We start from the raw sequence: 266689 nt of genomic DNA, 5'->3' as shown, positions 1-266689 counted from the left end.
TTTTTTATTAAACATTTTATTTCCTGGGTTACAGCTGGTTTATCTTAACATTCCAGCCTACGTTTGTTGATTTCTACAGTAGAAGGGCTGATTAAGTCTTTACAAGGCAACCAAATAATTCAGAGCGGTGTTTATGAAGTATTTAGTGAAAACAAAATGATATCTGATCTGATTAATATTTTTCTTTGTTTTACACATGTGTGTTTGATGGTTATTATATATACTCTAATGACAAAATGCACTTGGGAGTACAGTGATGAAGCTGTGATTGGGAATGTATCTGAATAAATTATTTTACAACAACATGCTGTGTATTATTTTCATTGTTCTCTGATCTTAATGCAGAATAGTCATAATCATTTGCTTGTTTCGTGGTGAAAAACACACACCGCCTCCTCCTGTTCTGTTCAGTAGAGTGTTTCAGACTCATGTCCTCCATGCCACGCCGCATTGATGCAGTAACATGCAGAAGGAGCCCCAACCGGGTTCTGAGTCTGCAAATATTGAACATACTTTTCTGAAGCCTGACAAATTCTATTTAGAAAAATATATATATATTTTTAGTCCATTTTGTGTAAGATTAACAGTTTCTGAGACGCTTCATTATCTGTCATATTTCATTTCTTTTTGGAATCAAAGTATAAATTGAATTGAATTTTTATCAAATCTGTTACAAGATATAAAAGGTTGAAGTAATTCAGTTTGTGATGAATCTGCTGTGTATGAAATGAGTTTCACTTTAATTTATTTGACAGGCAACATGAACAGCAATAACCGAAAACTATGAGAAGATGCTTTGTGCCTGACTTTAGTCCAATACTCATCTTCAGTGCCTCAGATACACATCTTCAAAAACTCAATCATACAACTCTGCAGTTCATGCTATTTACAGTGTTACTACACACATATGCAATCTAGTTTAACTTTACATTCTCATTTTTGAAGATGTACCTGTCATTTGTCGTTTTATCATTAATCGTCGTGCATTTCTTGTCATGAGACTATTTTGATTTATTGTTGTGATAAATTCCAACTAATTATGTCTAATAACCTCTAAAACTGTCCGCATTGTCGGGATTGTTATTTTTCCTATTTTTCTCCATTGTTAGTTCAGTAAAAGTGTATCAATACATTTGAAAATAAGATTAAATGCACTTACTGTCTGCGTTTTAGTGATGCAAATCACACTCTTTCTATGACTGGTGTCCTAAAGAAGCGTATAATGTCGTCCACTTTATTTTGTGTTTGTGGAGCTATAAGTGCTGTGTCACCCAGTCACAGCTCCACAGGCGCCTAAAAAAGAAATAAATAGTTCTTATCACTTATCACAATAGTAGCACAAAATACACAAAATACTTTTAAGGCCATATCACCCAACCTTACCTGTCTATACATTAAAAACAACCTGCAGAAAATCTACTTTCATATTAACAGGTACAGCATCAGCTACATAGTCAGCACTGAGAGTACAATTGAACCTGTATGTACAGCCAGTGTATATACTAGCTGTATATAAAAATGTGAAATCCTTCACTTCACATTTTGCGTGCCTCCTGATTGGAGGTTTGTGGATGTTTTGCAGTCTTGTTGATCTCCTCAGCAGTCCTCACCACTCTGCCGTGCCACACAAGGATGCAGCTCATCATGAATTCACCACTGCGTAGCGATGATCTGCAGCATACATACACAATGACGTTTGAAAGATTCAAAAGCCGTAGCTGTAATCAAACTGTATGCTCTACAGTATCAAAATGGTGTTTAGTCTTCTAAATTAGCTACAGATTTGACTAAAATAGAGCAGAAATCCAGATGTAACGGAAGCAAAGTGACAGGGAACTGAGGCATGTAGGTACACACAAACTAAGTATTAATAAAGTGTTAAAATACATAGAAAATGAAGTTCAGAAGAATGTATGATGCAGTAAGGACAAGATTATAATGACATATTGAGCAGTTATCACAAATAGTAAGTGTATATAGTTCTTATAGAGAAAATATTTATAGGGCTTCTTCCATCATCAAGGAAAATCCTTTCTTTGTCGTGATCAGTTATCATTATGGATTTTATTCGAATTGATTTCTCATCATTATCTTCCCCTATCCTAGTTTTTCCCTTTGTCAGTTTAATTATTTCTCATTTAAGTTTAGAATTTTTTTCTTTTTCATTTAGCTTTTTTTCTATTCTCTTATTAGTTTTGTGGTTTAGTCCTTTCTTGATTTAAATGTAGGATTTATTTAGTGTTTCCTGTTGTTTAGGCTTCTTTCTGGTCCGATCTTAGTTTTTGTCATCTCCTCATTGGCTCACTTCCCCAGCTCCAGTCAGTTACCTGTAACTGGTTCTTTTGTCATTTCCACTCTGTATATTTAACTCTCTGGATTCATTAATCACCACTCGTTCCATCCCCTGCTCTCCTTCCTCGGTCCTCGTTATCAATTTTCCAAGTTTTACCTTTTCATTAAGAAATGCCTGGCGTCATAATTCCACTCTCCTGTCTCCATTTTGGACCTGCTCTGAAGTCATCCTACTGGACTTCCTCTTTACCCAACTGAATGTGCACAAGCTTAAAATCATGTTATGTCAAAAAACTTGTTTATAATTGGCTTTTTCTGAAAAGTTTAGAAGATAAGATATAAGATGTGCATTGACAACATCCTGTAGACTCAAGGTTCACCTTTCCACTTACAGCCAGATATCTGGAAAATTTGGAATTTCATCCAAACATGAACTCTGTTTGATGATACAAAAAACATTTATTGATTTAAAAAATGGAGATTTGAGAATTATTCTTGTTTGTGTTTGTACATAAGAGATTGAGATTTTTAGAGGTCGACTCATTACAGACTGTGTGGTCCTGACGTCACATATGTTATTTGGCCAATGGAGAAATAACTGTCAGAGCTGAATTTTAAGTTTGTTCAGACACATTTCACTTGTTCTTTACTAGGGGTGCACCAATTTATCGGCCAGCTGATTTATTGGTGCCGATTTCTTAAATTTTAAGAGATCGAAGATCGACTGATTTTTACATATGAAGCCGATCTTATCCACTGATCTTATCCAGCTTGTGTAAGAATCAACCATTGTCCTCTTTTGCTCTCCGGTGAGAAAGGTTTGACTGGCAGACCGGATCACCATGTTATGTCTGCATGTTTACATTTAACAACAATGAGCCCACTGTTGCCACTTCAACAACTTTCTTGCTGTATTGAGCAACATTTCAGGCCAAAAAATTGATATCGGCCAAATTCGTAATCAGCAGGTTAAGCTTTTTAAAAGATCGGTAATCGGTGATCGGCCAGAAAACTGCAATCAGTGCCCCCCTATTCTTTACAAGTCCAACTGCTCCAATACGTGGGGTCATTTACACCGGCTTTGCCAATATTTCATCTTGTTTTCATTAGACAAAAATCTCAATCACGGTTTTAGTCATGTATTTTTATGTAGATCATATTTGGGAGAGAAGAAAAAGGGTTTTAATGAAAAGTTTGAAAAAAAAAATTTCTCTTTAAATTACCACCAGTTGCTGTGGCTAGAAAACAAGCCCAGATCATCAGCCCTCCCCCTCCATACAAAGACAGTTGTTTTTTGCTGACATTATGGTCAGATACATTTGACACCTTGGACTCATCTGCCCGAAGGAAACCCCTCTGGAGCTCTTGTGGTTTGATCTGGTTGTACGTTTAAGTCTTGCTTGCATGTTCCTGATGAGGAGAAAACGAATCCTGCTGCCAACTGTTTCAAACAAGCTGAACTTGTTCTGTCTGACTGTAACTGTCATGAATCTGAACATTTTCATTGTGCCAACTGAGCCCTGAAGAGTCTCAGGTGCAGTTCTTGAGTGTTTTTGCTCAATTTGGATGAATTTTATTCTGGTGTTGAGATCGGCAGCTGTTTAAAAATGTTTTTCACATGTGAAACTCCTGCTATGTATTTTTTAAAAACTGAAATGACAGACAAATAGGAGACTGAAAGAGAAAAGGGGGGAAAAAAGTTGTTGGACCTAAAATCAAAATCATTAAGCTGATACACATCAAATGTTGATCAGAGTTCCAGTTTTTATGAGTCAAAGGCAACTCTAAACAGGTGGATTTTAAAGGAAATCAGTGTTTCGCAGTTTTCTAGAAGTTTTTTTTTTTTTTTTTTTTCAGATTTGTGGTGCATAGAAGCTGAATGCTGCTTCTCCATGTCTGCTTCTGGTTCTGGGGATGCAGAACAGAACCAGAACCAGAAGATATGAAGGGTCTGGAAAGTTGATGCAACAACAGCAGATCTTTAAAATAATTTGGTGCTAAACAATTGAAAGATTTATAAACCAACATCAGTATTTTAAAGTCTATTCTCTGAGCTGCAGGGTTCCAGTGGAAGGACTTTAGAACTGGATGATGTGCTCCATTTGACTGGTTTTAGTCAGAACAGCAGCAGCGTTCTGGATCAGCTGTAGCTGGAGGATTGATTTTTTTTAGGCAAACCTGTGAGGACAATGTTCCAGTAATCACTGCAATGAAAGATAAATGAGTGGATGAGCGCCGTTAGATCTTGCGGAGACATTTGTCCTTTAATCCTGGTGACAGAAGGCCGATTTTGTAGCTATCTTTATGTGACCCTGAATATTCAGGCCTCGAACAGAAACTGATCACCTACCAAACTTTAACAATCAGTGTAGCTAGTCCTTTATTTCAATGATCTCACGATGGAAATTTGTCTCCCTTGTGTGCGTTTATTCAACAGTAACAGAAAATTAACCAAAATGCTCCGACTATCAGAAGACGAAGCGGGAAGTTACCCAGCAGTCTGTGCAGCTGTGATTCTTCAAGGTAAATTATAAGGCCGGGTTCGGCACCCTTTGGTTTCACGTGTCATCGTGACCCAAGGGTGGGAAAGGGTTAACGCGTTTCCTCCCAGAACGAGGACGTGTCTCCGTGTCTCCGTGTCTCCCTGACGGAGCGGCTCTGGCCCGGAGCGAAGCGCCTCATTCATGTTTCTGCTCTTTAAGGTGGAAAAGGTGATCAGAAAACAGGATTAGCAGGCGGATAAATGGATGCTCGTGAAGTTTCTCACCCGACAACAGCCGTGCTTGAGCGTGTGCTTTTATTTTGTTTCCATAGAAACTGCTTTGACCTTTTTTTTTTCTTTAAGTTATTTTTTTTTTTTTTTTTTTTTTTTTTTTTTTTTACTCTGCAACCACCATTACTTTATCTTTCTGCTGTGAGTGCAGGAGGGAGACGAAGCATGTGGCCTCGCCTGTGCGCCGTTGCTTTCTTTTAACGCCGCAGTTCGGGATGAATAGGAACTAGCACCAGTTCAGATGTGCGTGCAGGATACAGGAGGGTGTGTTACTGAGAGTGATTTACCTTTTGTCCTCGCATGATCTTTTTTCTTTTCTTTTCTTTTTTTTTTCTAGATCATTATGTTTAGCCCCGAAGGTAGAACAACTAAGTTAGATCTCTGCTTTGCTCTTTTAAGATTTACATGACAGTTGAGAACCGGCGGCTAAGACGGGACATAAAAGTGCGATTACCGCAGTGAGAGGAGGACGACCACGAAGTGACCACAAACACAAAGTCATGGCAGAAAAGGATGATTGATAAAGCGAGTATAAATAAATGAAAAATCACTATTAAAAAAAATCTGAAATAAGCCACAATTAAACTTTAGTGATCTTAAAATGAACTGTAGTCTAAAATGTCACGTTCAAACCCACATTAAAATAAGTTTTCAATTAGCATAGTTTTAATGTAGGGAAAATCCTCATATTTCTAATCAGAATAAGTTACTGAGTTTGAAATAAACTGACTAGTAAAACAAGCTAAGTGAAAGAACTTAGTGAAATTTTGAAAGTTATTGAGAGATCTGAGAAATAAAACATTAAACCACTTTTTAATGAGCTGCTGCTTTCAACCACGTATGGATGAAGCTGCACTTGGTTAACCTGGCCAAGATAAATGAGGTTTAGTGCAAATGCATTCCTTTCTGCAAAGGTAGGCTGTTGCCTTGGGCTAGACAATATGTGTACTTAGCTTCATTTTTTTTTTCTTTTCTCCACCCAGTACAGCATCAAAGAAATTAACTTGCAGTTTTTGTGGTTATTAAATGACACCGGTGAATACAAGAAAAACAAGCCAGTGAAAAACAACCTTAAACAGATACTTTTAGGAAAAGTGAGGTTCTGTAAAAAGAGTCCAAGTGGTTACTATCTTACCTGCAGCAGGGCTCTTTATTCATTATAAATTCACATTAATCTGTCCCAAGGTTGAAACTACGTTTAGCTCTCGTGAACACATATCAACAGTTCCATGTCCGTAGACTTTGAGGAGTTCTCATTAATCATGAGATACATGGGCTTCTCTTGTACAACTTAATTTTGATCAAATCTTGTTTATTAATGTTTAATTTTTAATTTATTTATTTATTTTTTTCAAATTTTATATTACTCTTTATTTGCATTTATTTTGGTTCTGATTCCCGTTTGGAGCAGGAAATTTGAGTAAAATGTGGCACGAGTGGCATCTAGTTTTCACATTTTACTCGAGGTTCTCCAAATAAAAAAACTGGTGCTTGGTCAGAATGAAACAACAAACCACTCCATTTCTAACTAGAAAAAAATTAGGTGTGAAATAACAAAAGCTGCAAAAGTACATAATGTTGGCGGGAAATGATCAGATTACATCTTCAAACCTTCGTCATGTTTTCATTGGCCGGCCAATTACGTCAAAGCTTCCTGTGTGAAACATAAACTATCAACAAGCATGTAAAGCATTCCCACCTGATTGATTTTTATTTTTGTACACCAACTTTCCTTTCTATCCAGAAATTGTTTTGAACATAAAAATATGGCCAATATTATTCATGCACCCAGCATATTTAGATTCAATCTTTACTTTTACAGTGTGTTTCTTCTGACTTTAAGTACTATTAACTTTTACATGTATTACTATTTGAGAAATGAAGAAGCAAACCTCTTGACTGAATGAAAAGTTACACTCTAACTTTGATAGTATCAATAACTTGAGTAATTTTAGACGCCTCTTGGTTTATATGACTAGATCCATCTCATCAGCTTTTCTTGCTAAGTGCCTTCAGGTGTGGCGTCTCTTACAAACTGGAGCTATGTAAATAACCTGCGTCGTATCTACCGAAGCGTGACCTGGAGGAAACAACATTAAGTACTCAATAAACAAATTAGCTGCTAAAGGAGCCGCCTCCTGGATAGACGGCGTGGCCTAATGGGTTTTGTTGGGAGGTCAAGGCCACCTTTCCTCCCAACGGAAGTCTTCATGTCTGGCTCGACACGTCCAAGTGGTTACTTTGCCTTGAACGCGATGTGAGACGTGTTCCCCTGTTGCCCCGGAGTGGAATCTGAAAGTGAGAGGCTCAAAACCTGCCCATCAGGGCCTGCGACCCCGGATGGCCTCAGCTAACAACCAGAGCTGCCTGGGATGCTTGAGGCGAGTAACTCAAGACAGATTCTGCGAGACACTCTCACAATCCTGGTGTGGCACGCAGTCTTCTCATCTCTCTGAAATTCCTCCCAACGTCCTTATAGATACGCCAGCCTGGAGACCGGGGCTTCTTTTTCACAGGTCAAGCCACCTCAGGTCACCATTTTCATTTCTCTGACATCCGCGTCGCTTGTTTGTTTGGTAAACATGTTACACCTGTCAGAGGAGCGCCGGTTGCTAACGGGCTGAGTCCAATGCCCGTTTCCTATTTTCTGAGGCGCTTTCCCCTTCTTCTCACCTCGCTCGTTTTTCCATCTGTTGCCCTCGCAGCAGCGAAAGCAGTAAGTGTGAAGGAGCGAACTTGTGAGCAGGAAACGCACAGATGCATGCGAGCGTGCGTCTGCCCACGCAGGTCTTGTGTTTGCGCACGGAGACTACTGGCTTGTTGTCTGAATTGCTGTCTTGTAATGGAGCTAGAGACACTGTTGTTATTTATCCCTCTCCCAGCTGTCACTGTTGTGTCTGGAAGTGTGCTCGTTGAACTCGGAGCCATGGGACACTTGGAGAACTGTCAAATCCACTAACGCTCCCAACTATGCAGAATGTTACAGCCCAGAACACACCCTGGATTTACTTCATGGAAAACAAAAGCTGAGAAGGATGTTTAAAAAAAAATAAAAGTATAACCTTTATCTGACTCCATCAAGTCTATGTTTATTTATTTATTTTTTTTAAATACTCTCCTTCGTTTCTTGTTTCTTGGAATATTTTTGTCTTGCAATGGATTTTTTTTAGAGTTGTCAGAGTGAAACTGACTAAATAAAAATCCACACCACTTTTTTCAGATTTATTTCTGTAAAAACAATTGAAATCCATGTGTTTTTGTCTTTTTCCTTGCTGTTATACACTACATTGTTTTGGTCCCTCACAAAAAAATCTTGTGTTGTAAATTGTGAAGGAATGCGAAAAGGTTACTGATTACTATTGCAAGGCAAAGACAAAGTAATTGAATAACTAATTTTAAAAAATGGCATCCTCTAAAAAGTGTGTTTTTTTTTAGATGTTTTGTATTGATACATATCACAATATTGATTTTGCCCCAGAATGTTAAAAAAGAGTGGCACTTGGTTTAATCCCTAATAGCAAATAGCAACAGGTAAAGGTAACATATTGTGGAAAAACATGAAACAGCATAATAGAGGAGAACTAACAATTCATAGAGATGTAACTTTCTTTTTAGCTTTAAAAAGCTAGCTTGATATTTTAAAGCAGGTGGAAGCTAGCTAGTTCCATTTGGATGCTAACCTAGCATTAGCTTAAAACCCAGCCTTCTCTTAGCTAACCTCAGCCCTATGCTTTATGCTGGATAGACAAAAAAACATATTTTCTCTATTTTCTGAGTAATATCTTTTATCACAGGATTATATTGCTTCCCATTAGAGCACGTAGTTCCTTATAATCTGATTAAATTTTAGCTTTATTGCAGTTCTAAATGCTTAGGCGAATATGGCACATGAAAACAGCTTGATCATTGACCAAACCTTTTGCAGTTGAAAGTACTCTCAGGCCATTTTTATCCCTAATTTAGAAATACCAAATGACTTAATGGGAAATTATGTATTAATGAAAAGAACACATACTTTTTATTAATAAAGAAAAGTAGAAAATAAACCATTAAAGGTCCAAAAAGGGTCCCAGACATTTGCCTTAACAGTGTGTGCAGAGATTCCTAACTTCTTCAGTGGAGTGTTTTTTAATTTGTTGGTGTAGAGAGTTTATTTTTAGCCTATTTCCATAAACAAAATGAGATTACAATAATTTTAAGAAGTGTCCGTTTGTATTACCGCCATTTGCAGCCAAATCTGTACCATCCTTGAATTGAAGTCAGGAGTCGCACAAAATTAGTCCAAAAGCCTCAAACAGCTTCAGTATCATATTGACCATCCCTGAGCTACATAGTTTCCTCAAATAACTTTAGATTAGAATGTTAAGACAACTTTCTTTTTTATAACATATAATATACATATATAGATATATAGATAGATAGATAGATAGATAGATATATAGATATATAGATATATATATATCTTCAAAGCTGGCTAGTTGATTTAAGTAGCAAGCTACGATGTAACCTTTAGTTTCCTGTAGCTAAGCTAGTCACAGAAAATATGTGACACCTTCTCATCTGCTTCAAGTGTTTTTTAACTAGCCACAGTATTTTGTTCCATGTAGATGAACTGAACCCTAACATTTTAATGTAACGTCTAGATATATTTACTTAGGTTGTGTTCACAGAAGCATTTTTTTAGGCCACTTACATTTTGCATTTGGTAAATATAAACATGCCTCACATCATCGCTCAATCACAGACTTGCACGTCTGTTATCATCACTTAAATAAACCATCTTTGAATGTGCTGAAGTGATTTTTTTTTCTTCTTCTGATAAACATCAGGGGGAAAGTGTGGCTTCTGAGCTTCTCTTCCAGTCTGTACTTGCAGCTCCTGAAAACCACCAGGCTGGCATGAAGCAGGGCTCGGTGACGACTGCGTTCCCTGACATATTTTGCATTTCAGACCGAATAAGATTGCCAATCTGTGTTGGCTTGTCAGTCATCCGGCCTCTTGTTTTAGGATGCCCCCCTCTAACTGTGGGCAGGCCATCAACGGTGGTGGGGACTAAGCGCTGATGACAAGTTGCTGGAAAGGCGGCGGTGGAAGACGGAGCGAGGGGCGGCTGCACGGGGACCGGCCTGAGCAGCAGACACGTACACACAAACCCACATTCAGCCGCTCAAACGCATGCACATCATAGCTGCCTGCAATCCGACGCCCGGGATAGGATTTTATTGCTGCGACGGAAAACAAAGTGTCTGATCTGCGCTACCTAGGCTGTGATTAACCGGAGATTATCATTAACTTTAATGAATGCTGGGAGTTCATGTTTGGAGCTGGGAGTGAAGTGTTTAACATTCATCTGCTCACCAACACATTGAAACAAGCACCTGTACATTCGGCTCATGTGGAGAGAGCACACTTTATGAAATTACTATGTTTCGCATCTGCAGGTCACATGGCATGGCTCTTTAAAGTTTGGGCATTAAAAGACTGAAATTGCCCGGTTTTAGATCTTTTGCAGCTGCTAAAAAGTTTCCTTTCTGGATTTTCCTCAATTCAATTCAAAAGTACTTTTGTAGCTCAGTGTCCATTACAACTGTGCACAAAGCTTTGTAGATATTCCGCTAATGTGGGAAAAAAAAAAAAGCACAATTTTGATATTGCGGTGTTTCCATTAAATAAATGCAACTAAATCACCAACTGAATATGTTTAACTCAAGTCATTAGAAAACATGTTGCGCTGTCACTTCCTCTCTTCTTGGGCTTGCAGTTCCCTCTGCAGCTCTTCCAAACTTCCCATGGGCCGCTTGGCTGCTTCTCTCTTTCCTACCCGGTTAGTTTGTGATTGAGATCAACAAACTTTACAATTCAAAAAGACATTTTTTCCTCCATTAGGTTGTAGAACAAAATAAATACGTCACATTTACAAGAGAGTGTAACTTAAGTTTTTTGGTAGAATAAGGCCAAATGCGTTCTTTATGGAAACAGACTTTAGAAACACACTTTTCTTTTTCTATAAGTTCTTTTATTATGTAACTTTCTTTCTATACTTATCTTTACCCTTTCAAACAATTAATCATTTTCACATCCATTTCTTTCCCCCAAAAGTCACTAAAAACCACCATGGAGTCAATGTGGGTGAGGAAGTGATGACTTTGGATTTTACATACAATCAGAAAAATTATGGACCACCCTGAGCTGAGCATCCTCTTCATCAGTCTGTCACAGAAAAACCAAACGGCTGCAGTCAGAGGCTTCTTCAAATTTACTGTAATACAGACTGCTACATGAGACCTTTCTCTTTAAAAAAATCTTGAATAATTTGAGTTGCATCAACATTCAATTTCTCTTTGAGACCCATAAAGTATTTTTAAATTTGAAAGCTTTGCATTTCAGCAGCAGGGCATCTCAAAGTTCTTCACATCATGAAACCATTATACGGTTGCCAATTGAGAAATGTCAATAATCATTACATTTTGTCAAAAACCATCATCAAAATCATCAATACACCAAATATGCTGATCGATGTTCCATTTACTGCTAATCAGATCAGCGCTAAACAGGTTTTAACCACCTGATTTAAAGGAAATCCAGTGTTTCAGCTGTTTAGACGTTTTCTAGACGTTTGTGGTGGATAGAAGCTCTGCCTGTGTGTGTGTGTGTGTGTTTTAAAAAAAATTACACTTAAACTTTACAATGCTAAAGAAAAAATCCCCATGTCAAACCCTGTCCTGCGGTGGCGCTGATTTGTGACGACTTTTAAGAGCCTTTTATTTGACACTGCTCTCCAGACCTGTAATGAAATATCCACTGTTTTCAGTTTACGAGTGAGCAAACACGCCTCGCATGGACCACATGTCAAAATAGTATTATTATTATCCTCCAAGAATGCTAACCACACCGGTCTGAGCCGGTAGCCCTCGCCGCCTGAAGGCCCTGTTTCCTTAGCAAGTGGAGCAATTTATGAGTGAGGTTAAGATGTCAGCGTGAGCTGCGGTTACAGACGGCCCTGCTCCAACCGTCCCCCCAGCCTGACCCCTGACACAAGAGCTCGCCTACCCTTCTCACTCCTCTGTTCCGCAAAGTGGGCTCCGCAGCAGCTCCTGCCGTGAACCGCCATGTACCCAGCAACCCCCTGGCATGTTCCCCCCGACACGGCCGCCATGTCGGACGCAGGTGTCCCAGAGGCGGGAGGTAATCGTGACGGCAAGGAGATGTCAGGCTGGCAACAGCTGTGGGCTACAGTTTCACCAGATGTCTGCCGTTGCTAACCTTCAGCAGAGACGAAATGGCCCAAGCCCCCTACTCCTCTTATCTGGATGGACTTTACACAGTAAATATTTCTCTCTGCAAAAAACACAATCTTACCAAGTGATTTTGGTTTACTTCTCAGTGCAAATATCTCAGTACACTTGAAATAACTTACAGGTAACTACTCAGCAAGAGTAGTTACCTGTAAGTACTCAGCAATTTGTTTTGTACAAATAAACTTGACTTAATATTGATGAAAATATTATCTGCCAGCTCCACTGGCAGATAATTTCCCTTATAAAAACCAATGTTCCCATGATACAAATGAAATAATCTGCCAGCAGAACTAGCAGTTTTTCATCAATATAAAGAAATGATGGACCTAAAATAAGCTGCTATATCTTGTTGAGACTTGTAAATTAGTGCACTTGAAATAAGATATTTGGACTAGAAACTAGACCAAAGCTCCTTGGTAAGATTTTGTGTTTTTGCAGTGTTTGCTTGTCACGGCTCTCTTGGACTGAGCCTTCAGGGACGTAATTTATAAGACCCAGAGGAACACACTGATGGGAGGAAGCCTGTGTTTTACTCACTCACAGCTGGAGTCATGACAGACTCTGATCCTCTGCTGGGTTCTTTGGACGGCCCCACAGGAGGATTGTCCTCCAGAGAAGCGAGGTAGCAGACAGTTTGTCCTTCATTACGGAGCCTGCTGGTGGCACTGTCACACCTTCCTACTGGTCAGGTGAGCAGAGATGGAAGAAGAGCTCAGGTCTCTGGAGAGTGTCTGCGATGGCTGGGTGTCACCCACTTAACTGATATCAGGTTCAAAACGCACCATGACCTGACATGTCAATTTATCTTGTAGTTATTTTAATTTGATGTATCTATGTTCTTAAAATACATTTTAAAATGGCAGCGCAAGTACCACTAGCTACGTTTCCATTGACCACATAATTGTGCGATTTGACATGCGGAAAATAAATTTACACAATGGAAACATGCATATTTAGAAAAAGAAACTCTGTCTTCAATAAAAAATGTTTGGCGCTAGAATGAGATGGTGTTTTTTTGGGCCGTATCGAAATAGTTTTATTTCTGCAATGGAAGCAGAATCCTAAGAGTCACATGATCAACAGCTGGATGTTGCCACTGGCACAAACCACGAAGAAGAAAACAACAGGAAGTGGTTGGAGGATAACGGCATGTTTTTAATAACTTATCGAGTGAACAAACTTATTCACGTGTGATTTTAATTGCGTATTTTATTTAATGGAAACACTTCAATTGTGAAATTGGCAAAATATTGATACTTGTAATGGAAACGCAGCTACTAATTTTACGTAGGCTGCTTTTGGCAAATTCAGAAGAAATTTTTGTATTTGTTTGGAAAATATGAACAAAATTTAAATTTCTGTGGTTTTTCATTTCACCAATAAACTGGGATATGAGAATGACATCAAACCACAGTATCTACTGTTTGTCCCGGGATTTGCTAATTGTTCATTGACCAGGCTAGCAATTAGCAAAGAAGCTAATAGCATCTCTGTATTTAGTAATTTTTCAACCTCCTCTCCTCAGTTTGAGGAGGCCGTATTGAAATTGCTTTATTTTGTAAAACTGCAATGGAAACATTTTTTTTTCACATCACTCGAGTCAACATGATCAACAACCGCATGCTGTCACTGGTGCAAACTACGAAGACGATGACAGGAAGTGGTTGGTCGATGATGGTGTGTCAAGTTATACATGTGATTTTAATTGCATTTCTTATCTAATGAAAACATTAAATTGTAAAACTATGTTTTTTTTTGACAGTAACATTGACAAAGCTTTGCACACATTCGTAATGGAAACGCAGTTACAGATTCTCTTATAATTCCACAGATGATTTGCCAAAAATGTCTCAGTTTTGTAAAAGTCTCAGTTTCACCTTCAGGTCATTTTTCCTCCACTTCACCATTATTTCCTACATTTTAACACCAGTCCTTCACCAGACACTGAAGGAAAACGAGGAACAATCGTCCTCAGACGACAAAACACTTGTTGGGTTCTTAATTTTTGATTTCCAAAAATGAAACAACACCGAAGTACTTTAAACTGCGCGAGCCGAGGTCCAAAAGTGGATTTCTTTCAGTGCAGACTGGGCTGACGGCATTGATGTCAGAGTGTGGACAGAGTTTACATTCCTGCAGTCTTCAGCGTGCGATGAGAAGCAATGTGCCATCAACACGGCTGTCAGGACACGGTGCTCACAGCTCTGATCCCGGCTCACACACGGACAGACACAGACACTGCCGGTCACTCCAACGGGACGCGAACCGGGCCCGACGTGACTTCAGCAGCATGCGTGCGCTTCCTGGCATCGCTGAAATCTAGTCAACCGCTTTTAACATTGTTTTGATAAGAGGGATAGCGTGGTGTTTAGAAAGGCCTCTCCTGTTGATGGATCTGGGCCTTTTCTTCTTGAGCTGACTCTGTGTGACTAATGCTGAGGAAGGAGTAGGTGTGATGACACCTGTGTGCGTGTGCATTTGTGTGTGTTTGTGTGTGTGTGTATGTGGCCGCCTTAGAATCACCTTACAGTAATTTTGGCACTCTGACGATCTGTCAGATGGGAAATAGATTGCCCTATCAGTAATCTATTTCCCATCCTCCGTGGCACTGGGAAAAAAAAAAATGTCAGCAAAATACTATTTTGGGTCACTTAACTTGATTGATTATGCTCAAGTAAGAATTTGGTCCGACTTCGAATCTTTACGTCTGTTTAAGCTTCTGGAGAGTTTAATCCTAGAGAATACCAACAGTATTGAAACCTATTGTGGTTAACTTTTAAATATTGGAACTGTAAAAACTTACAGCGGACATTATCAACAAGCTTTTTTTTTTTAACGAGTAAATTGAAGAAGTTATGTAAAAATGTAACTTTCATCACTTCAGCTGGTTCTTTTCTAAATCTCATTATTTGTCTAGAGAAACAATTCTTTCAATGGAGGATGCCCTAACTGCACCGTTGCCTCCAGCCAAAGCTAATTTTAGAACTACTATTGACATTTTTACGTAATTATGTGGCTTCTATGTCCAAATAGCTACAAACTACTAGAGATGAACCAATCAGAATTTATCCAATCTCAGTTTTTTTTTTTTGTAATTTCTCTTTGGACCTGCTAAAACCAATCGTAGCTGAATTTCTCCTTTAGCGCCATAACATGAGAACAGTGTTGAGAATACATGTTTCCATCCTCCATGACATGAGCGTTCATTAATCAGTAATATTAGAAGCAGGGGCGACCGTACTGTGACTGAGTGAGAGAGGAGCCACCATAATATTTCAAAGTCGTCACAACAGAGTAGACATTTTAAACTGTCTGCACCGTCTTATAATAGCAGTTAGCATCGCTAGGGTTACCAATGGCTGTACCAATGTGTATTCAGTTTGAATACTTACTTTAACTCGGAGATTTCTAAAAAGGTTGCCAACATTTGTGAAGCCAGCGTCTCCCGTAGCACAGAGGAGAGAAGCTCAAAAGGATAAAACTTAATTGAGCCTTCCTGTTATCTGCACGTTTAGTCACGAAGCCTAATTGAACCACATAGATGTGTTGAAATGTACGAAATATGTTTAGGTTTATAAATAACTTTTTACATCTTCGGGCATTTTCTGACTTGATTTTGAAACCCTTCCTGATTTGTAAGCTGCTTCATTAGGTGTTGACATGGATGCTGGAGTTTGGTTGCTAGTGAAAGCTATTAGCATTTATGTTTGGTCCTGTGTGATTCTGCATGTTTCACCTTCCTAAAATAATGTCAATTCTTTTGTCAAATGTGATTCTTTCCTCCCGTAAAACATCTTTTGGAAAGAAAGAGCTGGTGACTTGGGCCATTATTTTAGGAAGGCGTCAATATTCTGGCATTGATCTGATACCAAGTAAATCGGCAGTGTGTATCGCCAAAACTAATGATAGTAATACTTTTTAAGTTAGATTAAATCATCAAACCTCTGATATTTAGGTGTTTTGTGTTATTTTTTCCTTTGATTATTTTGTTCAAACCTCGGACAGAATTTGGGCAAAGTTAAGTTATCACAAAATAATTTAACAATTAATATCATGATTTGTGTACACTTTCTAAATGCATTGCAAAACAGTATCATTTAAAGCAAATCAAAGCAAAATTATTTCAGAGGTAGAGTTGGAAAAACTACAATACAAACATAAATTAAAATTTGAAGAGCGAATCTGGATCTAAAGTATTGACTCTTCCTATTCTAGAATCTATCCGATACCGATTTGGTGTATCGATATTATCGACATTGTGGATCGATCCGCCCACTTCTACCGTTCACTAACTGGCAAAAGATTGAATTATTTTCAAGTTTTTATCTCTCTGGTGTCTGTTCAGAGCCAATCAAGCTGAAAATCTGACCATTCTTGTCACTATCTGATTTCCCATCCATCCCTCCAAGTTACTATTTAAAAATTAGCCTTAAAGGTTTTGCAGACTGACAGCTAAAGGATAGACCGGGAACATTTGCTTTTAACAACCATAGACTCCCCGCGTTCCCCCCTCTTTGGTTTCTTTGTTTTTAAGTTACCACCATGAATTTCAACAGAAAAACACGATCCAGCCGTATGTACTGAGCTCATTGGACGCCCGAGGGCAAAATAAAAATGGAGGTTGTTAAAAAACATTCCCACAGCTTAATAAACCATGCATGCTTATTTGCTCTGAGCCATAATTCTGTTGGAGAACGAGCAATAGATCATTACCGGGGTTCAGTGAAGTTGAAAACTTGGACAAATTCTTGCTTCCAGGCTCTATAAATTAGATGGAAAAAAACACAACCGAACTACCATGAAACCTCCAACATCACCTTCTCTCAACAGTAGAAAAGGTGACTGCATTGTGTTTCTATCATGTTGTTGCAACATCAGTCAGAATCAGTACTGGATTACTTCCTAGGAAATTTCAACAAAGCATTAGAAGGGTGAAACAAAAGTAATAAAAAACCTGAATGGCGGGGAGACGTTGACAGTAATTTATTACTAGTAGCAGTTTATTATTAATAGCAGAGGCTGAAGTAGCAGTATTGCTATATTGTTATTATTTTACTTTAATAAATGTACATGCTTAGTTAGCTTTGAGCTTTGCACTGTCTTGCAAAGACAACATTAAAGACGGTGTGGCCCATTTTCCACATGGCCATTATCACTTTCTGCACTAAAAATAAAAGAAAACAATGAAGCATTTTAAATGTTTTTGTTTGTTTTTCATACGTGTCTCGCTCTTTTCTGACTGTCTTAAACAGATAGACTGAAGGAGTTCAAGACCGAAAAGGTCAAAGGAAACATGAGCTGCGACTGTTTCGCCTGCTCTGCCTTCTTCTTTGGAATTTTGATGTTGTTGCTCCCGACATTGTGCCATCTCCTGGTGCAGGATGGTTATTGCAGTGTTGTAAATGGCAGCTTGGAGACTGTGTATGCTAAGAGTGTTTTTTTTTTAAACAGAGGGAAGTAATATCATTTTTTAAAAGGGAGATTTCAACAAAGTGTGTGTGAGGAGCTGGGATCTTGATGTTGACCAATAAGAGAGAATCTGACTCTGACTCTGACTCTTCGCCCACCAGGCTCTCCTTCCCTCCCTTTGACCCTTTTACACCTGAACTCTTGCAAAGAATCTGAAGGAAAAAAAAAAAAAAAAAAAAAAAGTAGGTAAAAAGATATCTGTACATAAACAAGCAAAGGATAAATTGGAAGTGAGAAGATGCAAAGAGGAGAAAATCAATGTATGATAAAAGTGTAAACAAAAAAAACAAGTATTAAATACCAAATATGAAATAATGAATTAATACAATAAGTCTGGAAATGAAAAGTTACATTATAATTATATTATTATTTTGTTTGCAACATTTGGCACATTATTTTGTCATCTATTTATTTCTTTTTAGTTAGAAATGTGGCAGGATCAGTCCTCCATACACATTCCTACATGTCATGAATGAAACTTTCTGTTCTGTTTTTTCAATTTGGAGCTTTTACAAAAATATGCTTTTACCATATTACTTCTCACCAGACAGTATAATATGAAACAGATCTGAAAACACCAAGCTCCTCCAACTCCACCCTGAGCTGCTACTGCAGGCTGAAGAAATGCACCGGTTAGAAACAACCAATCAGAGCCGGGAGGAAGGGCCAAGTGCTATCAATCAAAACCAACCTTCTGTATTCTGTTCAATGTGCTAATGGTGGAAAAACAACTTACCGTTACAGGAAAACCGTTTCTCCGCCATCATCGGTGGCCATGCTAACTAGCCTTAGCATTCGTGACAGGCTTTGTTGTGGTAAGCTAGCTGTAGCTTAGCATAGAGCAAGTAGGAGGGTTGAGCACCAGAGTGATTGGCATCAGTTTTTTTCACAAATTATCTCTTATGTTAGTTACACTGTCACAACATAATGATTTTAACATATGTAAAAAAAATTAATAAGTGACATGCTGCAGCTTTAACATAAATTACTTATATTTAAAAAATTATTGCAAATTGTATAGTGTAGTATTATTATCATACTGTAAGCTATAAAATAGAAAAGGCACAGAGTCACATTTATTTTCATTTTATGCTCCACCCCTCTAAAAAAACAACTTTAGGATGCATGTTTTATGCTGCTAAAAATCTTTATGCTGAGAAAGAGGGTGGCTTGATTTCATTTATATGTTGTGTAGGTTTGTGTATCTATGCAATTGTTTATGGTTTGACATGTAACTTTCATCCATTGTTTGTGGGGGGAAATTTGACCGATGGAATCTGAGCTCAAATGGCAGCTGTGATTTTACGCTTTAATCTCCAAGAAGAAATAAAGATGTCATTCTTTCATTCATTAAAAGACACAAAGCATTCATTGTTTGAATTTTGAGATTATGTTTCTATTCATTATACCTTAGGGTGTGTGTGTTTGTGTGTTTGTGTGTTTGCGTGCGTGCGTGTGTGTGTGCACATTGTTTTGCCACTCAGCGCCGCCGTTTGGCCGTGGCGGGATGGGGCGGTGCTGACTGGGAGCAATCTGGCCTCTTTAAGTTCAATGGAAAATCCAACTGATGACATATTCATCCCCTTTTTCTTCCACTCTTCTTTTCTCTTCTCTTCTCTCTCTCTTTCACACACACACACACACACACACACACACACAAACACAAAAAGAAACTGCAAATATGAGGGCACCAACAATGTGTTTCTTACAACACTGAACAGAACTTTGTTTACTCTTACCTTCCCAGCGACGTGTTTGCTTTAGGAGTGAAAGTTCAGAGGTTTGTCATCGAGCCGGGCTTTTCTCCGGCCGGGCTTGGAGACATTCCGGTCCGTCTGTGAAAAGGGACGCATGTTTCCAACAGTTAGTAAGTAGCCTGAGCAGTAACTGAGTCTCTACTGTTGGAGACGAGTGAAGAGGGAGAATCGGTGAGAAATGCCCCTCCACCCCGTCCTCATTCGCTCCCTGGAGGCAGAACAAACCTGTCCTGCAACTTTTTCAGGTTAGCCCACTGTGTGTGGCGAAGTTCAGATTTGTTTTTCAGACTTAATTTCCTGCTTGGTAAAGACGGACTGCATGGCACAAAGCAAAAAAAAAAAAAAATAAAAGTCAGCAGCACTCCAGTTCCTCATTTGATTTCTAAATGCTGGTTTGTTACCCGTTGTATAGGAAGCCCAGGTAGAGGTTATCACATAAAATTTATCATGTCAAAGCACAAACTTAGTGACGTTTCAATGTCCTGTTCTGCATTATTATGAAATGGAAGAAGTTTGGAAAGTTCTGGAGGGCCACAAAAAATGTTTTTACATTTTTTTTTATCTTAAGCTAAGCATGATGCAATATTTATATGAAAATAAATTAAGTTTTTCTGACATTTTAGGGATGCTTCCTGCTTTTGTCCAGGAAAAAACAAAACCTTGTGTCTGAGAAACAAGAATTGTAAAACAGTTGCTTTTTCTTCAAAAACCTTCGGTGCATTTATGCAAATCTGCTTTTGAGTGAATGTCACTGAATGCTTGTGGCTTCCTCTGGCTTGTACCTAAAATTTTCTTTTCCATGAAGAATTGAGTTTGTGGGCTGGAGGACCAACCTTGTGTTGCTCTGTAACTGCTGTCGGGCGCCACACTTTGGACATCCCTGCTCTAAACGACCTGAACTTGACTGTCTTCTAACTCAGACTATCCAACCTGACTGAGCATGAAAGGATCTGCAGAGAATAGTGGTAAAAAAATACCCACCCAAACCAGGTGCACCAAAGTTGTAAAAACGTACCAAAGAAGACTTGAGGCAGTGATTGCTGCCATGGGAGCTTGAACAAAATATTAAACAATGACTGCGAAATGCTGTAAAACTCTGGTTTAACAAGCTCGTGGTGATAAAAACAAAAATCAGTTTTTGCCTTGAGATTCCGAGAAAAAAAAAATTCTAGCATCTTTTTCATAGTAGATCTGTAACAAAATGTGTAAGAAGCAGAAGGATGGGAATGTTTTGAAACATCCAAGTAAATTAAAAGGCAAGTTGGACATATTTACTCTATTGTCTAACTTGGTGCCTTGTCAGTTTTTTTTTGTTTTTTTTCATGACCTGAGGGTACTGGTTACGCATCGCAATGGATTGCTCCAAACACATTATGTCAGGTGAGGTAGGTGTGTGATTGTTGCACAACCGTCCCGGTGCCTCAGACTGCAGCTACTCTCACATCCATAACAATAGACNCTTCGGCATTTCAGTGATCAGATTTCAACCACAAAACAACGTTGATTCAATGTCACAGTTTCAACGGTTTGATTGGATGGTTGTTTGATGGTTGATCCACAGTCATTTGTCGACTTCAACCAAAAATCAACGATTCTAACTATTTTTCAACGTTGATTTAACATCATGTGCTATCTGGGAAATTTCTTATTGTTGTTACGATAAATTTCAATTACTGACGTTTCAACCACCCCGAAACTGTCTCTCTTGTCAGAATTGCTGTTTTTGCTATTTTCTCCAGCCTTTGTTCAATGAGAACATTAACAAACGTCAGAAACACGTTGGTACGGTGTGCAGTTTCATGATAAAGAATCCCACTTCTTTCTGCAGCTGGTGTCCTAAAGAGTCATATTACAAATGGAAATGTTTCTGAAGAACAAAATTTAAGTTTGTGGGGCTACGACTGCTGTGTCACAATCACACAGTTACCTATAAAATTAGTAATAAATTGTTCTTATCATGATTTTTATTGTTATCACAATAGTACAACAAAATATCGATAAAACTTACACTTAAACTTCTTTAGAACGGATGTGTCAAATTTTTTTACACTAGGGCCAACACAGCTAAGTGGAAAGTTCTGGAGGGCCACAAAAAATGTTTTTACTTTTTTTTTTTTTATCTTAAGCTAAACATGATGCAATATTTATATGAAAATAAATTAAGTTTTTCTGACATTTTAGGGATGCTTCCTGCTTTTGTCCAGGAAAAAACAAAACCTTGTGTCTGAGGAACAAGAATTGTAAAACTGTCGCTTTTTCTTCAAAAATCTTCTCTGCATTTTCGCAAATTTGCTTTTGAGTGAATGTCGCTGAATGCTTGTGGTCATATTACCTTTGGCTTGTACCTAAAATTTTCTTTTCCATGAAGAATTGAGTTTGTGGGCTGGAGGGCCAACCTTGTGTTGCTCTGTAACTGCTGTCGGGCGCCACACTTTGGACATCCCTGCTCTAAACGACCTGAACTTGACTGTCTTCTAACTCAGACTATCCAACCTGACTGAGCATGAAAGGATCTGCAGAGAATAGTGGTAAAAAAATACCCACCCAAACCAGGTGCACCAAAGTTGTAAAAACGTACCAAAGAAGACTTGAGGCAGTGATTGCTGCCATGGGAGCTTGAACAAAATATTAAACAATGACTGCGAAATGCTGTAAAACTCTGGTTTAACAAGCTCGTGGTGATAAAAACAAAAATCAGTTTTTGCCTTGAGATTCCGAGAAGAAAAAAAATTCTAGCATCTTTTTCATAGTAGATCTGTAACAAAATGTGTAAGAAGCAGAAGGATGGGAATGTTTTGAAACATCCAAGTAAATTAAAAGGCAAGTTGGACATATTTACTCTATTGTCTAACTTGGTGCCTTGTCAGTTTTTTTTTGTTTTTTTTCATGACCTGAGGGTACTGGTTACGCATCGCAATGGATTGTTCCAAACACATTATGTCAGGTGAGGTAGGTGTGTGATTGTTGCACAACCGTCCCGGTGCCTCAGACTGCAGCTACTCTCACATCCATAACAATAGACTGAGCATATCGTTGAGGAAGTTGATAAATCATAACTGTTTTGCAACATCAGAAACAATCTCAAAACTGTGTATGCAGATGATACACAATGAGAGGAAAACCTCATGTGACACAACATATGAGTGATCCACATCCCGGTAAATGTGTCATCACTGTTGAGAGAACTGAGTGACTGAAGTTTTAATAAACACTTTTGAGAAAGTTTTTTTAATAGAGGTTTGCGTAGAGGAAGAATGTTTTAATACAGACTTAGCGTCACGCTAAACGGTAACAAAATATTTATGTTAGCATTGTTATCAAGTTGATGTTGAGCAAGGACATTCGTCATAAAAAGCAGAACACAAAAAATAATAAATGTCTGTTGTGTGAAACCTCTGCAGCCGCCAAGTGGCGGGGTGACAATTAGTCAAAGTTGAGCTTTTTATGGATCATGTCACAATAAAATCAGCTGGTTGCAAGTTTTATAAAATGGAAATATGAACTCATTTTGTAATGCATGTAAAATAAAATGAAATAAATTCAACCCCTTGAATGTTTTGCCCATTTTTTTTCTTTTCCAGATCAGTCTTGATCAACAAAATGTTGCTTTTTTGACACACACACAAAAATCACAAAACAAAACACCCTTATTGTGAAAGTGAAAGCTGATTTCTACAAAATAGCAATGAAAGAAAAATACCAAACATTAAATAAGTGAGTGCGTAAATATTTGTGTCAGTGTTTAGTAGATGCACTCTTATTTTCTTTCACTGTCTACTTTGGGCTCAGGCCTTCAGAGTTAGCTTGAATCGGACTTGGACACAAAGAGCTGTTTGGATTTGGATTTGTTTGCGCTCTAAACTGTTTCCTGTTTAAATATGGAGGACATGCTGTTGTGAGACGCCAACTCCGTTATGCAGTACACTCGCACGTAGCTCCTAGTAGCACTTAGCATCCATTAGCAGCTGATTGGTGTTGCGCAACACATGACAACAATCATCTGGTCGGAACATGGTGTGCTAAATAGCAAAACATAATTAACCAAGCCTCGAGGCAGATAATTTGCCTTGAGGAATTAAAAAAATCAAGGGACTCAAATCATTTAATGAATCATTACAGAATGAGTTATAGGTTCTTCATGTGAATCACAGAGACAGAACAGGTGGGTCGACTTCAGCCCCCTCCATTGACTGTAGAAGTTTTAGTCCATAACCAGGTTTAAAGAAGAAGTAAATCTTTACATAGGACTTTAAGTTATTTTGGAAAAGAGGCTTTAGCTGTAAAATTTGTCTGGCTCCAGTAGTTGATTTGACAACAACTGGATCGGTCTTAATGAGGAAGAAGTGCTTCGTAAAATCCACATTTATTTAGCTTCACATTATATTAGAATGTTATTCCCTCATCTAAAACATACCTGGAGTGTTGCTTTTATTCTTTCGTACATGTTTGAGAAATCCTGTGATCTCGCCTGGCAACCATTCTGACCTTCCGCATCCCAGAGCAGACTTCCCCCACGACTTCCCCACTCAGCTCCTAAAGACTAGCCAACAGCACTCAGCAAACACCTGCTGGAACTGCTTATCTGTGGAGCTCGTTATTCAAGCTACTTCTTGGTGCAGTGCTGGTAAAAACATTGTTAAAGGGTTAATTGAGAAGCTGTGATGACCTGCTGAAAGCAGGGTTTTAAAGAGACAGAGGCCCAATTTCAAGGGATTAAATTAAAATTTCTTTTGAATTTGTTCATACCAACTGGAAGTTTATTGTGCTACAAAATGGCACTATATACCTGGAAAACATATATTACTGCCCCTTCAAGGAGGGACTGGTGTTGTGAAAAAGTCATGGAACCATTTTGAGCAAAGACCTTATCAAGAGTCAGCGACAATTTAGGTGTATTGTACAAATCTTACATCTATGCCACTCTTTTGTGGCGGAGATATTCACATGCACAGAGACCCTGGGCCCCACACAAAAAACAAAAGAGAAAACTCACATCGAGACGCCACAAAACAAAAACAGGTCACTCAGGCCGCCCGCCACTGACTCAGACTCTGGATAGGTTATGTGATGTGAAGCTGGAGGTTGAAACCGACAACATGGGCGAACAAAAGCCACTCGTGAACCGATCTGCAAATCCTTACTCCATCATCATCATCAGCATCCCGAGGTGGGAAGATGTTCCACTGCCTCGGCATGATTTGGCAGCAGCCGGATGCATCATGTATGGATCTGCCAAGGATAAAACGAGAGGAGCACATCCGACCTTCCAAGTCAGCCATACCGTCCATTGCACCTTAGCAGAGGCACAATCGCAAACATTCACACCAGGAGAGGTACTTGACCGCATGAAGTGACGTTACCCAGCTGGAAGCTGGCCCTACCTGACTCTGCACGCATTCCCTTCCCGTTACCTCCTGTTTTTTACGGATCGGCTTTCATACGATGAAAATTCTGTAAGCCGGTCAATTAGCAGAGAGGATTACACGCCGCTTCACACAGGCTGACCTCATGGCAGCCAAAGCAGAAAGCAAAGCGAGGTCATTGTTGAACGTCGAGGCCCCGCGAGTTTTATTGAGCGTGACTCATGATTAGGAATTTTGACAGTGAGTTCAGCACAGACGAAACTAAGCCAGCGCCATATGCTGCTTTTGGGGGGGTTGAGGCCAAAAGAGTCCAGAGAAGACGTCCAAGTTTCTCAGAACAACAGATTTTCCCCCAAACTTCATAAACAGTTGAGCTTATCAGACGTGTAATTGTCCGATGGTTTTGGTATGCCACTGCAGGACTATATCCATCTACTCATCTGAGACTCTAAGAAATGCCTCTGAAATATCCACTTTCATCCAAGCGTCCCAGTACGTCGACAGCGTGTTTTATTTTTAAAAGCGTATCCGGTGACAAAGGACACTCTAACCCCTCGCTTGGATTACATGCGGACGGGTGCAAGCATCATTATGTTCTACGCATACATGCTTTTTAATAGGTTGAGAGGGAGACCAATCACACTTGTCAACCTGTTGCCGGGATACCGGCAGTGTGGTTGCTAAACACCGGTCCACAACTTTTACATCATGGACTATATTTCTGAAAGTTAGAATATGAAAGAATATTACATTACCGCGCAGAAGTGCTGAAGCAGGTCCCAGCAGCACCTGCTCTTTCAGTGTAAAATATCAGCAACCCCCCATACCCCTCCGCCCCCCCAAAAGCTCCTGACTCTTGGAACAATTTCCTCGTTTAACGCCCTGCTCGCATGTAAGAGGATAATCATCTTCTAATCCTAATTAATTGTCGGCCTAAAAATAACGCGAAAGGCTGAGGAGCGTTTTGAGTGAGAGCGAGTGTTTTGAGTTAAATATATCTTTTTTTATCTAGTGATAACGGCTCAGTTATAGTTTTCCAGGGATGAACATTTATCTGTAATTTGAGGCGCACATTTATTTCCGTGTACTAATTAAATCTCCCATCAGATGGTTATCGGTTTAATTAGGTCTTCTCTGTTTCAGCTCTGTGTTTTGGCTCTTTTCTCTCTCTCTCTCTCTCTCTCTCTCTCTCTCTCTGCTGTAAATGGGAAAATTATTAACACCACACCTGATGCTAGCTCTGCCCCATCAGGGATGTTGACTGACATCAAAAGGCAGGTTTAGTGTTGGATTAGCTGTGATTGATGCTTTGTGGTTCACTGGTTGATCTGCTTCTCAGATCTGGGACCAGTTGGAGGGAAAGCTTTGATTGTGTTTACTCCGGCCGGTGAAGGGATTCTCTCTCCTGGGAAAAAAAAGCAAAGCGGTCCAGTTGTTCTCGTCTGAACTGAAACGGTTTTAATCCACAGGTTCGTGTTCTTTTTTTTCTTTTTTTTTCTCCCTCTCTCTCTCTGATCCGCTATGGCCTCCTGCTCATCTTGGTTATGCCTGAGGAAGAACTGCTGGGGTTTTTTTTTTGTGTCTAGTATCTGTTCATATTGTTTTTATATTCAAGAACTGAACTGAAAAGTCTGCTTCAGTTTGGTTTTGCTTCAAAATGGAATAATCCTTTTCAGAAATAATGATGACATGTCCAAAGATGTGCAGATTTAAAGTCTTTTGAAAACAAAATTCAAAAAGTTACTTTTTCAACTAACAAAAAGTCACTGTCCCTTCCCTATTTTTCTTCTCTTTTTTTGTCAGTCGTCATACTTTTGCCTTCCCTAAGAGTTGACAACATTTTTGAAGCTGAAAAAAGTAAGAATTCATAAACGAGGCAAAATAAAATGTAAAAAATTGTCTGAGTAGAATAAAGACCAAATGCACAGCCATAAGTAAATGAAAACAGGAAGAGAGAATTCCCTGGGAAGAATTTCATTTTAATGTTGGAAAAACCCAACATTCCCATAATATCAACAAATAAATAACAACCGGCCTTAAATGTGTGTTTTAAATGAAATGCATGTAGTGTAAGGAATGAAAAGACATATTAGGAGTTCCTCAAGTTTATGTTTTTGGCCTACTTTTAGTCAACGTCGACATGATGCTCTGTGGCCAGATTATGGAGTCTTACAGTATCTATACTGATATCATACAACTCCATTTCTCTGTGTCACGTCTCGGCCATAGTCCATCACTATCAGTGGATCTGCATTATGTGGGTCTGAATTTCCTCATACAGATAAGACAGAAGTCATTCTTGTAGACTTGGGTGTCATTATTGAATCAGTTTAAACTTTGCTATCACATAAAGTCCAACACTCCTTTTGGTATATTTGTTCTGTCCAAAAAAAAAAACACTGGCAGGAGTAATTAATGTCCATTTTAGAGAGTTCAATTATGGTAAGATCTGTGTTTTTGGATGTAGAGAGAAATTATCTGCAGAAAATCTTCTTAAGCACGAGGAAAGCACACAGAAAGCCCCTGAACCTTCCGCAAGGTAATGTGTGTTCAGTCCATTTATAATCAGAATAATCCAGTTCAATGAAATAGTCATTTTAAGTAGTCTGTTGGAGGAAAACTTCCTTTCCTCTAACAGACGGTATCAGCAGCTAGCATCAAATCTTTTGAGTCAATAAAAGAGGTAAAATGTGTTTTTGAATGTTTTTTGGGTTGTGATCATAACATCCTGACACAGCATGTTGCAGCTACGTTACAACTACCGTGATCCTGTTTATTTTCTTTGTGAATTAAAGCACGGATAAAATGTTGGAAACATTCATGATAATATATTTTTCTTAAAGTAAAAGTTATTCAAGAAGCTGTTCACTTGCTTAACCAGCTTAGACTGCTTTTCTGTGAAGGCCGTAAAACTTAACGTTAAGTTGCCAGGCAGGTAGAAGGTTCTGGGTTTGAATCCCATGGAGTTTGCAAAAATAAGTAGTGAAAAATAAATAGTGGTGTAAAAAAAAGCAACAACATATTTTGGTTATTAGTGGAAAATTCAGAATTACTTAACAAAATTTAAAGCGTGAAACTGCACTGAAAAAAGAAAACGCAGCTCCAACTTAATTACTTTAATTGGTAAGTAAATTAAGTTTATCCAACTTACTTTATTAAGTTTATGAAGTTGCTGAAGTAAACAAACATAAAGTTTAATAAACTTCATTCAGTTATGACATATTTAAAGTTGGAGCTGCATTTTCTTTTCTTTTTTTCAGTAATAGGCTGTGATTTTTAAATCTGAATGTGCAAACTGAGGCTTCCCTCCTCACCTGGTGCGTGATAAAGATTACATCACGCAAATACAGAAAAATCATACAATCAAACCTGCTACTAGTTTTGGCCAGTATGAGTTCAATATTTTATTTTAAATTAAAAAAAGAAAACAATAAAAATGTTTAATGTTAATTTGAAAAGCTCCGTTTAAAGTAGCTGTTAAGAAATAAAAGGGTTCCCAGTTGATGCTGTGGCAATGATCTGAAGACAATAAGTCGAGGGTTACACACGGCAGCTGTAGGTTTTGACTTCTCAGTGAGTTCTGTAATCCATCATCTTTATCAGCGAAAACACAAATATTAGCTGGTGTGCAAACAATGAGTCACTGTGACTGGATGTGACTAACTAAACGGTGATGTTTGCTCACAGAAGCCGCCAAACATTTTAACGAGCTGGGCAAACTCGCTTCCTCTCAGGGTTCTCGCAAATCAGGTGTTGGATATCGTGCTGGAGCGATTCTCCTGCTCCGCTTGCTTGTCATAAAACTGGCAGAAAGTGAAAGCGGCAGGTACGCTCCGAGTGTGATGGATGTGTAATCATAAAGCAGGTTTTCTCTGCTAACTCATTTAGCCACAGTCAACGAAAAGGCACCTTATGTTCCCCTATTTGGTGTGAGGATATTGAATCTCTAGACAAGCACTGCAACCTACAGCATAGATGCTCTTAACGACCAATTTTAATGCAAAATTGGAACTTAGCTCAAAGCGTCAAGGTAATGCAGACAATCTGCTGTGGCACTGTGTTTCGGTGCTCTGCCTTGGTAAACACACATCTTTAGAGTATTGTGCTAAAGGTGAATTTGCCAAAGCAAAGGATTTCTTTTAGATTAATTTATCAGTTAGCTTTTGACAAATGATTAGTCATGAAGACCAAACAAACAATTCAGGTTCCCAACCGAAGGTGGCTGGATGGGCGACGTTCCTGCTTGGCGTGTCGCCACTTTAGCCTCGAGCTGGATTGATTTTCTCAAGATCACAACAAGATGGTTTTTGAGCATCTGTGACAAAAGGCATACATGAGGGAAAAGATAAATTTTTTTTTTGACAAACCTTATCGTGGGAAAGAATCTCTAATTGTCTGGGAAGCTACATATTATGACACGGGACCCAGTAAGGCAAACTGGTTTAACTGGTTACAAAGGGAAACTAATGCCATCTCACAGTTGTATTTCTTCAGTGTCGTTATGGATGTGTGGGACTGGTTTGTGGGACGGAGTATTTTTTTTTTTTGCACTCAAGGAAGTGATTTTATGCTGAAGTGTAAACATGTTTTGATTGATTTTTGTTGTCATAGATGAGCTGCTGTCTTTTTGTTTTTCTGTCCTCAAATGTTTTCATCGGTTTTCCCACAGTTAGCAGCTTGCTAAAGTCTTCACACCCTTTGAACTTTTTACCCAATGTGTCACTTTGAAATGTGACAGAATGATATAAAGTGATCCATCACCTAATTATGAAATGGAAGGAAAATTATGCATGACTTTCTGGTTTATTTTTGCTCATTTGAAAAGTGTCATTGTCAATAGAACCACCTGTCATATGTATGTCTCCAATACCTTTGCAAATCTGGATACTGAAATTAGATGCAAATAATTAGTTTCAAATTGTTGCCACATATTCTTTATTATATTTACATCTAGGTTCAGTTAAAACAACCGAAGACAGCTACATCCACACATTGATTTGTTCTGTGCATCAATGCTGAATGGGTTTGTAGTCACACCGTGACATTGTAACGTAGAGCTGTGTATCATCTGCCTAATCATGTTAAGTTGCTATATGTTTTATTTATTTATTTATTTTATTTTACCAGAGAACAAAGTATAAAGAGAATATCAGCCAGGTGTTGCAATAAGATCATGTACAAAGATTGAAGTTATGATACACCGAGACTTTTAATTGCCTTATGTTTAGTTTTTTTTGTTGTTTTTTTTTTTTTGAATGATAGTAATTGTAAGTAGTTAAGCAGATCCATTTTAAAAGTCACAAAGCAAGTCATTTAATTTGTTATTTGCAAGCGGGAACATGTGCTGTAGATATAAAATAAGACTGGGCCCAATATTGAACCTTGGGGTACCCCGTATGTGATTTTTGTTAACACTGATGTAAAGTTACCTACCAACACTAAGAAGTTCCTGATCTTTAAGTAAAACTTGAAACCAATCAAGTACTGTACCAGAAGGTCCCACCCAGCTCTCCGGTCACTCCGGTACTATATCATGTTAAACAGTGTTGAATGCTGCGCTTAAGTACGTTAATAACAGCTCAATGTGCAAATGTCATTGAAGAGCTTAGAATACCACATAGTCATCATCATTGAACACAGCAACGTTTATTATTTATGTCTACAAAACGCTTAAAAGTTTAAGCTTTTGCAAAGCGCCGCTCATCCTCCTGCCACTTTGACATGCTTCCGGGGATGTTACAGACAATACGTTGCTGGGCAGTTTAGTCCATAGGCTGTAAATTGTCGCCTCTCGGACACTTCACCGGACACTGGTAGTTTTGACTCATCTGGATTTCCCCTGCATTAGTCACCAACTGGAATATACACACAGACGCGCACAAGTATGCCCACATAGCTCCCCACGCAGCGCGAGAGAAACGGGCCGTGGTGCGGTGTGTATGACTGACACGGATAACACAGCTCTCTATAGCGCGGCGAAACGCCGGGCCGTCTCCATCAGCTGCTCCGCCAACTGCTCTCTGGCATCCAGCAAATTTCTGAGGCTGTGCGAATGGGTCTGCACAATGCCTTCAGGACAACGAAGACGCTCGAATGAATTGAAAAGATGTTGGGTTGTAAAATTGCACAGGCCGCTTGCCATCCACTGTGTGTTTTTCGACTACAGATACAGTTGCAGATTAAGAGCTTAGCGCTCCCTAACCAGAGCCTTGTGAGAATAATAACCACATTAGACATAAGTGAGCTCCTACTGATGACAGTACCAGAGATGTCACTGACGTAGCTGCCAACCCATAAACACACGCATGCATCTGATATGAAGTAATAGGGGGTCAGTGACTGCGACCCGAAGCCTGAGCCTTGGAGTAATTAATGATGTAAGGGTTTCAGATGTCACTGTAAATATCAGATTTAATGACACCTGGAGGTCAGCATGCCCTTGTTGTGTTGAAAGGCAGATGAAGTCAAAGTGGGCAAATGAAAAAGGTTGTGAGAGAGAATTTGCCGTAAAACATAACATGACAAAGTACCATGTAGTTTTACAAGCCACTTTATTTATTTTTTATTTTTATAGTAGATTTCCAGTAAGCAACAAGTTGGCTTTGATTTTCAGCAGAGCAGCTGAACAAGCTGATTAGCATTTCTCGCTGTGACCACGGAGAAGCATTCAGCTGTTGACTCAGTTAGCTATGAATGATATTCAAGACAGCAGATTGTGGACAATCTGAGAAATACAGTGACAGAATACTCTCATCGTGGCTACGGATGTCATTAAGTCAGAGCTTTAATGATGGATTTGAACCATTATTTCTCTAGGTTGGAATGAAGTTACAGCATACATGTTCACAGATGTTTTAGCGAAGGTTTTCTTCGATCCACATAGGTTCCAAATTAGGTTTACAATCTCAAATATGTGAATCCACTTTCATGGATATTTGGATAAACATTCCTAACCGAGTTGTACAAGGACCACATGTGTTTAGTAGCCTTTAACTTGCTCCTGGCATAATGCAGGCTGGGTATTTGACTGTTCTTCTTGGCACCACTGGTATATGGTATTTCATTTATTGATTTTCAATCATCATCCACCTGAAGTTCACAACTGTGTCAAAGTTTCAACTATCTGACCCAAATCAGATTAAATTAATTAACAAGTTCATTTTAATGGAGAACCTATAAACTACTAAGTCTCCAGTCTATAATACATTGGAAGATGCTGGAAAATAAGTGTCACTTTCCAAAGTGAATCAAGTAATTTTAGAAAGTTGCTTCAAAGTAAACATGCTTTGAAGCAAGGAGGTTGTTTCAAAGCAATAAAGAACCAAGGCTTCAAAACTGACACATTCAAGCTCTACTGGAATTTGGAGCTGCCCATATGAACAAGTAAACTACCTTCTGTCATTGGATGGTGTTAAGAGTTGAGCAGTTTGGCCATAAAGACAATGACAAGAAACCTAAAAATAGCTAGCAAACATAGAATCACGAAATGACCGTTGAGTTGCAGATGTATTGGACAAAGTGGAGGGAGTGATGGACGACTATACCTCCAATTTCTTAATTGGAGGTATAATAAATTATACCTCCATATGCCTTTTTCAACCATTAAAAGGCATATGGTTGAAACTTAAACCTGGTTAGGGGTTCCAGCAGGACGATTGTCCCCAGCACACAACCAACCGCTTCAGGAAACATGCTAACACTCACCTTTTGGCTTGAACGTCAACCCTCTTGAAAATTTGGGAAATAAGCTTAAAGGTTAAGTCAATTCCAAAAACAATGTCCAACAACAAAAGTAAGTTTGACCATTTCTGATGAGAGTATTTTGAAGACATATGACAGTAGAAATTTGCTGTCCTGCTCCCAATACATTCAGCAGAAAAGTTTACATTTAGCATAATATTTAAAGTGGATGAGCAAGTAGTCTTATGCATATCCAACACAAAACAGTGATATTTTGGTTGTTAATTAAATTTAATGAATTATTTGTAATTTGAATATAATTTCCCTTGAGATTTAGTAGGAGGAACAACAGATATGTTTTATATTGTTTTCTTTAATGAAAGAGAATCTTTTATTTGGTCATGACTCCTGAAATTGTGATTCATACTTTTCTCTATAAGTTTGCATTTTGATTCTACTTTGAAGTTCAGCAATAAGATGTTGGGATTTATTTACCACAGTTTGAAAATGTGGTGTTGAAAACCAGGTGGTATATCTGCCGTGGTTAGAAGTCAGGACCGCATAACAACCTGTGGGAGTGCAGAACAGTGTAGAGGTCACAAAATGAGACAAAATGAATGAAAATTAATCATGATCATTCTTCAATCATTAGGTCTGTTCTCCAATTTCAAGCAATTATTTAATAGATCTTAGATTTTTTTTAAAACAACAACTTTAATCGAAATAAATAAAAATAATTTAAAAAAATTAAAAACTAGTAAAACTTAAGATTTTTTTCCTATTTTTGATTTTGGTCCCCTATATCATACAGGACCTAGTTTTATTGACAGATTGATCTCATTTGACTCTTTTGGTTTATTGAACTTTTAAACCTTTTGGGTATAACAACACAATTTTATCAGACTGCAAAAAACGTAGATGTACTGAAGAAGACACTGAGCGCAATTTAATTCTTCACAAAATGTCAACAAAAATGGAGCGACGGAGGATTTTGGCGGTTATAGGGTTTCTCTTTTGTCTCTGACAAAAGACAACATGCCATTTCTCCTGCTAGCGCTAGAATCTGTTTGGGTTGGATTTACCCAGAATTCCCTGCGCTCTAGTCCGTTTCCTGCTTTTGGAACGGTCTCCAGTCTGCTTGGCGTTTACACATCCCTTCAAATCCTGCCAGAGTTTTCTTCAAACGAACTGGGGTCGAGGTTTTTGAGCAGAATACACCTAGTTTTCAACCACACATGCTGTTTTGACATGTAGCCAGATTGTTCAGTTTTACTGACTTATTTTTTCATGTTTGCTGTGGACCTACATGGCAAACAGCTTCTCTGCAGCTCCTCCAGAGCTACCAGAAACTGTTTCAGCTGCTTTGATTGTCACCGTCTTTGCCAGCCTGATAGACGGTCAGGTCTTGGTAGGCTAGTGGTTGTGCTTTACTTGTTCCATTTTTGGATGATGGTCCATGAAATGTTCATCGGGATATTATTCTATAATCTAATTTACCTCCCTTTTTTGAACTATCATTTTTTTTGGCACTAATGGCCATCATTGACAGTTACCAGACAGGAAATGGGCAGAGAGAGAGAGAAGAGGGGAAAACATGCAACAATTATATTTTTTATTTTATTTTTCTTTCGTATATACTGTAGTGGTCTATCTAAACTTCCCTACATCTCTCTGCTGTGTTCCTGTCTGTTTTTTCACTTATGTTTCGTAACAAACTTTTCATGCCTTTACAAGAACTGTTGTATTTGTTTGGAGATTAAATTACGCAGAATGAAGGCAGTTGGCAGCACTGATTTTTGTTTAGATGTAGGCTGAGTGCAAATGCACAAAACTCTTTTCATGTAGTTTTATTTATAAATAGCATAGAAAGCCATGTACCGTTTTCACAATATAAAATTTCTTTTTGTTAGTTTATCTCATAAAATCTCAGTAAAACTTGAGTTAATTGGGTGTGAACACGACTGTACATTTACTGAACAGCGTTACTCTGACCACACTTTCTGCCCGGCAGACATTAACAAGATCTGCTGTATCTGTGTGTTTTCTCCCAGGTACAGATTGGGCTCTCCGGGAGGTAAGACTGACACTTTACATCTTTATTAAAAGTACAAGGGAGTAGCTTAGAGGTTTGTGTTCCCTGGATACACCACATCTATTTATTATCATTCCCCCTCCGTGACCCTATCTTTTTATTTTAGCATGCTGACTCATCTGCTGTTCATTTCCGAAAACCACACAAGACGTCTAGGTTTACATCGCCATACTGTCCGGACCAGGGGAAGTGGGTTCAGGGATTTGGCACGGTATCTGCCTACATAGCAGTTAATGGAGACCAAAGCAACAAATACTCGAGCTTAAAAACAAATTATTCTTATGTTTTGTTTTAATAGTTACTTTAAACTGACAAGGCATTGGAGAGGACAAGTAATGTAACATTTTTGCTGATTTATGTTGTTTTCAACTCTAACTCTCTTCACTGATTTGGCACATGATTAAAGGTGCTTCTATTTAAAGGGACAGTTCAGAAGAAAGAAGCAGTTATTGCCTTCCCACCAGCAGGACTTTGTCTTTTCACTTTTATTTAGTTCAAATTATTCTGCGAGGTGCCCCCAGTCCAAGGGGGACAAAGAGCAAAGAGAACTTTTCCTGACTCAAAACAACTCAACTCTCAAACTGTCATTGCAGTTAAGGAAAATGCATTTGTAAACCTTTAAATTGTTATCTTCGCTTATATATATATATATATATATATATGAACATATATGAACAGAACTTTGCTTGTTCCGTTCACATTACTTGCTTGACATAGGAAGGTTAATGATGACACACCACCTCCAACTTCCATTTCCTGTGCATGTACTCACCTATTTCCTCGTAAATAAACGCTCAATGCGAATGCGAGAACCGGTTAAGGGTTTATAAAATGGCATCAGAATAAACTATTTTATGAAATCGGAGAGAGGTCCGCTTTGACCTCTGCCCCTCTCTGGCTAGTCTTTACCATCAGCCTTCAGAACAAACTAATTTGCATTCATACTAAATGAAGACACCAAAAGAGTTATTTACCGTAGCTAAGATATAACCTTTTTTTCATAGAATCTCACTTTAGAAATCCCAAAATAATGGAGTTGAGAGAATATTTAATTTTCTCTCCAGCGCTGGCGGATCTATAATTAAAGCGTGACGTAACAGACTTGCTCTCAGCTGTCCGAAACCGCTTTGGAATCTGGGTGGAAATGTCAGAACAAGGCCAGAGCAGCACATGGAAAAGAAGAGGACGAGAAGGAGCTTTTCAGGATGTAGGGGCTGTAGTTGTCTGTGTGTGTGTGTGTATTGGGTTGGAGGGGGGCACAGGGGTCAAATGTAGTTGCTTGATATCTATATCCTGGCAACAGAGAGTGAGTGATATCTTGTACAACTGTAGCAGGGGATTGGTCAGCGGGTCGGCCAAGGCCCCTCCTATCAGCGCAGCAGCCTAAGAAAAAAAATACCTAAATTCAAAACATCTCTGAAACTTTCCCCACTCTGCACTGTACCCCCCGGCACTTTAACCGAGGCCTCTTTAGTTGTAATCTATTAATGTCTGTGGAGGTCATTTGCTTTTGCTGTAAGCTAAGTTTGGTTTTGTAGCTCAAGCACTGGTGTTTCTTCACGTAGCGCTCACGACAAGCTGGTTCAAAGTGAAGTTTGGCATGACAACATGAACTCACCTTACGCAGCTTTGCAGTATTACCCAGAGTTTCCATTTTGTCGGTAAGTACTCGCGTAAACAGTTTTGATATCATGAGATTGTTCAGCCGGATACTTAAAAGGCTGTGATTAACAATGACAGATGAACTGAAAATTGGTGCTTCTTATTGCTATTATCTTAATAGCTTTGCTTTTGGGGGTAAAAAAAAAAAAAAAAGACTGTTAATTGCTAATAATGGAAACATCCTGTCCTTTGTTTGATGCCGAGTGTGTGTGGAGGTCCAAAGCACCCTGACGACGGTGGCGTCTGCCCGGATCCTCAGCTGCTGCTTGGTCCTGATATATTTTTGTGTGGCTCACCTATGGCAACAGTGATAGTGTGGAGAGGTATTTAGGGCTGATAGCAGACACAAGACCGTACCCAAGGATCTTCATCTGATGAATTATTTAAAGAGGATTAAAACTATGAAGTTCATGTAAAAAAAAAAAAGAGTTTTTAATAAGGGGGCTTCTCGGTCAGTGGGTGACCCAGACTGATCCCTGTTTTTCTCAATCCATGAAAGCCTTTGACAGCTTTATTTACCAAGGTGATGATTATGATGACATGTCATATTATGGTAACTTTACAGTTGTGTGATGAGAAATTAAGTGCATTTTTGGCATTAAACTGGTATTATTTTATCACCTGAATTTGGGTGCCCTAAATTAATTGATATGCATTTTGAATTTAAATCTGCCTATATGATTGGATTGTGCTTATATGAACTGGGCCGGTTATGAGTTGGACTTCTTTACCTTGACATTTGCTCGTCTCAGTGCTATATAGGTAAATTAAACTGCTCAAAATGTAACTTAAATCGTATTATTCTGAAAATCTGGAAGTAGCTACATGCTACTACTTACGGAAAAAGATTATACATTTCCAGAAAAACAAACCCCAACAAAAAACAATGCAAAAGAATTAAATAACTTTGATGGGAAAATGAAGAAAATAGGTTAAAGTAAAAAAAATAAAATAATAATAATAATAAAACAGGTTAAAAAAAGAAAAACAATAAAGAACACTGGTAAAAAACAAAACATAAAGAGCAGTTATTTATATCAATTACTGATTTTATATCAGTAAATTTATATTGATATAAAATCAATTACTGAAAAATGTATGTATTTATCTATTTTACTTTTAATAAAAGGTAAGGAGCTGATCTAGGTATAACATTGATTAGAAATATAAAAGAGTAAAAACACTGAGAACACAAAGGGAAAAAACATATAAAACAAGCCAAACAGTATAAATCTAAATAGAAAACAAATTCAATTTCAATTTCCACTCGGGTGGAAATTGAACACATGCTGGAATACATTAGCTCAGTGATCTAAGTCTAGTGATTAGAAGTGCAGTAAATCATTACAAATTCATCAACATCTCAAGAGTTTAAATCCCTTCATCTTTTTCAGTTTATTTCCAGATCTACATCCTTATCGATCTGTTCATCTTTTCTTACCAAATCTACACCAGAAGGCTTATTCCAGCAGTTTGTTTCTTGTTTCTATGGAAATAGAGAATGTCCTCACAGCCTTTTAAATTTCGTGTATAAAAAAAAGACCAAAGAAAATCTTCTCTTAGTTTTTTCTTAGTAAAGCTGTGATCAGTGGCTCTTCAAACTGTCTTTGTGAATGAAAAACTTAGTAGCCTTAATTTTTTTGTGGTTAAATTTTTCTCTACAAGTGTCTATTCTCTCCCTCTAATGAACAAATCGCCATGTTTTCACTACCATTTAACTGTTTCGTCTCCCTAAAAGTAAGGGGATAAGAGAAGGGGCACTGGGGCTTTCTATTGTTTTGCAGTCATGTCCCTCTTCCAGTCGGGTCTGATGGATGAGGGGGGGAGACGGTTCTTAAAGCCTTTGAAAAGTGATTAATAACGACACTGGAGAAGGGGCCCCGATAGCCCGGGCTGTTTGTTTTGATTGCATTTTCATCGGCCGCTGTGCCCAACCTGCCAAGAGACAATGGCCGTCCCTGTTTAGCGATGACCTCTGGCCCTGTCTCGTCTGGAGGCGCTGCGCTGTGTTTAAGTGGATGCTGAACAGCCTTTGCCTCTGGCTACCTGAAAAACTCTCTGAGTAACCTGACACCACAAACGCACAGAAACCAACTGCGAGAAAAAGGGATAATACCCTCCAAACCAGTGGAGCAAAAATAAATTGTTACATGAAATAAAGAGAAGCAAAAGAGAAAATTATTGGAATAAACCCTAAAAGAAAGAGATGGAATTACTTTATGCCATGTGTATCTGCATAAAACAACATTGTTCTTTGTAAAATGTCATTTTTCCAAGTTCAGTTATTGTTATTTTTTTCCTCTTTTTTAAAGGGGTGAATTTTTAAAACTTGTTGATTTAAATGTTGAAGTGTGAATGGAAAATTTGTATACCCTAGTCTGAAGACTGACATTGTTGCAGTAGTATTATATGTACTGTTATGATAAATCAGAAACTAGATTACAAAAAGTGAGCAAGCCACACGTGAGTAAGCTTGACCTGTTGATGTATGATGTGAATAATTTAAAAATGTATTCAAGGTTGTTTTTCTCACTATAAACCTGACGCTCTACTTTAACTGGTCTGGACTATCTGGTCAAAATAAAATGCTGAAGGAGAAAGATTAGAGTTTTATACAGAATAATGAGATGACTGTTAAACTAGTTTGACATAAAAGACCGAGGATTAAAGCTACACTTAAAAAGAGCTTAACACAATTAAAGCCCTGGTAAAAACACACCTTTATCTGCTCCATTTGTCAAACAGACATGTCACAGGTTCTCTATCTGCTGTTCAGCTAAGCTGTTAACTGGTATATATCGCGACATATATTCATCTCGCGATATTTTAATATTAGCACACTAATCAGTGAGGCCTCAAGGACGTCTACGAAAACACTGGCCGTTCGTTGCATTGCATATTTCATTACAGGTAATTTCATGACCGTAGTTTGAAAAAATACGTCAAAGTTACACGAACTCCTCATTTTGTGCAATTAAGGGGAAAAATTTAGGATATTTATATGTTTTAATATTAGCGCGGTTAGCTTAAAGAGTTTCTGAGATAGCCGAATATATGCTAGTCTTGTCATGTGCAATTAGCTTATTAGTGAGAAAACCCGAGCGGCTTTTTGTAATATTTATGGTATTCTGGTGGATAAAGCACTTGCTGAAGGTAAATGTAGCTTTTCGTCAAACATATGCTAATACACCCAGTGGAATAAAAGTTTAGTTTAATATTAGTTGTCCTAGCTTGCACGTCAAAGAAAAGTTGTTTTAAGCACATTCATTGACTAATTCACGAACTATGTCGCCCGTTTTTTAAAGGAAGACTTCACTTATTTTGTCTCTAAAATATAACCTATTTCAGCTTAAGTTATAATTTAAGCTGAATGGCTCCACAATTAATTTACAAAATGTAATAAAAAGTAGTACTTTATCAGAAAGAGTCACATGCTAGGCGATGTTTTCTTAACACTTTCTATAAAACTTCTGCTTTAAAAAAAAACACAGATAGTAGAATAAATCCAGATTATTTAGCACACAGTGTATTATTGAGAAACCCTTATTGTATTAATTAAAGCTCAGTCAAAAATATGTCTCTTTTTTGTTTGTTTTAATCCAGACCACTTTACACCAGGTGTCATAAATGTGGTGGAAAGTATCTAAAAGGACATGGGTGGAAGGGGATGAAAGACTTGTTGGAAAATGCCAAAGTCTTAAGGCTAGTTTCCTTCTAAATACAAAAACATTTCCCATGTTCCAATGCATAATAAGAATCTCTCCTACAGTCAGAATTGTGACCATTTAAGTCAAAAGTACTGGAAAGCTGACAGTTGTAAATTAAACAGTGTTCACAAAAAACTAAATCTTATTAATAAAACTCATGGTCATTGAAAAAAGTAAAAATCTATATCCAAAAGTAGAAGCAATTTGTCACAAATTACCAAGTTTCTATTAATCTATTACTCAACATGTTTATTTCAGACGTGTTAAAAACACCAGATGGAACTAAATTAGTTACTCTGGTCCCGTTACAAGCCCAGTTAATCAATAAATAGGTATCAGAAATTAATAAAACTAACTGAATTGGGGGGGGGAAAGCTAACTAGAGTGAGTCCAAAAAGATAAATACACAATTTAAACATGGAAATGACACAGCCAATACAACCATTAGCCAATTTAGTCATGGCATTAAAATGAAGTGAACTAATTTAATCTTGTGTGGAAGCATGGTTTTCACAGCTGAGCTTGATTTTAGTTAACAGGTGTCAAAATACTGTTCAAAATTTCTCATTTTTGAACTTTTACAAATGGATTTAAACCTTTTCTCATTAAAATCTCTGTTTTAGTGAATCTTTAAACAGTGTAGCACTATCCCATTCACACTAGCCTTTACTGCTGTAGTTTTAATTATGTACATGGTTTGTGAGAACACAAAATTTGCTTCCTTTTGTATTTTCATAAACAGAAAAAAGATGCCACAGATTAGTGTTGTGAGGTGTTGTTATTGAGCTTTCAATAATAATATGTGTATTTATTGACAGAACTCATGTGCGGTGGTTCAGGTTGCTAAATAAAACCAGCTGAGGAGACGTTTACCGAACTGCTGAATCCAATTTGAAGTCCTTTCAGGCTTAAACCCAAAGCACTGTGGAGTTTCTAATTGTCAGTGCACTTAATAAACTCAAGCTTCAAACTTGTTCTCCAACTACAAAAGTGTGACACTGAAGGGCTTACTCATCAGCAGGACAAAAACAAAAACATCCCACCCGCAGTATTATTATTATTATTATTATTATTATTATTATTCTTTTTTTTGACATTGCAAGCTGAAACGTAATCCCTCATCTGAAACTCTACAGTCCCCCGTGGGTGTCTGGCGGATAATTAGAATTTTTTGCTTCATTAGATATGCCTGTGTTTCTTAAGTCAGGTATTAATATCCTTCATCACACAGCGTTGGGGAATTCCAAAACCTAAAATAGTGCCAGCTTCGGATCACGGCTGCCCCCGTCAGCCCACTTCTCGGGCTCGTCCGGCTGCACACGCATACCAGAAGCGGTGGCAGCGCTATCGCATAGACCATGGGGGGAATTCCGCTCGCCTCAGACTGCAGCGCGTGCGCCGCTTCCAGCAGGAACAATAGTGGTGCCGGGCTCTGCGGCAGGTGTAATGTTTCAGGGGAGCAGGTCAAAGTGCCTCTGTCTGAATGGTGCATAATCACCATTATGTGTAGTACAAATATTCAGCATTATGCAGGCTGACTTCTTCACAATGGATGTGACTTCAAGAATGGCTGCCAGCAGGACTCCTCCTTCTTTTCTTCCCCCTGACTGGGTGGCCACATCTCAACCCTGCACATCAACTCTGACTCTGTTTGCTGACTGCACACCTTTTTAAAAATAAATAAATAAATAAATAAAAATAAATAAATAAAAACTACAAATTAAATCGCTTTACAAAACCTGTTTACAGAATTGATAGTTGTAAGATAACTGACTGACAAAGATGTCTCTCTTTGCAGACTCAGGGACCCGTCATCTCTGCTGTCCTGGAGAGAAGGCTCATTATTTACTACTATGAGCCAGCCGGGACAGACGGCTGACTTCTTCAGTCAGGATGTGTTTAACCAGTTGTTTGATATGCTGGACCAGTGAGTGAATATTATAAAAAAACAACAACAAGAAAACATCTGAATTATCCATGGGAATTGGTGACTGAAAGTGACTTTTAAAAATAAATGCCCATGAACAGTGTTCTTGTTTTTGTCTTGCTAAGGTCTGCCATCCATTCAGTCCAGCCCATTGAGCTCAACTTCACCGAGAGTCCGACTGATGGCTCAGCGGGGAACACCATTCAGATCAGTATGGACTGCATAACGATGCATGAGCCAGACGACATGGTTTCTGTGAGTATGTTGATTTCACAGGAATGAGTTTAGCTATTTTTGACTCTGTACCTGCTGTCTGAGATTATTTGACTGAGAGATGTAGAAAAGCAGCAATAATGAAAAAAAAAACAAACAAAAAAAAAAACTACTACAATTTTAAATATGCACTGCAGCAAATCAGGTGATTTTTCCAATAGGATACAACAACAGCAGCAGTGTTCAAATCTATTTTTGGATCTCTTAAAGCTGCAGTTTGAACTTTTACAAAATATTTTTTACATCTTCAAACTGTCACCATGTTGTGACAGTTTGGTATGAAACAGACAATCTGTGAAAATTTGATCTCCCCCACCTCCTTCCAGTGCTACTATTGGCATCTGAGAAAATCCACCACTCCTGATCAAAATCCACCAATCAGAGCCAGGGTTGTATCACTGTCAATCAAGCTCATGCATGTGCTGCTCAATGTGCTAATGGTGGAGAAATAACTTACTGTTCCAGGAAAACTGTATATCCACTGTCATTTGTGGCTGTGCTAACTAGCTTTAGCATTTGTAGTAGGCTATGCTGTAGCCTAGAAGAGAGCAAGTTGGAGGGCGTACACAAGGGTGATTGACAGCGCAGCACACTCCTCCTGACTCAAATTGGTTGTTTCTGATGCAGCTGTGTATTTGATCATAAATTATCTGTTTTAAATTATACTGTCACAACATAATGACTATAACAAGTATGTAAAACATATATATATATTTTTATGAAAGTAACATTCTGTAGCTTTCAGGCTGTGACGCCATCAGCCACATAAACAGTGTAACGTCTGTCTCTTTACCCACCATCAGAAATCACTTTCAGTATGCCTCACTAGAACTTTCAATGCTAAAGCTCTTTCTGCTTTCAATGTTCATGTTAGCAGTGGAATTTCTTTGGGCCCAGTTGTGTAAATGAGGATCTGAGCTGAGCTGTGAGAAAGCCGGTTTATCTGACCGTCAGAGATGTTGTCAGGAAGGATTTTATCTCATCTAGACTGAGCTGCGTTTAACCTGGGTGGCCCCCCGGCTCCTGAGAACAGTAGATCACAAACCGCGTTCATGGTTGGATGGGCACTTAGATTGTCACATGATCCCCTCCAGTCTGAAAATCAAACTAGGCTTTATTAACGCTTGTCACTTTAAGCATAATATCTTTTCATTTAAAAGAAATACATTTAAAAACTGTTTAAATTTTACATTTTCATTGTTTCTTTCTTTGTCTGTCCTTGTCACACATGAAGCCTTAATGTATACAGTGCCTTGCAAAGGTATTTATACTCTTAACCTTTTCACATTTTGTTAAGTTACAAACACAAACTGCAGTTTAGCACCCTACATAATGTACTGGATAACTGTGAAGGAGAACCAAAAGGAAAGTGAATTTCACAATTTGTTAAAATTTCAAAGATTTTAACAAATAAAAATCTAACAAGTGTTTGTGTAGTAAGGGGTCTATATGATATGCTTATGACATTCTAAAAATAAACAAGTGCAGCATATTTCCCTTACAAGTCACATGATTAGCATACAGAGTCCTCCTGTGTGTGATTTAATCTCAGTATAAATGCAGCTGCTCTGTGAAGTCCTCAGAGATTTGTTAGAGAATATAAGTGAACAAAAAGCATCATGAAGACCAGCAGACGGGTCAGGGATAACGCTGTGGAGAAGTTTAAAACGGGGTAGATTATAAAACAACATCACAAGCTTTGAACAAAAGTAACTAAGTATTTAAGAGTATGGTACGACTAGGCCTGTCGCAATAAGCAATAAATCAATTAATTGCATGATAAGTTAAAATAAATTCAATTTCCATTAACATGATTTAGGTTGTTTCAAGCAACCATATTATAGTCTGAGACTAGCAAACACAAACTTACCCTTTCTAGCTAGCTAGCTTTTTGTTTGCTCCCATCATGGTTAATTGGAAATTTATCACCAGTTGGCGGGACAAAGTTCCACATTTCTGTGGAGATGCAGGTTTTAAATGTCCATCATAATGGTCTTAAAAATATCTTAAATTTGAGATGGTGAAACCTAGAGAAACCCTGATAGTGTTGTTGAAGGATGAAATCCATTTAGATCTCATTTTAGTTGTCAAAGTCTCCACAGTGAAACATGGTGGTGGCTGCATCATGCTGTAGAGATGCTTCCACAAGAGCACTGAAGCTGGTCAGACTTGATGTGACGTTAATTCAGAGCGATCCTGGAAGAAAACCTGTCAGAAAACACTCATTACTGGCGCTCATCAGAACAACAATCCTCAATTTGCAGCCAGGACTTTTTTCCAGATCTTACTTTGAAAGAATTTTGAAAACTGTATAATTTTCCTTCTGATTTACACTATTCACTTTGCACAACTTTGTGCTAGTTTGAGCTCAAATTCCAACAAAGTACATTGATATTTTTGGTTTTATAACCAAAAATATGACAAAATGTGAAAAAGTTTTTTTTCTTTTCAAATCACAGTAAGTTAGTAGACTTTGTCCCTATTTGCACAGAATAAGCAAATAATAAATAAACGACTCCCCAATGTCTGCTTTTTACATGTTGCATTCACACAGGATCAACAACACAGACAATCATTCTATCAATCAACCAGCCAAATGTTATTTGTGTAGCAACTTTCAGCAGCAAGGCCTTTCAAAGTGCTTTACATCATAAAAAACCCAAAATACAAAGTCATATACTTGAACACACAGTCAACAACATTACATTACTATTGAATTATTATAAGTAGTATGTAGTTGCTTCATAAAACTAGAGATACACCAATCCAATATTAATATCTGTATTGGTCTCAACATTGAAACAAATTCTTGATCAGGTATCTTGACAATCTGTCCGATCCATAAGGGCTGATCTATTCAGTCTAGTTCTATGCTTTGTGCTCTGAGCAACGTAAGTGATTATTTACGTATTTTACATTATATCTAGAAGTCATATTTGCCCTTTCTGAACCATTTGAAAGACGGTTTGTTGCAGTTTTTTTGCAAGGTTGAACAAAGGAACAAACCCAATGGTTTTTTTTTTTAATCAGTTTCTTTATTATTTATTTTCCATTGGCTGTTTTACTTCTAATTGCACTGACTGAACAAATTAAAGTTGTTTTTACATGTTTAGCCAAGCTTGTGAAGCTGTTGATGTATTTAAATGTGCTGTACTGGTGCAAAGTTAGGAAATAAATTCGTAATTCACTACATTTATGTCTCAGTTTCTGAGAGAGAAACTTTTTAATTCAATTCAACACTGTTTTTCTGTATTGGATCGGTATCAACCGATACTAAACCAAAGATATCTTTAACGGTATTGGAAGTGGATCGGTGCATCCCTTGAAAAAATGAATCCCATACGAATAGAGACACTTTCACTTATAGAGAAATATTACTATTCTTACAGGTTTAGTTTCAACTAAATTGATGAAAACATAAGTTATTATAGGACATATTTAGATGTCCTATAATTATTTAATAAAGGATGCGCTACATGATCTCGCCTGCGGTTGACCTTTAATGAGAGACATTTACTTGTCGGTTTTGCTGCTTAGAGATGGTGTGTGTTTTCCCCTCCCTGTGTTGGAATGTCGTTGTCCAGCCAGAGAGGGAGAAGGAAAAAAAAACACAGCAAATAAAATTTCTGTTTAAGGAGCTGAGTGATGTTACCCCTGTGCATCCCCCAAGGGGGCGTGTGCTCTCTTGAACCGGTGATTAATGGCCCCACCACCCACTTTCCTCCACTCCAAAAGAGGGGTGTGGCTCAGTGATTGGCACGCCAGCAACTTAGGGAGCATCCGTGGCAGCCTGCCAGTCACCAAGCCACGGCTGTTATTATCAAGTCTGCTGTGATTAAAAGCTGCGGTGGGCAAACCCGACCTCACCTTATCCCGCTTCGTCTTCCACTCATGAAAAGGTGTGCCCCCTTTTTTTAAATCTCTGTCTCTCCACTCTTATGCCGCTCAAACACCCCGGGGTGGGAAACTATTTGTGTTGTAGGGTTTGTGTTTAATCTGAAATTCCTTTTTATTCTGGATTTTCTTTTCTATAGCTTCAGGGCAAGAATTTACCACAGCACCTGCCTCTCCTGCAGAGGTCTCCGCTCCCATCTATCAGTGCTTCTCCAGGTAGAGGTGGGGGTCGGAACAGAGAAGGTGGTGGTGGGGGGTGGAGGAGAAGATTGAATAACATGAGGAATGTAGCAGGAATAGAGGCTGGAGAGAGGCTCTGTCCCGGCCCAAACAGCTGATTTAACCAAGAGATAAAGCTCTGATCAGCTGTGCGTGGAAGATGCAGCGGCTAAGCTGACAGAATGAGGTCCTCTTCTGTCACAGGTCAGAGTTTAAACGGCTTCACCGCGGAGTAGCTCAATCGACACACGGCGTCCCATAGATCTAATTACATGTTTGTGTTGGGGTTTGTGCTGTTTGGCCACACCTCTGCCGCGCCGCCTCCCCCCTCGCTCTGAGCCGGAGCGCAGGAACGTTTTCTACGCCATTTATAAAACTGAACAAAGCGCAGCTCTTATCCTAGCAGTATAAACTAATGGTGAAAGCTACTGATACATTTCTATTCACTCTTCCTTAGCTGTTTGAGTTTTTTTCCTACATTTTACCTGGGAAAATAGAAACGAGGCCAACCACCTTAATTTTGATATTATGAAAGCATCGTGGAGCACAGCTTGACGTTTAACCTGGATTAGGAACAGAACATGATGGAGAGTTTTAATGCTCCGCCAGTTTGCCTCCGGCGTGTGAAGAGGTGCTTTTAAGGCGCAGCTGTTTGTCATAAGATCTTCTCAGAACAGAACAGTCCTGTCACTTATTTTCTAAAATGAACTTTTTTAAAATGTGAAGAAAGTAACCGGAGGATATTTAAAGGCTCAAGTACATATTGTTTTATGAATTTGTATCCAGCAAGTGTTCCTTCTGCATAAATGTTCAAAACATTTATGATTCAAAGGCAATTTTCCTAACATTTACTACAAATATAGCAAAGTTCATACTTTTGATTGATCTCTTTTAGGGCTGCAATTAACAGTTATTTTACTAATTGATTATTCTGACGATTAATCGTATAAAAACACTTTCTGCAGATATTTCATTTCTCCACTCCAGCCTTTTTTACACATTAGAAATACATCAATAGATGCAAATAAAAAAGTATATATTTTTTGAATAGTAAGATAAACATTTTGTTTAAAATGCAGAAACAGTGTTCCTTTAGTAAATGCTTGATCATCTGTAGAAAATGATCAAGAATGCATGTTTGCTACCAATCCTAACATCAACATGTGTAGGGCTGGTCTAGTTTTTGGATTAACCAGTTAATAATTGGATAGATTTTTTTTTAAAAATTTATTTATTTATTTTTTTACAGAATTTGAACCAAGTGAAGCTAAAATTACCGCTTGAAGTTTTGGGTAGAATATATTTTCAGACAAAGAACGTTTTATTTATATTTTTTTTGAGTCTCTATACTCCAGTTAATGATTTATCGTTTATTAAATTAGTTGACAATTATTTCAGTTGTTGATTCATCACTATTAGTCCATTATCTCGACATAGACCAATGAGAAGTCTTCATTTTCTACGTGTTTTTTCAGGATTTGACTTGCCAATCATCAGCGGAAGTTGAATAATGTCTCTGGTTTGACTCCATCCTTCTTTCTTCTGTTTATTTTTTTCTTTTTGTTTTGTAGAGTCTTTAGACAGCAAAGACTAATTTGTGAGGTTTATGGTCAATTTGTCCAGTTTTTAAGGGATTTACACTAACAGTCTTCCTTGTCACAGAGGTCAAACAAATGCAGATTTTGCTCTCTAATAAACCAAACTGTGTTTTATTTTTAGCCAACAGATTACAGGGAAACCGCTGCTCTAAAGCAGATTTAAATGGAAGAGCTGATTTGAAGGATCGCCACCCAGGTGATGCTCCATTGAGCGCTTGCGTCTGTCAGTCGGGATGAGAGCTTGCTGTGTGTTTAGGTCAGGTGTCTGTGCCTACCCAGACACTGCAGCTTGACACCTGATACTAAACTAATCTGGCCGACTTTAGGAACAGGCTCTTAAAGAGGAAAAAAACTTTAGAAAAGCCTCTTTTGTCTGAGCCCCTGGATTTGCTGATCCCCCTGCAGATCCTATATAACCATACATCCTTTCACACTGTTGCATTTCATTTTGCGCCGTTTACGCTGACCTTTAATATCTTACTGTTTATTACACGTATAAATATATATAAATGTGATCTAATTCAAAGCTTAAGGTATGGTTGAATGGTGACTTGTCTTGTGGTACATTATGCAGAACAAAGCACCTCAGATTAAATCAGACAGCTAAAGGTCCGGCAGCATGAATGAAGCCACTGTTTTCTGCAACAAACACCAGGTACTCTAACTGCATTTTACAAGTCTGTGTTGTTTCAGCTTAATTAGAAGTTTGTTTAGCTAAGCTAGTTGTCTCCCTCCAAAGCGTCGGCTCGGCCCTCTGGATTGAGCTCTTTCAAGTGTTGATTTTTCCCTTTTGTATCAGGCTGACCTGCAGGCCTGTAGCCTCTGGCTCTGAACAGGGTGTGGTTGCTTAATAGGAGACGCTAAATTCACATCATAGGTCTGCTTAGGTTTTCAGATAGCTTCAAATCACTCAGCCCACATGACCAGAGCGTCTGCCCCGCTGGCTGTGCAGCAATGCGTGTGATTTGTGTCCCACTGACCGCTCTGCTCTCTAGGCGCTGTGTGACTCCACTGCTCAATCTACAGCTTAAACTTTTAATGCTGAATATACCAGTCTGCAGATTTTTATTGTTTCTTTATTGTAATCTCATTTTTAGCATAAAAGAAAATCTTTCTTTTTTTCTTTAAAAGGCTTTAGAGTTTAACTGAACACCAAAATATTCGTCGCATTTAAATCCTGAAAAAAATTGAAAGCTTCTGCTCACGTTTTTAATTATCAGGAACTTTCATTTGCATTGCTTTATCAACAGTGAGCAATTTCCCCCCCCCACCCAAAGGAATATCTGATTCAAAACATGAAGCAAAAGGCACCTCCAACTCTCTCTTCCACTGATTTATATAAATGTTAGAGAGTTAGCAGATGTGACTAGCTGAATTATCTAGCTTCTTCTCTATGTCTCTGAGTAGTTGTCTTAACCTTGCGTTTCCAGTCAACCCAGTGCTGACAAAACAAACAGACCCTTTGATTTCTTTCTTCATTTTTCATGTTTCCACTACAAACTGTGATATATTTTGTTCAAATTTTATTCAGTAGTCCAACACAGCATTGTGCATATGAAGTGGAAGGAAAACTGTTTTTTACATGTTTTTATTTAGTCATCCTGCTGGATGCTCACCTTTCACCCTCAGTCTCAAGTCTTTTTCAGCTTCTAGCAAGTTTTCTTCTTTCAAGATTTAATTTAATCCATTCCCCTATTAATTCTGTCCAGCTTCCTTGTCCCTGCTAAAGAAATGCACTCCTAGCATGACGCGGCCAGCACCGTGCTTCATAGAGGGAATGGTATATTCAAGGTGCTCTGTTAGATTTCCACCTCGCATTTGTATGGAAAGTTCAAATGGCTCATCACTTTGATAAAATGCAACTAACATTATTGTCCAGTCAGCAGATTCAGACTCAGAGTCTGTCGCTCCTCCAGAGTTAGGTTTGTAGTTGTGCCGCTCTTTCTGTTTTCATACGGTTGATTGGATGGACAATACTGAATGAGATGGAATATCGTTTTATAACTTCACTAATTTAATCTTCCCCACAACTTCACTGTCTGCTGAGTTCCTCGGTCTTCATGATGCTGTTTGCTCACTAATGTTCTCTAACAAACCTTTATTCATGTATATTTATCTATTATTTGGACTTAGATTGATTCCATTCACTAATTTGCTGCCCTCTGAAGACAGTCGCTCTGTAAGAGTAAGTATAAATGCTTGTCATAATTTTGAGATTTTTGCTCACAAAAAATTGTTAACCAATGTAAGCCTGCTGCAATAATCAATGAATTGCACAATAAATTGAAATGAGATTGTTAATTTCTAATCTGATTAATATTTTTGAAATTTTATTTAGAAAGAGTTCATAATCCATTGTACTGATGGTTTCATTTTTTTATTGCATATTTAAAATATCTTCCAGATTCAGTGTTGTGTTCTTTATAAAATGAATATTTATTGGTCCTTGAGAGGGCATGGTTGAATTATTATGCCATTATTAATATATCACTTAAAAATGGACTCAGAACAACAATATTATAGTTTACTGGCACAATTTGTCATCCAACAAAATTTGTTGTGACAGCGAGTCTAAGCGCTTTCATTCTCTTCCTTCCACTTCTCAGTTATGCACTAATCTTTGTTAATCTGCCACTGATATTTATATAGCGATGCAAAAGTAGAAACGTTGAAGGAGCGTGAATTCCTTTGCGAGGCAATGCATAAAATATGTCCTGCAAATATTTCCTTTTCTTGTAAAGCTCACAAAAATGAAAATGAAAGAAGTCAATTCCTCCCAATGACGAGCGTTTGATTGCCAGAGATTCTGGAGAGCTGCAATCCTGCTGTCATCACCAGTACAGGACCTGAGAAACAATGCATGTTTCCAAAACAGATCTGCTGCAGTCATCTCTGGTAGATACAAACAATCTGCAGGAGCCACATTGTTTTCCCAAAGAGCCCCCCAACCCCTCGACTGATTACAGGATGGAGAGGAGAACAATTCATATGCAAGCTTTACTCTCTTCCAGTCTGCAGCCTGCTGTGTTTCACTCTCATGTTTACATGTTCTTCATTATCCCCCTTATACAAACGTATTTTGTTGCTATGCTTTAATGCAATTCAATATTTAATTCCCAGAGGGAAATTAAACAATAGATGTCTAACATCCACAGGAATAAATATCCTTAATGGAATTTTTTATACACATACTTTAAGTTAAACATATTTAATCTGCGTAAGCATCAAGAAAAATCCCGAAATGAAGTTGATTTGCAGCAGCTGACTTTGCTTCTGCTGGATCTGAAGTTACAAAATCGAAATAATTCCCTCCCTCCTCTTCCAACGTTTACCTCGGAGAAGCTCTACCAGGTAGACTCAGAAGGCTCTTCTTCTGGGGATGGGTGTGGAGTGTGGAGTCAGGTATTGGACAGGTAGCTGCAAACCCCTCCCCTCTCCTCCAGAACTTATAAACCAACTACCCATAGATCCCTGAAGAAGCTCCCGCTCGTCTACTTTGCATCCGTAGTGCACATCCACTCCTTTCAGAGAGAGAAGGAGAGATTTGTGAAACCCTGGATCCAGTGGAGCAAACAGCAGCAGCTCTGCTCAACCTCAGCGCCAACATGTTGTACCTGGAGACAGCGACCACCAACTCCTACAACGAGGTAAGGCCAGCCAGTCGGCCCGCGGGTCCAGCTCCAGATGTTGGACCTCAGCATCGTTGAAAACACGTTAAGAGTGTAGGCCTTCTTCTTTTTTATTTATTTTAGTTTGACTTATTAAATCCTTAAAAATCATTTTTGGTTCTTGGTGGCTGAACCAAAACATGACAAATGAACTAATGACTTAAAATCTGGAAACGATGCCAACAAAATTATTCGCCATTAAGATTTTTTTTCTTTTTCCCCCTCAGAGGTTTTATTTTTATATACCAGTGTATGTTTGTGTGGATCTTTGTGCAAAGAGACAGAGCAGAGGAATGTAAACACCTGAAAACCTGTTTGAATCTTTCGCTCTTGTGAAATGGCTGCTGTCTGGCTGGGCACGGCCTCAGTCAGGGGACGTGATTTGCTTTGTGTCGGGTTGTTGTTAGGCGGGCATTTTACATGGTGCAAAAAGCTGTTTGTTGTACCGTTGGATGCTTTTATGGGCAGACATTTGTCTGCAGATGGTGGTTATCAAAATGGAAACATGGCAGAAGTAGATGAGAGCAATCATGAAGATCGTGAGGTTTTATTTATTGGCTTCTTGTACATTTTACAAAATGTCAGCATTCCTACACTATTTAGTTCTGTTAGAACTTTAAAAAAACTTTTCATTTAAATGGGAATAATATTCACTTTCCTAAAAATAATGGGTCAAGTCATTTAAAAAAAAAAATAAATAAATAATTATGGCAAAAAATGCTTTGGACCATTTAAGGAAGGTGACGATGTGTAACGATGGACATTTATGGAGCAGTTTGAAAATAAAACTCTTCCTTTTTTATTCCTCTGATAGAATAAACATAAGTCATGCAAATTGTTAGTGCAAAAACACATTTTAGAAGACCAAAATATCTGGGGCGAAAATAAATGTAGCTCTTTTTCTGTAAGTTAGACATTATAGACATTATAAGGTGTTGTTTAAAATCACTCATTAATCATTATGTTCGCTACCAAACAAGATAAAACCAGAAAAAACGGGTTCAGGCTCCCATCATCACCGCTTTAGTCTAAAACTGTCGATTTTCTGTCACCAATCCTCTGACCAGTGCAGAGGTTGACTGGTTGATAGATTCTCAGATTGCAGGTTGCAGATAGCAGGTGTGTCACGTCCCTGTCTTTTAAGTTGTAAAGTGGTGGTGGGAGGTGAAGGGGGCTGGGAGAGGGGCTTCTTTAAGTGGTGTCCAGCTCAGTACCTGCAGCACACGGGGTATCGGGTTGCCCCCGTCTCCAGTCTCCAGGGAGCCGCTGCGGTCATTAGAATAGGGCTGGCCAGGCGTTGCTGTTTGGTCCAGGCTCCTAATTGCTTTAATGGTATGTTGATGTAGATACAATCACCTGCTCTGCCCACCCCAGCAGGTATGAGGTGCAGATAGACCTGCACACAGGCCCCCACCTCAACACCCCCAGCCCCCACCCACACCCTGTTGAGCCTTTAATGCCTCCCACCCCTGTGGTCACTCATCACAGTCCCCCAGATGCTCTTAGACCCCGGCCCAGGGAGCATGGAGGGTCACCAGAGAGGCTGGAATGGGAGTTATTCCCCCCTCAGGCTAGGTCTGCTCTGGCTCCTGTTGTCTCTCAGGCCACCAGTCTGTTGTAAAATCACTGCTGGACCAATAAATACACCAAGAAGAGCACTTGTTGAAGTTTGGGAAGAAATATTAGAGTTTTGACATGTAATGGACCAACAATCCCTATTCAGCTCTGGCCAGTTAAAGTGCAGTTTAGTTTATTTATGTAGCTCATACTGAACATGCATGACAATTCACAGCATTTCAACCCATTCCATCTGATTCTAGCTATCAAACAGTACATCATTCTCAGTTAGAAACTTTTTTAAACCACTTGGAATAACTATCTAAGGAAACCCAGCAGGTTGCACCCTGGAGGAGTGAAGGCTTGCAGCATTCACTCCTCCTGGACTAGCACAATGCTTGAGTTATTAGACCAACCATTCATACAGAGCGTGTAGCGATGACAGTAGAGAGGAAAAACTCACCTTTAACAGGAAGAAACCTCCAGCAGAACCTGGCTCAGTACGAGCCACAGCCGACATATCTGATTTTAGTTTGGTAACGTTAAATTTTCTTGTGTATTTAAATCCGATTAGATTTTTTGTCTTCATTAAACTCATCAAAACTAACAGCTTTCAACTTAAGCACATTTAAAACAACTTTGATTCAGCATTGAATTTTGCAAATGTTATGTTTGATGAAAAAAACCATCAGAGCAGGATGAAGTTAAGCCTGTGATTTTTTTTTCATTGCTTGGTTCAAAATTTATTTCTATCAAAGGACATCTTTATTGTCAACATGTTTTCTGCTTTACATGTACGCATTGAAGTAAAACAAAGTTTACATCAGTCAGCTTATACGTATGTATCAAAGTGTTGCATTGGAAAACTGGTCGGTGCATCTCTTGGTTTTCCAAAAAAGCCATGGATACTTTAATAGCATCTGTCATTGGCTTATCAATAAATACACAGCAGAATGGAGCAGAGGGTAATTTAATGTGTTAGTATGCCATACCAAATGGGAATGTGTTGGCCCTATCAGTACCGTCTAATTTAGTGCTGCCAAGTGTATTCCAGGTATTCCTGATATGTGTTGTGCATAATTCAGATTCCAACATTGCAGCGAACAGGCAATCGCTGTAAAGGTCAGTGCTCTTTCTTTTTTCCCCTCCTGCCATCCTGAAGCAGTTCCCCTCAGTCAGCGTTCATCACAGACACAGAAACAGACCTGAAACAGTCAGCCGAACCCTTCAGCAGCTTTATTAAAGGCCTGTGAGGATGTCAGGACTGCTGATTTACTCCCAACATCCCAGTGGCCCAAGCACACTGTCGGCCATAAACGGGAGGAATTTTTAAGAGCTGCTAAAGTGGTTATTAACCAGTTACTGTATTTTAGTGGAATGAGATCTCATTAAAGGAAGCAAAGAGAGGCAAAAAAGTGCCTTGCACAAGCCCTTTTTCTTTTGAATCTCCCACTTCCAGCCAATTAAACATGAAAACCCGATGAGCTCAGGTGAGACTGCTAACTACCCAATTATGGGTTTGTCTGCCGATTCTCATCTTTGATCCTAATATTCAGTTGGGCCATGACAAGGATTGCTTGGGATTGTGCCAGACACTCTGCTTTCTGTTTTTTAGCTTTTATCTGTTTGGTCTCAGGCCAGCATCAGGTTTATTCCCCCCTCTTCTGATCTTTCTTTAGAATAATTCAGGATTGATAATTGGTGCCTGTCACATCCCCCATGGCCGGCCCTCCTGCATCAGGTGCTACGGGTGGCTGTGTCATCTCACTGCCTGAGCGCCTCGATGGGAGTTGCACCACAGTTCAAAGGGATTGCTCTGATATCATCGTCAGTCACTCTCACATACGGGAAAACGCCGCCCAAACAGGAAACTCAGCCAATCAGGGACCACCCTTTTTTTAATTACATTTATGCAGAAAGGGTTGGTTCACTAATAACGTATCTAGCTTTGAAACGAAACCGTTCGATCGCATATTTTTCTGCTGTTTTCAGATCACAGGGACTCTGCAGCCTATTGAGTTGAAGCCCTCCTAATGCGTATGTGTGTTTAGTCCTTTGTGAGACGGTGTGTGTGTGTGTGTGTGTGTGTGTGTGTGTGTGTGTGTGTGTGTGTGTGTGTGTGTGCGTGTTTCCAAAAAGCTGGAGGATCTCCAACAGAAGGAGATTTTCTTTCAGTCTGAGTTTCTGTCCTCCATTCACTAAACACTCGTCTCCTAACACCTGCATGACCGCCATAATTGTCCTGCAGAAAAGCTTCACATGAACTCTGTTGTCATAGTTTCCGGAGGGGGTGATGTGGAGGCTAAGTGACCCTCATCCAAACAGCGAGCCTCTGTTGCTCAAACACATCCAGGTTTACTCAGATGACCTCTTTCAGGTGTGTCAGTCTGACTCTTTCCTTCGTCTCTGCCTGAGTCACAGCGCATGGATCCATGAGTAATAAACACGGCTCATCGATTTCTAAATCCCCTACTTGGCTATCCGTTGTATAAACCACGTCCTCCCTCCCTCTCTCTCTCCCCCTCTCTCTCTCTCTCTCTCGCTCTCTCTCACTCTGTGTGTTTTGCTCGTCACCTGGCACAACACTAACACCTGGCAACGTGGTGGGTGTGAGGCGGACAGCTGTGGTCAGCTTGAAATAAACGAGAGGCCCCACCGAGAGATTAATGGCCCTCCGACGAGCGAGACACAGCACCTCGTCCAGGAATGTGCCATTTATAAATGGAAAGGAATGGGGCGAATGGCCTGGCTCTGACCCAGGCGTACTCTCCATCCTGTCCGAAGGCTGACATTTGAATTCCTCCTGTCGGGAGAGTTCGACCGATGGAGAGGAGATAATTTAATAGATTATTTAGATTTAAAAAAAAATAAAAAATTTCTGATTAATGAGGCTAACCATATTCTTTCTATTGATTTTTGTAGGGTTTAATGAAGTCCATATTTGTAATTTTTCCCCCCCCCAATTTTCTGTTTATTCTAAATCTCTCCACTTCAGTGTCAGATCTGTTTATGTTGTGAGGAACAACAGGGTTTCCCCATTAAAACCTGCTACCTGGTGGTAGGGGCACTAAGTCGGTCCACTGTGTTTTTGTGACAAAAATATTTAATAGGTTACAAAAATTCAAAGGTACAGGAGCAGGCACCATGAGCAGGAAATAATGCCATGTGAGGCCAGCGGGCAGGAGCAGGGACGACCCAATTGGTGCGGATCCCCAGTTCACTGAGTCAACTGTAAACCTATCACTGTTACTGCCACAGAAAAAGCTATTTCAGATGAACAACACTTGGCCTGGTGGCCCACCAGGCTTTGATAATATACTGGGGGAAAACCCTGAGTCATCAGTTCTTCCCTTTTTAGTCGTGAAATGAACAAGACAAAAAAAAAACATCCACTGTAGTTTCTGACCACATTCCTTTGTTTTGTTCTCCCTCTCCATCATTCTGCTCATTTCCTCTCTAGTCGCAGTACACGAACCTGGGGCTCCTGAACAGCATGGAGCAGAACAATGGTTCGACCTCCACCAGCCCCTACAACAACGAACACGCTCCAAACAGCGTGACCGCCCCGTCACCCTACGCCCAGCCCAGCTCCACCTTCGACGCCCTGTCCCCGTCACCGGCCATCCCCTCCAACACAGACTATGCCGGGCCGCACACCTTCGACGTGTCCTTCCAGCAGTCCAGCACGGCCAAGTCTGCCACCTGGACGGTAAGAGTCCCATCCGTCCATCTCTTGTTTTTGTTTTCACTGTGGGACCTTGCTCTATTCTTCTGAAGGTTTCTGCCTGCATCACCAAGGTTTGATAAAGTTACAGTTTGAAAACGACACAAATTTTCCATCATAATCATCAGTAGGCCTGTATCGATAACATATTCTGCGGGACGATAAATCGTCCCAGTAATTATTGCAATAAACGATATTGTTGTTTTGAGACCATTTTCAAGTAATTTATTGTCACCTTCCTAAAGTTAATTTTTGTCAAAAGTGGTTTTGTGCATAAATCATCTTTTGACAATAAATGACTTGGGTATTTTAGGAAGGTGACAATACTGATCATGACATAAGTTCACCTTCTCAATGACTAGTAAACGTTTAATTTTGTACAAAACGCTTTACACTGGAACTGGAAGACATTTTAAAAATCCAAACTCAAACACAGTAACCAAAAACGATTTCAAAAAAGCGGTAATAAAGCTCACACACACCGAAACCATAAATACAATCAGTTCAGTTTGAGGCAAATCCAGGTAAGTTACTGATAACTGCGGTAACCAAACTCTTAACATTTGAGCTTTTTTCACTCTTTTCCTTTCTTAAAATCTTCTTTAACAACTGTATTTCTTGACACATCCTTCAGTTTTGTAGCTTTAGCTTTCAGTATCAGATGCTAAAGGGAACCAAAGCTTTAATGTTCTAGCTGTCATTGTATGAAGCAGTTTTTCAGGTTAGAGGTTAAAGGAACTCTCCTTTTACGTTTGAACTCCTTATCCGACTCCTGATGCTCTAGGCAGACTCAGGTGTACGTTAAAAGTCCTGAATTGCACAATTACATTTGGCAAGGAAGGAATGTCACTTTAGATGTATGGCTTCAAATCACGTCTGAACCTCAGGCACTTCTAGTTAACTCGCTGACAGGAAGGGAGGGGGTAGCATCACTCACCACAGACAGCGTCACCACCCAAGACATTTACAGCCCTGTCCTCAAAAGTAAAACTTTCAGGTTAAAATCAATTCACTTCAAAGGAAAATGAGCTTTTCTCCAAATTTTTATGCTATTTATTTTTAGTTCAAGTTGGCAGACGTAACTTTTTTTAAGTCTTGGAGCTCTTCCAGAAGTTTTTGTTTGTCTTTTTTTGCTCCTCACTTTATCACTCAAACAGAACAGTGGGACCTAACTCAAGGAATGAATCATTGTTTTGTCTACATATACAATATATCTTAAGTAAGACGTTTCTTTAGCAGGAGCCTTTTGAAATGACCTGAATGATAGTCGTGGTTGTAAAAAAATAGGATTTAGGACCTGAGAGCCAAAGCGTCTTTTTGTAGATTTTCAGCTAAAAACTGATTCCAGAAAATCAATGTGTCCTAAACTACTTCTCTCTACAGAGAAAGGAGAGAAAATATGTTTTGTGTCAAACTCTGAACAAAAAGCCCTAAAGATACAGTTTAAATTGCAGTTTGCTCTCATGTGTTGACACTCCTCTGGTGGGTTTGGGGGATCTTTTATGCTTGAATGAGTCTCAGGTCTGTGACTATGGTGTTCTTGAGAAGTTTCCATTTTTTGTTCCTTATTCTTGTATCAAACATTTAAAAAAAATCTGAATTTCTGAAACATTAAGTTCTTTTCTGCACCAGTTTGTATCTAGATGTTGTCCTTTGTCTTTGATCTGCTTCACCGTTCAGCGTCTACCTTTTCTATTGTTGTGGCTTCTGAGTCATCAATGAGACTCACTGGAGTTTTGGCTTCTAAACCATCTTAGAATTGAATCACAGATTCAAACTCTTATTTAAAGAATCTGTGTTAAATATTTTGTCCACATTAAAACCTTTACTTATGTTTCTTGACTGCTGGTTATTTCCATTTTCTGTCATTCTTCTGAACCAGGCAAACATTTTGCCCCTTTTTTTTCACATTGCAGTTGTGTCAATGTGACAAACAAAATGTGACAGATATGTGACAGATAGACATTTCATCATACATTTCCTCCCTTTTAAATGTTTTTTTTGTTTTTTTTGTTTTATGTTTCTCTCTTGTTTAAGAGAGAAACATAGTGATATTAATCTTAAGTAAATATTAAGGATACTTTCTTCAACACCAATACAGATATCTGAAGTTTAGTATTGGCAAATACAGAAAAAAAAACAGACATAAAAGTACTGAATTACAAATTTATTTGATAACTCTGTACCAGTACAGCACCTTTAAATAAACCAACAGCTTCACAAGCTTGCTCAAATGGAAACAACACATCTTTAATTTGTTCAGTGGGTGTAGTTCAGAGCATATCAGCCAATGTAAAATAATAAGGAAACTGAAACTGAATATGTTGACTAACTTGATCAAACATGTAAAAATAAACGGCAACAAACCTTCCTTCGAATGGTTCAGAAAGTGCAATTAGGAATCCTAAATGTATTGTAAAATAAATAATGTAGAATGACGTCACTCTGAGCACAAATCATAGAATTAGACTGAATAGATCTGTCCTTATGGACTGGGTGTATTATCACTTATACACCATCTAGGATGTTATTTTCTATGGCTGGACCAATATAGATATTAATATCAGATCTGTCCGGAAAGCTCCAGGTCGGTCCATCTTCATTACTTCCTCATTGGACCGTTAAACTAGCTTATACTGATGTACTAATGTGAATCAGTTTATTTCTTTTAATGATTTTTTTTTGTGTAGCTATGAAAATAATCATATTAATGCTTAAATCTCATGTGTATTCTAATTTAATTGTATATTGTGCTATGAAGACTTCATATTACATCTTGTTTCCATTCATTGTGGTTCTGATCCCAACAAAAACATCTGAACCAACTCATTATGACTAAACTAAAATAACAGGTGACCTCCTGCTGGTAGATACTAAGTACTGACATTATTGAACCAATTGTCTTAAAACACACCATAGGTAGATCATAAAGTGTTACTTTAACTCACAGACTGACACCGTGAGCACGAATGTTCTGGACTAAAGAGTTTAAAAATAAAAACCTAAAGAAAGATTGAATTATTATTGTTGACATAGCGGCCTCAGTTCACCCTAAAGTTGAACAAAGTTCACCTGTGTTGACAAAAGTCGTAAACAAGCGGAATCGTTGCTCCAGGTGCGGCGATGCAGCTAGATGTCACCGTGTGACAGTGAAGCCACACAACCAGCTGCTCCTGCTCTGGTTGTGTGTGTGACAGGTCTGAGGGGCAGCTGTTGCATCACCACTCCACCTGTTTGCTTGTTTACGCGCCACTCTGTTCAGACAGCCTGACTGGCTGGTGCACCGATGCTCCCTAGCGGACGCCTGTAAAGATCGTGGCTTGGGGCGATGTATCGGGACGGGACAGCGGCGTTGAGAGTCAGGATGTGAAATCCTCTGCGGTTGCATCACGGACCTTCTGAGACACATGTGGATGATTACATAAGGAGTCCTGAATCATCAGCCATGATTTTCAAACCTCAGCTCCTTCTGCACCGATTTGAACCTATTCTGCCTCCCGTATAAACCCCAGGGAGTGCTCTCCTTACTCACCGGCCACGCCAACTGTGGGATTGCAGCAGTCACCTAATTCCCACACCGCCTCACTCATCCCTCTCATTTTCACAGCCCCAAAAACAAAAGTGTTTGTCTGAAGTAGAACTGTGAGGTGGTTGGCAAGAGGCACGCCCCAGAAGCCTGCTTTACTACACATCCCATCACTGACTTCACGCGGGGAAACAGCCGGAGTCCCAGAGTCACATGATGATGCAAGACCGGTTGGGTCGGTCTGAATGTTGTTACACTCCAACAAACACCTTGACCTAGTACTTACTGATTTGCATATGAATGTCATTTAAAAGTTATTGGGGGTTTTTTTATACAAAAACCATTAGTACTCTTAAAGCATTTCATGCTTCAAGTTTGGTTGAGTCTTTGGGATTGTACCAAATACAAAGTAACTTAAAATGGACTCAAAAACACAAAAACGAAAGCTGCAAAAACTTTGTTGTGTAACTGTGTACATACTTACAGAGAACACCTTGTTGAAGCCTTTCTTCATCTTGCAACAAAGTTGTTTATATTTTGCATTCTTTTAGCTAAAGTCACAGTTTACATTTTTGCAAATGTTTACAACAATATCCTTATACAAATGTATCAGTCAGGAGTTGGTCCCAAAACCTTGTTGCAGAATGTAGTTCAGTAAGGCAGCACAAAACCACTGAGCATCACCAAAAAAACACCACACCCACAGTGAAGCACGGTGGTGGCACCAGCATGCTCTGGACTTTGTGTTTTTTATTTAACCTCCATTTAAACAAGTAAATTGAGAACTAATTCACAGCAGAAGACAGAAAAATGTCAATAGAGGGGAAAAAAATAAACCATTAATAAAAATACAACCATATTCATACTGACTAAATGGACCATAATCCATAGAAGTGTTCTTGCTCTCTTCTGGATGGAACCGGAGTGAAAGAAGTTATGAACGGTTCCACATTCCTGTCTGGTTTTGCTCACAACCCTTCAGGTCTCTGCGGGAACGCTGATGATAAATACAGATTTTTATAAACAGAAAAACATGCATTCAAATGACCAGCTCAGGGCTTCCTAGGAGGTAATCAAAGCTTTAAACTGGAGTTCAGAGCTAAATCTGAGAGAAAATTATCATCACCTGCAGTGAAATTCATGCTCAGTTTCTGCAAGTAGAGTGGACAAGTGTTATAAATTTAAGATGAGGAAAGAAAAGCGAATGCTTAAAACAAATAAAGATTAATCAAACATTTAGTTTAGGGGTGTGCACACTTAATCAGCCAGGATTTTGCTTTTTTTTCTGAAAAATTAATTAATTTTTTAGTTGAAAAAATATTTTTAGAAGTTATTAAATTTGATATTGTTTTAACACTACAGAGGTGCGGAGATGTCGTCATGTTTTTCTTGTTTTTTTTTATTTATTTTTTTTATCATAAACCTGCCAGCTTTCAACCCTAATCTTAATCCTAATGGGACTGATGACATTCATCAGCCGTGACAGCTCTGCTTCACATAATTATATATTTTTTTTGTTGGGCTGATTTTTTTTTTTTATCCCTCCTTGGCCTCACAGGGAGTCCTTTTTTTCAGCCTCGTCCTAAAAGACGAGCGATTACAGCGTTGCTTCTCGTCTTAAAGGAGCCTCCCTCGCCTGATCTCAGGAGCTCTGCTTCAAAGCTCTCCTTAATCTCAGCCCGATAGCTCAACGGCTGGACTGACGGACGGATGGCAGAGAGCCACCGAAGATGTCACCGGCGCTGCACAGATCCACTAATGCCCCTTTTTTCTTCTTCTTTCTTTTCGTTTTTTTTTTTTTTTTGAAGACCTGTGGGATCTTCCACGGGACTTAATGGACTGTGTACTGTACTTTTTGATGACTGTTCTTACGGAGACACACCTAATCCCTAACCCACACCTTAACCTCTTCCTGTCTAGGATGAGTGTGACACACACACATGAATACATACACACAACACGTCAACCCTTCCCAGAATGTCTCCCACATGGTTTCCCCCCCGCTGGCGGCCTCTGACCTAATGGGTCAGATTAAAGGTCAAACAAATACGCAGTTTTATCTCCTTTTTTTTGTGAATTAATGGAGTGTAGCAAATGAGGCGACCATTGTCAGGGCGAAAGATTGGTGGTGTTTGCCGTCTGTATTATCCACCGCCGTCAGAAAGTGGCCATGGTCCGGGCTATCGGTGGGCCGCCGCGGAGCTCAGGGGGGGATTACAGTAATGGATTGACGGCCTGTAGGTAATACTTGTGTAAATACCGTGTGCCTCTTTCCTGAACCCTGTGCTCTCGCAGAGGGCTCTGTCTTTTTGAGGAGAGTTAAGCTTGATGGCTGCATCTCACATTGCGCCGCAGGAGGAGGAGGAGGACAGGCTGTGAATGCTCAAAGAGACGAGTGTTCCAGCGAAAGGCAGCAAGACGCAGCTTGCCCCTGGAACATCTGCGGGCCCGTCCCACGCCTCACGAAATTGGGCCGAGACTTGTTTGTGTCAACGAACCTGTTGCGACTTGCCCATCGCGCGGAGAGCGACGAGCCCTGAGAGCTGCAGATGGGGAAAAAAAGTGTAGGGGGAAATTTTTTTTTTTTTTTTTTTTTTTTTTTTCCAAGGCAGAGTTGGAAAGGTTTTATGACAGCTTTGGGATCCCTCCATGATCGTCATGGAAAAGCACATTCTTCTACAGCTACAATTACCAGAGTCGTTTTTTTTTTTTTCTTTGAGCTTGGTGTTGCGCGACTTTGTTTCGCTGTTTTTTTACTCGGAATATACTTCCTTTAAAAAAAAACACTTTTTTAACAAATATTATTGTTTTTTTTCTACACTTTATACATCAAAAACACAAAATATTAGCTGGACAACTAGAAGATAAAGAGAAGTAAACTACACCACGTATTTTAATGTAGTTTCTAGTTTAAGTATCTTTGTGCACTTGAAATTAGACAAAACCAACTTACAAATAACCTTTCAGAAAGATATGATTTTATTTTGAGTCAATAATTCCTTAATATTGATAATAAAGGGCTATTTCCACTGGCAGATTATTTAACTTGTAACATGGAATAACTGGCACTTTTTCACCAAAACAAAGAATTATTGACATAAAACAAGCTCCTACATTTTGCAGAAAATGAATTAGTGAATTAGTTTTGTCTTATTTCAAGTGAACTAAGACACTTGAACTAGAAACTACACCAGAATACTTGGTGAGAGTTTGTTTTTGCAGTGTTTCAATTGTTTCCCTGCCAGTTAGTTGCTTAAACCAGATTTTAAAACATTTTTATATCACCTTTATTTAACCAGGTAAGTTGATTGAAAATAAATTATTTTCAACAACGACCTGTTTCAAAAACTTTAAAACACCAAACAACTTCATAGAATATGCTACTTTACAGACCCACTAAACAGTTGAGCTACAAAAATGGATTTTGGAAATAATTTTAAGCAATACGAACAGTTTTACCTTTTCTCCTAAATTAATACACATCTAATTGATCAGGAGAGTGATGTGTATTGGATCCTCAGACTACGAGCGGCCACAGGGCAGCGTACAGGTTAGCTTCAGGACGCGTGTCATCACAAGATTGGTTGGCCAAGATAAGTTCTGCTGACGACCGGCAGACGTTCCTCTCTTTGGATGGAAACGGTCCTCTAAAACGTTCAATTTATTTAAATAAAGAAGCGGTTTCTTCGCTTCTTGCTTCTCAAAAAGCAGGAAAAGGAGGAAAGAGGGGAACGGAGGGGAGGGAAAAATCAGCTCTTTTGGATTATTGTTGATTTAAAACAGGTTTGGAAGACGCTCCAGGCATGACATGACTTGTCAGGAATGAAGAAGACAAGACCAGAGGCGCCAAACAGTGCTTGTTTAAGGCCTGATGTTTGTCAGGACTTGACTCCTGCATGCGCCCGCAGCGCCTGTCAGGGAGAGAAGAACGCTACAGCTGTGGGCCTGCCTCAACCTGCGCTGCAGAGGAAGTCTCTCTTTCTCTCTTCTTCTCTCCCTCTTTCCTTGTCAGGGGGAACTTCAGCAGGATTTAAAAAGTAACGGCGCACACACACATATTCCTGCAAACTCTCCTTTTGCAGTTTTCTACCAGTACTAGTTTGGCAGCAGCAGCAGTGCAGTTGCTGCATGCGTTTCTTTTGGTCGTGCCACGTGTTGGATGTCCGGCGGGCCAATCACGTGTGATTCCCACCAACAGTTTTTTCTTTTCTTTTTTTCTTTCTTTCTTTCAAATGATTGTGATTAAGTGGCTCTCTGCATTGTGCGGCCGTGTTGTTCCTCGCCTGTGTAATTCACATTGTGACCAATGAAAGGCCCATAATTACACGTTAACACCTGAGCACCGCGCCCTGTGTGAGCCACTGGATCCCATCAGTCAACTCGCCGTCCTCCTCCACCCTGAACGCTCTCAGGAGCAGCGACTGCGCTCGCTCTCTGCACTGCAAACACACACACGCACACACACCAGCAGCAGTACATAGTTGCACTCTTAAAAGTTTGTAGCTGGAGGGCTGGGATGGTTTCCTGCTTTCTGTGTGTGTGTGTGTGTGTGTGTGTGTGTGTGTGTGTGTGTGTGTGTGTGTGTGTGTGTGTGTGTGTGTGTTCTTTGCATATGATGGAGTGTAAACGCTGAGGTTTAAGATCATCTAAACAAACTGCCTCAAACATCTCTGATTGGATCATTGTGCATCACCTTGTGTTGTTTTTGCTACATAAATCCTTCTCCCTGTGATCACACCATTAAATGATCAGTTTTTTCTTTAGGTTTTTTTTTTTTTGCCTCCTAATCCTTGGCTCTCCTTTTCTGTTTCTCCTCGCCTGCGTTTGGCTTCTCCACCTCATTTAGCTGATTGACAGAGGCGTACGGGGAGTATCGGGTTAGAGGCGAGGGGACAAGCACCACTATTTATCTTAACTTCTTCTTTTCTTTAGTTTTTTTTGCCCCTTCTTCTTAAGAAGCGGTGGTTTTAGAAAGCCGCTTTGATTTTTAAGGAAGAATCAGTTCAGCCGTCGTGTTGACATACATGTCACAGAGCCTGAACTGTGATTTGGATTTTAAGTCGCCATTCCTCCACTGCAAAAACCCCAAATCTTACCAAGTAATTTTGTTTAGAGTTCAATGTCACTTGAAATAAGACAAAACTAACTTACAAGTGACTTTTTTTTTTTACAAGATATAGGATGTTGTTTTAAGTTACTAATTTCTAAATGTTGATTAAAAAGATTACAAGTTCGACTGGTAGGTTATTTCACTTATGGGAAAAATCTTCTATATCTTGCAAAAACGTTACTTGTAAGTTTGTTTTGTCTCATTTCAAGTATATTATGATAGTTGCACTAGAAACTAGACTAAAAATACTTAAGTTTTTGCAGTGCTTTCTTTAACATTTTATTTAAGTAGCATCATATGAATCTCGCAAAACTGTTCTTACAACTTTTGCTTTTGCTATTTGATAAAAAGCTAAGTAGCAGATAAAAGTGCAGTAAAGATTAAATATGGTCACCAACTTAACTTTTTGTTTTAAGAAATATCTGAAAAGTGTGGTGTGCATTTATGAATTCATCCCTGCCTACATTTAAATGTACAGTACTTGCACAAAGTCCAGTGAATGGTTTGCTGTCGTAATTCGGCCAATTTATAAATGCTAATTTAATCCACCAGTGGGTGATTTAATCTCAGTATAAAACCAACTGTTTGGTTTGTTAGAGATCATTAGTGAGCAAGCAGCGACATGAAGACCAATGAGAGCAGCGGGCGGGTTAGAGAGAAAGTTGTGGTGAAGTTTAAAGCAGAGTTAGGCTGCGTATTAACCCCCCTTTACTCTGACGCACCGTAACTAAAATCCGGTGAAACCAGTCGGAAATTCAGTCCATCAATAAACGTAGAAAATCTACAGAAATATTACAATATTTTAACTCTGGAGCCTGTAGGTAACTCTGGAGGAGCTGCAGAGTTACCTACAGATATTGTAATAGAAAACATGCAAAAACACAAAATCTTACCAAGTGTTTTTGGTTTGGTTTCTAGTGCAAATATCTTTCTACTCTTGAAATAAGACAAAACTAACTCGCAAGTGACTTATTAGCACAAAAAAAGCTTAATAAAAAAAAAATTACAAGTTCCACTGGCAGATTATTTCACCTATAACATGGGGAAAATGTTTTGTTATAAGTGAAACAATATGCTGGTGAACCTAGTATTTTTTTAAATCAATATTAAGGACTTAAAAGAAGCCCTCATGTCTTGCTGAAAATACATTTGTAAGTTAAGTGTGCTGAGATATTTAAACAGGAAACTAGACCAAAAATACTTGGTAAGACTTTGTTTTTGCAACAGGGAATGAAGTAGATCAAAGAGTTTAGATTAAACCCAAGATAATGTGTGTCAAAGGTACTGACAGGGATACAAAAAGAAGTTTTAAAACTGTAGCGTTTTTCCTTTTCGCTTCCCACTTATGTACCGCTTTTGTCTCAGCCGGTCGTAAAACAAAAGGACGTTTGCAGTCGCAGTGTGACAAAATCACACAGAAGCTTTTGTGAGGCACTGATTTCTGTAAATCAGAACCTGCTGGTTGAGTCGAGGTCAATAAGAAAACAGGTTTTGCGTGGAGAGAGGAGTCAGGTGTGTTTGTGCCAAGCTGGGGAAAATGAACATCAACACATCCTGGTACTGGGATGAGTTCCCTGATTCACTGGAATTACTCTTAATAGAGGAGGAATTTCATGTTGTGTTTGCGTTACCAAACAAGCCGCTGGCGCTTTTTCTTTTCTTTTTTTTCCCTCTCTCTCTCTCTGACAAGGAAATATTCACCTCCACCCCCAGCCTGTGTCTTCTGCACACAGAGGGATTTAAAGCCCTGCTTACACAGCAGTGATTTGAATGGTTTGTTTACACAGTTGGGTTGTGCCTATTAGTAACAATTCAGTCTTTTCTGATGGCTTACTGCTTATCAATCCCACCAGTGCCAGGGATCAAGGCACATCCATTATTTATGACTCTCAGGCTCGCCAAGTTGAACGCGGGCCAGCTTGTGTTTGAGCAACCATCGCATTTCGGCATCGGTCACGGGCGGATCGTGCGATTAGTCCTCCACTCCTGCACTCAGACCTGAAAGCGATTCATTTTCAGCCAAGTGCACAAGTCAGATCTGCACCCGGCCTAATATGTAGCTGGAGCATGGCAGCCACTTCACAAGCGCTGCTGTGTATGATGAGTAGCCGTCAGATGCTTCAGCAGAACTCTGATCAAAGCCAGGGCCCCCGTCTAATTACTCCTGGAAGGGTCCATTTTAGGGCGGAAGTCCCACAGGCTCTCTGTACGACACTTTTAAGGTTGCCAATACACACTTGTTGCCACCAAACCTCCTCTCTCTCTATCTGTGTGTGTGTGAGTGAGTGTTTATTTATGTAGGTCATAATCACAGTGTTGCATTTAGCACTTTTTGCTTCAGGGAAAAACCAGAAGTGTTCAGTCGGGGCAACAGGTGTTCCAAGATGAATCTGTTGGAGATGATAAATGCAAACTGTAAAATCTAAGAAGAGAGACAAGTTTTTCTTCCACACTGCAAAAACATATTTTTTTTAGCAAATATCTTAACACTTGAAATAAGACTAAGTTACAAGTAAAGTAAGTTAGTTTCAGCAAGATTGTAGAAGCTTGTTTTAAGTCAACAATTTCTTAATATTTTTTTTAAAGTACTAGTTACACCGGCAGATTATTTCATCTTTAAAATGTTTTAAGTCACATATTCTGCCTGTGAAACTAATATATTAAAAAAACATCAAATATTGAGAAATTATTGACTTAAAAGAAGCTCTAAGCTTTCCTTAGAAACTTTTTAATCTACTTAGAATAATCAATCAAACTGAACTGTTTGATAACTAGGATCAATTGGGATGTTTGAAATTAAATGATTGTTTTTTTGTAAAGTGCCTTAAGATGATATTTGTTGTGAATAGATTGAATTGAATCCCGTATCTTTTTCATCAATAACTTACTTGTAAGTTAGTTTTGTCTTATTTTGAGTGTACTAAGATATTTTCACTATAAACTAGACAGAAAATACTGTCTAAGAAAACAGAAAAGAGTTTGTTTTTACAGTGCAGATGATATTTCCTGTTTGTTTAAATATTCTGATGCACAGGTGTCCAACACCAGGCCCGCAGGCCAAACCGGCCCGCCAGCACTATTAATGTGGCCCTCTTGACATCAAAGGGCCACATTAACAGTTGCAGCTTTAAGCTGTTTTCTCTTTATAGAACTAAACTATGTTGATGTGAAAAATTGCTATGGATAATTACAGTTTACTAATCTAACACAGAGATTAATACCAATCTTAATATTTTAACGGATAGTTTTCTCAGTAGATTCTACCGCATCCGGCCCTTTGAGGACATTTATAATCTTGATGTGGCACAAAACAAGAGTTTTCATTTCCACCTCTGTTCTTATGTTTCAGTACTCGACAGACCTGAAGAAGCTCTACTGCCAGATTGCCAAGACCTGTCCCATCCAGATCAAAGTGCTGACCCCACCTCCGCAGGGGGCCGTCATCCGGGCCATGCCAGTCTATAAAAAAGCCGAGCACGTGACCGAGGTGGTGAAGCGCTGCCCGAACCACGAGCTGAGCCGCGAGTTCAACGACGGTTAGTTCCAGACCTCACACTCTGTGATTGTTGTTAGTGCGAAGTGTTTTAATGACCCGGACGGCGCCGCTTCCAGGTCAGATCGCGCCGCCGAGCCACCTGATCCGCGTGGAGGGAAACAGCCACGCCCAGTACCTGGAGGACACTATCACTGGGAGACAGAGCGTACTAGTTCCATACGAGCCCCCACAGGTGAGGAAATCTTTGAGCTTTTCCACGGTTTGCCGCTTTATAAATACACACTATGTGAAAGATAAAATATACATGGGTTTAAAGATGCTTACGAATAAAAATATCAGAAAAGCAAGTTTTTTAACTTTTGGCCTTTGGAGAGTGGCAAGCAGAAAGCCGTCAGTACTTTAAAGGTTGACGGCTTTGGGGGTGCAGCAGAAATGCAGAAGAAGTTAGTCTGATTGGAAAAAATGCAACTTCTTTTGCTTTTAGAAATCTAGCAGCACAAAGATGGTGCAATATCACAAAGATGGTGGTGGCAGCATCTTGTTCCAGGCTGGAAAAAGACTGGTGAGACTGGATGACTTTAAATATGCAGCCAAAACCACAGCGGATCAAGGGAGATTTGTTCAAAATGGCCCTGTCAAAGTCCAGACCAAATCCATTTGAGACTTGAAAACATCCAATCTCAGCTTCAGTTATTTACAGTGCTGATTCAGGAGGGGTTGAATAGAAATGCACTCTACTCCTACAGATTTTTCAATCCCTTCAAAATGATGCACTAGTTTGTTTTGGTCTATTAAATAAAATACATTGGATTTATGTAAGGTCACAGTGATGAAAAGGTTCATCTTCATGGTGTTCTAAGGTTTTGTAAGGAAATGGTAAATATTTAGTTTTAGTATATAGCAGCAGTTTTTATAATCCATCTGCCCAGATTTAAATAAAAGGCTCAACGTGAAATAAGAATAAATCCATGTTTTGTCATATTGATTAGAAAAGCACCTTGAAAACAGCAGTGGACCGAAGTGTTTGACGGTTTACACCAATCATCATGACATAAAACAGATTAAAACAATGAGTTAACGTAGAGCTACAGAAAACAAGATGAGTAAAAGTGACAGAAACGTGTTTTTAAAAGATTTAAAAAGTCCAATCTCTCCGTCTGTGTTTCCCCTCTTCAGGTCGGGACAGAATTCACAACGATCTTGTATAATTTCATGTGCAACTCGAGCTGCGTGGGCGGAATGAACAGGCGCCCCATCCTCATCATCGTCACCCTGGAGACCAGAGAGTAAGAGACGCCGCTCCGTCCTCTCCAGCCGCCGCTGCTGTTCGCTCACTTTGTGTTTGACAGAGTCTCCATGTCCCCCTCCCCTCCCAGTGGACAGGTTCTGGGCCGCCGCTGCTTCGAGGCCCGGATCTGCGCCTGCCCCGGCCGAGACCGGAAGGCGGACGAGGACAGCATCCGCAAGCAGCACGTAACGGACAACTCAAAGAGCAGTGATGGTACGAAGCGCCGTAAGTAGGGCCGGGGCTGGTGGCGGGCTGATGAGCTTTGGCTTTACGTGACGTGCTGACTGTGTCCAGGAGCCTCAACCACTAACACTGCAGGAATGTTAGCATCAGCGCTAGCGTTAGCATCCCCTCTGCCTGCCGCCCTGCTTGATCCTTCCTCCTGTTCTGGCTCAGTGTAAGTGTCCAACACTGCGGCTTTCCATTCACTCTGCTTTGGTTTTCCTGCTCTTTTCCAGCTTACCGCCAGATTTCTCAAAGCATCCAGATGTCCACCATCAAGAAGAGAAGATCTACAGATGAGGAAGTGTTTTGTTTACCTGTAAGTCTATAAATTATAGAGTAAAACTTTGTTCTGAGCTCTGATCTGCTTCCTAACGCTGTCTGATTTTGTTTTGTCCACTGCAGATCAAAGGTCGTGAAATCTATGAGATGTTGGTGAAAATCAAAGAGTCTCTGGAGCTCATGCAGTTCCTGCCACAGCACACAATAGAGTCATACAGACAGCAGCAGCAGAACCTCCTCCAGAAGCAGTGAGTGCCAGCTCTGTTTGTTCTGAAGTGAAACAAAAAGGTTTTCCAGCAACAGTAGAAATGCACCCATCAGCTTTGTGGCCAGGCTCAGACTTTTACCATCCAGTTCAGCCAATTCTGGTCTCTGTTTAGTGACCAGAATGAAAAGCATTGAAAATAAAGTCATCTCTGTTAGGACCAGAGGTGACGTCACACTGGGTGAGAGAGTGTTCGCTGTAAACTGGGCTTTTATTCCTATTTTAAAACAAAGAGGTGGTATTTTGAGCATAAATTCTTATGTTAACGCTGAGCTTTATTAGCTTTGTTGATTGTAAACATCAGTTCCAGCTTTTAATGTAGGAACTTAAAGCTGCAGTACATAACTGGTTAGAAAAAATGTTTAACATATTTGTTAAAACTTCCTCCATGTTGCCACAGAATAATGAGACAGGTCATATTTTACATATTGTAACTAATATGTTAAAAAAAAAAAAATCTTAAAAAGTTTTCTACAAAAGTGACGTACTGCAGCTTTAAGTAAACTTAAGTTATGTCAGATTTTTCTGACTGGCTGCTCTCTGGTGGTTCCTGGTGCATTTCTAGCTGCATGTTTTCCTGTGTGACTCCAGCCAAACGCCACTAACCGAGCAGTTTGATCGCGCCGTAGCTATCCAGAAATTTACCCAGAATCCCTCAAAGTTGGCAGCCTTAGAGGGCAAGTCTGGCGTTAAGCCGGGGCAGTTTTTCCTTCCCTCCCGTCTCGTTCTCTCTCGGGTCAGGAGCCAGGAAGCCGAACGGTGGCGAGAGGCGGTGTTTAAGTTCTCAGATTGGCGGTAACACCTTCGGCTGCTCTGCCAGCTTCAGCAGAGTCAAAGTGTTTCAGACGCCTTCGACCCGTGGCAACCAGGAGACGGTTACCGCCTCGCTGTGAGGTCATGCTGTGTTTCTTCTGCCTGGCAATGAAACACGCTGCGATTTCTGAACCGTTCAGAACCGTGTTCCTCTCAGCTCCGCTTGTCTTGTGTGTTTGTGGTTTTCCTCACTCCTTCACTCCATTGTAAATAAATGACTTCAGTTCTGTCTGCATTCACACTGAACGCCTCCCTGTGGTGAAATGCCCTGTTCTGTGTGTGTACACTGCCATCTTCTGGCCAGCAGCTGCACTGCAGTAAGTAAGTTGCTGAAGTCAAAGGTTTGGTGAATGTTTTCCTGCTGCTTTCTTCACCTCTGGCCCACTCCAGGGTCTCTCTCTCTCTCTCTCTCTCTCTCTCTTTCTGTGTGTGTCTCTCTGTCTCTCTCTCTCTTTCTGTGTCTCTCTTCCTCTCTCTCCCTCTCTCTCTCTTTCTGTCTCTCCTGCGCTGAGCCCTTATTTCTACTCTCTCTCTTGTCTCTGGTTCCTCCCTGCAGCCTGATAAAAAGCCGTCTGGGCAGCCAGCTCCTGGAGTCTGCAGGAGAGCAGAGGCGGCGCTGCAGCTCCTCCTGAAACTCTGCTCCACATTCCTCTTCCTCCTCCTCGTCTTCATCTTCCTCCGGCCTACACGGACCTCCTCTCTGTCTACTTTAGTATTTTTTTTTCTCCTGTCCCTCCTCTGTCCTGTGGTGGGACTCATTTTGCTGGACAGACTCATTTGACTGACTTTGCATGCTGTTTGTGAAGCGCTGCCATCTTTCAGCCTCTAGGCTGAGGTTTGTACAGGAACAAAGCCTGATTGCTGCTGCTGCTTCTTCTTCTTTTTTTATTCTATTTGAGACTCATAAAGTAAACATTTTGAGGCTTTGCGTTGTTCTGAGAGCTGGACTCAAACTTTTTCTGGGTTTTTGAGGGTATGAGTGAAACCTACCTGCTAGTGCAGGTCATGTTTTCTAAAGCCACTGCAGGACAGTTTGTGCATTTGAACTTTTCCTCAAAGTCGGCTTCGAATAGATCAAGCTTGAGATGTGCACCATGTGACCTCTCTGTTTGAAACAGATCAGCTTCTCCTGCTGGCTTCTGCACGCTCTTCTGTCATAATATAATCAAACGGAATAAAAACCTTTTCCTGCTGGAATCTGATTGTTTTTCTGTCATAAAAAAACAAAACGCAGTAATCACAAGGTAATATGACATGACTGGAAGATTTGTATTCAGACTCTGAGGGCGTTGCTAATGTCTCCTCTCTCTCCTGCTCCAGAACCACGATGCAGTCCCCAACTACTTACGGGTCGAGCTCCCCAACTCACGGAAAAGTGAACAAGCTGCCGTCGGTGAGCCAGCTCATCAACCCACAGCAGCGCAACACGCTCACCCCTTCCAGCATGACGGGAGGCCTCACTGACAGTAAGTCTGCTGTCCGCCCACACACCTGCTCCCAAACACACACAGCTGCCCCCAGAGCCCCACCCATCCCCACAACGGCCGCCAGCACGCTAAAAGTAGAGGTGCACCCATCAGAGGCTTTCTGGCCAATTTCCGATCATTTTTTGTAAAACTCTTAAGCTGCAGAGACGGATCGCTCTTTTAAAACTTTAAATCAGTGCCTCCAGGAAGTTGCGACGTTGAGATCCCAACTATTAATGCGGATTCACTCCACATTCGCAAATTTTGCACAGACTCGCAAGTCTCACCAACTTTTCCGCAAATCTGACCTGATTTCCTTCTTTTCTGACCAATCACAGCAACTCGGCTGGATTCTGACCAACCCCATTTAAATCAAACTTCCTGTTTCACCCAACATGGAAGATGAAAACATGTGATGCTAAAGATTTGCATCTTTTCTTTTTCTTTGCTAAAACCATTTTGAGAGCTTCTCTGTGTAAACGGTTCATATTGAATGACTATGGAATTCATTTTGCACTTTGACCTATCCTCTGGACATCATACAAATGATTTCATTTGCTTTAAGGGTTTCGTTCCAACAAGGTACTTGAAAACGTTTTTTTGGACTTTAAATATTAACTGTTAAATTCCTGTCCTTTTTCAAAACTACAACTTTTTGAAAAAGTTTCAGGCCACAATAATCACAAAACATGGCAACATCCTGGAGGGACTGATAAATGACCTGCTTCCAAAAAAGATTACAAAACTGAAAGAAACTACAAACACAATAATGTCCTCCAGGTTGTGGGACAGACGCAGCTGCGAGCAAAACTAGCTAGTTAATGAACTTAATGCTTGAGAGGATTTGTTATTGTAACTACGTAGGAGTTTTTAAAACAAAGAGGTGACGTCACACTGTGTGAGTCTCACAAAACAAAGCTAAACTGTGATTAGCATCTTTTATTAGGCTTTAGAGTGATTAGCTCTGTTAGCATTACTGTCTGTATTCTGATAGAGGAAGTAAGTCCTTACTAACTTGACTCTGACAGAGACGAAAAGGAAACTAGCAAATAAATAAACAAATGGTTTTAGTTTGGAACAGAAGTGAACCAATGGCTAAGATGAACATCATCGGGCCGACTGGCGATAAATTTACAATTATTATGTCCGTGATGGACATAATAAAGCTAGCTAGGATATATTAGCATATATTAGTTTTTACGTACATTAACATTCCTGAAGTCCTGTGATGTATTTGAACAACTTTTTGTTCATGAATATAAGACATCTGAAATTAAGGTGTCGTTAAAAGTGTTGACACTTTTAACGCCCTGCTCTGTAATGTTGCCATAGAAACGAGCTTCATATATCAAAATGCCTTTAGAGACTCGGCTTTCTAAGGAACTACTTCCACACTAAAGAGTGTTGGAAGTGGTGACGATGGTGTTATATGTATGGTGTGTTCACTGATTGGCTGAAAGCCATTGGCGAAGTAGCGCCCCCCCACACTCCCCCCATCCCTCCGTTTCCGCTGACCTTTCCACCCAGAGCAGTGAGATGAAGGCTCACGTTAGCTCCCTTTGTCTCTGCAGTGACCCCCATTATGGGCTCCCACATCCCCATGAGTGCTGACATGAGCTCACTGAGCCCCACACACGCCCTGCAGCAACAGCTGCCCCTGGTGCCCTCCTCCCACTGTACCCCCCCTCCTCCATACCCCATGGACAGCAGCATCTCCAGGTATCTAAGCAACGCTTGTCGCCACACATCCACGCTGCTTCTTTGGTTTTTGCTTGCCTTTTACCATTGCAGGAACGCTATACCTGTTAAATTGAGTAATCATAAATCTTTTTTAGTTGACAGCATCACATTAGAATGGTTTAAAAGACAAAAAAATAAAACGCTTTGACGTCACACTGCGAGTTAAAAAATTAACCTGGAAGCTGCAAGCTGAATGTTTTCACTGGTGGTGTGATGAGAGCAGACCAACAGTCTCCTGCTTGTCCTCCTGCAGCTTCCTCCTACGGCTGGGCTGTGCAGGCTGCTTGGATTACTTCACAGCACAAGGCCTAACCAACATGTACCAGATTGAGAACTATAACTTGGAGGTGAGCCCTTGCCTATCCAACACGAGTCATATGATGGGTTAGAGAGAAGAGAGGGGCTCGGCCTGCGCATACTAACCCCTGCCCCCCTACCCCCTGTGTAATGACCATTAGGACCTGTCCAGGCTGAAGATCCCCACCGAGTTCCAGCACATCATCTGGAAGGGCATCATGGAGCACCGACAGGCCATGGACTTTTCCCCTCCGCCGCACATAGTGCGCACCACCAGCGGCGCCTCCACCGTCAGCGTGGGCTCCTCCGAGGCGCGGGGCGAGCGCGTCATAGACGCCGTACGTTTCACCCTGCGCCAGACTATCTCCTTCCCGCCTCGCGACGAGTGGTCCGACTTCTCCTTCGACCTGGATTCCCGCCGCAACAAGCAGCAGCGCATCAAGGAGGAGGGGGAGTAGGAGCCGCTCCGCGCTCTCTCTTTCTCTCGATTCCCAGAGCCTCATTTCACATCTCATCTCATTTCATGCCAAAAAGATGGAACATTTCGTTCAAAAAAAAGAAAGAAAAGGCCAATTGTTGGTGCAAAGGCTACAGATCTTGTAAAACTGATTGCAGAAATGCACTTATGTTCATTTTGTGTTTTTTTTTTATTACTGGTGATGAGCACAGCTGTATTGTGTAATTTCTTGAGAGCACTTAAGAAATGCTGAATATTTCAATGTTGCTGACTTGTCTGGGTTTTTGCTTTGTTTCTGTAAATTAGTCTGGCTCACTGGTTGTTTTTTTATTATTTTTTGTGGAGGCGGAATAGATTGTAAACATTTCATTTCTTCTATAAGAAGTATTAATTGACAGGAGCAGCAGCTTGTTTTCTACTGTAGCTGTAGTTTTTATGCCACCTTATTCAGTCAGCTTTGAAGTACGTTTCTTTGAGATGGTCATTCATTTGATGTAGCCATATATAGGCCTAATGCTCTTGACCCAGTGTTTGTTTTGTTTTTTAACATGACTGATGTATGTTAGCTGTTTAAACCCAAACACAAGTATTTGTTTTACCACAGATATGTTTTGGTATTCTTTCATTAAATAAGGTGCCAGCAACTCAAATGTTTGTATATAATTCTGTATATATAGTCTTTACAAAGGAGCCAAGTGTTGTAACCCTGCGCAGTCGTTCAAGCTGTGCAGGTGCAAGCATTAGTTCAGGTCAAAGTAGTGAAAACACGAATTAAATGCTTTGCTTTTTGTATGTTTTGTAAATATTTGCAACTTATCAATGGTATTTTGTTATAAATTCAAAATAAAGTTCATAATATCTTGTCATTGTAGGCACCCTGAGTTTAAACTTTCAAAACTTGAGGTTGGCAGCTGAAGGTTCTGATTTAAAACAAAAGACCAAAAACTTTTTTCTCTACTTTTATTTATCCTGAGCATCTGATTCATACAGGTTATGCTGAGTTAGGCCATTTACAGAAAACACACGCGTCTCAAAGCCGCACATATTACTTTACATTAATGTACAGTCAGAAAAATAGGCATCTGTTTTAAACAGAATCTCATCTTTTTTTTTTTTTTTTACACTGCATACAAACTGAACACCTGCTCTAGTTTGTAGCTGAGTCCAGAGTCTGGCTCGGTGAAGCGTTACTCCACCTCGGCTACATGAGCCACCTCCACCTCCATGGTGTGAATCTCCTCCGACGCCTCATCCTTGACCCCGGACATGGCCTGCTGGGCCAGGACGTAGTTCACCACCTGCATGATGCCCTGATCCGACAGCGTGGCCACCGAGCCTTCGTTGGCGGCCTGAGCGGCCTGCACCGCCTCCACGGCTTCCACCGTCTCCTCGGTGATCAGCACCGTCTCCAGCTCCTCGGTGGCGGCCGGGTGGGCGGACCTGAGCTCGGGCGGCAGGTCGGAGGCCAGGATGCTGACGGCGTGCTCCACCTGGGTGCCCTGGTTGTGGAACTGCAGGGTGTCCTTCTCCAACATGATCTTCCCCGGCAGGCTGTCCACGTGGTACTTGGCCATGTGCTTGCGCAGAGTCCGCGCGTCGATGTGCGCCTCCTGGCACATCGGGCACACATACGGCCGCTCGCCCGTGTGAGTCCGGACGTGGCGTTTGAGAGAGCGGGCGTCGGCCCAGGCCACCCCGCAGGTCAGACATTCAAACGGCTTCACTCCTAAACAAATAAGAGCACAGACTGAACACTTACCATGTCACACTGCAAAAACAGAAAATGTTACCAAATGATTTTGGTCAAGTTCATAGTGCAAATATCTCAAAATAAGCTCCTATAAAAACCAGACCAAAACATTTTTGTGCCGACTCACCCTGGTGGTTGTTGATGTGGCGCCGGTACTCTCTGAGCTGAGTGAACTTCCTGCCACACTGCTGACACTCTCGCTCCAGGTTCTGCTTCACCCGGCCCTTCTTGCCGTGCGTGGCTTTCTTCACGTGTCTCCTGAACAGAGCCTTCTCGAAGAACTCCTTCCCGCACACGTTACACCTGAGGACAAGGACATGCTCACTGCAGCTGTGCCACCGGCCAATCAGCAGAGACCTGCAGACTTCTCCGAACACGGCCTCTGTGATTGGTCGGATCGGACGCAGAGCGTCCTCACACATTACTGTTGAGGTTAGGTCTGGACTTTGACTGGACCTTTCTAAAGGTGGAGACACTATGTGTTGGTGTGAGAGTGGAACAGGTTGGGAGTATGAACTAAACGTTTGAGACTAAAACAATGTTTTAGCGTACTTGGACTGGGTGTGGCGAGGCGATAAATTGATTCAATTGATTGATCAAATGAAGTTTCTGAAGACACTCGACACCCCAGAGGTCCCATAGTTCAGAGCGATGTCAGCAACCCAAGCAGGTTTAAAAGTCAAAGATTTGCCAGGAAAAAAACTCAGTAATTTTCAGATTAATCTGAAAATTTCTAGGAAAAAAAGAAACGTGGAAATTTCCAAGCCTCCAAATTCAAAAAAATTTGACTTTTGAAACAGAAATTTCCCCTTTTTTTCCAGAAAATTTCTGGGATTGATTTCAGAAAGTTTTTCTGTGGAATTTTATTTTTGATATATATAGATCTACAATGGCCCTAATACACCATTGTATAATTTGGATTTGGTTTAAAAAAAAAATCAGCCTTGTTGTTTCAGGAGGTCATGCTTAATAAAAACACACCAGTGAGATGAGAGCTCTTAGAACTAATCGAGTTTGATCGGCTGCTTTGCTTTTTCTTGTTGCACCAAATCAAACAGAATCTCTTTGTTTGATTTGGTGCAACCTCGACACCAAATCAAATCAGAGAAACAAGTCGAACGCTTTGCCTGAAAACGACATTTAGAGAGAATCAGATCCCATCGAGATAAAACCTCCAACTGACAGCAGATTAGATTATCCTAAAAATAACAGAAACAAATAAATAATTATAACAGTAAAATGGCGACATTAGTGTTTTTATACATTGAAGGAAATTATTTTTTGGGTCAATTGAAATATTCAAAGCAGCTGAAATGAGCCGACATGCAGTTTTTCACTGTGTCAGGAGTTAGAAATGGCTCCCTCTGGTGGCTCTACGAGGTATTTGAAGTTTGGAGATAAAAATAAACAAACTAAAGATCAATTCACTACGATGTGGGTCATTTATTACTGTTAATAAAGTCTTATGGTGGTTCCCTACATTCTCTCTCACACACCTGAAATACATGTATTTAACTAAATAAATCCCCAATTTCAATAACTAACATTTCAAATATAAAACAACCCTCATTTTAATTATCAGCATTAATACTATTAGCTCAGAGTTAAATAATTCATGACATTTTTCTTCTCGCCATCTAGAGTTAAATTCTCAAGCTTCTCTTATTTTAGGTCAATTAGAATGATCACAATTATTTAAATTCACTAAATGCCAGAAAGACTTGGCAAGAACATTTTTTAAAGAGATATTTTTTTATAACTTTTGTGTCTGAAACGTTGGGTGAAACTATCTGCTTTAAGAGGAGTCGGGCCGGTGTGTGTTTCCTCACTTGAAGGGCTCGGCCACGCTGTGGGACTTGACGTGCGAGTACCAGTCCTTCTTCCAGCTGTAGCACTTCCCACACACCTGGCACTGGAAGGGCTTCAGGCCCATGTGCTTGTTCATGTGCTGCTGGAGATCCTTCGCTTCGTAAAAACTCTTCTCACAGCTGCAGGGGGGAGAGAGAGAGCGGCAGAGTCAGTGGATGGTTTTTATCTCGTCTGTGTTTGGGTCACAGAGGCCAAGGGTCACTCACTGAGAACAAGAGAACGGACGCACTTCTGGTTTGGGCTGGTGCTTCTTCAAGTGCTTGCTCAGAGCCGAGGCTCGGTGGAAGGTGGCGCCGCAGGTGTTGCACAGGTACTTTGACTCACCTGTGGATTTGATGTGGAGGAGAGGAGAGAGGTTTTTAAACATTTGAAATTTGAGCTGAGCTTTTCATGGTTTCAGGGATTCCTCTGTGATGGTGACGCACCGACATGGTAAAATAAAAAAAATAAAAAAGCACCATCAGAGTGAACCTTTGGGGTTTTTAATACACGTTAAAATGTACTTTATTTTGAAAAATCTAGCCAAGTGAAGTAGAGATGAAAGTCTGAAGTAGAGGAAGAGAAAAGGTTAAGCTGAACACATTTTTATTGAGGCTTGTGGAAACCTGATGATAAATTGTTTCAATAATTATTGCGATAAATACATGGCTCCTCCATTAACGCTTTAACAACGTTTTTATCAGTGTTGCACTGAGCAGCAGCTCCTATAATGAGCTCAGCTGATGCTCAGTTCCACCAGGTGTTTGCCAATTGCTGCTGGCTAGTCTGAAGGAGCTGAGTGAAGGAGTTGTGGAAGTTCAGAAACTTGGAAACTGCAGTTCCTTGAAGGAGGGGCTAGGTCCATCCAGGTGTTTTACACAACTGAACTAAGATTAAAGAATTTATCAAACATGCATGAAAGAATCAAGGCAACACTCCAGGTGTTTATGATGAGGGAATAACTACATAACAAGATGTAAAGCTCAGAAAAATTGATTTGACATGATATTGCCCCTTTAATTAATGTAGTTTAGGTCTTCATGCCTGATGTTTCAGATCCGGTAAGACAAAGTTTAATGTCAGGTAATATTTCTGTCGAGACTCATTTCTGGTTGCATTTTCAGACAATTTTATTAAAGTAGTTTCAAAAGAAGATTTCAGGAAACGTTGGATGGAGATGCTCAATTTTTTCTGTTTATTGTGACGTGGTTCCTTCAGGTTGTGAGGAATGTAGAAACCTGTACTAGGTTATGGGTGATACTTCCTAAATACACCATAGTGTTTCCTTGGGTGACGCTGATGACTGAAACCAATCCAGTGGTGAGGTGTGAGCGGCCACCACAGGTTAAACCCACCCAGAGGAGAGAGTTTTTTTAAAACCCACACTGTGTGTGTGTGTGTGTGTGTGTGTGTGTGTGTGTGTGTGTGTGTGTGTGTGTGTGTGTGTGAGAGACCTGTGTGCAGGCTGGTGTGCTCCTCCATGCTCCTCTTGCTGACGAACGTCTTCTTGCAGTACTCGCACTGGAACTGCTTAGTGACGTCGTGCAGCACGCGGTGCATCTTCAGGCTGTGCTTGTGGGCGAACGTCTTGCCACACACCTTGCAGGTGTGCGGCCGCACGCCCGTGTGGGTCAGCATGTGGATCCGCAGCGAGTACAGCTTCGGCAGCGTCTTCCCGCAGATGTCGCACACGAACTCCCGGCGGGTGTACGCCGCCGCCGCCGCCTTGTCGTCCAGCTCGTTCTCCGCTCGCTCCGGGGGGCCCAGCTCAGCCAGGGCCTTGGGGACGGACGACGCCCTCTGGCTTCTCTGCTGCTTGTGTCGGGCCAGATGAGCCTGGAGCGAGGCGGCGTACTGGAACTCCTTACTGCAGAGCTGGAGAACAACAAAAAATAAAAAAATTTAAAAAAACACGCAGAGGATCTTATAAAAATGTAAGAAAAAATAAATGAATGCTGTATTGAGGACCACAATAGATAAAAATGCTGTTTTTTTTTCCAGAACTCCAAATATGTTGTCAGAAAGTTAAGTGGAAGGAAAAAAATAAATTGGGACAAATGCTGCTTTGGCAGGATTCTGAAGCAAACAGAAGGACCAGGTTCTGCTTCGATGATCAGGTGATCTGTAGTAATGATTATTTTACTCACAATTTTAGATTAAAATAATGCAAATATACAGAAATTACCCATAAAGAAAAAAGTAGTAATATAAAAATCCATACTTTAATAATCAACAAACCACAGGAATCGATTATTCTAGCGATTAATTGAATAAAAATATATGCAGATTTTTCATTTAACCACTTAAACGTACTTTATAAATTAATAAAAATAAAAAATAAATAATGAATAAAATAAATAAATCCAATTCATTTTACTGCCTAAAGTGCAATAACAGAGAATGGTTTGATAATTTGTAGTAGGGCTGAAACAATTCGATTTAAGCAAATTGCCTCTTTTTGAGTCTACAAACTCCCAATAAAGTGATTACAAAATGATTTCAATAATCGATTCGTCACAGTTAATCCTATTAATGGTTTCAGCCCAAATCCTTTAGCTTGGCTGACTGTTATTGAGGGACAGCAGAACCAACAACGCAGACAAACAGAGCAGCCTGGGCTCTGTTCATTTGGACTTATTATCTGAAAGACATAATCATCTAAAATAAACAGAAGTAAATCCCTCTGTTTGCGATCAATCATCTCTGATCCACTGAGATGTATCTGTTCTCATCAACACTCACGCTGCACTTGTAAGCGCGGGCCTTCTCGTGTTTCAGCGTGTGCATGATGAGAGAGTAGCGCCTCTGGAAGGACATGCCGCACTCGGAGCAGGTGTGCTCCCCGCTCCCGGCGCTCTGCGGTGCGCCATCTTGCTGCTTGGCCTCCGCCTCCGGCTCCACCGCCTTCGCTGCCGCCTCCTCAGGTTGAAGCTCTCCGACCGTCGCACTGTCCATGGCGCTCTCCTCCACCACGGCTTCAGGCTCGCCCTCAAACTTAGGCTCCACCGGCCTCTTTGGTGGTCTTCCTCTCTTCCTGGGACCCACCTGTGACGAGACGTTTTTTTTTTTTTTAATGGAAAACAGTCACTGGGTGCAGTTTAGTGAAAATAACCACAATTTTCTTTTCTGTGCCTGGCGTCCTACATGAATGGGGATGTTTTTGTGTTTGTGAGGTAATGGTTGCTGTCCATGTAGCGACAGACGTACAGTGAGCTAAAAAAGGAATAATTAATAGTAGAGGTGTGCCGATCGATCGGTCACCGATCATAATCGGGCCGATTTCCGTGAAAAAGTGCATGATTGGTGATCGGCGATCATTGGCTCTTGTTGCCGATACCGATCACATGCTTCTCATTTCGCAGCCTGCCTGTGCAGCTGGTCTCCTCTTTCCTTCACACTGCGCAAACGAGTAGCAACAAATCCTAAGCGATGTGGAACTATAACACACTGAGTGAATGGGGAGGTTTGCGTGTTGCGGCGGAAAATTAAAGCACGTGGAATGAAGCAGGTCAAAATGCATCAACACAACGAAGCTAATGTGGCATAAAAACAATGTCATACTTGACGGAGATTGGCTACATCGAGGCTCACTGCAGTAAAAAAGACATACGGAGGATCAGATAGCAGGTAAAGCAGCGCACAGCAACAAACACTCACGCGGATTAGCATGACGGTCAGAAAGCTAAACAAATAACCTGGAAAATTATTTAAATCTTCGAGCTGCGATGTAAGGCGCTGGTTCTGCTCTCCTGTTGAACCGCTGCTACGCTACAGGTAGTAATATTTGACAGACGGAGCTTCGCTTCTGCTCCACCTAGTAGTGACTCTCACACCGAACCTCTGCTTAAAGCTGCAGCATCTAACTTAAAAAAATACATTTTACATACGTATTAAAACTTTCGCTGTCCTAACATGAGACAGATAATCTCTGAAAAAATAATCGATCGCCTCCCTGATCTGCATAATTACTCCGCTCAGTCAGAAACAGCCAATCAGAGCTAGCAGTAATCAGCTAGCCGCCATGCTATCAGGAAGTTTTCATTCAGTAAATCTGGATTGTTTATTGTAATGGAACCTGTTTTTGCCTTTGAATGTTAAGTTTTATACTTGAACTTCTTGGCAATGTTGAGAGGTTTTATTTTGGCTCTTTGTATTATTTAGCCTCTTCAGAGCCTTCATATGTTTTCAGTCTGTTAAAGATAGTATTATCAATAGCAGTACAATTTGCACAATGCCTGTTTTGTTTAGTTTTCTTCTTGGAAAAGTTATTAAAAACAAGTTTTTGTCTAAATTAAGGTGAATTCATGGTTCCTTTTTCCATGTAATGTAACCGGTAGGGTTTATGATAAAAAAATAATAATAATTATGTGATCGGTATCAGTGATCGGACCCTCATGGGTGATCGGTATCGGTATCGGCAGGAAAAAACCTGATCGGCACATCTCTAATTAATACTTCTTATTGTCACTTCTCATTATCATATTGGTACCTCAAAATATCAAGATAAAGCTTTGAGTCCATGTCGCCCATCTGGACTAAACCATCAGCTGTACCTTTGGGGGCGTGGCAGGGGGCGGAGTTACACTCTTGGCCTCCTCCTCCTCCTCCAGGCCCATGTGTAGCCGGGCGTAGCCGCCCTCGGCCATGTAGCGCTGCCGCAGTCGTCTGCCGCTGAGGTCATCCGGGGTCGCCTCCTGCTTGTCGGCGTGCTCTTCCTCTGCGGGATCCTCCTCCGGCGGTATCCAGCCCTCCACCTCCGCCTCCCTCTTCACCTTGGGCGGACGTCCCCGCTTGCGTTTCTGAGGGACGGGAAGCGTCTCCTTTTTCTGGGCCTCGGTCGGAGCGGCCGCCTCCGACTCCAGCACCACTTCCTCTGAGGGGGCATGTTTGTCGGCGTCCACGTCCAGGACGAAGGCGCTGGCCTCGACCACCTGCGGCTGCTCCATGGCCAGGCAGGCCGACACCACGGCGAGCGACTCGCTGGCCCCCGCCTGGCCGCTGTGTGTCACCACCGTCATGGTCTCGCCCTCCAGCCCCTCGCCGCATCCCGATATGAGGGTGAGGGTGTCGCCGTGCTCCCCCTCCCCACCATGAGCGATCAGCGCCACGGTCTCGCTCTGTCCAGCCTCCACAGCGTCTCCCGCCACCGCGTGGGTCAGGACCGTTACCGGCTGCTGGATGCAGGCGCCGTGCGTTACCACGGTGCTGCCGTCGTCATCTATGGTCACCATGTAGGCGTCCGGCTCCACCTTGGAGTCGTCGGTCGCCAGGACGCCCGCCACCACCGTGTGCACGTCTCCTTTCTGGTACACCGTCAGCTTCTGCTCCTCCACCTGCTTGTGCACCGACTCACATATCTGCAGCACCTCCGTCATCAGCAGGTGCCGGGCGAGGTTGGCGATGTCGGCCATCACACAGAAGTTAAAGGTCAGCACAGAAGTGTACGCAAAGTCCAGCAGCGGGAGGAAGCTGGCCTTAGCGAAACCTGGAGCGAGAGAGAGAAAGAGGGAAAAAGAGAGAGCGAAAGAGAGAGAGAAAGAGAGAAAAAGAAAGTGTGTGAGAAAGAGAGAGAGAGGGAGAGATTTTAATAGAAACATTGCAGACATTTCCACAGAAACTTACCAAAGTTAAAAGGATGAACCATAAATTTAGGGTGGAAGTTTCTAACGTGGGTGAGACAAGGAAGGAAGAAATGAAGGAAGGACATGTGGAAGGAATAATGGGTGGAAAAAAGGAAGAATGGAATGATGAACACTTGAAAAAGGGAGGAAAGCAGCATGAAGGAAAAACAGGAAGGACATTAGGGAGGAGAAGAAAAGTGAAGGAAGGAAGGAGTGAAGGAAAGGCATGTGAAACAGGGAAAAAGGAAGGAAAGACAGGAAGACGTGAAAAAAATGAAGGAAGGAAATAACATTCAGAAAAAGGGATAAGGAATTGTGTTTCGTCACATATTTTTCCTAAGACCAGGAAAACACTGAAATCCCATCCCACTACGACTCTCCCATTGTGTGTGTGTGTGTGTGTGTGTGTGTGTGTGTGTGTGTGTGTGTGTGTGTAACGTGGGTGAGAGCAGCAGAGCGCTCACCAGAGAGGTCCACCACGGCCTCGTGCGTCGTCACGGCGCCCTTCTCGTAGAAGAGCTCGTTGAAGTACTCGCTGCAGGCGGCCAGCACGGCCTTGTGGGCGCGGTGCTCCTCCCCTTCGATCAGCAGCGTGATGTCACAGAACTGGTTGCTGATGCGCTGCTGGTTCAGCTTGTCCAGCATGGTCTGGCTGTGTTTGGGCAGGAACTGGTTCACCTCTCCTTTGCTGTTTACCTGAAAACAAAACGGTTGCAGAGCAATTAGCTGAAAAGCAGCTGGAAGCGTTTCTGACCCAGCCGCGGCCACGTACATAAACCACTTCGTGCTTAGCCGTCCCTTTGGCCAACTTGGGTCTCTGGGAGGACAGGTCTGTCGAGAACAAAATGTCCTCCCCGTCCTCCTCCTCGTCGTCGTCCTCGTCCTCCATGGGTCCGAACTTCCGCCTCCCTTGCCTTGAGAACGGCCGCGGTCCAGAGCCGTCGTCCGTGCTGCGCTTGCTCTGACACTGGGCGCATTCTCTGATGTGGTCTTTCACGTTCTTCAGGATCCCTGGAGGATGAGAAGAAGAAGAAGAAGGCAGCATTATGTGTTCATATCGCACATGAACATATTAAAGAGTCCGTTTACAAAATATTTTAGATTTGTGCACCGGATATTAGTAGGAAACAGAAAAGAAAAAACTTAAATGAATCCACTCTTAATTGTTTGTGTAACTTTTGTGACAAAGTCGTATGTAGGACAGCTTCGACCTGATGGAATATTAGTACATTTATCTAGGACTCAAACGATTAATCGTGATGAATCGATTATTAAAATAAGTGTCAACTAATTTAGTCGTTAGTGACTTTTTTTTTTTAACTGGACTTAAATAAAAAGAACATTTGCTGGAAGAGGAACATATTCAGAGCAGTGATTAAGCTGAACTCTGTGCAAAAATAAATACATATTGAACGCAAAATAAAAATGTTCAAGAGGCTCAATTTTAGCTTCAACTTGTTCAAGTTGTATGTATAAAAAATCTACTAATCACCTTTTGCTATCTGTTTATTAATCAGTTAAACCAAAAAATAATCAACAGATCAGACCCTACACTTTACTGATGGTCAGTCATACAGAAATGCTGAGTATTTCACATGTGGATGTTCAAAGGACATTTTTTTTAGCTGTAGCATCTTTTTGCTACAAATGATCAAGTTTTCACTGAGAAAGCTACGTAGTTGCATTTTAGGCAGTAAAATGTTTTACTTTTTTATTTATAAATGGAACTGAATTATTTATTTATCTAAATAAATAATTATTATATGACTGTATAATTATTACTGTATTTTGAATATTGTATAAAAAGAGACTAAATAAAAGTCAGCAGAATGTGCCTTTTTTTAAAAGCCACATTAATCCTCAGAATAACAGAAAGATTACAAAAAAATAATCATTAGTTTCAGCCCTATTTATTTCTCGCATTAGAAATGCAAAATGCATGTCAAACTGGTTGCAACATGCTCACATCCAGCTTTGTGGATCAGAACCCATAGGACATCGGTAGTGTTGTGCCCATGACTAATCCAGGCAGCAGCAGGATTAACAAACATAAACAAGACTCAGAAAACATTTTGGACCAAAAGCAGGATGAAATCTACATTTTAAATTTAAAGCCTTCGTTCTGCTCCAAACAAGATGCCTACATGGACTTTGTCTGCCATTGTTGTGCTGAAAAGATGGGTAGATTTTAAGAGTAGGGTTCCACTACACAATCTGTTGTCATCGCTGTATCCTTTTGCCCAGTGGAAGCTGGAAATGTTTTGTGAAAGAAGCTCTAACGAGCTTCAGGATTGTCTGTGTAAAAACTAGCCTGGTGACCTCGGACACCCCTTGGCTACGCCCCTGCGGAATTAAAAATATACTTGAAAACATTTCTGCTCCAGCGAAATTATCCTTACGCCAGTTCACCGCTAGTTGGCAGCAGAGAGCAGCTGAATGTTTGGGTCAGCAGCTAACTGGTTTCCGTTTATTTCTGACAACGTTTACATGGACTAAATCAGCCCGTCGGTATAAATACAGACGGTTTGCTGGGGGCGGTTCGCCCCGGGGTCTTACCTCTCCACCAGTACTTCTGAGAGATAATTTCCCAGGTGAGCTGCTGGTTGAGGTGCTCCCCTCCCTCTATAATGTGCGCCTGGTTGATAAGTTCCCTCCTCCGGCAGTCCTGCAGCACCACCTCCAGCTCGGTGAAATCATTCTGGCCTTTCTGCCGTCGCTGATAAAACAGAGTCCCATTCCTCACCACGTAGCAGGCCGCCGCCTTCCGTATTTTTCTCTTGGTATTACCGGAGGTCCCCGGCGCATAAGGTTCCCGTTCATCTGTTAGATAGCGTAGGATAGCCAAGTAGCTTTCTTCACACGACATGGCTCGGCTTATCCGCGTGTTTTCCGCTGAATTGCGGTCTTTTCTTGAATTAGAGAGTCCTCCTCAGTCCTCGGCAGAGAAGTATGATTTTTATTATAGACCTAGAGTATAGTTTAGGTGAAACAAACACGCCAAAACAGCAACATTTTAATTTGTTTGCTAAGGTGGAACTGCAGTTCGCAACAGTCAGGGTAGACTTGCCCGAACAGACAAAATGGCTGCTGCACAGCCGGATTTTGCGTAGTCAGAAGCGGAAGTAAGCGATTAACCTTATTCACCACAAGAGGGCGCCAACTGTCCTCTCAAAGATAAAACGTCCGGACGGTTGTGATCTTTATTACTTACATTTTCGTCTTTAATAATAATAATAATATAAATAAATAAATAAATAAATAAATAAATAAATAAATAAATAAATAAATAATAATAATAATAATAATAATAAACTTTTAACTTCTGAATACAAAAATTCCCCAAATAATTAAAAAACATATTTTTCAGTCATAGGATGGACGGATGGATGTAGAACAGAGTAGGAAATTATAGACATGTCCTATATGAAAATGTTTTGACTAAATTGGAGTGTCACATTTTAAAATTTCCATAATCTAACAATAGAACACGTGTATGATTTTGTTATTTTTCATGGAAAGTTTTGCATGAATGGTGCGTTAGGGGAACCCCTACGTGCCGTCACCACCAACCTCAACCTATAGATGAGTGGATAGACCAAGAAAACAAGCAGCCCATTAATGCTTTTAACACTTGCCTCAAGCTAAGGTAGTTCTGAGGCAAAAAGGCTCCTTAATTTTGCTTGCTGCATGCTTTTTGTCATTAATAGAACAAAGTCTTTTTAAACCCGGTTGCCTTTCAGTACAATCATATTCAGTCAAAGTACATAAAAACATAAATTTTATACAACTTCATCTGTATTTGGCAGTCTTTATGATTTCTTTCTTTCTTTTTTTTACAGCATGAACAACATTTGGGGAGGAGGGACTCTCCACTGTTTGGACATGCAAATAAGATGTTTTCAGTGTGAAAGCAGATGACTCCAGACTTGAGTCTTGTTTCATCATCTTTCAGTTTCTGTCATCAACACTGTCGACAAAGACTGAATACTTAAAAATTGATTGAGTTTATGGTTTACAAACAGAAGTTTAATTAATATTTGCATGAAGTCATAATGTTCTGAACAGGGAACAAGTCTCTTCATCACCAAGAAGGCTACAGCCAGATGAAGCTAGGTATGGTGATATAGTGCTTGCCTATTCTTTTTGCAGAGTTATTTAGCAGACCTAATGAATACACACACATAATAATTGGATATTTTACAATAAGGAGATGTGAAACCATCTGTCTATGCACAGAGTAAATGTGGCAGTCTTTTCACACTGTAGATGTTTCCAAGATCGTCCCCTCACCACGCCCCAAGCCTCCTTTTAATATCTAGATTTCAATAAAAATTTGTTTCTGCACTTCAACAGGATAAAGCGTTGAAAATCTTTCAAGTTGCCATGTTATAGCCACAAACCTGAGTGGATTTTATGCATTTGCACTCATCCCTCTTTCCCTGGCCTTGAAGGAGGCACTGCAGAATGCTCTGGCTTTAGCAGATAGCAATTACTCATTTCAGCGGCTCGATACAGACTCAGACTTTCTCAGACAGACACAAGTTTTTTGGACATTCATGTGATAATTTGAAGCAGTTTTCAAGCACTCCAAAGACCGCTCTCCTGATCGTTTCAGTCAACTTGCTAAATTGCCTTATTTAAACAAGCAAAAGCATATTTCTCAAAACGTTGGGCGAATCTCTTAAAGTGATGAGAATTTTCTGACATTCCAAACTTTTGTTGCATCTTTCTGTCACTTTAAAGTCACCTGCACCTGGATTGTACTTTGTTTTTAGACATGATGGGAGATTAGGGCAGTTAACCTTTGTTGTTATGTGATTCTGATTTAAATAATCCTGAAATAATCACATTGTGGTTTAATACTGAATGTTTATTATCGTTAAAACTGTTTGAATGTAAAGCTGCACTTGTTCACTGCACTTGCTACATGCATGTCTCATACATGTAACATTATTACATGTATGGAAGTACATTGGATGTGGACACAACCCTTAAAAATTGCTTAGGGCCTCCCACAAAAGCTTGAATTGTTAACATAGACCGAAAATTTGTAGACATTGAGAATCCCTTGTGAAAAATAAACATGCTAAATATATCAAATTTTAACACAGGTGAGGCCAGACTAATCATAAACATTATTTGTTAAGGATTATTTAACTTGCAGCATGTTAATTTGGAACAACTAATTTTGGAGACGAGTCACATGATCAACAACCAGATGTTACTACTGACGGAAACGACGAAGAAGATGACAGGAAGTGGTAGGAAGATGATTAAATGTGATGTTAATGTGTTATCATGTGGCGAAGAGGTATTCACATGTGGTTTTAATAATATCTGTTACTTAATGCATTGTTTTTTCAACATTGGTGGAATATCAACAAAGTTTTGTGCACATTTATAATGGAAACAAATACACTGATAGTCTCCAAAAATAAAAAAAATCCCAAGTTTCCACTCTTTAGAATATTTGGTACAGGTTAACCTGAGTCATAATCTTAAATGTAATCGTAATTTATGTCATTTTGTTGCACTGTAACAAAAACCATCTTTGTTCTACAAAAGTTAGATATTTAACACCTTTATGAAGTGTTATTTTCCCTCTGATAATGATTTGAAAAACTGGATTCCTTATGGGAGTTAATATGTTTGTTTTTTTTCCAATTGCTTGTCTTTAGGGACACAGGATGAAACTTGCATCCTCTTTGGACTTTCTCCACATCACTTCCTCTCAGGAGTTTACACTACATCTCAGCTGTTGTGATGTCCAACAGGTGTTCTGGGTTTTGTCCGGACACAATTGGACAGACCTGCAACCCATCAAACCCACGATTCGTGACGTAGCGTTGAGCACTGTAACTCACTGGCGAAGTCTTACCGTACCAAACCTGCAGCCGTGATTGGCCGTTCTGACTGAAGCTGGGAGGAAACCTGTTTGAACTGGAGGGAGGCCAGTCCTGGTCTGCCAGAGCAAACGAAACACTAACCCTCGGCTTCGTCTGGTTCCCATGGCCGGTTGCTTAAATGTTGGATATAATCTGTGATGGTGTTACAGATACACTTTAGTGCTGCTTTGTTTTTCCTCGTTTTCATCCATTTAACCCCATGATCACTTCAGAACCTGATAGCTGCAGTCAGCTGTTTAAGCATGAAGGAAAAATAGCTGAGCTAAGCTCGTCACGAGTTATCTACAGGATCCTAACTATACCAGGACAGGAGTTCTCGATGTTGCAAAAAAAAAAGAAAAAAGAAAAAAAGATGAAATTACCATCTAGTTAGCTTCCCTAAAACAACACCAGCAATGGTCTAATTATCCAAATAAATCTGTAGTGAAGGTAGAGTTTTGAACACACTAATGAACTGGATGACAGGAAATGCACCCAAAACAAGGAAGATGAAAGAATATAAATGGGCTCTAAGGGGGCAGTATTATGTGTTTTCTAGGCACATAGTGCCATTTTATAGCACAATCAAGTAACTATGTTACTTTCAGTTGTTATAAAAAAATTGCCATGACTTCACTTTCTGCTTTAATGCCTAGAAATTGGGTCTCTGTCTCTTTAAAAACTCCTGCCTTTTCTGACACTCCATCTTGAAGAAGTCATCACAACATCGCTCAGCTATGAACTCTTTAACAATATTTTTGCCAGTGTTCCACTGAGAAGTAGCTCAGAAACTTGGAAACTGTGGCTCCAAGGAGGAGATTTGCCTCAAAGGCGGTGCTTGGTCCCCCAGGCGTTTTGTGGTTGCCACCGGAGACCAAACGATTTCTCAAACGTGAATGAAAGAACGCTCAAGCTTGCTAGCACGGCCACCGATGACAGCAGAAAAACGTTTTTTTCTGTAGCAATAAGTTGTTTTTCTGCGAATAGCGCATTTACCAGTGCATTCACAAGGATGATTGACAGCGCTAAGACCCTCCTCTTGACTCTGATTGGTTATTATTGGTCAGGAACGGCACATTTCTTCAGTCGGCAGTAGCAGCTCAAGAGGAGTTGGAGGAGATCAATTTATTCACAGATTATCTGTGTCGTAATGTACTGCCACAAAAAAACGTTTTCAAAATAAAAGTTTCATACTGTAGTTTTAATTCCAAACTATCAGACTCGCATAAAATTTTTTATGCTTCTCACAGAATATTCATCCACAGAACCATAGAAGGAAGAAAACGGTAATCACTGTTAGATTAAAAATTGAGCCTGAAGGTTGATTTTAAATCAGTGCATGACATCATCTGAGTTGTCTGCACTGCAGTGTCTTTAGTAAGCAGAGCTCTAAACACAACAACAGGACTTCTGATTTTAAATGATAAGCTGAAGACTTGAAAAGACAAAAAAATACCCAGCCTGGGCCAGAAGGTGCATCTGGAAGATGCACTTTTCTGATTGCAAAAAACATAAAGCAAATTGTAATATTTGCCAGGAAAGAAAAATAATCGACACAATCTAATTGCTGCTTCTCAAGTAATTATTTCATGTACTAAAAGAGTTATCAATGACTTCCTATAGATAAATAAATGTGATAATTAGCCGGGCTGTCATACAGCTCTCTGAGGCATAAATCCTCATTTCTGATTAGTTTAACCTCCGGAAAGAAAGGAAGCAAGCTAAATGTCTAACTTACTTAAGTGAAAATACATCCTCCATCTGTGCTAATAAATAAATAAAAATGTCTGTTCTCCTCATGAGCATTTGAGCTGTAAGTAAAACTGGGTGAAGGTGGATTTGCTATGTGAATCTCCGCTCTGTTGCAGTGTTTAACTGGAGCCTCTTTTGCCAAGTGTCGTATTTTCTCGTCTACATTTGTCCGTGAATCCCAGACAAGATAAAGGTGTCCCTGCGTCTGCGGACGAGCGCAGCTGGAGAAGTGAGCAAGTTTCAAGCTGCCTTATCTATCCTTGTCTCCCCTTTGTTACAACCAAGGCTGGGCAGGGTGATAAGGAGCCGGCCGTGGCCTTTTCTGGCAGCCGAGTACTTTTCCACTGCACATTTCTTTCAAAGGAAGGAACAATGTAGGGACACCTGCAGAGGGGAGTCTGGCTCTCTGCTGCAAAGACGAGGTGATACATGAAGGGCTAGTCAGAACGTATGGTTTCCTTTAATCGTTTTTATATGTTGACATCAGATAGACAAAGTCCAGGACGTCCAAGTCCGAGAAGGACGGATCCTGGTTATGTAAGCGGTTGTAATTGTCGGTCCATTTATGCCGCTCTTTAAAAGCCCTCCGAACGTCCTGCAGTCTTTAATAGGGTTTTGTTTGTCTAATTTTACAACTGAAAAACGTTTTGTGCTACTTTCATTCCACTCTGGTGCATTAGCTCTGAGATGGAGCGGATTGATTATTCTCACTTCTCTCACTCCAAAGTTTGAAAATACTAAAATAAAACAATTTAAAAAAATGAAGAAGCTTTATCTGTGGAGAGGTCACCAGCAAAATGAAATTATGAACATTTAGAGCGACCCAGAATTGATTAACATAACAGTTTGGCAATGGGGACATCTGTGTATGGAAGCACATCACACAGATACAAAAATAAGCAATAGTAAGTTAAACTTTATGATGCATAGAGTCAAGCATGCAGCTAAAGTGCCTAATAAAAGGATTCCCACACTTTGTGCACAGTAGAAAAATGATTTGTTTCAGCAATTCTTACAAACAAAAACTAGAAATAAGTTCAAACCTTTTTATTCCCAACACATAGATCAGGTTTTGGGATATATAACCTATGAGAACTCGTTACCTGATGGGTGAGAGCCTCTACTTTACAGGTTAGTTTGCTTTAACCTGCAAAATAGGTTAAAGCAAACTAACCTATTTTATAAACTAACCCTTGGTCCTGCTCTCAACCCATCTGCATGATTTTCTGACCCACATATCAGTTTTACCCCTTTATTTTTATTGATAGCTTATGCATAAAAACAACGACAGCACTCACTTAGTTACTAGAAAACACAAAAATTAAAACCGATTCTTTGTCTCCTAGTGGAACTGAACTTGCACCTTTTCTGTGTGATAAACGGCTGCAGTTTCTAATTCTGTCGATAAGGGCTAACACCCAGGGTGGCACGGTCTGAGGGGGCACCTTGAACCAGCGTGCTCTCACTGGTTAAAAAGTCTAACCCAGTGCTGTGCACGACGTAAACAATGAAAGAAATATTCCTGTTGACGATGGCTAGTGAAACTAAGGCTGATGCCTAAGTTGAAGCTTTAAGTGGCGCCAAATTTAAGGGCTATTTTGGTGTTTTTTTGTGGAATCAGGATTGCATTTCATCACTTTTGGCTGAGGATCAATACTTAGACTTGACATTAAGAAATTCTTGCACCTTCTAGCTACGATCAATTGAAATACTGTTAGAAACGGAGATCTTCCCTTGCATCTGACGTGTCAGGGAGGCCAACTTTGAGAAACGTTCGTGTGTGTAACGTGAGCACAGATCCTAACCTTGTGAGGCCCTTTCTATATCATGAGAAAACCACAGAGTGTGTCTAATCTCTGGATCCCAGGTTAGTTCCACACAACAAGGAGAGGCACATGCTGGGGGTGGCGTGAGAAAAGGCTGCTGATGGAAACGTAACCTTTCCAGCTCACTCTGAGCGCCCAGTAAAATGGCTGAACAAACCTAACAGCTGTCACAAACAGAACAAAGACATCTCTGGCCTTCCAGGCAATGTGAACAAAAGGGCCCATCCTCGCTAACGAGAGAGTATTGTGGCTAACCACCAATACTAACTCATCGCAGATCCATTTAGCTTCTTCCGCTGCAGCCCGTAAACAACCTGATTTCCTCAGCGCCACGTCAAACCCGAGAAGTCACCGGAAAGGAATCCAAGAGCAATAATGATGCTTTTGTCTGGAGGCGCACTGCAAGCAGTGAAAATAAAGAAAAGCAAAGGGAAGCCTGAGAACCAGTAAGGCCCCTGAGCTCAGCTTACGCACCTCTTGTTCCCACAAACCTTTGGCCGCCTTCCCACGTCACACACTTTTTTTTTTGGTTTGCCCCACTCATCCAGAAGGTGTTGTTGGTGGGGGGGAAGGACTGTTATTCTTAACCACCTTCTATAATCCAACACCTTCTTACTGAGAACGCAGGACGAAGCCAAGTTGGTTGTACAAACACAAATCCACAACTCTCTTCTGGGGGAAAAACAACAAAAACAAAAAAGAAAACAACTTGCTTATTGTTCCTGAAAATCCCCATCACATATTGACTGAGGTCAACAGAAAATCTTTCAGAGGTTTGTTTTTCTTGCACTACGCACGAGAGAATCTGAACCATTAGACGCGAAACGTGACTCCAAAATCAATGTAGCAGACACACCCCAGAGTCCTGCTGCAGGCGCCTGCAGCGTGTTTACTCCTGCTTGTGTTTGCATCGAGTCCAGCCATGGTCAGTCGCTTCTGTATGTGCTGCCTTCACACGTCGCCATAACGTGGTTTTTGGTCATGATACAGTCGCCACCGGATTCATCACTTTATACTGCACTTAACGTGAAAAAGCAGCTCCCCAAAGCGGGGTTTTATAAGCTGCCTTTAAAGTTTAGTCGCTTGGTTTTGGCCGCTACAGCCACAAATCGTGGGTCTTATTTATGGCTTTTTAAGAGTGTGACCAAAATGAGCGGCTAAGTTGGGGGAGTTTTTTTTTTTTTTTTTTACCACTTTTTCTGGTGTGTATTTACATAAAAACTAAGACGAGTCTAAGATAAGATCGCTGGATGCTAACAAGGATGTTTCCATATTCTCCATGCTAGAATGGATGGACTGCGCTGCAAAAACAAAAAATATCACCAAGTATTTTTTGTCTAGTTTCTACTGAAAATATCTTGGTACACTCGGAATTTGACAAAGATAACTCACAAGTAACTTTTCAGGAAGATAAATGCTAGTTCCACTGGCAGATTATTTCACTTATAACAGGGAGAAAATGTTTTGGCATATATGACATAATGGCTTGTACTTTTTTATTATTATTATGGAATTATTTACTTATTTACTTAAAATGAGCTCTTATATCTTGATGAAAAGCTCCATGTAAGTTAGTCTTGTCTTATTTCAAGTGTACTAAGACATTTGCACCAGTAACCAGACCAAAAGTACTTGGTAAGATTTTGTGTTTTTGCAGTGTGTGAGCCATGCAAACATTTTGTGGGACAAAAATTCTTAACCTCACAGCTCATCACTGAAGATAATCCATTGACTGAAGATAATCAATGGAAAATGTTTCCAAATTCAAAAGTGTGTCGATAATTTACATTATGTGAGTTTTTTTTAACATAAAATAAAAGTGGGCAGGAGGAGAATACTGCGTCTGTCACTTCCTTTCAGAAACAAACTTTTAGTGAGAATAAAATGATCTGAAATCTAAATCTTCCAGGTATATGAACAATTTATTTTTTAAATCAGTCATCAACTTTTGGTGACCCACTAGAAAAATGAATAATTTTGAAAATATATATTTTTATTATTTGCTAACTTTTTTCCCCCAGTGGCTCTCAAAGAATATGTTTGAATAAATCAGAAATATTGAATAAAAGTATCTTCTGTTACTAAAGGCATAGTTAATCGACCAGTGGAGTGACAGCATGACTCAAGAAATGAAGCAATGTACAAACATAAATATATTCTAAAAAAAAAAAAAAAAGTCTAAAAAATGTTTCCAAATAGCTATATGGAAGATGGAGAAAAATATATGGGATATAACTAGATAGGTAAGATAAAAAAAATTGCATAAAGTTATATTTTCTATGTAAGATCATGTGCAGTAGATGATTCTTGACAAGGCTATTTTATATGTAGTAAGTTAAACCATTACTAGTTCTGCAGCATCTATTTTACTTAGGTGCATTTTGAAATAAAAATAGTATAAAGGAGTGGGAATTTAAAAACAAAAGTGTAAACTTCTTCTCACTCCTTTTCGAACAACTAAAATATTTAAAACGACTGATTCTTAAATTGCAAAACACTGTTTTTGTATCATTGTGTGTATAGATGTACATACTCCTACATGTACTCCTGTATAATGTTTTTATTATTCATTTGTTTCGAATAAAGAATATCTACCAAAAAGAAAATGAAGGTGTGCGTTATTAAAATTTAAACCGTTCTGCATGATGAAGATTCAAGTCTGGTTGTTTATAGAACTTTATTCCCTATTCGTATCCCTGAAGGTTTAAACCAGCTGACTGATGTTCTCTTTGGCTTTAGCCTGAATGTGACCAAAATTCAATTAAACTTTAATGATCCCATGAACCAAACCAGAAAGAGCCAGAGCCATATGTTCTCACTGGCCCAACGTTGGATCCGACCATCCAAGCCAAAAGTTTTCACTTCAATAGGTTTCTCACAAAAGAAACAATCCCCATTAAAATTCCAGAGAGTGGATGTGGATTATCTACACCAACAGGAATGTTTTGTAAGGGGGGGGGGGACATGGGCTTATTGCAAAAAAAAATTTCCAAACATCATTTAAAACAAACAAAACAAAAATATCATAAAAAGTCATTACTTTTTTATGGCCAAGGCCAAATTCATGGATATGACTTAAAGTGAGTCTTTGCAGTCATGTCCAAATGTTTTATTCTTTGGACTATTGGCCAATAATAAATTGTGTTATACCTATTAACTGAGCTTTATTGACTTAAAAAGTTTGTGTTTAAGTTTATTTCATGATTTCATATTTCCGTGTAGTTAAATCACAAAACATAAAGAGTAAAGTTACAGTCAAACATCATTTACTCGTAACAAGCTTCTTATTCGATCAAGAAGCTTGTTTCTCATTGCAATTGAGACAGGCACCTCCTACAAAACAATGGAAAAGGAGTATTTATCTTCAAGGAACAACCACAAAATGTATTTAAAAGTTGTTAAAAATCTTTATGCAAAAAAGATTTATCTCTTCTCCATAGTCAGTGGTTAAACTTTTATTGACTTTACAGAATTTAATCCCAATAAAGATGATTTCTGAGCTGATTTTTGTGCTCTTCTACTGGTATTTTGATGATTTATTTATCTTTGGTGATGAGCTCCAGGTCTTTGAGGCTGAAACGAGCCCAACTTACTGCCGGCAATGCGGACCAGACTCTGACACTGGTGATACAGGGACCTGACAGCCCGCATCAAAGGACCCTGTACCCCATACTCCCAGAGAACCCCCCACAGGTCTCTCCGAGGGACACGGTCGAATGCCTTCTCCAAGTCCACAAAACACATGTAGACCGGTTGGGCGAATTCCCACGCACCGTCCAGGATCCTGCTGAGAGTTGGACCAGGACGAAAAGCTCTTCCTGAATCCGGGGTTCGACTGTCTGATGGACCCTCCTCTCCAGGACCCCTGAATAGGCCTTGCCAGTGAGGTTCTCCTCCTCTGGGACGTTTTCAGTTGATTTAAGGAGCGTGTCAAACTCAATCCGGATTTTTGAGAGTCCCCTTTGTCCTTGAGGACACGTCCTGCTTCAACTCTTATTGAATCATTATAGTTTCTCACTTTCTGGACTTCCTGTTGATGCTCTCAAACTGAAAGCAGTCAGAGAAATTGGTCCCTTCAAAGTCCAGATGTCTTGGCGTAGCCTCTCGTTTTCTGCCTTCACCCTGTCCAGTTCTTGGCATTTCTCACTCATCGATGCCTCTGCTTTTTCTGTTTGCCTTAAGTGTCTGTTTTAGGGACACATTGGACTTCTCCAAGGCATTGATTGCAATTTTCAGCTGTTGCCAATCACGTGACTCGAGTGATGTGGAAAAGCGTTTCCATTATAAAGTAAACCAATTTTGATACGTCCAAATAACCCCACCTCATCCTTATGACAAACGTTTTTATCGAAAACCAAGACGTTTTTCAAAATTGGTGTGGTTCCATTAACCAAATTTACTTTCCAAATGTCAAAATTCAGTGGAACTGTGCTGTCCATTGAAACACAGCTGGTGTGGGCGCGTAAACATATTTGAATTTGTCTGAATTCGAGGATAATCTGCCTTCAATCAAACCTCTGCACCCGACTCTTGATTTTAAAACGCCGCAGCATGATTCCAGGGCAGCTCCTCTGTGTTTTGTCTCCTGCTTGAGAAGTGGTTCGGGTCGGTGAAGAAGACTGAAGACTTGTGTGGTGAGTTTGCGCTGCAGTGCGCCCCCGTGCTGTCAAGAAACAAAACAAGGCAGCTGTTTTTATCCACAAGCGAGAGCAGCGGTATTGAGTGCAGAGGCTCCCTAAAATAAACAGCCTATCTGTGCAGGCCTGGGGCAGGGTCAGGGTCACACTGCATGGTGCTCACACATCCCAAACACAGCCCCTCGCTCCCGCACCGGGTGAGAACAGAGCAGTCTCTGTGGGATGGACTGGGATGGAGTTTCCTTTAACATATTTTTGATAAGAGAAGCTTTAAAATCCAACTCCCGACATCAAAACCTGTACACATTTTGTAACGCCACGTCTACAAACCGTCATGTATTTTCAGGAGATTTTATATGAAAAACCATCAGAAACTAGCAAATAATTGTACAGTTGAAGCAAAAGAATAAAAAAAAAGTTTTACAAATTAAAATCTGAAAAGTGTGGGATGCATTTGAATTCAGTGCATACTCAGTCCTGCAGCAGTTTACTGTCAGTCCTTTCCCCCTTTGTACAACTAGAGAGCCATTTTTATTTCCTTTTTATTTCCAGAATATCTCATGCTCCATCAGATTGGGTAGAAAATGTCTGTGAATATCATATTTCAAGTCTGCCACAATTTGTCTGTTGGATTTACCTCAGGACTTTGACTGGGCCAGTGAAACACTTGAATTTATGCTGATCTAAAGTATTCCATCGTAGTTCAGGCTTTATACTCTGCGGCGTCATGCTGACAGGTTTTCTTACCAACATTCCTTGTATTGTGGGGAGCAAACACTAAAGTTCTGATTGGACCTTATTTCGCAGGCCAGTGCAGGTATGTGATCGCATAGCTCAGTAGATTATAACCAGCCAGTAATCTTCAAGGCAAAGTCCCTGCAATAAAAGAATGAAATGAACGGTGATAAAACACTACACACTCGGGTTTGCATAATGGGCCAATAGCGTTTAGTGATTTAAAAACTTACTATGAGTCAATGGGTGACTGAATAGGTCATCCAAACACACCTTAATACTTCGAAGTCTGCACAACCCCCACCTAAAATTCCAGGTTTTTGCATTGTAGAAAAATTAATAAACATTTTTAATGATTTTCCAAGAAATAATTTGACTTTTATCCCGTACTATTCAAATGAGAAACAAATAAGTCTGTTAGGGAAAATTTCAGAAATACCAAAACCTGAAAAAAAGCTGCAGTCCAGCCTTCCAGTGAAAGTAAAAGATTGCTTTTCCAGGACATATTTGAAGTTTGGTTCGGCACTTCTGTCTTCGTAGTGGAGGATGCTTGTTTACAGCCCAGGCAATTTCCAGTAAGAACCACCACAATGCATACGTCATGGGCAAATGTTAGCAACTGGGTAAAATTTAAAGCTTCACAGTCCACAACTCCAGGAAGAAATCACTTCTGGACGAAGAACAAAAGGCTGGTTTTCACCAGGCTAGTAAAATAGTTGACTTCCCTACATGTTTCTCTGAAATATACTATTTGTTCATCATATGTATAAATCTCACATTGAATTCAAGCAACGCGTCATCGCTTGCGATGAGTCTACGTTCTCAGATCAATCACACTTATCTGCTCGAACGTCTTTGATAATGACATCTGAATGAAAACTTCTGCTTGTTTCATAGAGATGTTCATATTTGCTAATCAGTTATTCGTCTGATTCAGCAGCACTTAGCTTCTAGAAGCTAAAGGCCAATATTATTTTCTAAATCTAGGATTTATGATTCATGTTCATATTTAAAATGGTTTCTTTACTGTGAGTGAGTCCAAGATGTGTGGTTAACGGCTCAACAACTCTGCGAGCCGTTTTAGGACAGCTGAATGCAGAATGCCAAATATTTGTTGCCAAAATTACTACCATATTTTTGTTGTTTGCAAAAATTGCCAAGAGTGATTGGAACCAGTGTTACATTCATAAAATGTCTCCAGTGCAAATGTATATATTTTCTGCACTGCTTTGAATTTATCTGATAGTTTGATATAAGTCGGGTGCTAACTTGTGGTTCGGCCATGACATTTAAGATGTTTTCATAAGGCGTTAGAATCAAATCCTTGTTTCATTTTTATCACCAGGACTTTAATTTTATGGAGTTTTGCTCAGTTTTACACCCTTGCAGCTTCATTTATGTATTGCGTTTCTAAGTAAAACATTAAATCTGTGACATTGCCACAAGTATGTGGCATATGTCTTTTACGCGTCGAACAATAAAAACGTTTGCTTCTGGTAAAAAAGTCAGAGTTTGGAAATCTATTCTCCTTGTTGCTTTGCTGCCATAAAAGTATATTTAGTACTTAATTACATGGCAGCTAACTACAGATTCTAAAAGTGATTGCAGTAAGGAGACTTTAATAGCTTTGTGGCTTCTCCTCTAAACTTTAATTACAGCCAGAGTAGGTATTGTTTTGAAAGGATCGTTCTTCATCTCGCTGTAATGAAAACTTGTAGGTGGGAGGAGAGGATAATGCGGGACTTTAAATCTTCCTAAATCTTCGGACTCAGGAAGGAGGCTTTCCCTCACAGGGATAGGAGGTCTCTGAGGGCAGGAGGCCGCTGCACGCGTGTGACTCTCCGCTGGTCACCGTTCTAAGGGACAGCTGTGTAATCCCAGCGGTGTTTGGCCCCGAGCCTGGAGACAGCAGCTGCCATAAACAAACAGAGCTAAAAGCTACACTGGCCCCGGTCCCCTGTCCCTTTCAGGACGGCGCGGGGAGACCAGTGACCTTTATCCAGTCCACCCCATTAAGTTTGAATGGATATGGAAGGTTGAGTTGGTGAACAAACCCCAGAACAAATGGACCAAGAACGCGGACAAAATGGCAGCCAAACATCTTGGCTGTACTTGTTGGTCCGAGTTCACATTCTGCAAAGGCGAGCTGTAATGAAGTAAAACAAACTGGACCCACGAGAAAGACTGGATCCACGAAGCGGAAGCAGAGTAAAGGTTTCTCAAATCGCTAAGAGTATCAATGAAATTCTAAAGAGTCCAGAACTTTGTGTAGTCCATATTTCTGTGCTTGTCTAGTTTTGTAGCGGCCTCTTCGCTGAAAATAAAGCGACGGACATACTTGTCCACAGTTAGAAAAAAGGTTTTTATCCATCTCAAACTGTGTTTTACAGAAACTCTGGTCAATCTATTGACCATCGTCTGATGGTTTGTATCACAATGTATTTCTCACAAAATAGCTGTGAGAAATACATTGGTTTGTGTTTAAATTGCTAGTAAATAGCTAACAGTAGTGGTTAGCATCTGAAACTAGCTAAACTCAGATGTGAGAAAATTCACTGTGGCTTCTAAGGAAAATTCAATGCAGCACTATAACTCAGTCTTATCTTTCTATATAAAGCCACATTCACGCATGTTCTCTCCGGATTCTCCGTCTTTCTGCCACAGTCCAAAAACATGACGGTTAGGTCAATTAGCTTTCCAAAATTGTCGTTACGGGTGTGCCTCTCACCCAACGACCGCTGTGGATACACACCAAAACCCTAATCCCTGATGTCAAACCCTTTGGCGAAGTATGCAGGCACACTAGCAGTTTTCCTGCTCCGTTTTCTGTTATGGCAATATCATCAGTTTAAAGCTTACCTTAAGCCAAGTTAAGCCCAAAGGAGCTCATCATGGCTCAGCTAACATTTGGGAGGCTCATACTTTTCCATCATTCTCCCACAACTCCCACCACTTCCCATATAGTTAGTTCCTTTGCATATGATGTGCAAAGAAATTTTAAATGTTTTACTTATTTTTTAAAAATGTATTTCCATAAAGTAAACACAATAATCTTTAACAATAAGTATTTTTTTATTCCATTTTTTTCACACAGATAAAAATGGCAAACATAACATGTTATACATGAAGAAATGGTTTGGCAACCATTCGAAATAGGTGCGACACAGTCGGCTGCAACACACATAATGCCTGGTTCCTTCTCATTACCCTAAACTATAGCTCCAATTTTTCCATCAAGAGAATATCCTCAGTCACATAGCTCACTGAGCACTTTTGGTTCTCTAGCTGGGAAATTGTAGAAGAAAGCCATTTTTTCCCCCAAAATGCTATAAACATTTTACGGTCTGGGAAACACTTGCAAAACATGCCGTTAACGGTCCTCCCCAGGTGAAAAGCTGTGGAGCTCCAAGGCTGTGCAGATGCTTATTTCACTGTGTATCGTTTTGTGTCATCATGTATTAGTTCTTAATGCTAAAGCAATACAAAAAAAAGAAGAGTGGTTAAAAGACAACATTCCTTAAGTTGGTCTATTTATTACATGAAAAGATATAAACAACAGCTTTAATACGTTTATGCTTTGTCGTTACTGTGGTATGGCTGGATTAAGTAGTGGTTATACGTTTTCACGTTTGTGTGTAAATAAGGCGCTCCTTACGAGGTTTATAAATTCTCAAATTCACAGTCAAAGTCCGTCAGTCTACACAAGATGTACTTCCACTGCCGATCTCTGAAATAAAGGAACGAGAAGAAAAACTGTCAGTTCGACAAGCGTGACATTTGGGGAGTTATTTCCTTATTTACAACAAAATAATCTCCCTTCTGGCCAGGCTGTATTTGAACAGGTTGTACCCATTCACAAATAAGTTGTTGGTGTTTTAGGCCTAACCTGAGCACTCCGCTGAATGTGGTCTGGGCCCCTCGGATGAAGTAGCCATAAGCAGGGATGACCATCTCTCCCTCCTCTCTGTAGTATTCAGGAACATCGGTGGTCTTCCTGAGGAACGCAGCGGATGATTGTTTTGAAAAGGTACAGACTAACATGCAACATTTACAGGTACAAAACTTCTGCTCTTACTTTGCTGAGAGTTACAGGAGCAAAACAGAAACTCTGGACTGTACTTTAATCTCACATTTTCTTTTTATAATTTCAATTAATACATTTCCTGTTATGCAGAATTTCCAACTGGTGCATGTAAGAACGGCTATTTCTTGGCAGTGGTAGTAAGTTTTGGCTTACTCACAAGGAAATATTTATGTTGGAAAACTAACAACATAAATATAGCATGGTGATGCTACCACCACCATGTTTCACCGTTTGGTGAAACATGGTGGTGGTAGCATCATGCTTTGGGGATACATTAGGGACAAAGAGCCAGTGGTAAAAGCTTGCCCTTCATTTAGTGAAGTTACTCGAAGAGAGCAGCGTATCCAGACACTTTAATCAACTAATAATAGTGATACTTTGTGATAAAATTACACAAGTAAAAAGTACAGCAAAATACTCCTAAAAGTACATATGTTATAAAAAGTTACTCAAGTAAACGTAAGCAGTTACTACCCAATTCTGAAATCACATAATAACAGACAAAAGAATTTAAATGGCCAACAAGAACAGTCCAACTTTACATAACAGAACTGATCGAGGCCGTGTGGTCAAATCAAGAAATTCCTTGCCATCGGTATGTCCCTCACTGCTTCCACTAGCAAGTCACTATGACATCTGCTAAATGGTTGCACAACACACCACTCCCACTTCAAGCTCATTGGTCAACTCCTGATACACTTGGACATCTGCTACACTTCTGGTTGTGTACTATATCATATCCAGATATGACAAATTCTTCTGGCTGCTTTAACTGTTTTTGTCTAGAACACATCGTGAACGTGAATGAACGTTTTCTCCCCGCTCTTTGCACCGTGTTCTTGTGGTTGCTCTCAATTTGCATTATCTAACTCTCAAGAAAGAAGGTGCCAAAAGTGACAGAGCGCTTCCTCGACGTGCCCGGCGTACTGTGTGAGGAACGTACATGCAGGAGTACGGACAGCGGCGCTTGTAGTAGCAGCAGTAGAACTGCCATTCGCGGTCGAGGGTGGATTCAAAGTACTTGCTTTGAACGCCCGCCACCAGGCCATTCCGGGTACATGTGGATGTCCTGCAAAGACACAAGTCATGAGTTACAGTTTGTTTTGTTTCTTTCTTCATTTTTGCTTTGGCCCTTTACAGTATCTGGAGGACATCTTAGATGTACCAGAACCAGACAACAGGAAATGCTGCGTGTGTAGGACCTTATCACAGCAAAGACGAACACAGCTTTCAGTCAGTCGGGTTAATTTCCTGCAGGGCAATGTTCTACCCTGTTGAGTTCAATCAGCCCGCTGTGATAAAGACAAGCGGGCGTGACAGCAATAACAAAAAAATAAATAAAAAAAAAAACTTTCACGCTGTAGTCCAAGTGGTGCATTGAGTTCACTTAGCTTAACCCAAAGGAAAAAGTTTAGAATTTAAATTGTGCGTTTTTCTCCAAACCACACCTGTCATCAGAAGCAGATATAGACTGGCTTAGGTTTTTTTGACTGAAGCACGCCATCGTCAGACTACAATTCCTCCTTTCAATGGTGTTTTTTTTTCCAGAGGGTCATTTAAATCCCTCAATTAAAAAAGCTTTCAGTGAAACTGATGGTTAGAGAAAGGTGTTTATTTTAGGGTTCGGCATCTAAAAATGCACATTTAAATCCAACAGCAGCTTCTTTGTTTTAAAAAAAAAAGTTTAAGTATTTGATGTGCAGCTGTGTGAAATAACAACTTCCCTTAGGTAAAATCCCAAAGGGATCAATAAAGTTTCTGTCATCTATCTTTTTCTTTTCTTTTCTTTTTTAAACATTTTTTAAACCCACAAACTGGCTAGCCTTGGCCCGGATTGTGCACGGACAGTCTGTTAACACCATTCGATTTTTATGAGTGCCGTGTTGCAAAAATTTCAGGAAATGTCTAAAACCATACGGTCTATAAATCCGTTGCAAGGATTTCTAAATGGGCCTCTGACAGAGGACTCTGGACGGAGATGTTAGAGTTTTTTGGACACGGCTGTGTTCCCAGGAAACGGATCGGAGAAAGATGATGATTCATACCGGGTCTGCTTTGCTTCTCTGCATTTTATGATAGCAATAAAAAAGGAACACGTGTGAAATCTGTACTGTAATTTCAGTTTGAGACAAATTAAAATGATGTTGAATAGGGTTATTAATAAATGTACAACTACTGTAATGTTAAATGCATCATTTTCATAACTAACTACAGAGGTGAGGTAACCTGATGACTGAATCTGACATATTTACATTCAATAACATCATTTGTCCTTAGATAATTATTAAAAAGTAGTTGGTTGCTAGCCGGGTCTGCTTAGAATTTACCACTTGTGAAGAAAAATTTAGACCTACACATTAATCTTGTTTTTTGTTGTCAACAATAGATTTAAAAATTGCATACTTTGTTTGAAAAGCAAAGTAAATGCAAACTCATTCTAATTTTCTCAATACTTACAGTTCTGCGGCTGAAAAATATGACACTTGAAATTAAAAATAATCCTTTTTAATGGCCGAAAACAGTTCTCAAATGTGTAACAACCGGTTATTGTGATTGTTTTATATTTTCATTTAATAAATACTCATTTATTAAAGGAATAATTGAGTTGGGTTTTTTTTTAACTGGGGTTCTACTGAGAGATTGTGGCCAGTTAAAAAATGTTCTCGCACTTGTTACCAGAGGCTAAAGCTAACAACAAGTCAACCTGGGCCCAAGACAAACATATTATACCTTCTTAAAACAACTCCTCTCATACTTATGCCAAGAAGACATGGGATGGTAGTACTAACCTTACAAGGGAAGCACACACCACAATATGCTGCATTTCGTGTATTAAGAGCCAGAAAGTCATAGCTATTTAAAAATAGGGCATTGTAAAAATCAATAAAATTGTATCAACCTCAAAAGAGGATAATCTGGGCAAAAATGCTAACATTTTGTTTTGCAGTATGTGTTGAAGGTGGACTATGACTAACTTACAATTTTTAAGTCTAAAGTTGTTTTTATTTTTTACCAAGGAGAAGCTCTAGCTAGTTATTTGGGAAACAACAACAAAGTATTGATGCTAAAAAGTAATTTGCTATGTGTTTGGCGCCACCCTTTGACTGGGAGGTTAATTGTATACACAGTGCAGACGCATTGAGTCTTCAAATTTACTTCATATGAACTTTGTAGCCAACAGGATAGTAATGTTTAAATCTGTATTTTATGGTCCCTGTTTGTTGCGGTTTTACATTAATTGTTTTATTAATAGTAGCACTTTGAGATTTCTGTAAATGAAAAGTTTGTTTTAAATAAAATTTATTAGTAGTAGTAGTAGTACTAGTAGTAGTAATTGTAAAGCGGACTTGGAGGTATCTGCCTCAGCTGAAACCCTGTTCAAAAAATAAAATGTCATCTTTGTAAAGTTTATTTCCAAAGAAAATTAACATTTCTAGATCAATATCTGAACCCAAAATGAGTGAAAAGGAGGTTATTTTTTTATGTCAGTTTGAATTGCTTAACCAGAATCAAAAGTGAGATTACTCCACATAAGTTTTTCATTTAGTTGAGCTTTCATTTAATTTCAACAAAGAAACATTTAATTTTTCTTTAGGATCAATAATGTATTTTTTTAATTTGAATCTTCTCTTCAACTCAAACATCAAGACAAAGTCCTAACCCAGGATTTGTGCCACCAATCATCATCAACTTTAGGTTTGGTCATTTGAAATATGATTTATTACTTATTAAATCTATTTTACTTAGCCTCACTCCAAACTATATATTTAAAAAGTGAGTGAACAGCTATGAAATGAGTAACGATCATTGTTTTATATATGTACAACACAACTCTTCTCTATATCTGATTGAGACCCTTGAGATTTGTATATTTGAATTTCAAGCATCATAACTCTCAGTATGTGGCACCTAAAAGTCTATCCAGCTGAGGAGTCAAAGAAAGCCAGTACCCACCACTCCAATCCGGCTCGGTTGATGTCGTCCCACCAGCAGTCGCTTGGCTCACCCAGATTATCAGGTACAGCCTGGCACTCAAAAGACCACAGTCGATCCGAGCCTTCCTTCTCACTGAAGTAGCTCCTGATGGCAACCAGGAGCTCTCCATGGGGACACTGGAAGTTGAAGCCCTGGCGGTAGCCATTCACCCAGCCCATGTCATAGTGGTCATATGGCTGAGCTGCCACTGTGGCCAGCAAGGACAAGACAGACGCCAGCAGAGCAGGATTCATGTCGACGACCAGAGTCTGTCTGCTGTACTGTCTCACAGCTGTCTCACTTTAAGCTCCTCTGAGCCCTTTTGTTGTCCAGATGTTTCGTATCCAGGAGGGATGTGTAATTTGCTGGTCGCGGGACAATTCCAAACGTTGTCCTGACTTAACTTTTTAAGGTGGACTGCGACGCAGAACACACACCGAGTCTTTCTGCAGATAAGGGTGTACCTTAAATGACATGCTTTTTCTGTTTAGATGTAATTCAGATATTTAGGAGATGCTTTTGCCTGAATGGAAAAATATGCTCACGTGGTAACCACCTCAATCCTCATGTGGCTGGCTTTTACCGAGTGAATATTTTAACACTTTGCAGGCGTTTTAGGGGACAATTTTCTGGAAACTGAGAAGCAGTAATGTTGAGAGGACGTACTGAAATTAGATCAGCTGCAGTTAGGGTTGAAAACAACAGCTCAGTCCATAATTCAGACCATCATTACCAAAATTTGTACCATTACATCACAATCAACATGTAATTATACTTCAGTTACTTTTGGATTTCCCACCAGGCAATGCTGAAATGTCTAAATGTTGGTTTAGTTTTAACCACACTTTTGTGTTTGCATGTAAGCCCCCTTTATACAAAAATAAATCAAAATCATAAGAGCAAATGTATGAGGATTACAGCTGTTTTTGTGCATGCAACACCAAAGCCGTCCTTTAGTCAGAAGAACATGTGGCAAGAAAGAGTTGGATCCGGTTGCACTAATCAACCATCACTTCCTTTGTGGAGAGACGTCCAACTGATTCCCAAGCAATAATTGCTCCCATCAACTCTGACCAGCTTTCCTGTCCATGCTGTAGAAAAGAATCCCCATAACATCATGCTGCCACTACCTTGTTTTACTGCTCTGGGTGATGTGTAGTGTTAGTTTTCTTGGGGAGGTCACAATGTCTTCGAATCTCGTGAGAGTTGGTCATGAGTAATCATGGTGGAGCACTACTGAACAAATTATCCAACTCCGGTTAAACCAGCCAAAAAGAAAACCAACCATATATCAAATTAAATCAAAATATTCACCTATGTCCTTTTTGTTCCATCCAAGAAAACTAGGCAAAAAAAACCTGGACAGCCTCCAGAGCTACGTTGATAAGTATTGGCAATTGCTGTGTTGATATCCTTGTCACTACTGACCAGAAGCTAACCAGCTTTGAGGCCAGACTGACCTTTGTAAAGTCCTCAAGGAACTCTCACTAGCTCTGAGAGGATTGTTGGAGCATAGCCAACAGCAAGTGGCAAACCAATGACGAAAGGAATATAACAAAGACATGCTATGACATGCCCAATATTAAGGCGAGAAGCAAGCTTGTTTCTTTTGTCTTTCGATGGAGATCATGCAAGACTTCCTCCAGCGGAAGGTAAAGCCTCCAGCTGACACCTTATAGAGCACCACCATTTACTCCAAACCAGTCAAGACCGACTGTACCAAAATTTGGGTACTTTAAACAAAAAGAGTTGAGTCGGATTAAAAGCATGTACTGGTGTGTTAATGACAAGTTCCCGATGTAGATCCGTCAGCTAGGTTTTCTTTTGACTTATTGCCGAGTGAGCATGAGGGGTAGTAACTGTAGTCGGGCTTTATGTTCATGGTTACCAGTTCAGAGACCATCCATCCATCTAGCTACAGGTTAAATGAAACCAGCACACAGTTAAAACTGAAAATACTGGTTAGCATGTAGGTGTTGTTTATTGGCATCTAATAATTTTAAGCGTGGATATTCAATTAAATTCAATCCAGTCTATTTAAATAACACCAATTCACAATAAATGTCATCTCAAGGTACTTTACAAAAAAAATTATAAATTCAATCACACATACTTTCCAACTGATCCTGGTTACCAAACAGTACTCTCAATTAATCATTCAAAATAGTTAAAAAAGTTTCTTAGGAAAACTAGCAGATTGAAATTTTGAAAGTTATTAGAAAGGCACAGAAGTCATGAACAACCAGGATTGAAAGGCAGGCAGAGAGACAGACACATATAAAAGGAAACACATCAGCCAACAAGCAGTGTGAATTATTCATTAATAGCAGGAGTGTCTATTCATGCTTTGCTTGTGCGTTAGCATCACAAAATGAACTTGAAAGTAGCCCCTATTAAGGAGAAAGGCTGTTTTAATATGTGAGCTCTTTCATATTAGCTAGTAAGCTAATGTGAGCACAGCTATCAAATATTACAGTAACATAAAAAGGCATGAAGACTTCCTGTTCGCCCCTTCTTCTCTACTTCCACAAAATGTCATTTAAATACATTGGATTTGTTTATCTGTAACAGGAAAAAAAACAATGTATAAACTTATAGCTAGCAATGCTCTAAATAAGAAGCAGGAATGAAATTTTAACATGGTGAGCCCAGCAAAAAAAAAAAAAAAAAAAGAGAAAAAACAACAGCATTAAAAAGTTATCTCAACATAAACAACAGGTTTTGTAATTGTCGTTTAGGAGTGTATCCAAGTGACGGTCCTGTCAAATGCATGATTCCTTCCTCTTAAGAGCAGAAAGCAACACAAACTACAAAAACAAAAGGATCCAAGAATCCAATCCAAGAATCCAAGAAAACAGTACGAGAAGACAAAAGTGGGGGACCGCAGAACCCACAATACAAAACCAAACATGGTAGTTTGTCATTTTTTGATGAGTTCATTTTCTTCCTTCTGGTCTTTTTCACTGAGCTCTGCATGTGACACTCTCTGTGCAGATTGTAGGTTTTACTTTTTTGGTTACAGTTTTAAAAATGCTCTATATTACATCCTTACACTTAGAGGGCTATTGGGTAATATTTAAGATAAGAGACTTTCAACTTAAACATGTAGGCTGGCTACATGAGCAATAGTAACGTATCTGAAGAGGTCAGTTAAAAATAAAAATCATGCTAAATCACCTCAGCTTAAAAATACAGTCTAACTTTTCTGTTTTCTTCAAAAGTTATCTTCACCTGAGAAATTGCTCTGACATGGAAATAAGACTTAGCTTTGCTAGCTACAGATGCTAAGTAGCTAACAAACATTAGCTTATCTAGTTAGCTAGTGTTCATTGGGTCAGAGAAGTAATGAAACTTCCCTCTTAAAATGGAAATAATTCTAGAATTTTATTACAAGAATAAGAATGACAACATACCTGGAGTGTTTCAATTATTTTTTTCAGTCACATCTGAGAAATCCTTTAATCTCCATGGCAACGATTCAGCTGTCCAAAATACCTGTAAGTTGGAGAGAGACGTTGTGATGACTTCCTGAAGGCGGAGTTTCAGAAAGAGAAGGCTTTCTTAAAGAGACAGAGGCTCAATTTCTATTATGAAGTGAAATTTCTTTGAAGTCATATTTGATATCAGGTATTTTAACAACTGAAGGTAACATAGTTGCATAGTTGTGCTCTAAAATGGCACTATGTGTCATAATCCTGCCCCTTTAAAATATGCTTTTGTAGATTCTCTGTCATCCAGAACATGACAATCCTAAATGGTTGAGTAGAAGGGAAGAGGACTTCTCTTGATTCGTGAAGACATTTTGCCCCATCCAAAAGACTTCTTCAACTGAAGAAGTCTTTTGGATGATGAATTTAAATAGATTAAATTAAGTTAGTTTAATTTAATTACGCTTTTAACCATGTTAAATTGTGTTGGTTGTCCTTAAGCATAAAATATTAGCTTGGTAACAGTAAAGTTAGCACTGTTATACTATAAGGTAGTAGTATTTGCCTTTTTGACAATAACATCTCTATTGTAATTTGCATATTTTATCATCCTACTTTGGAAACACTCGAAGAGTTAAGCTGCAGCAGCAGATGACCTCCCGTTAATGCTTCAAACACGATGTTCCCTTCTCCTAATCATGTTTCCATGTTGACTGATGACGACAGGAACCTATTTGATCGCCGCGCGCCTGCCTGAGAATCTGATCTCGTGTGAGAGATCATCCTCAAAGTAGCTAAAAATAAACGGTAGCACTGCTTAAAGAATGGTGTCTGTGAGTCACTGCAAGAGGAGTTCCACAAACGTCAAAATGGAGCAGATACGGGGCAGGTATTTTTAGATGCTACCGCCGTCTATTTAAAATTCCTATATTTAGAGCAGTTCTGGTCACCATTTAAGAATTTAGGGCTCCATAAAAAATAAAAAAATAAAATAAAAAAAAAGCACTTTGATCTGACTCTGACATCCTAGCTTTTGCGAGCCGGAGATCACGCCGCAGAGGAAGTTGGGCCTGTAACTGGAAGCCGCCTCCGTAGTGTCCTGATCGGCTTGCTGAGATCCAACCCTATCAAAAATGCGGCTGATCTGGCAAATAAAAACACAGCGTGACTTTCAAAGTACACAAAAACAAGCAGGAGGAAGTCTAGCTCAGATGTCCGCTTGCAGCCTACCGACTGTCAAGTGAACGAAGAGAAGGTTTTGAGCTCTTCGTCTCAGCTGTGCATAAGCGAATACCCATCTTTGCTGAAGGTAAATATTTTGAAACTACAGGGCACATCTGCTTTTCGTCACGTAAAACCCTGAGCCGACATACTGCTGGCTTCATGTTAACACTCAGAGGGGCCTCACCGAACATCTTGCACCTCTCAAGACACTTTCACACGACATCAGGTGAAAAAAATAAAGGAAGTAGGAAATACTTTTACTTCCATACAACACCTCAAAATAAACGTATAATAGGAAGCGTCCCACTTAAAATACCAAGCTAATACTGGATGGATCCCCTCAGGAATTATTTCTGTAACATCTCCAAATGCACTTAGACAAAGATTACAGTCATCCACTCGACTTGTAAGCGCACAATAAACTTCAACACCTTTGTGCTCCGCCACAACATTTGATGTTCAAATGAGTCAGATAAGACCCCTCATGTACACAGAGGAAGCCAGGTCACTAAATTCCCCCCCTTAAATATCTGTGGACAAATACAGTCTTGTTCAAAGGCCTCATGTACTCATAATTAGCTTCCAGAAAGGGAGATTCAACACGGCTGTCAGGCTTTCTGAAGGTCTTGCAAAATTATTCATGTTCATCAAACATTTCCATATCTTGTTGTGTTTCAACCCCAAATGTGAATGTATTTTATTGCAGTTTCATGTAATAAACCAACACTGAGTTGTGCGTTATTGTAAAGTAGAAGTAAATGAGGCATATTTAAAAAAAAATAAAAATCACACTTCAGTAAAGTGCAATCCAGTGCAGCCAACTGCCTTTAGAAATCACCTAATTAGAAAATATTATCCACCAACACCAAGATGCGTAATTTAATCTCAGTATTAATCCAACTATTATTATAATAAAGACTTTAGAAGGTTGTTGGAGAACTTTATAGAACAAAAAGCATTATGAAGACTAAAGGAATACAGCAAGCAGTTAAATTATGGAGCAGGTCAAATTAAGGTTACAGGTTATAGAACTATATTCCAGTTTTGGAACGTCTTACAAAGATCTTATAACTCAGTCATGTAAAAAAATAAAAAGACTATGACATAATGCAAACCTGTTACAGAAATGGCTAAGAGAACCATGGTATGAGTAGACCCAAAAGTTATTAAAAGCAAGCTGATTTACTGTAATTCTGTTATTGACAGTATAAAGATACAGCAGCATTGAGTTAGGTCAGTGAGGTCAGTGAGGTCAGTGAGGTCATTCACTCTGTAAACAAAAATGATGTCAAACAAGTGGTCCCTATTTAAGGCCTGGCGGCAGCAAATGTTTTACATACTGGTTATTGTACATTCCTCTCAGAAAACCTGAGTAAAATTGATAATTTCACATATAATTCAGAACAAGGATATTCTTTGATGAAATATTTCACTGACTACAAAAAAAATATATATATCCAGAAAAGGATAGGCTGCTGAGGTACACTGATCTCAAATGTTTTGACATTAAAACTCCGAACAAACTCCAAGCAAATGATCAAAATGCTGAAAACTCAGTGATCAGCTGCAAGGTGATTAAATAAGCTCTACGGTTATCTGTGAGTCTTGGAACTATCAGAAAATGCTTAGCTACAAGAAAGCAGGGGTGCTGTGGTGACGCAGGGGCAAAGCACAACCCACGTACAGAGGACTTGGTGGTCACAGGTTCGATTCCTGGCCTGGTGACATTTTCTGCATATCTTCCCCCTCTCTTGTTACCCTCTTTCCTGTCAAACTACCTTCAAGTAAAGGCCACTAGAGCCAACAAAATCTTTAAAAATATGTTTCCCAAACTATGGCATCAAGTCTATATTGTGCATAGCAGGAATCACGGATCAGCTTCAATACATTGTAAACTTACAGGTCATGTTGTCTTAATCTGAAGAGAAATGTCCTTCAACTTACTGGCACTTCAGCAAGACAAACACAAGCAGATGAGCACCATGTCGGTACTTGACAAATGTGATTATATCTTTGGATGTTAAACCAAAGATTGGTACTTTTGGTTTAAAAGTACCAATCTTTTCACCAAATAAAAGATTGTTTTTTTGGTTTAAAAGTGGCTGAGTGTCACCCCACAGTCTATTTAATGTCGCATGTGGGATGACATTAAGCAGACAGTTCCTGTGGCAAAGCCGCGACATTTAGAGGAACTTTTGTGGAATGCAGTCCAGTCATCCTGGAATACCTGCACACAGGTGCCAAAAGTAGGTTAGCTTCATGTGACACAGATGTAGAGAAGTTCTCACAAACAGCGGATACACATCTAAATATAAACTCAGTGCTTAAAAAAAAAAGCCCCATCTTCAAGCAGTTTTTTAAGTTTATCCCATCAATTTTTCAGCAGAAAAATTAAGACTGTTGCATAAGGTTTGGTAGAGGCAGGGCTACGATGCAGATGGGGATTTGGGATTAACATGATTAATTTTATAAACATTCAAATTACAGAGGTGCTGTGGTGGCGCAGGGGTTAAGCAGAAGGAGGCCTTAGTCCTTGACGCGCTGTCACAGATCCAAATCCCGGCCTTTGCTGCATGTCCTCTCTCTCTTTACCCACTTTCAAATAAAACCCACTTGAAAGCCCACAGAAAGAAGCAGAACAATGAGACCAGAGAGCTGCATGCACATGGAAGAAGGAGTGGAGAATGACATTGGATGCAGGTGAGGAAATCAGGTGATTGTGTACAGCTGTGGAAAGGAACAGACTTGCAAGATGAGGGAAGGTGATTAATAAACACAGAGAGACTGAACTAGGACTAAGAAAGAAATAACAAATCAAGGGGAAAAGAAGAAAGCTAACCTGAGGGAATAAAAACCAAAGGCACAAAGAGCAGAACATAAAAACTAAAGAGACTAAAATACAAAGAAAAAACAGGTATGGCAAGACCTTTTGAGCAATAATAGAAGAACACAAACATGAACGACCCCCAAGAACTCAAACACCCAACAATCTTAACAAAGACATTGTAGTTTCTTATACAGCCTGATATTTATCTTAAGGCTTTGCTTTTAAACTAACCTCTGTTGTTGTTGAGCTCAGATGTCTATTTATTCAATCAATTAGCACAAAAAAAGAAAAAAGAAGTTTTGAATGGAAAATTTTACTTTTTTTGTCAATATCAATTAAAATGCTATTAACAGTGATTAATTAATTACAGATCCTGTAATTAACTCAATGAAAGTTTTTGTCCCACCACTGCTAAACACAAAGCTTCGTCCGGCATGCTGGAGATGGCTGCAACTGAGAGGATGTCAGGAGTCTCCCTCTGCGTTTTCCCTCAGGAGCTTTGTGGTTTAATAGTGCTGCACTGATAAAATTAAGGGGGCAGCCAAAAGGCCACCATAATGACATGGAGAAAACAAATCACCCTGCTTCAGGCGGTAGCTTCATTAGAACAAGGCGTAGCGGTTGCTCCGGGGGGACAGGGGGAAGCGTCTGAGCCTTGGCTGGCCGTGTCCGTGGTGACGGTCGCGTTGCAGGACTGATTGCCCAAAACGTGACCAGGCCTCAGGTATTTTAGGCCTGTATCAGTGTCTCCCTCCATTACAAGAGATTGCAAAAAGGGACTACTGCAGGGAGGCATTTAATATTTCATCTTTTAATAAGCGTCACACCAACACCAAGCCAACCCTTTCTCATTTAAATGTCTTTATTGGGCTGTTGTTGTGTGTCACAGTTTGACAGTGTAGCTCACAAACTGAGGGCATGTATTAGCTATGCTTGGAAAAGCGCGCACAGCAACTCTTATCTCCTCTGACAGACAGTGTAGTCAAGCGACCGCAGGAGGCTAAAAACTCATTTACAGTGAGTCAGTGTCACTGGAGTGGGCTCTGTGGATTTTACTTAAGACAGGGGAAAATTTAAAGTCACTGAACTTTTTGCAAGGACAGAAGATCAGGATGGTACGACTGGAGTATTAGGAACACGCTGAGAAAATAAAAATAATTGCATTTATGAGACAAAAGCCTTAAAATAATGAGAATAAAGTCATAACATTATGAGAGTAAACTCATCTGAGAATAAAGTCACAATATTGTGAGGATAACGTTACAATAGGATAAAGTTGAAAGAATACAAGATTAAATTTGTAGCATAAAGTTTACGAGAACAAAGTCATATTACAACTTTATTCTGACAATATGGCTTTATTCTCATATTATCATGACTTTATTTTCTTTACTTTACTCTTTAATACTATGATTTATTTTTTTTAGTATGGCTCTAATATTCAGCCGTGGGATAGTGCAAAGTTCCAAATTTTAGAAAAAAAAAACAAAACACACACATATATATATAAATAGAACCACTAAGATGGTACATCGCAGTATTTAATAAAGTTGAACAGTTTGCTGAAATGCTATGCTAATGTTGGCATGTTGACTGTTGTTGATACATCTTATTGATGGTTTGACACGTAACATAGAGCCGTTCTGCCTTTTTGGGTTTATCATGTGTAGAGAAAAGGTTTTTCTCCTGACTAATAAACTTAGCATCTCTTTGGCCATCATAAGTTTAAATCAGTAGCATTTCAGCTGCTCTGCAGAAAACATTCCTCAGTAGTGAGAGCTGTCATCTGTGAAAGTCTTAACAGAGAGGTTACTGTATTTGTTTGTCTCCACAAAACTGTACCAACTTTCTCTTCACAACTACTTATCTAATCCCAACACAAATCAGATTCTAGATTACATTTACTATCACTGTCCTGCATGGAGAAAATATTTTTTCACTGTTTTCTGTTTCCCTTATTTGCCTTTGGGCATCTGAGTTCAGTTTCTGCTCAGCCATTTTACTCTAGACTAACATTTTTTTCTTTCAACAAAACCAGAGCACAAACTGTTAATATTTGTACTTGGGATGAGCGGTGTATTTTGCAGGTTGCAGCCACAATGCAACCTGCATTCAAACACAGGCCTCCAAATGTTGCTTAAACTGCATGACTAGCATGGCAATGTGCTGAGTGTTCAAACCACAGCGGACTCATCGGCTGCTCGCTGTGCCAAAGTTACAGGTGTCCACCGTTCACGACGCAGCAGCAACATAAGCAGAAAGCATCAACGTGGATATGCCTTTGCCGTTTCCTTACCTTAATATTTCTCTTTTTTACATTTAAATTCATCTTAAATATTCTGGTTTTACTGATAGAGGCACACCTTAACGACTTAAAATGCTTTTGCATGGCTGATGATGTGGCATGGCCATAATCAGATCTGACATCTGTGTGTTGATCTGCAGCATCAGCGTGATCACAACTGTAAAGAGTAACATCGATTCTGCTCATGCTTTACAGCTCCTCCTGTTATTTGAATCAAATCATAGCACATAATCAGTCCATCAGAGTTTGGGTTTGAGAGGTATTTGAAATTCAAATCAAATCTCTTTGTTGTTCACTGTTGATGCTTTGTGTACTCTCTGTTGGGGGAAAAAAAAGAAGAGAATCTTCATTTCGTTCACTATTTGACAGTATTTGTTCTCAAATTTAAGATTGAGTTCATACTCAAATGCCAAACTAAATTTTCTAAAAAAATATATGCGTTTATGTCTGTATTTAAAAGGAACCTGTATCAATGTCTGTCAATATCTGTTAAAGTGTGACCCAGTATAATCACATTGTAAATTTAGTAAGCTTTAAATAACGCTAAATTTAAATTATAACTAGTCTTAATGCTTGATATTGGTTCATGTGTTAAATTTTGATGTGTAAACAGCATTACAGGCACTTTGTGTTATCCCAGCTCTGATGCTGATTGGTTAATCAGCACCTCCTGATGACTCCTTCACTGGAGGCTAAGCTAAGCTATGTTGTGAGATTCAGAAAGAGACGCACAAAAACAAACAAAACAAAACAAGCAAGATGTTTAGCCTGACTGAGTCAGCGAGAAGCTCGATCAAGTTCTCTGGATATTAAATGTTTTCCTATTGAATTTAACATTTGTGTGATGTTTTAATACAGATCTGAGAATCTGGTAAGCTTTTAATAGAAGTTAAATGATAATAGTTCCACATTTTTATTCACAAAATGGCCTTTCTTAAAGTGTAGTAGTGGATTGAAAATGGAATGCCTTTGATTGTTTTCGTATTTTATGCAACTAAATGAAAAGTAAATATATGTTTGTCTGATTAATAATAAAATTATGGTGATTATGTAAATTACCACTTATGTTTTGATTTCTTAATTTCAGTGGCATTCAGAACCTCCTTGCCTATTAAAAATTTAAATTAATTCAGATAGGAACATAGATTGATCTGTTGAATTATGGCCTTTCAATATTTTGCACATAATAGTACACTTAAAAAAATACAACGTTATGCTTACACTTTGCTTGGGTTCAACAAGTAGGTCAGTGAATGCAGCGCGAGACTGAGCATCGGAGCCACTAAACGCTGCAGCAGCAGGAGATAATTTCCTGACACTTTCAGGATGAACTTGAACTTGACCACAGCTGGAAGTGAATATGAAAGGAAAATAGTTAAGCAGTTTAAGCAGAAACAGACAACAACTTCTCCAGCTTCTGTTGACATAAAACTGCACCATGTGAAAGACATGAAAGGCCATTGGCCTCCTGGCCCTCTTCTTTCAGTGCCCTTTACTCAGTGATGGGTTGGATCACACCGGTCCTCTGATCTGAAGGGCAGCTCACCTTAACACACTGGTAGAGTTTTGAGTAATGTTAACAAAAATGTAGGTAAGAGGGTAAAAGGAAGTCCTTGACACACGTCTGACTTTATTGCACATTAGAACCCCGAGTGTTTGATCTAACCAAACACCTCCTGTCTATTCTGGTAGGATCCTCCATGCTGGCGAAGGAGGTTTGTGACCAGAATGGAGTGTGTTTTGTGTTGTTTACATCATTAAGAGGAGGGGTGACTGATCTGCTCCATCTGTGTAGGGAACCTATTGATGGATGCTCCTTTCGCTTAAAGGAGGCATTTTCTGTCATGGTTTAGTGATTTTCTAGGAGTATTTTTGTTCCGATTTCACTTTAGTTTGAAGGTTTAAAGGGGCAGTATTATGCAAATTTTTTAGTTTTACATCATGTTATAATGTTATTCCTTCAACAAAAACACACCCGGAGTGTTGCCTTCATTCTTTCATGCATGTTTGAGAAATCCTTCGATCTACCATGGCAACCATTCAGCTGTGCAAAACTCCTGGGTGGGCCAAGCTCCGCCTTCGAGACGCAGCTCCTCCTCAGAACTGAAGCTTCCAGCTCACAGAGCTCATTTCCCTCCTCGGCTCCTTCAAACTACCCAGGAGCAATTAGCAAACAGCTGGTGGAACTGATCTCATTGTAGGAGCTACTTCTCGATGCAATGCTAGTAAAATGTTGTTAAAGGGTTAATAGAAGAGCCATGTTGTGATGACTTCTTGTAGGCGGAGTTTCAGAAAGAGCAGGAGATTTTAAGGAGACAGAGGCCTGATTGCAAGATGTTAAATTGTGAAGCCATAACATACTTAATTTTATAACTGAACTTAACATAATTACTTGATTGTATTTCTTGATTTTCATTCATCCTGGAAAATTATTTATTGCTACAAGACAAAGAAGACGACAGGAAGTGGTTGAAGCGCACAAGACCAAATAATCTGGATTAATACAAAATAAAGATGGCAAGATAGAACATAGAGAGTTATTTGCTGCAGGTTTGATATTAACCACTGATAACCTTCTAAGCAGAACCCCATTTCTAAAATCCTGAACCATTCTGCTAAGGTCACTGAAAATAAAAATCCACCCAAAAAAAGGGAATCAATAAAAATCTAGTTTAACTTAAATGTGAAGTTTCAAAACACCTGGGATAATGAATTTCAAGGCCAGCCTGTTGTCTGAGATAGAGAACATGTGCTACAGGACAAACAAGAATGGGATCCAAAACTGAAGGAGATTCCTTAAGAATGATTTAAAAAAAAACTAAAAAAACACCCTTTTCATGCCCTGGGGTGGGATAATAATGGGAACTAACCAAAAGTTAGTTAAAAGGAGAGATTTACATTTGAATTTAAAAGGCTTTAATAATGTCAAGCATTGGGAACAAAGGAGTTCATACCACTTCACTTGTTTATTAAATATTTAAGAAACTTCCTGTTGATCCATATTATCTATTGGAGCCACATTACCACCTTTTCCAACAGTAGACTATGGAAAATTACTTTGAATCTCTGTGGTTACAAAACATCGCACAGTTAAACGGCATCACTTCACTGCCATAAAAGTTGAGAGAGGAACATTGAAAATTGCAAAGGCGTGGCACAGAGGAAAGGTGGAATGACGAGCACCACAACAGATACACACAGGGAAAAAAGTTATTTTAACCCTGAAGAACAAAGAGGAAAAAATAAATTATGGAATAATAATAAGGCATAAGTTTGATCTCAGTGGGGCAGCTTTGTCATTTCATTAACAGCAGAAAAGATGCAAAATCTCTGAGCAAAAATTGAACATGACACCAAATTTATGGGCCAATAAACTCTTCAGAATTACATAGCTGCCAAATAATGATTCTCGTCTATATGAATGCTCTGTTAGCCATCTCTGTGGGAAGCCGAGCCAACCGCCTGCTGCTTAACAACCTTCTGTCTTTAACGTTTATAGTCAAGAGACGTGTTTTGACAAGTTGAACTCTTACATAAATAAGTCCAAGTCACTATTGGTGGAAGATCTTTGTGAACTGAACCAAGAGCCATTGGCACAAGTATGTACAAATCAGTCATAGCCCAGCCTATGTAGCAATGGACGCCGGCTAGTGTGGCCTCTTCTACTTATTCTGATGATTGAAGCTGAGCTTTATTGAACATAAGCACACCACTGCTACTCAGAAAAGTTAATCAGTCCCACCTATTTACACACTCCCACTGGTGTAGTGTTCAGTTGGTGCAACAGTAACGTCACAATGCTAAAGACTTTACGATAAGTTTTACTAGCCTTGTGGATTTTAGTTTCTCTTGTATTTCTGTTTATTTAGATTTTTCTTTTGGTTTTCTACTAATTTCGGGGTCATTTTTACGATGTTTCATCAAACTTGGTTAGTTTCCCTGATCTCCCCTGTGTATTCCCTGAGGTCAACGGTAATTTTCCCTCAGCTCCTCCATGCTTTCCCACAGTTACAAACACATTTAGTTAATTAAAGTCACATTATCCTTCTTCCAGTAATCCCCCCAACCTCTCTGTTTTTTCTTGTTGTTGTTCATGTTTAACATTTTCTTCCACCAGCCATCTAGTTTTGAGGTGGATTTCCATATCCATGTTAAAAACTGACAGTAATTATCTTGTTTGGTCCATAGACTGTGACAGAGCACTCCGGTGCAGTAAAACTTACTTGAAAAGAGGTATTTTGTTGTTTTGCAGAAAAAAATAAAGAACTGCCACATTGATGCACAACGCTGCGTCGTAAACTCTTGTAGCCATTCGGAGTGAGTGGAACTTTAAAAACTCCAATGGAAAACGGATCATCCCCCACTGTGGTCACCACATGGAAAATAACATGACGTGCAACTTTATTGATGCTGGTGTGTAATTCAGACAACCCTCGCCTGCAGGGCACGATCTGCATCCCAACGCTCAGCAACAAACAAGCCCCCTGCTCCCAATTCTGCTTCGGTCACAGAGAGAGATCCCCTGTAACATGCAGCAAACCCGCACCGTCACATGGAAGTTGAACCGGCCTTTTAGCTGCTTCTCACTGCTCCAGTGCTTGATAACTAATAATCATCTGTCACACTGAGTAATAGTGATGTCAACATTTACAGATCCCTCAGTAGTGGTCGCCCCTCTGTGGTTGTTTATACGTTTTTGTCACGAAGCAACCATGAATAATAGTGCATATTTTTTGAGATTTTATTTGATGGACAAACACAAAGTAGAGCGTTTTTGTCAAATGGAAGGTAATTAGTACATGGTTTAAATTCTCTCCCCCCATCCAACAAATAATAATCTGAAATATGTGGAGTGCATTTATATTCATCCAGCAGCAGTTTTGCTCCTTCTTTTCAAAGTAGCTCAAAGTGTGGTTAGATTCATCAGGAGCTTCTGTGAGAACATCAGTTTTTAAGTCTCAGCTAATTTTTTAAAAATGCTTTTAGTCTGGACTTTGACTTTGACCCAGTCAAAGTCTGGGTCAAACAAGAGGTATAAAGACTTTTTGGCCCATGTGCTAAGATTAACACATTTAAATTACATAAACTACAAAATTCATTAAATTTAAAATGGAAAATTGAGTTTATTGCAAATTTTTTTAAAAGTTTTACTTTTACTTGGTTGATAATAAACCTTTTTTTTAATGAAATCTATAAATTCTTAAAAAACAAAACCAAAAACAAAGCTTTATCTATTTGTTGCCTTATTTAAAGAAAAACAGAGAATTTCCAAAATTTGGGGACATCTTTTCTTTTCTATCTTGCTGACCACATTATTTTTACCGTTTCTGACCTGTGGTTGGGGCGGAGCGGTTTATTTTTTAAGGTCGTTGCCATGCTGCATGATAACCCGGCGCCCCAGCTTCAAGTCTTTTGCAGCCTCTACCATATTTTTGCCCATCCATCTTGCCACCAACTGTGAGCATCTTCTCTTGTAACTGCTGAAAAAAGGCATAATGCTGCCACCACCATTTTCCACCAAAATAGTTAGTTTCCTCCTTTTTGTGAACTAGAAATGTTTAAAACTTGGGCTGTAACTTAACATCATCCGTGACCAGTCTGCTGGTGTCACAATGAAACTTTTCCTCTTCCTGCCGAAACTGAAAGTAGGTTAGTGCAGTGCATTGTGGTACCAATAGCTCTCACTGCTTCATGGCTGGAGGCCCAACATTTGCATTGAGCCAGGTGATCGGGAAGAAGTTAGACAACCAAATGCCAGGATGCAAATGGTTTCACAGAGTGAATAAAAGGCTAAGGGGAACACCTCCATTATATCAGCAGCTCAGAGACAGACTGGCAGATCTGTACTCAAAAGTCGCAGTATGTGTGCTTTGGTTGTTTCAACTCATGTCAGTGTTTGTAGTTTCTGATCTCTGCTGTGTTTTCTCATGAACAGCTCCAGCTACTTTGATTTTCACCCTGTAAAAGGACATGCTACAAGCTACATGTAGCTCTAATCACTGTTGCTCTCATGGCATTCAATGTGTGTTTTGCACGCTTAGCTTGCAGCATTTTTTCTGTAATTGGAGGCAGCTTAGCTTATAACAGATACATTGGATTTACTGTAAAACAATTCAAATTATCATATAAACATGTCATCACCATTATGGCATAAGTCTTTTTTGGAAAGAAAGAGGTGGTGATCCCCCCCCCAAAACAAAAAAATTACTTGGGTTATTATTTCAGGAAGGTCACAACATGATTATTGCTAAATATTGTAGTTGTTATATGTATTGATTATACAGGTAATAAATGTAAGATTATGTAAGTGGTTGAAGAGTGCTTTATGCTCACTTGAATATGTCAAACAAAAGATTTGACATCACGCTTTACGCTGTTTTTTCCCCCCTAAATATTAAAAAAAGTAGTAATAGTACCAAATCCACAGTCAGAGAATTTCATGTTATTATTAGCACTAACACCTGAAGAGTACAAAAAAGTACTGGATGTTTACATAATGCTGTAAACAGAAACTCCAAAAAATGCACAAATGTTCAGCAAAATTAAACAGAGAATTTTGCGTCAGATTGCAGGACGTGCAATCTGAGAATGCACATCCAGATAATTTATAGAAATATGGATTATGCTCTCCTACATCATAATAAACAAACACATGTCAATCTCATAAGAATATGTGTGGAAACTTTCAGGGGTTTTGCTCGCAGGCTGATGTTGTCAGGTTGTTTGTGACGCCGTAGTTATGGAACTATTTGTTCAAAAGTCACAAGTTTGCAATAGAAAAGAAATAAAAAGGCACCTCAACCCAGAGGATTCGGATCACCTGACTGGAGCCTCCCTTGATTTGGACGTGCCCATCAGAACAGCCCTCATTAGAGCATGTAGACGAGCGCACTGCAAGGGAACGGCGGCAGCAGCTTTGACACCATCCACTAATCAAACACTTCTCTGATTAATGTGAACCATTAACGCTAGAAGCAGCCAAGAGGCTCGTGTTTTGTTTTGTTTGGTTTGGTTTAGATTTTCTGTCCTAGCAGCTTGAGAAAATGGTGTGAAAAGTCCTGCAGTGTTAGGCTACCCCCTGCTCCCCATGCAGACAATACTGTAGGCATTAAACTGACCAGACTGGCAAGGAGGAGCAACCAAGAAGACCATTGCAACACAGACCTCCACATACGCCTCAAATATGACAAGAAGAAAGCCACTGATGAAATAAAGCCACAAGAAATTCTGTTTGGTGCCTCTAGATTGCAGTAAATGTGTAGAAAAAGTTGCTGAAAATTGAACTTTTTAACCTCCAGGCAAATAAATGCCATCCCCGCTAGGACACTTACGGTAAGACACGGTGGTGGCAGCATTATCCTGTGAGGACGTTGTGCTTTGTGACTGACAGGAAGTTAGTCAGGGGGAGTGGGAAGATGAGTGGAGATAAAAAAAAACAAACAAAACAAACAAAAAAAATCTGGATAATCCTTGAAGAAAACCTGTTAGAGGCAACAAAAAAAACCAGAGACCAGGACGGAGCTGCACCTGGAGCAATTAATCGGATTAATCGTGATAAATCGACTATTGAAATAATCATCAATTCATTTAGTAATCGATTAATGGTTGACTGGAGAATAGAGACTTCATAAAAGACCATTTGCAACAAGAACATTATAATCAGAGCAGTAATTAAGCCAAAAATGTACAAAAAATATACACATTTTTCATTTAAGATAAAATAAACTTTGTAAATACATTCTACCCAGTCTACCTGGTTCGAATTGTGAATAAAATCTTCAACAAAATCAATAGATCAGCCATACACTGTATGGATGTAAAGTCAAAAAGAAAGAGATGAGCGTTTCTCATTACTGAAAGTAGTTTTTAGCTACAGATACATCCTGTGCTACAAATGATCAAGAATACACTGAGAGGCAACTGCTATTGCATTTTATTCAATAATATGCTTATTTTCTTATTTAAAAATTAATTGAATTATATGTTTATTTGTACCTTATATTTAATAAAATATGTATTATTAATATGTAATATTTAATAAAAACCCTGAAGCGATTAAATGAAAAATCTGAAGAAAGTGGCAATTTTTTTATCGGATTAACTGCCAGTATAATCGATTACTAAAATAATCATTTGCCGCCAGAGGGAAAAGTTCACCTTCTAGCAGAACAACTTACAGTTAGAGATACAATGTAATGGTCTAAAACTAAGTACACTCATGCCCTCAGGCCAGTCAAAGTCCAGACCTAAATCCAATGAAGAATCTGTGGAAAGACTTGGAAATTGAGGTTTACAGATGCTTTCCAATTACAGACACACTTTAGATGACAAGCGGTTATAGACAGATACTGAATCAGAGGGGCTTACAACAAATGATTGTAAAAGATGCATTAAAAAAGAAAACTGTTTCTCATTTTCCTTCCATTTCACAAATGTCTGCCACTTTGTGTTGGTCTATCACAAAAAAATAAATAACACAAATATATTGAGGTTTGTGGTTGTGACTATATGTAAAACGTTTTGAGGCGTATTAAGAAGTTATTATTTTTTGGAGATTTTAAAGTCTATTCTCTTGTCAGATCAACCCTAGGACATTAGAACCCCAGTGTGTCGATGTTGATCACTCAGCGTACAATGTGATCGCGTGCCAACGCCTGCTCATCCACCTGTAACACAGGCTGACATAGAGGTCAGCACACATAAAGAGGCTCCCTATATGATAAAGGTCAATCATGAGGCCCCCAAGAGGGAACTTGTTATTTGGGGAGTTAAAAAGAAAATGGTGAGCAGCGACGTCCTAAAGATGAGAGCATCATGAGTGAAATGAGATAAAAACCAAATCAGAGACTTTAACAAAGCCGAATTGTTTCATTTATTAGGGGTGGGTGATATCAGCTGAAAGTTTTATCACAATATTTTGCAGTGTTATTGTGATAAAGATAAATCTGACTTCTTTTTTACATAAGATGACTGTGACTGTGTGTCACAGCAATTACAGCCCCACAAACACAAATACTGCTCTTGCAAAATATTCCCATTTGTAATGCGCTTCTTTAGGACACCAGATACATAAAAAAGTAACTGTATTTCCAAATGTATTGGTGTTTATTGCTGGTTTCATTGAAGAACTTGGAGAAAATAGTAAATCTATCAATCCCCAACAATAAGGACAACAATAATTTTAGGGGGGTTAAACATCATTAATTGGATTTTATCATGACAACGATAAATAATATTTATCATGATAAATGATAAACGATGTGATAAATGTCCACCCGTACTATTTATTGAACTTGAACACCTTACTTTGTACAGTTTTTGTTATAAATTTTTGCAATTAATCTGAACTCAGTATAATATAGTGAAGATGTCAAAGTCAAGTTTTAATTTGCTTTTATAACTAAAAGTAACCACAACACAAAACAAAACGCACACACAAAAAAAAAACCACACAAAAAAATACATTTAAATGTATTTTCTGACATGGGTTTTCCAGGTGGTTCATAGCTTCCTCTTACACCATGACGCATTTTCAAATGGAGTACCAGATTTTTTTTTTTTTTGTTCGTTTCATCTGTTCCTATCCACTGAGCTGTTGAGGATCCAGCGCAGGACGCCAGCTGCATAGAGGTGCTATTGTTAACTAGCTCAAGTCCAGCTTACAGACTGCATACCAGATTCCCTCACAACCTGCCTCAGAATGCCTCACCTCCTTGTAGTCTTGACAAAGCCTTCATCTATGTAAACAGAGAGCTTCCATGTTATCGCTCCAGAATCAATAGCAGCCCCACAAAAGGAGCGTGTAACATTGTTTACTTTTGACAGTGCAAAAACAAAAAAGTGTATGACGCAGTTCTCCTTTCCAAACTGAATTATAGATTATTTAAATAATAGGGTCATAAATAATTCTGATTCAGTTTGAAAATATTTAACAGTATCCTTTTATAGTATTCACTCCCTGTTATCTTTTTTTCCCCTCCTCTCACTCTCCCATAAAGGTCAAATTTGCAGAGAGCACAGCTATTAGTTATTAAATTCTCCCACCTGAGCTGTGGGTCTCTTCTGCTCCTCCAGAGTTCCCAGGAACTTCTTTAGCTTCTTCTCCAAGTAATGCCATGCGAGATACTATTTTACTTTTCAGGTGATGGATCGAACAGTGTGGTGAGGCGTTTGCAATACATTATTTGGAAAGATCATGTGCCATTATTTCTCTTCCACTTCACAATCATTGACCACTTTTTTGTTGTATTTTTTTTTCAGTCAGTCATATGAAATCCAAATAAAATACATTAAGGTTGGTGGTTGTACTGGGAAAACATAGGAAAAATCTCAAGGGACATGAATATTTTTACAAAATATTGTAAAGTTATAGGGATATGACCTTAAACTGTATGGGGAAGAGAGCTCTGTTGATCTGCTGACCTCAAGTCAGCAGGTCAGATAGAGTAAAAATAAAAACAAATCTTGTTTGTGCAGTAACATATTTTATTTGTGGTTTACTTTTAATCTATTGTCTCGTACTCTTCAAATAAAAAAGGTCATGGATGAACTATTGAGCCATATGATACTTCATATAATCAATAGGCCTTCCATTCAATTTGATTTAATACTGTTGTGAAGTGTAGTTGAATGATAGTGAGTCAATGATGGTAAGGTCTTCTTGCATGAGTAATCATGGAGTAACTATCTGGTTTCCCAGGACAGTGTCCTCATTTTCTGACTCATTGCCAAGTGATTCTGAGCTACTGTGTTGATTTCGACAGAAGCTTCAATTCTTCACTAAAGCAACAAGTTGTTTTCCCCAATTGTTTTCACAGAAACATGTTAAAAACTACATTGAAAAATCTATATGTTCCATATTTGCGTTCAGGTTTTTTGTGTGTATCTAAGCAACTAATCAGTTTCTTAACAAAAAAAGAGAAAGTCTAATTCAGACAGACAAGAAGTAAGTTTGCCTTTTACAACATGTTATGAAATATTAAAGTATAGAAGTCGTGAGTAATTGTCATAACTTTAAAACAAATGCAACATTTTTTAATAGGTTTCTACTGTTGTTTAGTTTAGATACACTACATTTTCGAACATACCAATCAGATTTTTACATGTTGGCAAAGTTTTTTAGGAGCAATATGGTTCAAATGAAATGTCTGTAATAACTTCCTAGTATCTAACTAGCATGACTTTATTAATAAACACATTTTCTACTGAAACCTCCAGACTACAAAATTAAAGAATATGCAAAAAACTGAAATGATTATTTAAAATAGCTTTGATTGTGTTATTGCTTCAAGGCCATCAACAGCATGTGTTTCTTGTTTTAAAGTCAGACGTTAGTTAGCATGTGTCCTACAAGCTGGAAAAATATTAAAATGATACCGATTATAAAGTCCTTTTTAGTTGTCTATTTTTAACATTGAGCTCATATTTAAGTGCTTCCATGCTAGTCTGTTTCATGTTGTTTTTGGCACATTTAGAACCTGTTTTAATTTGGCTAATATTTAATACAGCTGCTTAAAAACAGGCTAACTTCTAACTAGCAGTATACTTATTATTAGTGAACCAGTTTTTTTCACTGAAAAGCCAGAATGCGCCATTTGGGCCGGAGTACGTTGCAACGTAACGTCAGGCGCATGCAAGATCCCGCCCACTGTTGGAAGGCAGCGCAATAGAATGCAAAAAACTGCTTGCAGACGATGACTACCATCATTTGTTAATTTAACATCCTAAATCTTAAATGTATGCGTGATATGTAAAAGAAAATGAGACGCAGTGTTTTGCTATTAATTGTCAAAACAAGACCATCCAACATTTCACAGGTCAGTAAAAATTTCCATTAAAAAAAATAGAGGGAGGAAGTATATCAGTTTTGCTAGCTTAGTCAAACGGTCATGTAGAAATTATGTTTGTTTCGGTTCAGTTAAAAAAGAAGTATATCAGGATGCATATATCAGGATGCTATGTCGGCTAATGGAACCGTTAGTCAGTTGTTATGGCAACTGGTCTGTTTGTAGCGTAAAACCGACACAGAGCAAGAAAAAAGAATATGAGTGGTTTTGGGTTGTTCTTCATCGGGTTTTCTGTGTTATTTTCCATTTCTGTGGCGCACCTCACTAAATTAATAATACCTACATCTACAGGTTTCTTTTTTTTTTTTTTTTACGGAATTGCTCTTCTGCGGCCGCGCGGCTATGGATAGCAAGTACAAAATCGTTTTTTTTCCCCCCACCGGCATTGTACGCATGCGCGACGTTTCCGGATGTAAATTTTGCGGATGTAAACAATAAGATCCGTCTATACAACCTTTGTGTACATGGGTGACTGGAACATATCCGCCCTTTTTAGTCATAACAGCAGTATATTAGTCTTTTTAGTCTTTAAAAAGTTAAAGACTATGATAAATTCCAGACTGTGAAATCAATACACAGAGATTTTTTTAAAGTTTTTTTTTACATCAGACTTTACTCATTAAAGTCTGATGTGAATGGGCTCTGTTAAGAATTAGAAGAAAATCCAGCAAGTTCAGAAGTGCATTATAACTTTTACGCATGTAGCTTGTGTCAAAAAGAAAAAGGGCTTATTATCTGCACAATTTTGCTGCTTTGAAGTTAAATTAAAACTAGCGATAGACTAGGACTATTTGTAGTAAGCTAGTTGTTACATAAAAGTTAAAGTACTGCATGTTCCATTCTATTTTTTAACAGAGTATTTGAGTAGCTTTTTGTACTTTTAAGGAAAGTTTTACAGCTCCATACGCTTTACTTGAGTAGAATTATTGTCATACAATATAACATTACTGTTACTTGAGTACAAATTTTGGCTCTGCTTGTTAACACCTATGTTGTCACAGTTTTTCGTCTTTGAACATGCAGAGCTACCTTTGATTTCGCCGATGTTTATTGGGGGAAACGGACCGGTTGCAAACGGTACAGGTATCGTTTAAACGTCTGCAACAACCAATGGGTAATTTCTGTGTAGCACCTCAATCCCCCACCCCCCACACACCTCTGTACGTTGATAAGCGTCTCCTGTCTGGAGCGACCCCCCTCCTCGGTTCGCCTCTTACGCAAAACGCAGCAGAGGGTTGTGATTTGCTGAGCTGAGCCCTCCCTCTTCGATGGTAACTTATTACAGGAGTTTGCAGGCGGAGCTGCTCCCCGCGAGATAAATTGTGAGTGGTACAATTGGAGGAGTCGGGTACGAAACTGTCCTTTCGTGTTTCCTGTGAAGGACGGTTAACAGTCGCAGCTTTTTAAAACTCCGGTCAAACCTTTACAGAACGTAAACCGGGGGGATATTTCTGTGGAGGTAACATGGCTGGGAAAAAGGAGAGCGACGGCGGATGGAGGAAATTTCTGTGGAATTCAGAGAAGAGAGAGTTTCTAGGACGAACAGGGGGCAGTTGGTGTAAGTACTCCATTTTCTTTTTTTTCCCTCCTCCCTTCATTGAACTGAACCAGTTCTCGTCAGACGCCTGTCGTGAAGGATGATGCCCCTTCTGTTATTCTAAGGGAGAATGGAAACCATTTTTTATTCTTCTCATTTCCTCACTCTGCAGACAGTCAGCACCTGTTAGAGCACAGAAGCTCTGACACGCCGAGTCGTGACTTCGGTTTCAGTGCAGACTGTGGGGAGAAGTTTGTCTTCTAAATCCGTGACAAGCTCAACTTCATCTCCAGCCACCAAACACGAAACCGGTTTCCTTCGAAGAGTTTGTCCTGGATCAAGAGTAGTGAAAAATATAAGCTGATTAATAAGCTCGATAAACCAATCAACTCTCACTTAAACTGAATGACATCTCTGCGATGACGGCTTTATTATTTATCTGGATTCAGATAGTGTTAACAGATAATACAATTGTAATAGACAATGATTACCGTAGGCGTAGCCCATGTTGTGCCAGTCAATTATTGCCCTTTAGAAAAAGGTCATCTTGAAGGACAGATTGTTGTGGGCCAGGACCGTCCACTAAACGAGTTTGGCTTAAATGTTTGTGATTTCCTCCACGCTTTTAATGTTGTTTTTTTTTTCACCAAGGAGAAGTAAGCGGAAACAGAGGACATTTCTACAGTTACAAAGCGGATGGCTAATTTTGCTAGGCCCCACCTTTCTCTCATATCCCGGATTATTGAATCCAACTCTTGATAATCGTTTTAGCGCTGTTTTCAATACTTTAAGACGGATGTGGAAGCTTGACTAATGCGGGCAGATCTGGGGGATGATTTGATAGGATAAACGGCAGTCGTTATACAGTCCTAATTACTGTTGCTAAACCGTTTTACCAATTAGAAATGATCACCATTTTTTATTTATTTATTTTATTTTTTTATTTTATTCGGCTGCGGCGCGAGTCTCACCGTTTGGGAACACGGTGCTGTGCTAGAGAGCCGATCACGACTCACATGTCTCATGGGCCGCCCCTCTGTCTGCCTGTCTCTCCCAGCTATTTATTTATTTATTTATTTATTCCCCCCCTTTTCAAAGACGTGAGACACTGGTTGGCACGCTTTCCGCAAGTTTAATGCGCTCGTTACTCCAAGCTTAATGAAAGCTGGAGGTAAACAAGTCTCATTCTTTGAGGTAGGGGGGTAGGGGCAGGAAGAAGCCGAGCAGTTGTAGACGTACCGCCTACAAATGCTCCGTCACAGCTGGCGCGTGCTGCCCAATGGCGAACTCTTGGGAGCTACTTTTCTGCCAGATTTCAATCAGCACGTGTCACTACAGAGCTAATGTTACCATGCCCGCAGTGAGACTTCGTGAGAGTCCGTCCTGTGTTTGTTGTGGAGGGGGGAAAGTGACGCCTCATTTGCTAAAAGTGTCCACTGAAAGCAACAGGTTTGTCTGTGACGTCCTTTGGAAGCCGAGAGGAACTACGGCCTGCCTTTTGAACTGCCCTCACATATTTCCGGCTAAGAGTTTGTGTTTTCAGCACGTGAACTACAAGGAGCTGTCGGTGACAGTCTGAAAAAGAGGCCCGTTATACACATGTTTGTCTAAAGCTGCTGTAGTTTCAGTAGTGTGAATACTTTTTTGAGCTTTAACAAACATGGAGAGAGATCAGCGGGGACGGGCCCTCAACAGGACAACACGTCGCAGCAGGCCGGTGGGGGGAGGGGCTCTCCATTCAAACTCTGCCTGTCAACCAGACTCCCCTCTTCCCACACTCCGCTTCTGAGACTATTAGATTTCCCGGTTTGTTTGGCGTGTTTATGAAACTCAATTTTCTGGAATCACATAAACCAAAAGCCATAAGAACAATTTTGGAGTTTTATTTATGTTTTTTTTTTTTTTTTACTATTATTGATATTTTACACTGGATACTTAATTTCACAATTGGAGCTTGATTTACATTCGCCTCTGGAACGTTTTGTACCTTCTTTGACCATCGATGATTTAAAGCTATTTTCCACAATTAACTTAACTTGAGCGGAAATTTGATTATGTGATTCCAATAAACATTACTCACCAGCAACAAGTTGCTTAGAGTTATATTAGTTTGAGCAGGGGTCCTAACACCGGATCAGAACCACAATAAATGCAAATTGCATAGAATATAAAAGTTTTTTAAAGTATTGTACGCTGAAATTTAAATATACATAAAGTTAGAAAATTTTATAATGACTATAAGTTTTGAAATTACTGATAGAGAATGGTTTAAGTTCATGGGAACAAAATGAGTTGTTCCCATGAACATAAAAATGGACAGGACAGTTGTGACAAAAAAAACTAAAGTTGTCTGAAAAGACAAAAAGACAGCCTGAATAAAAAGAAATAAAGACTGGCATAAAATGGAAGAAGGCAGAGACAAATTTGCTACAAAGCGGGATACGACTTAGTGAAGAGGCTGACTTTAACCAGAGATGTTTTATTTAATTATGTTGCTGAGGCAAATTTTAATTAATAGAATTAATGAATAGACAGCTGTTCAAAACCGGTTCCTTCATTTGTTGAAATCATGGGTACAAGAACAGAAATGTATTCGGAATCGGAGAAATTCCAGGATCGGCTCTCATTCATGACCTCCCAATGCTGCAAAATCCCAACAACTTCCACTATAAGATTAGATACATTAATGTATCTCATGTTGATACATCAATGTACCTATAGCTTCTTTGATGTAGATACATTGATTCTGCTGTGTTTCTTTTCTTTTCTTGTTGGATTCTAAGTTATTGTCTCTATCACAATCCTACATCACATCATGTTTTTTTCTTTAATCATCCTCAGTCCTTAAAAGTAAACACTCATTTCCAATGGTCTCAGACCTCTTAAGACCACTGGAAATCACTATCAGTTAGTTAGGCTAGGCGCTATTGGGGGCTTCACTAATTTTATATGAACATATTCATGTTTGGATGACTCCAAAGTTATGTTTTTGTTTTTTTTTAATAAAGCAAACACAAGTTGACTTGGGAAGATCTGATTGGCTCTCTTGCCTGAGAAGCTGTGAGAAGAAAAACATTTGTTTCAGCAAATTCCCTTCACCTTTTCACAACAGGCAGCGAGTGGCACAGTGTTGGAGAGAGAAAAAAACTGTCTTCCTCCACGTGTGTGACATGTCAGCATGTCTACAGTTACTTCCTGACAGGTGCGTCACCGCGCCAACGACAAGTTCAACTCTCTCTAGAGGCATTTTGTACCCTTTACCTCCGTTTTTTTTTTTTTTTTTAACCCATTCCCAACTCTGCACTTCTGATGAGATCGTATCACCCAAAAACATGTCGTCTATTGCGTTCAAACACGTGCGGGAAGAATATCGGAGCCAACCAGAGAGCTTGAGTGGGGGAGGGCCCAGTGAGCCCGCTCATTCCCCTGCTGTCTGTTTGCAAGAGATTATTGTTCAAGAGGTGGAGGCCGTTGACTCGCCAAACCGGTTGATGTGGACGAGAACCTGGAAGTGGAGGGAAGAGTTTCATAAGGCGCAAGTGAGGAAGAGGAAACAACATGAACTCTGGCAGAGAGAGTTTAACGGTGCAGAATGTGATGTTTTGTTGGTTTTTTTTTTCCACATCTTGACAAGGTCAAGTTTAGGCAACACAACAAGCTGACCTTTTCTAAGCATTGCTTTAAAGACAACAACGTTTGATCAGCGGTTCTGTCGAGACTTGACAGTTTTAGCTACCAAGCAAGATAAACTGAACTGTTACAGGGGTGATTGAACAAAAAGACTTCTTCCAAGCAGCCAACAGCAGGTGCACACTTTAACAGTAATGTATGCCGTCCCCTCTTCCACCCCCCTCAATGAACCTTAATGAAACTCTACCAACAAGGAAAACTAATAAGATTCAGTCCACTAAAGGAACATAAACAAAGGAGCTCTTTGTTTATTGAGATGAGGACAGCGTGTGTTATCCAGAAACCTGTTGGAAGCGACACTTTGGGGGTGGGGATAATGAGGGTGGGGGGATGTCCGCATGAGAGCGAGCAGTGGCGCCTGACAGTGACTCAACCTGTCGCACTGGAATCGTGGCTCTGCAGCCGTTACATAATTGGCGTAAAGTTTGAATCGGGCTGGAAGTGTGGAGAGACTCCTTTCACCGCCAGCTTTGGAATGAGGAGAGTTTTAGCTAATTAAATGTGTATTATTTCTCAAACTTCACGCTAGGTTGAGCTTATTTAAAGGAAAAAACAAATAAGCCTGAGGAGCTTCAGTTGTTAAATGCTTCTCTAAGTCCATAAAACAACAAAGAGCTTTAAGAGCTACAGTCCAGATTAATGAAGTAGCTGCTGGCTGCACTTGCACATCAGAATTATCATTGTCATAACAACTAGGCCCGGTCACAGCAACAGATTTTACAGGATGACAATTTTGTCGCAGAAATGATTGCAATAAGCAATAATATTGTCATTTTTGGACCATTCTCAACTCATATAATAATTACAATGAATTACTAATGCAAGTACACCTTCTCAAAGATAAAATCTCAAATTTCTAAAAACATTTTACAACGCAACTGGAAAACAGTTTAAAAATAAAACAAGCAACGCAATAGTAATTATAAGGGCTTATGAAGTCTCGATAGCCAAAATTGCATTTCAAAAGATAGTAATCATTCAGGTCAAGACAGGGAAAACAGGCAAAAGAGGCAGGTAGTGCCAACCAACTACTTCGTCCTGAGTGTCATATGTTTGCAGCATTTCTCAAAATGGCGGCTTTTCAACGATATTAAACAGGAACGTCTCTTTAATGACTGTAGTCCAAATGAGAATTATCGCACTCATTTGAATTTATTGTGCGATTAATTGATTTATTGCTCATCATGACAATGTCTGATGCCTATTGCAATGTGTGATGCCCATGTTTGGATGCCCGTTGCACTTTTTAAAGTCATGTTTTCATTGTTTTATATGCCAAAAGTATATTAATTGGCCAGCTGTAATAACTTTTACTACTCTTTTTTTATAGATTCAGTAATGGTGGTGAGAAAAAAAAAGAGTATTTATTTAAATCAGAATTGCATGTTTTCCTAACATGGTGCAGTTAAACTACAGGTTGGTCAGTCAATACAGATTCCCTTTAATTTCTCCCTAAGGACTATAAAACCTAAAATAAAAATATCTCAAACGGTAAGTAGCTCTGATTCCAACAGAATATGAAGGAATTGATACACACTTTTGGTTTAACTTCTGCAGCTTTAATTCAGCTCCAAAAAGTGTATCAGAGTACAAAGATAAGGCAGTCACAGACCTCTAACAGGGGGAAATTGTTGTTTTCAATTAGAAAAAAATTGAAGCTTTGTCAGCATCTGACCTGACTGGTGCGTCTCTAACCATCGGCCCTCTTTCCACCTGTTTCTCTTTCTAGTGAAAATCTTCCTGTTCTACGTGATTTTCTATGGATGCTTGGCTGCGATCTTCATCGGGACCATTCAGGCTCTGCTGCTGACGATAGACGAGTTCAAACCCACCCACCAGGACAGAGTGGCTCCCCCAGGTAAAACCAGGAACTTTTCCCTCTGACCCCGCTTCCTCCTGAGCGATCCGCCGGTTGCCGAACGACGGCGCGGCGCTGTCGGACGGCCGCGGGAGAAAGACAAACGGTTTAGGTGTGCTTCTGAGCAGCTACTCTATCCGGAGTCTTTCTGACCTCGAACAGGCTCAGCCATTTTGTCCTTCACTCTCTCCCAGCCTGTCAATGGTTACCCCCCTCAGGGTGCGGGGGAACTGAAACGATTTGGGATTATGAGTCACAGCAGCCTGCTTTTTACACGGAGAGCTTGTTGAACATTGTTTAGAGGAAAATAATATTGTTTCTCATCCCTGAATGAGCTTGTAACAATCTCTGCGTGGAGACGGGGGGGATGTGTTTAAAATTCAAATGCTGCCGTTGCATTAGAAGCATTTAGAAATCTCCTGCAAGCTCAGAGAGCGTTTGTCGTTTTTCTAAGTTGTTTTCATAGGTGCCAAGCCTCCCCCCCACCCCACTCCCCACACCTCCTCCACCCCATCATGTTGCGCAGCACATGCTTCAGCCTCTGCGGTATTTTTAGCAGCCATTGTAGACGGCCGGCTCCGTTTTCCTGCCGCTCTCAAACCACCGACCGCCCGACAATCGACCAGATCAGCAGAAGCCTGGCAGAAAGTGTTGGCCTGACGGTGAGCTGAAGCAAGTTTCCACTAGAGGAACGAACAAGGAAGCAGAGAGACTCTTCTTTTTTCTTTTTTTTTTTTCTTTTTCTTGAGCTCAACCCGCCTTCCACTCTGGGGCTAAAAGTTTCCATTGTGAGAAAGAGAGAGAGAGGGGGAGAGAGAGAGAGAGAGAGAGAGAGAGAGAGAGAGAGAGAGAGAGACACATGAGAGTGGATGGGTGGGGGCAGGGGACTGGTGAACTTTTCACAAGTGAGATTCTGACACTTTTCTCTCTCGCCCGGCCTCTTGCTTAAGTATATGGCGACGCATAAATCCACCCAGTGGTTTTTAAAAAAAAAAAAGAGGAAAGGTTAATGAGAGTTATGTCTTTGATTGCCATTCGAACCCATCTCACTCTGCCCCGGTGCCACACCTTCACTTGGGAGCTTTTGTGCGCGAGGTCTGTGGAAAATTACCACTCCCAGGAGCTGCCTGAGACCATCCGAGGAAAATCCCCAAGACCCTACATTGTCTTAAGATAAAGAGCAGAACCTTGCTATGGCTTTTGTTTTCCCTCTCCACTAATCATTCTGCAGTGATTTTGTTTTGTTGTTATGCTTTTTTGTTGTCGTTGTTGTTTTACATATTGGTTATAATTTTCACTGATTTCCTTCTTCTTACTCAAACTTTTTGATGTTCCTCAGGTCTGTCACACACGCCCCGCTCCGACAAATCTGAAATCACTTTCAATGTGAAAGATGCGGACTCGTACAAGAAGTACATCGCCAGCATGAAGGAGTTTCTCGAGAAATACGACGACAACAAGCAGTTAGAAAATAATAATTATGACGATTGCAATGGCAAGTATCAAGGAATCATCACATTTGATTACTGGCTGCCGTGTGACAATTAGCTATGGAGATTTGGCAGTTTTTGGTTCTGGTTCAATTTTTGATCATTTTCTCACATCTAACACGTTGAATTCTGGATTTAGTAAGTTTTATTTATGTGTGTGTTTGTGTTTCGATTCACTATTTGCAGACTTGCCTCAAACATACGTGGATCGTGGCAAACTCGACAAAGAAGGAGTGAAGAGAAGTTGCCGTTTCCTCAGAAGCAATCTTCAAAACTGCTCTGGGGTAAAGGATGACACTTTCGGCTTCAGTAAAGGACAGCCGTGCCTCATCGTCAAGCTCAACAGGATCGTCAACTTCAGACCAAAGGTGTGTGTCCCATGCATGAAGCTGCTGGTTCAATTGTTTTTCCTTTAAAAGATTAAAACCAAACCGCAGCAACTCTGAGTTTCTTTCTCAGCTTCAGATGTCCTTTAACATTTGTTGCTGGTTTATATCCTCCTTAAACAAGCTCTGTGCTGAGGGAGGTTGCCTCTACTGGAAGCAGATAGAGCCACAATAGTTAGCACAGACTCCTGTCATCCTGTCTTGAAACTGAAAAATGCAAGAGAAGCTTTCCACTTCAAAGATCCTACATCTTAGCACAGTTCAGCAAACAGTTGATAATTCTGTGAATACTAGATTCTCGGAATTATCACGGCATTTACTCCAGACTCTCAAACAAACAGCCAATCAGGAATTTCAATTTCCATTCATTGATTAGGTGTCATCTTCTGATTCTGATGTTTATTTCAGGCTACAGTATGTAGTTTTTATATAAAAAAAAAAGTTTAACTTGTCACTATGTCATGAACATATGAGACAGATAATCTGTGGAAAAAAAGTCAAACTCCTCCACCTCCTCCTAGTGTTACTATTGCCATTTGCAAAAACGCTGTCGGTCAGAAACAACCAATTAGCAAAACGGGGAGGGTCTTAGAGCTGTTAATCATCCTCATGTACCTGCTGCTTAATGTGCTAACGGTGGACAAACAACTTAACCATTCCAGGCAAAACTGTTTATCTGCAGTTATCGGTAGCTATGCTAACTAGCCTTAGCACTCATCAAAGGCTCCGTTGTGGGGAACTAGCAGTAACGTAGCAGAGAGAAAGGAGAAAAGGGAGAGTAGGAGCGGCGTGTACACAAGAGTGTTTGACAGCTCTAAGACCCTTCTCCTGGCTTTGATTGTATATCTGCAGATGAGTTTGATCTTTGCTTCAGGAGCGATTTTATAACCTAAAATCTTTCCAAACTCGAAGATTTGTTTTTCTTAGAAGGCACTGAAGGTTTTTCAGTCAGCTGGGCAGCAGTGCACAGAAACAGGCGGGGGAGAGGGAACTTGCCTGTCTCCATACAGTCGAGGGATAAAAAGCTGACCCTGTCTGTCATCCCAGTTAGCCAGTAAAGCACAGAGCGGTTTGGTGTGTCATGATATGAAATCCATGCCTTATATATAAAGCATTATGAACACTAATTTGATTCATTTAGCTAGCTAACAGTGTTCTGCTAGACAATGGACGATACGGCTGAAAATGTATCACGATGTGAGCATTCATACATCAGTCGATATCAGTCATCGATAAGTGTTGATTTGTGTTTTGTTTTTAATATCTGAAATACTGACAAACCGATGACTTGAGCTTTCTAGTTTTATCCAGTTTTCACTCCATGCAGTTTGAGGCACAGTGGCAAAACCTGCAACTGCTGCTTACTTAACAGGTTGTTGCTAGGTAACCAGAGAGCGATGCCACCAACCTTCCTTGGCTGGTTGTGAGAGGTTGAGCGGCTTTCTTCTGCCTGCATCCCCCAGAATGCTGTGCGGCTCTGCAGTGAAATTATTTAATACTTATACCTATTGACATCGATCACGTGTCAGAGGCGATGCATATTACTATCGATTCATTGTCCAGTCTTTTGTGTTTCCTGAGCATAAATGTATGTAAACCTGCTCAAAATAAAATTTTGAAGCATTATCATGCACATGATTAATTTATATTTGTTTATTAGTGTAGTTTCTAGTATTCAAAACTTAGATGTAAAACTGACGGGAAGCAAGTGCTTAATAAAGTGTAAGAGCACCTGGGCGTTTGTTTGACCCGGCTATGGGGAAGTTGGTGAGTTTTCCACCCAGCGGGTTATGATTTTGATTCAGGCGGTTCACAGAAACATGCTTCACCTAAAGGGGAAGCCCAGCAACATGAAACATGAAAGTTACAGGTTTCACACACACATTACATCTCAAACGTTCCTATGAGTGCAGTGAAGCTGCAGATCAGCCCTGAAGCTGGCATGTTTCCTGTTGCATCATATGACTGGTGATAGAATTGAAAATTTCTGTAGGATGAGTTAAATTATTGTTTTTAATAGGCTGAACAAATAAGCCAATAACAATACTTATCAGCATAGACACGTGCTCAATGTCAATAGATAATAAGTCTGATAGAATGGTCAAGAATGGTTCTGGAACTCCGAGCCAGAACCGCACAGCATTCTGGGGGATGTAGGCAGAGGAAAGGCTTTAACTGTTCAACCTCTCGTAGCTAAGCAAGGTTGGTTGTATCCACTAACTCGCTCTCTTGTTACCTAGCAACAACCTGTTGAGCAGCAGTTTAAAGTTTCGCTACCGTGCCTCATAACTGCCTAAAAAATATATTTTAAAAAAGTGAAATCTGTAGTTAAAACAGAAAAAGCTACACCATCAGTTTGGAAGTATTTCAGATATTTAAAAATAAACACTAATCAACAATTATTGATATGGACTGATACAAAATGCTTATCTGTTCCTGATGCGTTTTGCAGCCATGTTGTCCAGCCCTAGGCTGAATTTTTAGAGTAACTTTTATGACAAAAAAAAGTCAGTGTGGAATTCTGCTCTGTCTTTAGCCTCCTACCAACAAAACCGCCCTTCCAGATGCTCTGAAAGGCAAAACCTTTGAAAACTACATCCCCATTCACTGCAAGAACAAGGTAAGTTTGTGTATTTCATTACTTCTGTTCAAGAATTACCATTGGTTTGCAGAACCAAGGACTTCCCCGCTCGTTGGTTAGTACTAACTCAGTGTTTCTCGCCTTGCCCACAGAGGGACGAAGACGAAGGCAAGATTGGAGAGATCAAGTACTTCGGGCTTGGGGGACTCGCCGGTTTCCCCCTGCAGTACTACCCCTACTACGGCAAGCGCCTGCATCCCGATTACCTGCAGCCTCTGGTGGCCATCCAGTTCACCAACCTCACCTTGGATGAGGAGCTCCGCATCGAGTGCAAAGTTTACGGTGACAACATCGACTACAACGAGAAAGACCGCTATCAGGGACGCTTTGACGTTAAGTTCACCGTGACCTCGAAGTCGTGACCCCAGGCACGATGAGCGCACACAAAAAACAACGTAGAAAGATATTCAAGAGTTCAGATTTAAAAAAACAAAAAACAACCACCACTAGTCTTTGAACATTCATTATTTACAGGACCTACACTTAATCCGTGTGCTTTACACTAGCTTTTCCCGTGTTTTCTGTCCAGAGTTAGAATGTAAAATACGCAAAAAAGAAAAAAAAAAAAATAAAAAAAAAAAAGGTAGCAATAGCAAATATTTATTCTACTGTAAATGGGGGGAGGGTAAAAACAAAAAAAGAAACAAAAAGAAAAATAGAGAAAAAAAAATCCTTGAGCCATGGGATGTTCATCGATTACTGTAAAACTGCAGTTTCACTACTGATGTGTAGCGAGTTGTGTCTCTGTCCCCCCATGGTGTTTCATCCTCACGTGGTTTCTATATATTTTTGAAGTGTCCAGAGTTTGTAGGCTAGCCCCGTCGTGATCTCCTCTGTCTTATGTCTGCTTTAGTGGTCCAAGGTGTGTGTGCGCGCATGTGTGTGTGTGCGCTCGCTCGTGTCCGTGCAGGCGTCTGTAGTTTATGTGAGTGCGTGGAGTGTTTGTCAATGTGCTCAGACTAACTGAAATACTAGCATGGTACTCTGAACCTTTAAGACCCATGTGTTGAGTAAAGATGACTGCGCTCCATCTTTTTTGTTTTTATGCATTTCCTTATTCAAGTTTGCCGTAGAATATGTTTGCTCACTTTTCTTTTCTTTTTTTTTTTCTCCTCTGCTTCACAATTAGGTTTTGTTAGACGACAGTTCTGTTTGATACTCTTATCAGTTCATTCTTAATTCATAGTGTAAAAGCTTTGTGGGTCCAGCCTAAGAAGACTGTCACCTCCATGGAAACCGTGGCAACTCAGTGCTTTTGAAATCTGCTTTGCTGGAGACGTCACGTTCCGTGATGTAACTTACTATTGAATGTTTTTAGCCATTTTCATAATGGAAGAATTTTATATTTATGCAGTTGTACATTTTTTTTTCTTTTCTTTCTTTTTCTTTTCCTTTTTTCAACGTGTGATGTTTATGAATCCAATACCAAAGTTGCTGGTCTAAAACATTTGAGAAAATCAGAGACAATGCAGTATCATGTGTAATAAAGATGTTGTAGTGGGTATGAAAAAAAAAACAATACTTAATTCAATGTTTGAGATCAAAAACACACATCAGGAGTCTGATCTTGTCACTTTATTTAATCTGCATAAGGCTGAAACAATAAACGGAAAATTGAGACAACAGTGAAGTCCTTGTGGTGTTTGGTGAATGACGTGTTTCCTTCTTAGCTTTCATCCGTCCAAAATCCTGAAGAAATATTGCACCTGGAGAAGATATGCCAAGTTACTCTTATTTTCACCAACAAATGTGGAAAAAACAAACAAACAAACAATTAAACAGAGTTCTGAAAAAGCACAGAAGAAAACAGCTTGTTCTGCTTTGTACAGATGACATCACGAGAGCCCCAAGAAGCAAAGCTGATCCGCTGGCGTTACGACACGAAGGACTTTTAGCTGATTTCTACACAGATTCTGAAAATCTCTTGAGTTTCATTCCCATCAACCCTGATGCTCAAAGAAATGAATCAATAATAAACATGGAAGCAGTGTGCATCTATGTTTTTTATTATTTATACGTTTTCTTGCAGGGTTCCCACACAAGCTAGTAAGTAAGAGCACAGCTTTGAATTAGAGAATCAAAACTTGAAGTGAAAGAAGAGGAAAAACAAATAGAGGAACTTAAAAGCAGTCAGATCAGTTTCCTTATGCCTCGTGATGTCATTAAAGGCACTTAAAAGCTTTTTCTTAGATTTTGTCATTACATAATGTTTCAAATAAAAATGGCAGAAAAAAAACGACTTTTTCTATTGGTGGCAAAGAAAACCCAACAGAGAGTTTGGTTGATTTCATGAGGCATTCCGGTTAGCACACTGCTAAATGTTTCTAGTGCAAACGTCTTAGTACACTTGAAATAAGACAAAACCAACTTACAAGTAACTTTGTTTTACCAAGATATAGGAGCTTGCGTTGAGTTAATAATTCTTAAGTTTTGATAAAAACTTAAGAATTATTAACTCTAGTTAATAACTGGTGGATTATTTCACTTATGGGAAAATTGTCTTGTTATAAGTAAAAATATCTGCCAAAAGAACAGATAGTTATCAATATTAATATTAATCAATATTTACTTAAAACAAGCTCTTACATCTTGCTGAAAATTTACTTGTAAGTTAGTTTTGTCTTACTGTCAGCAAGGATACCAAGACGTTTGTGCTATTAACTAGACCGAAGTTACTTGGTAAGGCTTTGTGCTTTTGCAGTGCATCTTTAAAGGAAACGTATCACAGTGTTATCTAAATTCATTTATTATTCATCTAATTCATGATTGAACCCAGGTGTCTGACATCACGTGCAGTAACACTCAGCCCCTCTCCTCTGCACAGGCCCTTTCTTGGTCGCTCTGTTTCCAGTCTTGGGAAAATGGCAGCCCAGTTGGCCACAGGCTAATGTTTAACAAGGAAGCGTTTGTCCTGGGTTACAGATCAGGAGTTCTCCTGAACAATGACGTCCGATTGGTCAGACCCACTGCCTGCGAAACAATGGTTTTGTTTCAAATTCCTCTGCCACTCTTGTTCTCCTCAAAACCAGCGTGATCTGAGGTTGCCCCGGCCCACAGAGCGGAGTCATGGGACTTGTCTAAAGACGCGGCTTCACAGAGTTGAGGGGGCTTTGTTCTCGGACGAATGCAAGGTGGCTGCTTATGCACGGGGCCGTAAGACAATGACGAGACTCATTGGAGGGGTGAGAATGGTCGTGTTGATGGAAACGTGTGGGAGTGGCATAAGGAGTCTAGCAACAGTACACACACACTCCTCCATTTGTTTCCTCTTCTTCTGTTAGTCATGCTATGGCCACACACTTCCATGTAGTTTATTGGTAGTTCATAATTGGGAACAAGAAGAAAAGGTATACCGTTCTTTTCTTTTACAAAATGGAATCTGAAAAGTGTGGAGTGCTTTTGCCTTTCACAATTAATCAATACTCTCATGCGAAACGTGAGGCTTTGCTGTACACCAGGGATGCACTGACTGCAGTTTTCCAGCTGATCACTGATTCTGATTCTTTTTTAATTGCCTGAAAAGAAGCTAAATATAGCAACCAGGCCTGCCACAATAACAAAACAAATTTTGCTGGGTGATAAAATGTTCCGGAAGTTATTGCGATAAACGATAAAGTTGTTTTGAGACCAGGTAAAATACTGGCAATGGCCTCATAATGTAAGAACACATTGTTCAATAAAGTTTAAATTTTAATGAATACGCAGCACTAGAACTGGAAGACATTTTAAATGTACAAAATAAATAAACAAAACAGAGACAATAAATTAAATGAATTATGTCCTTCAATAAAAGGGTTGATGTAGATCTAAGTCCCAGACTGAAGACTTTTATCACCCAGTTTTTAGTAGAAAGAGAGAAAAGAAGAAAACGCTAAATGGAAATGATTCAGCTTGTTTTAATTTATCATGTGGTTAAATGATTTGTTGCTTGTTGCAGAAGGCCTAATAGGGACAAAGTTACTAAGTTGGCAAAAGCAGGTGACTATTGTTAACAGAGCATGTGCAGATTCAAATTCAATTCAAAGATACTTTATTTATCCCAAACAGAAACTGAATGTTGTTGTAATTCATATTAGTGGTCAGGACTCTCCTGGGAGAGCAAAAGGGGACAGTGGATGATTTTCAGACCTTTGTGGAGGGAGATGAGATCAGTTTAAGAAAACTGGGGCACCTCTAATCTAAATCACACTGTGTGTACCTCTGGGTATGTGTTTAGGGTACCTACATTTTTTAGTTTTTTGCATCCTTCTCATTCATGACTTGTAAATCAGGCGACTTCTAGAAGGCAGGTGTTTGGAATGGATTTTATTATGGGGTGTCATACAATAGCAGATTTGCATTTGTGCAAAAAAAAAAAATCAGAAAATGCATTTTCACCTTTTATTTCACTATTATGTTGTTTTTTTGTAACATGAGAAAATGTAGGAAAACTAAAAAAGCTTAAGGGTTATGAATAATTTGGTCACTGTGTGTGTGTGTGTGTGTGTGTGTGTGAGACCCACCTCCAGAACACTGTCCTCTGGCAGGTCTGTGCAGTGCACTGCGTTCCTCACTTTGTCTTTGCCATAAAGGCCGCGCAGCGTGTTGGGACGGAGGAGTCGTGCGATTTCCTGTTGAATGAAAACAGCCTGATTGTTATATCTTTCCTGATTAACACAAGGACACACCGTCCCATTGTCATTCAGCTGAGACTTTCAGCAGCAGCAGCAGCAGCTGGTGACACGTGCTCCGGCGTCCAGACGTCAAACTCCTGCGTGGATGATACAGCTGAGGTTGGAAAGTGAACATCCTGTCCTCTTGCTGCGTTAATAAAACTATGATTACTCAGCAGCTGATCATGTGATCCTGGAGGAGAAGTAAAAAAAAAAGAAAAAAGAAAAGAAAAAACAAACACTGACACGCAGAAAAGCTTCCATGGACTCCATGGGGAGGGAGACTTAAAAGGGATGTTTTCTTTTCAGTTTTATGTCAAGCTCACATTAACGAGTGACAGCACTGGACTGGATGAAAGGGGAACATTACAAACCATTGAACTCTATTGTTTCTTTAATAACCTTAAAAGCATTTCCCATATATCAGTATATCACAAATCTGTCCTACAGTTGCACAGCTTGTTTCCTCTCCCTTCTTCTTCTTTTGAGTCTAAATGACTGTTTCCTTTCAATGTCAGACACTCCCAAGGTCAAAGCTGGGCTCCGTTGCCATGCGCGTCTCCAGGCAATGCAACCCTCCCCACGGCGTCTGCCGTAAGAAGGAGGGGCAGCTTGTGAATAATTCATTTACTAAGAACACTGTTGACTCCCTGTCCGTGGAAATCTTGGACAATAACCTTTGTTAATAACCTTTGTTAATAATCTTTGACAATAATCTTGGATAACCAGTAGTAAGACGGTTTGGAAATGCCCCAGAAGCCTGAGGGGATGTGAAATTTTCCATGTTTAAGGGTCGGACTGACTCTTAGCAAACATTTTCCTGTAACCTCCATAACTCTGTCAAGGAAAGAAAATTCTCTGAAATCCAACCTTGGAGAAAAAGCAAAGATGAGGTTGGAGCTTCAAGGACTTCAGGAGGTGTAGTTCAACTTCAGACCACCTGGTTTTATTTTGGCGCTGCTCCCTGTAACCGTATAGCCAGCGATGAGGTACGCTTAAGTATAACGGACCGGGGTTCCTGTAACTGCTACCATGTGTGGACAGTAAGGACTTAGATGTCACATGACTGCCCAGAAATGTCTGATGTCCTTCCCACCCTGCAGAGGTCAGGGAAAGGATGTCCACGGCGTTCACACACACACAGTGCTTACCAATTTCAGTCAGGCAACTCACATGGTGAGTAAATGTTGAAAATATGCCTTTATCTGCCAATTAAGCCTGGGTTTGACTCACCATATTTATGTATTTATTACAACATTAAGTTAGAGTTTAGATCCTGACCCAACTGATTACCTTTATTTATAGGTCTGAGCCCTAAGTTATGACCACACTAGAAAAATGAAAAATAAATAAATAAAAATAGCAATAATAATAACAAATCATAAGAATAAAATCTAAATAATATCAGAATAAAATTGTATTACGAGAATTAAATGTTATGACTTTATTCTCAGAATTTTATGAATTTTATTTTTTTTTCCTCAATATGACTAATATTCTGCTGTACAAAGTAAACCCAACATTTTACTGCTTTCCTGCTTTCAGCAGTGTAACTTCTCCTGTTTTTAGCCTTTGCTTAGCTCCATTCTGTTGCTTGTTGTGACTGCAGGGTGAATCAGGTGTAAATCATCTGGATGTGCGACTGACAAGGACCAATCTGCTGCGTGTGCGAGCATTACGTCGCACTAGTTACAGTCTGATTGCTTCTGCTGCCTACTTACTGTCTTTATTTCCTCAACAGGTTAAACTATCTACTCCTCTATTTAAACTATCATAACACAACTTTATATTGTGCTTTCTCGTTTGGTTTTCTCTTTGCTGGATGCTTTCCAGCACTTATTAAAAACGTGTCAGAAGTTCGAGCCCAACGCGACTATCGAGCAAATAATTCTGGCCCGGCCTGCTTTTTCATTTAGGAAATCTAAACTCCATCACAGGTGGACGACCTCTGCAACATGGAGCTTTATTTAGGGGTATCAGAGTATTTATTATTTAACAGCAACTCTAAATTTATCACAGCGGCAGCAGCCGGTGTCATCTTACCTATTATGGGAAAGAAAATCAAAGAAAAAAAAAACATAGCCTCCAGCACAAAGAGAGCCTTTTACGCCCTTCGTTTGTCGCTGTTATGAAACACAATATATGTAACAACGGCCCACTGTTGCATGCAGCAGACATGGCTTCCTCAGTTACTGATTTAAAGGGGAAGCATTTACTTTAAGGAAAATCAATCTCTGTGGAATGCACTTCAGAACCGGTTAACAGGGCAGAACCGTGTCCCCTCGCTCTCACATCAGGGCCCCGTCACAAGACAAGAGCACGGCCCCGTGACTGACTGGCCGGCTGCGGAGCAAGGCAGCAGGAAGGTTTAGGTGTGAATCTGTGTGCAACTCCTTTTGCACTGGGATTGTTTACGTTCTCTCCAATAAGGAAACATTAGAGTCAATTGATTTGACCTCAGCAGCCAGCTGTACAGTCATGGTGATTCCCATCAGACCTGTGCCGTTTATAGATTAGTCAGCTGGAACAAATCCATAGCTTATTCTCAGCACAAATAACCTAAGCCTCCTACTGGTAAAAGACGCTTTGACCTCCTCCAGTCCAGTCGCAGAGTTAGTTACGGAGAAAGTTCAGCCTTATCTCTTAATTCCATAATAACGTCTGGAATGTCTTTACGCTCCAGTCAACAAGGAAAGGTTCCGTACTTTGGGAGCCACCCAGACGCCGCAAACTGAGGCAGCGCAATCTAAAACAGCTGAAGACAGAGATTGCTAACGTTTGGGTGAGCGCTGAGGAAATGCTGCTGCGGGAGCCTGAGGTCACACGGTGATGAAACAGCTTGACCTCCCTCTCGGTGTGGGAAGTCTGAAGCAATCAAAGTGCTGACCGTCAAAGAGTCCCGAGCGGGGCGAGAGGCGCAGAACGGAACGGCAGCAGATGAACGAGGCGACCTCTTCAGCAGTGTCAAAAATAAAGTAAAGAAATAGTTTGAGAAGTAAGAGTATGTTTTCAGATGTGCTTTATGTTAACTTCACAGAGGGAGGCAGGAGTGCAACAATCTTGATTGTCAATTTTACCTTTATTCCGCCAACTTTACCGTCACTATTTAAAAATATACATAAATTCTGCTTGGGTGGGTTTTTATTGTATCGTTTATTATTTATCATGAACAATTTCTTGTCCTGATAAGAATTTAGATTTATCGTTGTGATGACAAATTTCACTGATCGATGGTAAATAAAAAAACAAAACTGGCAGTATGACTGGGATTATTTTTTGCTGTTTTCTCCACTGTTTGACAAAATGATTACATGCGGTTCCTGTGTGGAGTTTTCTGAGACGAATCACGTTTTTTAAGTTAAGTGTCGTCCTAAAGAAGCCTGTTTAAAATGGGCAAGTTTTTCAAGAACAGTATTTGTGATTGTGGAGTTGTATATGTTTTGCCATGCAGTCAGAGCCATACAGTTACCTAAAAAATAGGTAACAAGTAGTTTTATTGTAATCTTTATCGTCATCACAATAGCACCACAAAATATTGTGATAAAATTAATAGTAAGTAAAATATGGGAATTTTTGGGGGGGTTAAGACCACGGCTTTATACAACATTCTAGTCTTTTTGTCGTACTGCAAAGTGTTATGAAAACACGAAGTGTTTCCACCGACCATAAAATTGCACAAATTGTAATTACGAAAATAAATTTGCTTAATGGAAACACGACAATTTTCAAAAAAACTCAAATTTTTTGGTAAAAGTTTTTTTGCGCTAGCATGAGATGGTTTTTCAGCCACATCGAAATTGGTGTATTTGGCAAAACTGCAATAGGAACATTTTTCTTTTTTTGCATCACACGAGTCACGTGATCTACTAATGTCGGAAAACAGGAAGGTTACAGGACGTAGTTGGAGGATGACAGCGCTGCATGCTTCTTTAACGACTAAATAAACTTATATAACATTTTAATTGCGTTTCTTGTTTAATGGAAACACAGCAATTGTGAAGTTACGTTTATTCGCCGTCAGCAGAATGTCGTCAGGGTTTTGTGCACATTTGTAACGTGACCCAGAAGTACCTACCTCTTAACACTGTCGAGTGCTACAACCAGAACGGTAACCTGATGCTGGGTTATACAAAAATCAAGCAATATATCAGCTGTTGACAGAGTTTGCCACTGAGCTCTTTGAGCGCGTCACAGATGGACAGAACAACGCAGGACACCAACGTGTGATCAGATGAGTCCATGTTTCAGCTTACTGTCGGGATGAGAGAAACTAACAAAGCTGTTGTCACCAAAAGCCATATGTACCCTTCACAGTGACATTTTTTTAGGATTTCAGACTACTTAGAAGCTCATATTTACCAAGAACAAACACAGACTTCTCTAAACGCATCAGTTAGCATGCTTACTGTCAAAATGATTAAACCCTTTAACTAAAAATATACCATCACCTTCGTCCTGTTCCATTTTATTGCACTGCTTTTTTCTGACTTTGGTGCAAGTGGTACTGATGGTAGGTGGGCTGAACTCTTTGAACTCTTTACAAAGCAAATATTAAGCAAACCAGCTGCATTCTGCAGCCCACTGAGTTGTTGGCTGAACATTGTATACGATCTAAGGCTAAGTTTGAAATACTATTTTACTTTATCGCTGCATCATTACTGCAATAAATCTCAAGAGAAAATTATAATCCCATATTGCCCAGCTCCAGCTGACAAAATGACAATAATTGTGACTTTTAGTGCTTCAAATATGTTCATATTTGTAAATTTTAGCAGCTCAGTTGTGGTACTTTCTATGATAACGGTGTTATTTTTAGAGCAGAATTATCTTTTGCGAGGCTCTGACAAGAAAGGCTGACCGATTTTAAAATAGTTTTTATCGTCACTTTATTGCCATCACAATTCATTCCATAAATGTCATCATAAAAGTTAAGGCCTCCCCTGTTCTGGAATTAGAAGTTGGTTCTAGAAATAAGATCAAGCCCAACTTATCAGTACTGTAAGAGCGTCTGAGAAAACACAGGTACTACAAACTAAACACATGGCAGCCATGTTGGAATTCTTGGGTTGGAGTTTGAAGGAACTTTAAAAAATTTACACCTCTTAGAAAAGTGACTTCAAGGGCTCTTTCTGATCGCTTATGTTACTTTAGTTGGGAAAACTTTATTTCAAACTTTGGCTGTCGTATGGTTTTGAAGTGACTTGACAGCACAGTGGTACTTGGAAAACTTTCATTTACATCTCTTGTTCTCCAGGCTTAAACTGGAACTGGTTCTTACTGCTGCTGCTTTTTGAATATTTAAGGGATTAAAAACACAATCAGAGGGATGTTGCGGTTTCAGTCTTAACGTTCCTAAAGGAAAATATGACTGTAGTTACTTAGAGAAAAAAAAAAAAAGAAAAGAGAAGCCTAATAGACATGTGATGATAAATTCCTTTAGCTAATTATCAGAAGCTTGTTCCTCTTTTGTGGCTTTGATGGAAAGAGCAACTCTGACTTTTTCGAGGGAGGACAAATGGATGATGAAACAGAGAAAAAAAAAACAACTGAAAAGATCTGCGTTGGAGAGAAAAACAAGCTGACCCTTTGAAATTATTAACATGATTCAGAGCTGACTCATCGGTCGCAGCTGCATTTGTAGGAGAAAGTCTGCAGGTATGTTGTACAGCACTCATGCTGACCAAGCACAGCCTCTTCATCGGATTTTACATCAAGTGTTGTCCTTGCTGTAATCAACGGCAAACACGCCCACACACACTTCACCCATTGGTTTCAGGACTGTGTGTGTTAGCTGGAGCTATAAACTCTTTCGTATATATGGCATAAAGCCATAAAATCAAAACAAGCTAAGCCACCTTGATTTGAAATTGAATGTCATATCTGGAGATTTCAATTAAAAAGTGACAAAGATCAGAGCTACATCATCTAACTGTAGATTTAAGTCCATATAAAGAGCAAACATCTGCAGCGTACGTGCACTGCTGAAAATTACAACAGAAGTTTGATTAAAAAAAATGTTTGGGTTCCTGTAAGAATTGGATTTCTGAACAACAAATGTATAAAACTTCACCAAACATGAGGCTGATAAATTCATAGTGATTCAAAAATGAATCTAAAAAGGGATACATTTCCAAACTCCCTCTTGCTGTTCTTCACATTAAGTTGGCTGCTGCTGCTGCTGGTGTAAGACACAATGAGAACAGTAGAGGTACTCACAGGGTCAGAAGGTCCACATAATTCTCTGAAAGACTTTGGTATATCTGCGCCTTGGATCTCTAACACAATGCAGGGTCCGGAGCACAGCTCGGTCACCATACCCTGAAACATCCATTCAAAAATGTGACAACAGACTCAGGAAACACACAGATAATGGCTCAGATAATGGCTCCATGTGTCACAGGAGCTCAACTCCTGTGACACATTTTTTTTAAAAAATCAATTCCCTAGATCTTCTCAAGGTGAGCCTTTGTTTTTGTGTAACCAAATGTAGCAGCGAGACATGATAGCCATGATGGCACAACACTGTCATGTTTACACTTACAGGATACTCCGTGACGACGCCTTTGTAGATCTCGTAGAATTCTTCTGCGTTCGCATAGTCTATGTTAAACTGTAAATATATAAAAACGAGGAGGTTAAAAAAAAATAAAGTAAAACAAAAATACAAAAGAAAAACAGGCAAAATCCCAACTAGATTATGAAGACTGAACAGAAGAACACAGAATTAAGAAAAGAAAGTGTATTAATCAGATGGAAACGCTTCCTTCTAAAGGGTGTCAGCAGCTTTTAAACAAGCTCAAAAACCCCCAAAAACTAATATATCATCACAAATATTAGGGCATGAAACCATGGATGTAAAACAGGTAGATGTTATTTACAATTTTTGTCTGAAATTAGGTCTGGACTTTGACTGAGCCATTCTAAAGACATAAACATGCTTTGATACAACAAATAAGTCCATGAGCTCTGCTGTATGTTTAGGTTTGTTTTCTTGCTCATGTTGTTTTGCAGCCTTCAGCAGGGTTTCAACCAGATTCCTCCTTTATTTACAGTTATGTGCAACGTTACTGACACTCTGGGCAGATGTAAGTATAAATTACTCTTTTCATTTTATCAACAAGTTTCTTCTCACATCACAAGCTCATCACCACAGATAAATCGTCCAAACACCAGGGGAAACATAAAGAAGCTCAGCAATTAGAGGAACGGTTTGACTGCCGTATTACCAGTTAAGAGTTTTCTATTGATTATTGAGAAACGTGTAAACAATTCTTCACATACCTTTTGTTTTGTTTTTTTTGCAAACCAAAATTGATACTCCTTTTTACATTGTTTTTAGTATCTTTTGACAAATGTTTGTCTCCCTTTTTTTGTTTAATGAAAACAATTTTAAATCCAAGGACATTAAATCGGAGGGTGTGAACAATGCGTGTCGAACGCTCACCAATTGAAGAGCGGCGATTTTAAAACGAGCTTCACGTATGGAGTTCAGGATCTTCCCAGTCAGACCTGTGAACACACCAGAGACATTCAACAAGCTTACACCGATTTATACATGCTCGTTTGAGTTCAGATGTATCCTGATGATACATCTTAAATACAGAGAAAAATCTGGGCAGAATTTTTAATAATGAACTTTTAATAATGATCAGAACTTTACTTAATTTGACTTTTTTTTTTCCAGGGTGGGAAGACAATATTCAACTTTACTGAAGGGCTAAATTAGAAATATTTGATCAGAACTAACATTTGCTGTTAGAATAAAACAAAGATGAAGTTACTCGACCGCAATGGTGAGAGGCATGTTTGAAGGAGTCTTGACGTTCAGATCGAAGACCACTGCATCAACTATCATGCATGGTGGTGGCTGCATCATGCTGAGGAGTTGTTCAGCTAACAGTGGTGCTGATACATTGCACAAAAGTAGGTAATATAATGAAGAAGATCAATAGAGTTGAAACTCAGACATTAGATTAAACTAGGCCTGTCACAATAACCAATTTTGCTGAACGAGAAATTGTCTAAGAAATTATTGCGATAAATGATAATATTGTCATTTTGAGTTGTTTTTCAACTATTACACGGTTCTCACCTGAGGTCACCCTTCCAGGAAATTCGTAGCCGACAGCCATCTTGGTAAGTACCAAAACTAAATGTCATGACAGTTGCTATGGAGTTGCTCTGACAACGATAAACAAGCCAGAAGCTTAGAACTAGCTCTTACCTCATTCCTATCCAACTTAACAACAGAAGTGCATTACAACTATTACTCGATAGCAATTTTTGAGTACTCTACCCAGTAATAATAATGGCATATATACCCACAAAATAATAAAATAAAAGAACTTTAATTTCTAAAGAGCACTGGAACTCAAACTATTTAACAATCCAAAAATAATCCAAAACTACCAAAACCACAATAATTAAAATGGATTATGAATTCTTGGTAATCAAAATTGAATTTGAAAAAATAATCAATGAATTTAGACAGGGAAAACAGGCAAAAGCAGCAGGTAGTGCAAACTAACTACTTTGTACTTTTTTAAAATCCTGGCTTTTCAACAACACTAAAGCAGACCGTTACTTGAACGACTGCTATACAAATGAATATGATCATCAGTTTAATTTATTGTGTGATGATTTGATTCATCGGTTGTTGTGACAAGCTTAGTTCTAATGATCCCAAACACACATCGACCTGGTTTTGAAATGGATCAAGCTGGCTAAGCTTCTGGACTTCCTCCGACCTCAAACCTGCTGAAAATTTATGCTCAAGATCTGCATAAAACCACCCAATTTTGATTAACTCCACTATTACCAATAGAAAAGGCAGGTGAAATATCCAGTCAGAACATGGTCAGGCTGTTCGTTTTGCACACGAAAATATGAGTGGGAAGGGAATTTAAATTTTAAACATGCGTGGACTATAAAAATCAATAACATGCACATAAACCTCTGACAGGCAACACAGTGACCTCAGTTTCTCTTTTAGATGAGGGCTTCCCACCGTACACACAGAGCAAACCATCATTTCTGTCCAGTCAACCTCTCCGACAGAGAGATTCTGAGCTGTGTGCGTCGAGTCACCGTGGCAGTACATTAGTGTAAAAATGCTGCGGCGGTGAAGGCACATCGGTAACATTGAAGGTCAGACTGTCTCGGACTCTTATTTGAATGAAGGCGCTGCTCTCATAATCTCAGTCTGACATCCTGATAAAAAGTAGCCGGCGTACTCATCCTACAAGACAGTTCCCATTAACTCTGAAAGCTGCGGCGTGCAGACGTGACTTTCATTGTGGACCAGGTGCTGCAGCGAGCATCGATAAATTTCTGTCTGGTTCCGTCACAGTCGAGATATGTGCATTAGGTAATAAACCGCGCCCCCCCACCCCCCGAGTCCTTTTTGCCCTCCCCAGGCAGCAGCCAGCCCAGGATCAGTGCGGCTCCCTGAAGCAGCTGCTGCTGTTGCTAGGAGATCCCATTCCGGGTGCCTGGCAACAGAAGCTTCTCTATTCCGGTCATGTCTGGGTGCGTTTTCAGTCACAACTTCCTTCATGGATAACCGGGATAGGCCAAGTTCTGAAGGCGTAGCTGCCACGTAAATTAGGAACTTGTAGTTGATCCCCGGGGGAAAAATCACAGCAAGTATTTAGGTACTATTTGTTCTCAGCAGAGCAAATTGTTCAGCCTGGTTTACTATTCTTAGCTCAGACCAAATATATCACAGCTCTGACAGTAAATCCTTTGGAGTCCCGTTTTAAACAGTAAAAGTGTTTTTGAATGAACTCCTATTTGTAAACACACAAAAACCTGCATGAGACAGCTAATTAAATTTAAAAGACAAAAGCTAAGCTAATGAGTTTGAGCCATTTTCCCATTTGGAAGAATGAAACAGATGAAGGACTCTGCTTTGCGGCCGTCGTGAACAGATGGAATAGTTGTTTAAGTCAAAGAGAGCACACCTGCTTCCATGTAAACACCTCCTGCTCTGCCAAACCACAGAAAGCGAAGAGAAAGCTTAAGGTTACACCCTGGTGAGATTGTGACATTTCAGACTCACGCCGCTTTAGAAACAACCAAATAAAATGTTGTTCAGTCTTTAAAAAAAAAAAGGAAAAAAAGAACAAGATAAAGAGAAAGAAGTTAAAATGTCCTTGACAAATGTGTTGCAACAGATTTAACCTTTTGCACAAAACATGAATATTCTCTGGAAAACTGAACCACTGCCATCAAAATGCTCACAAAAGCAGCAAAACACAAGTAGGCAGCTTCTGACAAACGTTTAAGTAAACGTATACATACTGAGTACATGTTCTGTACTGCTTACAATCAGTACAGAAAGTCCTGGAAAGTATTCTGAAACCCTTGAATTTTTTCATATTTTGTTACATTATCCATCCACAAACTTGGATGGATTTTGTAGGGATTTTGTGGAATAAAGCATCGCAAAGCATTGAAAACCTCTCAAGTGGAACATTTTCTACAAATAAAAATCTGTGCAAAATAGCACCTTTCAAGTCTCGCCCTAGATTCAGATTTGGATCTGTGCTCGGACTTTGAGCCATTTTAACACGTGAACATGCTTTGATCTAGCTGTTGAGAGTCACTGCTCTGTCTCAAGTCTTTAGCATCACATGTGTTGAGTTTGGTAATAAATAATGTGCTATATTTGAAGGAATCTTACAAGTCACTCCAGGTCACCGAACTAGAAATACAAGAGCAGCAAAAGAGAAACAATAAAATAATAATAATAATAAAAGTCAGACATCAATAAATCAGACAGGATTATGGCTATAGTTAGAAAATGACATTAATCTGAATAACTGAAACTGCAAATTGGGCTTCTTTTGTTTTCTTCCAACAGTGTCTTTCTTCTTACAACTCTTCCACAGAGACCATATTTGTAGTCCATTTTGACAGGAATTTGTTACCAGCAGATTTCTCCTTCTGAGCAGTAGATCACTGCAGACCGCTGCAGCTCCTCCAGACTTAACATGGGGTTGAGGTCAAGTCTAACCCTAACGCTAACCCTTTCTCTGATTAATGCTCTCCTTGTCCAGTCTGGGAAGGTTTACAGTTGTGCCGTAAATTTTCCACTTTCATATGATGAACAGAGTTCTGTTAAATTTTCAAAGCTTGGGATGTTGTTTTTTTGTAACCCAACTCTGTTTTTGCATCATTTTCCCTCCCCTTCACAACAGTACCCTGCTTCATTTTATGTCCAACACATAAAATCTTGATTCTGGTTGCAATGGAACAGAACGGCAAATGTTTAAGGGATATTAACCCTTTTCAAAGGCGGCGTGAATGATTAACACCATTAATCACTGAGATAATTTATCAGGGAGTTGATTGCAAGCTTAACTCTTGCTCAACAAGGTCTCACAAACAAACAAAGCGTGCCTGGGTGTATGCATGTCCTTTCGTCGCCTTCTCTCACGGCAAACATTTGAACATGTCCCAGCAGGCGCAGCACATATGTGTCTGCACAGGTTACATTAATGATGACTTTATTCCATCTAGGTGTGGCCAAAAGTCATGTTGGAGAGCAGAGGACTAGAGTCCAGCTAACATTGTAGTTTCATCATGAAGTGGTGGTCTTAACCTCTAATGGATTATCAAGATTACTAGTATATGTCTTTTTATTGTCTCTGTTCAATAAATAACATGCAGAACTATTTGTAGATGCAGCATATATAGCTCTTCTGACACACACAAAAAAAGAAGAAGCAGTTAAATAATGTCAGACTGAAACAACAGTTTCTATATGAGTAAAAAAAAAAAAAGAGAAGACCGCCTGGTCTGAACCAGAACATAAAGCACTGAAGGTAAACCTCAGGAGGAAGATTTTTTTTTTTTATGGAACTATGTAATAAATAAACATAGTGGGTGCAGGATAGAGAAAAGAAAAAAAAACGCCACAGGTCTTTTCTTGGTCAACAGCTTTTGTGTGCTTACTTGGGCTCTGTCCGGAGAATTTCCCATTTCACAGGTCAGAGCCCTGGTGGCATGCTCCATGAACGGGGGATCAAGCCCGGGATTAGGATAAATCCTGGGTCGTTTTTGGTACCCAAGTATTGTCTTTGCATGGCTCAAAAACTTTTAACAGCAATAACTGCAGGGAGTTGTATGTAATACAGGACAGCTGCGTTACATATCCACAAAACACAAGGTAAAGACATACAGTGCCAGACAGAAGACACGTGCAATTATTGTTGGCATGAATCCTGTAGGTTTGGGCTCTTAATGTTGCATTTGAAGCCAGCAGGAAAACTCAACAGTCACTTCTCTAAGCCTTAGCTAGCAGGTTATATGTTACTGTCTGTAATATTAGACAAGGAAATACTTAAGACTCCTTAAATACTTAAGAAGGGCCTGGACAAAATGAACTCTACAGTGTAATAAGGTGTGTAAAGGTCGATGTCAATGACAGCTGAAGCTTGACCGAGGTTGAGTCATCCAAGAGGACGACAACCTCGAGCAAAGCAGCAAATTCCAAGAGTTGTAAAAAAGAAGCGGCGTGCTTCAGTTTTACGAGGATTTTTTTAACATAGCTTTTATATGCGATAACCTGACCTTCTGCTATGGCGTGAGGCTTGATGATGCAACACGTGCTGTCTTCGCAGACTGCTGTGTTGCCAGGACCGTGGCCTACCGTGGAAGGGAAAAAGAATTCGAGCTCCTGACAAAAACACAAACACATCATCGCAGGTTCACCATTATTTCTGGGAACAGACATAGCGGGCGACAAAGGCCCAGGCAAAGGGTGACTTTAGGCGAAACTTTTCTCACTCTTGCAGCGGCGGCGAGTGACTCGGAGCCGTGGCAAACGTTTCGGATGGCGTCGGTACCGAACTTGGCGCGGAGGCTCTGCGGCGCTTCCTGTCGTGCCGCAGCGGAGTCCGCTGGTCCCAGGAGCGTCCTCCAGATGGACATGGCCTCGTCACCCGTCAGCTCCATGGCAACCACGGGGCCCGAGGTTACAAACTGGATCAAGTTGCTGCAAAACGGAGCAACGTTGAATTTAGCGCCGATGATTTAAATAGAAAAGTGGAACACATTGCAGTGTTTCGAATGTCACCGCAATGTCATCTGGATCATTATCGCCACTTCTGGCAATGGTCTTGTGCCCACAGCCTGCAAATCATTTACATAGGCACTCACTTGAAGAAAGGCTTTGACTGATGTTCCACATAAAAGTCTGCCGCTTGGCTCCTGCAATGTAACAAAACCATAAACCAAAGTTAATCTGTGACCAAGTGATCTTGGACTTTTAAAGTGAACTCTGTGTACCAGATTAGAGTCATTAAGAGCGGTCAGAGATAATTCTGGGCTTTAGTCTCTTATCTTTTGGGAAATACTTCTGGACAGCAAGTGAAGTAGGACTTTATTAATAAGGTCATTATCTAACACGCCTTTAGTTTGAGTTTGTTTTTTTTTTTTTTACTTTGATAATATCAGTTTACTGTTGGCAGTTTAGGTAAGCTCTGAATTAAAGAGTAACCTTCAATTTAATGTTTGAAAAATTCACAGGATTTGAGTTAAATAGAACCTGTGGATGGATATTAAGTCAAGACCTCAAACATCCAGCTCCCTTTTGTAGCAGTACGGAAAAATCCATAAAAATCAGTTAAGGTATCAGGAAGAGAACTGTAGATTTCCACAAGTCTGATTAACCTTTGGGTTCAAATGCCAAGCTCATCTGTTCAAGCAAACATATGCTTCAGCAAACAGCACAGGAACATACACTAACCACTCCGATCAGAAATTGGACGAGTCTTGATTTCCAGAGATAAAAGAAAAGTGTTTTGGTAAAAAACATAAAATGTGTGGATCAACCACAGAACCAAAGCAAAAGGTCTTCCAACATGCTAAGAGGTTTTCCTTATTCACAGTGAGGTGAATCCTGTACCGACATGGGCTGAAAGTCTGCTAAGAAAGGAAGAAGCCAGTATACCAAAAAATTTAGATTACAGTTTTCAAATGCTCTCAGTGGTAAAGTCCAAATAACTAAAAAACTAAAGTTGTATAGAAACAGATATTAGGGTTGGGTTGAAAAACAAAACTCCCATTTTGGAAAGAAAACTACTGTATTTTACCCCTCTGTCCCGGTGTGCTCCTGTAGTAGTATTTTCCTGTAAATATTAGAGTAACTCGCCTACCCCCCACCCTTAACTGTAGTCACCCGCTTATCAAAGTTATTAGTCTTTCTCCCCCCGCCCTTACCTCCCTTATGGTACTTTTCTTCACCCCCCTCTCCCTGGTCCGACGACATCAGCGGACGGATAAAGATTTCCCTAACATCAAGTCCAAAACTTGACAGTTATATTTTTGTGATGCTATCATAATAACAATAACAGCAATTATGGACCCACAAACAAACACTGCTCTTGAATAGCATTCTCATTTGTAATGCTGTAATGTATTTCTTTTAGGACTAGACCCATAAAGAAATGTGATTTGTATCACTGCACGTGTTAACAGTGTTTTTGTATTTATTGAGAAAATGCAGGAAATAGTAAAAACGATCAATCCCCACAATCAGGAAAGTTTTGAGGTGTTTTAAACATCAGCAGGCTCAGTCTGTCATCCTTAGAGGGGAAGAACATACTGGAAGCAGTTTAGCACCAGCTGCATCTGGTTATAGAAATGTTTGAAAGCAGCAACTACAGTTTAAGGCCAGGTGCTGACTGGTGTTAATCTTTTTCAAATCTATTACTGTTTTGTTCAAATTGATTACCAATGAGCAGTTAAACTTTGGACTAAACTCTGGTTGGACCCCAACTAAATAAACCCACCGGTGTCGATGTCCTCACTGTGAAAGGAAAACTCAAAGTTGAGCATCAGTGAAGTGTTTAAAAGGCAAAGTTTCAGTTTGATGCTTTGGAGCTTTCAATCTCTGTTTGTGACGGAACATGGCAGATTGGCAGAACTTTGAATTCTGAGTTACAGATCTACATTCTCTGAGAGATACGCAGCAACACTGTAGAGAGTAATAATAATAATAATAATAATAACAATAATAACAATAATAGCAGTAATACAAGCTATAGTTATAATAACAGCGCTACCATGCTATTCACTAAAATGAGAATATTTACTAATACTTAAAATATTAATAAATCAACCTTTTTAGTATGACACACCGCTTGCGAATGCTGGAATGTCACTTTTTATTTTAATATAAAGAATTAATAACCACCAGTAGTAGAGAGACTGACAAAAATATTTCAAATGCAGTTCTCATAGCATTTTAAATTCAAATAAAAAAATAGAGCTTTTTCAGTGGCTCTTAATACTTGTTGCCACTTTTATCTCCAATTTTAAAGTAGCAATACAAAAAGGTCACAGTAGAGTATAGTACTCCTATTTCACTTTGAAAAACATCTTAAAAAGTAAAAGGATACACGAAGGGCGTTTCATTCAGTGTCCTCTAAGTAGAAGTGAGCTATTAAAGGTTATTGCCTTGAAGCTACAACTAATTTGGTAATGATTACACCACCAATAAAAAGATGTAGCTCTTTTGCCCTGTGGCATGTCATATGTCCGCTGCGCTGAAGAAAGTCATTCTTCTGTTTAAGTTAAAAAACAGCCAGCAGATAGCCAGTGTCTCCCTCTTGCACGAGACCATGTCATAAATTTGAAGAGTACAAAGAGAAGTAGCAGTACTCTCATTAAACACTCTGTGGCAGGGTGACCTTACCATGTAACCGTGGTCATTTTTGCTTTGGTCACAATCAGTTTGGCGGAGTAAATCAGCTCAAAGATATCACCGATCTTGTTAAGCACATCTGGCTTCACCAGAGCAAAAGTTCTGGAACAAAGAAAGACAGAAACATATGATGTGAGATTTTTCAGCGTCAGGCGATAATTAGGTTCAATTTATTTATGTAGCAATGATTCTCTGCTAAAGTCATGAAATGCCACTTCACACATTCAGAAACAAATTCATATACAGACTCAGGCAGATTTAAATTGATTGAAATATATTCAAATTCTTAGCTGTGAGGCATCCAGCCATCATCTATGTTCCTATTATATTATTCTTATATTAATATGGAAGTTCATCTCAGGTCTCAGCATTATTTTTTTGGCTGTTTCCTCCAAGAAGCCATTACCCTTATTTTTAGCTAATGACATTCTAAAATTCTTCATAACTTTTGATTTGATGCAGAAACCTGAATGGCTGTCTTATTTATCTCAAGAACCCAGTCACCAAAAACATAGCAGAACATCATTTTGTTTTACAGTGCTTAGATGCCAACAAATGTATAAAATCAGATGATTTCTACAATTAGTCAACCTTTTGTGTTAATCCAGCGGATTTAGCATGACTCCCCCAACTTATGAGCTTTCTGCTAGAGTTACTTTATTGGACGAGACAAGCAACTCTGACAGCCTCCATCACTTTAAATGGATGGTTGTTAAAAACTTCCATTTGACAATAATTGAGGCTTATTGTATTTTTTAAAAAACTTTCCATAATACAGCATAGTTTGTGGTTTAAGTTGCACAATATATTCCTTTGACTTTAAAGAAGCAGTGTGCATGTGAAGTCTGAGGTAAATTAATTCTATTCAACAGTTTGTGGAAATAAGGTGACAAAATGTGAAAGAGTTTTGCTAAAGATAAATGTATTAAAGTTTGCTCTTAAAGTCATGTCAGAAGTATAAAAGTTAATAAAAAAAATGCTTGCATCAATCTTTTATACTAAAGGCAGGGTTCCATATAAAGATGCATATATTGTTTAGTTAACAAATTACATGTCATGGATTATTGTAAGGTCATTACCCTGCATACAATGGGGTTGATTGCTGTGAGGTACAGTGTGTACAGTTACTAAAGCGGATAAGAGAGATTTATTGCACGGCCTAACCAAGCGTACTTTTCTATTTTGCTGCCGAGTTTGTTTGCTGTGAACTGATCTCCATAATCTATCAGTTTCAGCTGCCGTGAGAACACGGTCACCCGATTCCCCAAAAACAGGTCCTCCAGATGGAGGTCCTCATATTTGGTCCTTCTCAAAAACATCCTTTGATACTTTAGGTCAAACTGAAAAAAAAAAAAAAAAGAAACATGTTAGTAGTTTTTTTTTCCTTTCTGTCTTTTTTTTCTAGAGACATTTACAAAAAGCGTGGAGAATTTAAAAAAAAATGAAGTGGTACCATTTCTACAGAGTTGTCTTTAGGGTAGAAGAACAGTTGGTAACGCCGCAGCAGGGAGGCAGTGGGATCATGCCACTCTGTGAGAAAAGCATACCGGTCCTCCTGAAAAGAAGTCTACATAATTTAGATATGTGTTAAAAACGACACAAGGACTTGGGGTGAACAAAAATCTACTTTCATACACTAATGTTTATTCTACATCATGCATGTGTCTTGATTATGAAAGACCTATTTGGGTTAGATAACGCAACAAAGTCAACACCTGGTTTTTATTAGCCTTGCATGACCAGAACTAGCTCCAACACATTATGGTAGCGCTGACGGCGTGTTTGCATTGCCCTCAAGTAAAAACGTACTGATGTGACAAAGAAACAAATCTAAGCTTTTTCAATTGTGACAAAAATATCCGTAGTCACTTTCTATAGCAGATTAAATGATAAATCCACGTTTCGTGTCACAACTTGCATCAAGAATTATAATCCCTGTATTGGATCACAGGAGGCAGATTTCCCATAATAAAAAATTCAAAACCAGATCCTGTGCAGTTGGGCTTGTTTGAAACTGTGGGGGGAAAGTTTTCTGACTGTCTCCTGTAAACAACTAGAGTCAAAACCTGGAATTGTTTAATGTGATTGGAATTAGTCATTCTGAAAAACTAAATCTGACCTAAAAACAACCAAACAATGACGGTCTATAACTACGTTGACCTTGAACCTCCTTGTCTCAGCAGTAGGCACCGCTCACTTAAGACTTTTGCCTTAGATGTGTGAGCTGTTTGGCATCTGGCAATCTCTTTGTTAACCATGTAATAGTTAACAAAGCTAAGTAAAAAAGCTAGCTATTAATTAGCCAGCTTTGTTAGCTAGCTAATAGCTAACAAAGAGAAGAGTGGTTGAATGTCCAACTACTAGAGTGCTCTGGTGAATTGGTATTAATGCAAATATATGTGACCTGTATTGTATAGTCCTTATGAACTACGAAAAATAGCAAAAGTAGTACTTTGCACCAAGTTGTATTATTCTAGAATTGCACCGCTGACAAAAGCAGCAAGTTTTAGCTGCTCTGTTATGTTATTTCTGACTTGTTCTGTTTATTGTCTTTGGCTGAGACATTGCATGTTTGGATAATTATTTAATCTGGTTTTGAAACCTGTGCAGTTGGAAGAATTTTTTGCTCTTACATTTTTTTAAAAATAACTTTTGAAGAGATGTTATAATATGTAACCAAGGCAAAAATGTATTATTTTTTACAACTGGGAGCAGCTGATTAGCATTGCAAAAGCTTACATAATAAATATTATAAAGCTCTTAGCATGTCATGACATGCTAAGAGAGACTGTTGCTGTCATACAGCAACAGTCTTCAGTCAGAGGCTTCTTCACATTCATTGCAAGACTGACTGCTAGTGGAAACTCTCTGAAGGTACTTGTATGAGATGAGTTACGACAGAATTTAGTTTCCTTTTTGAATAGATAAAGTATTTTCAAATTGAATTGAATTATCCGTCTTTCCTGACAAGAAAAATATTCTTCACTAATAAAGTTCCAACATTCTCAGGTAGCAGCAGTCTGAACTTTGTCATAAACCTTTTTTCTTTTTTTTCTTTTTTTTTACTATTTCCACCATGTATCATTACCCTGGACATTACGTCATATTCACCAAACCTATTTTGACTGATGGAAGAGAAAACCACTTTTTGTGTTTTCTTACTGAGTGCTGTATTACCACTGATAATGAAAGTCGAGATATCCACAATTAATGGACCATTTCAAGACGTTCTTTGAAGATTTTACATCAATATCTAAACTATAATTTAACATAAATGTAACAAATAAACATTTGATAAGCATTAAGAATAGTTTAGCCGTAGCTTTAGCTAACAGTTACAGCATTTAATGGTCAATACAATAGAAATCTTGATATATTGGACGCATTTAGTTTCAAAGAAAAGTGCAGGTATTAGTTATTTGGGCAGCTTTAACTGCTAGTACTAATACACATCCTGAACGTGAGCTTCACATTGGAAGTCTGCTAGCCCTTGCTATGCTCATGTTGCTAAGCTAAAGTTAGCAAACAAATGACTATCTAGTTGGTTCACGTTCTAGGTTACGTGGAGTTTTAACTTTAGTGTTTCAAAAGTTAAATGTGTTAACTCACCATTTGAAGACGGTAATTTATTCTATATGGCTCGATACGGCAGACTGTCGGTTTTGCCAAACGTTACCTATCATAGGCTATACTTCGTTGCTATAGTAACTGCAGTTCAAACTCGAGATGCATTCATGGTACATTGTTGACGAATGCCATTTCTTTAAAACCAACTTATTTTGGTTTTTGTTATTTCAGTGGTCCCAAACTTTTAGATATAATAAGAACCCCCTAATTATTACCATACATTCCAAGCCTTAACCAGTTTCTTTTTTTCTAAGCATTTTCATCTGTGCACTAAATTTCCACTGTATCGCGCTGACTCGTTGAAATTATTGTCTCACACGCCATCTAGTGGTGAATTTAAATATGGTCGGTTCCTGCCATTCTCAAAAATATTCCGATCATCATGAACGCATCAGTTGACCGTTTACCCGGAAAAACAACACAGTAAGAACTTTAAACCTCCTCTTCTCCCACTAATTTCGCTCTCATGTTTCTTATAGAATAATGACTTATTTGAACCAAATGTTTTGTGCAATTCCCTCGCACTTATAGTGTCTACCATGGCTTCATCTGCGTGCATAAAACGGATGATACTCAGTGATGGTCCCCTGATCTTAGATGGTGGACTTGCAACTGAACTAGAGGCGCGTGGAGCTGAACTTCAGGTGAACCAGAAACCAAATAAATAGAGACCTGCTTTTCTTGAGTCCAAGTTCAACCAGTGAGCAGTGTAAACATTACGGTGTTGACATCGATTTCACGAGAACTTTAAATGTTCATACTACAAGCTAAGTTGTTTCAATTCATAAATGTATGAATAAATGTATGAACCTGAAGATTTTTCCAAGTTGGCCTAAGGGGCCAACTTGGAAACTTCATTAATTAATTCATTATGTTTCTTACACATCTTTCTGTAGCTGATCACACATTTGCAACGTTTGTTTTGTGCAACTCTCTTCCATTCATCTACGGTCTTTTGTGTAGTTATTTAAAATCAGCTTAATATTTCTAAGTGTTATCAGGACATGATTTGGCCCTTCATTCGTCTGCTGGAGGGTTACCCTAACGTGTTGCATCCACTAGATGGCGCCATTTTGGATTTTGATTTTTTTTAAAAATTATGCCCCAGATACGCTAATTGATTATTGTTTACCTATTGGTACGTAGAATACCTTGCTATATCTCTTGAACTTTTCTGTTTTTCATCTAAAAAAAAAACTTTAATATGTTTTATTTGTAAGAATAAAGTTGTGCATAATTTCTTTTATTATTTTTACTAATAAAATCTGAACAAGAGTCATCTTTTAGGCCTAAATTCTGAGCGTTATATAATGTAAAACTATATCAGCTATAAATCCTCCCAAGAGAGAAACATGGTGGACGCAGTATCATACTGTGGGGGTGCTTTTCTTCAACAGCAACAGGAAAAACAATGATAACCGTAGCCTTTAAAATTCAATCAGACAGTCAACACATAATTAATAATGCCTAATTTTGTATGAAAACAGTTGCTGTCACAGAAGCCAAACTTGAAATTGAGCTGTGATAAATAATTAGCACAATTTTCAATCCTTGTTTTAACACTAAAATTATTTTTGAAATGTATCACAAGATGTAACTTTGGATGTTGTAAATCATGGTGAAAACAGGTCAGCCAAACACAGCTGTATTTTTGAAAGCTGAATTGAAACTTTTTTTCTTTTTTTCTTTAGGGGGATCCTTTATGGAGCGCCAGGCTTTTGCACACGAACCCCCAGGCAATAAAGGAGACTCATTACAGGTAGGTTCATGGAAAACTGGAGAACTGCCTAACGGGCCAAATTAATTAACTAATTGTAAATTAGTCGCTGCTTTTCCTTCTCCACTAGAGAATACAGGAGTTGTGAATCAATGTAATCATTTAAAGGGGCAGTATTACACAATTTCCAGGCACATAGTGCCATTTTATAGTACAATCATACATTATATTAACTTCAGTTGTTAAATGAATGCTACATGTATGAAAAATAACTGAAAAGAAATTTTACTTTGTAATTTAACGCATTTAAATCGGGACCCTGTTGCTCAGGAAGTCATCACAACATGACTCCTCTGTTAACCCTTTAATAACGTTTTTACTGGTGCTTCTCTGAGCAGTAGCTTGTATAATGATGCTAGCAGATGTGTAGTTCCACCAGGTGTTTGCTGATTGCTGCTGGCTAGTCTGAAGGAGCAGAGTGTAGGTGTTGGGGGGAGAGAGCAGCTCTGTGAGGCGGATACTTGGAAACTGCAGCTGCCTGAGGAGGAGTTTCGTCCTAGAAGGCGGGGCTAGGTCCACCCAGACGTTTTCCACAACTTAACGGTTGCTGTGGAGATTAAAGGATTTCTCAAACATGCATGAAAGAATCAAAGCAACACTCCTTGTACATCTTCGATGAGGGAATAACATTATAGCATGATAGAAAGCTCAAAAAGGTAGATTTTACATGACACTGCCCCTTTAAAGAACACACTTCAGTGTTTGACATGCTAAATTAGATTAAATAACCCATCCTCTTAATCTCAAAATGACAAATTACTAAACTCCAGCTGAGTGGTCACATTTCTTAATGAAAGCTACCAAACGCCAACAGGTTTCTCCTCAGCGGCGCTGACGTCATCACGACTGCAACATACCAGGCGAGCATCCAGGGATTCATCAGCCACCTGGGCGTGAGCTGTGATGAGGCCAGAGAGCTGCTGATGTCCGGAGTTCATCTGGCCAAAGAGACGGTGGAGACTTTCCCCTCTGGTAACAAACCGCACCCTGTTCGGAAAAAAAGTCAACGTGAGCCGAGTTTATTCGTACGCTTTGACGCTGTGTCGGTATTTTTCCGCCAGGGGACAGAAGTCTGCTGGTGGCGGGCTCCATTGGGCCGTACGGAGCCTTCCTCCATGATGGATCGGAGTACAGCGGGGCGTACGCGCAGAGGATGAGCGTGGAAGTGAGTGGCTCCTGGCCGCATACCGACAGAGTTCCTGTACATGTCACGGGATGTAAGATTTAAAAAAAGAAAAAAAAAAGAAAAACATACTACTAAGCATTACTTCCTCTATGAAGCTTAATGACGTTTTATGTGATCGACTTAATAATGAAGTGGAACGTTTTGAAACATTTTTGCAAATGAAAATCTGAAAAGTGTGGTGTGTTTTTGTATTTGTCCCCTTGAATCATATGTTTGTAGAAACATATTGAGGGGTTGTGTGTCTATTAAGTTTGCACATCTACAGGTAAAGATTTTTACCTGATATTTCTTACAAACCAGATCAAGATTTAGTTCTGAACTTTGACTCTATTCCATTAATGTGCTCCATGAAACTTCTCTGTATGTATGTTTTGGGTCGTTTTCCTGCTGGAAGGACATTTAGTTTTTAGAATTTTTGAATTTTATTTTATATTTAGCTCCATCTTTTGGAGTGGGCATTTATCATATAAATTATCATTCATTGTGAATTTTTTTTGTTTTTACATGTTAAGAATTTTAATTCATCATCAGCTCAATAAGTTCCAAATAGTGTTTTTAAAAAACAACAACAAAAAAAGTATTATCGGAAATGTTGTTCCATAAAAGAATCAATAAATATAAATAAATTCAAAGATATGATTAAATATCTGCAGCTTAATGAAATAAATTATTCTTCTCTTAATAACCAGCTTCTTAGGGAATTCCATTTCAAATGTTCTTACAGAGCAGTATTTGTGTTGTCAGAACGTCAAAACGTCAACCCAGCATATCATTGAACACTGATATTTACGTACTATCAGTTAACCTGTTCTCCGTTCAGGAGCTCAAGCTGTGGCACAAGGCGCAGGTGGAGTGCTTGGCAGCAGCGGGGGCCGACCTCGTTGCTTTTGAGACCATCCCGAGCATCAAAGAGGCCCAGGCCGTGGTGGAGCTGCTGAGGGAGTTCCCGGACTGCAACGCCTGGCTGTCGTTCTCCTGTAAGGTAACCGCTGGCGACCGCAGTCTGTTGACTTTCACCGCTTCAGGTGTTACAGTTAGAAACCGGTGACCAGGCACAAAATCTGCTGGGTGTAGTGATAAGACTCGGACCTGGACCTTCAGAGACGCATAAAGACGGTTACGAAGTCGGCCTGGAGAACATTTCCAGGACTAGAGGACGGATGTCTCGGCAAGATGTAGAGAAACTCAGCCATGTTTTTATCTTTAGTCGCATCGATTACTGCTACAGTGTCTTCACAGGTCTGACAAAAAAAAACAAAAAAAAAATCATCTTGTAGCTGATCCAGAACGCTGCTGCTGCTGGTGTTCTGACTAAAACCAGTTAGCTAAAACACATCACTCCAGTTCTAAAGTCTTTACACTGTCTCCCTGTAGCTCAGAGAATAGACTTTAAAATACTGCTGGTAGTTTATAAATCACTGAACTTTAAAGATCTGTTGTTGTTGTTGTATCAACCTTCCAGACCTCTCAGGTCTTCTGGTTCTGCTCTGCATCTTCAGAACCAGAACCAAAACATGGAGAAGCAGCATTCAGCTTCTATGCTCCACAAACCTGGAACAAACTTCCAGAAAACTGCAAAACTGCTGAAATGTAATTAAGTGCTGCATTTGATTCATAGTTACTGTATGAAAAAGGGTAGAGGCCACTACAAAAAAAAAAAGACGACTCCTGAGTTTTTTACTCAGAATTATGTCTTTGATGTCAGAATTCCTGGTGGAATGTAAACAATTTGAACAATTCTGATTCTGAGAAAAACAAACATCAGAATAAAGTCAGAATTATGAGCTAAAAGTCATGTTTTTTTTTTTGTTTTTTTTAGCTGACCTAATCCTCTTCTGTATCACTGCAACGGTGGCAAAATGTAATATTCACTGTTTGTTTCATAATTATTTTACTGCATTATATTTTTATAGCAAGACTTTGAACTCTCTTGCTGCTGAAATGTGCCACACAAATAAACTCGACTTGATGTAACTTTAAATCCCCCAAAAACACCTCCATGTTTAGTTTTTTTTCCTCACCAAAACATCTTCAGGACGAGAAGCACATTTCAGACGGCAGCCCGTTCGCGGACGCCGTTCGGCTGGCCTGCAGGTCGCCCCAGCTGCTCGCTGTGGGAGTCAACTGCTGCCGTCCGGCTGTGGTGGAGCCACTGCTGGACTCGGCCAGGGGGGCTCTGGGCCCCGGCGTGAGCTGGGTGGTGTACCCAAACAGTGGGGAGGACTGGGACACCAAACAGGGGTGAGAGAGTCTGCTGCTGCTGCTGGTGGTGGCGGTTCTGCTTTTCTGTCGCTCGAAGCTTCCGTTCTCACCAAACCCGTCTGGGTTTCCTTTTCGTACAAAGATGGCAGAGGTCAGAGCAGACGGCAGGATGGACGCCTGAGCTGAGCGGCGCCTGGCTGAAGCAGGGAGCCGCTCTGTTAGGTGAGGTCCGTCGCTTTCCCACGTGCCATTTCACAGCGTCTCCTCTGAGCTCCGTCTCTATGCGCTCCAGGTGGCTGCTGCCGTATCGGTCCGGCTCACATCGCGGCGTTGAGGCAGCAGCTGAAAGGAAGCAGCACGTCTTCATCAGATCCGGCCGACAGCAACACATAAAGAACATTTACGATCCTGTCAAAGCCCCTCCTGCTGCAAAACCTGTAAAAACTTAAAGCTCTCCTTCATCATGTCGGATTAACTTCAATAAAGTGATATTTGATGGAACAGTGGTTCACAGAGTCTCTCTGCATAAATAAAATAATTGGTCGTTTTGGGGTTTAACATTTGTATTTTCATCCTATCGATGTAGAGCAAATTATGTCAAACTCAATTTGATTTTGTGGCAAATCAAGATCATGAATGTTTTTAAAAGGGCCAATGGTATTGCTAAAACCCGTTAACGAACTGTTTAAATATAAATTCTTAAAATGAAATTATATTATTTAATATATTATTTATTCAATATTATTCACAATTTTGCGATTGTTTTGGGAGGTTTTACAATAAAAATCAAAGTGTTTGTGGTACTAACTTTCGAAATATTTGCACTTATGTATGATGGGGAAATGCTACTTTTTCTTACTTGTTACTCATAGGACTGCAAGTGGAAATAAAAAGTACAAATACATAGCGCAAAAAATGTGCAGGGATTTATTGACTATGTGAATTTCCATGATAATTTTCAAAAAAAGTGAAGCGACTGATTGATGTATTTTGGCAGATAAAAACTGCTGTGATTTGAATGATAAAATAATATTTAAGCACACTGTTATCTTGACTGTTCTATTTCTGCATCCCTTTAGAGTCTAGAGGGCCACATAAAAAGCTATGCAGGGCCAGATTTGGCCCTGGGCCATGCGTTTGACATGTGATGCAGAGCCGGATTACCAGTCCATCTCAACATGTGAGAATAAAACTTGCACAGGGCATAACAACCACAAAATTAAATGCATTTTTAATTTAAAAAATATATATATATTTGAAGTTTAATTAGAAAATAAAATAACTAATAAATTAAATGATAAATAAAATACAGTTATCTGAAGGGGAGGGACCAACCTTTATCTGTCTGCCCTACGTGGAAAACACAGTTTTAAGGAGAACTATCACTTTGTGTTGGTTTGTCACATAAACCCCCTAAAACAAAAATAGATTCAAGTTTGTGGTTGAATAATGAAGACGTTTCGGGGGAGGTGTACACTTTAGCAAGGCAATGGGGTCTGCTGACAGAAAACAGTGAAGGTTGCAGATTAAATGCATTCATGTAGTTTAGGACAAAATGATTGACCTGTCAGGTTCAGGTTAGCCCAGCTAGAGTCAAACACGGAATCTGGTATTATAGTGACTCGTTCATAAGCAATGAAAACCAAACAAACCTCAGCCACTGGGTCGACATGTCGACCTTCTGGATCCAATGAACGAACACTTGAGGATCTTCATTGGTCTTGCTGTCTCTGACAAGATGCTAGTTTTAATGTTGCACACCTGCAGTCAACTTAGTACAACCAAAATGTTCACATAATTGCCGCAACGCAGTGGTCAACAGCAACAAACGACGACTACGGTCAAAATATGAGCACACCTGCTGAGAGCTGACCTGACTCCATTTAGCCGTATGATGCCACCTACTGTGTCTTTTAGGTATTGCACCAAGCAGAAAATAAACACATAAGGCTCCGAGAGTCTGTGAGGGGAGGAACAGATTAGGGTGATGGAAAGGAGGCCTTCCGACTTGAAAGACTTGGAGTTCATCACCAAAGATAAATATTCTCCTTTAGCAGAAACAAACCTTTTATTTAAATTTAAACCCATCAGGATTATAAATAATTCAGAAATGTTTGGTCAAAGCTTGCTCTTGTGTTTTGTTTATTTTGATGGCAGAACCTCAGTTTTCCACAAGAGTATGAGTCTCTTTTCGCACAAAGCTGGTTGAGACATCTTCCTGTTTACTTTCTACCTTTCAAGTCTGCACTATTTTGCGTTGGCCTAACAGAAAATCTCAATACAATACACACAGGTGTGCTGTTGTAGCAAGGTATGGATACTTTTGCACGGCATTCGCTTGTAGAGAGAGAAATGGGACAGCTTCATGGTGTTATTAAAAAAAAATATATCTGATTTTATTGTAAAATAAATAACTACAAGAATCCCACGTGAACAGGCTTGCTTAATCACATCTGTGTTAGCGGAAACACCGATGGTATCGCAAAGCTGCAAACCAAACCGTGTTTACAGAAATGAAAACATGAGGGTCACTTTTTTTAAAGAGATGTGACACATATGTACAGCTCTTTAACAATAATAATAATAAATAAAAAAAACCCATGACGATCCACACATCTGTTACTGAGGATTTCAACAAATCACAGGAGAACATCGGCCGTTTTCACATCACTTTGGACGTCATTTCCACTGAACTAAACCACTGGGAACCAGGCGGGAGACGTTTCCACTGACTGTACCTGTACAATAAACCCTGGACTGGAGTTTTCTGAACCAAACGGGATTGTGGGTAATGCTGTTGTGCGTTTTCTAGGCAGAATTAGCTGGACATGAAGCCCACAGTACCACTGCGGCCAGATTAAGGTGAAGACAAAGAACTGGAACTGTGTTCGCACCAATGTGTCCACGATAAAGAGATGATGGTTAAGAGCAGCATATGTGGCATTTTGCCTACATTCAGGGGTGATTGAACTAAAAAAAAAAAAAAACTAGAGTTTTCATGTTTAAAGTAAGTTTTTAAACCTTCAAAAGTGTTGATGCAACTCGGTGTTTGCTAATGAAACTTTACCAAACATTCATCTAAATACATGCGCTTCCTACACATCAGTACAACGCATTAAGGCCTTTGTAGATAGAAAAAAAATAGAAAATATCTGCCCAAAGACATTTTCAGATTAATCTCAGAAATTAAAAAAAAAAAAAATTCAAAAGTTTAAAATTTCCTCGAAAAAAATTCTGAAATTTTGAGATCTCTGAAATTTTCTAGAAAAAAACTAGGAAATTTTGAGTTTCAAAAAGGAGAAAATGTTTGGCTTTTCAAACTCAGAAATGTCCTTGTTTTATCTATACATGTACTGAGATTAATCTCAAAACTTGGGATTTTCTCAAATTTTCAATATTTGGAATTCAGAAATTTCCTCGTCTTTCTAGAACATTTCTGACATCAATCTAAAAATTCCTGAGTTTTGGGCAGAAATGTTCTTTTTTCTGTCTCCATCTACAACAGCACTGATACGCTGCTGCAGTGAATTCTTTCCGCCTCATAATTTGCCATTATTTTTCATGACTGTTGCAAAAGCTGACCATGTTTGTATCTCTATTCTCCGTCCATAGACCAGAAACTAATATTAAAAACAGTTAAGACTGAGTCTTCTTCGGAGAGTGTTGATGTCAGTGCAGAAAAGTTTGGATGCGATTTTCCAAATGGTTAGGCTTCTAGTCGGACTGGAATTTGTCTGATTCCAGAGCTAGAGAAGTCTTGGTTCACCTCTTTTTGCTAGAGTTCTTGTGGAAAACAAGGAAATCCTTTGGCAGTGCTAAGATGAAATAGTGGAAACCTATATTTTGAAGCTGCTGCAGCATTTGCGTCACTCCTGAAATCAGAAATATAAAGTCACAGCTCAGGGGGATTGTTCGCATTTGTGGGGACACAAAAGAGGAAAAAGGTTTCTAGCTGTGATGAGGTCAAAGGACAAAGACCTTTAAACGCTATTTAAATATTTCCTAAAAAACTACAAATAAAAACTGTTAAAACAATGAGTTGAACCAACACTTTGCCAGGTTTTTTAGGGGGCCTATCCTTTAGAATCATCTGCTCTGTGTTTTATCGCCGGTTGTCATGACGTCCCGCCCCTGCATGTCCACAGGAAGCGTCTCAGTCTGTGATGTCCTCCTCCAGGTCGCTCTCGGGGGAGCTCCTCTGTCTGTACTCTGAGGTGTTGGACAGCCGTTTCCAGCTGCAGGTGTCCTTTTGACTCCCCATGCTCTGCGAGCGTCCCAGCTGGGCCAGACGCTTGGACGGCGTCCTCTCCTCCGAGTCGTCGGCCACGCTGCCCTGGGCCCGGTCCGAGGCCGGCTGCTGGAAGTCGTGGCGCAGATTCTCCAGGTTTAGAGCCCAGGGGCCGAGCTTCTGCCAGTTCACCCTCTGGAAGGCCATGATGCAGTGCAGGTTACCGCCCACCTGTCACACACGTTGTTCAGAGAGGCACCACTTCAGTGTGGAACACAGCAGGGCTCCTACATCGTAGCTTTTTTTTTTAAATTATTGGCCATTTTAAAAGTTTGATTTAAAATAGGCAAATTCATTTTAGTATAGGAAGAACCAAAGATTATAATGACTGAAAAGGAGGCCTTCTATGCTCAAAGACTGGGAGCTCAACAACAAAAAGTACAAAAAAAAAAAACAGTGGTAACAGAAAAAAATTGTCAAAAAGAAGAAAGTAAACCAGGAAATAAGGAAGTAAGTGTGACATGAGAAAGGAAGCAAGAAAGGAAAGTAGGATAGAAGAAAGGAAAGAAAAGAAGGATAGAAATAAAGACAAAGGAAGGAGGGAAGGAAAAAAGGAAAGAAGAAAGGAAGGAAGGAAGGAAGTATAGCAGCAAATGAAGGGAAAAGGAAAAGACTGAAAAAGGAAGTAAGGAAGGAATGGGGGGAAGGAAATTAGGTAGGAAGGAAGAATGAAGCAAGTTGGATATGAAGGAAGTAGAACAGGCAGGAAAGAAGACATGAAGGAAAAACGAAAGAGAGAAAAATACTTTCAATACTAATACAGATGTGATATTACGAATAATTACTAAATATCCCGACTTGTCCAGCCACTGTAGGAACCCTGATGATGAAAATGTACCAAGCTTTAGAACAGGAACCTTTTTGGTCTTGCGGCGCTGCAGTCCCCGCTCTGTGTGGCGGATGTCCAGGTAGTCTGGATTCTGTGTGTTGAGGTCAGTCACGATGTCCATCCATCTGCACAGAGAAGGTCCTGATCAGCAGCTCAGCAGGAGAAACAATTACATTTCCCTACTGAACTGAAGAGAAACATACTTTTTACAGTGGATGGCTGCATGTTTCCTACTGGGCTCGCCGATTAAGATCCAGTGTTCCATTTCATTTGTGGGCAGAGGACCCCTTCACACAGGAGACAAGCAGTCAGTCTCTTATGACGATGCTGACCGAAGGTCTCTGGCTGGATCTTGGACTCAGAGAAGCTGTAAGTGATGGCATTCTTCTACGAGATGAAGAGTCACATGACCAACCTGTAGGCCTTTGCTGCTTTCAGTGGCGTAGCCTCGAAGCCCACTGGGCAGAAGTAGTGGTTCTGACAGTGGTAAATGTAGGCCATGGACTCATCCTTCAAGCCTTGGGTCAGCTTCATCAGCGCGCCTTCAGCTATGGAGCAGAGAGCAACCGTTACTCCTCCAACATCACTCCTCCAGCAGGGATCCGCCGACAGGAGACTCACCCGTTTCTCCTGCTGTCTTGTGTTTACCGTGAGGTTTGTACAAAATGTAGGAACAACCTCGCACTCGGAAATTGTCGTTGAGTTGCCTGAACCACCTGTAAGGACGGGTTGGGGGGAAAAGGGATCGGACCGTTTAAGAAGGTGTAATAAGTGCTTTTCTTTTGCTAAAAACTAGGAGGGAAACCATTTGTGTACCGCATCAACGTGGCGTTGCCAGTGAAGGGGCCAAACTTGATGTCTTCGAAAGGAGGCTGAAAGCCCAGAATGTGCAGCGCCTCCTCCTGGGAGATGGGTGAAAGGCTAGCAAAGCAAATAACGGACATGAAGTTAAACAGAGAAGATTGTTTTCACACATGAAACTTTCATATTCAGTGAGTACAACTCCATGTTCTTTACATAACCAGACAGATTGTGAGGGGCAGCTTTCTCAAGATCAAGTAAACTTGGCATTCACCCAACATCTACGTACTGACCAGGACCAACAAAAAATGAGTGAAATGTCCTAAAAAGTGACTATTTGAATGGAATCCCTTATTGGTTTTTTTTTCATATACAACAGAAATCACTTTACTTTTGATTGATACTGTTGAATAGTTCCTACAGTAAACTCAACGGAAAAGTCATGAATCAAAAAGAAGGCACCCATAATTTATCGTTTAGAGTCAACCATCACTGCCAACAGGAGATCTCTGTACCTCACTACAAGAAAAATTGGAATCGGCAGGTCCAGGTTCTAAAAATGCATACGTACATAATTTGGGTCTTCTTAACGCAAAGCTAACTGGATTAGATATTGAGTGTATGGGCTCAGGAGTCTCACACTAAATAAGACCGGAGCGACTCAAGCCACTCACCTTCCTGCACCCAGAGTGCTGTACAGGAAGTTCCAACAGGACACTAGAGAGGAGATGCCACAAGACGTCTTGTACTGCGGCCGGCTGATGCAGTACCTGCAGGAACAGAGATGTAAAGGGTTAACGTCAGGGACAAACGTCGTCTCACACAAAGCAGGTGGAACAGCTCAAATTCTGACCTGTGGCTCACACCTCTGACCCCTATCAGCACTAATAATTCTTGTAAACGTGCCTTAAGGTTTCTAGGAAATTATGCAAATGAAGCTTTTTTTTTTTTTGTCTCCTGCAAAATGAAATCGGCTTCCCGTCTGTCCAAACCCGTTACAATTAAAGGTCGGCAGGATAGTAGCTGCAAAACCAATGTTGCTTTATAGTTTTATATGCTTATATGTTGGGACTTAAAGAGACTCTAAGGTCATTCTGCATCACATCGATGTTTGGAATTGACCTCTAAGGCATTCACTGTCGACTGAACCCTCAGTCGATAAACAAGGAGGCAGAAAAAAAAAAACACTGGTTGATAAATAAATTAAAATTTATAGTAAACCATCAGACTGTCTGAAATGGATCCATTTACAGTATTGTCAAGTAATAACCCCAGCCTCTTATCTAGCCTAACAGTGCCTAGCAGAAGTATTCAAACTTCTTGCATTTTTCCGCATTTTGTCACATTACAATCACAAATTTCACAATATTATTCTCATATTAGCCTACAATTACAAAGTGGATGGAATTATAAAGTGGAGTGCATTTTCAACCTTTCTTCTGACACCTCTAAATAAAATCCAATGACCTTATTGATACACAAGTCTACATTTGTATAGTTTAACTTATAAATGCAGCTTTTTTTTGTGCCAAATATAATTTCTGAAACACATGTAAAACACTATCAACAGTGCATGTCACTAAGAAAATACTATCACATTGTGATACATGGTGGCGGCAGCATCATGATCAGCAAAACAGCCAAAAGATTTCAGTCTCCATGCTGGTGGAGACGTCCCAAAAAAAATACTTTTCTTGGGATGTCTCAGAGTAGCTGAATACATATAATGTTTTTTCAGATCTTTTATTTGCAAACGATTTTTGAGAACCATGCATCAGATTTCCGCCTCATCTTGCATTAAATTCCACCAAAATATAACAAGGTTTTTTGAGGCTTTAAAGAAAGTTTTGTGTGTTTTCCAGGCACATGGTGCCATTTCATAGCACAATCAAGTAACTGGGTTATCTGCAGTTGTTATAAAATGCTGTATATATCAAATATGATTTAAAAGAAACGTTAATGCCTTGAAATTAGGCCTTTACCGCTTTAAAAACTCCTGCTCTTTCTGAAACTCCGCCTTCAGGAAGCCATCACAACATGTCTCTGCTGGCTAGTGTGAAGGATCTGAGTGAGGAAACTGCAGCTCGGACGAGGAGCTGCGTCTCGAAGGCGGAGCTAGGCCCACCTAGGGGTTTTTCACGGCATGAATGTTGTCATGGAAATTAAAGGATTTCTCAAACATGCTTGCAAGAATAAAAAAAAACACTCCAGCTATGTTTTGGATGAGGGAATAACATTATATTGATGTGGAGCTCAAAAATGTTGATTTTACATAATATTTCTCCTATAAATTGGCACAATATGATACATTTTAAAGAATGTAAAGGGAACTGCAAGTTTTTTGCGAAGAAGACAAAAGAACAGAGATCAATGTTACCATCTTCTGAGGTCCAGCACTTTCCTCTGTTTGATCTCCTCCAGTGATGCATGAACAGGGACATCCTGCAGATTCCTGCTGGGTCTGTCTGCAGCCCTCATCTTCTTAGAGCTGCATTTCTTCCCATTACCTGGAAAAAATAGGGCAGACAATTATTGGATCAACACTGTCCAATAAGTATATAGCTGATATGGAAGTTAACGACCATGCAGCCAATTAAAGTAGATGTTTATGGTAAGCTTACTGGTTCTTATTTTCCTAGTGAATACAGTATTAAAGTCCGCTGTGTCAATCTCCCAAGCCAGAAGAGGCTTAGCGTGGCCGGAGGACACCTCATCCACGTCGCAGTCCCCGTCCGACCCCACAGGACCCCCCCCAGTGTGGCCGCCGCTGAAGTCCGAGGAGGCTTTGGGCTTCCCGAGCGGGGCCCCGTCCTCCTGCTTGTTCCTGGCCACCTTCGGCGGACAGCAGTACACGGAGGCCGCCTGGTTGAGCAAAGCGTAGTCGGAGCAGACCGTGTAGAACTTTTCCCTGGAGTGCGTGACCGGGCAGGTCCACTGCAGGTGAAGCTCAGCACTCGAAGCCCGCCTCAGCCTCGCGGCGTCCCGGGCGAGAGAGCTGATCAGCCCATGGTCCTCCTCCTCCTCTCCATCCGCGGGCCTCTGCAGCCCCGACTGCTCCGCGGGCCGGGGGAGATTCGCTCCTTGACCTTCTGATGTGTTAGGCATCGGGGCGCTGCGTGCAGTGATGGAGGACGGAGGTGGCCGAGAATGAGGGCGTCTTCTCTGGGGATAAAAGAGCAGAGCTGGAGGAAAGATGGAGGTGATGTCACAGACTCCTCACGCGGAGGTTACTTTCAACACATGAAAAACAGAGATCCGACTCAGTTGTTTAACGCACAGCAAAGCAATATAGTGAAAATAATTTAACAATACATTACCTTTAACCCAAGACGAGTCGTCGCGTATTAGGAAACCAGAGAAAGAGCCCGGCTAGCCCGCCTGGTGCTAGCTCTGTGGCTATTAAACATTAACTAAACATCATGTCACCTGTGAAGCCGCAGCTGAACGAGCGCAGCTACATCCCTCCGACTCTGGAGTTAGCTGGCATAAACAATACCCTCTAGTCGGCGTGGTGGGTTTTTTTTTGTTTTTTTTTGTTCTCTCGGCTGTTTCTAGGGACCCGGAGGTCAGCTAACTGCTCGCCATTTCACATTGACATTTACCGAGCAATAACTCCGTTGCCGTAAACAATTAACGCTGAAAATCCCGTTACTTCGCCCTGCTGACCCGTATCTTCCTCCCAAGCAGGCTCACAGGACTGTACCATTCCGGACACAAAATTTCGGGAAGAGCCAAACAAATATTTCAAAATAAAGACAATAATAAATGGAATAAAAATAATACATGCACATGTAGTTAACATTTCAAGGATTTTTAGTTTGAAAAATATAACTTTTATAACGCTGTATTTAAAATAAGTAGTATTTGTACATCACTGTCGTCGAATCTCACCCCCCGCCATCAGTTCGTATTGCAACGGTTCCACATTTTTAAACCAATCACAAGAAAGAACTCAAGTGGGTGTTTAAACCATACACTGAGGTAAGTCAGGTGTTTATTGGCAATACTTTTTAAACAGTAAAGTATAGAGTAGAACATATTATACTTCCTCATACAACTTTAAATTGGCAAAAGAGTAAGTTTATTAACATTTTCAAGCTACGGCACAGCAAATTATAGTTTGTGAGAGCTATCAGAGATTGGGTACTGTTTAGAATTATACAGCTTGACTTCTTACCCACTTTTGCTAACATACAACCATAAACTGAAATGTGTATTGTTGAAAGGAAAAACAATGCAAAGATTCCAATTTATTTTGAACAAAATTCTTAAAAATGTGCGTCCAAAGTGTGTGTCAGTCAGCTTGTTCACATCTAGAGATTAAAAGATGCAAGGAAACGTGATTCCTAAAATGCGACAATGTGTATCATGGTTTCTTTCATCTGTAAAGGATTTTATTAGGAAATTGTAAATTGGTAGATGTAACATCTTAGTGAGCCTGTGCAGAAATCCTGGGGATCAAACATTAGCTTTGTAACCAAAAGGACTTCACTTGTGGTTTATTGTTTACCAGAGAACAGAACAGCGCACTCTTCAATGACCTTTAAGGAATGAACCACAAAGGCCTCAAAGATCTAGGGAAGTTTTAAGCTCTTAAACTGTTGAGTCCAAACTTCTTTAGCGAGACACAGGAGTGGACTAAAAATAAAGAAAACCTATCACCCGGAGCTTGATGTAACCTGAAGCATTTCCTGACACTGACCGTGCGTATACATAGATGTGGGCTTAGCTATGGAAGTCAACTTTAGTCTTGGCCATTCTCATGCTAGCCCTTAGCTTCATCCTTCAGCAACAGCTAATCGACATTTGTACTAAGTGACACCAAGAGAGTTCTCTACAGCTGGTTGTAACAGCACATGTCTTCAAAATATGTTTTCACACCTGATAACTCGGTAGACTTGGTTCAACTGGGGACCAAAATCGCAGCATTTATGTTTTCAGCTGGTGCGGTTTGCTTTCACAGTGCACTGCGTCAGACGGAGCAAATCCTTTGAAAAACCTGTTCACCTCCTTCCAGGCGGTGGCGCTGCACCAATAACTACTGAAGGAAATGACACAAAAGCCTCAGAAGAAGACAATGTAAATGTAAACAAAAACGGAGTAGCCTCAAAATTTAGCAGCTAGTGGATTTCTTTTTTGTCTTTGGTAAAAGACCTATAGCGCGGCTAGACTCATGTTTGTTTTGATTGTATTTACCCAGAATGCCTTGCGCTACAGTCCGCATCCTGTCTGTGGAGCGCTCTCCTGTCCACATATGCATTCAAAACGCACCAGAGTTCACTTCAACCGAACTGACATTTATATTTTTAGGCGACCAGAGTCCACGTCAGAAATTCATTACGCATTCATGCCTCCCCAAACAAACGGGACTTTGTTAGCAAACAAACTAAAGTTTTATTAAAGCGGATTAAACATGGCTAGTCTGAATGCGCCATAAATGAGCTTGGCATAGTACATCCCATGACACATTGCTTTTTAAAGTACGGTCCGTTTGTCTGTAGAACACATTTGACAACATAATTATGTCCATAAATTATTTTATGATACCCCTAGCATCTTGACGCCCTGGGCAACTGTTGATGTTTATATAATTGTTTAGACAGGCTCTTAAGAGATCTAATTTGACAATAATTACATAAAACTTAGAATTCTTTCCTTTCCATTAACGTTTGCTTTATTTTTATACCTTTAAGATAAACTTTGAAAAATAACACTGATTTGGGGGGTGCTGAGCAGCGGCAAAGCACAACCCATGTATAGAGGCCTTAGTTCTCGTGGTAGTGGTCACAGGTTTGATTCCCGGCCTGGTGACATTTGCTGCATGTCTTCCCCCTCTCTCATTACCCTCTTTCCTGTCAAACTACTTTCAAATAAAGGCCACTAGAGCCAAAAGAAACCCCACTGATTTAGTTCTTGGTATGTTTGGTGTGTCCAGGATCACAACAAGGTGAACCATGGCAAACAAGTTGGTGATCATCGACACAGACTGCGGCATTGACGATGCTCAGGCCATAATGATGGCCTTGGCGGCGCCCAACCTGGAGGTCCTGGCCGTGACCTGCGTGTTTGGGAACGCCACGGTGGAGAACGTCTGTCAGAACATTTTGCGGGTTCTCTCTGTCTGCGATCGCCAGGGGGTGCGTCTGCTGGAGCAGAACCTGAAGAAGAATTACACTCCAATGTTTTAGAATAAAGGTTTACAGTCCTTATTCATGGCTTTACATTTCCTGTCCTCACTCCTGCAGATTCCAGTGTTTCAAGGCAGTGCTGGTCCTCTTGTTGGAGTCAATTGGAGCCCATTCAGTGACCACTTTGGAGGTGACGGACTTGGGGATGTACTAGAGGACAAAGATCCTCAGTGGAAGGAGAAAATTCAACAGGAGCACGCTGTCAATGCCATGATTAGACTGGCATCTAAATATGAGAATCAGGTAAGAAGTCCTAGTATTTTTATGTGTGTGGGCGACTCTCTGGCGTTCCAATATCTCCTACCACCACAGGTCTCCTTGGTGGCCCTGGGCCCGCTCACTAACCTGGCGCTGGCCGTCAGACTGGATCCACGTTTTCCCCAAAAGCTCGGAGAGCTCTTCATCATGGGAGGCAACATGGAAGGTAAGGAAGCAGTTCAAATGCTGCCATGTGCGAGATGACTGGCCTCGAAATGCTCGTTTCTGTTACTGCAGGAAAGGGGAACGTGACAGTCTGTGCGGAGTTCAACTTTGCAATGGATCCAGAGTCGGCTTACGTTGTTCTAGAAGAGTTCATCTGCCCTACTTACCTCACTACATGGGAATACTGCTGCAGAAATGCCCTGACTTGGGTAGGCTGATCAAAGAGTGCCTTGTAAAACAATTTTACAGTCCATAAGTGTTTCCATGACAAAAATAAGAAAAGTTCAAGGGGCATGAATACTTTTGCGAGGTCTCGTAAATGAAAACTACACTGGATGATGATGTTACTATGGCATATTATGGACAGGTAGATTTAAAAAGGAATAGGTTTCCGCCCAAAAAAAAACGCCTTTCTTTATAGATTAATCTCAGAACAGTTTAAGTCTAAGTCTAAAACGGTTGACTTTAGAAACTCAGAAAATTTCTCAAAAATAAAGAAAAGTATTTACTTTTGAAACTCAGAAATGTTGAAATTAATCACAGAGTAATATTTCTGTGATATCAAAATTTTGAGTTTTCCTCTCAAATTTTCAACATGTGGAATTCAGAAATGTCCTTGTCTTTTTAGAACATTTCTGACTTTAATCTAAAAATTCCTTAGTTTTTTTCTGGCAGAAATGTAGATTTTCCATCGACAATGGCCCTCAAGCGCAGTTGTATGACCCATCCCACAACTCATCGTTTCGCAGGAGTTCTTTGAAGAGCTGGTCAACCAGGACTTCCCGGCGGCCCGCTTCATGAAGGCGGTGACATCGAAGTGTTGGGCCTACTCCAAAGAAGCCATGAAGAACAAGAGAGACGTGTACTTCGGGCCTGGCTTCGTCTCTTATGACTCCTACGCGATGGCGGCCTGCGTGGACGGCAGCACGGTGCTGGAGAGCATCGAGTGCCCGGTGCGCGTGGAGCTGCAGGGCTCCATGAGCCGCGGCATGTTGGTGCTGGATCGCACAAAGTCTCTGAAGAAGAGCCACGCCGTGAGGGTAATGTCTAAATGCAATGTGAAGAAGTTTGGTCGGCTCCTAATGGAGTCTCTCAAACAACCGTGGAGGAAGTAACCCGTTCAGCTGTAAGGTTCATTTTTCTTCTGACAATGCCTTCAAATGAGGGACAAACTTTACAAGGATAAACATTTTTTGTTGCTGTTTTTTCCCCCCCTGTATGCCATTATTATCTGGGTCAGAGTTTGGACCAAACTTTAACCATCAATCAGATGGTGTCACATTCGACTTTGGATTGGTAGAGACATTCAAGGATCAACGCAACAATCAATGTCCTGCACATGAAGGCCAAGTAATTACCACAGTGAATGTTAGTTTTCTGTAATATTTGTAGATTTGTAAATAATTGCTGGACATTTTGCATGGACCAATTTCATATAGGAAAATACACCGAAAATCTAAAACAAACATGGGTTATGACTTATGAAAGACAAAACTTTGTGTTTCCTCTTTCTAGTTAAACAAGATACATTTCAGTGAAAATATCACCCTAAAAAATATATATTTTTTAGGTGTTAATCTGTTGTGTGTTATTCTTGGAATCATTTGTTAAGGCCATTTCATTTTAAAGGTTTTGGTGTTGAACACTTGAATTTTTAAAAAACTGTATTTTAACTATAACATAGGGATTTAAATCACATGTAAAAGAAAAAAAAAATCAGTTTTAGATTTTAAAATATACCCAAGTTCATCAGCTTCTTTAACAAAACAAGTGAAAGAATCCAAGAGGTGTAGTTTTTCCTTATAGTCCAGCAGAGGGCAGCAGACACCCGGTAGCGCTGCAACGGAAGCATGAATTGTTGCATCATGCTGACATGTTTTTTATCTTTTTGAGGAAGAGGAACAGCACACGCTCTAAAAAGAACAAACAGCTGCACCCTTGTAGCACCTGGTCCAGATTCCAGACAGTATTTCATAAGCAAAAATAAGCATCCAGACAGAAAAGCTAAAGATGTTAACTCATAATCAGAGGAAGACTGACCGGTTACTCTGCCCTTCGTGGGGCAGAACTTAAAGTACTTATTAAAATATCCCGGAGAGAAATGGAACATGCCTTCAGGAATTCAATACATCATAATTTCTTACCACCTTATTCTACAAAAACATATTGAAGAATTGATTATAATAAATTAAATGCATTAAAATGCTAATAAAAGTAATGATAGAAAATGAAATGTAACTTTTGCTCCGTTTGTGTTTGAGAGGATAAATCCTTTGTTTCTGTTCATAAACAAGGAATTTGACTTTGGTTTCACATACTCCTGTCATGCTGAAATATGTAAACTTTAGGGAAATTTAAAAAGACAGCTAAAGAACATTATATTCACAGTTGCCGACTGCTCTGACTGCAAGATGTTCATTATGTTCATAAAAGACAGATTGGGGTAAGAAACTGGCTGGTTTTTGCAATAACCCCTTTTAGCTGAAGGTAAAAGGTTTAAACAGCTTGTGTCCAGGATGTGTGGGGTCTGCTGAGAAGTTAGCTTTCCTCTAGTTCTATTCAAAATAACAGTCCAACATCGCTAACCAGATCAACCACACTTTGAGGCAGAACTATTTCAAAACATTAATAATTTACTAGCGAAACTAATCAAAATGTCAGTTTACAAAAAAAAAAAAAAGTTTTCAATGGTATTATTCATACTGGGTAAAAAAAAATGGACAGGTAAGAGAAAGATTCAAGTCTTACCTGAGCATATTCTACGCATTTCCTGGAAAGCAAAACTGCCAGACAAAAAATGTTTTTCATGAAAAACATTTAAAAATCACGATTCCTTTTTCTTTCACTTAAGTTATTAAAACCAGGTTCTGGTTCCATCTTGCTTGGACTTTCTCTGCAGTCAAGATTCTCAAAGACATTCTTAAAGGCTTTTCTTTGTGTTCCTGTAATCACTACACTCTGATGAAAGTGAAGCAAATTTGATCCAATGTCAGCTTTTTTTTAAAAAAAAGTTTTAATTCATTCAGTATATCCGTTATGTGATCACTTGTGGTGATAATTTGTCAGATTTGTAATCGGCAAAACATTTAAAAACTGTTTCAGAAACTATACTTGTGATGCTTGAAGCAGATTATCACATTATAAACAAATTCTTCATTACCACATATTTCCTGTCAGAACTTGTACAAACAATTCAATTTAGTTTATTTCGTGCATATTCACAACAAATGTCTTGAGACACTACAAAAAAAAATTCAAGAGTAAATGAAGAGGAAAACCCAGATTTTCTGCTGAAATCCTTTAATTAAATTTGCAGACAAACGAAGGCGACAAGAGTACAGTTCAAACCCCAAACTGAGGAATTTAGTTTTACTTGATCGTTAGACCAAATAATTCCACTTTAAAAATGGACAACATAAATGTTCCTAAAACTTTTATGGGATGAGTATACCAAAAAAAAAGCTAAATATCCAATACAAATCCAATTTTATTTATTTTTTTTTAAATAAAGATCCCTTCTGCCGAATAAAAAGCAAAGTGTAATGATCCCGATGTGAATGACTGTAAATTTTGGCCTCTGTTTTAAAAAACAAATTTGTTTTTTAAACAAAGAAATTTGTTTGTTTAAAAAACAAACACATTTTTTAATATTAAGAAACCAATAAGAAATGTGAAATGTGGCTTCAAATAAGTTATTTAATACTAAACCTTTAGCGGCTCTGCCATGTTTCTGGGAAGGAATGCAGCATTAATAGCCTTTCTATGCCATCTGCGCACTGCAAAAACACAAATTACCACCAAGTAATTTTGATCTAGTTTTTAGTGCAAATATCTCGGTACACCTGAAATAAGAAAAAAGCTAACTTACAAGCAACTTCTCAGCAAGATGAAGGAAAAAGCACTAGTACTTTCTCTTCAGTATTAAGGAATTATTGGCTCAAAACAAGCTCCTTTATCTTGCTGAAAAGTTACTTAAGTTTTTTTTTTCCTTATATCAAGTATACTAATATATTTGCACTAGAAACCAGAACAAAAGTGCATTGTGGTTTTACAGTGCGCTTATTTCAGGGGTATCCTGTTAAAACAAACCCAAATAAAAAGTTAGCATCACTGCCCTCAGGAATAAAAAAGCTGCAGAGAAATAAACGTGGCGCTAATCCATAGCTCCCCGTAATGCTGATGTCTGGAGGAGGGGGCGGGGCTTCTCTGATAGTAAAAGACTCGTTTAGCGTACAGGTAACTTTTGCCAGGTGCTGCTTAGTTGCCGGTATCAGAGGAGCTGGGCCAGGGCTCGGAGCTGCGCCTGGTCAGGGTTGGAAGCCATCCACTCCAGGGGTTGAAGGTCCTGCTCATCTCCGAGGGAGTCGTCGGCGACTGTGACGGTGACGGGGCGGCGCCGCTCACCAGAGTGGTCAGAGCAGCCGAGCCAGTTGACGGTGAGTACGGGTGCAGTGTGGAATCTGCGCCCGTTGACCAGATGGAGTTGCTGAAAGGCGTGGTGGCAGACCACGGGCTGCAAGTGTTTCCCAGGAACGACTGTGGCAAAAAAAAAACAAAAAAACAATGGAATCACTGAACAGAGCGAGCCACGGCGGTGACCGAAAGCGCTGTGGGGCGGGGAGCTTACGGCCGTCGGGGCGGTGGGCGAGCCGGAGCTGCTGGGCCAGGAGTGCAGGGGGTCGCTGCTGGGCATGTCCCAGATGGCCGGGGTGAACTCGGGCCAGCTCGGCTGAGGCTCCGAAGGCTTTGGGAGATTCATCCCACTGAAAACTAAAGCAGACGCACGAGAACACATGGCGTGACTTTGGCTGTCTAACCATGTTACGCAACATGCTCGGGATCAGGCGAGCATGTTGGGATCAGGCAGGATCAGGTTACGTACCTTGTGTCAGGTTGAAGGAGCTGTTGGGTCCGAAAGCAGAGAAAGAGTTGTCAGATTTGTAGTTTGGACTGCCGACCGTGTCAATCGGACTCCATAATCCAGAACTTCAGGAGGAAAGGGGAAAAAAAAAAAAAAAAGGGGAAGAAGAAAATTAGGAATGGCGCGTAGATGCTTCAGACTGAATGTATGTTTTTTTTTTGTTTTTTTCCTGTACCTGTCTGAACTGTCGCTTTCCACTGACATCATGTTGGCCAGAGTCTTGGCTTGGTTGTCTCCTTTTCCCGGGCCGGAGCCGCCTGCAGAGAGCATCCAACCTTACTGCTGAGGCAACCCCATCACTGGCTGCGTTTCCGTTACAAATGTGCACATAACTTTGTCAATATTTCACCAAACACGATTTCGTAAATGCCACATACTGCCTTTTTATTACATAAAAAACGTGAATAAAGTCAAGCGTGAATAAGATTGACATTAAAAATCACGCCACCATCGTCTGACAGCTCCCTGTCATCTTTACCGTCTTTTCTGCAAGGAGTAGAGAAGATGAAAAAGACGTTTCAAGTGGTTTGCCACAAAAACACTTGCAAAATTTGTGTATTTTGTGAAAAACACAAATTTCGAAAAAGAACACGACATCCTAGTGCAAAAACGTATCAAAAAAACGTGAGTTTTTCAAAATGGGAGTAAATGTATTTTCAGAATTACAATTTTCACAATTATATGGTTGCGTTTTCTTTGACCTTTGTATTGCGCAAATTGGAATTATGAACATAGATTCATTTAATGGAAACAATCAAATTAAGAAAAAATGTTTTTCACAAAAAAAATAAACTTTCAGCATCACACTGGTTTGTATACCGCAGCACACGATTAATGAAAAGTTGTCATTAAAAAATGGTTGAATCTGTTGCTCTTCTGTAAAAACTCAGACTGCAATTTCCCGAAAACTCTGCATATATCCATAGCCGCTTCCAAATACCGCGTGAACACACTTATCCATGTGTGATTTTCATTTAATTTCTTATTTAATGGAAATACCGCAATTGCAAAATTGTGTTTTTTCCTCGACATCTGCAGGATACGGAAAAAGTTCTGCGCGAGTTTGTAAGGGAAACGCAGCTGCTGTTGGGGCTGCGGTACCACGCTCGCTGCAAACTCACCTGGGCTTTTGTCGTAACCTGCGGCTACAGCGGCGAAAGTGGGGTTGCCGTTCTTGCCTGGGAGTGGTGCGCCTGCAGACGGCTTATTTCCTGGGGCCTTTTTCTGGTTCAGCTCGCTGGGAAAACAAAACAAAGGCAAATCTTTAGAAGCATTTTCAAACTAATCCAGCTTATTCATAAAGCAGTTTGTACAACGTTACGGAGAAATCGTCCCGACTCGTGGAAAACAATTAATAGCTACATTATTGAGGAAAACTACAACAGCGTTAATGGGTTTTGCATCCTATGCGATACAGAAAATTCACACGCCGTAGACAAGAGGGCCGTCAACCACCTGCACTTTGCACCGCTAGTTTAAAAACAAACTAACGCAGGTATATAAAGTTCAAAATGGCGGACCGCATGGACAAAGACATACATTGTCAGGTATGAGTTATTTTTCATATACATACTGATGTGAGAGGACTTGCTTTTGTAAAATATTCTTTAAGAGTGATTTAATATACACTGCTCAAAAAAATAAAGGGAACACTCAAATAACACATCCTTGATCTGAATGAATGAAATATTCTCATTGAATACTTTGTTCAGTACAAAGTTGAATGTGCTGACAACAAAATCACACAAAAATCATCAATGGAAATCAAATTTATTAACCAATGGAGGCCTGGATTTGGAGCCACACACAAAATTAAAGTGAAATGTTCCCTTTATTTTTTTGAGCAGTATATATATTTTCAAAAAAATATTAATTACATTTAAACAGCTTACATATCGAGACGTGAAATGTCCGTAACCTGGGGGATACGTTGTCCAGTTAGGGTACAAAAGAGGAATAGTTGCACTCAAATTTCATTAAATTTATAGATAATCGCTATTAAAACAGTGCTTAAGCTTTGTTTTACCCTCAAATGTAGACTATTTTAATTTATTGTGTATTATTTATGAATTCAGGGTATTTCAGTGCAGATTTTCTAAGGCTAGAGGAAGATTGATCCTTGTACAGAGTCAGGTTCTGGTTCTGCTGGAGGTTTCTTCCTGTTAAAGGACAATTTTACCAATCCACTGTCACTACATGCATGCCGAATAACAATGACGGGGTTCAATTGAATTTCTTTTAACAAATGTCTCAAGTTGGTTAATTGCTGCTAAATTGAATTGATACCGATTTGTGGTATTTGTTTTTACATTTTGAAATGCAAAACATATAAAAACAAGGTAGATTCATTGCTTACAATATTTCAAATTTTATTTAAAACAAATATGCAAAAGCGTAATTTTTTATACCCCAAACGCCTGGATACATCAGAAAATGGTAATTAAATAATTTCCAAATATAAAAATGTGTGTCTGCCCATTAAAGTGTTATGAAGCGGTTCATTTGTTCATGCACATCGACATGTTTCATCCCAGTTTATTCACATTTAATTGTGCAGAAAATGTGATTGTCTGAACGAATCAAACGTTTTCTAAGCAACCACCGTGTTTGCAGATGGCGTCGAATAAAAAGGCAGTATGTGGAAAACACAAAAACAGCCAGGCACAGAGAGAAAACTCTGGGAAACGACCAAAGTTATCAGCCACCGTTAGCGGTCTGTGAACCAAGTCAATACGCTCAGCTCTCCCTCTCACTACCAGTTATTGAAGAGAAAGCAACAAGTAAAAGGGGCTGAAGCCGAGGAGGAGATAATGAACGTGGAAACCGCACAGGGCAGAGTGGATGAAATGGCTTCTTCAGAAGCTAAACTGATATAAAAGGAGCATCAGGATGTGGCAACACAGAAATACAAGTCTACTAATACAGGAAGTGGTTAGTGGCGCTTCGGTGTGAGATTATTTCCTGGGGCCTTTTTCTGGTTCAGCTCGATGGGAACCAGCGAACACTCAGAACGCGTTTCTGCAGAACGCTGCTTTTTGTGCTTTGTAAAGCTGGGCTTAGTTTCTGACTCTTTTCTCAGCGTAGCTCTGTTTGTTTGAGTCACTTAAAAAGTTTTTTTTGAGCCATTTTGACACAAACTTTATTTTTATATCTACAGTGACTTTTTTTTCTTCTTTACAAAACCGTTTAAACTCAGTCAGATTTTATGGAGAACATCCCTGAACATAAAGTTTTACGTCTTGCCACCAATTCTTGACTGTTGAGTTAGGTCTGGCCTTTGACTGGGCCACTCGAGGAGCTTTCATTTATCGTAAAATTTCTAATAAGAGTTCTGATTTGTTGCGATCTTGATTAGTTTCAGTTATTGACGGTAAATGAAAACTGAAACCTTTGATATTGTGGGAAATGTTAGTTTTTACTATTTTCTCCAATGTTTCTTCTATGAACGCATCTATAATGATTAGCTAATTCAAAAGTATAATTAAATGAAGTTTCTGTGTGAAGTTTAAATTATGTTAGTAGCTGTGTTTCCACTAACCATAAAATTGAGCAAACTGAAATTGTGGAAACAAACATGACTAATGGAAACATGGCACCAAAAAAGAAAACGTAAGTTTTTTTAACATTCTGCGTAAAGATTTTTTTTTTTTTCAAAATACGTATTTTGCAAAACTGCAATGGAAACACCTTTTTCAAATTAAGAGTCACATGATCTACAACTGGATGTTACTACTGGCAGAAACGACAAGACAACAGGGAGGAGGATGATGTTATTTTTTTTTTCATGTAATATGCAGCTTTCTCAGAAAAAGTTGTGCCTTTTGAATGTGTTAAATCCGTAGCTCTTCTATAATATCATCCACTATAATTTCCTGAAAATGCCTCATGTAGCTGCCACCAAGTATGAGGTTTGTCGCTTCAATGCCTGAATCAGACACTAACGTCTCCTCTGATGGATGATGAATGATGAGCCCCGGCATCATGGATGAATTATCAATATGTCTCATGTAAATGTTTACATCCGTTGCCTCCATGGTTTGTAATGACTTTCTCGTGAACAACCGTATTTACGTGCGATTTTAATTGCATTTCTTATTTATTGGAAACACCGTAATTGCAAAATCGTGTTTGTTTTTTTCCCCCACATTAGCGGAATATGGAGAAAGGTAGTGAAAACGCAGCCGGCCACAGACCTGGTGCTGTTCAGCACACTGCTGTAGGTGCCTCGGGACAGTAAGCTGGGCGAGGTGGGCGGAGGGGAGCAGGTCCCTGCGGTGGCCGACCGCTTCAGGAAAGGATCTGCGTTTAATGTCTGCAAGGAGATCTGCTGGAGGCTGTCTGCTGCTGAACAAGGGGAAAAAAGAAAAGTGGTGAGTGATTTGGAGCTTGAACCGACTCCAGGAACGATCAGGACAGTTTCCAGTGTGCACTCACGCATGCTGTTGATAGGAAGAGGGATGTCCCACTCTGGAGGAGCATAGTCCTTCTCTCCCTCTGAGCTGCTGCTGTGGCCTAGCTCCAGGACGGAGGAGCTCGACGACAGCTTGGCTAAAAGCAGGGGCCGCCCGTCATCCGGCTTCCCGTCTACTGTTGAAGAAACAAAAACGGGTCACCAAAATGATCCCAACAGAAACCGGGAGCAGAACGCGAACACTCGGAACGCACTTCTTTGTTTCTGTGCCGGTCTCGTCTTTGAGATGAGGGGGTGAAGAGCTTTGGACGGAAAGCTCCTGCGCTGCTTGTTTTCCAGCGGCGTTACGTATGGCAGCTCCAGAGAACTGCAGCGATAAAAATTTGTCAAACATAAACCAACGAATGCGAACTCAATTTAGTAAAAAAAAACAAAAAAACAAACAAATCAAACCTGGACTTCTCTGTTTGGGTCTCTTTCTTTGCAGCTTCTTGTTTTCTTTCTTTGGGTTTGCTTGAGAAATTTGAAGTTTCCTCTTTTGTCTTCCCAGGAGTTGTCGTCCTCCCTTTCTTTTTCACTGGTTCCTGTCAGAAATTATGCATTTAAGTAGATTTATGAAAATATTCACACTGAGATTGATACTGTATCGTAGCACTCCAAAATATTATCCACTAATTTCTAGTTCAAATATTTTATTTTTGTCTTTTTTCCAGTGTACCAACAGTAAGTAGTGCTAATTTCACTGGTATATTATTTCACTGGAAAACATGTAAAAATGTCTTGTTATATTTGAAATAATCTGCCAGTGAAACTAGTTCCTCTTAAAATCAATATTAAAGGATTATTTACTTAAAACAAGCTCATAAATATTGTTGAAAAGTTACCTGTAAGTTTTCTGTCTACTAAGAGATTTACAGAAGAAACTAGACAAAAATAAGGGCCTTGGTAAGAGTTTGTGTTTTTAAGACGAACCTCTTTGAGGTTTGTCTCCAGGTCTGGGTTTGAGGTCTCTGTGGTGGTGGAGGAGCTGTCGTCGTTGTCTGCCAGGTTGTCTTTCAGCTCGTCTCCCTGAGTCTTTAATCTGGGCTTTTTCTCCTTTTCTTCCTTCTTTCTCGACGCTTTTGTTTTTGAACGCTGCTTCCCTTTGGATTCTAACACTGGAGACAAAACAACCACGGTTTGTTAAACGCCAGCGGAGCCGCGCCGGCTGACATCGAACCACATCTAGAAGACGGTACCTTTGCTTTGAACGGATCGAGAGCTCTGGTCCTGTAGGGCCTCGGCGGCCAGCGACTCTGGACGATCGAGGTCGTTGTCCATGGCTCCTATGAGGCTGGAGTATTCCGGGTCCTCCTGCAACGACGCCCCAGGTGAACTTTGACCCTGGAGGTCCAGCTGTTTGACGTTGCGAGCCTTCCGGTTGACCAGCTGGCAGGGGGCCGGCGGGCCGTCCTGGCCGGAGGCTGAGCTCGCTTTGGGCAGCTGAGATGGAGCCGCCGGCACAGACGGGCGGCTGAAGGGCATCCTGGGCCTCTTGTCTTGGCTGTCGGGCTCCAGTAAGTTCCGGCCGCTGCTCTGTCGACCTCCGACCCTGGCTGAGCCGTTGCTGGATGGATAAAACCCCCTGGAGTTCTGGGACGAGTCGCTGTAGTCACTAAACCAGACAGGAACAGAGAAATCAGATTAGTTGTGGAGCTGAAATGATTAATCATGATTAATCACGATTAATCATGATTAATCACGATTAATCATGATTAATCACAATTAATCATGATTAATCACGATTAATCATAATCATCAATAACTTAGTAAAGCAGTAAAGACTCTAAAACAACACTGAAAGAGGTAATCAAGTCAAAACAAAGCATTTTAGATAAAAAACTCCTTCTTTGTCTGTAAATCTGTTTTACCCAAAAGTCCTCAAGTTTAAGCTTCACCTGGTTCCAATTCTGTCAAAGTCCAGTTATTAATTGGTTACTGAAAAATAACATCCCTTAGTTTTAAGAGATGCGAATACTTCTGCAAAGCTATGTAAAAGTTTTAAAGTAAGAATTGCTTACAAATTATTAGGTTACATTTTAGTTGTTTAAAAACTGAACATGAAAACGGTCCGAAGTTGAAACAAGCTTCTGCATGACACCGACCAGAATGCAAATTAATACAGATAAGAAGCTTAATTTGACCGAGCAAAGCTTTACTTTGTGATAATATATACAAATCAGCTCAATGGCTGCCGATAGACACCAGAACCAGTTATGGTCACAGTGGTTAGGCACCGACACTAAACCACAACCCAGAGTCCACAGGAGGTTTTCCCTACGCTCAAGAGGCCTTAAAACACAAACTGTGATTGAACTTATGACATTGTTTAAAGTCTAAATTACAGAATATTAGGGTCATTGTAGATATAAAATAAAAAAATAAATAGATGAATGAATAAAAAAAATTGCCACTTTCCATCACAAAACAGAAATTTTGAGATGTCAGAAATTTTTTAGAATAAAGAATGAAACTTCTGGGTTTCAAAAGTAAAACATTTGCTGGACAAAACAAAGTTTGAGAAATTATCTCAAATTTCCGACTTGTGAAACTCAGAAATGTCCTAAACATTCTATACACGTTCTGAGACTAATCTCAAAATTCAGAGTTTTTTCAATTTAATTGTCAATTTTCAAACTCAGAAATTTCATTGGTTGTTTCTAGGAAATTTCTGAGTTTTTTGGCAGAAATTCACTCCCTTTTTTTCTCCTCCATCTACACTGGCCATAACACACTGTTGTACAGATCAGATTTTTTTTTTTACTGCATTTAACATATTGTACATTTTGTGGACTCAAAGTGAAAAGAAGCGAATTTAATGCCTGTTGCAGTAACAGGCCAGGATATCTGAGTGTTGTAGGACATCATTGTCCACATCTGAGAGGGTGTGGACAGTAATGAGCCTATAATCAGTGTTCTTTGTAGACATGGGGACACACCCGTTTCTCTTTGGGAGCCAAACTGCACCGCCTGACCCACAGAAATATGCATCTAAATCAGCCAGTCGTGACTGGAGATATTGTCTTCAAAGGCACAACTCTTGCTTGGATGCATGAAATCCTGCAGCTGAGATTGGCTATTGCAAGAGCACAATTTGGATTTGTGAGATTCTTTTATTTATTGATAGAAAATAAAATAGTGAATCAAAGACGTTTTTTTTTTCTTTTTTTTTTTCTCCCGTCACTTACTTTAAATCTCTGTGAATTTGGACAATTTCCCTGAGGTTAAACGGCCGCCCCGTCTCCATGCTGGAGTTGGACTCCACCGAGACGCGCCTCTTGAAAGGCTCCCAGATGCTCTGCGCCTCCAGGTAGGCGGTGACTATCACCAACAGAAACATGGAGCTGCAAAGAAAAGAGATGCATGAGCCATCTGCGAAGGCCCAAAGTAAAACTCATCTGACGGAGTCGCTCCCACCTCATGACGACGGACACTATGATGTAGAGCTCCAGCTCCCAACTGGGTCGGGGCAGGGTTTCGGCGCAGGCGGCCAGCATGTGGTAGGGCAGCGAGGCGTTCAGGACGAACACGAACTCCGAGCCGCCCTGCGTCACCAGTTTCAGCTCCCGGATCACTCGGGACGAGGTGAAGTCGGGTGTAAACCTGAAGCAGAAATGGGACCAAAACTCACCCGTCTGCATCCTTTCACTGAGCCGTATGTCGCTCACTCCTGGCTCTTCAGAAGTATCGACATTTGTTCGCTTTCAGAATGAAATGGAGTCGCCATGACAACATCAACAAATGGTATAATGCAACTGCTTAGATGCACTGTTTTGGTTGGCTGTCAAACTTATTTTCATTTTGAGCCTCATCAGGATCATAAATGTTCTTAAAGGGCTGGTTGTGCCAGGATGGGTTGATAAAACTAATTAAAGAGCTGTTAAGTTTTTAATAGAGAGCCATTTCTTAAAACTAAATATTGAAAATGATTTCACATTGTCCCTCAAGGATTGTTTTAGTGATTTCTTCACAATCAAAATCTCTGATTTTGTGCAGCTAATTTAGAAATATTTGCAAGGAAATATGCAGTTTGCCCTTATTTATGAGGTTAAATTTGACTAGGCTTGTCACCATCAATTTTGCTGTATGATAAATTTTCCAAATAATTATTGCGATAAGCGATAATATTGTTGTTTTGAGAGCATTTTCAAATGAGAGCATTTTATTATCGTACCTTTAATAAAAAGGTACGATAATGTACGTTTAACCTCTCAAAGACCAATAAACTTAAATTTTGTACAGAACATAGATATTTTAAATATCCAAAATAAAGCACAACAAGCAAAAACGATAAATAAAATGGAAACAGAAACCACACACAAACAATCAGATGGATTATGAAGTCTCTGTTAACAAAACTGCCTTTTAAAAATATGGAAATTATTGAGCTCATTCTAACTTAGCATGTGATTAATTGATTAATTGCGACAGGCTTAAATGAGGCTTTGTGAATTGCTGAATCAACGTAATGCAGAGGAAGCAATGAAATAAAAGTAAGAAATACCACCGACCACAGGCGGGAGTTAGCGGTCACTTAAATGGGGTGTTTTCATTTTTTGTAGAAAATTTGCAATAAAGTCAGAGTTGAGTATTAGCATGAAAAAATGCAGCGGATTGTTGATTTTCCATGAATTTCCACAATTGTGGAATCATGACAAACTGGTAGGGCTGATAGATTTGATGTCTGGAGTTTAGATACGCACATGAAAAAAGATACTGCGGACCAGATGTGGCCCCTGCGCCTTGCGTTTGATACATGTGTCCTAACGGGTAAAGTCAGTAAGCTTGCAATAACAGTTTTTAAATTATGTGTGTAGTACATATGGCCCTTTAATTTGGAAACTAATTCCTGGAAACGAGGCGTGCAGGACATGATAAACGTGTCAGAAGCAGAGCCTTTAACAAAACACCCATTGTATTCATTACACCTGTTTACCTACCTAGATTGGTCAAAATGATTGTTAAAAAGACAATTACATATCATTAGTCTGAATAAAGCCTCACCAATATAATGCAATCTGAAACAGACCACAACCTGGCTGGCTGAGTAACGCAAAGTAAAATATTAATAACTTAAAAAGCAAGCAGGTTATTTAGTCATTTTTGCCAGTGAAAGAGTAAGACAAACAGTTTTGATCACTCACAGTATGACGATGTCTTTTGAAGCATTCGGCTTGAGTGCAAACTCCTGGCAGTTGAGAACTTTGAATCCATATCCTTCGCAAGCTTGGCCGTTGATTTCCGCCGATTTGATGGTGATCGGGAGCAGCCCAGTGTTCTCCACTCTGAAGGTTCTCTTGAGAGTAAAGTTTGGCTCCTTAACTTTTATTTCTGGAACACAGGACGGATCGAAGGTTAATAAAAACAAAACAAAACAAGAAAAAGCCATTTGTTTGGTAAAGAGCCATGGCTAATGGCTTTAGAGTTAAAGAAACTGTTTTTCCATCACACGCTTGCCCTTCCTCCCCGTCACTTTCTGACTCAAAAGTTGGTGGTTGTTTTTCGACCAACCCAGTTTGCTCTGATTGGTTAAAAACGAGGCAGGCCCAGTCAGGTGCTTTCCCTTTGTTTAAACCTGCCAAACTAGCCGTACGGCAGAGACTACTGAGCCGTGTCTTCATGGAGACACGGCTCCTTATGTGAGGGGAGGAAAAGCCTGGACAACGATGAAAGCGCCTCAAGCTCTCCAGGGTCACTGTGTTCGGTTATATATGCATCTCTGAGGCAAAGATCTGGCAGTACAGCCACAGCTTTTAACAGCTTTGTTGCCCTTTTAAATTCAAACCACATATTTAAAGTTGATATAAAAAGTCTCTGACTTTGGGCTTAATTGGTTTTAGATCAATTTGGTCCCGCTTTATAATAGGGATGAAACGAATATCGGGATGAATCGCGATAAATTATTAAAATAATCATCAACTCATTTAGTAATTGATTTTTAGTATAGTATACAGACTCCAAAAAAGGCTATTTGCTGAAAGAACAACACACTCAGAGCAGTAAGTAAACCAAAACATATGAGTTTTCTATTTAGGATGAAAAATCTTCTTTGTCTGTAAATTATGTTTCCACAAAACTCCTTAAGTGGAATAGTTTCAGTTTTACCTGGTTTAAAAATCTCCCATTAATCACCTTTTGCTATCCAATTATTTATAGGTTATTTAAAAAATAAAACAAATTACCCCCATGTCTTTTTTATTAAGTCAAGCAGAAAAGTTTTTGGCATGTGGATGAAGTATTTTTAGCTGCAGATGCATCAGTACAAGTGATCAAACGTTCACTAAGGGAATGTTACTGCATTGCATTTTAGGCTATAAAAAGTTTATTTTCTCATGTAATGAAGGAATTGAAACATTTAATTGCATCTGTCAATGTATTTCAAATATTGCGTAAGAAAGGCTGAATGAAAAATCAGCAGAAAGTGCCAAATGTTTTTAACCTGATTAATTGATTAACCGTCAGAATAGTACATTACTAAAACAATGTTTAGTTACAGCCCTACTTTATCACCACAGATAAGACATTAATGACCTGTGAGTGTTGGATTGTGTCTTTAGCGCATTGTTATCTGCTTTCATTCTTTGTATTTGATCAAACGTGCGTGAAAAAGAGGCGCATGTCTGCTGATGCTCCTGGTCCACCTGCCGTTTCGCTATGACATTTATATCGAGTTACTGCAGAACTACTCACACTACCGCTTGAACTTTTCCTCATATTGTCAGATTTCTCCCATGAGTAACCAAGCACCCTGAATGCAGCATCCCCCACTGTGAAGCTGGTGGGGGATGTCGTTAGTGTATTTCTAATGTTGTATAAAAATAGAAGGTGACGGCAGAATCATGCTGTGGGAATGCTTTGAATACTTTTGCAAGTCACTGTGGATGAACAACTGTGCAGTTCTGTTTTTAAACTCCTTGTTTAAACATTCATGAAAAGCATGAGCTCATTTTCATTCAAAGGGACTTTCCTTTGGGTACTTTTCACAAAATTAGAAAAAATAAGTCCTTGTCATATTGCCTGTAATCACTAATATTCCACAGATGTTAATGCAGCCTGACTCCTAATATTTGTTTTCTTAAATCATTATTTTTGTAATCGATTATTCTATTTTTCTGACAATTGGATTAAAAAAAAACTATAATTTTTTTTCACGATCACTAAAGCCTTTCACATACAATTGTAGAAATACATTAAAATATACAAATGAGTTTTATTGCTTAAAATGCAATAAATTTAGAGAACAATTGATCGTTTGAAGCAAATTATACATTTGCAGCGAAAAGGAAATAAAAAATTAAAACGTGAAAAACTCAGCCCTTTCTGCTCGATTAAGCATTTCTGCAGTTTACGGCCTATCTGGTTAAGGGTTGATCGTTCCACAGTGTCTGATTCCTTGCAACTCTCTCTCAGTTCCACTCCCAGAGATCTGGACGTACTTTCTGTGCAGTCTTTCAGCAGCGCCTCTGTGATCTTGAACCTCAACGAGCTGCCCTGCCCCGGAGGCTTCCCCGCCACCTTCAGGCTCTCCGTCGTGCCGCGTCCGTGGAGCACGATCGTGTCAATCACCGTCAGGTTGTTCCTGAACGCATTCCCAAAACACCCAGAGGATAAACATGTCACTGTATTTAGTGAGGCCACAGTTCTCTGGACTTTAGCAGATATGGTTACCTGACTATAAGAAGGGAGGAGACGCTGTGGTTTCTGACGGGCGTGAACCTCACGCTGAATGACTTCACTTCCCCGGGCAGCAGCATGAGATTGTAGACAAAGGGTCTGGTGGAGCCTTCGACAAACCCTGAGCTGCTCTTTATTAGGGACGTCTGCCACACAAACAAGAGAGGCTGTTAGCTGCTAACAGCTTTCACATGCTGCCTCAGCAGCGCTACGATTAGCAGGAGGGAAGCCAGTAAATAATGCAGCGCTCACTTGGTTTCTGTGAACCTGGAACTCGAATGTGCTTGTATCAATGTTGATGCTGGACAAATTTCCCAATGGCAACCTGAACGTTTAGAGCACAATGAGACAATGAGTGGGAGAAATGACCAGAGAATAGATCCTGTAGAGTTGAAAGGATTCGTCACCTGTCGGCCAGCTTCCCAGAAAACACAGAGGGGTTGGGAAGAAGCGCCAGCGGGAGAACTTGGACGTAGACGGGGACGTCTGCAGGGTTTTGCAGGATCACCTCCTCATCCTGCATTGTAACAGAAACATCAGCTTCCTCCGGTTCGAATACGCCAAGAGATAATCCTGCGTGTGTGTCATGAAACGGAGGGCTTTAACTCACTGAGGAGCTGTTTCTGGTGGTCAGGGGGAACATGATTCTCTGTGAGGAGTTGACGAGTGAAGGCCAGGTCAAATGGGCCGTGACTTTAGCTTCGATGTTCTTCTGGAGGTCCGTGTTGACTTCGAAGATGGCTTCGATTCTCCAGGGGGAAGGAAAAGGGAGAACATTTGAGTTTTTCAGCAAGAATAGTAAGGCTCAAACTTAGCATATGGCGTGTTTCACAAACAGGAAAAGCTACACAGTTTTCTGGGGCTATTCTTTTACCCCGCATCGTTTCATTTCAGAAAACTGAACCTTCAGGATGGAGTTATGTCTGGTTAACATTTCGTGATGCTGAATAGTGCAAACAGGTTGTTTCAGTTAAGCCTGTCACCATAATAAATTTAACTGGAAGTGAGCAGCTCGTTTCCAGTAGCTAAACCAGTCCTGAGTTACAGAACCAGTGAGCGAAGACGTCTGTGCACGACTCAAACCTTTAGCTCACAGAAACTTCCTGCTAGAGAAAACCCTACATAGAATGACAGTAAATAGTCCTGTGATGACAAAATTTAAGACCTGTGATTAACATATTTAAGGCTGATAAATTTTTTTTTTTAATGAATTTAAGAGATTTCAAGACCTTAATTTTAGATAAATGAATTTAAGATATGCGGACCCCCTGAAGAAGGGACTTGAAAATGTTATTTTCATTTTATATATTAACGATGCTAAAATCCTCTTTTTTGTTAAAAGATATGAGCAGCAATTTCAACTCATTTTTTTCAAAAACAGTGTTACGGCAGAAATGAAGCTTAATACCAAAATTTGTAACTTTAATTGCAACTAAACCAAAAAGAAAAAAAAAAAAAAACAGGGCCACAAAATCAGCGATTTTAAGTCGCAACAATCACCAACAAACTTCGCAAAATCCCAGAGGGACTGAAAAGATGCTTACTTGTGTCCTGAGCGCTCTTTGATCTCTTTCCATCGTTTGAGGAGTTTCTGATGAAGGTCTACGTCAGCATCCCAGATATCTTCCTGCAACACCAGACCGTGAGGCTTGGATTCAGCTGCGAGATAAAAAAATAAAAATAAAAAAAAGAAAAGAAAGAAGAGAAACAGAGTTACACTTGGAAAATTTTTTAACATTTGCAAAAGGAAGAGAAAACTCAATAAAAAGAAATACTGAATGTGTAAAACCCAACATAAATTAGGAGCTCAGGAAAGGTCTGAGAGGACAGACGTAATAAACTGGAGCTCTAATTTACATTCAGTCGTCAACAATTCGTTATCTTAGATCGGGTTAAGTGCATTTTAGCCAGATCTACAGGCGCTTTGCTATAAATCACTAGCAGCAGTAACTACTACAAGCAGGAAAATAAAAAATGACACTTTGTTTTTGAAATCACTGCACAGCATGAGTGATGCCAACATGATCCCGCTTCCCCATGGAGACAGAAAGCCGATCTATCTACACCAAACTTACATTTAAGCACAAATGGCAGGCCCACATAACAGTGATCACCACACTGCAAGCTGGCGTCAAAATAAATATTTGCCACCTGGAAAACATGGGGAAAAAATAAATAAATAAATAAATAAAAATAAGTTTACGTCCACAACAGCAACAACAACAACAAAAGAATCAATTTCAAACCCTGAGGAGGATTTTCTACCTTGGATTTTCGTCTTGGCTCCAGCTCATCTTTGTTGTTGCGCAGACGCTTGTAATAGAACCTGATGTCCTCCGTCAGCGACTGGATCTGCTGCAGCCGGACTTTTTGTGTGAAGGAGCTCTGGATGTTGAAGCTTTGGTGAACGACTTTTCCCTGAGGAAACAACAGGAGATACGGGACTCGCATCACACAGTTAAAACCCACCGTAGGGCTGGAAAAATTATTTTAGTAATCGATTATTTGATCGATAAATCGGATTTAAAATTGTCACATTCTGCAGATTTTTCATTTAACAACTCAAGTGTTTTCTACACAATAGAATAAATACATTAAAAATATGCAAGTAAACAATTCAGTCCTTTCTTATAAAAGAAAAAACATTTAAATGCGATAACAGCACTCCTTAAGTGAATGTTTAATTAGTAGTAGCAAATGATAAATCTGCAGTTAAAAAACAATTATAACGTGAAAATCTCGGTTCTTTCTCCTCGACTCATCAATACAGTGTAGGACTGAGATGACTGTATTTTCTAGACTAATTCAAAGCAAAACCTGATTGCATTTACAGACAAAGAAGGGTTTATTTTAAACTTAATGGCAAATTGCATATATATATTTTTTGTGCGGTTTTAGTTTATTTGCTGCTCCGAGAATGTTGCTCTTGTTTGGAGTCGGAATATTTTAGTTAATTGTTGATTTGTCGGTCATTTCAAAATCAATTTCATCACAATTCATCCGATTAATCGTCGCAGACTGTTTTCTTAAATCAAACAGGATGTTTGATTTTTTAAAAAAGGAATCCACAATTTTTGTGAATAAGTTCGAGCACGACACGACTGAAAATCACAAAAGGCCTTTTTCTGTAGGCTAGACGCCAGTTACCAATTAATCAGTTACTAAATTAGTTGACGATATTTCAATTAATCACGATTAATCCGACTAATCGTTTCAGCCGTACACGTCTTATGTGTCCCCAGAGTCAAACTTGTGTGAACTCCTGACTGTTACTCACTGGAAACGAAGGTTGCAGCACGATGTGCCTGGGTGAACTGTTTAATGTCCCCACTGCAATCAGAGCTTTGACTGGGATGGTCAATATCTGAAGCCACAAAAAAAAAAGAAGAACGTGAACATGAGAGATGACTCGAGCTGCTATTTTCTCCCTAAAAAGCTAAAATAAAAAACATAAACCAACCTCATAATCTGTTGTGATGTGAATGGCTCCGTCGTACACGCCCTCCAGCGCTTTGGCGATTAACGTCACTCTGAAAGCTGCATAATAGCCAGATGCTAGAATCACCTGAAGACACAAGAAGAGATGATTATTTCTTTCTGGGAAAGTGAGGTAGGAATATGACGTTTTACAGTGTAATGTTTCCTTTTTGTGACGAAACAAAAATTGCTATTTAAGAATATATATATATATATATATATATATATATAACACTTTAGTCAGCAGTAAAGACAGTAATGTTTGGTCATCTTAATCCTTTTTTACGAGTCACAACAACAGAGATACTTTCATTGTTTTTAATTGGATTAGCAACAGTGCCTTGCAAATGTATTGGCACCTCTGATCGTTTTGTCACCTTAAACCACAATCTCCATTATATTTTATTTAAATTTGACAAGCTAAATCAACAAAAAAAAGTAGTGCAAAATTGTGAAATGGACGGAAATGATGCATGGTTCATACATAAACGTGTATGTAATGTGAAAAGATATCATCATCGTCCATTAGTGCATTGTAATACTGTAGACTAATAACACTCTGAAGCATTTCTCAGAAGTAGTTTTCTGCTACAACACAACCATGGCTACTTTTAGAAAACATGTAACTTTTTTTTTTTTTTATTCAGTTTATTGGTCTGAAAGCATTTATTTTCTCATCTTCCACAGGAACAAGTTGTACCTTTTGGTTAAAAACCCCTACTGGACCACATCCCAATAACACCACAGTTACTAGGAAGGCTAAATTATTTCTCAGCTAAAAGCTTATCTGTAGTTTTACTGATGCAGGAGATTAAAACTAAATGTAACTTCAGGTTTTTCTCAATTTGTTGCGTCAAAAAAAAATAAAAAATAAAGGAACTAAAGCAGTAAATATGTCTGGACTTATACCAAGAGTCATTACAGGTGAAATATTTTGACATCTTTTAATTTCACATTCATTTTCAATCCTCTCACTCACTGGCATCTCAACACAAAACAGAAGCTGCTGTTGTAAACAGAGCTGTAGAAACCGCCGGCTTAAATAATGTTACATTCAAATCATTAAGAGGAAAAAAAAAATCTATTCCAGTAAAGCAGTGCTTTCAGGTTGTGTCAAATTCTTGCATAGCAGAAACTGCAGAGCTTACAGTAAGCAGTTTCAGTGGAAGTAAACTTCTGTAGCCACACGCTGTTCATCTCAAAAGGAAGCAGACCAACACCGCTATCAGATAAAGTGCTGTATCAGTCACAACAGCCTCACCACTGCAGCTCTGCAACACGCCAGCAAATGTGCATTTGTGTTTCAGCTCATTTACTTGTTTTGTTTTTTTTTACACTGTTTTCATACAGTTTTTATACTCTGTGAAATATTTCACATTGTGTGACATTGCAATCATGAAAAGTACAGCTCAAAAACATGTTAAAAATAAACTACAAACATGACTGAAACAGCGTGTGGGGGCTATTGTAGATAGAAAACAAAGGAGTAAATTTCCAAATAGTTCAAAGATTTTCTAGAAAAATCCTGGAAATTTACAAAAGTGGAAAACTTTCAACTATTGGGAATTTTCTGTTTCAAAAGTGGAAAGTGTTTGACTTTTGAAATTCAAAAATTTCAATGTTTTTTGAAGCGTCGATGTTTATTGTTTTATATTTTTAGAAAATTTCTGAGATTTATTTAAAAATTTCTGAGTTTTTTCTAGCAAATTTTCAACTTTTCGAAAATCTGACATTTTTAAGTTTTCTGTAGAAGATTTCTGAGATTAATCTAAAATTTTCCAAGTTTTTTTTTTCCCCGCATATGTTTGACTTTTGGAGCTAGGAAATTTGAGTTTTTCCTAGAAAATTTCTCAGATTAATCTCAAAAAGTTTTTTGACAGGAACCTGCTTCTTTTTTTCCCCCCATCTAAAATGGCCCCAATATACCACATAACATACAATCAGTATTACTGAGTGATTTGTGTCACAACATAACAATGTGTTAGAATGTCCTAGTCAAAATAAAGGCATAAATCCAGTTAAAAATGTGGCAAGCCTTAAACACTGCTGTTTACTGCTGAAGCACACACCACACTTTTCATTTTTTTTTTTGCAAACAGATTTCTAAACCACGTGACATCCTCCTTCCACTTCCCAATTACTGCACTGCTTAGTGTTGCTCCATCACACACTCACGCTTGTGGTTGCAGTGCGTTGCAATGTCAAACTGCTGTTGCAAGGTCCTATAATTTGCATTGGCTTGTATTGTTTTTAGTCTCTGACGGATCAATAAAGCCTTATCTCAAAAAGCAAACAGAAGAGAAGAGGTCAAACTAAACAGATTCCAAAGAAAACACTGTGAAGGCATGAAAAGCTTCCAGAAGCTTATAGATGCATCGTTGGGGCAACTTTTGAGGTGGGGGGGGCAAAAAAGGGGGGAGCTCACTGTTTTGTGATGCGAGGCCGAGGCGTTTTGCAGCTCCTGCAGGCGACTCAGGGCTGCTGTCGTGTTCCCCTTCTCGGTCTTCAGCAGCTCCATGGAGAGGCTGTCTCCTGTGACCAGCCAGGACTTTATCTCTAGCTGCAGGACAAGAATTCACAGAACCGTCTGAGTTTGGACGATGGACCCAGTCATTTGTTTCGCAGAACAATGCGTGACTGTACTCCATGTTCCTTGCAACTTATCACTGAATACAGCAGAAGTGGGGATGTTGGTACAAACACTTGTGTTGCGACATGAACTGCACTGGGCTGAGTATAGAAAAGCACAAGCAGGAATACCTAAAAGGCTTATGTAGACACGTCTTACACAACGGGACATTGGACAACGAACTTCAACACAAAAACCAAAGCGGGTGCCCAGGGAGGGAGGGGGATACCTGGTTGGAAAAACACCTGCAAAATGTCGCAATCATTATGTCAGCAGGTCACGTGACTGCTCACCTCGATGGGGTTGCTGTTGACGACCACGAATATGATGCTGCTGGTGTCGGTGGCGCTGCGGACGCCGAAGTCCAGGACGTTTTCCTTCACGCTGGGGGGCAGGATGAGGGGCTGTTGAAGAAAAAAAATAAATGAATTAAAATTCACAATTTCACATTTACTTCACAACAGTTTTAAATATTGTATAAAAGTGTCACACTGTGAGGAGTATTATATGCTCGCTGGTAAAATCCTTGTTATGTGGTACAAACAGCGGAGATCAAAAAAATGTAACGTAAATATACACGGTTTCCCCCAGAAAACTTGCTAAGCCCAGTGGTCGGGGTGCCGAGGCGGTCCACCGTGTTTTTGTATTAAAAGATGTTAAGGTGACAGGAAATAATATCGTTATACGTTACGGGAAAACATCGCCAGTGAAACACTACTTAAACCCACAACTAGTTTTAAAAACAACAAATCAAATTATACAATTAAAATGAATATCAATTATTTGCACTTTAGTTTAATCCAAATTAAGTCAGCAGCTCCATCAGGCCCCCCAGGGCTTCAGGGGCCCCATAAATGCTAATATTTTAACACAGACAACAGATACATGAACGTAACACTTGTTTATTGAGATGATCAATGCTGCTAAATTTGATTAAATTTCAGCATACATAAATTGAAAGATTTTAAATTGCTTAACATTTAAATCTAAGATTTTAAGGAGCTGGCAAGTTTACTTTGTAAAAGTTCAAAGAACAATTTTCATAGTTAGATTGTTTTGTTACCCTAGCTACAATCTGATGCTGTGAGTTTAATCTTTAAGTTTGAGTTCTGTTTGTTCACAAATACAATTTAGTAAACTACAATTATAACTGATTGCTTTTTAGGTTGGCCAATTAAACTACTCCCCCTCTCTCAGATTAAATCCAACACATCTGTTAGAGGTGCTGATGTTTTTAGCAACAAAAGGGGCCCCTAAATCAAATTCTGCTCAAGGCCTCATACAACCTTGGACCAGCCCTGCACGATGAGGTAATCTGTTGCACTACACAGAGATGCACAACATACGGGAGATTTAATTCAATGCTGCTAATGTGGCTTTAGTAGCTCTTTCACTTCGTGTCTGTTGGGTTTTTAATAAGTGCCACAGAAACTATTTCGGTTGGTCGAGTCTATGGGACGAGTTTCTCAGATCTCCGTGCAGCCGCGCGCACTAACTCTGTCTGACTAAGTGGACAAAGCATTTGATACGGTTTGATGCATTGTGTAACCAGAAAAATAATACTAAAAATAATAATATAAATAATATAAAATCAGTGTGATGCGTTACAGACAGGAGAGTGCGAAAGCACACCGGCCACCCAGGAACACATAGATAAACTTTACCAGCGCAGGCAGGTAAAGCGCAGGCGGGCTCTGGGCAGCTTGTTGAGATGGAAAAGCCGCACAAAATTCTTTGTTCACAAATATAAATCATTCTCACCGCTCACTCAACGCACCTCTGAAAGCGCGACTACAAGTTATTCCTGCAGTTCATGTTGAGCTGTGCAACCAGAGCTAACCAGAGTGGTGTTTAAAGTCCTACCTTGATCAAAAACTCTGGAAAGAATCATAATTCCTCACAGGGGGTTGATGTAAATATCCATACAGGTCAGCCTGTGTCCAGTTTGAGTGAAAGGAGACGCGTGGGATCCACGCTGAGGTAAACTTAATCCAGCTAATGCAGCGCGCGAGGCAAAACACAGAGGTGCCAGCGGTGTGATTGGTCCGGCTTTATGCATAAACTACAAACCTATCTTCTATAACAATATCTTTTAGGAATAAATCTGCTCCGCCAATGAAGCGCTCAGAGCTTCTCACCTGTAATTTTAATTTAATTTCTTATTTAATAGAAACACAGCAAGAGCAAAATTCTGCTTTTTTGACAGCGAAATATCAACAAAGTTTTGCTAACATTTGTAATAGAAATGCAGATATTGTGTCCAAACCCGATTCAACCAAACTAATTAACTTTAAAGGCCCAAAACAGAAGCAAACCCGACAAATTTTAATTACGATTTTACTGCTGTCATATTTAGATCATCATTTGAGGGAACTGAAAGGTCTCGTTTTTTTAGACTTAACATTCATGGTTTCTGGAATAAACTTCCTGTAAAACAACCTGAGTTCCTATAAAAACCTGTCTGTTTAGAGTTTCCTTTGATTAGTAGTAACTGGAACATTGATCAATATATATGACATTTGCTTGATGATGACATTTGACAAAAAGTAATGTTTATTTGGTTGTGTCACAATTAGATGCTATACGATGTTTTTATGGCGTAAAGCACTTTGAACTGCCTTGCTGCTGAAATGTGCTACACAAATAAACTTGACTTCATCTCCAGTATCAGCTCTTTTGCAGACTCTAGCAGGTTTTTCTTCCAGATTAAACCTGAACCCATATCCGCCTACCCATGGACTCTGACCAGCTGAACTCCAGCTGTAAAAGATTTCAAAAACAACGTAAACTTTTCCTTCCACTTCACACTTATACACTTAGCATGTCCTGGTCTGCCACGCAAATCTTAACAAAAGAGTCTTTGGTTATAACGTGACAAAACATAAAGCTTAAGAAACATGAAAACTTTAGGAAGATACTGTATGCACTATATGTGGGCTTGGCGTTTCTCCGATTTCCCCACAAACGCATCAATGTTTATTCAACACTTCTTAGATCCACCAGGTTTGGGTTACTTCATTTAATAAATGTAGAAACTCTGCTACTCTCTGCTTCTACGTCGTCTTCCTACCTCTAAGAAGCCTGTGTAAGCCCGGACGGGCAGGTGAAACTTGGACGCGTTTGTGATCAGCAAGATGTTGCTGTCTATGTGAATGGATGGTCGGACTGCCCGGAACAGAAGGGAGAAGATGTAGCGGGACTCGTGCGGCGGGATGAGGATGGGCGTGCTGAAGTTTTGCACCTGCGACAGAGAAGAGAGAAACTTGTGACAGTTTGTTCCTCGGCTCCCGGCGAACCGCAGCTCGGCTGGCACTCACTTTAAACATGATTTTGGCCTCGTCGGGCAGAGACACGTTGTGTATCCGGATCGCGAAGCTGAAGGCGTTGGTGAGGAAAATCGCTCTGTCCACTGGGTCGACAGGGCTGTCTCTGATGTGGAACAACGTGGCCGTGTGGTCAAAGCCCAGGTAGCTACGGGAAAAACAAACAGGAAAAAAAGAGGAATAAGCTCCACTAAAATTTTTCTTTTTAAAAGTTCACTATGTTTCTTAAAGAAATAACTCACCCTTCTAGAACGTCTGCCTGGTATGGGATTTCAAGCTTGGAATAAGTCTTTTCTTTTGCTTTAACTGTTATTTTACCAGAAAACTGATATGGTCTTCTTGCTTTTGAGGCTGCAATAAAAACAAAGATAAACAGAGTGGATAAGCCTGCTGTGAGAAGATACCAGAAGAGGAAGTTGTGTAATAGCAAATAAAATTTTTTTAAAAATCTAACTCAGCCAGAGTTTGAATAAAATTGTCCAAAAGGACCAAAAGCTCTCTGGAAATACCATTTTCAAAATGGTGCCTTTGTAAATATTGCATTTTTTGAAGTGGATATGGAAAGAAAAAATAAAAAATTTTAACACAAGGAACCACACCCAGATGCATTTTTGATCACTTTTCAGGAAACTGACATCATGCTCTACTTCCTGAAGTGGTCAGTGAAACTGGTGCATGCAGATGGTGAGAGAAATCATGAGCCCTCACACAATCGGTCATGCGTGCAATTTCATTTCCCTTCGCCCCAGTAGCCTTTCAAAAACAAGCTCATTTCCGCCTTTGAAAGCAAACAAAAACGCCCACTCACCATCGAAACAAATGGTTGCAACTTTAGTATATCTGTTCTCTCCGGCTTTGAGCGTCACTGCTTTAAAATCTACGGTGACGGCTTCGTTTGATGGTGTTGTGCGAACACTCTGAGGAGAAGAAGAAACAACAACAGAAAACCTGTCACTTACTGCAAGTCTTCAAGGAGAGGGATTTTACGGGAGCGATGGGAATACCCACTGTGATAGGAACGTCTTTTGTTCCTGAATTTAAAAGATGGAGGTTCAGGAGTTTTGGACGATCTTTGAAACGAGAGACGGTTTGGGAAAGAAAGCAGACAATCAGATGGGGATTCTGTTTTAACTAGAGATGCACCAATCCTGATATTAATATTGGCATCGGTACCGATATTGAAAATAATTCTAGATCGAGTATCAGTGATGTGCCTGATCCATCAGGGCGAATCTATTCGGTCTAATTCTATGCTTTGTGCTCTGAACGACGTCATGCTTTATTATTTAATTTACATCATATTTAGAACCATTTGAAAGGTTTGTTGCCGTTTATTTTTTGCATGTTTGACGAAGGTATTTATGTTACGCTGGCTGTTCTACTCCTAATTGCACTGACTGAACAAATTAAATTTATTACATGTTTGACCAAGCTTGTGAAGCAGTTGGGTGTATTTAAATGTGCTGTACTGGTGCAGAGTTATTAAATAAATGTATAATTCAATACATTTATGTCTGCAGTTTAAAAAAAGAAGAAACCTTTTGAATCAGTTCAGCTGTTTTTCTGTATCGGATCACTGTCGGCCGATTTTAACCTCAGATATCGGTATCGAAAGTGAAAAATGTGGATCGGTGCATCCCTACTTATGACAATTGCAAAAAGCGTTTTCCTGTAACTCTACATACCTTGTGATCGAAGCGTACCAAAGTCAAGCATTTCTGTGGAGGAGTAAATACCGGGAGCTGCGAATAGTGATTAAAGTGAAAGAGTTACGGTGATGCAGGAGGGGGATGGACGACTTCTGGATTAAAAAGATTTAGAAGCGGACCTGACGTGACCTCCACCTCAACTGGGAGGATGATGAACTGGTCCTCATTTGGAGCGTTGGTTTTGATCCTAATGAAAGCCGTGTGGTTGTCCGCGTCTCTCGAAGAGAAGCTGGCTCTCATCACCCCCTTCGTCTCGAAAGGAGGAATCTCCTGGAAGGTGGAGGAGGTTGGTGCCGATGAGATAAAAAGTTGATAAAAAAAATGTTAAAGTTGCATCCAGAAGAGGGACTCACCCAAAGCTTTCCGGTGCCTCCTTGTTGGCCAGTGGGAAGCTCTAAGTGCAGATCTCCTCCGCTTGAGTACATCTCCACCACCTGAACAAAGCACGGCAACGTCACAAACTGATCCAGAAACAGGGTGCAGTTTCACTATGTGAGGAAGAATTTGGACCTTTAAAACTTTTCACATTTTTGTCACGCCACAAGTACAAAACTTTAAGTTATTTTATTGGAATTTTTACCCAAAGAAAAGCACATTGTGTGTATTTGTGGCGCTGGAGAAAAAGTGCAGATGATTTTCATTACTCTTTACAAATGAAAATGCAATCGCTGTGTTTCCATTACAAATGTACGCAAAACTTTGTTGACATTCCGCTAACGTAGAAAAACCCCCCCAAAACATTCGTAATTTCAGTGTTTCCATTAAATAAGAAACGCAATTAAAATGAAACTTGAATAAGTTTGACCACGTGATAAGTCATTAAAAAACATGCCGCACCATCATTCTCCAAGCATTAATGGTCCACAACAGGAAAATTCAGCTGTGTTTTTATTGTATTTTAAAAGGATCAATCAAAATGTCAATATTCCTCTTAGGCCTCTAATGAGCCATCAATTGATCCAGGTGCGTTAAACCAGGGAGAGACCTAAAACATGCAGGATGCCGGCCCTACAGGACCGACATTGGGCACCACTGGACTATATCAGGACTGCCCAAGTCCAGTCCATCCTTTTAGGCGCCGCCCTTCTCCAACTCGGCTCAATCAAATGACTCAGCAACTTTTAGCTCTGCAGAGGCCTGATAACAAGCAATCAATTGGTTGACTGGACTTGGGCACCTCTGGTCTATGATTAGATTGATTTGAGTACGAATATAAAACGACTTGAACATCAAATTGCTTGAGATATTTTATGCAAGAGATCAAAATAACTTTGGTTTATAGATCAAATGATCACATTGAGGTTTGTGGGTGTAAAGTGACACAATGTGAAAAAGCTCAAAGCGTTTGAATGAGTCTCTTTAAATTACCTGCAGCGGTTCACTGTATGGGTTGTGAATGTTTATTAGAGGGGAGAAGCTGCTGTTCACAGGGACCCGGGCCCCAATGAAGGGCCGCAGCCTGTAGGGGTTCGGGACGCCAACCCCGAAAACCTGAAGGAGACGGAGAGGCAGGATTAGTGGCGTAGTAAAAACTAACCTTAGTGAGAGGTTGTTCTGTTTGTACCTGGTATGTAAACACTCCATGATGTGACGTATTAATAAATAAAGTGTTTTCTACATTTCCAACAACTCGACCAAGAAACACGACATCAAAAGATGTGTTCCCTCCTGGTGGAATTATCTGCAGGAAGAACAGAAGAACAGGAGGATATACGTTAAAAAAAACAAGGAAAAAAATCATCCTTTATGCATCACATGAAATAATAACCCACAAAATCATAACATCAGGCAACACAATATTCACTATGAAAACGGTTGGCGCTGTAAAAGCTTTACAGCTACATGCTAACTTTAGCGTGCTGGTGGTGGCCGTGGTTTCAGCTGGTGATTGTGGGTTTCTGCTGCAGATTTCCCAGAAAAGATGCCATTTACAAAGTCTGCTCTCACATTGACATCATGCTTAGGTTTGATGGTGTTAAGATACGGTGCACCGAATCCATCTTAAAGGAGACATCTGGTTCTGGAGTGTGCAGACAGCAGCATGTTTTTTTTTTGTTTTGTTTTTTTACCCTTTTTCCTCAATTTTACATCTTGCAAATATTAAGGAAAAAAACATGAACATTTTTTTTCAAAATTAGCCTTATTTAAGAAGTACATTTTATCAACAGAGCAGATTATTTGAAAGTGTACAAATTTTGTTTCAAAAAACAACAAACAATGCTCCTAGTAACTAACATTACCAAGAAAAAGCAACTGAATGGTAACAAAATAGAATCTTAAATATTTTGTTAGTTTTAGAGAATAAGCAAATCAGGCACATCAGATCCACCGATGATCATTTGCGGTCTGATGCGACACACGCAACCAGATCATGTGATCCCAGCCGCACAGGTGTGAGAATGATGATATGCAAATATAAAACCAGACTAGCGCAATGTCGACAGCATACCTGCTATTATTTTAATAATTAAAAAAAAAATTTAATGGTCATTAGTTTTACTAAACACTGTAGTAAAACTTTATAAAGCTGCAATTATAATTCTATGATTACAAACTAACATTTATAGGAGGAGGTCTGGAGCCCCTGGTCTGCATTTTTAACTAAAAATGATAAATAACTAACTAATGTTTCTACATTCTAGTAGTTTTTTTTCATGGAATAATTACATTGAACCTCTGTAACAGAACGCCACTAAAAGTCCCAGGTATGTTCTTTACATTTCTGTCGTTCAGTTGAAAACTAAGCTTTTTTTTTTTTTAAGAAAAACACAGTTATATCAACAACTTCCAAGAAAATGTATCCACCCTCTTTTTTCTGAAAAGCTTTTCAAGTTTGAATTTGTTTTAAAGTCTAAAAATAGAAACAAAAATGCGGTTTCCTGTGGGAAATGTTTATCAAAGACGAAAGTTTTCTCGTTCTCTTCTTCGACACTTCCTTGGACATTTGTGGCTCTAAAGGGGTTTTATTCAGCTGGACTCGGGGCAGGAACGTTTCTTTATCTCGTTAAGGTTGCAGAGCGCTGACCTGGACAACTAGACATTCACAACTTTCACCTGAAACGCTTAAGCCAGCACTGTAAAACCTGAACTGTGAAACCCTTGCTGTTTAACACAACCTCTACTTTGTGACCAAGGAAGAAGAAAATACTTCATTCAAGAACTGTTTTAACTCACTTTGTTTGACGAAATGATGTAAATAATGTACGATGTTAAGTATCTGCTTTGACAAACTGGTAATTTACAAAAATGTTCTCACTTCTCCACTGTTAGAAAATGTGGTAAAGAGTGTAATCTGATTGGATTGGAGGTCACAAGCTCTCATCTGGATCAAAATAAACGGTGCGAAGGTGAAATAAACCGTTTTTGATCATCATGCAATAAAAACCTGCATGTGCTCCTAATCTGTGCCGTCATCAACTTGTGACATAACCTCTGCCAAACCCCCCACCCCCCAACCCCCCAAAGGGGAAAAAAAAACAGCAGCAGGAAGGAAACGGCCAGCATGCGAGCGTTTCTGAGCCGCCACAGACTGCTACAGAGCCAAAGAGTATTTTAGATGAAACGCTCTGCTTGGTATGTCAGTATTTTAAGAAAAAAACTACATGGGAGGCAAGCAGCAAACCACTGAAAACCGAACCAGCTTCACTCTCTCTCTCTGTCTTGAAACCCTCAAAAACATCCAGCCACACATGTCTTCCAGTTTTATTGGCGACTAAACTGCAACAAATAAAACAATTACAGGGAAGAAGTCACTGAAGATAAAAAAGAAAACAAAGACTCAAAGTGAAGGCAAAAAAGTCAGTCATTTCCCTTCATCGAGAACAAACGTCCAGAAATGTAAAAGTTTTCCTTCCTACTACAGATTTCCACAAATGCCACTTTAGTATATTTTATATCTCAGTGTTATCTCAGTGTGGAAGTGTGTAGTTGCTGATGCTGCCAATACAAAAAAGGCAAAGCAATAAAGACAAAAATAAGACGTGAAGTCACTGTTCTGCTGCAGCAGCAGCAGCGGATACGCAACATTTTACCAGGCAGGAATCTAAATTGTGATTATTTTCCTGCAGATGACAGTGAGGGGATTGGAAATGTTGTAAACGTTGACCTGCTGTTGGAGTGTGGACTTCATGTTTCTGGATTTCTAGTTCCTATTGAACCAATTCGCACTGATCTGTTGACAAAGATAGAGAAAAGATGTCTCCTCTCGTTTCATAACAGTGACACAATAAAATGACAAATTGCTTTAGAAATTCAATGATTCACAGAGTATCGCTATGAGCTAAGTTTTAAAGCTTGAACCATGAGTCACTTGCTTCTGCTTTTTTTTCTTCCTCCCTTTATTCAATCACTCATTGTGTGTTAAACAGCTTGTCACCCTGCCTTCATTTACAGCTCAGGACAGAGGTGTCCAAGCTGTTGCCTCACCAAAAACCTACATAAAGGGGAAAAACAAACACAAAAAAAAAAAGGGGAAAGAAAAAAATTACTTTTTTCCCCAGATTTCTGACTTTAATCTTCTGAGACTTTTTTTAATCTACCAAACAATAAATAAAGTTCAAATACTTTAGCTAAATGAGTAAAACAGTGATTTTTTTTTGTTGTTGTTGAAAAGCCAATAGCCAGGTTGAAAGCAGATCTGGGTGCATCGAAGCCAATTTGAATTATCAGAGATGCAGGCTGCACAGAATCAGTCCAGGGGCCACAAATGGCCCTTAAGGACTACAATTCCCATAGATGAGCACACATGACCTATATCAGCATTTCTCACATTTCTCTGTGTCTACACACATTATGTTCACTAGTTTACAGCAAACAAAGTAGTGAAAACAAAACAATTCACAGAAATTAAACGGTTCATCAAGTTGGGTGCAACACAGCTTTTGAACTGCAGGCATTCAGTAACAGTGTGATCATCAGACAACATGACAGAAGATGAACAGAGATGATTTTCCTCCCCTTAGCAGATAACTCATTTCTTTATCAGATTCACAACAGCAAAAAAAAAAATTATTAAAAAAGTGGTGACTACTTACCCTATTCTGAAAAAAGGAGGCATGGAAATGTGCTGTTGTTGCTGATATAGATATCAAACTAATTTCTTCTGAGCTAGGATTATGTAAATAAACTTTCTCCATTTTTGGCATTCCAACCGGCCTGTGAAGAAAGACGAGAAGGTTTGTTAAGTGCAGGTTTTCAAAATCACCACTGTGGAGAAAAACAAAGCTCAGACGGAAAAGAACTGGAACCTGACTGCAGATTCCTCCCTGGTTTCTACAAAGTTTTAACCTATCAGTGCTGATTTTAACCAGTTCTCTTCACATAAGTAAGCACTGGGAATGTTGTTAGAGAGAGCAGTCAATTATTATTAACAAAATAGGGTCTCACTAACATGTTAATGCAAAGACAAAATGATTAGCATCTTTCAGAAACTAGTGCGCCTGAATAAACGCTAGAAAACAGTTAGAAAATAAAGTTTTGGTCTTTTTCCACACAGTCACAACTTTTACAACTCAGATTATTTCTGTCCACAAAGTGTGGAAATTCTCAACCATGGTACTCCAACTGAGATTTTTATTTTATTTACTTTTACATTTTTTAGTTTTAGCTCAGCCTGAAAGTCACCCAAATTGTGCTAATGTCTTTTTTTCTCATTGCATCCTTTGCTAAAAAAATAAAAGTAAAATAATAATGAATAACTGTGAAAAACAAAACTCTAAAATAGTGTCCGCATGTTTGAACTTTAAGAGGTCTTTTGTGTTCACTACTTAAAGTAAAATAAGAGACATAACCGTCCTGTGGAGACAGGATTCGACACCACTGAGTTACTACCTCCAAATTGTTAAAACACCGTTCACAGCACACCATAGACTCTTTTGATTTACAACCTGTCAGGCAGTCACCGGCTGATATGAAAATGGCACGGTATGAAAATCAAGTGCAGCTCTTGTGGTGTTTTAATCACTTTCCCTCCCACAGAAATCAGACAAGGACATTTTCAGCTTCAGCAGAAATCCGACCAAGCTCAGAACATCATTAGGGGAAGTAAATGGACAAACGTCGAGGATCTTTCCATCCTTCACTCTTGGGCCTTGATGAAAACTTTCAGACCTGATAAGTGGACTGTATGAGTGAAAACAAACCTGAGTTTTTCCAAGCGAGTTCCCCAAATCCTCAACATTTGGGGAACTCAAATGTTAAAAACATCAGTGTTTTTTAAAATAAAAATAAATAAAAAAAAACACTGATGTTTACATCAGTATGACTCCACAATCAGACAGGCAGGTGACCTAGTGAGTATTTGTAGCTATGCATTGGCTGTGGAGTTGACTTGGTGTTTTCTTCTGGGCCATCCAGAGATCAACAAGATAAAAGGGTCTAGATCATCTTAACAGCAAAGCAAACATGATTTCACTGGAAATGTTAGAGAACTATTGTTGATTTAAAATTAAGCCTTTAAAATGTTTTTAATATCACCTTGAATTAAATCAAGGCAGAAAACATTATAAAGGATGGTTGGGAGATGCTGCTGTATTGTAACAAAGCATAGCAAAAACTGACATTTCTGGGGTCTGTTCGTGGCTGTTAGCAAGTTTGTGTTTCTCACGTCGCCTGCGGCTCTCTGAAGTCTTTACCCTCCTTAGAGCCGAGCCTGAATGTTTTGTTTTTTGCACAGAATGCGCCTAGCCTTGTATGGTTCGTCAACAGAAGTGAGCCAGTGGCAAAAACAAACAATGTCCAGCCAAAAGGTGATAAAATTGCACATATGCATGACAGGGGAGGGGAAAAAGCTAACTATCTAGCTAGCAAGGATATATTAGCAGCTACTTTTGCCAGACAGAAAAGTCCCACGAGAAACAAAACTTACATATGCGAGATTAAATGTTTCCACCAGGTAAAATTTAAGACCTGAAGAAAGTATTTAAGGCCAACTTAAATTTTTTTCCAATACATTTAAAGACATTTTAATACCTTAATTTTAGATGCATGAATTTAAAGGACGCACAGACACCCTGCATGAATGAAAACAAACCTGACAAACAGGAAGCAAAACTATGCTTCCTATTAAACTAACAGGTTTAATATTTCAGAGAGATAAAAAAAATACTCACTGTTCATGAAAGTCTAGCATTGGAGGTTCAAATCGTATAGGTCGGCAGTTCCCTCGGTGCGGGGACGTGCTGCAAGAGACGGGAAGGTGTGACAGCAGCAAGAGCAGGCAAGCAACAGCAACATCCATGCTTTGGGTTAGAGAGACTAGATGACTAACTCCTGGTTTTTGCTTTTATTAGGACGTAAATAAAATAATGGATCCCTTCCCATCCGCAGTGAGCCATTTCTATGTCCAAAGTCTTCATGAAACTTGGAAAAAGACACACACATAAAAAAGAAAAGAAGCGGGATGGGCACGAAAGAAGGAGCTTTCAGTGTCTCTTTCAGATTGTGGTGCTTCTCTAGACAGAATTGCTTTGCGGCTGTAAAACTCACAGAACTTGTCCAGCAACAGGTGTATCTAAACAATAGACAGAGAGGCGGCTCCCCCCCGAGGGAGGGGAGGAGTACACAACAGAAACGTGAAACATGAGCCTTTATGTAAATCTCATGCAAAAGGAAGTTCAGAGATGGCAGACGTGGCGGTCAGCTGAGTGTCGGCTCATTTAGCAGGGGATGAACATCACGTGTTTATCTTGCCACATATATGACTAATTCATCTGTGACTAAGATTCCCCATCCGAGGCAAATATTTAATCTAACTGTGCTCCCCTAATTATACCGTCTCACATTGTTCTAACAAAAGGAACACGCCCGGTTTATATAACTCGCATAATTGCGTTAACACTGCCTTGGAGTCAGACAATTTGCTGGAGATCCGTTTCACCTTCTTTTACTACCGAGCCTCTGCTCACAGGAGCAGACAAAAGCCGGAGCGCAGCGCTCCAATAGCCGGGATATTCCGAGGCGGGATGGGTTTACGTCCCCGGGGAGACAGAATGTGCCAAGATTCAATGTTCCTGCGGGATGAACCGTCACCTAGAGCCTGTCCCCGCTTTGTGCTGCTAATATAACAACTGCTGACAAGATTTTTGGAGTAAAGAAAAAAAAAAAGAAAAAAAAATAGCTTGCAGTGGCTACATTTTTCTCAGCGCTTCAGAGCTGAGAGAGCAGAGGCTCTTCCTCTATGACCTGCAGCGCCTTGCAAAAGTATTCATACGCCCTGACCAGATTGGCCAGATTTACAAGGATTTGGGCCCCTGGGCTGGAGCCAGTTTTGGTGACAGAACCACCAAGGAAAGATTCTTTTGCTAATGCAAATACAGTAGTGCTATGCATCAGCAGGTTTGAACTGATGCAGGTTTATTACATCCATTAGCCAGTAACACCAAGTTGTTCCCTTTATCATTTTCAAATACTTGAATATTGTTTATAATCATAAAGAAAATCCAAAATATTAATGCAATCCAATGTAATTTGAATGCAGGAATTTTATATAAAGTACAATATTTACAAAACATGCATTCATTCAAGAAAATGAAAAAAAAATCTTCACAGTAAAACCAAAAATCGTTCTGAAGTCTGATCCATCTCTTGACAACCAACAAACTTGGTTTCTAGTAAAAAACATCAGTGAAACTAGAACTGTTACGGAGTAAAGCTTCTTCAAACAAGACGGAGGCTCGTATGTCTTTTACTGAACATTTCTGTTCAGTTTTTATTGAAGAGAAAAACAGCAACAGCTGTTCGTAACCTAGCAACCAAAATTCAACAAAAGCAAGATAGTGACAAAACAGAACCAGATCCTGTTAAGCATTCTTCAAAATAAAAGACTTCCTCTATTCAAATAAATCATGTCTCATACTTAATTATATTCCACTTCACCTTTGTAATTATATACAATCATGTTCAATACAATTAATAATAATCATCATGTAAATTATGCTTGACATATAATTGTAAATCAGTCACTTATCATGCAAAATATACTGAACATATAAGTGTGAAAAAGTCACAACAAGAACTTTAATGAATATTGAGGAATTATTGACTTAAAACAAGCTAATACTTCTTGATTAAGTCATTTGTAAGCGAACTTTGTCTTATTTTCAGTGTAGTCAAATATTTGTACTAGGAACTATACAAAAATAGTTGATTTTGTGTTTTGCAGTGTAGCAGGTTGCTATTAAGTGACTTTTGGAGGAAATCTGTGGACTGGATTAAATTTTAGGCTCAAAGTAAAGAGGTTTAGACACAAAAACTGACCACAACTACCAGATTTTGGTTGGAAATAGTTTATATATATTTAACTTCCTTCTATTTGAAGGACATTGAAGTTCCTGGTTGAAATGGAACAAAATGTAGAAAAGTTCAAGTAGAATGAAAACATTTGAGGTATGGTTGGTAAGCCTTGTGCATAAAAAAATATGCATAAAAGGAAACATTCATATTGAATGTGAAGTACCTTCATTCCAGAGGAAGAGAAAATGCTGCTTTACACAAACTGATTCCTGAGCTCAACACAGTGAAGTAAAAGAGGAAGTGCGAACCTTAAAAAAAAAAAAAAAAAAAAATTTCAAAACACTCCTTTGACACACCTCTGTCAGCACTCGCGCTATGACTCCATGAGATAACGACTTTATGGACTTTAACATAGCTGCACACAGTAAACCGTCCCTGCACATGGAGCAAACACACGTGTATGTGATGCATGCCGTGTACATGTAACTGCAACGGCTGCAGACCACAAAAACAGAAACATGACCCCACAAGTCAGCTAAGTTTTACAAGCTTCCTGCCAGCCATGATGGAGAGCCGTTTTCAAGTTCGAGCACCGTTCTATCTGTTGGATATATACACACACCCATCATAACAAATCACACCCAGAAGACGCACACTGCAAGAAAAAAACATAAATGAACAAACTAAACCTAAAAATCAGTGCAACGTCCAACTGCAAAGAGACTCACGGTAGTTCAAACAGCACACGAGTGAGGGATGTTACGACAGTGACTAGAAAGCAAACTTCCCCAAAGCCGTCCACCGTCTGCCATGTTTGTGTACACACACCGAGTGCAGTGGAGAGATCCTGCGGCTCGGTTCACACTGACAACACAGCTCTGCCCTGCTGGACCCGTTCTGAGAAGAGAAGGGAGCTCGCTGCACTTTGGGCAGACGGGTGACTGAAAGCTTGCGGCTTCACTATATGTAGCAATTTTGACTTGTCGGTTGCCCCATACCGTCGCACCTCACCATTAAAAATACACCGTCTCTGCCCAGCTACACCAGCAGCTATTTTTCCGACGTCGGTCACATTATAAGAACGGGAATAGTCAAATTTATTAGGCAGGCGACCTTTTATTCGCTTGGTTACTTGGCAACAGCAGATCACAACTGCATAGAAAAATATATTTATACGAGATCGTGCCTGTAAATGGGGATGCACTTTTTTCACTTCAATTACCAACAGATATCAGGTTTAGTATCGCCCGGTACGACCCGATACAGAAAAATTGTGCTGAATAGGCTCAAAACTTTCTTCTTTTTTTTTTCCAACAGACATAAATGTACTGAATTATACCAGTACAGCACTTAAGTACATCAATAGTTTCACAAGCTTGGTCAAACATGTTAGAACAACTTTGATTTGTTCCGTCAGTGCCATTAGGAGTTGAACAGCCAATGGGAAATAAATAATAAAGAAACTATCAAAAACAATAGCTGACTACATTGGTAAGATGTAAAAATAAACTGCGGCAAACCTTTCATTGGTTCTGTAAGTGCAAATAGAGTCTCTAGCTGTAACGTAAACAGAATAAAGCGTAGAACTAGACTGAATAGATCTGCCCTTATGGACCGAACACATTGTCATAGATACCCGATATAAAATTCTGTAAAATATTGGGACCGATACAGATATAAATATTGGATCGGTGCATTTAAGTACATTTCAGTTCTACTGTTCTCTCCCCACCGAGTGGAATGAACATCAAATCAACACATTCAATTATAATCTTTTTTTTTTAAAACAAGAACCGTTTTGTGTTTATTGACACTTAAATTTTAGGGTGGATTTTCCATAATTCACACAAACATGCACTAATATGTTTGTGCATGTTTGTGCACTAATATTTGGATGAGTCTCCTGTAGCCAGCTCCACCTCTCTCCGTCTCTCTTTTTAGCTTTCAAAAACCCGTGGCATCCTTCTGGCTGGATATCCGACCACTCTTCCTGTTCCACTCAGAGCTCATTTTAATTGGTCGATTTTCTGTCGCCTTTTAAGCATTGTCTACACGTTTCCATGCAAGGTAACCATCCCATCCTCTTCCAGAGTCTTAAATTGCTTTATCTATTTCAAACTCATTTAATTGTATGAAATCTCTCAGTTGTTAAAAAAAAAAGAAAGAAAAATGGTAGAATGATTGAAAGCAGCGCAGGAATCTGCCATGAACTTAAAATACTTTTTATAATAATTGAGTTGCAGCTTCCTTTATTTTTGTACTTACTGTTTGTACCAATTGTATTTATTGAAAAACATTTTGTCAGGTCATTTAAAATGTTTTTAGCAAGACAAATTACTTATTGTCCATGGGAAACTGATGAAAAATAGACTTTTTGCTAATTCTGTCATATTTTAATCAATATAGTTCAAATGTTAAATTAATGAAAAACCAGTTTCACCCATAGTGCGAAAGACTGAGCCTCAGAGAAGACTGACTCCTTCCAGCTTGGCTGCCTACATAGTTGGCAATGTTTTTAAAAGTTACACCATTCTGAGTGTCAGGTATGGTGGTGACAGCATCATGCTGTGGGGTTATTTTGCTGTCAGAACTCCAGTGACATTGCATCAGCAGCATGAAATGCAAAATGACGACGGCTAATTCATCAACTTAACCTCAAAACAAAAGATAGACTTTAAAAGACAAGTAGGTTTTCCAACAGGACAAAGGCAAACAACAGAACTGGTTTAGCAACCGATACATCAGTCCAACTTTCAGCATTTAAAATGACTCCTACTGACATTTTTAGACAAGGAACCAGCCTAAGTCTGACTTCAGAGAGTGGTCAAGTATCTAACCAGAATGATACCAGAAGGCTTTCGACGGCTAGAAAAATGGATTCTTTGAGGTCCAACTTGCTAAAGCACAAATGTGATTTTTAGCTCCAGATCTGCATCTGGAGCTAAAGGTCTGCATCCCCTGCAGATCTGGAGCTAATGGCTCCAGATCTGCCAGCTCATGGCTGCAGCTCCCCTGCAGCCATGAGCTGCAGGGGAGCTAATGGCTGCAGGGGAGCCATTAGCTCCCCTGCAGATCTGGAGCTTCTTTGTAATATTCTGACAAAAGTTTCAATAAAGTTTGACATTTTTTGAAAGCTCAAAAAATGTCAAACTTGTGCATCTAGTTCTTGTTTTAAAGCTTAAACGCATCTTTAGAAAGCAAAAAGAGAAACACGTCATACCTCTGTTGATGATATAAACTAAAATCAATGTCAGACTCTGCCTGCAAGACAAAAATCACACAGGAAGTAATTATCAAAAAACATGATTTAGTCAGAAACTGCCAGTTGCATTGCGTGCTAACTTAGTGTTTCTTAATCAGGTTGATAATACTGTTAACGTTCAGATGATGGGTGGAAACGAAAGGCCTTACCTGTAAAAGGCTTCCCTCACCAAAATGTAGAACCTCTAGAATCGTGTCTGACTGAATGAATGCTGTAAAAAACATAAGAAAAAAAACACCTGATTAGCTTTATTTACTCCACCATAGAAAAAAAGGGCAGCTTTTCATCTCAGTACATTTACCAACTAACAAAGCTGATTAAATCAAACGTTACATTAAAAAAACAAATAATAATAAAAGCACAAAATATGGTGTCATTTGATTGTGCTGCAATAGTTCATATACATATATATATATATTTTTTAAAAAGCTTATTTGCAATGCAAAGAACAGAACATATAAATAGAAGACGACAACTTTTAAACGCCAATTTCAACTCTGGCGACAGCTGGGCCACAATTCTAGAGAAAAGCAGAATTAAATGTCAGGTAAAAATAGCTTTGTGAAACCACTCGCATTTCCTTATTGACAAACGAGAATGTTTTCCACTCAGTCTGTCTACCTCCCTGAGCTGCTAGTTATAATTTCTTGTAAAGGTCATTTAAAGCTCTCTTTAAAGATTCACGCTCCATGTCTGCTCACATTGGGGGAACGTTTGGCCTCAGCCACAGGTTTCGAACTCAGGACAGCCCCTCCGAACGACGTGCCTGCGCTGAGCGTCTATTTCTGGATGTTATAAGGTGTCGGCTTGTGAAAAAGGCAGTAAATCCTTTACAATGGCGCTGCCATCAACAAGGCTTTAGAGAGGCGGACATCTTTTATTTCAACTGCGATGGGATTCCCTCAAATTAAGCCTAAAGTTCAAACTCTGCTGGTCAGGTGTCTTTACTGTGTCCACCTTCTGACTTGCATGTGGAAACATTTCCTTCCTCTAAAGATTCAACTTACAAAAAAAACAAACAAAAAAAAAACCATTTAATCCAAGTATGTTACATCATGTTTTTGCAACTTTTTAACATTGAACACTTTAAAAATTTGCAGTTTAGACGGTTTCATCCACTGATCCCAAGATTTGTCTTGGCATTTCTTAGTAACTGTACTACACAAACAGTGCTGCAAGTGTTTGTGTGTGTCTGAATGATCTGGGCATTAGCTTAACTTAGCTTTACCGAGGTAAGACCAGGTATTTTTTTTAAAAGCGGCAAAAAAAAAAAAGTGGCTCTTTATTCTACATTTGGCTTCATCCGTGTGTCAAACCCAACCAACAAATGTATTTAATAAAATTAGAAATGTATTAGCCCTAAGTATAACAATTTCTGTCGAAATGTTTGTTTTAACATTGTGAAACTGTGGTGTTTTTAATTAAGGTTAACATACCGTGAGAACCTCATGCCAGCCTACGTTCAGTGTGGAAACACGATGTGGCTTAGAGTTTAAACCCACTAGTGGTCAACAAACTCACAGGAGTGCAAAGATAAACGCTTTAATGAAAGTAGCCCATTTACAAAATATTAATAATGAATTTAAAAATGCACCGACCTAAGTTTGACAACAGTTGGTGAAGTGCATTTATTAGCATCTCAGATTAAAGAAGCCTATATTGGTTTAAGTATATACATATATATTTTTAAATAACACCTCACATCTTCAGACAGAAGGTGTGAGTAAACATGTAAAGATAGTTTTCCTTCTTGAAACCAGTTTTATTGTTTTGTTGGTTAAGCATCACCGTTTTGAAATACTTTCTAACACAACAGCGTGTGGAGTGTGTCCGTTTGTTGTTAGGTGATGTTGGAAAAGCTAACGGCTGGTTCTTTTAGCTGGAATTCCTGAGTGGGAATGTTGGAGGTTCCTCACCAAACCACAACTCAACATCCAAAATGGCCATGAAAACCGTTTCTGTACAGTTCTGAAGATGCATCTAGTTGAATAAATGTGATACAACTTCCCTAAAACCTTTTGAGCTAGTGCAAAAGACTATATTAGGTAGGACGTTACTCCCAGATCCAAAATTTTAACTTTAGAGAGCCAGTGTAATAAATGTTTCTCCACTGCACTTCTCAAATGAAGCAAAGATCAACCTGCTTAAATCCTCTTTTTGCCACTTGATAGCTCCACATCATGGCCAATTCATTTGCATTGCAAATAACGGTGCCAGCATTTCTAAAGGCTCCCAAAGTGCAACAACCAGCTGTACTTGTGTCACAGTTTAAAACCGTGGATTTAAGGCTTTTAGTGTAGCATAAAAGGCATGAAAAGGTTCAAACAGTCAAATATCGAGAAGTTGGGAGAGGTTTCCCTGGATTGTGGAAGCAGTGTAAACAGTAACAGGGCACGTTTCAAAGTTTCCACAGCTGATGTTGACAGTGGATGTCACCTGTCCGCCCGTCTCTGACCTGACATGATATGACCGCAGCGAGCCGCAACCCTGCTGGGTAAATAACAACTGGGCTGTCATTTAGCCTGTGGGCCGAGCCGTCCGTCCCAAACTGAACCCGGGAGAGGGTCAAGAATCAAACCGAGAAGCCACGTTTACAAAATAAAACTCTGACTGTCTCACCTCAGACATGACTCGGTATGAGGAAGTCACCTTCCTGCCATACCAGGATTATTTCACCATTCTGACATGTCTTCATTCCAGTGCTTTCAGGTCATACAGTGACAGGTTTAAGCTAAAATTAGTGTTAGCCGTGGTGCTAGGAGGCAGCTCTGTACCTTTTCAGACTTCTTTAAAATGTAGAGTTAGCTTAACTTAGCCTTATATGGAAGGTATGACGGCAAGCAGAGAACGAAGGAAGCTAGCGTCGCCCATAGGAGCGTTTAAAAGGCCACTTACAAACCAACATGTCGGTAGTTCTTTCATTCTGAACTGTGCTAATAAACGCTACAGTCTACCATTAAACCTTGTTCATGGCAATGAAGGAAAACCATAATGCAGTGTAAGCGGGCTAGCCGTGGTAAAGTTGGCCCGCAGAGGTAAAGCTAACCTTTACCCGCACTTCACTGAAAATGCCTACGGAAGTTAGCGCTTGCTAACGCGGACACAGTCAGCTAAGTTACAAACCTTGTTTGTCCGCCCGCGCGGCGTGAATAAAAGCAATAAATAACATCCTGAAGAGTCCGACACACGCTGTTCTTCTTGTGTGAGAGGAGCGGCAGCTCTGGGCTCTCTCTGGACTCGCCATGCTGCAGGTCTCTCTGTTGTTACGATAACAACCGAGCGAGTGTGCGGACATGCCCGTGTAAAGCTCTGCTGCCTCTGTCAATCATAGCCGTGAGAGGAAAAACTGCGGCTCCACTGAGCAGCAGCTAACCACTCTAACAGGACGGTGGCCTCTTCTTCTGCCTCCTCCCTCCTCCTCTTCCTCCTCCTCCTCCTCCTCCTCTTCTTCCTGTTCTTCAGCTTCACGCCGCGTCACCGGTTACTACAGGCAGCAACACATCACCCTCCCTCCTGAACCATTGTAGTGAACAGCGCTTTTAAAAATTTACATTTTAGATTTTTTACTTCAAAGCAGCGACTTAATGGCCGAGACTTGTCTAAAGCACCAAGCAAAATTCATATGTATCTAAGCAATTTGTTTTTAATTAAAGCTACTAGTCCGTTCTTTTTTTCTGTATCAAATTCATTCGACTCATTTACGGCACCGTTTTGTTGTCTTTTTTTTGTACTAGTTTAGCTACTTTGTTGTTAAAATGTTATACTTTGTTATACTTATTGAGATAAAATCTGCCCGCCAAAAACCCTGACATAAATATGCTCTCTAGTTGTTCTAGGACGTCTGAGTTACTGGAAAAGTAACTCAGGCGAAGTTTGCCGAAAAGCCCCGAATTCAGAATCCAGTTGCCGAGATGTTTATAAAAAAACTAACTAAAGTGGACAGTTATGATTATTTGTCAGAACTTTATGGTTTGTATCTTGTTAAATCTTTGGCACATGTAGTATTGTCCAACATCTAAATATTAAACATGTTTTATTTGTGTTTGAAACTTTAACACATTCAAGTTCACTGTGTAATCAATTGAAATCCGAGTTTAAGACAAATTATTCAAGTTTATATGATTTCTCTGGATTAGAATAGAAGGAAAATTAACATGGCACATAATCCTGAGAACACCATTGTGAATCACGGTGGTGACGGCATCATTCTGTGGTCATGCTTTGGTTTCTTTGAGAAATAAAAAAAAGAAAACTATGTATCTTGTTTTATTAAATTTTAGAATTAAGCCCTTGCTTTCTGCTGGTTTTAACACGCAATTGTAAGATGACATAAAGAGAACATTATCAATGGATATCAATACTTTTTGCAAGGCAATGGATTCCTCCACATAATTATTTCTTTTATCAGTTATTTTCCTCCCCCAGATGTAGATCTTTCTTTGTTCCAAACAAAATGATAACATTAGAAAAGCAGTGAACACTGAAATAGTGAAGCCCAAAGCCAAATTATCAAGGCATCTGCTTTAGAAAACAAGCAGGAAATCTGAAGTATGAAGATAGATGTTTATGTTTAACACTTAATGCTCAAGAGCGATAAATGAGCTTAAACTGAAGATAACATGAGTTCATCGAGAGCTTATCGAGTCCTGTTACTCCAGCTGGTGTAAACTTTAATAGCTGACCCTCGCTTCTCAGAAAGCTGCAGTTGTAGCTTGAGGTGCGAGTTTCACTTCTGTTGTCACTGTTAACTCACAGAAAAAGCAGCGAGAAAATCTGCAAACGGGAGCACAGGTCAAATCCAGCTTAGCTCATTCTGAGTGGCCAAACAAACCACAATGTCAACGAGCATTTGTAACACAACACCAAGATAAGGTTTCTCTTGTGTGATAAAGAGTGTCAAAGGTTGGTCATTTCATGTCGTCTACTGCCACACCTCCTCTCAATATTAATAGCAATACTGTTAATACCCTGACATACCCTTGGGTTTCTGCTGTAATTACAGATAATTTCCTTTGGCTTCGGAACCCCTCTCTTATTTTAGCCGCGCCTCTCACAGTGACTAATTTTCATTTTTGTGTGGTGAAAAGCATCTGAGCAAAATGCTTTTCTAATTGTACATGAAATATGGAAGATATAATTGCATGAAAGGTCTTATAAAACAAATTCTTAATACTTCAATCATAAATTAAACTAAAACCACTTTTGTAGTTCCTAAAAATATACTATTTTTAAAGAAAATGTAATTACTTTAAAATCTAAAAAAAAAAGTCGCTTCAGATGACCAGTACAGCTATCAGTAGCTAATATAGCATCTAGCTATAAGTGATGATGCCATAATGTTAAGAGTCATATGATGAAAATGATGCAATGTTCCACCATACTTACAAAGCTTCAATATTTTCTACTTTGAGTATTAAGCTGATACAGGGCATCATGCTAATAACCTGTTACACTGAGTGAAAAAGGAATGTTATTAGCATGGTTTAAGGCTTTTATACTTCATGACTTTAAACATTTCTCCTCAGATTCCAGAGTTAATCAATTAAGGAGTCCTCCAGGGCTCTATGCTTGTGAAGAGACCACTGCACTAAACCCCATTGAAAACCTCATGGTTATTCCACCAAATGTTGATTTCTGAACTCGTCCTGAGTTAAAACATTAGTGTTGTTGTGTCTACATGAATATGAACTTGTTTCCTTTGCATTATTTGAGGTCTGAAAGCTCTGCATCTTTTTTTGTTATTTTGACCATATCTCGTTTTCTGCAAATAAATACTAAAGTTTTGCTTAAAATTTCGGAGACATGTTGTCAGTAGTTCATAGAATAAAAGAACAATGTTCATTTTAAAAGCAGAGAAACTTATCATTTTGCAGTGGTCTCTTAATTTTTTTCCAAAGCTGTATGTCAATGCGTCATTGGCCAGACTAGGAAAATTTCTTGAGCTTCTTTCGTACCTGGCTATCTATCTAATATGTATCACATTTAAACTCTTGAATCTAAACGTGAAGACAAGACAAATTTCTCCTATGGCAGACTAACAAAATTATCTTATCTTAAGAAATTAAGCACATTCATCAAAATAGTAACTCCTGCTGTCTCTATAAAGTGTGTTGTTTATGATGTGTGCAATATTCTACAGTGTATTGGGATGAAGGGCGTTTTAAAACAAATCCATTTGCTACTGCTTCAAAAGAGATGCTTGACATGACATCACTATCTCCTTGTTTTCAGATAAATGTGACTCAGTAGGAAGCACAGCTACCTTCCAATCGAAAGGTTGTGGGTTTCACTTCCACCTCTCTCATGTCAAAATTCAACCACCTCAGTTCCAAGGTGATTGAATTTCCATTGGTGCAGACGAAGCGTCTGTACAGAGTGGTGTTATTGAGTCAAAGCTACAGCATTTAAATAGCACTTTACCAAATTTCATACCTCCAGTGTCTATTATTTACTTTCAATGCTACTCGAGGCATTATTTACTTCAAGCCGTATATATTTCATTGATACATCTGCAAAAGTAAGGCTGCGGGTAGCGTGACTACAAATGAGAATGAAGATAGAGTCAAAATTGCTCTTGTACCTATAAAGCTCTTACTGACCAAGATGCATCGTTTTTCAATGAGTTCAACGTTCCAAATCTGTCCAACAATTGTTTCCTTTATGGCTACAGTTCTTGCTCATGAGTTTCTAAGTGCACCTTTTCTGTTTAGATCTGGCAACAAAGGTTTTAAATTGAAAATTAGTGCATATTTTTCTAATAATCTTACTAAAAATATTATTAAAAGTCAAACATGTCTTTCTCCGCTGTCACGGATATCTTACGGAGGATCTCTCAGGACTTTTGGAGGCTTTTTGTGATGTCTGTTGTTATCGACACACACAAGCATGTTAATGTTGAATTTAAGGTTTACTTATGTTGGAGTTTTTGAAATGAAAGCCTGTGACCACTACTGCTTACTGATAAATCCTATTGTCATGTTTTTGCACTGGTTAGATGATCGACACATTTCTTACTCAACCAGACATAACTATTTGCTTCATTGACAACGCCAAGCAGTTCACCACGTCGGTTCATGAAACACTCGATAGCTTTGGGATTTATAAATCAGACTACATCTTTTTGTTTCCAAGCGAGTCTAGTTTATTAGTACATTTCAACTTTTCTTTAAGAAAAAAAAACCCCACTAACATTACTCAGCTGATATTGGTAGTCGCATTTTGTGACACTCCTGCAAGTGTCGCCACAGTTACGCTCATCGATTGTCTTTCAAATGGGCCATTTTGTGGTATTCACATAACTCCACTTTGTTAAGCGATCCACTTAATGTGGTTTTTAAGAATGTCTTAAATAGTTCTAATTTCATCACCATCAGTTTTTTTTTGTCTTTACCTCCAGACATAAAGGTGTCCATCGTTGAACTGCACCCTCAACTCAAACTGCATCAAATGTTTTGTGACTATTGATCGTTTCAATAGTCACAAAACATTCACACAATAGTGAATCAGTAGGATCGTAAGTATGAGTGTTGCCTCTGCAGGTTGATGTGTAATGAGGTAATCAATATTATTGACATCTATTGTACATAAACTATCCCTCAGAAGCTCTGCCAAATGCAAACAAATACTCCAGTGCAGATCTGTGCGCTCCACCTTTAACTTCTCCTTTTCTGGCCCATCATGGAAATGTTTGAGACATGGTGACAAATGAGGTCACAGAGGTCATTCTGGTCTGTTTTATGTGTGAACAAATACAAAAAAAGGACAATGAATTAGATCAGCTTAAATAAATCAGTTGAGTTTTTTTGTTCCACATCACAAAATAAATTTTACTATCCAGCAAAGATAACCTGACAGAATTAAAAAAAAAAAAAAAAACAGTTTACAAATGAAAATTTTATTTACTGAGGGCAAAAAAAAAAGTGATTTAAAATTTTGTTTGATGATCTAAAGCATTTAAATGAGACTGAAATAAAAAAAAAGCAAAGGGAAGCAGATATTTTTCCATGTCACTGCAAACATCAACCAGTCAACATATTTCCCTTAAAATGTTTTGGTGCCGTGGTTGTTGACTTTTCAGTGGCCACAGTCCATAGTTGTGGCTCGTTGGACGGAGACGTTCAGGCGCAGGAGTTCCTTGCCAGGGGCGAAGTTCAGAGTGAAAACTGCCACAGCCGTTTTCTGCTCAACATTGTTCACATAAACATGGGAAATAATCTCGGCGTAAGAAACAGGAGCGTACACATTCTGCCTCCACTCAATGTTTACCCGTCTTGTCTCAGATCTGATTTATCACCCTCTGTCTTTCTCTCAGACTCGCCGAGTTTCATTTGTAAATAGAACGCACTGCGCTTAATGTGCTTTTTCAGTGTTTGGTACCCAGCAGACACATGGGATGTTTTACATGTCATGTGAATGCCTCGGAGTAAATGTTTTACCGCACAGTATCAAACATGGACCGGTTATCTTAAGGGGGCATTAATCACCACTGAAGCTGCACTGTCAGTTTTAGCTAGATAAGGTCTGTGGGCATTACACGGCTCACAAAAGCTGACACAAGCATTATGCAGAGTTTGGGTTGCCAAAGCTTTAACAGACAAATTAATGCACAAGCACAGTAGTAGGTGAGAATTAAAGTGAAAATGAAAACATCTTTGGATAAAATATGTTTTATAATGTGGCTATCTATGTAGCATGTCGTACATAACTCTTTATATTTACCTCCACTGTTTTGAATAAAGGCTAAATACGGCTGAAGATGTGAAACAACTTAGTGTGAATGGATGGTGTAATTCTGCGAGCCTCCTATAGGGGGCAGACAAGTTTCAGCTGCAACATGAAGTCAACCTTTAATACACAACAGCAGGGCCGTACCGATGTGTTCGCTTCACAGATTTGCCCGTTTTGCCCTGGTAAACGCTGATATTTGACACTATTAAATGTCATGTTATTTTGTGGACAGTGTATTTATTAATTATTGTTGTTGTCTCATTTAATATAATTGCACTGAGGAGAGAACCCCGTCCCAATTTTGTGTACACTGTAAGGAAATATACAATGACAAAGGCTAGCTGTCTAATTTAAGGAGAGAGGGGCTTGATACAAAATATTTGTCAAGTATATCGTTTTTACTAAATTGCTTTTTCAAAGATAATTATTCTTTGCACTACAAATCAGACACTGCAGAAAGGGCCGGATTTAGAAGGAAATCCGGCCCTTTCTAGCCTGGGCTAGAGCCAGTTTTGGTGCCCTACATAAGAAAAAAAAAATATTCAAATTACAGTACGTTAATAGGAAGGCCTACACATCAGCAGGTTTAAAACATCCGAAGTGAGATGGCTCCATGTTGGTCCAAAAAAAGTCGTACAGGAAGTTCAGAATTTTTAAATATTTTAGGATTGTACACATTAATAAAAATGTAACAATATTAAAACAACACATTATATATGGGTCTATGAGTTGTTGTTTTTTTTAAAATAAAGTACAATGTAAAATTTGCATTCTTTATGAAAACATTGTAAATCTTTGGTGCCCCCCCCAATACTTGGTGCCCTGGGCTATTGCCCCATAAGATCCTTTCTAAAGTTTGGAGAAAGACTGTGGAATATGTAGCTTTGGGGAAAGGACGGAGGTCATTTCATCCTTTCTTACTTCTTCCTCGCTGAGAGGCCTTTCAACACATGTTGGTCCAGGACTCGTTCCTCTGAACAGCTTCTTCTTGCTTTTATTGTGAAGTTAATAAAAACATTTCACACACAAACTTCTGGATGTTTGCCATTTCAAGGAAACATATTGCTTCCTTAATTTCATTCAAGGAAGTAGTGTGTTTAAAGGAGTTAGCTGTAGTGGAGTAAAGCCAACCTTTTGGCTTATAAGCTTTATGTTTTACTCACCTTTGAAACAGTTTTAAGAAAAACCATGATAAAATTGATCCCCAGAATGACCGTGGTCAAGAGTTGTTTTTATTATTATTATTTTTTTTTTAATGGCTTCATCTCCAGTGGTCACTTATATTTATCTTGGGTCCAAACAGGGGTCATAATCTGTCAACTGGCCCAAAACAGGTTCAGATCCAAAATAGATGCGAACAGAGTGTGGCTCCAAAAAAAGTTTCCACCAAATAATCTCCGACTGAAATAAACATGACATTTGTTTAGCCTTTTTTGTGGTTCTTGTTTTCCATGACTCATAAAGACTCTTCACTACAATGGCAAATAAACTCAGATGCCGTGGGATACGCAAACGGAGATGAGGTGGTTTGTTTACAAGTACGAAAGGAAAGTAGTAAGGTTTAAAATGACAAGGCGAAAGTATGAAGCTACTCTTAGCCTCCCGGAAGCAAAATACCTCATTTCACCCCCCACAGCAAACTGCCGTACTACTTGAGCATTCCTTTGGGTTTAGTCCAAGTCGGCATGGATGCGCCAAATATTATAAGTTGTTGCAGAGTTTGAGGTATCTTACATAGCTCCAGTTCTGCTGCATCCCAGAGATGTCTGACATGGGCTGAGACGTGAACTTGTCCTGTACGCACATTGTCATGTTTTAAAAAGCTGCTATAGGCAGGTTCTACAGCAAAGCTCTTATGTTGTGATTATTTCATATTAAATAAGGTAGAGTTTCAAGTGCGTCTAATTGTTTCCGATGTTTAGTGTGACCAAAAGGTAGCATCTCTGGAAAATGTATATTTGGTCCCACACTTCTGCTTAACACTGCAAAAAAAAAAAAAAAAAAAAAAAAGAAGAAGAAAGTATTTTTGGCCTGGTTTCTGGTGGAAATATGTTGTTACTAGTGCTGTAAAAAGTACAAACTTTTTAAAATAAATATTAAGGAATTATTTACTTAAAATAAACTCCTATATCTTGCTAGAAAGATTCTTGTAAGTTAGTTTTGTCTTATTCTAAGTGCACAAAGATATTTGCACTAAAAACTAAAAACTAGACCAAAAATACTTGACAAGGCTTTGTGTTTTTGCAGCGTACATATGAAACTATTGGTTAGCTTACTACAATATGAGTGGAATTTAATGTTCATATAAATCCATTTAAGTAAGATTTTGTGTTTTTGCAGTGAAATTATTATATGGATGATAACAGCAACTTATCGTTTTATCTAAAGATACATTATCTTAAGTTTCAGTCCACAAAGACATATACCTGCATCAAACTTTTCACTTTAAAATTTCTTGATTTGTTGATATTTTTTATTTTTAGTGGCTTAAAGAGCTTCTGCTTTCTATAATAGTAACATGTAAAAAAAAAGAACCTTAAAAAATGTCATGTAACAATTGTAAGAGAGAGAAGAACAAACAGCCGAAGAGTGTAAAACAATCACAAAACAGAAAGAAACGATCATGTTGAGGGAGCAGAGCTTCTTCGACAAAAGAAGAAAAACATGTCCTTGTGGTTGCTATAGTAACCACATCCGAGTGTTTGGCAGAGGATAAGTCATCTCCTCTGCCGGAACAGAGCAGATGCACTTCAATCTCTAGCATCTGATGAGTGATGTCCGGCATCATCAGACGACTCTCGGCAGCGCTGAGGACTCTTCAGCTGTAGAGTTCAATCTGAGAGCGTTTCGTAGTCATCACAGACGTCTGTGGCATCTTAAAAATGTCTTCCACCCCTGCCCCCCCGGATGTGGCTAATGTTTGTTATGTCGATCTGACACTGGTCTGACCTCTGTGAATTTTTTAAAGGGCCAGTATTATGTAAAATTGACTTTTTTAAACTTTACTTCATGTTTATATATGTTTAATCTCAGTACCTTTTTTTTTTGTTTAAATCTAATTTAAAAAAACGTTTCACTTCACGTAGACTAAAAATAATTCTCAGTGTTCTTGAAATTGTGAGAAATACATGTCTACAGTTAATGATAACATTGATAAATAGGATTAATTACTATTTCGAGATCAAATGCTTCTCAAATGACTCTCTAAAATATTTGCATGTGAGTTTATCTTCACCTTTTCTTTGATTCCTGTTCCCTGGTTTAAACAAATAAGAGTGAGTAAATTCCTGAAGTCTAATCAAATACTCCTATTTCATATGTGTGACAAGCATCAAAATCTTTGCAAAGCTCCGTATTGTGAGGCCTGTCTTGCTAAGACGCTAACATTTACGTCGCTTTCAGCTGGGTTTTAATCATTTTTAAACACTGAGATCGCCTCCTTGCAGTCAGAAAGTCTCCGGTTTCCATCTGGCCTGTTTAGTTTGCATGTTCTCCTCATGCCTGTGTGAGTGTTTTTCTTTCTTTCTTGCATGCTTATCATATAATCAGTGATTTGAAAACACCTGTACATGAGTGTGTGAATGTGGTAATTTGATGACCCTTGAAGCTCTGGGTTGGCCGTGTGACAAGCTGGCGAGCCGCACCGAGCAGGATAAAGCCGAACAAATAAATAAATTTAAACAATGCAATGAAAACCGAGCGAGCAGATTAGTTATGTTATCGGGTTAATTTTCATGTAAGCAAAAGCTGCTGTCTGTGTTGTTTACTTGCTGCCTGAATAAGGCTTCCTTTTGGCCGGCCGCCTCAGGGAGCTTTGCCTTGGTGCCTCTCGGTCCTTTCAGATCAACAGCCGCAATCAAACCCGCTCTACACTGAAAAAAACAACAAACAAACAAACAAAAAAACATTTCTCTGAAACAACTTAAGAAAATTAATTACTCTAATTTGGTACAGTTAATTTTATTAGCAGTAATTCATGATTCTGAAATTGGATTTATTCGAAATATAGCTTGAGCAAAACTAATAATTGTCTGCCAAAATTTTTTTTATTTTTTAAAAGTTGATTCAAAGAAACTTTTTTTTTTTCCAGTGTATGAGTGTTTTTTGTTACGATCCATGTGACAGGCAAAAACAAATCTACAATCATTACTTATATATTTTTTAAATTAGTAATTAGCAGGGTTTCCCCCAGAAAACTTGCTAAGCGAGGTGCTTGGGGCGCTACGGCAGTCATGCAACGGTTCACTGTGTTTTTGAGTTTTTTTATAGTTGACAGGAAATTTGAAAATATCACTTAACAATTATGTGTTATTGGAAGACTGGAAACTTAATACCTAAACCCCAACTATAAAGTCTTTTTAAAAAAAGGCAATTTAAAAAATAAACTAAAATAAGTAAACAATGCTTAGCCTGGTGGGGGCACAAGTAAAGACTGGTGGCCCGCCAGGCTAATAATACACTGGGGGAAACCTTGACTATTAAAGTAATGTTTTTCAACAACCTGAAGAAATGGAATATTGTTAAATAGCGAATTAGTATGTTGTAATTTCCACACATCTTGTTAGCATGAAAGGCTATCAGATGGAGATCAAAAATATGAGAGCAGGCATAAATAAGAGACTCGAGAGCTAACTTCATCTACTGAAACTGGAACATTGGTCAACATTTTTCATTATTTTGATGATGGCATTTGACAAAATAAAATATTTGCTGCTTGTTTCATATGATGTTCTATCTATGGTGTAATGCACTTTGAAAGGCTGAGGACAAAATGTTTCTATTCTGAACAAGTTCAACACCACAAGACACAAAATCCAACAACTACACACCGACATGGTGGTTCTCCATCAACTTTCATCAAAAACTAATCTCACAAGCAAGAATAAAGAGGCCCACAGAAAACAATAGACCCTAACAATTTATTAGAACTGGCATCCAAAATCTTTGATTCCTTCGTAGGGATAAGGAAGTCAAACAGCCAATGAAACGAGACAAGCTAAGATTGCTCCTTGTAAGGAAACTATACTTTATATTACACGACATTATTGCACAATTTTGTCTTGTTTCAATTACATCAGAGATCCCAGTGAAGCCCTATTGTGCTTCATTTTAGACCACAACAAAATGACAAGAAGTTTGATTTGATCTAATTTGATTTGTCTTGATTAGATTATATTCAAGCACATGAGTAATACTTAATTTAATTACAGGCAAACTGAATCAGAGTTCTTTGTGGTGAACTTTTGTCTTCACAAGCGGTGCCGAACCTGCGGTTTGCTCGTGTTAAGTTTGAGAAAGCGGTACAAAAATCTACAGTGAATCTACTGTCTTTATTTTTCATAAGACTTAGTTGCCTCACAAAAGACCTCATTAACTAAACATCTAGCTTTAAATAATCTGCTTTGCTATATTCTAGAATAGAACAAGAACAAAACGAGTGAGGGACACTTTTTACAACAGGACTGTAACCCTGAAAATCGCTTTTTGACACTATGTGATGTCATGCTAGATTGTGTATAGCGTGTTTATTTACTTATTTATTATTTCATATAATTGCAAAAAGGAAAGAACTGTGCCCCAATCTTGTTGCGCTTGTGTACACTGTAAGGAAAAGTACAATGACAATGAAGATGTTACGTTTGCTTATTAAAAATATTATTCTCCGACTCAAAGGAACAAGAACATGAGTAGGATCATTTAAAAAATTTATAAAAGTGCATGTACATTTGTGCATATAAAGGCAACAACAGACTATTTATAAGAAAAGCTGCAAACAGAGACTTATTGAGTTTGTCTGGAGTAGTGATAGTCATAGTCTAATGGCTGCTAGGAGGAAGGATCTGTGGTAACGCTGATTTATGCACTTAGGATGCAGTGATTTGTCACTGAAGGAGCTCCGTAGAAACAGCTTCATGCATAGACTGGGACATACTGTCCATTAGTGTGATGTTACCCAAAATCCTTCTGTCTCCTAACACCTGCATTGAATTACATCTTAGGACAGAGCTGGCCTTCCTGATGAGCTGATCTAACCTTCTTTCCACACATATTTAGTGTTTCATAGCAAAGTGTAACTTACAAGAGAAACTGAAAAACCAAAAATGAAGCTAAAGCAAAAAAAAAAAAAAAAAGTCCTCAGCACCAAAAGACAACATAAAAACTCCAAAACATGCACTTTCGTGGCAAATTCATGTGTAAGCTAATGAGGGAGGAGCAACTGTACTTTAGAAAGCTAAGATTTAAGATGCCGTGAGGGCTGACTGACTTTTAGCAGGAATGCTCTCATAAGATCACTGTACCTGAGGTCTACTGGCCAATTCACTCCCTGACTGAAATAAAAAAAAGACCACAATAAGCAAGTTATTTTAAACCTACTCTAAATAGTGATTAATCTAAACGATATCACAGTCCTCATTTCATTCAGTTTGTGATAAAACTCAGATACAAAAACTTTCCAAATTCATGTGTTTTTGATCAAATCAAAATAAAGGAGACGATCTCTAATAGAGTTTCTCAGCTGAAAACATCAAAGTGCCGATCACAGGGAACATACAGCGTGTGTCCGACGGCGTATTCAATGTAATATTAACACAAAAGGCAAAACGTTCTATTGCTTTAAGCGAGGGGGCATTAGCTGGCTGAAATAGGTACTCAAGTCTAATCTGGGATTAGCTTGGCAACGCCGTATATTGCCAAGGGATTTCTCTTTAACCTTATGCCTGGGCCAGCAGGCGGTTGGACGGCACAACGGCGCTATAACGAGACCCGTGATGTTTTCTTTTAGAAGTACCATAAATATCGCTACACTTCACACAAAATACCTCATCATATGTTAACATACCCATTTGTGGAGTGGTCTTCACAAAATCCTGATGTCAAATCCATGGAGGGTTTGTGGGAAGAGCTGAAAAGGTGCGTGAGAGAATTAAGACCCCCTAAATTTTAGTCATATATGTCATAATCTTTACAGTGTATATAAAACATATTACCTACTTGAAAATCCTCCAGTTTCAGATTTGGATTTAGACTGATCCAAATAAAACAATGTTGCAAAACATCACAGTGGACCATCGGTGGAGAGCCACCATCACAGCACATTCATGTCTTTAAAGAGTGGTCCAGTCAAAGTCAAGACTTGATATAAATATTTTAGTGAGGGACTGAATATTACCAAATAAATGAGGGTCATAAGAGAAAATGGTAAATGTTGTTGGAGGGTGTTAGTGTAAAACTGAAATAGACACATTACAGCTGCTCAACGATCTGGTGAAGACGTCTGGTTCTTTACGAGGGACTACTGTGGAACCTCTGGAGATGACGGCACAAACAAGAATTTCACATAATGAGACGGTCACAGAAAAAACTTAGAGCCTTCAGTCAGAGGCTTCTTCAAATTCTCTGTAATACAGACTGCTACAGGAGATCTTTCTGTCCCACAGCCATCAACATCTAAATTAACTCTGAAGAATCTTGAGTAATTTGAGTTACAGCAAAATTTTATTTCCCTTTGGGTCAATAAAGTTTTTTTTTTTAATTTGAAAATAGCTGCATTCATTTTCTTATGATTACATTTTTAAGCTTCCTGTGGCTGTCTGCTGATTCAGACAACCACAAAGACAGATTCAAATCCAGCTGCAAGATATGATCTTACTATGTAAACATTTGCAACTGGATGGCTTTTTTTTGGCTAACCTGTTGTCAGAGGTGGTCATGGCAGGTGCAGCGACGGTGCAGGACTCCTCCCCTTTGTCTGTTCCTGGGAGCCGGGAGCTCAGTCTGCACCGACCTCAGGCTGCAGAGCTCCTGGATCTAATTATGGACAGCCTTCAGTTATTTTTGTGGTGACTGCGCACCGGGGACTACTCTACTGGAATACCTCGCTTGGATCAAGCAAAACACCAGCAAAGACGTAGTAAAAAAAATAAATAAAATAAAAAAGAAGAAGAAGAAAAAAGAAAGATCCCATTTTCATTTGGGAAGATGGAACTATATCAAAGAAATGAGAGGATTGTGGATACTGGGGCCAGTTTGAGAATGTCAGCGTGAGAAAACATCAAACAAGTGAGTTATAGGTTCACTGTGACTATTTAGCTGTAAAATGGAAAAGACAGTGTTGAATCCTTGTAAGGCTGCAGAATAGTACAGTAGTATTGCTGCTTTAGATTTGCATGTCATGTATGGACATAAAAAAAAGCCAAAACCATTTGTTTAAAATAGCTTTTAATGCATATGTCCTCTTTGTGAGTTCTTCTGTTTTACATTGTTTGTTTTTATATTGTTCCTCTACGTGTCCCTGAGAACTTAGAAAAGTGCTATACCAATATTACCATTATCATTATTATTATTATAAATCTAAAGCTTTTTTTGAGTATTTTCTCATTCTTCAAATTCAGTTACAGAAATCCATAAATTTGCGTCACAACGGAGGAAATGACAATACTGTTGACGCCACTGAGCTCGAGAGACAGATTTTGACCCTTTGACTCAAAAAATATTCAAATCACAGCAAAGTGACGCCGAGTGACCTTTGCTCTCTCGATGCAGCGCATAAACGTAAACAAGCTAGTCAACAAAGTTGCTGCATAGCAGCACGATAGTGATGCTGGCTCATATTTACGGCGCAGACGCCGCTGATTTCACCCCCCGTCACCCTTCAAACACTTAGCTTTTTGGCAATGCTCTCAGTGTGATTGAATTTAGTGGGGGTAGCTTAACTCCTCGGTATTATCTGTAATCTACATGAGTGCACGTGTTACAACCACCGGTTGTACCCAGAGATCAGCGAGTCATTACCTGGACATAGACAAGACGAGACGTCTTCGTAAAAACAGAACAGGATCATGAAAACTGTGCATTTTAAGACTCTGGTGTGAATCTCTGTGCAACATGTAAAAAATAGAACCTTTTTCTTCTCCAGATTGGGCCGTGTCTGCAGCCTGCTGGGGCTCTCAGCCACTTACTGTTGTACTTGCTCTCTAAGCTGCGTTCTAATAGACTTAACCTGCTGTATACACCACTAAACACAGCCACTGCATTCTTTCTACCTGTAAGCCATAGCTTATTTTAAAAGCCGGCTGGGTGGGTTCATCAAAAGACGACACTGATCTTGTTTAGTGTTCAGGGAACAAGAAGTATTTTTAGGTGGCACTCTCACACAGATGTCGGGACCCAGTCAACACATTTACACCTTCCATTAATTAATTAATTCACAACGATGTTTCACCCCAACTGACCGTGTGTGTGTGCGTGTGTGTGTGTGTGTGTGTGTGTGTGTGTGGGTGTGTGTTTGTTTGTTCCGCACAGGCGGCTACAGCAATATGGCAAAGGTGTGCAGTGAAAGCTCCTTTTCAGCAAGACATCGGCCGTCCACCAACACATCCGACGATGAACTCGCTGCCATGGAAAATGGGGACAGCAGGTCTGAAAGCCGAGTTAGGGAATAAACTCACTTTGCGTTCTGATACTGGAGATCCTTGGAGTGCTGTAATAATTTTTAGATTCCAAAATCAAATGAGTGTCTCTTACCATATCTGCTGTCTCCTAGGGCCCACTCTCTTTGTGAAGACGTCTCCGCAAGAGCATTGTCCTTAGGGTCTCGCAGAAGCCCACACAGAGGTGGAGGGGCATTGGCCAGGTGAACGTCTATGCACTTTTACATTCTGAGTGCTAATAAGTAGGGGTAGAGTAAGAAAAAAAACTTATTTGACTGTCTAGATTTAGATTTATAACACCAGGGACTCATTGTGTTGCTTCTGCCGACTCAGTTCTTTGGGTCCAGATCAGCATTTTATTTTTTCCTGATCAATTGAATGGATGACAAGAAAACAGAGATGTAGGCCAAGACTTCCTGGTCATTTCAGAGATACACCGTAATGTAATAAGTCTTCTGAGAATTTTCCTTGGCAAGTAGAGTTTGCTTTGTTTGATCTCCACGTGGATGTTTGCACCAAAAAGGCAGGTTGAAATGGTTTGGACTCATTTGTGCCTTGTGGGCTGCTAACAGGAAGTAAAGATGCAAAGCCTAGTTTGTCTCTTCTAGCAGAAAAACTGTTGTAAAGACAACAGTAGCTGTGTTTCAATTAGAAATGTACCCAAACTATAGTCAATACTCCGCTAAGGTCAAAAAGTAGCAAGTTCACAATTGAGGTATTTACATGAAATCTGACGTGAATAAGTTTGTTCACGCAATAAGTTGTTAAAAAACATGTCGTACCATCATCCTCCAACTACTTTCTGTCATCTTCTTCTTTGTGATGACTGTACCAACAACCAGTGATCAACAACCAGATGCAAAAAAAAAAACAAAGTATTTCCATTGCAGTTTTGCAAAATAAACTAATTTCAATTGGGCCAAAAGACCACCTCATCCCAGCACCAAGACTTTGTATTGCTATTTTATTGCCTTGTTTCCATTAAGTGAGTTTATTTTCAAAATGTTAAATTGCGCAATCGTATGGTCAATGGAGACACGGCTACTGTAAGCACAGAAGTGCAGATGGAAAGTGAAAAGCGAAAGTGAGGATGTACTTTGACATGTCAGCCTATGCCTTCCTTTGCTTGAAGGCATAGGCCTTTGCTTGACCCAAATTTAAACAGAACCTGTGACCTAAGTTCAAATTTGGGGCGAATAAGGACAAAGACTGGAGAAACTGAAAATACCAATAAAAAGATTTCAATAGACGTTGGGAGTAGGTGCAAGTTTATATAGTCACTAAGGATATCAATACATTTAGGTACATTTACTTCTAATGGCCATCTGGAGGTCCTACACATCGCTTTACCCAAGCGTACAAGTACGGAATCAATATTAAGAACTTTTATTTTTCATACATTTGTCATATTAGTTACCTCCAACACAACTTGTATTTCCTGTAAGCCAACATGATGAATAATCCATCCTGGTGCAGAGCGATGTCATTTTGTACTGTTTCACCTCCCGCTGACCTTTTAGGCTGTCTTACCTCTTCCTCATGCTGCGGAACTGGGTATCCCACAGAGTGAACCCTGTAGAGGAGAGGAATGACTCCTTCCTGGAGCGCATCAGGGCCCCGGCCCTTAAGGATGCAACCGGTGGGGAGAGCGACGCACAAAGAAAGAAAAAGTAAGTATGCTGTTGTTTTGTAGTCACTAGACGGTGTCCATTTACAGCATAGTGTCTTTTGAAATGGCGCTACGTTAAACAAAATCACGTAGCGAGAGCCACAGTTTTCAATCATATGCTCAATATCGGATTCTACATACTTGGTTTACACTCTGTTATGATTAAGCTTACCAAAGCAACACCTCCAAAATAGGGACAGCTCCACCAAGGTGCGGGGGACTAATGACGTCAATTGTGTATCAATTGTGACATCATCCCACAATATATTTTTATTTCTCCAACATTTGAGTAAGATTAAATATTGGATTTAACTCATTCAACATTTGATGAGTTGAATGAGTTATGTCCATTTAATGTGAAAGATTAACAAGAGGGATTTAATCAGCACAATGTTTTTATTTTCTTACATCTTTTCAGCTGGTCTCAGTAAACAGAAGGATGTTTTTAAATCAAGATGTGTAGTGTTAAAAACTAATTACACTTACTTTTTAATTCTAAATAAACATGACCTAATATGCATTTTTGCTCAAAAGCACATTAGGTAAGTTTTACTAAAACAGGTGAGATTAATCATTCTCACCTCCATATCCGCTTGAAAACTCCTGATGGCATAACCTGCAAAAAGCTTTAGTCACCTGTTCTTTTGCTCTTATACCTTTTTGCAGTCGAAGAGTCTCCTGTTCTTTGTATTTTCCCTCTATATAGGCATGTAAAACACATTTTTCGATTTAGCTTCGGATCAGAAGCGCCAGCAGACCAAGCATATTTTCTAATCTAGATCTGTTAAGTAAGGAGAGGAGTGCCATCTAGTGTTTGTAAATACAAATTGCAGGCTGCGGCTAAATAAGGCACACTTCAATTTGGCTTAAAATGCCGAACATCCCGGCAAATATGAGACATTTGGCAACTCTAGTTTTGACCCAGACCATTTCTTAGAACCAAAGATCTGTGTTAAATCTATGGTATGCTAGCATGTGGTGCTAACAGTGACATTAAATACAAACAAATGATAAAAACAAGAAGGTCCTGAATAGCACAAACTGCTTTATTTTTGTCTCAAAGTGTGAGCTCGGTCACACTCGAGTTGAGTGTGAGGTCTTTTCTATAACTGCAAGTTTGAAAAACATGGTGTGATTCGCTGCTTGTTTTTAACCTAGCTAAACAAACAAACAAACAAAAAATAAGCCTAACTCTATAACAAAAGCCGATATCTATGGAAGTAGTCAGGAAAATTGGAGTCGCTGGTGGGAATGTGCAAACCTCTGTGTATCCAGTTCATGACACAAAGTTTTATAAAATGTCCTCATGGAAAACAGGTTTTTAGGATATTTTTTGTCTCAGCCCAACATTCAGTTTGGGTGTGGACAAGAGGTAAAGAGCACAAATAAATGAATAAATAAAACATCTATACTAGAGCAGGCAAGGCTTCAATATGTGTTATGTATTTATTCTGAAGATAAAGACTAAGTAAGGGCAGTCTATTATTTTCATTACTGAAAAAAAGGATTCTTACTTTTTATTTTTTTTGGCCCTATGCCTCTTTGGTACTTTTTATATTGTCAAATATACAAGACAATAAAATTTAGCACTGATATGGTAAAAAAAAAAAACACAACTGAAAACAAAAAATAATCTTGTATATGAGATTGTTGTCTAACTGTAAAGATCTTAAGTTTGTTTTAAAAAAAATTACTTTCACTTTTAGGTATTTTAGTATCTGGAAATATATCTTGATAAGATATCTTAAGACATTTCTTCCTGTTTTTCTTTTTCTAAGTCTTTCCAGTAAGTGGCCTCTTGCTACTTACAACATAAATAACTGCAACAACACAGATGAGTAAGTGTACCCAAGTTTTCAGAAGTAAATATAGATATACATCTATTCATTGTAGTATTTGTAGCCTCCCCTCTTGTAGCTAATGCAGTTAGTCAGTAGCAAGAACAAAAACCGTAGAAAGTGTATTTCCCTTCTTCCTGTTCCTTTTACAAGCATCATAAAGATAAATACTGATACTAATTATGGTGATAATGACAGCTTCCCTTCGACTTCTTAACTTTTTCTGTTGCAAGTGGATGTGGGTTTGCAAATTAGAGACGAATTTACTTCCATTAGAACTCTAAGCATGCTGCGCCATCTGCTGGCGGGAAATATGACCTACATCGGACCTTACAACAAAAACCTCAATTCTGTTAGTCTTCCTGAAGTTGCTCCCTATGTAGATCGGTAGCTTGCATCTTTTGCATCCCTCCCCACTCTGAGTCCCTTTTCAACACTGTTAAGACTGAGCTTGTGATCTCTAGCAAAAAAGAGGACAAAAAAGATGAGATTAAGAAAGACGAGAAAAAGGAAGAGGAAAAAAAAGATGATAAAGACGGAGACAAGAAAGAAGAAAATAAGGACGAGAAAAAGGAGGAAAAAAAAGATGAGAAGAAAGATGAAAATAAGGACGAGAAAAAGGAGGAAAAGAAAGACGAGAAGAAAGATGAGAAGAAAGATGAAAAGAAAGACGAGAAGAAAGATGATAAAAAAGACGATAAGAAGAAAGAGGAACCTCCGTGAGTATTGTGTTAGAGACTGTAGGCCGATGCTAGTCCAGCTTGTAATTTGAATTTCAGAAGGAAAAAAAAATCTGTTTTCTGTGTAATGTTTTTCATATTGCCATTATTAAGTACCAAGTTGTTTTCAGGAAAGAAAACTGGATGATGGATCCATCTACGGACCAGTACTACAGATGGCTGAGTGTCATTGCAGGCCCAGTGTTTTATAACCTGATCATGATTGTAACAAGGTACTGTCTTGTTAGTACTACTATCATTTTCCTGAATACAAAAGTTCTTTGCTGATTTTTGCTTCTCTCTCTTTTTCTAGGGCCTCCTTTAATGAGCTCCAATCTTCGTATACCAAACTCTGGATAGTCTTGGACTATACCTCAGACATCATCTACTACATGGACACATTTGTCAGATCAAGAACAGGTCCGAATTCTGGAAATGTTTAATGAAGGAAATGTGTTTTTTTTCTTATGCAAGTTAATCTTCACTGTATATTGTGGGTTGGTCTCTTATTTTGTGCTTTGCTTCTCTTAGGTTACCTTGAACAAGGACTGTTGGTAAAAGACAGCAAAAAACTGAGAGCTAAATACAGAACGACATCTCAGTTCAAATACGACATGATTTCAATGATACCCACAGACCTGCTCTTTCTGCAGTATGGATTTGACAACCCAGAGTTTCGCTTCAACCGTCTTTGCAAAATCCAGAGGCTCTTTGAGTTCTTTGAGCGCACCGAGACAAGAACCAGCTTCCCGAACATGTTTCGTATCAGCAATCTTGTGCTTTACATCCTCATCATCATCCACTGGAATGCTTGTGTTTTCTTTTCCATTTCGAAAAGCATCGGCTTTGGATCTGACACATGGGTCTATCCTAACATCAGTCACCCAGAGCACGGTCGCTTGGCACGAAAGTACATCTACTCCCTATACTGGTCGACACTCACCCTCACCACTATCGGAGAAACCCCAGCACCAGTAAAAGATGTTGAATTCCTCTTTGTCATTGGGGACTTTCTCACCGGTGTGCTAATCTTTGCTAGTATCGTCGGTAACGTTGGTGCCATGATCTCCAACATGAATGCCTCTCGTGCCGAGTTTCAGGCAAAGATCGACTCCATAAAGCAATACATGCAGTTTCGAAAAGTCACCAGAGACTTGGAGGCCAGAGTGATCAAATGGTTTGACTATCTTTGGACTGAAAAGAAGACCTGCGATGAGAAAGAAGTTTTGAAAACTCTCCCGGACAAGCTTAAGGCAGAAATTGCCATCAACGTCCATTTGGATACGCTAAAGAAAGTGCGAATTTTCCAGGACTGCGAAGCTGGTCTGTTGATCGAGTTGGTGCTCAAGCTGCAGCCACAGGTGTTCAGTCCTGGAGATTACATCTGTAAGAAAGGGGATATTGGCAGGGAGATGTACATCATAAAGGAAGGAAAGCTGGCAGTGGTGGCTGATGACGGAGTCACTCAGTTTGTGGTGCTCAGCGACGGGGCATACTTTGGAGAAATCAGTATCTTAGGCATCAAGGGGAGTAAAGCCGGTAACCGACGAACGGCCAACATCCGAAGTGTGGGTTACTCTGATCTCTTCGCGTTGTCCAAAGACGACTTGATGGAGGCGCTCACTGAGTATCCAGATGCCAAGAAAGCTCTGGAAGAAAAGGGCAAAGCCATCCTGATGAAAGACAACCTAATCGACGAGGCGGTGGCGAATGCGGGCGCAGACCCCAAAGATCTGGACGAGAAGATCGTGAAACTGCAGGACAACCTGGATGTGATGCAGACCAAGTTTGCTCAGCTGATGGCAGAGTTTACCTCCACCCAGGCACGGCTGAAGCAGAGGGTCACTCAGATGGAGGGAAAAGTGAAATCCATAAAACCAGAGGACCTCTCCGAAGTGGTGGCTGACAAAGACAAAAAGGTCCAGTGAAAAAAAAAAAACTTTACTGGAGAACTTTGAAACTGATTCTCTTTTATTTCATATAAATGCCCACATTTTTAACTATTTATACGTCGTGTTTATTATCATCACATTATGTGTCAAACTGTGTACAGTGAAAGCAGAGAGACTGTTTTTGTGCTTTCTGACTGACCGCTACTTTTGTCGTCTTGAAACAATTTGAGTGTGTTGAGTGGAAGCACTTGTTTATGCCAAAAATTGGCTTTTCATAGCCTTAGGATGACTTTTTTTTTCCCTGATAAGAATTCAGATTATTCAGGTAAATGTATTGCTCTTCTTAAGCTGCACTGTTTATTGTATAAAAATTTCAACATTTTAAAAAACCAGTATTGTTTATATGTTACCGTCAGTATACTCTTACAAATATGATTGTTATATGCAAATAAAATGTTCATATTAAATAACTTCTTTGTCTATGTGTGAATAAAAGTGTCAAACTTACTTTGAAAACAGATCATATCCAACTAATTTCTGATGGATCATAATTAGCTGCTTATGACTATCACTGTCTTAACAATTCCTGCCTTACTTTACAATTCCAGCCTCTTTAAATGCTAGCAATTGAAAATAATTTTTCAATTAACAACAAGCTGGAACTGCTCAACACTACAACTCCTCATACAGCATCTATTACTTAATCTGATAAATGAATTTTAATGTTGGTGTTTCTAGATAGCTTTAAACCATCCACGTAAGTAATATCACACTGGTTCCTATCCAGCCAAATGTGTTGGTTTATCAAAAAACATGCTACATGGGTATAAACATTAGAAAATTAAATTAATTTTAGGAAACATCAAGTCCTACTACATTTTGTAACTTTGACTGTCACTTTTTGAACTGTGTACCATTTTGTCACAGTGCACCATTTACTCAATAGAGTTAAAGTGACCATTTTGTTTTATTTATTTATTTTGACCATTTCTAATAATGAACTAACCAGCTGGGGATGCTTTGAGTGCCCCATGTGGCCAAAAAGTTAATTGCTACATTAATCAGAAAGTAGGTTGAGCTGTTATCAGTTGTAGCCAGTTCAAGACTCCAGGATGTGAATCAACAGAGTAACGTGACACTGCGTAATATCACTGCTGAGATATCAGCATTAGCACAACGTTTTGGCACAGATTTTTTACCATGCAGAAAAGAAATCTGTGACTTAAGCTAGTGATCAAATGCCAGTTATTTTTATACCATGTGAATACAGGAATTTACAACAAAGCTACAATTTTTCAACTTTATTTACCTTGCATATTGGAGAGTTTACAGAAGGGTTTTTCACATTTTCTGCAAATTCTTTACATACCTGAGATACTTGGCCAAATCAAACACGTATTGTGGCTGTTTCCCTTAAACAGGCCTTGCACATTTGGCATTTGCACGGACAAGTGTGCAAATCAGTAACTCATAGGAAACGAGCCAAGAGATGCTTTTTTAAAAGATTTGACACACTAAACCAGGGGTGGGCAATCCTGGTCCTGGAGGGTCGGTGTCCTGCAGCACTTAGATGTCTCCCCGGTCCAACACATTTGAATCCAACAGCTGAATCACCTCCTCAGTGCAGTCAGATTCTCCAGAGTCCTGCTAACGACCTCATTATTTGACACAGGTGTGTTGAAGTAGAGACACATCTAAAGGTTCCAGGAGACCAGCCCTACAGGCCTGGAGTTGCCCACCCCTACACTAAACCAATCGCTAAGTAATCTTAAAGGGGTGGCATTATGTACTTTCCAGGCACATGGTGCCATTTTATGGCACAATTGAGTAACTACGTTACTGTCAGTTGTTATAAAAAGGTTGTATATATATATATATATATATAAAGAAATTTGACTTTGCAATTCAATTCTTGATATTGGGCCTCTGTCTCTTTAAGAAGCTCCTGTTCTTTTTGAAACTTAGCCTTCAGGAAGACATCACAACGTTTCTCCATAATTGCTATTGCCACTAGTGTGGAGGAGCTCAAAGGAGTGGAAGATGTGTTTATGCACCCACAATGGTTGCCATGGGAGATTCAAGGATTACTCAAACAAACATTAAAGAAAAAGCAACACTCCAGGTGTTTTTGATGAGGGAATAACATCATAACATGATGTAAAGCGAAAACAAAATGTCAATTTTACATAACACTGCCCCTTTAAAACACTTAGCCAACACCATCACATCAGGATCACAGCAAACGATATTCAGTCTATATCCACTACAGGAGGCACGGCACAAAGGTTTCAATCATAAAATGAACTGAAGGTCAGTGAGCAGGTAATATAAAAGGCTTCTTCACCTCAGTCTACTGAACTGACAATCGCAGCCAAGGAGCACTGTAAGGCCCAGTGAGGACTAAATACTGCTACATTTCCAAAAACGTCAGAGGCATCAGAAGTCAAACTAAGTTCATAAATATACTTTATGTGCTACACGTAAGCGCACTTTCACAGTTTCACAAGCGGGTTTTCGCCTTTTTCAGAACCAGAACGTGGGGATGGGAGAAGGTTGAACTTATTTTGGATTTTTAATGCCTACAAGTGACAAGGTTACAAAGCAAGTGAGGGCTAAGCGTGGAAGGCCAACAGTGGAGTTTGTCTGTGAGAGACTCATTAGGCACAGAATTATTATTGCAGCATTTTGTTTGTTGTTGTTTTTTGGTGGTATTCCCTTTTTTTTTTGTTTCTTTCCCACACAGACAGAAAACTCTCTGTGGAAATCCATTACAGCATTCCAAAACCTTTGGCGTAAGTGATGGCCTTGAGGAGTCTCTCTTTCAGTTTGTCCTTGGAGGAGTATTCAGGGAGCAGCAGGGCATTGAAGCAGGTGTGGGAGGTTGGTAGCCTGCAATGAACCGCAAAAAAACCCCCAAAAAAAAACATTTATTTGAGATGAGTGTGCTGAAATTCAACGGGAAGTTGTCTGGACCAGTTGTACCTGTCTGAATCAGAGCCGTTCTTCGCGATGATCATCTTTAATTTACCGAGACCTCCAACCGGAGCTCTGTCTGTTCCCGTGGTGAACTGGAGAAAAAGTCGTTTCTGCTCCTCTCCGAAAGAGTGGATGGTTTCCCAGAAGTCTCTGCAGCCAAAAATGAACATTAATTCAAGATACTTTTACATTCTCATACATTCTGCATGTAAAAAAAAAACAAAAACAAAAAAACAAAGAAAGATATTCCAGAGTTGTCAGTGTTTTAAAATGCTAAACTTCACTATGGCTTTATGGCATATATTTCCACTTTAATATGGAGCCTGGAGGAGTTAGAAACTAGAGGGAAAGGAGGACACTGGAGTGGACAGAAGAAACAAAGGACATAATGAAAGAAGAAGTAGAGGGTTTCAGTATTTTGGTGACACATGGAATAAAGTCTGGAAATACAAATATTTCTCCATACTTATCCAGATCTTCAAAGTACTAAAATCAAATTCCATACTGCATATGAATCAGATTCACTTTATAACATAAATTTACCAGCTGTAACATTAATCCAATTGTTCTTGAGAGGAATATCAGTGACTAACACTGGAGGTTGACTTTGAAAAACATCTTGCAAAAAGCAGCTGTCCACAATAAGAACATCTTTCATGTGGTTCCCCCCCAAAATTAGAAAATAATCTTGTTCTGTTGAGAAAATGAACCCTCGCATGGTCTTATTGTGACGCTCTGGAGGACAACGGCAAATGATGGTTGGACGACAGACCATCAGACCATCAGTTCACGAAACAATAACTGAGTGTTATCAGAAAACATTTTTGTGTTCTTATTCAAAAGCTCCCATTAGTACAAAATGATAAAAAAAATAATCAAGTTTTCATAATTCCTTGTTTTTTCAGTGTCTCCAATGAAACCACATGAGAACATTTACAGCTGAGACAAAAGTTAAAGACAGTGAGCGGACTTACTTGATAATTTGACTGTCCTTAGTGTAACCTCCGTCATATTCTGTTGTCTTTTCAAGTGCTTCAAAGTCAAGTTTCTAAGAAAAAAAGAGAGAACTTATATTATCAGTTCTTAATACTTTTCAATCTTTTCTTAAACTATGAGATTAAAGGATGCAGTTTTATAAGAGCATCGTCTGTCCATTATAGCTAAATACTTAGAATACAAAGACTTGTTTGGAAAGTTAATCAATAACTTTACTCTTCTATAATACAGTTTATGACCTTCCCAGGAGCAGGAGCTGAGGGTAAAACCACTGTGGTAATTCTCACAGTGACTTACAAACGTTCACATTCATTTTCCATGTTTTGTTGTAACATAACCACAAACTTTTGTCACCTGAAAACCAACTCGATAAACGTTCACACTCCAGGTAGCCATTTTGGCTCTTAGCCCAGCTACGTAAAAGGCTTTTAGAGCCACAAATGTTACACAACATTTAAAAAAAAGTTGATTTATAATTATCATTTTGGATAAATATTTGTTATTTTTACAAAAATGCTATTTTATTAACATTTTCCGGGTTTAAAGTAAAGAGAGCGTGGGTACATGTTCTATGAGATGTGGATATTTTTGAACAACTTATGTAAAAAACAACAACAACAACAACAACAACAACAACAACAACAAAAAAACCTAGGTTCCAACCTTTTAGATAAAAAAAAATATCTAAAAGTACTTCTGGTACTTTCAGCGTCATTATTTTGTGGAAATTTAATGCAGTTGCTCATTGAAAAACTGCTAATGTGGCGAAATGTGGAAAATGAGGTGTGAATACTTTTGCTTGATGATGTCAAATTAAAAGCATTTAAGATTTTCTTCCAAACTTAATTTTATGAAGAAAAAAACCCCCACTAAGTTTTTATTTAAATTCTAGGCATTAGATTTTCTAAATTGCATAAAACTAGTCACAAAATGAGTTATTTTGTTTTCTATTTAGGTTCAATTCATTGCCAAATTAAAAATGGAGATTGCTGATTTTTTTTTCTCACCCTGCTCCCACAGATCAGAAGCTCGACTTCCTCTGGTCTGAACAAGTATTTGAGCGGCGACTCGTTCGTGACCATCAGGAAACCTTTCTTAAAGGCTTTGAATTGGCTCTCCACACTTTTGTTCAGGATGTAGTCTGCATACAGATGAACAAATTCCTATGTATCACACACACACACGCGCGCACACACACACACACACACACACACTCACACACACACACACACACACACACACACACACACAGAGAGAGAGAAGGAACAACATTTTTAAAAAGTTCAAACATTTCAATTTAGTTCTGTTGTTTTCTTTCTTGACATGACAAGTCGGTGAGGGGTTGTTGTCCTGGTTACTGTCCAGGATGTTCAGCTGAGCTTGTGGGTTATTTCATTTAGTTCTTATTCCTGTTTTTGTAATTGTGAAACACACCTAAGTCAAAGGAGGAACCAGCATGTTCTATATCTGTGTAACTAGACGTGAAACCAGTGACTTTGGAATAGAAGATACTTTAAGTCAGGATTTAGATCTGGGAATAACCACAAAACTGACTGCCTATGTTGGGGAATGTGTAGGATTTATTTCTTTAAAGTCTGGCCTGATAATAGAATCTAAGTAGAAGTCACACAGAAATCTTTTCAGATTCTATGGAAATGATCCCCCAGTTGAAAATAATGAAAACAACGAGCATAAAATTAGGAATTTACATCATATGGTCTTCTAAACTGAGGCTTACAACCTTCTATATAAAATGTAAAAGAAGTGTTGGCCACAACGTTGGAAGTTGGAAAACAGCTCACCTGTCTGTTCTCCTTGGTAACGGGGATCTGGTCCCCCTTCTCCTTCAGGTCATATAGTACGGGGTTTCCAAAAAGATCTGTGTGCGATATCTGGAAGGTGAGCATCATGTCCTCCTCCAGGCTGCCGCTGTACTCCAGCACTTCCTTCAGACTTTGGTAGAGAACCTGCCACAGCAGAAACATGAGACCTGAAGGGCTACTGTACATCTGAAAGTAGAAAAAAAACGGCATTTTCTCTCTAGAGGTAATTCACATTTTTTAATCTGAAAATTCCTGAAATTTTCAGACTCAAATTCCAGACTTCCAAGCCTTTCACATTAGCTTTCCCTGATATTCTTACATAAATAATCAGGCTTTAAATATCAAACCTGGGAAAACAGAAACTAGAAGGAAGAAAGTAGGAAAGAAAGAAAGAAGTAAGGATGGAAACAAAGAATTAAGTAAGGAAGCAAGGAAAGAAGGACAGGTGGACGAAAGGAAAAACTAAAGTAGGATACAAGGACGAAGAGAAGGTAGGGAGGAAGGAATGACACAAGGAGTGAATAGAGGTAGAACAGAAGGAAGAAGTTAAGAAGGAGATACATAAAAGACAGTAACAAAGAAGGAAAGAATAACATAAGGAAAGAATAGACGTAGGGAACAAAGAAAAATAAAGACAGTAAGAACGGAAGGACACAATATAAAGCAAGAACAAATATTGGACTCAAGGAAGGAAGAAAGGGAAGCTTCAGGAACCCTGTCGCTAAAATGTCAACACATCCACACGAACATGTAGCATCATATAGAAAAAGTTAGTGTACTGGATGTGAGTCTGACAGATCCAGGAAGGTCCCTTTCTTGCCCATCAGCTTCCTGTAGACGACCATGGGGAAGTGAACGTCCAGGATGCAGTTGTTGTAAATGGCGAGGCCCAGAACGATCCCAATAAGCGTGTACTGTGCTTCGTTCTCCAACGAGGATGAGTTAAACCAGAAAAGCTTGGTGTCATTGTCGTAGGTGAACATCCCTGTTAAGAAAGTCATTTACAAGCAAGTGAATGTAAGTATTTGATGATTTCTACAACATGAACAAAACTCAACAGATGCAAAACAGATGCATTAAGCTTTCAGTAAAAAACATTGTTTCAAGCCTAACCTATGTCCAGATTAAAGATTTCCTCCAATACCAATTGGAAGAACTCTTTCGACACTCCTCCTTCGTCTACGCCTTGTTCGCCCTCGAACTCAACATACAGCTGCTTCTTCAGGTCTGACGGGTTCTCCATGGAGATCATTTCCAGCTGCAAGAAATACAGTTACCACGTATTCACACACTGGGACCGCGCCAACCACGTTACATCCAAAGCAAACCAACACCTCCGACGCCCCGAGACTCACTCTGACGAGGGCGTCGTCGATGATGTGGTCTCGGCGTACTTTGAGCTTCAGATAGGGGTTTGGCTGCTGGCCCTGCACCATGCTGTAGAGGGCGGTGAGGCGCCTCTCGCTGTACATGCGGATCCTGTTGTCGTAATACAGCCCCTGGCTCTTGGTGATGACGCTGAGGATGAAGGGGCAGCTCTGGAAGGAAAACTTGGTTTCCGCATTGACTTTGAAGAAGGTAAAATCTTTGTCCATTTCAATCACTTCGTTCACCGATTCATTGACAAAATCCTCAAACGGGATGAGGGGTTTGATGCTGTCTACGGGACGGACGCTCAGCTCCTTCTCCAGAGGGTCGACCCGCGGGCCCTTCTTGTAGAGCCGGTCTTCGCCCAGCAGCTCGTGCAGCGTCAGTTCATCCGACTCGGCATCTTCATCGTCCTCCTCATTGTGCTCGACGTCCACCTCCCCGCCAAGGATGCTTGCGTAGAAGACGACCCTCAAGCACTTGGTGGCAGCCACCACCGTCTCGTCGTCGTTTATCAGGTTTTCCGCGTCATACTCATTACTAACGACTGTGAAGGTGATGAGCTGCTGGAAGGTCTCCATCATACGGCGGACGTGCGGAAGGCCGAACGTCGACCACAGCTTGGACAGGCGAGCGAGGGCGGTGAGCGGCAGCTTGCTCATCGCCTTGCAGAACAGAGGTAACGCCACCTCCAGGTACTCTGGGCTGTGCAGGTTGCTGTTCTCCATCACTATGATGAAGATATTCAGATAATCTGGGTTTGCTTCGTACACATCAAGATATTCCAGGTCAAGTTCCAAATTTGGAGTGAGGTAAATGAGGGCGTTGACCAAGGCAGACTCCACCTGGTCGATGGACAGGAGTTTGTCGTAGACCCTTCGAACTGCGTCAATGTCTACCAAAGGCTCAAAGGAGTTGGGGATTCCGTTTGGAGTTTCATCGGGCGAGGAAGCAGAGGAGGAGAGCTTCTGGTCGCTCTGTTTCTCTTCGTCTTTCGATTTAAGAGAATTGAGGGTTTTGGCAGCGGCACTTGGCTCTTCCTTCCGGAAACTCTTCATTAGAGCATCCGCATTGGAGAATATCCTGCCAATGACGCGGACGAGAGCAGAGTAGTTCCCTTCTTCCTCGCAGACACTCAGTATCCTACACACGGTCTGCTCTGTGAGGTAGTGAACATCTGCAATCGGAAACTAAACTGTTAAAAACGACTTAAACCCCACCTCTGCGACAATCCATAGTCCATTTTGAAAGTACCTGAGAATTCCTCGGTGCTCATCTCACGCCCCAGCCGAGAGTCTTCGTCAGGCCTGGACTCGACAGCGGGGTAATAGTCACAGAGTTTGGCGTTGACCTTGAACAGTTCCAGTGCTTTAGCAGCTGCCGCGTTGTTGCCCAGCGGTTGACAAGTCGAACAAGAGGCACAAAACTCATTGGTGCAGCTGCTATTTCCACAGCCCTCAGTCAACTGTCGAAAGTAGCGTTCAATTAACCGCTTTGCTGTCGCTCTGTTCCTGTGAGAACAAGGAATAATTATTTATAATATAAGCAATGCAGGCGTTTCAAACATGATCATCCTCCTTGAATGTGCTACATTTTGTCATTTTACCACCACAAACCTCAGTGTGTTTCATTTGAGTTGTATGTAGCAGAACACCATGTAATGATCGTGAAGATGAAGAAAAAAAATAAGACATTTTGGATTTTTTAAAATTTCTTTTTAAAGATGACCTTAAAAAATATTCACATTTGCATTCAGACTGAAATTTTTACCAATTCTTTGCAGAACAGCTCAAACTCCGTAAGAGTGAACAGAGACCATCAGTTATCAAGTTCTACCACAACTTTCAACTGAATTAGGTCTGGACTTTGACTAGGCTATTCTGACACATGAATATGATCTAAACTGTTCTACTGTAGGTTTGGCTATATTTTATTTTGGGGACCTGAATACAAACGCTGATCTCAAACGCATCATTTTCCTTCTACTTTACAATTATGCACTACTTTGTGCTGGTCTGAGAGAAAAAGTGAAAAAGGTTAATGTACTTTTCAACGTACAATTCAAATGAATTCAATCATTTCCATGTGCATGATTTATCGATTTTCTCTTTTCTCTCTTTCAACCAAAGACTGGATGACAAACGTCTTCAGTCTGGTGTTTTGGACAATTTTGTTTACAGAGACTTCATAATACATTCCATTTGTTGCTTCTGTTGTTTTGTTTATTTAGTATGGATATTTAAAATGTCTTACAGTTCCAGTGTTAAATGTTCATTAGAATTTAAAGTTTAATGAGATTTGAGAGTGTGTTGTTGCATTATTATGCCATAACCGTCATATTTCTTGGAAATGCTCAGAAAAACAACAATATTACAGTTTATCACAATAATGTCTGGGAGAATTTATCATCCAGCAAAATGTGTTATAGTGACAGACCTATAATTTAAATACACAAAACACCGGTTTTGTAGTAGGCAGGGGCCACCATGATATTCTCACCGTAAAAACCATGAATAAAAATGGTATTGTTTTATGGTCTTAACGTATGTATTTGCATAGGCAGCCAGCCTGGAGCTTACCAGATAGGGGTCAGAGCATCACCTTAATAAAATTTAAGAAAGGTTTGTATGGTTTCACATCTGTATTTCTCTAAAACTATTGTATATCTCACTTTGTTGTAAGAGAAAGCGTAGGAGGAAGTTAATATTTCCTGATTAAATAAAGTGAAATACCAGTTAGCCACAAATATCTTGTCTATTCAGCGATATATGAATAACGAGAAAACATGTCTATTAGAAACAAACAAAAAAATTGTTGATTCAAGTCAGAGGAGACTTACATTCGGCTGGATTCAGGCACCTCAGGCTGGAGGACAGTCAGCTGAAAGAATGACGAGCAAAAGTATAAATTCCTATTATTTGATGCACATATTTAAAAATAGACTTAAACAGTATTTATTGACCATGCTTTGGTGACTACTTTTTCCTCCATTGAAACCTGAAGATTTAATTTGCTAATCTGTAGAGCAGCAGCAGCCCTGCAAGCCATATTTACAGCAGAGTAAGAAAAGTCATAACCCTTTAATGATGCATATTAATATCCTAAATGTTGCCTACAGGTGCAGGGAAAAATGCTTTGCCCTGACAGTGTTTTAGCTGCCAAAGAGGACAAGAAAGCATCAGCCAGGTCCCACTAATTAAATGTGAATGATAATGTAGACCTGTGTGTGTTTAACACAATGTCAAGGAAAAACATCAACAGTGACTTTTTTTGGTTTTTACACTGCCTGGCTCCCAAAAACATTCACCTGGGTTTAACTTAGCAAACAGGTTCAGAAGCCTCCTATTGGACAATTACTGCATGGGTGATTGTCTGTCAGCTGGCAACATGTTATTCAACCCCAACTGATGCAATAAGTAGCTTCTTGTTTCTGAAACAATAATGTCGAAAGACACATCCTGTGTTCATGGGAAAAGGTTTAAATCCATTGTTTTCATCAAGTAGAGAAAATATCTAAGGACATTGGAGAAATTATTAAAATTTTAGCCTGTTCACTGCTAAAAACTGGAAAGAAAGTGGAGAACCATCGTCTTCAAGGAGCAAATGTGGTTGGAGTCTAGCTCAATGGAAGAAGGTTATGTGGTCTGATGAGTCCAGATCTACCCTGTTCCAGAGTGATGGGCAGATGAAGAGATGCTCCCATCATGCATAGTTTCTACTGTATCAGCCTGTGATGACGGTGCTATGATCTGGAGTAGCTGCAGTCGGTCAGGTTTAGGTTCACCGACGTTGTACGTCCAAAGAATGAGGAGGTCAGCTGACTACCTGAGCGATCGGGGTGTGTAATGAAGAGAGCTTCAGTACTGGGTCTATTTTTATTTAAGTCACTGTATAGCACTTTAAAAGCACGTTTTGCACTTTATTAACAAGCACTTTATTTAGCACGGCACTTTAAGCAGAGATTTGCACATAAATAACAATTTGCACACGAGACGTTTTAATTGTATTTATTGAATATTTTAGTAATTAGGATGTAGCCTTTTGTTCTGGTCTCTGCACAGCTGCTCCTCATTGGAAAGTGAGGTGGTTGCCTGTGGAGGGAGGATAATTGTTACTCAGAGCAATGAGCTACTGGTGGGTAAAACTGAGCAAATGTTTGTGCATAATCTGTTAGGTGTGGAGTGCTGATATTGAGTGACTCACCTGTCTTTTCTGTGTCCTCTCCAGGGTGTTTGGTCAAATACAACCCTGGGGGTCCAGACACCATTTATAGGTTCCGGGAGAGGCCATTGAAAAGTGTGGGGAGATAATTGTTTATGGGTTTTTTGTGGTGTTTCATTTGGTGTAAGATGAAATATAAAATAGTTATAAAAAGTAAATTTAAATGTTTATATTTAATAAAGTGTATTTTATTTAAATAGGTGGAGATTTGTTAAGTGAGATCCCCCTGTGAATTGGAGGTGGTTGGGTCCAACTCAGCTGAGACTATTTAAGCCTGCAGTTTCACCTGTGGATTGTTATTGAGTGTGTGTGTTGATGCTGTGAGGAGAATAAACTGACTGCTGCTTCCACCTGACTCTACCTCTCGTAATCTTCTGCACCGTAAAATCCAACCGCAAACGGCCGCCTTGTTACAGGGTGATCATTGAAAAAAAATCTATCAGTGGATTTTTTTTTTCTTCCCAGCATCAATACAACATCTAGGTGAAAAGTTTATTTATTTCCACTGGCTGGAAATAAATCTTGTGGCAATGCAGAAGCCAATCAAAATGACGCAACAGCGAATGTCGTAATCAAAGCTGAGGCGGTATACTGAAAGATTAGAGTGTAACCTTTTTGTCTTTCTATCGGGCAGCGCATAAGGACACTTCCAAACTGTATGAGGTAATTCTACAGTGAGAATCTTTATCCCAAATGTGGAAAACATTTAAGAAAGTAGCCAATCTTCCCACCAGTGGACATCTCAACAAATTTACCCTAATATCACACTGCGCATTGCCAGAAGAAACTAAAAAAAAAACACACACACACACACACATACGCACACACACACACACATACGCACACACACACACACAAATACATTAAAACAAGAGCTCCATCTCAATGTCCCTTGAGCAGACGAGACCTAAGTAGAAATGACTGGCCATAATGCACAACACAATGAAACCAAATCACAGCATATCAGTCCAACAGTTGAAGCTTGAAGCAAAACTGGGTTATCAACAGATCCAAAGACAGCAGCAGAACCAAAGGAGAACGTGTCGCAACGGTTCCCTTAAATCCAGATCTAAGCCAATTGAAATACAGTATAAGGCACAAACTAATGCCTGCAAACCTCAACCAATTCAGGCAGCATTAAAAATAAGACTGGGTCAAAAGGATGAAGCCAACCCCATTAGAAGAAACTCAGGAAGGTAGTGGAGCTGAGGGTGATTCTACAAGAATGTACACGTGAACAGCAAACAAAATGTTTATCACATTAGCACTAAATGTGTGAATATTGCTGTGATGTGCAGGGATTGGCGAGGACATTTCACAGCAAAATGAACATGTATTTTCTCTAAAAGGGGAAAATACATGTTATTAAGTTATATAGGTCCGAAATGACACAAAAACAATCATAGGGAACATAACAGGTTACACATGCTATATAAAGGTGTAAAATCCTGGTTATAAATGAGCTGTTCACCTTTAGACCTGGTGAACAGCAGCCTGGCTAAAATCAAAAGACGGGCAGAGTTGAAAATTACAGCAACTAAAAGAAGAGGAAAAGACAAGTAAAGTTTCTCACCACACTTTAAAAGGAAGTACAGCTTCGTTTCTATTACAGGCACTTCTATTCCAGCGATGCAAACCTAAACGAAGGAAACAGCACATGACTTTAGTTTCTGCTCTAAACAAGAGCCACCTGCCGAACTTATCTTGTTATCGCAATTGAATAACTCCGTAGTACACCAACCTGTGATTTGACAGATAGTTCAGCGTATGTCAGTGACGGTGCAAAAAAAAAAAAAAAAAAAAAAAAAAAATCTTGAAAAAAATCTCTCGTGTGACAGACTGACAGCTCCGTGCTCTGGCGTTTCAGTGGCTGTCTCAAGAAAACGACTTGTGTTTTTTACACGCGTGTTCACGGCTCGGGTGTGCCAGCGTCAGAAAGCGGACTTATGTTCCGTGTTTAAGTCAGAGTGTAGCGCTTTTCACTGTCATCTTGTAAACAAGAACGAGCTGTATCCCGGCATGCAGCGCGAGGCTGTCAAACGTCATGTACGCTCGTTCCTCTCACCTTCGCGCGGCACAATTAAACATACACGACTGTGAGGAGTGACGAAAAATCACAAAACACCGCAGGTAAAAACAGGGCTGGGGCCCTATGGAGGAATTTAAATGGCCTTGTTCGAAAAGTTTAAAGTGGTACCTTTGATTTATTTGAAGGAGGGAGAGAAGGAACAATTAGGACACAATGCCATCCATTAAATTATTTAAAAAGTCACTTGTGTGAATATAGGAAGCGCTTTTTAAAAAAAGATTTACTCCTACCCTGTTCTTGTTTGAATGCACTTTTTCTTTGAATACTGTTTTTCTGATCAAGAAAGTAGAAAAACAAATGACAAAATAAGAAGTACAAACCTTCCTTTTAGTAAGATGAACCTGACAGCACTTAAGATCTCTTGTCTATAAAAGCCAGACTACTTGGTTTATTTTATTTCTGTGTGCTTAGTAAAAGGAAAATGTTCACTGTAAAATTGTTTGAGCATTTGAAAAACAAATAACATTTTTGTCCATTTAAAGTGATTCATTAACAGAGAATACAGAGCCCTGAATGCTTTCTGTACAGTTACCTTTTGTTACCAAACTTACAATGACCCACTAAATGTCACAGAAAAGAAATAAAATAGGTGATAGAAGTAGAGCAGGGTCTTTGAATGCACAGAGAATCAATCTTTCTTCACTTACTGACAGAGATTTAAACACTTGCCAGACCTTTCTTTCCTCCCTCTGGGCTCTAAGTCATACCCAGAAACAATAAATCACACTGGTCACGCAGCAGGTAGTGAGAAATGGCTGCTGCCCAACTCTGACGTAAAGCCTATTCTTTTTTAAATTATGCATGGTCCAAGCCCCACGCCATGCTGTGTCGAACAATCACATTTATTATTCTATCAATGCTCAGATCAAATATCGAGTTTTACACTTCACACTTCTGAAAACATGCTTACACCTGACACCAGGGAAGCCAAAGCAAGCCCAGAGGTAGTTTTCATGGAAGTTGCTGCAAAGTTCAGATGTATTCCTAATCTTACTGTAAAGAAGAGTTCATTTAAAAAAGCATAAATTTGAGTGTTATGAAGCTGGAGTGCCAATATGTTCAAAACACGTGCCTGTATAAAACTAATCTAAAACATGGAGTTTTTTTTAAAGAGTTTATACAGTTATTTGTTTTGTTAGTACAATATTAGGTCCACACTAAGGAAAGAAATAATATTACGCTAATAAATTCAATAGTGCACGAATAAAGTGGAAGTAAAATTAGATTAATCTCATATAACTGTGCTGTTATTACATTATTAACTATTATTAATATTGTGTTATTGTTAATACTATGTTCTAGGTTTGAGTCTGCACATAAAAATGTGTAAACCGTGGCTGCAGTTTTCATTGTGAAAACTAGAAGTCGCTGCAGCCACACGCAAACACTTTACTTCAGTACGGGGTTCTGGGTTCGTCTGTGACCAGCTCCGCAAGCTGTGAGAAGCCCAGGCGGCAAAATACGCGCGTGCTCGTTATGAGCACTGAGAAAGCACGCGCGTAGCAAGCACGCGCTTGTTCAGCGCGCTTGTCTGGGGAACTACGGACACCGTGAAAGCTCAAACAACATGTTTCGGCAAAGTTGTCACACTTTCTTCACGTTTTTGCGTGAAACTAATAATAATAATAATAATAATAATAATAATAATAATAATAATAATAATAATAATAATAACAATCAAATATCTAAGCCTATTCTTTTAAAACCTATTCGTCAGAGTTGGGCAGCTTTCAGTTCAGAGTTTAATAAACAATGATAATTTACAAAATTGTGACATATAAAATCAAAGCTAAGGAAAATCTCTATATAGAGCATACAACTATACATATGTAAGATTTGGTGAATTAAAAAAAAAAGTTTTTGGTGAATAAAGTGGAGTAGACTTGCTACTTGTCAGATGACGGAAAACGCTGAAGTATCGTTTCTGCTTCAGCACAGAGTCGCAGTTTAAGCAGAGAGGTAATGAAATACAACAGGCACTGACAGGCCTCTGCGTCAGGCCCGGATCCGCACGATCTAAATTTGGTCAAGATTTAAAGTAAAACTAACATCTGAGCGAGGTGTGAGGTGGAGTTGCCCATCATTTCTCTTCTCCCAGCTGACAGGTTGAGCCCGGATCATTAGTGGGTGTTAGTGTCTCTTTGTGGTATCAGCTGAAAGCTCGTCCCCCCTGCTGTTTCTGCTGGCCGGGCTTCCTGCACCAGTGGGAAGATATGGCTGCAAAAAGCACAGCGACGCTTTGTGTAAGGAGCAGAATGGAGGCTCTCTCCAACAATACAGATGGTCCTTGCTCTGAAAAAAAACAAAAACAAAAAAAAAAACAAAACAAAAAAACATTGATCATTTGGACACAGCCACTGTTGTGGCAAACCCCTCCAAGTCTTATTTAAAACAATCTTCTGATATGAGCTTGATGATAAAACGATGCATCTTTAAATGGCCTGACTTGGTGACGCCCTTCCTCTGATAAAATTCAGATTAAGGTGGTTGGCAACCACAGCAGATCGCCTGAAAAGTAATTAGAGACAATGACAGGAGAGCGTGAGGAATGCCTCCGTTCAGCAGCGGAGCCTCTTTAATTATCATTATCAATCTCATATGTTTTCTCATAACGTGACAACGAATAAAATCACTTTTACTGCACGTGTTTGGTTATCCTGCAATGGTGCACGGGATCTAGGGGTGGAAGAGGGTAGATGCAACCCTGCTGGGAGTTTCATGTCCTGCAAAAAAGTGTATGAAAAAATAGAAAAAGATGAGGAAAAAAAATATTTATTTAGTTTGCAATCGGCCTGTGAAGGAGATGGAGATCAGCAGTGGAAGAAAGTTGACAATAATTCCAGCTCTGGTCTCGTTAGAAACTAGACGGCTGCAAACAATACATACATGTTTCTGTGAAATGTGCTTCTTCTGTAAAATACAGTCTCTCGTTCAGTTTACAAAAACACAGCAAAGGAAATTAATTTGTGCTAATTTGGTTTAATTATGTGGAAAGATAAATTTGGAAAGGAATGTTAATGTTACACACAAAAGTATGTTGTCACTTTGAATGGCTCAATATTTCTGGTGCCACATCAGTAGTTTCAGTTTTAATGGAATGATTATTCAGGATAACCTGATCGAGGCAAGAAGAAAGCTGTAATAATAAATTCTCCTCAAAATTTTCCAATTCGTGGAACCTGTTCTTCTGTAGGGACTGCCAGTCGCCATTAAAGAATGGGAACACTATAGTTCCCAATCATTCATTCATTCATTCATTCATTCATTCATTCCAGTCATAGTGATTTATGAAATTTACTTTTTTGAGCATTACATCATGTAATAATATTATTCCAACATAAAAAACACACCTGGAGTGTTGCTTTGATTTTTTTCTTGCACATTAGGGAAAGCGTTTAATCTCCATGGCAACCATTCAGTTGTGAAAAAATGTCCGTATGAACCCAGCAACGCCTTCGAGGTGCAGCTCCTCCTCTGAGCTGCAGCTTCCAAGCTTCTCCCACACAGATCACAGTTGCCCCCCAAAAAATCTCCTCTCAGCTCCTTTAAACTAGCCAGCAACAAATTAGCAAACGCCTAACTCAGCCCAATGTAATAGTGAAATATTTTCATTAGTCAGTGTAGAGGCGGGAAAAAAAATTCACACAAATGTCCATGTACAGCTGTTCTAAGTAATAAACAGAAATGTGCTGTTTTGTTGAACCAATTACTGACTTTATGGCTTTTGTAACATTTACGTCTGCAGAAAATACTGAGTTCTATGAGGTTCTAAAGGACTGTTCAATGAAATGTTTGTGAAATGTCTGTATTTGCAATGCTGGAATCGATCCCATTGGGTACTGGGTTTGCCTGTTCATTCTTATTTTCAAAGATGTAATCTTCAAAAATAAGAAGTTAGTTTCGAGTTGGATATTGGATATTTCAATATCCGCCGAGCAAGCGGCGTTCAGCTCAAGGTTGGTCCGATTTATGAACACTAATTTCGGCCAGCCGTTCTCCAGCTCCCTCCTCAAGGACTCGGAGGTTCACTTCACTGCAGTCGGTAACACAATAAAACCACCAGGATTAAGTTTGCTTTGGTCTGTGGCCTGCAAAGATGGCACCGAGCGACTGCACCTAAACGCCCCACGACGTCTGACGCAGTGGCGTTGGTTCCAAAGCTCTATTGGCCAATAGTAGACATAGAAGGCAGCTCTCCTCATTAACATAACGATGCAGCAGAAAAACAGCAAACGGAAAAACAGCAAGCAGAAATACAGAGAGCACTGTGACTGTTTCTCTTTCCCACTCTGAGTCCGTTTTAAGCCTCTGTTGGTTGTACAGGAGAAAAAGAGACAAATTCAACACTTACACTCGTCTAAAGCTCCTCTTCAGCTGATAAACTACTGGTCTATGCCGCTACATAACCCTTTGCCACTAAAGCCCTTTTTTCTGAATTCAAAAACTCGATAGACCTTTAAGCCTCTACATACCTAAATGTAACCTCAAATTGTCTTGAAAGCAGCTGAATAAGTTCTGAAAGCTCTTGTTGGAAAAAAAAATCTCCTGAACTCATTAAACAAGCTTCTTAGTGAAAAACAAAAACCATTAAAGGGTTAAAGGGGAGATGCAGTGATGACTTCCTGAAGGTATAGATTCAGGTCGAGCAGGAATTTTTAAAGAGACAGAGGCCCAGTTTCAAGGAAAAGTCATAAAGTCATATTTGACATCCATGTAGCATTTTTGTAACAACTGAAGGTAACATAGTTATTTGATTGCGTTATAAAACAGAATATACATGATACTGCCCCATTAATAAAATACATTAAAAGTTGAATGGTTTTTCACTGGACGATAGACTCGGCTTTTAGATTACGGTGCAAAGACACAGGTTGATTCTCAGGCTTGTTAAAAGTAGAATTGATAATTCAATGAGAAAAGAAAATGATTGAATTTGTTATGAAGCACCTGCACTAAGACAGGATTTTTTTATATTATTGTATAATTTAGCATCAATTACTTTCCACTGCTATACATGTTTAATCCATAATCCAAAACTGTGTTCTTAAATATCATTACCTTCCTAAAATAATGGCCTAAGTTGCTTTTTTTTTTTTTTTTTCCAAACCCACTTTTGACAAAAAATGACTTCGGTATGTATTTTGACAGGTTTATCATCACAGAAACACACTAAAATAAGTGTGCAGCCTGGTGAAAGGGTTACATTTTGCTATAGAAAGAGATTTACACTAATAAAAAGTGATTTCATAAAAATTATACTTTATTCTTGCAGTTTTATTTTGATCACAAGCAGCCATATACAGAACATTTGGAAAACTA

At 39.6% G+C, this 266689-nt stretch overlaps 11 protein-coding genes across 28 annotated transcripts in view; 4 read left to right on the top strand and 7 right to left on the bottom strand.

The window, feature by feature from the left end:
* The first annotated feature begins 36157 nt into the window (after positions 1-36157).
* Positions 36158-76779, top strand: tp63 (tumor protein p63). Of its 7 annotated transcripts, none has more exons than XM_007571358.2 (14): positions 36164-36385; positions 41892-42020; positions 42146-42275; positions 56690-56938; positions 68939-69125; positions 69202-69317; positions 70262-70371; positions 70462-70586; positions 70832-70914; positions 71001-71125; positions 73276-73421; positions 74993-75140; positions 75415-75508; positions 75620-76779. In XM_007571358.2, the coding sequence occupies exons 1-14, from the start codon at positions 36333-36335 to the stop codon at positions 75914-75916; spliced, it is 1992 nt and encodes a 663-aa protein (XP_007571420.1). In that variant the 5' UTR covers positions 36164-36332; the 3' UTR covers positions 75917-76779. The 7 variants fall into 7 exon arrangements, with proteins under 7 accessions (XP_016536865.1, XP_007571423.1, XP_007571420.1 ...); XM_007571357.2 differs by having other exon boundaries at positions 36333-36385; positions 70462-70598; XM_016681378.1 differs by lacking the exon at positions 36164-36385 and adding an exon at positions 39228-39296 and having other exon boundaries at positions 70462-70598; positions 75620-75916.
* An 82-nt stretch (positions 76780-76861) lies between these two features.
* On the bottom strand, positions 76862-88223 carry zbtb11 (zinc finger and BTB domain containing 11). Its single transcript, XM_007571355.2, has 10 exons — positions 87691-88223; positions 85907-86145; positions 85599-85830; positions 84067-84998; positions 82256-82558; positions 80968-81388; positions 79741-79858; positions 79495-79653; positions 77793-77968; positions 76862-77641 (listed from the first exon to the last, which is right to left on the bottom strand). Exons 1-10 carry the CDS (start codon positions 87998-88000, stop codon positions 77103-77105), a joined length of 3429 nt encoding a protein of 1142 aa, XP_007571417.1. The 5' UTR covers positions 88001-88223; the 3' UTR covers positions 76862-77102.
* Positions 88224-103025: 14802 nt separating this feature from the next.
* dpt (dermatopontin) lies at positions 103026-108372 on the bottom strand. The gene is made up of 4 exons (XM_007571354.2): positions 108008-108372; positions 104997-105122; positions 103856-103963; positions 103026-103696 (listed from the first exon to the last, which is right to left on the bottom strand). Exons 1-4 carry the CDS (start codon positions 108280-108282, stop codon positions 103630-103632), a joined length of 576 nt encoding a protein of 191 aa, XP_007571416.1. The 5' UTR covers positions 108283-108372; the 3' UTR covers positions 103026-103629.
* Positions 108373-130956: 22584 nt separating this feature from the next.
* On the top strand, positions 130957-142883 carry atp1b1a (ATPase Na+/K+ transporting subunit beta 1a). Its single transcript, XM_007571350.2, has 6 exons — positions 130957-131216; positions 136615-136743; positions 138083-138238; positions 138420-138601; positions 141156-141239; positions 141353-142883. Exons 1-6 carry the CDS (start codon positions 131123-131125, stop codon positions 141620-141622), a joined length of 915 nt encoding a protein of 304 aa, XP_007571412.1. The 5' UTR covers positions 130957-131122; the 3' UTR covers positions 141623-142883.
* Positions 142647-170258, bottom strand: nme7 (NME/NM23 family member 7). 3 transcript variants are annotated; one of them, XM_007571351.2, is made up of 13 exons: positions 170236-170258; positions 167886-168015; positions 163078-163191; positions 162798-162964; positions 161616-161726; positions 159077-159127; positions 158705-158912; positions 158489-158594; positions 153357-153421; positions 152454-152522; positions 152129-152230; positions 145763-145870; positions 142647-142966 (listed from the first exon to the last, which is right to left on the bottom strand). In XM_007571351.2, the coding sequence occupies exons 1-13, from the start codon at positions 170241-170243 to the stop codon at positions 142934-142936; spliced, it is 1272 nt and encodes a 423-aa protein (XP_007571413.1). In that variant the 5' UTR covers positions 170244-170258; the 3' UTR covers positions 142647-142933. The 3 variants fall into 3 exon arrangements, with proteins under 3 accessions (XP_007571413.1, XP_007571414.1, XP_016536868.1); XM_007571352.2 differs by lacking the exons at positions 167886-168015; positions 170236-170258 and adding an exon at positions 165234-165444; XM_016681382.1 differs by lacking the exons at positions 167886-168015; positions 170236-170258 and adding an exon at positions 165234-165437 and having other exon boundaries at positions 163078-163179.
* A 3625-nt stretch (positions 170259-173883) lies between these two features.
* On the bottom strand, positions 173884-180036 carry LOC103151342 (basic immunoglobulin-like variable motif-containing protein). 3 transcript variants are annotated; one of them, XM_007571349.2, is made up of 10 exons: positions 179652-180036; positions 178956-179496; positions 178712-178841; positions 177009-177104; positions 176350-176454; positions 176155-176249; positions 175949-176081; positions 175737-175820; positions 175562-175658; positions 173884-174875 (listed from the first exon to the last, which is right to left on the bottom strand). In XM_007571349.2, exons 2-10 carry the CDS (start codon positions 179437-179439, stop codon positions 174570-174572), a joined length of 1530 nt encoding a protein of 509 aa, XP_007571411.1. In that variant the 5' UTR covers positions 179440-179496; positions 179652-180036; the 3' UTR covers positions 173884-174569. The 3 variants fall into 3 exon arrangements, with proteins under 3 accessions (XP_007571411.1, XP_016536879.1, XP_016536880.1); XM_016681393.1 differs by having other exon boundaries at positions 178956-179491; XM_016681394.1 differs by having other exon boundaries at positions 179761-180036.
* LOC103151341 (inosine-uridine preferring nucleoside hydrolase) lies at positions 179448-185247 on the top strand. Of its 3 annotated transcripts, none has more exons than XM_016681396.1 (6): positions 179448-179533; positions 182270-182471; positions 182580-182765; positions 182835-182946; positions 183018-183154; positions 183695-185247. In XM_016681396.1, the coding sequence occupies exons 2-6, from the start codon at positions 182289-182291 to the stop codon at positions 184058-184060; spliced, it is 984 nt and encodes a 327-aa protein (XP_016536882.1). In that variant the 5' UTR covers positions 179448-179533; positions 182270-182288; the 3' UTR covers positions 184061-185247. The 3 variants fall into 3 exon arrangements, with proteins under 3 accessions (XP_016536882.1, XP_007571408.1, XP_016536881.1); XM_007571346.2 differs by lacking the exon at positions 179448-179533 and adding an exon at positions 180272-180315; XM_016681395.1 differs by lacking the exon at positions 179448-179533 and adding an exon at positions 180322-180409.
* Positions 185248-186934: 1687 nt separating this feature from the next.
* Positions 186935-227077, bottom strand: tmem131 (transmembrane protein 131). 4 transcript variants are annotated; one of them, XM_007571343.2, is made up of 41 exons: positions 226745-227077; positions 223771-223832; positions 223580-223620; positions 218238-218306; positions 216162-216282; positions 212693-212809; positions 212497-212619; positions 211482-211562; positions 211248-211398; positions 211105-211161; positions 210428-210489; positions 210228-210336; positions 209662-209770; positions 209414-209567; positions 209167-209337; positions 206390-206500; positions 205893-206027; positions 203451-203555; positions 203268-203354; positions 202256-202408; positions 202066-202141; positions 201535-201649; positions 200601-200739; positions 200398-200507; positions 200243-200315; positions 199985-200136; positions 199753-199895; positions 197461-197647; positions 195734-195919; positions 195505-195660; positions 193516-193931; positions 193250-193434; positions 192731-192861; positions 192532-192644; positions 192301-192453; positions 192060-192207; positions 188988-189103; positions 188042-188123; positions 187828-187931; positions 187573-187715; positions 186935-187481 (listed from the first exon to the last, which is right to left on the bottom strand). In XM_007571343.2, the coding sequence occupies exons 1-41, from the start codon at positions 226914-226916 to the stop codon at positions 187203-187205; spliced, it is 5397 nt and encodes a 1798-aa protein (XP_007571405.1). In that variant the 5' UTR covers positions 226917-227077; the 3' UTR covers positions 186935-187202. The 4 variants fall into 4 exon arrangements, with proteins under 4 accessions (XP_007571405.1, XP_007571404.1, XP_007571407.1 ...); XM_007571342.2 differs by having other exon boundaries at positions 192060-192210; positions 192301-192450; positions 226745-227076; XM_007571345.2 differs by having other exon boundaries at positions 192060-192210; positions 193250-193428; positions 226745-227074.
* A 13062-nt stretch (positions 227078-240139) lies between these two features.
* On the top strand, positions 240140-249395 carry cnga3a (cyclic nucleotide gated channel subunit alpha 3a). 3 transcript variants are annotated; one of them, XM_007571339.2, is made up of 9 exons: positions 240140-240409; positions 241652-241766; positions 241893-241982; positions 243300-243449; positions 245227-245286; positions 245751-246005; positions 246137-246238; positions 246319-246425; positions 246537-249395. In XM_007571339.2, exons 2-9 carry the CDS (start codon positions 241666-241668, stop codon positions 247931-247933), a joined length of 2262 nt encoding a protein of 753 aa, XP_007571401.1. In that variant the 5' UTR covers positions 240140-240409; positions 241652-241665; the 3' UTR covers positions 247934-249395. The 3 variants fall into 3 exon arrangements, with proteins under 3 accessions (XP_007571401.1, XP_016536871.1, XP_016536870.1); XM_016681385.1 differs by lacking the exons at positions 245227-245286; positions 245751-246005 and having other exon boundaries at positions 243345-243449; XM_016681384.1 differs by lacking the exons at positions 245227-245286; positions 245751-246005.
* A 1056-nt stretch (positions 249396-250451) lies between these two features.
* Positions 250452-261308, bottom strand: LOC103151337 (ubiquitin-protein ligase E3A-like). The gene is made up of 12 exons (XM_007571338.2): positions 261023-261308; positions 260855-260918; positions 257900-257940; positions 256315-256571; positions 255048-256237; positions 254806-254950; positions 254472-254677; positions 253672-253836; positions 252877-253032; positions 251848-251921; positions 250880-251023; positions 250452-250786 (listed from the first exon to the last, which is right to left on the bottom strand). Coding segments are annotated over exons 3-12 (2460 nt in total). The 5' UTR covers positions 257902-257940; positions 260855-260918; positions 261023-261308; the 3' UTR covers positions 250452-250665.
* Positions 261309-266628: 5320 nt separating this feature from the next.
* Positions 266629-266689, bottom strand: part of LOC103151336 (probable phospholipid-transporting ATPase VA) — a 5617-nt gene continuing 5556 nt past the window's right edge. Inside the window, exon 2 of the mRNA XM_007571337.2 lies at positions 266629-266689. This exon is cut by the window's right edge and continues 4903 nt beyond it. The gene's annotated coding sequence lies outside the window, so the exon portion shown is untranslated.

Source organism: Poecilia formosa, unplaced genomic scaffold (genome assembly GCF_000485575.1).
Source record: "Poecilia formosa unplaced genomic scaffold, Poecilia_formosa-5.1.2 Scaffold279, whole genome shotgun sequence".
NCBI lineage: Eukaryota > Metazoa > Chordata > Actinopteri > Cyprinodontiformes > Poeciliidae > Poecilia > Poecilia formosa.
The sequence above is the reverse complement of the archived record's forward strand: the minus strand, read 5'-3'. Positions and strand labels throughout refer to the sequence as shown.

What these genes read in the sequence shown, in the direction of transcription:
- tp63 (XM_007571357.2), top strand. Translation starts at nt 36,333, where the DNA reads ATGAACTCACCTTACGCAGCTTTGCAGTATTACCCAGAGTTTCCATTT. An exon ending in CCAAGTCTGCCACCTGGACG is followed by an intron (nt 56,939 to 68,938) that starts GTAAGAGTCCCA and finishes CTTATGTTTCAG; the next exon opens with TACTCGACAGACCTGAAGAA. An exon ending in GTCACCCTGGAGACCAGAGA is followed by an intron (nt 70,372 to 70,461) that starts GTAAGAGACGCC and finishes CTCCCCTCCCAG; the next exon opens with TGGACAGGTTCTGGGCCGCC.
- zbtb11 (XM_007571355.2), bottom strand. Translation starts at nt 88,000, where the DNA reads ATGTCGTGTGAAGAAAGCTACTTGGCTATCCTACGCTATCTAACAGAT. An exon ending in CTAAGCACGAAGTGGTTTAT is followed by an intron (nt 85,831 to 85,906) that starts GTACGTGGCCGC and finishes TTTTGTTTTCAG; the next exon opens with GTAAACAGCAAAGGAGAGGT. An exon ending in CCCGCGCTTACAAGTGCAGC is followed by an intron (nt 81,389 to 82,255) that starts GTGAGTGTTGAT and finishes GTTGTTCTCCAG; the next exon opens with CTCTGCAGTAAGGAGTTCCA.
- dpt (XM_007571354.2), bottom strand. Translation starts at nt 108,282, where the DNA reads ATGAATCCTGCTCTGCTGGCGTCTGTCTTGTCCTTGCTGGCCACAGTG. An exon ending in CGCTGTCCGTACTCCTGCAT is followed by an intron (nt 103,964 to 104,996) that starts GTACGTTCCTCA and finishes TGCGTTCCTCAG; the next exon opens with GAAGACCACCGATGTTCCTG. An exon ending in ACATTCAGCGGAGTGCTCAG is followed by an intron (nt 103,697 to 103,855) that starts GTTAGGCCTAAA and finishes CCTTTATTTCAG; the next exon opens with AGATCGGCAGTGGAAGTACA.
- atp1b1a (XM_007571350.2), top strand. Translation starts at nt 131,123, where the DNA reads ATGGCTGGGAAAAAGGAGAGCGACGGCGGATGGAGGAAATTTCTGTGG. An exon ending in ACGAACAGGGGGCAGTTGGT is followed by an intron (nt 131,217 to 136,614) that starts GTAAGTACTCCA and finishes TTCTCTTTCTAG; the next exon opens with TGAAAATCTTCCTGTTCTAC. An exon ending in GGACAGAGTGGCTCCCCCAG is followed by an intron (nt 136,744 to 138,082) that starts GTAAAACCAGGA and finishes GATGTTCCTCAG; the next exon opens with GTCTGTCACACACGCCCCGC.
- nme7 (XM_007571351.2), bottom strand. An exon ending in GCCTCACGCCATAGCAGAAG is followed by an intron (nt 153,422 to 158,488) that starts GTCAGGTTATCG and finishes GTGTGTTCACAG; the next exon opens with GTCTGACTGGGAAGATCCTG. An exon ending in GCGTCGTCACGGAGTATCCT is followed by an intron (nt 152,231 to 152,453) that starts GTAAGTGTAAAC and finishes TGGATGTTTCAG; the next exon opens with GGTATGGTGACCGAGCTGTG.
- LOC103151342 (XM_007571349.2), bottom strand. Translation starts at nt 179,439, where the DNA reads ATGCCTAACACATCAGAAGGTCAAGGAGCGAATCTCCCCCGGCCCGCG. An exon ending in GGCAACGCCACGTTGATGCG is followed by an intron (nt 176,250 to 176,349) that starts GTACACAAATGG and finishes CCGTCCTTACAG; the next exon opens with GTGGTTCAGGCAACTCAACG. An exon ending in AGCGCCGCAAGACCAAAAAG is followed by an intron (nt 174,876 to 175,561) that starts GTTCCTGTTCTA and finishes CGTGTGTGACAG; the next exon opens with GTGGGCGGTAACCTGCACTG.
- LOC103151341 (XM_016681396.1), top strand. Translation starts at nt 182,289, where the DNA reads ATGGCAAACAAGTTGGTGATCATCGACACAGACTGCGGCATTGACGAT. An exon ending in CTGTCTGCGATCGCCAGGGG is followed by an intron (nt 182,472 to 182,579) that starts GTGCGTCTGCTG and finishes TCACTCCTGCAG; the next exon opens with ATTCCAGTGTTTCAAGGCAG. An exon ending in GCAGAAATGCCCTGACTTGG is followed by an intron (nt 183,155 to 183,694) that starts GTAGGCTGATCA and finishes ATCGTTTCGCAG; the next exon opens with GAGTTCTTTGAAGAGCTGGT.
- tmem131 (XM_007571341.2), bottom strand. Translation starts at nt 226,916, where the DNA reads ATGTCCGCACACTCGCTCGGTTGTTATCGTAACAACAGAGAGACCTGC. An exon ending in GAGGCACCGGAAAGCTTTGG is followed by an intron (nt 211,399 to 211,481) that starts GTGAGTCCCTCT and finishes TCCACCTTCCAG; the next exon opens with GAGATTCCTCCTTTCGAGAC. An exon ending in AGGTTACGACAAAAGCCCAG is followed by an intron (nt 188,124 to 188,987) that starts GTGAGTTTGCAG and finishes TGCTCTCTGCAG; the next exon opens with GCGGCTCCGGCCCGGGAAAA.
- cnga3a (XM_007571339.2), top strand. Translation starts at nt 241,666, where the DNA reads ATGGCAAAGGTGTGCAGTGAAAGCTCCTTTTCAGCAAGACATCGGCCG. An exon ending in GACGCACAAAGAAAGAAAAA is followed by an intron (nt 243,450 to 245,226) that starts GTAAGTATGCTG and finishes TCTTTTTCTAAG; the next exon opens with TCTTTCCAGTAAGTGGCCTC. An exon ending in AACTGCAACAACACAGATGA is followed by an intron (nt 245,287 to 245,750) that starts GTAAGTGTACCC and finishes TGTGATCTCTAG; the next exon opens with CAAAAAAGAGGACAAAAAAG.
- LOC103151337 (XM_007571338.2), bottom strand. An exon ending in ATCTGTCAGACTCACATCCA is followed by an intron (nt 253,837 to 254,471) that starts GTACACTAACTT and finishes CTGCTGTGGCAG; the next exon opens with GTTCTCTACCAAAGTCTGAA. An exon ending in TTACCAAGGAGAACAGACAG is followed by an intron (nt 253,033 to 253,671) that starts GTGAGCTGTTTT and finishes TGTGATACATAG; the next exon opens with GAATTTGTTCATCTGTATGC.